The sequence below is a fragment of the Peromyscus eremicus genome, chromosome 4 (assembly GCF_949786415.1).
Source record: "Peromyscus eremicus chromosome 4, PerEre_H2_v1, whole genome shotgun sequence".
In the NCBI taxonomy this organism is placed as follows: Eukaryota; Metazoa; Chordata; class Mammalia; order Rodentia; family Cricetidae; genus Peromyscus; species Peromyscus eremicus.
The window spans coordinates 37,129,128-37,390,960 of record NC_081419.1 but is presented as its reverse complement, the minus strand read 5'-3'; the positions used below and the strand labels follow the sequence as shown (position 1 = coordinate 37,390,960).

At 43.4% G+C, this 261,833-nt stretch overlaps 1 protein-coding gene across 1 annotated transcript; it reads right to left on the bottom strand.

Moving 5' to 3' along the window:
* Positions 1–18,727: 18,727 nt before the first annotated feature.
* Upp2 (uridine phosphorylase 2) lies at positions 18,728–252,217 on the bottom strand. Its single transcript, XM_059258838.1, has 9 exons — positions 252,122–252,217; positions 54,377–54,441; positions 46,569–46,686; positions 38,233–38,391; positions 35,477–35,591; positions 31,680–31,889; positions 29,430–29,576; positions 19,490–19,650; positions 18,728–18,742 (listed from the first exon to the last, which is right to left on the bottom strand). Exons 2-9 carry the CDS (start codon positions 54,436–54,438, stop codon positions 18,728–18,730), a joined length of 987 nt encoding a protein of 328 aa, XP_059114821.1. The 5' UTR covers positions 54,439–54,441; positions 252,122–252,217.
* Positions 252,218–261,833: the final 9,616 nt, after the last annotated feature.

Genomic DNA, 261,833 nt, shown 5'->3' with positions numbered 1-261,833 from the left:
GGCATAGCGCTCTCCCTGATGGAACGGGGCTGAGAAATGAGCTCCTTCTCCGTGATGTGTGGTAATGGCTGGCCTCCACTGTAGAAGAGGTGTGTGAATTAGGAGGTATTTCACTGCCGTCTTTCAAAATCTGTCACTTTGTCATTGGGCATAACAGAACAAGCTAGGCTCCTTCACACTTACCCTTCAGGCCTGGAGTCAGAATTTTCTCTAACAAGCTCAGCATCCCAGTGTCCCAGGGATGGAAATAGTATGTCGAGACCCCAGTATGGATATCCAGGTTCCATATTGCTAGTGGATTTGCCTTTTATTCTAGGCCTTTTCTGTGAGTATTGCTAGAATATACATTTGTGTGCATACATGTACATCCACATAGGCACACACACACACACACACACACACACACACACACACACAAAGCCCATATGTAAAGTCCCATATATTAGTTCATTCTGTTATCTCTCATTCAAACTCTATGGGGTTTTTGCTTCATGTCTTCCCTTTCATTTGTATATTCTTTTTTCCTCACTGAGGATTCCGGTGCTCCTCAACAAGAAGTCAAAATATGACACCATTACTTATTGTATTATCCCACACTTTATGCACGTAGCAGTCAAGATAAAATACCAATATGACAAAAACAACAATGAATTCTTTAGCTATGTATATCACAATCTTTCTTCTTTTCTTATAAATCCATGGTATCTTTGTTGTCAAGGATGATGTAAATAGTATATATTTTTCACTAGCCCCTAATTTCTTTTCTAAAAATTTTTCTTTGCAAATTCATGTGTGGATACAATGAAATATGAGCATATATACCTCCATTTCCCCCTTCAACTCCACTTCCTACTCTCCCAGCCCCACATACTTCTTCCAGCTTCATGTCCTCTCTTTTTACTAAATAACCTGCTAAGGGCCTGGAGACCCAGGTTTGATTCCTAGCTCCCACATGGCAGCTCACAACTGTTTATGACTCCAGTTCCAGGGGTTCTGATTCCCTTTTCTGTCTTTTTAGGGCACCAGACACACAAGTGGTGCACAGATATACATGCGGGCAAAACATCCATACACATAGAATACAATTTTTAAAAATTATATTAAAAAAACTCAGTCCAACTAGTGTTGACCATATGTGTGTGGGTGTAGGGCCATCCTCTGCAGCAACCTATCAGTGGCCATACACCCCAAAAGAATGATTCTCCCTTGACTGCCCAGAGCTCCTCAGTTAGGGCTGGAGAATCCAGCTACAGTTCTAGCTGACTTGATCTTGTGCAGGTCACCATAGCAACTGCGATTCAGGAGTGCAATGATGGCAGCCTTCCACAGCAGCCCTCTCTAGTCTCCAGCCCTCACAGTTTCCCCACCTCTTCTTCAGTGTCCCATGAACTTTGGCACAGAGGTTGGTGAGGTGTTGCATTTAGGCTGACTGCTCAGTTACTTAGTCTCAGCCCGATGACCAGTTCTGCATCTCAGCACTGGCTGATGCTCTCTGCAAAAAGGAGCTTCTGTGCTGAAGGCTGAGAACAGCCCGGGTCTATAGGTATAAACATGGATACTCAGAAGGCAGTTGACAACAGGGCCATTTAACACCACAGCAAGAGTAAATCTACCTCGGGTGGAGACTGCGCTTTCCTCTCACTGTGTAAGTCAGCGTGCTTTGCTGATGTCCGAGGGCTTTGTATTAGCTTTCCACTTGTCATTTTGGTGGCCTGTATCCCATTTTAGGGAAGATTCCTTTGGAGCTGCTTGTGGAAACCATATTTTGAGTGTGTTAATAACACTGTTGGAGGCCTTTATAGTTGCAAATCGGTTTTTCCAGGAAGAAAATGCCATATTTACATTTTCTTCCCTAAGCATAAATGTCAGGAGGCCAGTTGTAAATGGTTTTCTTTGCCTGACAATTTACTTTGTTTCTCTGCCTGACTGCACAGAGCAGTTCCCTGCCTTCCTTATGATGTAATAGTCACTGGAATCTGCTGAGGCCAGTCACCCTGGCTGGCCACAGTCAGCAAAACCAGTTCCCTCTTATGACACAGATTCAGATTTATTCCAGGAATTGCTTATAAATGCTACTTCCTCAGTATTTGTCGCATTATTAAGATTTTCAGTTTTCTCCAGGGCCTCTTACTATGCTATTCTGGTCAGTTTTCTCTTAGTCTCCTAGGTCCTTTGATCTTGTTTCTTGATATTTTCTCGGGTTTAAGAAACTTTTTGCTTGAAAATAGTGTCAACTCTACAAAAAAGCTAAAAAACCAAGAAGTAATATCTTTAAGAGTTCATGCACTGTTTCACATTCAAGGTACTCTATTATGTTCGTGTTCCTACTACACACATACGTGTGGACACACATACACACACATGCACACACATACATACACATGTACTCATGTACACATATATGCACATATATTCATGAACACACATATTCTCTCTCTCACACACATACACACACACACACACACACACACACACACACACACACACACACACGTTTTTTCCCTGACCATTTGAGAGTAAGTTTTCTGTCCTATCAGTCTATATCTTCTTACTAAGGGTAAGAATGTTAGTTTCTCCAAGCACAGAGGAGCCAAGAACAGTGAAATGTGTCACTGCTATAACACCTCCCAATCTAGTCTTCATGTTTCTGCTTTGTCCTCTGAGCCGATTATAACTCTCCCCTCACATCAGGACCCAGTTAGAAGTTGGCCACTGGTTTGCACTGTTGGTTTTTTTTAAGCCAGCTCCTTTAATCTGGTCCATCACTGTAGCTTTGTCTTTCATGACATTGTCTTTTTACTTGTGGTAAATATATGCAATGTTAAGGTTACTGTGTTAGCCAGTTATAAATGTGCACTTGAGGACATTGGGCTTATTCACGTTATTACTCCAACACCACTGCCACCCACCTCTAGAACTGTGTCATTTCATCCTGAAACTCTGTGCCCACTTCAGCCACTTGTGGTGATATTGTGTTCCCCAAAATATTGTGCACCCTAATAAACTTATCTGGGGTCAGAGAACAGAACAGCCACTAGATATGGAGGCCAGAAAATGGTGGCACACATGCCTTTAATCCTAGCATTCCAGAGGCAGGGATCCATTTGGATCTCTGAGTTCAAAGCCACACTGGAAACAGCCAGGCGTGGTGACTCACGCCTTTAATTCCCAGGGAGTGATGGCAGAAAGGTATATAAGGCATGAGGACCAGAAACTAAGCCTGGTTAAGCTTTTAGGCTTTTGATCAACACAGTTCAGCTGAGAGACATCACATCTGAGGAAACAGCATCAGCTGAGGAATTGGCAAGGTGAGGTGGCTGTGGCTTGTTCTGCTTCTCTGATCTTTCAGCATTCACTCCAATACCTGGCCTCAGGTTTGATTTTATTAATAAGAGCTTTTAAGATTTGTGCTACAGCCACTGGCAGCCAATACTCTAGTTTTTAGCCCTGTGAATCTGTGTACTGTAAGTACATCATGTAAGTGAATCATGCATAATTTATTTGTGTGAGGAGGGTATTTGGCAGGCTTATTTTATTTACCATAATGCTCTCATAGTTCATCTGTATCATGCATGAATCAGAACTGTATTCTTTTTTAAGGCTGAATAATATTCTATTGCATGTATATTACATTTTGCATAGAACTATTATAAATATTGATATATAGCTAGTTATCTGTTTGAATCCCTGCTTTCAATTCTTTTGAGACTATACCCATGAGTGTTGATAGATGATGTACTACTTTTACATTTAATGTTTGAGAAATTAACATGTTTCTTTCCCACCGTGCCCTCAACATTTTTCAGTCCCAGCAACAATGCTCTCAAGTTCCAGTTTCTTCACATCCTTCACACCACATGTTATTCTACCCTCTCCCCCACCCCTTTTCTAGACAATAGCCATCCTGGTGGGTGTGCATTGGTGTATTGATGCTTCATTGTGATTTCAACTTGCATTTTCTTCATTAATAACACTGAGAATCTTTTCAGGTATTTCCTGTTCATTTGTAAATCTCCATTGAAGAAATACATATTCAAGTCACTTACGCATTTGTAAATTAGGCCATTTGTCTGCCATTGTTGTCCTAAAGTAGAAGGAGACATTTCCATTTTCTAGACATGAATCCTTTATCAGATAAATGGTCTGCAAATATTTTCTCCAGTTCCTTGCGTTTTAGATTTTTACCCTGCTAGTAGTATCTTGTGGTTTAGCTGTTTTTTGATGATGTTCAAGTTCTTCCCTTCCTTCCTCCCTTCCTTCCTCCCTCCCTTCCTCCCTTCTTCTCTTCCTTTCTCCCTCCCTCCCTCTTTTCCTCCCTCTCTCCCTTCCTCCCTCCCTCCCTCCCTTCCTTCCTTCCTTCCTTCATTCCTTCTTTCCTTCCTTCCTCCCTCCCGTCTTTCCTTCCTTTTTCTCTCCCTCCTTCCCTTCCTTCCTTCTTTGTTGCTTGTGGGTTTTTTGTGCCACATGTAAGAAATCCTTACCAAATTCAATGTCACAATACTGTCTCCCTATTTTCTTCTAAGGGTTTTATAGTTTCAGCACGTTTATATCTTTAGTCTATTTAGAGTTGGTTATTTTTTATATGCTGTAAGATGAGAGTGCACTGTTTTACAGGTGACTGCCCAGTTTTCCCAGAATTGTTTGTTGAGAATGTTGTCCTTATTCCATTGATGTCTCTTAGCTCCCTTGTCAAAAACCATTTGTCGTATACGTGAGGGTGGTTTTTTTGTAGGCTAATTACGTGTTTTTTTTTTCACTTGTTTCATGGATCTCTCTGTAGGCAGCATTACACTGTTGGATTGCTCTCACTTTGTGTTTTGAGATCAGGAATTGTGAGACTTCCAACACTGTTAATTTTCTCGGTTGTTTTGACTACTGGTGGTGAGTTTTTCACTTATAGCCTTTATTGTGTCGTAGAAGTTTCCTTCTAATCTTACTTTGTTTTTTTTTAATTATGAAACAATGTTGAACTTTGTCAAATGCCATTTCTGTATCAATTTAGTTACGTATTTTTCTTTTTGTTCTAAAATATGCTGTATTACATTGATTATTTTTTATATCCAAGAAGAAATTCTACTTTCGATGGCTTGCACTTTTAATATACTGATGAATTCAGTTTGCTGTTTTTTTTTTTTTTTAAAAAAAACAAACAAACAGGGACTATCATTTTTAAATTGTCCGTTTTGTTGGGGGGAATGTTCATTTTTTATTTTGAATTTTCTTTTTTTGGTTCTGCCCTCTTACCTGGAGCCTCCACCAGAACCTTGTTGGGGACCCAGCTTTGCTCCTTCCAGTGGACCTTCTCAGCTCTCCCTCCTAGCCCACCCTATTCCTTTTTGTCAGCCCCCATACCTAGAAATGCTTTCCACCTGGGACCCCCAGTGGCCACACTGGGCTGGGATTTCCATGCAGGTGGGTGATTTTCTCTTTTGTTCCTGTCCTCCATCACTACCTCACCTGTCTTACCCTAAGCCCTGTAGCAGACTGTGGTGATAAAGTGTCCCCCAATATATTGTGCACCCTAATAAAGTTTATCTGAGGCTCAGAAGAAAAAGCCAGCCACTATAGTAAACATGGAGGTCAGGCTATGGTAGCACACATCTTTAATCCTATCACTCAAGAGGCAGAGATCCGTCTGGATTTCTGTGAGTTCAAGGCCACACTGGAAATGGAGCCAGGCATGATGTCACTTTCCTTTAATCCCAGCACTAACCATAGAGGTCTGGAGGTCTGTACAGACAGACAGGAAATGATGTAGCTGGGCAGAGAGAGGAAGTGAGATGCAGAACAGAAAGGCATACAGGCATGGGTATACAGGAGTAGCTCTCTTTGGCTGAGGATATCAAAGTGGTAAGAATGTGGCTGGCTTCTTTCTGCTTTTCTGACCTTTTGGTTTTAACACCAATATCTAGCTCCGGGTTTTTTATTAATAAGACCATTTAGCAATTTGTCTTACAGTGGACTACTTGCAGGTGGTCCTCCTCCCACTCTACATCCATGCCCTCCTCCCTCCCTACCTCCATGCCCTCCTCCCTCCCTACATCTATGCCCTCCTCCCACTCTACCTCCATTCCCTCCTCCCAGTCTACATCCATTCCCTCCTCCCACTCTACATCCATGCCCTCCTCCCACTCTACCTCCATTCCCTCCTCCCACTCTACATCCATTCCCTCCTCCCACTCTACATCCATTCCCTCCTCCCACTCTACATCCATGCCCTCCTCCCACTCTACATCCATGCCCTCCTCCCTCCCTACATCTATGCCCTCCTCCCACTCTACATCCATTCCCTCCTCCCACTCTACATCCATTCCCTCCTCCCACTCTACATCCATGCCCTCCTCCCACTCTACATCCATTCCCTCCTCCCACTCTACATCCATTCCCTCCTCCCACTCTACATCCATGCCCTCCTCCCACTCTACATCCATGCCCTCCTCCCTCCCTACATCTATGCCCTCCTCCCACTCTACATCCATTCCCTCCTCCCACTCTACATCCATGCCCTCCTCCCACTCTACATCCATTTCCTCCTCCCACTCTACATCCATGTCCTCCTCCCACTCTACATCCATTCCCTCCTCCCACTCTACATCCATTCCCTCCTCCCACTCTACATCCATGCCCTCCTCCCACTCTACCTCCATTCCCTCCTCCCACTCTACATCCATTCCCTCCTCCCACTCTACATCCATTCCCTCCTCCCACTCTACATCCATTCCCTCCTCCCACTCTACATCCATTCCCTCCTCCCACTCTACATCCATTCCCTCCTCCCACTCTACATCCATTCCCTCCTCCCACTCTACATCCATGCCCTCCTCCCACTCTACATCCATTCCCTCCTCCCACTCTACATCCATGCCCTCCTCCCACTCTACATCCATTCCCTCCTCCCACTCTACATCCATGCCCTCCTCCCACTCTACATCCATTCCCTCCTCCCACTCTACATCCATGCCCTCCTCCCACTCTACATCCATTCCCTCCTCCCTCTCTACATCCATTCCCTCCTCCCTCTCTACATCCATTCCCTCCTCCCACTCTACATCCATTCCCTCCTCCCACTCTACATCCATTCCCTCCTCCCACTCTACATCCATTCCCTCCTCCCACTCTACATCTGTTCCCTCCTCCCACTCTACATCTATGCCCTCCTCCCACTCTACATTCATTCCCTCCTCCCACTCTACATCCATGCCCTCCTCCCACTCTACATCCATTCCCTCCTCCCACTCTACATCCATTCCCTCCTCCCACTTTACATCTGTTCCCTCCTCCTGCTCTACATCCATTCCCTCCTCCCTCCCTACCTCCATGCCCTCCTCCCTCCCTCCCTCCATTCCCTCCTCCCAGTCTACATCCATTCCCTCCTCCCTCTCTACATCCATGCCCTCCTCCCACTCTACATCCATTCCCTCCTCCCTCTCTACATCTATGCCCTCCTCCCACTCTACATCCATGCCCTCCTTCCTCCCTACCTCCATGCCCTCCTCCCAGTCTACATCCATTCCCTCCTCCCACTCTACATCCATTCCCTCCTCCCACTCTACATCCATTCCCTCCTCCCACTTTGCATCTGTTCCCTCCTGCTCTACATCCATTCCCTCCTCTTACTCTACATCCATGCCCTTCTCCTTTCCCAACTCTACACTTACATGGGAAGCATCCCACTGATAGATGGTATTTGTCTGCCTAGCCAAACCATTCTCACAATCAATAAATATCCTACATCACACATCCGTGTCTCAGAACAAGAGGCTCGGTTTCCACGGTGGCTTATGACACAGTGTCTGATTTTCAGAGACACTAATTGAGGACTTCATTAAAGACCTACATGACAAAGTAAGGATGTCTTTTAATAGGTGTGGCGATGTAGGCTTTCAGCTTTGGGGGGTGATAATTCTCCAGTCTGTGGTTCCTAGTACTCAGGTCAGGGGGTGTAAGCAAAGGTTTGTAGGACTAACAGGGGACCAGTGAGTCTACGCTGGAGCAGTCTCCTGATGCAGGTTGAGCATCTTTCTTGTTTGGAAAGCCCTAAACACTGATTCTGTGACCTTCACAGAAATTCTAGAAACGTTCACACCCTTTAAAGCTTGTCTTCTTGCTTAAAGGAACTCAAGTGGGCTTCACTGTTTGCTGCCATTGATGCAATGGCCCAGGGTCTTTTCCCAGCTTTTCTAATGTACCAACCACAGCCTGGGACCTCTGTAGATAATCTCTCCATCTTGATAGCTTATCTACTCAACTGCCGTTTCCACTTTTCACAAAATAGAAGGGAACATTCCAATTTTTCTGAGATCACCATAATTGCTGAGTACTGATTTTCATAGCAATAATTTCTACTATAAGAAGAACCAACTATAAGATTATTTTATTCCCCACTAAAGAGCATAGCTCACTTTCCATTATCAAAAGTTCTATAATTGGTATATAGTACTACTGCAGTAACAATCATAGAACCACTGTGACTTCTGTCTGGCATGTGTTTGTATCATTTTCTCTTGTGGGTTCATACTTCCTTGGTTTTATATCAGCCTCACTAAAACAGTCCCATCATTTCTTTTCCTCACAGGCAAAATATGAAAATAAAGAAAACTTTAAGGAAATTTGAGGAAAAACTGGAAACATATTGCCAAAGAAGCGATGGAAGAAAATTTAAGAAATGACATTTGAAAAGACCTCAGTCAAACCCTAGAAATAATAATAGTTGATCAATTAAGAGAAAAATACACAGAATTCTGCTGTTTCTGCTTCCTGATGTGTTTGTGTGGGAGAACGGCTGTGTGGTTGTGGATGCATTTGAGGATGAACATTGAATAGATGGCTGACAAACTCTGCAGAGGTCCCAAGGGAGCAACTCACAGGAACTAAGACGGTAGGTGCTGAGTGACCAGTCCACTTTGATCTTAACACAGGCCGATAGTGTGTCTGCACGCTGCCGGACTCTGTAGAATCAGAGGCATCTTCCAGTCCTCAGGGAAAACAGAACACCAACTCTGTTCTGCTTTTATACTTTTTAATCTCCAGGAAGATGATTTTAAACTTTCACATCAGTTCTTCATAAACTAGTAAATGCCTGCATTTACTTTCAACAGTACTTATGTCCAAGTGGATTCATAATTCTATTTAAATGCTTCATTTTAACCATTTTGTTTATAGTTTATTGAAGTTAGGCATTTTTTTCTGTTTAAAATTATAATGTATTTCTTCAGATATTTGTCACTATCTGGTTTTATCAATTATAAGTTCTGATTTTATGTCACTTTGTGGGCATTATTTCTTTCTGAATCCTTGAAAATTTGAGACTGTCAGTTATATGCTATATCAAGGGCAAACCAGTGCTATCTATACTTTGTTTCTCTTCTCTGAGTACCAGGGTCTTCTGACTACATGAAGCTTTGCAGCCTGTGGGCTTGGCAATTTCTCTTGCCCTCACATGCTCCCCAGATTGTACTCTCTGGACTGTCCAGTGTCGTAGTTGTTGGTCCCTCCCAATTGTGTTGTAACTGTGGGAAGCAACCAGAGCACTGATACTTGTCTGCACAGGCAGAGGACTGGTCCAAATCCTTCCAAGACACTGGAAATATTAATCGCCCTGTTAGAGGGATGCAGCTAAGAATGCCATGTGACCACTGCTTCTATTTTCAAGCTCTACAACATTTAACTCCGGGAGTGTATTCAGAAGTTGGTCTGTCCACTCAGAAGGGACCACAGCCACCAAATTCAGTTCATCTCAGTCGGTGGTATCTGTCCCAGATGTGTGCCAATGGGGTAGATTTTACCGATGCACTCTAGTGCCTGGGACAAACCACCGGCCACCTGCCAGCATCCGTGGGCCTGCCCAGTCTTCACAGCTGTCTCCCAGGACTGCCTCTTGCAGCCTGGAGCTTTGGAAGATTGAATTCAGGCTTCCAGTTTTGTGATTGTGCCCTCTCCTTAGGCCCCCAGGACAGTTCAGTTTCAGACAATAGCTTGTCTTTCAAGGTGGCGCCCAATCTCTGCATGTCAAGTCAGAGAGAGACAGAATGGGATTACTCTCCACTGCTGGCTGACTCAGCTGCTGGAAGAAGCGCTGTCTGGGCAAAACTTGCAGCTGGTTTTAAGGCTTGTGGAGGCTGGTGGCTTCTCCTGTGGGTAGGACTGCCAGTCTCTTTGCACCAGGGTCTCCTGATTACTTTCTGGAGGACTCTTGGTTCCCTTCCCCACTGGGGTGCTACACAGAGGGAACTGTGTGTAGCAGTTCATTTTAGTTTCCTGCGCACGCTGTTAAACCCGTCTGTTTCCCCCCACTTTTCTGTTATCATTGCCATTGTGACTTTCTGAAACACTTTTTCTGATCTTGATTTTGGAAGAGTCTCTTTTGTTTGGTTCTGACTCTTCAACTCTACCACAGCACACAGAGTCAGCATCCAGGCTATCAGCTTTCCAGAAAGTTCCCCCACCCAATACAACTTTTCTTTAAGATTAGATTTCTTAGGGAAATTTTTCATTAGCTATTTTTCCCTGCATGCAGTGGCTGTGTGTCTGTGAGTCTGTGTGTGTGTGCTGTGTGTACATGTTCATGTGGGCTTGTGTATGTGCGTGTGTAGGTATGCATGGGCAAGTGTGCATTTGTGTATGGAGGCCAGAGAATCAATGTTAGGTATCTTCTGTAATCACTCTCCACCTTAGTTTTTGAGACAGGCTCTCTCACTGAGTCTGGAGCTCAGGGATTTGACTAGCCAGCCTGGCCAATAAGCTCCAAGCATGGCCCTGTCTCTGACTCCCAAGAACTGGGATTAAGTGCACGTCACTATGGCTAGATTTTCATGGATGCGGAGGACCTGAACTCAGTTTCTCAGGCTTACACAGCGAACATTTCACTCACTAAGCCATACCCCAGCTTTTTATTGTAGCTCTCTGTGGCCATCATTGGTGTTTCAATGCGCAATGACATCGTGCAATGTTCAAATTAGGGTAAGGATTGCTGTGTCCTCAGACATGGTCAACTTGGTCATGAAAACAGTAAAAGTACTTTTTCCTTTCTTGCTTCTTTGAAACATATAGTCCAAAGTCAGGGTCTAAAGTTACTCCACTGCAATAAACCCATATTTATAGTGATACCATAGCCCTCACTAATTTTATCAAATACCTTTTTTCCCAGATAATTTATGATTTTATATGTAGGAAAGTTTAGTTGTCTTATTTCCCTTCTATTTTACACATTTCCCCTGATATGCCAATATTGCTTAGCACCACATATGCTTAAAATTCTTAATATTTATAAACAATTTCAAAAACAATTTGCATTCACTTCTTTGACATTTTCTAAACACTGTGTTAATCTGTAATGCTTACCTTCCCAGTATATTTAAAGCAAAGCCTTGCCAAAACTGCCTCATTATTGAACTATTCCAAACTTAGTGTGTAAGGACTATTTTCAAATCCCTCTCCTTTTGTGGCTGATTAAAATGAAATAATGCCTGACTTGGAAGTGAAAATGAAGCGCTGTCAGAGGGACGCCCAGCAGCACTCGAACTCCGTCTCTGTGACTCCTTCAGAAACGGCTGCCTCTTTTCCTTCTCTGCTGTGTCTTGAGATTTGCCTTTGTCCTTTTCTCCCTGTACCTCAGACTTTCCCAGCTCTATTCTACCCGTTACCAATTCCTGTTTTGGTTGTGTCTGCTATGATTTTTAACTTACTTGTCAATTAGTCTTTAAGACTACAAATTTTATAATTTTGAAATTTCATTTAGAAATGAAGTTCGGTTCTTGGATTAGTGTGATACTTAAGACCCTCTACGATGGGGAAACACAAACAGAAATCAAACAAACAAACAAAAAGAACAAAAAAACCTTTGTGCCAGTAATAATTCTGTGACTAGAGGTCACTTACTTGACCTCTCTGGTCCCATTTCTTCATCTACACATGGGAAGACTATCTCACGTACACCAAAAACCATGTGGGTGTGGAGACTAAATGTGTTATCCATTCAGTGGTGTAGAAGGCTCTTCAGCACACGGTGCTGGGCTGTGGGGACCACCAATGTCATATGTGGCCACCTGGGGCTTTTTTTTCCACTTCCTATTCTGTGTTTCAGTTGCTTTAGCCATTTGAAAGCTTTTCCCTGTCAGTCGATTTCTGGGTCCCATTTTAGAACCCTAGGCCTGTCTCACCTCCAGTGAAGCCTCTTGTATTGTGGGGATCTCCTTCCACTTCAGTGTGTCTGCCCCCCATAATGCCTTTGCATTTATCGTACCAGGCAAGCCAAGGGTATTTCTGCCTTAAAACTACATTTTTCTGACTATGTTTTACAGTGGGAGCCCCTGAAATATAAATTCAAACCCCAAGCCTAACTTAGGACACTGAGCTGAGTTTTCTGAGGGAATTCCATTTCCCTTCTGGTCACTGGGCAGAGACAGACCACTAACAAAAATACCCTCAGGCCTCAGCACTGTCTTTAAATCTCCCCTATGTATCTTGCATACTTTGATGCACATCCAAAAACATTTCCTGTGGCTTTTGTCCATGTTCTTAGGATCCACCTTGCAGGACTCCTGTGAACTTTGTCCTTCTTATGATGCCATTTCATACCTGTCTTCTTCCATGGTGACTCTCCCTTCCTCTCAACATCCCCGTCCCGCCCCTTCTTTTTCTTCATACTGGTTTCATTCCTCCTCTGCTGGTGCATTTAGTCCCACTGACTCTCACATAAAATGACAACCAAAAAAGAGAAACAGTATTATCAGGTGGCTTTCTACCGTCATTGAGACCGAAAGCATTTATACCAAGGACAATACATATTGGGCTGGTGCGGGGAAATTTCATTTTAAACCTGAAGACTTTGATCCTGAAGAACTCTTCTTCGATGCTTTTCTTTTTCTGTTTTCTCTGTGAGTCATTTAGATTTAATCATCCCCTCTGATAGCTGCTGACGAGTTAGTCATATTGTCTCACAGAATCCCTGACTCTGATGAATTGTGCCTTGAAAAATGACTTTGGTCAGATACATTCTATTAAGCCAGGGTGCCAGACTCTTTGCAGACATCTTCTTGTATCAGATGTAGACACTGGCCCACTCTCCCTGCTGGGACTCAGCCTGTTTGCTCTGGTTCCACCCCAAGCAACCTTCTCAGAGCCCTTGTTCGTCATGCAGAAATGCCAAACCCTAGGGGTGAAAATCAGGCCACTAACGTGAAATTCCTCCCTAAAAATGGGTAAAGGTAGTGGTTAGTATTATAACAAAAAAAACCCAAAAAACAAACAAACAAAAAAACCACCAAACAGATTGGACCTTTTACTCTTAGCAATATATATTTCCATTATGTACTTGTGCATATATGTGTGTATAAAACATTTACCATTCAACTCTTTCTACATGGACATTCACGTTCATTTCCAACCATCATCATCACCTCTAGAACTCGTTTATGACTTCAAAATGAAAAATACGCATTTGTTCAGCAAGAATTTCCCTTTTCTCTTTCCCTCAGACCCCGACACCACCATTCTACCTCCTTTTTCTCTGAATTTATTACTCTAGGAATTTCATATATCAATGGAATCATAAACTATTCATTTTTGGTGACTGGCTTATTTCACTTAGCATAATGTCTTAGAGGTCCAGCCATGTTACAGCACACATCAGAAGTTCATTGAGACTTCACTTTTTAATGAGCTGAGCTTTATACATACATCTTTTGGGAATCTAGTTTCGTGTCGGCCAAATTGCTGTTGGACTTTTCATCACCTCGATGCTGATGTCATCCCTGGCATCTCTCGCTCCTCAGCCCTTTAAAAGCCACTCTCTCCCACAACTGCTAGTCTGTCACCTATGAACCCTCCTGAGCCTTTTGGCAGAAGGAGACTTTGGAAATGAATCAACTTCGCATGAAAAAGAAAGTTTTATTCTGACATATAGAAACTGACTTATTTTTTAAAAGACATTTTTAAAAATTTATTTACTACCCAAAAAAAGTTCTGCCTGCATGCCAGAAGAGGGCACCAGATCTCATTATAGATGGTTGTGAGCCACCATGTGGTTGCTGGGAATTGAACTCATGACCTTTGGAAGAACAGCCAGTGTTCTTAACCTCTGAGCTACCTCTCAAGTCCTAGAAACTGACTTATAAAGTGAAAATTTGAAGGCATTTGCCCTGTCAAGTGTGTGTGTGTGTGTGTGTGTGTGTGTGTGTGTGTGTATGTGTGTGTGTGACTAATGCAATACCAGCAACAATAATGAATTTGGAGTTCTTGCCTATTCTTTTCTCCCTTTGGGTATTATGTGATGTAGGCAGCCCAGTCTTAGTCCCCTGAACTCAGGCATATTTTCTTGCTGCAGGTCCCTAGCTCACTCTCAATCGCCTTCCTCCTTCCTCCCCCTAACAGACATCTGACTGCTTCTCCTACACATCTGTCTATACAGTAGGTCCAGTCTTCTTGTCTTGGTTTCTAGAGCATACAACACAAATTACCTGCCCAGATCCAGCCAGGAAGAAGTCTTCATCACATTAGGCACAGCCTTTTTCCTGTTTCATGCTTGCCAGCTGCTGACAGCATCTTGCACAGAGTTCTCACCAAAATTCACCCTTAAGTAAAGTTCACCTCAAATGTCCACTTTGTCCAAGAAGCCCTCTCAAGTCGCCCTACTCTATGTGGTCACCCCTCTTGTTGCCCTCTCAAACATGTTCGTTTCTGTTTCTCCTTTGGACTCTATGCTACTTCCCTCTGAATTACAGTGACTCACGTGCCAGTCTTGGTGCTTCAAGCATATGGGGCTGTGAAGTGCTTAAGGAAGCGATTGTCGATCGTCTTCTTGTCTCGTGATACCTAGCCTGGTGACTTACATGAAGTGGGTTCTTTATACATGTCTTTGTTCTGCCCATTGCTTGCTTGGAGTCCACACCCCTGAGACCTTAGAACAGTCATAGAAACCGTTCTATTGGCATGAGCCTTCTGGGATCTCAATGGAAGGAAGGCAGATAGTTAGCACTGACAGCGGACCCACCCGTGAGGTGCAGGCAACAGGTCTGAGCAGGTGGGCAGTGCTCACCGCCGACTATTTACCCCAAGCGAGCCCTGCCTAACAGTCCCGTTGCTTTTATTTTATTCTTGCTTTTGTGGGTTGTAATGGTGGTGGGGAGTGGGGTGAGGGTGGAATGTAACTCCAGAAAGGCTTTTCTCTTAGGTGAAAAATAAAGTGATTTTTGAGATAAAAGTGTAACCTATATTTTTCAAGATCTGTTCATTCTGGTCTAATGGGAGATGGGTTAAAATTGGAGGACTTAGATAATTTTTATAACTCTGGCATAGCTACAGTGCTTCAAAATGCTGACAATTAGGCTGCTATAGAAGACAACACGTTTTCGTAGAAAATTTAAATTCTGAAAAAAAAATCAGGCACAACCCTAAATTACTACCTTTTGGCAGGGTAATTCTAGGCCAATTCTCTACAAAATATATGATCTTGGTTTCAAGGTTGTTCATCTAATGAATTTTAAAATTACTTTATGCTCATAAGATATTATTAATATCACATTTAATGTTGCAGAAGGAAAAGCAGTTAAATGGTGGGGTTTGTTCTCAAGGGAAAATTGCTATGCTCAGTTTGTAGAAAAATAAATGTTAAATCAATTCTATATTGAATGACACCTATTAGGAGGAGTACATCAGAATTGGGGAATCACTCGGAAGTAAATAATGAAGCAGATTGCAAATTATAAATGTTTCCAGATAATTCATTTTAGGAGACATTCTGATGAGGATCCTGTTATTATTTTAGGATTCTTAGAAGATGGAGAAAGTCCTAAAGGATTGAAAGATGTGTGTGTGTGTGTGTGTGTGTGTGTGTGTGTATGTGTGTGTGCATGTGTGTATATGTATATAAACATAAATACCATTTTTAAAGGGAACTAAAGGAAACCTGATCAGCAAGAGTACTTTGTTTAGCTCTATTTGACATAAGGATTGTAGACCAGATCTTCAAACTACTTACGCTGTGTCCAGAGGCATGCTAGATCCTGGAGAGGAACAGTGTGGCTTTATGAAACTCGGTATGTGTTGAACAATTTTAATCCCTTTCCGTGTCAAAAGGCAGGACCTCTGGCTTGGAGGCAAACAATGGAGTCCATTTATCTTTCACTCAAATTTTCATTTCTACCCGACATGTGGTGCCTGTTAGCAAAATGAGTTGAACACCATGTTTCCACAGCTGCAGCCCTTGTACAGATCATGAGACTTCTTAAATGCAGGCATATGTTCTTCTAGAAAGGGCTATCTCTTTAGGTAGTCCAGTTATTTAAAAGCCATTGACTTAAAGATATGTATGATTCTTATATTATTAATATATTATGTACAGAAAATAACACACACACACACACACACACACACACACACATATATATATATATATATATGCTTAACACTCAGATTTCCTGTGTACCAGTTAGTGGCTAGAAGAGAAAATGATTAAGATACTATTCCTGGCATTGAGGAGTTGCTTTTCTGGCAACTACTCTAGTGGAGAATGGTCAAAGGCATTTAGCAGTTCAGCTGGAGGGGCACCTGCAGGACACACTATCCTAAATCAGGGGCTGTCTTCCCGGCCACACTTTACTACAGACCTGCCCAGTCCTGCTCTCAGTGAGTCCTATTGAGTTGATCTGAAGTGAGGCCTCAGGCAGTGCTTTTGATGGGTTTTCCTGGCGATCCTAATATGCCCCAGTGTTGAGAACCACGTGACAGTGTTCTGGAGCAAACCGATGGATGCCCACACCCTGCTCAGTGCAGCGGGAGTTTTTAAGGGTAGTACTCTGGCAGAAATACATTCCTCATTTGACCAACATTCATTTGTGTACCTAGCATTCACAGGCACTGTTCAGGTGTGTGGAGACAGACGGTAGGACAGTAAATAAAGCAGGTGTGGTCTTTGCCCTCAAGAGTCTTACTGTCTAGGCACTAAGTATTCATTAAAACAGCGACCCAAAATCACGACGAAATCTCCAGCTAGGATGAGGACTTTGAAGTAGTAGAGGGTGCTGTGGAAAACAGTGCTGTGCGGACTTGCCTAGAGGCTCAGGAGGAAGGGAACCTTGAGTTCTGATTTCATCCAGGAGCAGGAGTTGAAGTAGGGCCTGTCTGTTGTGAGTACGCAACTGAGCTTCCAGAATAGAGGTGTGGGTATTGAGAGTGAGACCCCTGTAGCTGGAGTTTTCTCCAGCCCTGCCCAGCCCCATGGACCCCACAACCGCTTATAAAATAATCACTCAGAAGCTCATATTAATTAAACTGCTTGGCCGTTAGCTCAGGCTCACCTCTATCTAGCTCTTACACTTAAACTCAGCCCATTTCTATTAATCTATACCTTGCCACGTGGCTCGTGGCTTACCGGTAACTTACATCTTGCTACTCATCACGGCAGCTGGCAGCGTCTCCTGACTCAGCCTTCTTCCACCCAGCCTCCTCTTCTCTCCTTGTCCCGCCTACACTATCCTTCCTGCCTGGCTACTGGCCAATCGGCATTTTTATTTATCAATCAATCATAGCAACACATTCACAGCATACAGGACATCCCACAGCAGACCCCAGCACACCCAAGGCAGAAAGTGGTATCCGGACTTCGAGCAGTGGGGGCAGGGTGGAAAGGGGGCCAGATTGAGGAATGATGCAGAAGAGTCCATTCATCTGACTCCTTGACTGTTTGAACCACAGAATAAGGAAGGCAGACTCCTTAAAGTAGTTTTGCAGATATCTGACCGGACACTATTTGCTGACATAGGAACTACCGGCGAGGAGAACATTCGTACAGCCTTGGTCAGGAAGCGACAGGAAGATTGGGTAGTAACGGTTTCATTCATCTATTTCTCGGCATCTCCCCTTCTCTAAGCAAGGCAGAAAGCAAACAAGATTTTCAAGGGCAGCCAGATAAAAGTTCAAACCAAAAACAGCTTATTGAACCGCTTTCAAGTGGTTTCCACTTAAGGAAATAGGAAGTAAAGCAAAAATCTGGCTAGCGAGGAGATACTCTCCTGCCTCGCCCTTCGCTTTTGTAGTTCAGATGTTTGTGTTTGATGGTCAATTATTGGGAGACCTGGAAAGGTGCGTTCCAAGCATTTCTGCTTCCAAAAGAAGTTCACAACCAAAGCACCTTTTAGGGGATTCTTTATTGCTGCTGCTTAAAAGAGAAATCCATTCTTGTCTCAGGCACAGGCCAGCTCAGACTCAGCTAGCCTGGAGCCTGCTGATTCCAGCAGGGAATCCTGCCTTGTGTGGTCCAGGATCCAAATACTGCATGCATGGTGGGAGTTAAATTTTATTTGTTCCAGAGCCATATAAATATATATACACAACATTACATACTATGTACAAGTTTGCAAGGAGTCCTCCACTCTTACTCCACCAGCCTCTCCGCTTCCTAAACGTTCAGAAGAACTTTGGAGGGGGGATGAATTCGTGGAGCCTCTGCTGTATGACCTCTTGGGGTCAACCAGGGGAGGCATATGTGCAGGCTCTGAACAAAACCTGCCTCGAAGTTAGGCAGAGGGATTCTTTCACCATCTTGACTTGAAGTTTCAATTTGGTTAACGAATTCTTCAGTTATCCAGTTCTTATTGAAACAACAACAATAAATACAGCTTTCCCATGACATATTTCCTTATAGGAAAAAAAAGATTGCTAGAAGGTAATTTAGTCACTTCTGATTTCTGAAGAGAAAGGGGCTTTGCATTTAAAAAAAAAAAGTGTGATCTCAAGCTGTTGCGTTCTGTGAAAATCACAAATGGAAGCATTCAAAAACTTGTAATTCCATTCTGTGTGCCCTGAAGTTGTGCAGGGATAGAAAAAAAGCATGGCCATATTTCCCTGAGAATAATTCTTCCATACAGTCTAATATTACAATGACACATTTTTGTAAATATTTGGAATGTGCATGATCAGTTTTTGTCACTTGTCCAACACCTAGACGTGCTGACAACATCCTAACACACACTTCTGGATCCGCTTCAGCAAGCAATTGCTAACCATCTCCAAATGGCTGCTCTGTTTTGATGTAAGCTTGATTAATGCTACATATGAAATTCCAAATGTTACAATTCATGAGTTTAAAATACTAATTATTAGACTGCTTTAGTTAACTGGTTCTAAAATGGAATTTGAACTTAACTTCACACGGGTATTAAATTCTCTTACAGTAAGTTCAACTTTAAGATAAAGGAGTTCGCCGGGCGGTGGTGGCGCACGCCTTTAATCCCAGCACTTGGGAGGCAGAGCTAGGCGGATCTCTGTGAGTTTGAGGCCAGCCTGGGCTACCAAATGAGTTCCAGGAAAGGCGCAAAGCTACACAGAGAAACCCTGTCTCGAAAAACAACAACAACAACAAAAAAAAAAAAAAAAAAAAAAGATAAAGGAGTTCACAAAAATCTTTTACGATTTTAGCCCAAGGATGAGGATTACATAAGAATGTTATAGACAACACATGGCTTCGGCATTGCAGCTCTATCTACCAACTCACAGGAGATGGGTGGGACATCTGGCTACAAAGTCCAAGCTGTTTTTTGATGAAATTGGAGATTAGGAGCTGTGGCCGTTGCTGGTACTCCACCAGGACATCATGGGACAAATTGATTTGGTCACTCTCGAGTCTGTCAAGAAGTGTCACGCAGACCACGGCAGCTAGTAAAGCAAGCCACATGGTTAGTGATGCAAACGGGCTTGTCTGTTCTACAGGATATTAGCCTAAAGCGCTAACATTCACAACATGTACAGTTTAAATTGTTCCCCTGTAATGTAGACATAATCTGCTGTAGCCTCTAGTTTTCTCTATCATTCCTTCCTTTCTTCCTTTCTTCCTTCCTTCCTTCCTTCCTTCACTCACTCACAGACTCATCTAAATCAGCTAATTGAAAATATTGAAAGCTCTCTTTCCTCTGTGTGTACTAGATTAAGGAAAGCATTACATTCAGAAAAGAACAAGAAAAAAGATCTTTGCATCCAAGGCACACAAACTTCTAGACTTTCAATTGCACTTGCCAGTCAGTGCTGAGAGGAGACTCCTCCTCTTCGAGGATACGTCTGAAATGACCTTTGTTCCTGGGTGCAGTATATGAATGTGCTTGAGGCGAGTACAATGAACTAACTATGGGATGCTGGCATAAAATACCCACAAAGGTAAACACAGATTCTGATGAACTTTGAGGTCTTAAACACATTAGCATTTAATTTTCCAAAGGATGAGGAAAATCTTGTGTTGGAAAAACAAAACAACAACGTGTGGGAAAGAACACAATATGCTTTAGAAGGCAAAGTTCTCATTTTTTAACCCAGGGAAAGTATCTTTGATTTGTCCTATTAGGAAGATCCAGACAGAAAAAAATGGATACTCTATCAATTCTTTGTTATCAATTTCATATCAAGTCTCTGATTCCAAGGAATGAGCTTACTTATGCTGGAATCAGCGTCGAGCACTTAGGAGTGACCACAAACAGTACAGTAATCTCCGTCAGCATCGAAAAGTGCATTACTGCAAAGGGGGTCAACTCTGTGGACACTGGCAACCTGGGTGGGCACGAAAACAGAGCTGGGAAATACATGGTTCTTGACTCTCTGCTTCAGGCTTCATTGGGAGATGTGTATTTAGGAAGAAGTATACTGCAATCACAGAGTTCATGCTATCCTTTAAATTTTCACTTTACATTGATAAATGATACTTATATATATTTAGAGGTACAGTGAAATATTTTAATAGATATATGCACTATAGACTTAATCAATCTAATTAAAATGTGCATCCTCTCACACACTTATTTTTCATAATAACATTAAAATCTACTCATTTAGATATTTAGACATATACATTACTATCAACGATACTCATTAGGACATTAAAATTTATTCTTCTACCTAACTACAACCTTGTGCCCTTTGGCCAACATGTCCACACTTCCCACCCCACCAACTCTCCACTCCCCAGCCTCTTGTAGCCCTGATTCTAATCTCTCTTCCTATGAATAGGAGTGGGATCATACAGGATCACTTTCCATGCTTGGCTTATTTCACTTAGCACAATGTCTGCAGTGTTTATCTGCACTGTCACAAACACCCAAATCTCCTTCTTCATAAGACGGAAGTGTCCCATTTTATGTATGCATAGTATTTTGTTCATCCAGTCATCACTAGCAAACACTTCAGTTGCTTTTATAATGGTCGCTGTTGGGAGTGATGCTATAGTGAATACTAGTGATGGCATCTCTTCCACATACTGATTTCAATGTTTTAACTTATATGTTCAGAGGTGAGATTTTCAGACACCGTGGTACCTCCGTTTTCAGTCTGAGACCTTTATCCAGTTTCCCAAGATGGTGATGCTGATTCATAGCTCTATCACCAGCATACTAGGGGTCCTTTTTTTTAAACCTCTTTACCTACATTTGTAATTGTTTGCCTTTCCATAGCCCTTGTAATAGGTGATCAATGATCATTGGGCCGCTCCTCTCCTCACCTGCTACCTGGTGAACTGTTACTACTTGTCCTGGCCTGCCCATCAAGATGACACTTACATTCATGTAAAAAGCAATGGAAATATTCAACTGGAGCAGAGTTGGATATTTCATCACCTAGGACCCTATTTACTCAAAACTCACTCACTTGGTCGTAAAGCAACCTGGCTGGACAGGTAAACGAAGTGGGAGAACGAACATCTTCCCGGCTTTTCAAGTTAATGAGCTGCCGGTCTGTGAATGTGATGCAGCTGACAGATGCAGGCAACACTGAAAGCCCAGCTCCAATCCCTCCCTTGGCAGAAGGATAAAAGGAAACTGGTGCTCTGTACTCTCCACAGAGCGGGCACCGAGCGCACTGTTTCCCTTGGATTTCAAGGGTAAGGTCAAATCCAGAGAGCAAGTAACAGCAATTTTGGCTTTGCTTTCTCCACCCTGGAGAGCCCTAACAAGCTTCACATTATGATCTTGTCACCTAACTATTTCCATGAACAAATAAAAGGGACTAATTACCCAGAACAACCTGTCAAAATGAAGCTTGTAGCTTTGCTGCCATAATCCTTAGATTAGGCATGAAGGGGAGCTCCTGGGGCCAGAGGGACACTTAATGACCTAGCTGTCACCAAGAACATTGCCAGCCACCTGACCCAGGCAGAGTGTAGCGGGAACACACAGGTCGAAGGCAGAGCTTACTGTATCCTGAGTCTTGTCATAATGCCTAGCAATTCTCAGCCCTTTGGTATCATTTATGGCTGCCTAGAGAAGCTGATGAAAGTTGCCACTGTGTCTTTTTCACATAAAAAAAATGACATGTATTTCTATGCACACAAAATATCTGGGGATAATTTTAGGGAGCCATGCGTCTAGAGCTCACACAGTAAATTCTTTAGATTCCACGAAGCTCTCTGGTCTGCCGTGTTCGCAGCCTTTCCCTGGTTCGGATCAAACCTCCAGCAAGGTTTTTGCATTAATCGGGGGCAAAGCTAACAGGGCTGGGAGCCAACACCCATGTACACAGCAGAAACCAAAGGAGCAAAGGTTAGTGTTACAGCTCCCCGCCTGGCTTATCTGTCTGCTCCTCTTATCCTTTCTCCTTACCCCGATTGCAAACCACCCCCCACCACCACCCCCGCTTTCTGCCACTCAATCTTCTGTTGTGCAGTGTTTGAGTCTATAAAACCAACACTCCTGTCCTGGTCTGCCTGCTGTGGAAGGCACTAGAATCACGTCATCATTGGCCTAAGACTTTTCACTTCCTGTGTCGTCTTTGAGACCTTGATCTCAGGCTGTTGGTGGCCTATGACAAGTGGAGAAGTTCACATTCAGAGAGGCCAGCAGGACCAGGATATACAAATAACCAATTCCTGTAGGGTCGTGTTTCTCAAAACTTGGGCTACCTGCCACCTGTATCCAGAGACTGCAGATAATTCAGGTTCTCATGCTGCATCCCAGATACTCGGAACCAGAGTGGGGGTGGAATGAGGGGTGGGGGGAGATAGTAAATACTTGTAGAAAGCAGGTCTTTTTCAATGAACTCTGTGAAAACGACTTTAAAGACTTTCAACTCCATTCCTGAATCAAACCGAGTTACCACGAAGGCACATACCTGGACCCTAATTCTTTAGGTCAACAAAGGCATGCTGAATTTACTGGAAATGAGCTTCCACAGTACGTTCTTTGATTGTCCTGTATCTCTTACAAAAGTGTTATTAAAGATACTTCCTGTGGCAGCATAGCTGATGAGTTCACTTACTTAATATTTGGATAAAGTTTAACATTTGAATCAAGTTTTGCCAAAACAAACCAAAAGAGGAAAACACCTCAAATGCTTTCTTTCATTATATAATGGGAGTGGAAAAACACAGCTTGTTTTCATTTCCGCCTAAGCCCAGAGCTCAGTCCAGGTATTTCCATTTAGCATTGGATTCCCGGGTAGTGTCTTTGATATTGAGTATGTCCACTCACTTACATAACCACCTCTTACTCTTGTCGCCTTGTTTTAAATACTGTTGGAAACTCCCTGGTCTACTTGGAGCGGTCACTAGTGTTTTCTCCAGTACTGGTGTGCACACATTATTTGTCAGTAGTAACTGCAGTTCATGACACCGTATGAAGAAAGCAAGAGTCAGGAGGCAGTGACATCAGACCAATTCCTTTCTTGTTCTTGCTTAGCTATGTTTCCACAGGCTGCTCAACTATTCCCTCTAGAGCTGACTTCATCCTCTCAGAAAAGGATGTCTTTTGGGGCCTCCCAGCCCTCCCGGTTTCTACTGTGGGCCTCACATCATCTTGTCAGCAGGAAGACCAGGTTGTCATCCCTGAGGAGGCCTAGCAGGGATGCTGGGGCCTTGATCTGCTGGATGCTGGACCATGAAACAAAGATGACTTGGGAAGACAGGCAATGGAGTCTAATGCTAGTCCTGGTCCCTGGTCCTGGGGTCACAACAGAGAGGGTATGTTGGAAATGTTGAGACGTTAGGATTAGAATTAAAGTCAGTCCATCAAAAGTATACTGGCTTTAATTCAAAATATGTCCAAGTATTTCAGAGAAAGTTATTCTTTCTTACTTTTGTCTTTGTCAAATTTACAAGCCACAAAAAAAACCCAGCTAAATGTTATCATTTAAAATGTTTCATCTCAAAGAAAAGAAAAATGTCTGAGATGATGGATATGCTAATTAGCCCAATTTGATCACTGTACGGGCCATACACATATTGAAATTTGCAGTTATTATTCAAGGAGAAAAGTACTGCAAGGTGTGGTGTGGTGACACACATCTGAAGCCACAGAATTCTGGAGGTTGAGGCAAGCCATCAAGACCAGCCTAAGCCATATGACAACACCTCACCATCACCCCAGGCAACAAAGTGATGAATTATCTACTCATTTATACCTGACTTTTCGGATTTGAAAGTTGAATTGTCATGGCAAAATCATGGCTATGCCATACTGCTCAGTGCCTGAGTGAGTTCTCATTTGATTCCAGCACTAGCTCTTGGGACCACCCAGTCCTTATGGTTCGCTGGCTGAAGTAAGACAATCATCTGTTCACAGTGTCTGCAGCACAAAACTGGTCTCCGATTTTGAACGGTGCACGTTTGGGTTCTTTGGTCCAGAGACCCCCAGCCTTGTGTTTTTATGGAAAGGCTGCTGCCAGAAGCAGCAGTGTTCCCGGAGCAAACGGCCTGAGTCACACAGAGCTGAGGTTAAATTCCAGAGAAGGCGGGAAAGTTAACAAACCCCGAGCCACTGTTTCTCTTGTGAAGGTATGGAGAGCTGCAAGTGGTTGCCAAATATCCTTGTGAAATAATTTTTCAAAAACCTGACTTACTTCTATTTGGGGATTAAGAAATACTACAACTGCAAACCTAAAATAACCATTAATTTTGTGGTAACATCTTTTGGGCTTTATCCATGGTCACCATGCAGGTCCCAGACACCAAGATTCTTCATTGCTGGAAGAATTGTGGAACACCCACAGAAGAATTTAAAAACTGAAGTATAGTTTCTGTTTCCTTTTATTGAACAGTTTCAAAGCAATTCTCTAAAGAATGAAGACCTCCCTAAGTTACAAGTAGCTGTCAAAAGAAATAACATGGAATTATTCCTTTACTCTAAAGAAAAGCCACTGTGAATTGCAGACAACTAAAGGCATTGAGAAGGACTTGAGCAGAGCCTAATCTTAGACAAATATTAGGTTTTATATATTGCTGTGCAAGCTTGTGTCAAAAGGCAGTTCTGTCTTTAAAAAACTGGAGGCAGGCTGAATATATTTATCACAAGTTCACAGCCCAAGAGGGTGACGGAAATTTCCCTTTAAGAGAGGGACAGATATGCCACGGATGCATCGACTCAGAATCCTGTTGATTTTCTGCTGTCTGCTTTTGCATTATTCTGAAGGCACAGCTTTCTGATACTGGGTGATTTGAAGTCCACTGTCTCCTTACCTGGATCTTTGTTAAGGTGGCCCTGGATCCCTATTCCACTTGTCTGGGACAATGAACAAAAGAGCAGCAGTGGCAGATGGGTTTTGGTGTCCCTGTTCCAGGCCACCTACAAATGACAGCAGATTCTGGGTCTGCAGGTTTACATAAATCTAACAGCAAAGGGAACTCTTGGCACCTGTCCTTCAAACAGTTCTGCACTGCTGATGTGGCTCGTGAATGGACGGTCTGGCTTTCCATGGCCGTTCTCCAAGGTCAAGTAGAGTCTCATTGTCATTCTTCATATTCACTCACTCAGCAGATATTTATCGAGTTCCCATGCGGCAGACATTATTCTAGGTGTTGGGCAACAGAGCAATGACAAAGTCCTTGTTCTTCTGGTGCTGCGTCACAGTGGCGAGAGAATGAATGTCACCTTTACGCACGGTACGGATTTGTTTTTGTCACTTGAAACAAACTAAAGTCAGCTGGGAAGAGGGACCCCCTGTCGAGGAATCGTCTCCATCCCATTGGCCTATGGTAGGCCTGTGTGGCATTTTCTTGATTAACTATTGATGTGGGAGGATCCAGCTCACTGCGGGCAGTACCATCCATAAGCAGGTGGTCCTGGGTTGTATAAGAAAGCAGGCTGAGCAAGCCATGGAGAGCCAGCCAGTAAGCATCATAGGGCTTTGACTTGCCTCCATGATGGACTGTGATGTGGAAGTGTAAACCAAATAAACCTTTTCCTCCCCAAGTTGCTTTTCATTAGAATGTGTATCACAGCAACAGAAAGCAAATTAGAGCATGCATTAATCTAAAGCAATGCATAAGTTAATATATAAGCAGGCCAGAAATATAGCTAATAGTGTTGAATATGCAACAGAGAAGTGAAAGAAATGATATAAATGTGAGTCACTGGGCTTGGGTACTCATACAATGGTCCCCTGAGAGGCCAAGTCTCACATTCATTGTGAAGATAAGTGGTGAGTTACAGGGACACAAGCCCTCCCTGGGCCAGGCAGATGCAGAAATGATCTGTTTCTGCTGGGGTTCCAACTCTGCCCCTGAATCCTCTGAGTTAGAACTGTGGCTCCTAAATTAAGAGCCGTGTTAATGCATGGTGTTACCCCAAGGAAGAAACTCTGTATCAGTTCTCACATGGTTGTGAATTCCCGTTGGTTGTTCAGTTGGCTTGTGAATACAAACACAGAAAAGGCCATGTAAAAAGACAGAGAAGGCAACCAGGAGACTAGAGTGGGATGTAACTGTGGAGCAGAGTCAATGTCTTGAGAGCCAGAAGCCCATGGGTTCTAGGCTCTGGGCTCAGGTGAGACTTCTCCATGCTGCTTGCCATTCATGTCCTTCCTAATTTTCTGCTAGAACAGCAGCCTGTGAATGCACCCACAGCCCTTCCCCCAAAGCTTTCCTGGCTCACAGAGTGGGTTGGTAAATGCGCTAAAGTAAAAAAGCGCTGCATGACAGTATCGAAGCTTCCCCCCCTGGGAAAGGGTGAGGGAGGAAACGTTATGAAGTGGCCATGAAACGTGGGGACATGATAGCAACCTGTGCGTGGGCCTTTCATCCAGCCCTTGATAGTTGATCTTCCACAGCCAACATACCAGAAATCCACTTTTTCAAACAGTGATGTCTTGGGGAGATGAGCAGCCCCCACGACCGTGAAGAAATTTGGACAGTAATCCCTGGATGAACTACAGAATTGAAGAGCTGCAGAGCTGCGGATGGAGCATGTTGACAGCCAGAAGAGGTCTGCATGATGAAAAGGAGGCTGCAGCAGGGTCTAGGAAGAGGGAGACCTGCAGGGACGCTGACACCAGAAGCTAGAAACTTCAGCAGCAGCAGAGATAACAGAATGATGCAGAAAGAGAGAGGGAGGCAGGTTATGAAGGAGGGCTATCTGCAGGTGGAGGGAGAGCAAGCTCTGAGATCGGCAGTGGCAGTGAGGACAAAAAGGCTCTCTAGAGAAGAGCTTCCCTCAGGTCTCTGCAGGATTCTCAAAAGACAAAGACAGATGCCTGGGATTCACAAGACGACAGTGTTCCCTGGGGGCCAGTAGACAGCTTTTGCAAAAAGAATTCAGGGTTTTCACCACACTTTCACCTGGCAGCCTGTTGGCTTAGCATTTTATGTTTTACTATATTGGTTACCAAAATCTGCTCATTTACATATTTGCAGAGATATGAGTTAAGTGGTCACTTGTTTCCATAATAAAGAAACCCCAGAAGGCCTCTCCGGGAGTAGAAATCTTCTGCATTGCTGCTCAAGTGAGGTCAAACTGCCCTGCTCTTGCTAATTTGTTTAGGGGAAAGCAGAGGCTATGGTTTCTCTGAAAATGAGCTTTCTCAATGAGTGTAAATTGGATGGGCTGGCGTCTGGGAAGATGGCTCAGTGGTTAAAGCCCTTGCTGTGCGAACCTGACTAATGCCTGGTAAGTGTGTAGATCCGCCTGTAATTCTAGCCTCAGAAAGCAGAGAAAGGGTTTTCCCCAGAGCAATGGGTCAGCAGAACTAGCCATGTCACTGAGCTCAAGGTTTGATTGAGGTAGAGAGGCAACTGAGGATGGTTCCTGATCTCCAGCTTCCACGTGGCCTGCACACTCACACACATGTGTGCACACACATGCTACCATGCATACATACATGCACATCACACGCATTCACATGAAAGTGGAACAATGAAACAGCACAAGGAAGAATCTGTGGTTCTTTACCCATGTAGTACAGGGATTGTCGTGTACATGTATCTGAGGTAAGAGTAGTTAGGGAGAGCATCTCTTAATTAATCTCCTTACAGAATCTCTTTTCTTCCAAAGTCCATTATCAGAAATGTTACCACATGTACAGTGTTTATAACATGAATATGAAAATGTATTGGCTATAAGAACCAATGTTAGAATTCAGGGTTTTTTTTGTGAAGTTTTTAACCTCTGGACAGCAGAGAATATTCTCCCGGTGCTCTGTGGCATCACTGATCCTCTTCGGAGTCTTCCTCATGTCCCGAACTGTTAACTTAGGTCTCATCCTGGCTGTGTCTATGCCTCTTGCATCTCATCAACTGTATTTGCTTCAAATGCCATCTTTATACCATCAACATAGAAGTTCACTCCATGTTCTGTCCCCGTTGAGACAAGCTCACTCTTCTGATTATCCCTAGGGTTGGCCTCTCTCCTGAAACCCACACTGAACTGTCAGCTGCTCTTGCTGGGTTTCTCTTTTGAACCTGGGCAGAGCCTGACTGCATCTCACTGCCCTGCGCTATCACCTTGGCCCTGAAGCTTTGCAGAAAGCTGCTCTGGCCTTTTTACTCCTCTCCTCGCTTCTGCTCTGGCCCCACTAGCTTCTACCCAACTCAGAATCCAGAGAAAGTTTATCGAAACTTCTCTACTCTGAGTTCCCCGGCGCCTCTCCGCTTCCAGACAGAAAGTCAAAGTTTCAGGAGTGATACACACAACCTGGCCGTCTCCCCCACATCTCCCACCTCCCATCATCCCTCCCGGCACTTGCCTCCACCTGTTCTGCAGCACACCTGCGTGCTCCTGCTATATTTAGCTTTCCATTCACACTTTCCGAGCGAGCTTCCCAGGTTCCCGTGTGGCCTTTCCCAAATGGTACCTTCTCCTCCTACCTTTTCCTGACCATGCTAATTAAAATTATGACTGATTGACTATTTTAGGCACCTCTCATTTGCATCCTGTCCTAACAAATTCAGTTATGATAGAAAATAGCAGCCACTACCAAGATAGAGAACAATGAACTTGCAGTTGAGTCCTTAGCTACATCATCACCCAGCACGTGCCCTCAGACTTCTGATTCTTGAGCTTTGTTTCCTCATGATGGGAGCAGTGTCCTACCTGCTCACAATGAACTATGAGATAATGTATAGCATGAATAATTTTAAGGCATGCGTTCAACACAAAATAAAATATATCTGGGCCCCCTTTCCTTCTGAAGAATGAACATAAGATGCCTTTGTGAAAGAGGAGAGGGGTCCTTGGCATTCACAAGAAGCTTACCTCTCAGACCACACAGTCCACACATGGCTGCGAACACCGTCGACTCCATCTCGATGTTCCTGACGCCAGCTTTGTAGGCTCTTCTCAAGTAGTCTAGCTTTTTTTCTCGTGAAAAGGAACATAACGCTCCATCTAGGCGGCCCTGGCCTGAAAAAGGATGGAGTGACTTAGTGGCTGATGTCTCACCTCAGCGGCAGTGGCATCATCAGGAGACTGTCCAAGGGTGCAGTGCTCTGCATCTGTCCCCACCTCTTGAGTGGTGGTCCTCTGGGGAATTAACCTGGCTGCTGAATCTTTCTTCCAAAGGACTGCGGAGCATGGCTGCACCTGGCTCAAATCTCACAGAAAGGGTGGAATGTCTGTACAGGAAGGAGTGCCCTAGTTCTGAAGGACAGTGGGGACATCAGGAATGGGGTGAGGGGGTCACAGAGGAAGTTGTCCTCTGAGGAGAAACTCATGTTTCCCCAGTAACAGGGTGGACAGGTCAGGTGGAAACACAGGGTGATGGTGGGGCCTTCATACCTCAGTGATGCTCCTTAGGCAAATGATTTGGACCCTGCTACTCTCCATAGGCCCACCATGGCCAGTCACAGGCAAATGGTGTGTTTTTGTCCCTGACACAACTCTCAGGCTTCATGCTAACCCTTCATTGAGTTTTCCCTTCCAGAATGTTCCTATTATTTCTGGTTTACTTAACTTCAAATTTTACCGGTTGGCCAGTGGGGACAGAAGGAGGTGGAGAACAGTCTGATGTTACCTACCCCTACCCCTGCCACTGTGTGTACATCCCAACTGTTCCCACCCAGCAGTACCCGGATGGAAGCCAGCTGCCATCCATCACTTGACAGTCCTGCCTAAAGCCTTTTCTCTCCTTTGCTCCTGTTCTCTGTGGCTTCTCTCCCGGCAGGCAGCTCTTCCCTGTCCCTTCTCTTCTCCTTGGTGCTGCCTGCCAACACTTCTAATGGTGTTGTTTAGGCTGAGTCAAACCCACATGGCCCAGAAGCCATGGGTAATGCCAACGCGAGGGTCTGCCTAGGCAAATCGGAGTTGCCTCACTCCACCTGCCATAAGTAGCCCCAGATGAGGGCCAAGGTCCAGGGCTGTCACACACATAGCATTTTGTACTTTTTAATACTACTTTATGTCATGTCAAGAAGCAAAAAAAAAAAATCTGAGTTTTCATATGAGAAGCTCTAGAAATTACAAACGTTGGCAAAATAATTCACATTTGAAACAGTAATTCATGGGCCAATAGAAACACTGACCCCACCTGGCTTCTGCTTATGATCTGTGACTCAAACACATGAGCTAGTGACTCTCTAAATGAAGGGCCTGAGAGTCAATGTCCTAGAACAGTCTCAGTCTGTCCATCTACCACCCTGCCTGGTGTACAAACACCTCAAATACCTTTACTAACCTGAGTAAATGCGGACAGAATACAACCTATCCCCATGCGTGGCTTTTAGATTCTTAAAGTAATACATAAACTTTGATCTAGAGAAAAGTAAAAGAAATTTCTAGTGGAATCTTAAGATTAACTACGATTATTCTATGAACAAAACTACAGTGCAAGATTTGCTGAAAGCCCAGCGTACTATGATAATCAGGGCAATGTAGATTCTTCTGTAATGAGCAGTCTGTCCTTGGAGGTTGTGGTGTCTTGCTTCTCTTTTGCCTTGCCCCTCATCCCTTGGAACAAGAGCTGCTACTTAGTAATGATCTTTAACTGAACTCTAAACTAGGTGTGGAGACCCTTTACTCTTGGCTGTGGGATAAAGGCTCCACTCTGAGAGCGCCACCTCCTTGTAGAATCTGTTTAATTGAACCTTTCTCCTCATTTCCTGGTCTTATTTCTTGCCTGAGATTCAGGTGTAAGGACAGTAGCATAGAACCAGCATATTCTTCTGCCTTAGAGTCAGCAATTTAAGTAAAAGTCACAAGCGGAGAGAAGATGCTGTCGATATCACTATTTTTGTAGTGATTGTATTGTATTTGATTTTAGAATTGTATTTTAGAATTCAAACTGACAGAGGATTAAACCCATCTCGATATAAACTCATCTGCATGTTTCTCAGCTGCTTACTAAGCCCTCATGTTGCTACGCTTTAGGAAGCAAAAAGGCTATTTGCTTCCCCCTTGAAAATCCACACTATTAATTTCCTAGTCTGCAGTTTTAATATAAATTGTGGGTTTGTGTAACAAGCTGCTAGTGTTTTTCTACTGCCTTCGTGGTGTGGAAAGGATTCTCACCTTCATAGAAATCGTAGGTACACATCGTGTGTCCGATGAGGGTCGGGAAGTTGGGGATCTCTTTGCTACAGTTGAGCAAATCAGCAGCCAGTTCCTTGTCAAGTTCAGTGCTTCGGGTCACCACGTTGTCCAAGATGATCTGCTCAAACCGAGGCTTGAAGAAAGAGTCTACAGCCGTATCTGTTATTACAACAGACCCTGGGGCAATCCCTGCAACATGGAATAAAGGGACCCCAGAAGATTGCTCAGAGTTGACTTCTGTGACCCGTAGAATGTAACCTGTTCTGTCAACAGTAATTAATGCTGCTTGTTAATGGCTCCCCTGCTTTCATCTTTGAAAACATTTTTTTTTTCTGAGTGCAATCAAATAACCATTAGGACAGGCATTTTCATTGGCTGTCTGTCCAGATTCGAATTTACAGTGTGGTGGGGTTTAGACTTCAAGACAAACATGACTCTTGGACATGCAAATTAGTGCCAGGCTTCGGGCTCAAATTTGAATAAATTAGGCCAGGAATAAAGTCAACGAGCCTGCCAGCAAGTGGCTTTCAGAAAGTGACGTGACTTCTTGATATTTAATCTTCCTGCAGACTCCTCGATTACTATCATCCCTTGGCAGTTCTCTCCTCTCTTCCTTCAGATTCTCATCACAGATCCTCCTTTTTCTCCCCGACTCTGTGCAAATTAGGTCTCTTGGCTGACCTCCATTGCCTCGAAGTCTGGCTTGCTCAAGGGGCCTGGGCCCGCTGAGATGCCATTTGCTGTCCACTTCTCCTCTCCCTGCCTGGGTACATTCTTGTTCTCCCAACTCTCTTTCATTACACTGATGCCAGTGTTCCTCACCTGTCCTCTGGGGTCACTCCCTTCTGAAAGTCTAAGCCATGGAGGGAGAATCAATGAAATTATAAGCATAAATAAGTAAAAGGGAACAAATACAGGCGACAGTGAATTTCCCGGGGCCTTCCAGGACCCAGCTTTTGATTTGCCCTGATTTCTACTGACAACCTGGGCAAGAAGGTGTGTCTAGATGGTACCCTGGGCAGCCTCTGAACACATCACATTTTTTACAGTCATTTGTTTGTCTCGTTCTCTAATGGAATACCAGCTGTATCTAGTTAAGAACAGTGTTGGTTCATCGCTCTCTCCCCAGGTCTGGTGCTGTACCTCTCTTTCCCAGCATGAGTATTTAGTAGAAATACGATCAGTGAGGACAGGCTTCTGTAAAGATGGCACACAACACAGGCCTGCAAACTCTGGTCCACAGGCCACATGCCACCTGTCTAGGTAAATGAAGCTCTGTTGCACCGTGATCCCACATTTATTTACATACCATCCTTAATATGACGTGGCATTAAGAAGTAGCAACAGGAAGTGCACAGTTTGCAAAGCCTAGTACTTTTATTATCTGGCACTTTACAGAAAATGTTTTAACCACTCTGGATATGGAGTACAGACCCATGCTAGTTCAGTATAAATCCCAATATGCCAAACTAGAGTTAATTACAGAACACTTTAAATTTCCATCTAGAGAATAATAAAGATACCCTGACAAAAGCAGAGAGACCGGGTTTATGAGGTTTACATGTTAGAATCCACCATTGTGAGGAAGTTAAGGCAGGAAGGAGCAGTCTCATCCCCAGTCCAAAGCAGGGGGAAATTGAGTGCACATGCTTGCTGTGCTCAATCCCATTCCCCTACTCTTACACAATTCAGGACCCCTACCTAAGGTCACAACCCACCAATGAAGTTGATCAAGACATTCTCCAAACAGATATACCCCCAGGCCAACGCAAGGGAGACAAAAAAATCCCTCTTTGAGACTCTTCCCAGGGGATGCTAGGTTGTGTCAAGTTGACAGTTGACGCTGAACATCACAGTAGCCTTGAAGATACAGCTCTCATTGGTCAGATGCATTTTAAGTAAGCCAAGCAAGGGACTCTTTACATTGTTTAGAATGTCCTGAGACATTGAAAAGGAAGTTGAAAATGTGTTTCCTCACACTGTCTTAACACGTAGCTGTATTGAAGAAGCATTTATAGCATTTTTGACCAAAAATACTTTTCAATGGTGTATCTTTCCCTTATCAAAGTATTTCTCAGTTAAGGAATTATTGTGTCAGCAAAAGAATAAGTAATATCTGCATTTTCCATCCTCAAATACAGTGTTGCTTCAAATAAAGCAGATGAACCTTAGTTAGAGCATTAGTAATGAAGATGGAACTCTGAAATGAAGCTGTTTGCATCTGTACAATGGTTTAACTTGGCTCTGTTTCCAGGCCTCCATCACGCTGTTGGTACCATCTTGTTGTAGTCTGTACCAAGTTATCATGAAACATGAGACCATGATCATGATTTGGATGGTCACTGGAGTGACTTGCTGGAGACTCATTCATGTCAAGTGGCAGTTGCAGCAGTTAGGAGGACAGAATGTGTAGCTGTGAGCTCAGAAGGCAAATCGCTGTATCCCACAAACCAAGAATTACAAGCAGCCTTAATAATGGTATCCATGTCTTTGCCAGGCATGCTGTTCCCTAAAACTGATTATTTGGGATGCTGTTGAATAAACCACTGTCTAGAAGGATGTCTAATCAACACTGATTGCTTATATTCTCCATTTCCATTCTCAAGAGCACCATAAATGGTTTTTTTTTTTTTTTTTGTCCACATATGAGGGGCCTCGGCTGACTTTGTTCTGAGATTATAGCTCTGGAAGGGCTGTGGTCCTTTTTTACTTGCTTGATCTTAGTGAGAGGCATCTGTGAAGCATGCCACTTCTCTAGTCCTTTGAGGATTTTTGAGATCTCCTCTTGCTCCAAAATGCTTACTGGAGCAATGCTAAGGGGTTTGTCTTTTAAAAGCTCCCTCCCTATTATGTAACCATGCAGTCCTGACACTCTGTCAACCAAACCTTTCCACTTAGAATGGTGTGTCTGCATTTGCATGTCCTGACATGGTAAAATGACATCCTGACAAGATCTGCTTCTTAAGGAATGACAGAAGTGAGGCAGGGAGGCTCTTGGATGAACTTAAGTAGCCACAGACCTTCCCTAAAAGCCCACGTGGTCCTTTTTGCTATGCAGTTGAGTAAAAGACACAACCAAGAAAGGAGCAGTAGCCACTAAGAAGAGCCAAAAGTGACATTTTCCTAGTTGCTATAAGGCCTGACACTTGGTTGATGAAACAGGTGAATTCTTGTCATTTTCTTTACCTGAATACCCTTATTCCTGTCACATAAATTCCTCAAGCTCAAAACCTGCTCTTAGCATGTGCTAACAAGTTTTTGTCAACTTGACTCAAACTGAAGTCACCTGGGAAGAGGGAACCTCAGCTGAGGAACGGCTTCCATAAGAATGGCCTAGCAGCATCCCGCCATGGCCTCTGCTTCAGGTCCTGCCTCCAGGTTCCTGCCTGGAGTTCTTGTCTTGGCTTTCCTCAATGATGGACTGTGAGCTGTAAGCCTTATAAGCCCTGTCCTCTGAATGTTGATTGTGGTCAAAGTCTTTTATCACAGCAATAAAGAAACAAACTTCTAGAACATACCATAAAACCATACTTTCTAATAATTCTACTCTTGTTTATATGAACAAAAGTAGAATTATACATACACATGAGAGAGAGAGGGAGGGAGAGAGAGAAGGGGAGGAGGAGGAGGAGGAGTTAAATCCTCAAGTCCAGCCTCCCAGTACTTTGCAGCCCATCTGGATTTCTGTTGGGCTCTAAATATGTCGGTGTGCTTTGCATTAACACAGGGACGCATGAAGAATCTCAGATTTAATGGTAGAAAACAATCCATCTCACCAATTCCCCCTGACGTTCCGATTCTGATGATGGTAACGTCACAGCAGTGTGCATGGTGCAGTAACTTGATGAGTTCATGGAGCATGATAGAAATGGAGGGGATGCCCATCCCATGCTGTTGAGGGAGGGGAGAGTCATTATACATCTCACACATGCATAAGTGAACAGGACGCATTTTTTTTTCTGCTTTACAAGTTAACAGCTCTTGTATAAATTTACATAATCATTAAGACTGTGCCAATGCTTGGGAAAACATAAGTCATCTCTAAGTGATGCCTACATGGCATGCTGATGGATATGTCCATCTGTGAGGACTAGAGAGAGGCATCTACTGCCAGTTAAGCCGAGCCCCTCACTGTCAAGAGCAGAGGGGAGGTGGCGGAGAGCACAGGTGTGCTGGGCGGTGTCAGCTCTCATCTCCCTGTGAGGTTCTTTCCAGTGAACTTATGTGAAGAGGGTGCCTCCCCCATAAACAACTGTCATGAAGCTGAGGAAACAGTTTTGGCGGCCATTCCACCCATCTTACTTCACCCTAGTGAGGGAAAGAGAGACGAACTTCGTTGTTCAAATGTAGCCTCGCTCGTTTGCTGTTAATTCCACGTGAGTTCAGAAGGACTCTAAGGGAGAATGCGGCTTCAATTCCCACTCAGGAGTTTGAAGCTTATGCTGAACACGTGAATAGGTTTAAATTGCTGTAGATCCTGACTACAGCCTGGTTTAATTCATTATTTATATCAAAACAATCACAGTCACCAGACTAGGGGTCAATCAACACAGGCTAGAGGATTTAGCCATTTCTGGTGGTTCCGTTATGTCTAACAAATCTTCAGAAAGATTTCCATGCTGTAGCTTGTAGAAACTGGCGCTGAGTTTTAGTAGTGGCTACCTTACTTCTAACATGATGGCGGGGTATTGATCCATGACCATAGAGACTTTGGAAGACCACTGGAGCTGTGATCATGATGTTCTCAACCTGTGCTCCCTCTCCTTCCTATTAGCAAGAATATTAAACTGTGGAAACTGAGGGCCTCTGGGGTCACCATTTCTTCTCCATTCAATATGCCCTGATTTCTGAAAGCTTGTGAGCCTCCTGGATCCAGGAATCAAGTCTGTATTGATTTGTGTGCTCAAGATTAACAAGTTTGGGGCCTTGGCGCTGGCTCTGCAATGATTTAATAAACTAACATTTGCTTCAACTGGAAATTAGAGGCTGAGCTATTATTTCATCTATTAGGTTCCTTGTAAGGCAGCCATTTGTTAACTTTAGAATCAGTATTTATTTTTCACTGTGATGATAACATTATAAATAGAATCTTGCTCTTTGTCTCTCTCTCCTCTGTCTCCCCCAGTAGCCACAGGAGATTTGCGGAGAGGTCTCTGTTGGGAACCCCATGCCTACCGAGTATTCTAAGTAGCTAGCCTTGACCATTTGGGCCGTGTTCCCTGATAGGACACCAGGTTATCTCTGGCTTTGCCTTATGATGAAGCTTTTTCTGATCATTTAGAGTAGTTTCACTTTTTGGATAAATTTTATTTTTTTTTCTTTTTCCATTTACTGTACAAAATAGAACAAATAATTATAGTTCAAAGGATTTTAACTGAAAAATTAACAAAACAACATCAGAGAATATTTACCTTCTTTTTTTGTTTTTGTTTTTGTTTTTTTGTTTTTCAAGACAGGGTTTTTCTGTGTAGCTTTGCACCTTTCCTGAATCTCGCTCTGTAGACCAGGCTGGCCTTGAACTCACAAAGATCCACCTGCCTCTGCCTCCCGAGTGCTGGGATTAAAGGTGTGTGCCACCACCGCCTGGCCTATTTAGCTTCTTCTAAGGCAGATAGTCTATAATTTTTTTACTGAATTAACAAATTAATAAATTAATAGATTCTGCCATTAGAAACCAAAGAAGGTCTCAGTCACTCTTGGCCTAGAGGGAAGATCAACTTCACCACCACAATGGTATTATATGTTTTCTTTTGTTACCCAATGTTCCCAGCTCTCATTACATTCCATCACTGAGTAATATGAGGGATCAATGAATCATGACTGCTCCCCAATATAAAGGGCATTTACAACTGAAGTCTTCAGAATTGTCACATCTATGCAGGGCTTACTCACTGTCCCCAGCGTATGCCCCTTAAGAGGACTACCATATCCAAACACATGACAGACTCAGAGTCTGTGTGTGGAGGACTACCTCAAGCAGAGTGAGTGGCTGTGTACAGACACCCTTCTAAATGTTTGCCACTGATGGGAACTGCTCTGAGAATCATTCTGCTTTCAATTTGTCTTTAGACAGACTGTGTCCAGAACAGCTATCTGAAAAGCGAGGAGAGCATGTCACAAGAGCTCCGTGGAAACGTACTTGCAGCTTTTTAGCAAGTTTACTCATGACAAATTCTAACGATACTGAGAATTGGCCTCTATGAAAAGCTCAATTTTCCTAAAGCTGGGTAAAGGACAGAAGAAAGAAAGTGGCTGGGAAAAGAAGCATGTTAATCAATCAAGAATAGAAAGATGGGTGAGCCTTGAAGACCTTTGTCCTTGCCTCAAATAGTTAAGTAGCAAGTGTAAAGGCAGGGGGTGACCCTGCATGTTTGGTCTTGCCCTGAAACCTTTTCCGGTTGGGTCGACCTCTTCACTTGCATTCCTTGTGTAAGAAAGCAAGGCAGAGGTGGGGGGAGAACTATGTTGGGATGGTCCCAGTTTGGGGTCCAGCCTGCAAAGGCTGGTCGTCCTGCAGCTTTCCCATACTTACACTGATGGAGAGCACAGGGCCTGTTTTGAACATGCAATATCTGTCTGTCCCTGCACAGATGTCTTCAATGTCTTCTCTGTCCCCCTCCAACTGGAGTTCCTTGTGCATAAACTGTGCAAATGCTTTCATTCTGTTGGGGCTCCCACCAACGCAGACAAACTGTCAAGGAGGAGAAACAGGTGCCCACCATTATCACTATGATAAGAGCAAGGATCAGCATTCTGTTCTAAAGCTTTTATTTTGTTGTACAGTTAGTTTACTTCTGAGCATGTGTAGACATCCTGGATTGTGTTCAAATTTGGCTCATTCACATCATTAACCTGAAAGAAGGTAGCTAAGTCCAATGAGTTTTGTACTAACCTAGTGAAGAAAACCATAAGTGTTGACACTGTTCAAGGAGGTCTTTCCTGGTGGCTGGAATCTTCATCGATATAATCACCCTTGTGGTGGGCACTCACACTACAGATGTTTAGTGCCAAGTACTGAGGATGTGGAACGTAAGTGAGGGGAAAGCAAAAGGACAGCTCCCAGTTTCACTGTGTGTTCTGATTGTCCACCCTGACCATAAGCTTTTACTTGAAATGTACTGTGATCACTTCAAGCTTGACAGGACTCATCTCAAGACTTTTCTGCTCTTGACTGAGAAAAACTCGCCAGGGGCAGGGCTTGTTATTGTAAGTTCAGAACTTGACTGTGGTATTTCAACCACCCCACTAATTTGTTTTGTGTTTATCTTATTATCTGATTTTAGGGTAGATGTTGCAATCAAAGGTTGTCATATCTAATAAAATATGGCATTCTTTGGCAGTTAGGCAAGGTAATACATGCCTACAACCAGTGTTCTGAGGGTTAGAGAATTAGGAGTTTGAGAACAGTCTTGACTGCATAGTACATTTGGACTGGACTACATAGTAAGACTCTGTCTCAAAAGAAAATTATAATTGCTCATGTCACAACATGTTGGAGATATATCAACCCCAAGGATAGGAGAATATGCTAGAGAGAGGGGAGAGAGTGGCCTGTTGCTGGCCTACATGAGTAGGCAACCAAGTGAGCACCAGGCAGGTATCAGAAACAGAGGATGAGTGAGTGTTTGAAGCCAGGACGAAGCAGAGCACACAGAAGGTGGTCAGGCATACAGCTGCTCAGAAATAAAAGCCACACGGTGTGGTCCAAGTGTGGTGGGATGTAGTGTAAGAGATATGGTGTGTGTTGTGGTGTATACAGTGTGGAGTATGTGGTGTGGTATATATATGGTGTGGTATAAGAGGTATGGTATGTAGTATGCTGTAAGAAGTATGGTGTGTGTGGTATGGTGTATGTACTATGGTTAAGAGGTGTGGTGTATGTGGTGTGGTGTATGTGATATGGTTAAGAGGTGTGGTGTATGTGGTGTGGTGTATGTGATATGGTTAAGAGGTGTGGTGTATGTGGTGTGGTGTATGTGATATGGTTAAGAGGTGTGGTGTATGTGGTGTGGTGTATGTAGTATGGTTAAGAGGTGTGGTGTGTGTGGTGTGGTGTATGTGGTGTAGTATAAGAGGTGTGGTGTATGTGGTATGGCGTATGTAGTATGGTGTAAGAAGTGTAGTGTGTGTGCTGTGGTGTATGTAGTATGGTTACGAGGTATGGTGTATGTGGTGTGGTGTATGTGGTGTGGTATAAGAGGTGTGGTGTATGTGGTGTGGTGTATGTGGTGTGGTATAAGAGGTGTGGCATATGTGATGTGGTGTATGTGATGTGGTATAAGAGGTGTGGTATATGCGGTGTGGCATATACAGTATGGTTTATGGAGTGAAGCCCAGAAAGCAAATGCCAAGGAATGCTGGAGAGCCACAAGGTGGATGTAGTAGGCAAACTTGGCTCGTCGTTGATTAAGTAACTTGCTCAGTGAGACATGAAACCATTGTATTCCTCAGGCCATCATCTTCGGTGCTCTCAGGTTTAATCAGGATGAAGTGGGATTGAATATTAAAAAGGAGCATGCATGGATGCAGGCACCTTCTCAGTGATCACAAATGTGAATTTCTGCTTTTAATATCAGGCGACACTGCCCCGACCTGCCTTTTCAGATCACAGCTCCCTACTGCAGAATTCAGTAAAAATGAAGTTGACTAAGTTTTCTGGGAGGGAAAAGACATTTAGTGGTGCCTGACTGATGTGGGCAGCATCGGGCGGAGGATCCAAGGAAGGCTAGCAAGGACCTTCACAGGACATCTGAAGAATTCCTGAGGCTGTAGAGTGGGCATCCTTAGCTCACGAGATCAACAGAAGTATTGGGTGGTCTGACTGCATGATGCCTCCTGTTTTCACTTAACAGTAATTCCTGGGCAGCATAATCACTCTCAATCACAGGACATAATTACTCATTTTGTCTGGGTACTCTGTGTGTCATTTTCTTTTCTGGGATGTCCTGGGAGTTTTTCCGAACAGGGCATGGGAGTCAGCCACCAAGGATATGGACAAGAGAGCAAGGCAGACCATTGTTTAAAGTGAGCTTTGATTACTATTGATTATTTATGGACTTTCCTCCTTTCTTGTTATAAGTAGTTAAGCACTTTCTTGCTATGAGTAAGTCAAACTCTAAGTACAAGGAGGTCCCTTTTTTATATACAAAATACAGTAGTTTGAAAATAACTTCACTGTGTGGTGCCAGTACATCTAAATTACAACAATTCGGACTGACCATAAAACCAAAACAGATGTTAGAATAGTTTGCGTTTTGTGTTCTCCTTTGAACTGTAGATGTTGCAGTAATCAACAGGAACTTCTACATATTTCTGAAGACATAAAGATGACAGGTGTGGACAGGAGCAGTTTGGTTCCTGACGCTTACTCCTAAGTCAGACTCACTGAGCATCAGCTGCAGATACAATGACCAGTTTGGCTGCTTTAATAAGAAGTAACATCCTGCTGAAGACCACTGCCCAGCCTCGGCCTCCAGTGTCACTGATTGTGACTTATGTTCCAAACAAAATGATCTTCATCCAGGATTTATCAAAGAAGGTAGAAATACATTGGGTAGGAATAAGAAGCATTATAAAAGTATGTTCAGGACTTTGCCTAATGATTTCCAGAACAAACTCACTTTCCAACGTCCTCATAGCTTAAAAGATTTCGCTATGTTACATTAATGTAGAGCATAAATGCAGTTTATGACTTTTGTGTATTAAAAAGGACTGTAAACATTTTGAATGCATATTGTGAACTCTTACGAAGCAATGGTTTTCTATGTTACTTAAAATTCTGAAGACATCATGCATTTCAAAAGTATGCCCCAGAGCTTCCTGAGCTGGGGCTGATCTGAATGGCCCCTATCTGAAGATGAGCGTTCATAGTCCCAGAAGGCACCATGCAAACTTTTGAAGGAGGGGGGTGACCAACAATCCTACCTAGCTGTGATGCCTGTGAACCACATCAGTGACCAGCATGGCATGGTATTAAGGGTGCAGTAGTGGTACACATGCCTTGGCAGTTACCAACAGCTCTCTGATTGGACTTAAGGCCCACTGAACAAGAGTGAAAACATTTGTGCTACTGGAAACCCAGCTAACTACTCAGAGCTCGGAAAGTCATAGTTATTGGAGGAGAATCTACAACCACTAATTTACTAAACTAGCAAAATCCCTAACAACAATCTGCAAACATTTGTCCTTATAGCCACCGATAAATGTAGTCTTTACCCATCATCAAGAAAACTTCTCTTTGCAATAGATGGAGAACACTACAGAGAACCACAACCAGTCAAAAGGCAGAGTTGTGGAACCAAGTTCCAGTGGATACATCTACAAAGCATTCCTGCACCTAAGGCTCAGGGAACATTGTAGAGTAGATGGTGGAAAGATCGCAAGAGCCAGAGGACCAGGGAGTTTGTTGGGAGACTGTATCTCCCAGTAACATCAAAAGCTGCACTCATAAAGTCTCACTGACATGGCCACCCAAATGCGAGGTGAGCAAGAACAACACCAATGGGCATGTAAAATGGATGGAGAAAAGCCCATGGGGCCTCAGTCGTACACAAACAATAGGCAACCAAAGAAAGCTGGGAGCAGGAGAGGTGTTTTTCCTCAGAGAAGAGCACCAGATGGTTGCCAGTACAAATAATCAGTCCTAAAAATACATATACAACCAACATTATATGAACCGAACCAGATAATATTAGGAATGTATATGTCTCTACATATACACATATGCATGCAATATCAACTAATGAAAAACTGAGGCAATGAATTTGAAGGAGAGTAGAGAGGGCATATGGGAGGATTTGGAGAGAGGAAAAGAAAGGGAGAAATGTAATCACATTATAATCTCAAAACTAAAAATAAGTGTAAAATGTTTGGATGAATTAGAGGGTGCCAGCTAGTGATTTTATAAAAGCTATCTGTAAAGACATGATAAAATATCTATTTGGATATTGAATTTGAAAAACATCTTTCTAGCACCTCTACCACATTTTTCAATTGTTTCCATTTCCAGTGAGTATGGCAGAGATGGACAAGATACATGCCAAGACTCTTTCCTCTTCTTTCTGGGTTCACAGTTCATGTTGACTTCCCAGGCTCTTTTCCAGGTGGACAAGGCCATATGCCTGAGTTCCAGCCACTAGAATGTGAGCAAAAGGGAAGTATCCCACTTCCGGCCTAGAGCACAGATGTACCCCACCCCCATCCCACAAGGAGGATACTTAGCTTCTACCATCTGCTAGATGGAGGTCCACACCCAGGGACTGGGCCTCCAGACCTCCACTCCACCTGGCCAGCCATCAGCCAGATGCACCTGCTTGATGCTTGTTATGAATTAAAGGCCAATTTACATTGTATTAGGCCACTGAGAATATGTAGTACCATGTAGGAAAATCCTTCAAAATATAAGAAAGATCTGAAGGAATATGGGGGACTGTCAGAGTCATTCAAATTTGTTTTTTCTGTCCTTTTGTTTGTTTGTTTAAGACAGGATCCGTGTAATCCAGGTTGGTTTTGAACTCACTATGAAAGCAAGGTTGACCTGAACTCTTGACCCACATGCTTACATCTCCCATGTGCTTTGGTTGAAGGCATGCACCACCATACCCAGTTCATTCAGATTTAAATACTATACCCTACCATCTTCTTTCCCATTGAAGTTACTATTGATAATAATTATCACCATCTTTTGTGAATTTTTAGGTATTGGTGGATTATGTCCCTGCTTTGTAGTCAAAATTGCTGACTTGAGACTTAAGGGAGTCAAGAAATCAAACCTACAATGTTCTCACTCTGAGATAAGGGAGCGCTAGATGAAGGTACATTTCTGAGGAGAGAATCTATAACAAGATAGCTGGTTTTATCTTCTGCTCCCAACATTCTGGTTTGGTTATGATTATGATTCTGTTCTGATCCTAAATCTAAACACATTTTTGCCTCCTATCCTTCAAAATGGGGCTATGCTTGGGGTTGCTCTCTAAAGAGACAAAACCATTTGAAATGGAGCATGTCTGTGATCCAGCTGACTATACTGGTGGGGGGAAGCAGCTAAGTGGTTCTGAGAAGCAGAGTGTGGAGAAAGTGCTGATTGAAACCCAGCCAGGTAGAGAAGTGGGAATATAAAGGCCCAATTTTGAGACCAACAGAGATGAGACCATATGCACTCACATGTTTGCACACATAACATGTATGATTCTCATCTCTAAAACAAAGTCATCAATCCCATGATTTACCAATAATGAGGAGAGTAACAAATGTAGTATATATAGCAAGAACCAGAAACTTGTTTCATCAGGGGAACCTGGGTTTACCCTCAGCTTGTTCAACTCACTGGCTGTGTTGTGCCTTCCACAGATAGATAAATATAACAGGTGTGTTTTTTGTTGTTGTTTGTTTTTGTTTTGTTTTGTTTTTCCCCAGAGACAGGGTTTCTCTGTGTGACAGCCCTGGCTGTCCTGGAACTCACTCTTTAGATCAGGCTGGCCTCAAACTCACAGAGACAACAGGTGTGTTTTAGCACCACATATACATTGAGTTCTAGTGTACTCCTCTGTATGGGGAAGGTAATATCTAGTTTCTAATGTAACCAAAGCCAGACTTTAACTCCTGACCCTTCTGCCTACACATCCCATGTGCTTCGATTACAGGTACATAGGTAGAAGAAAGGAAGGAAGAGTCTCCATGGTGGGGACTGGGTAGGATCATATACAAAGAAGGCAGTCCATGAATACTAGGGGAGAGACAGACACTTAGACACACACACACACACACACACACACACACACACACACACACACACACAAATATAATAGGCTATTCTGTATCAAAACATCTCCTATCTTTTTAATGTATTAAATACAGTGTACCTTCATTGGTTGATTATGGCAATCCTCCTATTCCAAACAATCATTCTTAAATAAAGGTCTTGGGAAAAAAATCACTGTGAGGCATAAACCTCACACCTAACATTGTAATCCATGTACAATCCAGTTAATGAGTACCAAAGTTGACTTGATCAAAGATTCCTGGAGCCTCAATATCACACTCGGTAGAAGCGACAGAGGTTGCATTAAAAAGATGAAGCAGCAAAAGGAGGTAGGCTGCGCCAAGGCAGGGAGCTGTAGTCTGGAGAGGAATGGGGACACAGGCTGAGCTGCTGCCTGGAAACCCACCCACACTCACATGCTCCGTTATAGATGGAGGGAGGAAGCCGCTGAGCACACACTGACAATGGATGTCAGAGACGTCCTCCCTCCCTCCCTCCCTCCCTCCCTCCCTCCCTCCCTCCCTCCCTCCCTCCCTCCATCTCTCCCTCCCTCCCTCCCTCCATCTCTCCCTCCCTCCCTCCCTCCCTCCCTCTCTCCCTCCCTCCCTTCCTTCCTTTCCTTCTTCCACCTTCCTTTCTTCTTCTACCTACACTCACCCTCTTTATCCTCTTTTTTCACATCCCTCCCCATTTAATTTTTGGGAATTCTGATTTCCTGTAACTCAGAATCCACCTGGTCCAATGAATAAAATCCCTGGGAACTTGCAGAAGAATTTGGTCTAAGCACCAGCACCTCCACTCAGGAGTAACTTTAACTTCCTCTGATTTCTGTGAGTTCATTCCCATTGACCGTATCTGTGAATCATTGTAAACTAATGTACCTACATGTGAAAAATCCTTACAAGATATAATATCCACTTGACTCCTGTTTCTAATCGGAAACATTTACTACAGAAGTTAGGAATGGTTTATATAATTTATGATACATCTCTTGAACCCACGAACAGTAGATTTCAAACAAAATGGAATAATATGGAAAATATTATTTTATATTTTATTAATTATTTTATTATAATAATATGGAAAATAGCAATAATATAATGTTAAACGAGAGGATACAGGATGGCAAAGACAGAGTCTCATTTATCTCAGGCTGGTCCTGAACTTACTAAGTAACCAAAGATGATCTTGAGTGTGAACGTCTGATCCTCCTGCCTGAACCTCCTAAATTCTGGGAATACAGGCTTTCACCACTACACCAGTCTACACCCTCAGTCTCATTATAAACATTTTAATATTTTTTAATTAAAAAGGAATGGAAGAGGCAATGTGAAGTTAATATGCTCAAAACACATTATGTGTTTGTAAGAAAGTGTCCTTATGTAACCTAGTACCTTGTGTAATAAAGATATGCCAATAGAAAAAGTGAAGGAATGAATAAGTGAAATTAAAGAAAAGAAAGAGGCCAGATGGTGTCCTGGTCTAGGAAGTAGGACTATAAGTTATATTTTTAAAAGCAGAATGTTCTTTTCTATGCCTTCCTAATTTTAAATAAGGAGCAAGAGTTGCTTTTGCAATTTATTTATAAGATAAAATAAGTAACACAGTAATATGATTCTCCCATTATTATTCTATAAACAACTTTCTCATGAAATATTGCTTATAAGATAAGAAAAATCTTAATGATACAAAATATGGACAATGGTCATTTTTTGAGAAGAGAATAATAGAGCATTGTTAGTCTTGAATTCTGATATGATTTTAAGATGAGAATTAGTGAGGTTCAGCAATAAATGTAGATGTTAAGTTATGAACTGAATCTGTTAAGACATGATGAATTCTGAATATCCAACAGCATCGTCAATAAAATTATATTTATCTCTAGGGACCAGAGCGGCCAAGTAATCATGTTGGCACTGGATTTGGTTTGGAAACCTTTACATCTGGTGAGGGTGAAAATGGTTGTTCTAAATTAGGGTGACTTCCTATGCTCTCGGGACCTCTGACTTGTCTCTAATCAAGGCTGTGAAGTTTACTAAGGAGAAGATAAGAAAGAAAAAATGGCAAAGGAAATACAGTCATTTTCCTGACATTCAAAATATTTTTACCTTTACATCCCCAAACATTGCTGGAAGGTTGTGTGTTTTGGTTCCTAAATCCAAGTGATAGAGAATGTCTTCATCCATAGCATCCAGGTAAGGATTCTTAACATATACAGACCGTTTTCTAGGGAAAAAACACATATACACACAAAGAAGATGTCAGCACCCCTGAGATGGGCTAGCAGGCTACATCTGTGATCACCACTAACACAACTACTGCACACAAACCTCTCATAATTAAATCCGGCTAATAATCGTTTTACAATTACTGTGTACCACACTTAGAACTAAGCATGAAAACTATCCCATGCCAGGAAACTGATGAAATAAATACATTAACTCATGTAATATCATAACCGTGTTGTGGAATAATCTTTTTGTACACTGTAAAGATTTGTCACTCTGGTTGGTTTAATAAAAAGCTGAAAGGCCAGGCAGGATTTAGTAAAAAGCTAGGCAGGGTTTTCAGGCACACAGGATGCTGGGAAAAAGAAGAAGAAGGAGGAGGAGGAGGAGGAGGAGGAGGAGGAGGAGGAGGAGGAGGAGGAGGAGAGTCGCCAGCCAGAAGGAGAGGGAGCAAGACATGCAGGAGGAGAGGTAAATGGCCCGAATCACAGGGCAACAGCTAGATGAATAGAAATGGGTTAATTTAGCCACCGAAATAGCTCAGTTGGGAGAGCGTTAGACTGAAGAAATGGGTTAATTTAAGTTGTAAGAGCTAGTTAGAAATAAGCCTAAGCTATCAGCTGAGCTTTCATAATTAATAAGTCTCCTTGTTGTGATTTGGGAGCTGGTTGGTGGGACAGAAAAGTCTACCTACAAGATGAGTAACATTAATAACCCAACTTACATATGAAGACACCAAGACTGTTGAGCACTCCCATGTAACCAGAAAATCTACAGGCATCTCTACTCAGTTCACTCTGTCCCTAATTGTCATCCTCTTACTTTAAGGCTCCATAACATAGGGGCGTGGCTCTCAGACCACCTTGGTTCTCATGCCAGATCAGCTGGACATACATTTCTTGTATAAGCAAGCTAACTGTGTCCTTCCATTCCCTCGTCTGTGAAGTAGGAATGGTGAAAACTGCCACTTGGCAAGTTGGTGAGCCCTGAATTTCCTCCTCATAAGGCATTGAAATGTACAGTGACAAACACTTCACACACACACACACACACAAGCCCTCGTCATTATACTGTGAGGCTTACACGTAACACCCATCCTAGTCACGCACGGCTGCCAGGCCCCTGCCCCTTCTCGCACTGCGTCCTGCACACACAGCAACTGCATGTTTCCCTAGCTGTGTCCCACACGCTCCAATGAGGAGACATCTCTCAGCACTGCATCTCCATCTCTGCACACTTCTTGGCTTCCCTCTCAACTTCCCTGGTGTGTATGTTTGTGCCTGGGTGGACTTAGGTAAACAAAATCCTGTGGTCTCTTTCACGGGCCAGCATTTCTTATATTTTTGGTTGTGAGCCTAGTCTTTAACAGCTGGGCCATCTCTCCAGCCCATGGGCCAGCATTTCTTACAAGTAACCATGAAGAATTGCCTGGATGGATCTTCTTTCAAAAATCCCCCGCTTCTCTCTCTCTCTCTCTCTCTCTCTCTCTCTCTCTCTCTCTCTCTCTCTCTCTCTCTCTCTCTCCCTCCCTCCCTCCCTCCCTCCCTCCCCCCCCCCTCTCTCTCTCTCTCTCTCTCTCTCTCTCTCTCTCTCTCTTTCTGTTCCCCCTTGCTCCCTGTGTGTGTACACTTCTTTTTGACACTGGTCTATGGAAACACTTTGAGTATCTTTGCCTTTGAGAAGACAGCCTGCCATGATGTATGTATGACTTCCTTTCTACCTAAGGCCACTGACCTAGCCCCCATCCCTGGCTGGGTCACCAGGCAGGCCTTCCTTTCTCATTTGACAAATCTATGTAATACAAGGCAGTAAGCTGCCCCTGCGGCTGGGCCCTTAATTCACTCTAACTTATACTTAGAAAGCACACTCTTTACAGCCTTCAGTTACTTTATCATAATATGCTCCTTCGGTTATCAGTGATAACAAAGTATCTGTCCCATGCCACAGTGGATCAAGACATCTTATCCAGAATCGTCTGGAAATTCTTTGGTCCTCCCACTGCCCTCTAAACACTTTAAACATTCTCAGCAAGGCTCATGACCTCATACATCTTCAGTGACTCTAATCTGATCCGAGGTGTGCTTTAAAAACCACCAAGGAGAAAACACTGGTGACCGGGCCAAAATTAATTGGATGCTCGGAAAGCTCTTTTTTTTTTTTTTTTTTTTTTTTTTCAATGTTGCCAATTAATGTGCTGCGATGGTGGAAGCTCCTGCTGTAAGCCTTTGCTCGTGAACTGTTCCTTCCATTTCCCTTTCATTTTTCACTTATCAGAATCCCATTCATTCCTCAAGGCCAGCTCGAACACATCTTCCGGGGGAGTGTTCTGAGCAGTCTTTATCCCTAATCAATATCTTTCCCCTTGCCATGTTCCTAACACATCCATTTTGTGCTAATGCTGTTAAAATGGAGTTAATTTTCTGTCTCCTCAGAAAGATTGTAAATTCCTTGAAGCGAGCTGTCTAATGCATCTTTCTTTCATCTCTAAGACTTAACAAATCCTGTTTGTTAACCTAAATTTAACTGTTCAGAAGGTGGAACAAAATACTACTAGTTTTTTTTGTCCTCCTTAAAAACGTTAGAAGTAACAGGTTCTTAATTAGCTTGTGAGTCATATCTCGTTTGGGGTGGGGGAATAAAGAGTACTTCATGGTGTTGCTGTACTGTCACTTCAGAACAAGCTCCTGCATCCGAAGCAGGACAGATAACCTCCTTTCTGCAGCTAGGAGGAGGAAGTTCCATCCCCCCACCCCCCACCCCACCCCCAAGCCCAACCCCCACCCCACTCCTCTGCGCTATGCAGAATGTGCTGAGTCAAGCTTCAGCAGCATCACAGCCTAGCTCAGGAAGCTGGTTAGAAAGGCAAACCACGTTTCCACACCAGAACCATTGACTCAAAACCTGCATTTTAATAACCCCTAGTAATTCATATGCACACTAGAGTACGAGAAATACCACCATTCACTTTCTCTTCCAAATTCAATTTTAGTTTTTATTTCATTCTGCCAAAGCTGATTTCATGATCATGAGATTTTCCTTTGGATTTCCTACTGAGTCTATAGACCATAACACTAAGAGACACACTCATTCATCTCCAGCGACTCTTTAACTGCTCATCAGAACCACCGGGGGAATTTTAAAGCCTACTGGAGTCTGATATTGATGGAGATTCTTGTCTCCTGGCCCACAGAAAAGCACGTATAAGACGATCATTCTGTCAGCAACCAAAGAAGGCTTTTTGGCCATTTGAATCTTTTCTGGGTGCATACAAATGGATTGTTTAGGATTGTTCTTATTTTGTGAAGAAGGGCATTAGAATCTCGATTTGAATTATGTTGAATCTATAGACCACTTTGTGTAGTATGAATAATTCACCAGTATCAATAATCATGTTACAAATGTGAGATATCCATTCACCTATTTATGCCTTCTATGTTGTCTTGAACTTCTTTCACCAACAGTCTATGGTTTTCAGTATACAAATCTTTTCAGTACACAATCTTTTACTCTGCTTAGTTGAGATTGTTTCATTAAGTTCATTTCCAGGTAGTTTCATGTTAGTTTATGGAAACAAAGTTAATCTTCCCTTGCTGAGTTTATAACCTACACCTTCACCAAATTTATCAGTTCTAATAGGTGTTTGGATTTTTGGGGTGTGTGTGTGTGTGTGTTATCTTAGTGTCTTTAGAATAACAAAGCTAGAGACATCACAGTCTTGAATGGAAATACAAAGCATGAGGCAGTGTGCACCTTTAACATGGAGCTAAATTCTAACTACACATTGGAATCACTAGCCGGACTTTAAAGAGTGCCGATACCTTGGTCCCTTCTTGGGATTTCTGATTCAAACCTGGCCTTGGAACTTCTAAAACTACTGACCTTCACCTTTTCTGTATTCAAGAAGAAAAATCTCAAGAAAGCATAGTCATTAATTACATTCTCTTGTATGATATTTGTTATAATAGTCCCTTAACCAGTGGTTCTCAGCTTGTGAGTTGTGACCCCCATAGGGTTGCATAGCAGATATTTGCATTATGATTCATAACAGTAGCAAAATTACAGCTATGAAGTGGTAATGAAATGATTTTATGGTTGGGGGTCACAACAACATGAGGAACTGTATTAAAGGGTCACAGCATTAGGAAGACTGAGGACCACTGTCTTAACACACTTTGGAGGTATCCTTTAGATTTCCTTGATGTCTGGTTGCTCATTAGGGAAGGTGAGAGAGAATGATCCTAAGTTCGAGGCCAGCTTAGGCTATATAGAAGGTTTCAAGCCAGCCTATGCCAAACAAAAACCCACAAATGATTGCAATCAAATCAGTGTGACATGGGGACATCAATGAGGGAGCTAAGATGGTAGACCCAGAAACAGAGCCAGTTATTGATGGACAGCTGGTATTTGACAAGGCCACCAAGAACACACAATGAAGAAAGGAAAAGCTTTTCAGTAAGTGATGTTGAGAAAACCTGATCTCCACCTGCAAAAGAATGAAACTGAACCTGATCATGCACCATGTCCAAATGTCAACTCAGAATAGGCAGCAGCTGCACTTGTTAAGACCTGAAGCTGTGTCACAAGAAAACCACAGAGACTCCATGTTTGTTTGGGAAGTGGTTACTCAGGTAGTTTGCAAAGTGGTCACTCTTTTTTTTTTTTTTCCAAATGAGGTATGACTCACAGTAAAAGGCAAACAAAACAAACAAACAAATAAACAAACGGGGTTGTACCTAACTAAAGCCTCCTGCCTAGCAAAGGAAACAACCATAGTGAAGACACAACCCATGGGCTGGGAGAAAGTATTTGCAAACTAAACATCTGACAGGAGCTCTTTATCCAAGTTCAATAACTCAATAGCAAGGGAGCAAAATATGGCTAAGCATAGCCCAAAGATTTGGACATTCTCGAAGATTCAAAGAGTCGACAAGGATGTTTTAAAGTTTCCAATATTGATAATCATTAGGGAAATGAAAATTAAAAACAATGAGCTGTCTCTTCACATTCATTGGAATTATTATCAGCGTCCACTGATAACAGATGCTGGCAAGGTCTAGAGACAAGAGAAACTTTGTATACTATTGGTGGAAGTGTAAATTAATATGGCTAGTCTGGGAAAAAATTATGGGGGCAAACTAAAATAGAACTGTCATATGGTACAGAAATTTCACTTTTTGTTATGTATCCAAAAGAATTGAGATTGGTGTGTCAGAGTAATACCTATACTCCATGTTTATTGTAGCACTATTTCTAATAGTGATAGATATATAGTTACTTACATTTTTATATATATTGTGAATATATGTCTATAAATTTTATATATAAATATATTTATAATGCATATGTTTATAAATATATTTATAATATATTAAAAATGTAATACTATTCAGACTTTCTCACAGTTATTTATTTGTGGGTGTGGGTGTGAATGTGTATGCATGACAATGTAGTGGGTAGCCATTCCAGCTTTGATCTGGAAGTTCCAGCCCCCATTGAGGCTTCGGTAACTGTCGCGCCTACAAGGCCGGGCCAAGAGAGGACCCTGAAGACCTGAGATCTGGATGCACCAGCTCTCTTGGTTCCTGGTCCCTGGACGCTGGAAGTAGACCGAGCAGAATTTTCCAGAGAACACCGCCTGACTGCACTACGCCTTTCCCAGACTCTGTAAACTATCCATTCACTTGTAAGTTACCCCACAAAGTAAACCTCCCTTTTAACTACGTGGAGTGGGCCTTAATAATTTCACCAATATGACAGCACATGTAGGAAGTCCCAGGACAACTTGTGGGAGTCATTTCTCTCTTTCCATGATGTGGGTCCTAGAGACCCAACTCAGCTCATCAGGCTTGGTGTCGAGTGTTATTTACCCCCTGAGCCATCTCCCTGGGCTCTCAGCTTTTATAAAGAAGAACATCCTGTCATTTCTGACATGGATAGAACTGGAAGTACGCTAAGCATAAAATCAGCCCAGAAAGACAAACACTGTGCCACCTCTCTCCTATGTGGACTCTAAATGTTGATCTCACTAAAACAGAGAGAAGGGGGTGGACATCAAAGGCTGGGGACTAGGGAGGGATGGGAAAGAGATGGTTAAAGGGAACACAGACACAATTACATGCAAAGACACTGTGCCTAATCACTAAGAAAACTTAGTAATCTACACCGCCTTGCCTGGTAACCACAGGGAACACCTGAAGATTTCAAAATTGCTGAGAAATAAATTTTGATCATTCTTACTACCAAACAATGAGAAATTGGTGAGAGGATGGATATATTAGCTAGATCAATAGGACTTTCTACATTGCATGCGTAGCTGGAAACCTCTGGCTGGACTGAGGATACAGTCATTAGCAGAGTTCTTATCTAGTAGTCATGAGGCCTTGAGTTCAGTCTCTAACACTGCAAGCCAACCGAACACACAAACACACAAACAGAAGCCCACCAACACATTGTGTCCACAAATACTTGTCAATTGTCACTTTCGACTAAAAACAAATAAATGAATGTTTACAAAATGTTTACAAAATTGAGGAAAGGCTTGCCTGAGACTTCGTGCCAAGTTCAAACCTGTGTGAAGCTGGCTTTTTCAATGCGTCGCTCTTTCTAAAATCTCTAGCTGCTACTAAATAGCCCCGCACGCAGTGTTTCCTCCTCAAAACTCTTTTTAAAGCCTATTTTCATTCTTTTTTCTTAACTTGTGCTCTAAATATTGGTCACCAAAGAAAAATGCTAGCTGGGAGGTTTTCCTTTTCCTTTGCCTTCATTTGCATATCTCTCTCTTTTCTGAAGGAAAGAAGGTGGCAGGAGCCGTCTGTGTGAGCCTGGGAATGGAGCACGGTGGGTATGCTGACATCACGACAAGACATTTCCCACAATTCTTAGCAAATTAGAGGGAACTTACAAAAATTCCTTAAGCCTCGCGAAGACTAATGCTCTATTGTGTCCTGTTAACCTGAGGCAGAAGTTAGAGCTTAATTTGCAGGCAGCTTAGGCAGATTTATGTCCACTTTTGAGATGAATAATATCAATGGTATTTCAGAAGTTAATTCTATGTCAAGTCCATCACAAAGCATATGAAATTACCCCATGACACACTCAACACAGTTAAAATGCCGGAGGCACTGTGGGACCCTTTCGTTATTTCTCAGGTATAGCCTATGGTCCTAGAATTAAATGCTGAGTTCACTGCACAGTGAATTCCAGGCTGTACTTTGAATTTGTCTGCTCCTGTGGGTTTTCATATGTTCTTTTGACCTATTTTCTTTTTTATTTATTATTACTATGTGTATTATTCATTATATATATGTATATATATACATATAAAATAAAATTATGTGGAGGTCGGCATGCCAGGAGGCACATGTGGAGGTCACAGGATAACTTTTCTTCCACCTTTGCGTGGATGCTGGGGAGTGAACTCAGGTGGCCAGGCTTGCTCTTGTCCACTTACCTGTATCCACTAAGCCATCCCACCAGCCTCCACTCTATGTTCTTACATGAACCAACTTGCCAGCTCCGCGAGAATCAAAGAATAAAAATTTGCAGTGCTTTTGTGTGGGTTTGTATTATGGACAGTATTCCAATTATTTAATGCCCACTGTGAAAAGGTGTATAAAACTCCGGGCACTTAAAATAAAACCTAAGGGACACTCACCTGACTGAAACAAGAAAAGATCAAAATTACTCACCCCTCATAGGCATTCTTGTCCGGTCTCATGGGTCTATTAGAAGCAGGTAAAATGGAAGCCATACTCTGCGATGCACAGATATCAGGAAATAGCAATGTTAGGGACCGCTGTTAAATTACAGATCTAATCACAGCAGCACAGCTCCAAGTCAGAATAGCAGCTTCCCTTCAAGCTTAGGTTTTCTTCTAAAATTTTCCTCTAAAATCTTCCCTTAGCATCTTAAACTTCTCTGCCAGTTTCCAAACACCATCCCCGGATGGCCTTTTATATGATACCCTGGCTCTCAGTGCATCATTCCCCAAGAAGATAGGCTCCTTGGGAGGGTGTGGCATCCTTTCTCTTCAACCAAGTTGGTTAACTCGTTAGCTTTGATCACTTCACCTCTCCATGGCATCTGACCTCGGGCCCAACGTAGGGCTGGCGTGACACACCGACTTATTTGCTTTGAAACAACTGTATAGGAACCCAAGCCTGCTTGGGGCTTCCATGCCAACCTCATCAGAAATGTGTCCAGTACACGTGAGAACTTTCAGTTCTCAAATACTTCGTTTTCCCATCATTGCCCACTGCTTGCCAGTTTGTTTTTGTTCTTTGTGGTTACTAGTTAGGAAAACATCCAAAGTCAGGACCTCAAAAGCCCCTTTGTAGGGACTTTGCCCTCTGAGTTCATACAGGAGGTCTGATGATTAAACAAAGCTGCTTTCATAGGGCCTCTTCATTGAACTAAATAAACCTTGCCTCTCAGTGTCAATGCAGGTAGAATAAAGAATTATAGCTTAATATTTTCAGAAAAGATAGTGTCCTTCTGTTTTTAAAGAAATCTGTTAATCGGTAGCCTGCTATGATTGTGCGGACCTATACTCCCAGCACTTAGGAGTCCGGACAGGAGGATTACTAGAAGCTTGGTGGCAGCCTGGTCTACAGAGTTCCACAACATGTGTGGGTATAAAGCAATCCCTGCTTCAGAAAGAAGAAGGAGTGAAAAGAAGGAAGGGAAGGAGAGAAGGGAAAGGGGAGGGAGGGAAAGAGGCAGGGAGGAAATGGGGGAGAGAAAGAATGGATTCACTGGTTGCTGGTGCATTTCATTCAGGAGTGAGGAAATCCACTTCATCATGACCCTTTCTCTCACGGTTCCTATGGGAACCAGCTGACATTCTGTATGGAGCGGAGCTTCAAGAACATGAGTATCATGGGTTTTCAGCAAATCAGAACTTAAAATATTCATAAGAGCCAAGTAGAAGATATGTGGCATTTCCTGATGTGTGTGGATTTCTCTTTAAGAATGTGTATTACAGCCAAGAAGCAAATAGCCCGGACCTTTCTTTCTTTCTTCTTCTTCTTCTTTTTTTAAAATTTAATTAACATTTTTTTCATTTATTTTACATACCCACTACAGTTTCCCTTCCCTCCTCTCCTCCTAGTCCCCCCTCCACCTCCCATCTACCCACTCCCCCATGCACTTCTCCTCATCTCCATTGGAAAGGGGCAGGCCTCCCACGGACTTGAACAAAGCATGGCACATCAAGTTGAGGCAGGACAAAGCTCCTCCCCACTGCATCAAGGCTCGGCAAGGTAATCCAGCATGGGGGAAAGGTTTCCAAAAGCCAGCTAAGCACCAGGGACAGGTCCTGATCTCACTGCTAGGAGCCTTGCAAACACACCAAGTTACACAACTGTCACATGCAGGCTCCCTAACTGTTGATCCAGAGTCCATGAGCTCTCACGAGCTCAGGTCAGCTGTCTCTGTGGGTTTCCCCATCATGACCTTAAATCCCCTGGCTCCTACAATTCCTCCTCCTTTTTTTTCAGCATGACTCCCGGAGCTCAACCCAGTGCTTGGCTGTGGATCTCTGCATCTGCTTCCATCAGTTCCAGTTCCAGCTCTTCAATGGCAATTAGGATAGCCACCAATCTGATTATAGTAGATGGTCAATTCAGGCACCCTTCCCACTATTGCTAGGGGTGTTAGCTGGGGTCATCCTTCTGGATTCCTGGGAGTTTCCCTGGCACTAGGTTTCTCCCTAACCCTGAAATGCACCCCCCCATCAACACATCTTTCCTTACTTCCCCCCTCTGCCCTGCCCCCAACCCACTCCCTCAAGCCCCCATTCCCCTACTGCTACCCCCAGTTTACCCAGGAGATCTATTTCCCCTTCCAGGGAAATCCATGCGTCCCTCTTTGGGCCCTCCTTGTTATCTAGCCTCTCTGGAGCTGTGAATTGTAGTCTGGTTATCCTTTAGTTTACTCCTAATATCCACTTATGAGTGAGTACATACTGTGTTTGTCTTTCTGGGTCTGGGTTACTTCACTCAGAATGATTTTTTCTAGTTCCATCCTTTTGCCTGCAAATTTCATGAGGTCATTGTTTTTTACAGCTAAGTAATACTCCATCATGTGAATGTACCACATTTTCCTTATCCATTCTTCTGTTGAGGGGCATCTAGGTGTTCTGGCTATTACAAACAATGCTGTTATGAACATAGTTGAGCATGTGTCCTTGTGGTATGATTGAGCATCCTTTGGGTGTATGCCCAAGATTGGTATAGCTGGGTCTTGACGTAGATTGATTCCTCATTTTCTGAGAAACCACCATATTGATTTCCAAAGTGGCTGTACAAGTTTGTACTCCTACCAGCAGTGGAGAAGTGTTCCCCTTTCTCCACATCCTCTCCAGCATGAGCTGTCTTCAGTGTTTTTGATCTTAGCCATCCTGACAGGTGCTAAGATGGTATTTCAGAGTTGTTTTGATTTGCATTTCCCTGATGACTAAAGATGTTGAACAATTCCTTAAATGCTTTTCAGCCATTTGAGATTCTTCTGTTGAGAATTATTCATTTACATCTGTACCCCATTTTTAAAATTGGATTAGTTGAAATTTTGGTGTTTAGTTTCTTGAGTTCTTTATATATTTTGGAGATAAGCCCTCTGTTGGATGTGAGGTTGGTGAAGTTTTTTTCCCATTCTGTAGTCTACCATTCTGTCTTATTGACAGTGTCCTTAGCCTTACAGAAACTTTTCAGTTTCAGGAGGTCCCATTTATTAATTGTCGATCTCAGTGTCTATGCTATTGATGCTATATTCAAGAAGTAGTCTCTTGTGCCAATGAGTTCAAGGCTACTTCCCACTTTCTCTTCTATTAGGTTCAATGTAACTGGATTTATATTGTCGTCTTTGATCAATTTGGACTTGAGTTTTGTGCAGGGCAATAGATATGGATCTATTTGCATTCTTCTACATGTAGATATCCAGCTATGCCAGCACCATTTGTTGAAGATATTTTCTTTTTTCCATTGTATAATTTTGGCTTCTTTGTCAAAAATCAGGTGTTCAGAGGTGTATGGATTTATATCAGGGTCTTCAATTTGATTCCATTGATCAATATGTCTGTTTTTATGCCAATACCAAGCTGTTTTTATTATACTATAGCTCTGTAGTAGAGCTTGAAGTCATGGGTGGTGATACCTCCACAAGTTCTTTTATTGTACAGGATGATTTTGACTATCCTGTTTTTTTTTTTTTGTTTTTGTTTTTCCATATGTAGTTGAGTATTATTCTTTTGAGGTCTGTGAAGAATTGTGTTGGGATTTTGATGGGAATTGCATTTTTGAATCTGAAGATTTCTTTTGATAAGATTGCTATTTAATCCTATCTATCCATGAACATGGGAGATCTTTCCATTTTCTGATATCTTCTTCAATTTCTTTCTTCAAAGACTTAAAGTTCTTGTCATACAGGTCTTTCATTTGTTTGGTTAGAGTTACCCCAAGATATTTTATATTATTTGTGGCTGTTGTAAAGGGTGATGTTTCTCTGATTTCTTTCTTGGTCCATTTATCATTTGTGTATAGGAGAGCTACTGATTTTTTTTTTTTAGTTAATCTTATATCCTGCCACATTAATGAAGGTGTTTATCAGCTGTAGGAGTTCTCTGGTAGAATTTTTGGGGTCACTTATGTATATCATCATAACATTTACAAATAGAGAAGTTTGACTTCTTCCTTCCCAGTTTGTATCCCCTTGACCTCCCTTTGTTGTCTTATTGCTATAGCTAGAACTTCGAGTACTATATTGAATAGATATGGGGAGAGTGGACAGCCTTGTCTTGTTCCTGATTTTAGTAGAATCACTTTGAGTTTCTCTCCATTTCATTTGATGTTGGCTGTTGGCTTGCTGTAAATTGCCCTTATTATGTTTAGGTATGTTCCCTGTATTCCTGATCTCTCCAAGTCCTTTATCATGAAGGGGTGTTGGTTTTGTCGAAGGCTTTTTCAGTATCAAATGAGATGATCATGTGGTCTTTTTCTTTTAGTTTATTTATATGACGGATTATATTGACAGATTTTTGTATATTGAACCATCCCTGTATCTCTGGGATGAAGCCTACTTGATTATGGTGGTTGATTTTTTTTTAATGTGTTCTTGGATTTGGTTTGTCAATATTTTATTGAGTACTTTTGCATCAATGTTCATGAGTGAGATTGGTCAGTAATTCTCTTTCTTTGTTGCATCTTTGTGTGGTTTGGGTATCAGGCTAAGTGTAGCCTCATAAAAAGAATTTGACAATGTTCCTTCTATTTCTGTTGTGTGGAACCATTTGAAGAGTATTGGTATTAGCTCTTCTTTGAAATTCTGGTAGAATTCTGCACTGAAACCCTCTGGCCCTGGGCTTTTTTTTTTTTTTTTTTTTTTGGTTGGGAGACTTTTAATAACTGCTTCGATTTCTTTAGGGGTTATAGGTCTATTTAAATTGTTTATCTGGTCTTGATTAATTTTGAATATCCGGGTTCTTGACTTAAGGTGAAAACTATTTTGTGAAAGCCCTCAAAACTTTTTGTTGTTGTTGTTACTTCTTTTGGTTCATGGTAGACAGCCAACAAAGTTTTCAGAATGGGAAGGTAAATGCATGTTGGGGAATAACCAAAGTAACATAAGCCCTGCCATGGCCACTGCCCGCCAGGCATTTACAATTTTTACCCAAATTTTCCAAGAACCATTATGAAAGTTATCTTAGAAAAGGTAAGGATAGCTATGAGACAAAATAAACCCGTTGTCTTGGAACTTGGGACCTTAGCTCCTTGCTGGAGCTTATAATTATTTGTACATCTCAAACGTCTGGACACTGCAAGCTAGTATACCCGCTGCTCTTTCCCAACAGTAGTTGACAACATTGAGACTCTAATGTCCACTGATTGTCACCCAGTCCTTCATTTAGTTTTACATATGCCATATCTCTTCATTTATCTTTAGGGGATAACGAGGAAGACCACCAAATTACACTTGGCATTTACCACTGCTTCTGACAGGTGAAAGCATTAGCTAAATAGCCATTATGTAATTAATTACCTCTGTGAACCAATTAGGCTAATTAACATGTCTATCTCCAGTGCAGATTCTGTCAACCAGTGATCCTGGTCACTAATAATGTCAGATAGAACAAGCTAAAGTATATGTGCTCCATTATAACAACTCTCCTCTGTGCCTGGTCATTGAGATCAGTAGTCATCATGTAAGGGGGTTTAGAACAGACTTGGAGAGTCTGTGAAAGGACAGTACCAACTGATGTCTTTTGAGAAAGCTGAAGTTATTCTCTCCTGATTTCAGTCTTCTATAGATTAATTCATACTCTTATAGTGCGCTGTTACCTGAAGGCCTGTCAGTCTAACAGGAGGGGGAAAGTTTTGTGTTTGGAAAGAATGCAAGAGGTCAACTCCGGCACGGCCCTGGTGTTGTGTAAACATGGGCCATGTTCCAGCAAAGCCTTATGACGCCTTACAGCATGGATCAGGCAGGTCCTGCATTAGCTCCACCAGAGTCCGCTCTGTGGTGTCTGAGCTACAGCAGACACTTCTTCCAGCCTTCCTCCACAGTGCTATGCCAGCACCTGGAAATCCTCCATCCTAGACTGTTTCCTCCCAGGCTTAGTTCAGCCTCCAGACCCCCGATGTTCAGCTGGCTGACTTTAGGTCTCTCCTCAGCAGCTGCAGCTTCTATTGAGTCTAGGAGACATACACATGTGGGGTTAAAATCTTGCCTACCCACCTCCTAAGGCAGTGTTCTGTCACCCTGAAAAGGAGTTTGCTTTTCAAACTCTGTTAACACTGTTAGTGCTATATGGTTTTTATGTCTAAGTATTTGCAACAGAACAGCTCTAGTGACTCGTGTGTGTGTGTGTGTGTGTGTGTGTGGCGGGGGAGTTCTAGTATTTTAAAAATCAAGTGCCAAATTATATGCCACTGACTATAATCCACTTTCAATAATCATACCTAATAATGACCACCTTAACTCTTTTAGTAATATGTTTTTACTCTGCTATGAGTCACAATCGTCATGACGCTTCTCAAGGTGCCCAGCCTGGTTGTGCAGGTAGATGGTAGGCTTCAGCAAGTTACCCCTGTCTTAGAAATAACACCCCTGACGTGCACGAATAAACTTGAATGCTTGCCCTCATGATGGCAATGTACAGTACTCCAATCCTGCTTTCCTTCTTCAGGACAAGTGGCTAAGAGCAGGCATGGGGCAGCAGTGGGAACGTCCCCTTTCAAACCAGATTCCCCAACTGACCATGAATGGTTAAAGGAGCTGTAAAAATGTCCTAGTCTATTCGCTCTGGGGCTGTGCAGTTTATTTACACTTTCCCCCTTTCATTCAGTAATAGTAACTGAGCACATACTGTGCCCAAGATGCCCAGGAAATGCTGCAGATTAAAGGCATGAGTAAGGCGGTTCTTACTTCTCTGGTTTCTTTGGCAAAAACAGCTGCAATCCGTGGACAGAGAAGACAGGCGTTTCCACCTTTCTCGAGCTGGCCTTCCTAGTGTCACAACACATGTGGTGGCTGTATCTGCAGCAGCTCCTCCTTGTGTCAAGCGGTAAAGCTTTCTTGATCTTTGGATCATCCTTTCCTACTTTATCCATGGTTCTCTCCCATATATCGTAGATGTATTGCAGCTTAATGCTATGACATTATTTTGCCTTAAAAACTCCAGAAACCCCATTAATAGTGCTACACGATTTTCATGCCCAAGCCATTTGCTACAGAACAGCACTGGTGACCTTTTTGAAAAATCAAATTTCAAAAATTAAATGCCAAAACAAGGTTTCACTGATTATAATACACTTGCAAGAGTCACACTTAATGAATGGATGCCTTAACTCCTTTATTAATGCATTTTACCTGTGCTGGGCGCAAAGCCTCCCGAAGATCCCTTATCTTCTACTACCCATTTAGTCTTTCTCGCCAATTTCCATCCTCCTGGGAGTCAGGGAAGTGACTTTCATCTTCCTGTTCACTTTCTTTAAGAGAAATGCTCCTACATCTGGCTTCCCCCTGACACTACTCCACTATTGTTGGGGTCCATAGATGTTTCCTAGTGAGAGCTGAGCTTACTTTTCCCATCAGGGCTGCATACGGGGAATGATTGACCATGTGCATAGTTATCAGCTGTTTGGAAGGGTCTGCATTTGGCTGTGCTAGGGGGAGGTCTTTTGTCCCACCCCTGGGCACTCCTCTAAAAGCCCTTTAGCAGAGACAGAAGGCAGGATTAGGATCCAGGTCCTCATGAGGCTATCCTGTGTTTCTATCTCTCTCGCCTCCATATTCCTATCTAAATCTCTTATCCCTCACTCCTCAAGAGTACCCTGAGGGGGCAGGGAGTGGGAGCTGGTCTCCCACACACTATTAATGTCACTTCAAGATGACAATAATTGAGTGATGTGGGTGTGAAGGAGTTTCCTTGATTTCTCGACAATGAGGAAGAGGGCTCTTTTACCACTCTTCGATTTCTTTTTGGTCAGGTGGCATGTCAAAAGTTGTTTGTGGCTTTTGTGAGGAATCTGGGGCTACTTGGATGTAGTCTGTGGGTTTTAAGAGACAGCTAGGCTGTCTAGCCTTAGTGCAGTGGTTCTCAACCTTTCTAATGCTGCAACCCTTGACCCCCAACCATAAAATTATTTTTGTATTTCATAACTGTAATTTTGCTACTGTTATGAATCATATTATAAATATCTGATAGGCAGAATATCTGATACATGACCCCTGTGAAAGGGCCATTCAACCCCCCAAAGGGGTCTCACCCCATGGGTTAAGAACTACTGCCTTAGTGGCCCATGGAACTTTTCCTAAATGTGCTGGCTGTGACTTGAATACAGTAGAGAGCTTCGCCTTGCCTTGAAGCCTCTCCAGAGCCAGATGGAAGGATTCAGACCCCTCCTCTAGGCTTTCAGGGCTGAGGTATGGCCTCTTGGATGTGTGGTTGTTCCCTTTCCCTTGACACTCATCCCCTAGAGTGAGCACTAACTCCTGTGCTTCTCCTGTTTGCTCTCTCTCGAACTAGAAGGTGAGCTCTCCCTTGACTTCCTTTTTCCTCCTGCCTGTGTGTTTCCACTGCCATATCCTGAATTCTCTCTACTTTCTAGTTAGTAGTCTCCAGTTTCAAGTCCACCAGACCTTGGTTTTGATGTGTTAATAGAAGAACAACAATGCTTAAAATCCTTGTTTCTTTTGTATACTGCCCCACTAGTAGCTCAATAGTCCCACTCAAAGAATCCCAGTTCTCCCCTGTAATTCCCATAAATGGAAATATGGACAGGAAAAGGGGCATTGTTGTGGTTTGAGCTGGAAATGCCTTCAACAGGTTCGTGATCTGAATGTGCAGTTTGGGGAGGGTCTGCTAACAGGGAGATGGGCTTCACTGGTGGAAGTAAACCCAACTCAAGCTCTGATATCTGCCTTCATTTCTGATTTGTTGGGACATAAACAGGTCTCTGCTACAAATTATTAATACTATGGGCTGTGCTGCTCCACAATGCCTTTCAGGGACAGGAACTCAAACTCTCTGAAACTGTAAGCCAAAATGAATCACTCCTCTGTAATTCTGCACTATTGTAGTCATAGTCACACAAAGTCATTAATACAACCATACACAAAGAAAGAAAAAAATCTTTGTGATGTTTCAAATTGATCACATCCATTATAGTTACTGTCAGACAAAGAATTATACACTTGGTTGTTGGCACACTTTCTCTGTCCTGCCAGTCAGCTCTGTCCCAAATAACCACACAGAGACTTATTATTAGTTATAAATGATTGACTGATAGCTTAGGCTTGTTACTAACTAGCTTTTACAACTTAAATTAACACATATTTCTTATCTGTGCTCTACCCCATGGTGGTATCTTTTTTTCAGCACAGTATATTCATCTCCTGCTTCCTCTGCATCTAGCTGGTGACTCCACCGTTCATTTCATTTTGGGTCTCCCAACTAACCCTCCTGCCTAGCTATTGGACAGTCAGCTCTTTATAAAACCAATTAGAGTAATACACATGTATAGTGTGTAAAAGGATTATTCCATAGCACTGGTAAATAAAAGCATCATGCAACCAGTCTTCAAGGTGCTCGTCTCTCTGCTGTTTTGTAACAATGCAAGGTTGTTTATGTTTGACTTCTGAGCAAGGCCTTGCAGGGTGGTGGTAGATGAAGCCTTTACCATGAGAAAGTTACTATGAGAGTGGTCTTGTAGAGGCCAACCCATGTTGAGGCTGTGGGGAGGATTCCAGCACCCCTCAATCCTCCCACAAGATTTCAACTTGTCAATGATGCTAGACTCATGGTCATGTTGGAAAAGTCTTCATAATTCTGTTTGTGACTAAGAAACAAAAAATAATGATAGGGGTGGATGGTGGTAGCATTCTCCTTTAATCCCAGCACTTGGGAGGCAGAGGCCGACAGTTCAAGGCCAGCCTGGTCTGCAAAGTTAGTTCTAGGATAGCAAGGGCTATGCAGAGAGGCTCTGTCTCTGAAAAACAAACAAACAAAAAACAAACCAAAACAGTGATAGATTTTTTTTCAAGACCCATAGAACACTGACATTTAGAATCTCTATGAAGTTATAAAGTACAGGTTTCCTTTAGGACATAACACTTCTTAAGTTATAAAATTTCATTTTTCTAGAATTATATTCATATATTATATCTATAAACAATGGATATTTCTTGGGACAAGGGTTTAAACTAGTAAATAAATGAACAAGTTGCAGAGGCCAGAGAGATGGCTCAGTGATGGAGATCACTGGCTGCTCTTGCAAAGGACTGGAGTTCAGTTCCCAATGTCCACATGGCAGCTCACAACCATCTGTAACTCCAGTTCCAGGGGACCCAATCTCCTTGTCTGACCTCTGCAGACACAGGTAAAAATGGTGCACATATATCCATGCACACAGGCAAACATTTACACACAAATAAATCTAAAGCATTTAAAAAAATAACAAGTTTCAAGTCATGTGAACACTGATGTATAAGAATGGTTTGACTATCACCAACCATCCCACGGAAGTTGTTTCCAAGTATATGGAGACTCCGCATAGGAAGTGTCATACCTGCCACCTGGTAGAAACACGTCCTCTGTCCTAAGTGTGTGCTATGACTTGAAAATGAAACATCACCACCCACAAGTTCATGTTCTAACACTTGGTCCCCAGCTAATGACACTATTTTGGAAGAGTACTGAACATTTAGGAGGTGGGCCTCGCTGGTGGAGGGAAGCCATTAGAGGGGTGACTTTCTGAGTTCTGGTCTGTCATGATGGGAACAGCCTCCAGCACTCTCTCCCACAACCATAAACTAAGTTGCCACTCCATGCCATTGCTGCCATGACACCCCAAAACTCTTGGAAACCATGAGCCCACACAAATCTTTGTCCCTTTTGTTATTTTAGTCTGGCATTGTGATCACAGTGACACAAAAGAGACAGATATAGAAATTTGGGACCAAAGAAGTGGTTTCTATTGTCGTGAGTAAGCCTAACCATGTGGTTTTTAGACCTTTAGAACTAACACGTGAGAATCTGAAGTTTGGGGATGCAAACTAGGGAACCCTTAGAATGCCGTAAGCAAAGATTAACGGGCAGTTACTGGAGCCCATAGTGTCAGATTTCTGAAAATGTGAGCAGTGAGGGCCAGGTTCAAAAGACTTCAGATGCAAAGGACTCTGTTGGGAACGGGACTGGTGGACATCTGCATTCCATTCTGGAAACTATTTGTCTATATTGTCTATATTCTAACATTTTGAGTGAGGCTGAACTCAAAGGTAAATACTTTAGTGAAGGCGATCTCAAGGCAGCACAGAGTACAATCTATGACCTAGGTATTCGTGACTACTTTTAAGTAAATTTAAGGGGCAACTTTGGAACAAAATGTGGAGGAGAAAAATATTTTTTAAAAGAGTCAGGGGTTAGATGAACGTCATGAGCGGCAATCCAGGTGATCCGCACTGAAACGATAGGAAAGATGCTCTAAGCACATTTAAGGAAGTGGCAAGAGACCCAGCCACCCAGGCATTCAGTGATCACTGCAGCCATGCTTCAAGATGGTCCTGCTGTTGTTCCGGCTAGTAGTGACTTGGTGTTGGCCACATGCAGTAGGAAATGAGAACTACTTAGTCATGGAGGCTTGCACCAAGATCTTTAAGGAAAGTCTATTCCAGACAATGCACACAAGCTCAGCTTCCCAGCAGGAAGAGCCTGGGAGGCTGCTGCTTGCATACAGATGTGAGGGTGAATCCCAGGCTGCAGTGGAGACACCAGGAAGCTGGAGGTGCCAGGAGGGTAGAATATCTGCGGAGAACTCTAGAAACTGGGTGGAGTCAGCCCACCAGAAAGGCCGTGTGGACTACAGGGTCATTCAAGCCCACTGGAGCTCACGTCACATCTTCACATATCCAGGATGGCAGTCAGGAAAGCGCCAGGATTTAACGCTTCCCTTTTAGGTTTTGGTCTTATGTTGGTCCAGCCTTTCCTTGCTAGTCTCCTGTTCCTTCATTTTAGAATAGAAAAGGTCACCCCATGTTATTGTATATTGGAAAAATATGTCTTTCTAGTTTACACAGGCTCACAGATCCAGCGTTTGCCTTGGACCTTAGAAAAAAAATTTGAACTCTGACATTTAAACATTGTTGAAACTGTTAAAATTATGGGGACTCTTTAAGCTGTATTGTGAAGGGCCCGCCCCCACCTTTTACAGGGTTCCAATGAGGAGAGAGGCATAAGGAATTAGTAGATAGAAAGATAGCAGAAATGAGACAGACAGAAACACACGATAGCTTTGGGAGGACCTGGATCAAAATTCACCGGCCCAGAACTTTATTCAAAAGGGCTTTTTATAACAATGCTAAGGGGTGAGGCAAAAGACCTCCCGCTGCTAGATACAGCCAAGTGCAGAGCCTTCCAAACACCTGGTACTCAGGCCCGTGGTCCAATCATCTTCTTATGCAGCCCTGCTGGTAAAGCAAGCTCAGTTCTCACTAGGAAACCTCTGTGGGCTCCCTCATTGTATTTAAGTGCTTTTTAAAAATTATTATTATTATTATTAAATTTATTCATTTATTTTACATTCTGATTGAAGTTTTCCCTCCCTCCTCTCTTCTCATTCCTTCCCCCCACCTCCCTTCTGCCCCTTTCCCATCCACTCCTCCTCTGTCTCCATTCAGAAAGGGGCAGGCCTCCCATGGGGATCGACAAAGCATGGCATATCAAGTTGGGTAGGACCAAGCTCCTCCCCCTGTACTATGAGGCTGGGCAAGGCAACCCAGTATGAGAAATAGGTTCCTGAAAGCCAGCCAAAGTGTTAGGGACAGTCTCTGCTTCCACCCCCAGGAGTCCCCAAGTAGATCAAGCTAGACAACTGTCACATGTATATAGAGGGCCTAGGTCAGTCTCATGCAGGCTCCCCAGCTGTCAGTCCAGAGTCTGTGAGTTCCTATGAGCCCAGGTTACCTTTTTTTCTGAGAGTTCCCTGTGATGACCTTGAATCCCCTGACTGGTACAATCCTTCCTCCCTCTCTTCAACAGAGATCCACAGCCAAGCCCAGGCCCAGGGCTTGGCTGTGGATCTCTGAATCTGTTTCCATCAGTCAATCACTGGTAATTGGTAATTGATGGTAATTGGGTAGTTAATATCTGATTACAGGTGATGGCCAGTTCAGGCTACCTATCCACTGTTGCTAGGAGTCTCAGCTGGGGTCATCCTTTATATTATGGGAGTCTTTGAAGACTAGGAAAGGGATATTTTGTTTTGAATCTAAACTGTTCTTTACAGACTTATGTATTTTTTAATTAATTTTTCAAGTATGAATGCTCTGTCTGCATATATACTTGCACGCCAGAAGAGGACATCAGATTGCATTATAGATGGTTGTGAGCTACCTTGTGGCTGCTGGGAATTGAACTCAGGACCTTTGGAAGAGCAGTCAGTGCTTTCGACCACTGAGCCATCTCTCCAGCCTCCCCTCCCCAGGCTCATGATTTAAATGCTTGGTCTCCAACTGGTGCTGCTTTTTCTTGTGGGGGGTGGGGTATGGAACCTTCAGTTGGGGAGGCCTAGCTGGTAGAAGCAGATCACTGGGGATGGACCTTTGAAGGTCACATAGCCTGGCCCAGTTCGTGCTCTGCTTTCCTCTTCGTGGACCGTTTTGAGCAACCTGTGCAAAGTGCTTTCACCATCGTGAATAAAGCTGACGCCTTTGCTTTTCCTAACATGATTCATGGAAACTGTGAGCAGACTAAAGCACTTCCTTTCTTAAGCTGTTTATATCAGATACTGTGGTCAGACTGATGAAAAATACAGTCGATTATGCTTAGAGTTGAGTTGAGAAGGGAGAGGAAAAGCTTGTTCTAGCAACATCCAAATGAACATAGTGTGATTCACAACTACCCTGGCTTCTTTGCTGGCTTTCCTTACTAGGAATCACGAGTTCAGAGTGTGGCCAAACTTGAAACACCCTGTGTTCAGGGCTGGAGAGACAGCTTAGCAGTTAAGAGCACTTGCTGTGTTTGAAGAAAACCCAGATTCAGTTCCCAGCATACACATAGTAGCTCACAACCATTTGTAATTCCAGTTCCAGACGATCTGACGCCCTCAGGTGGCCTCTGTGAGCACAGGGCACTGAATTTGCATCAGGCAAACACTCACGCATAGAATATAAAAAAAAATAAATATTTTTTTAAAATTCCTATGCTCTAATGGACCACTTTAAAGCACACACAGTAGCACAGAAAACTGGCAGACAACTCAAAAGGCAGTATCACCAGAACCCCGTCTAGCATGGTCAACAGAGTGACCTTTTAAGACTGAAAAGGCTGGTCTTCAGAACAGGCTGGGCTTTCGTGTTCAGAGCTGTTCTGTTCTCACATTCTGAGAAAGGAAGTATGAGGTACAGGGTATGAAAGATTAAAAAAAAAAAGTTAATCTGCCTGAAACAAGCATGGTATTTGAAATCAATAGCGGTAGGGAATCGAATTTTAAAGCTTTTTACTAAGCTCAAAATAACCACTTTCAAAAATAATAACCACATTCAATCTAGAATGGAAATCTGAAGGACTAGGGAGAGTGCCTGCCTCAGATCCCCCTGGGCTGGGCTGGGACCTGGGCTGGGCTGGGGCCTGGGTAGTTTCTATGCCACCTCTCATTTAATCCTCAGAACAGCCCTGTGAAATAACGATTACTATTTTTCCAGCTTTCAGATAGGAAGTTGAAGCTAGGAGGTGCTGAATGAGGCGATGGAACTCCTGAAATAATACAAACCCACAGAAGCCCCGCCCACTCAGTCGGTAACAATCTGTCAAGGACAGGAGGCCAAAGACACTGCAAATGACAGGAATTTATTCAGGGTCCTCAGGGTGAAGTAGGATCTGTTGTGGGAACTCATTCTGCTGATGGCTTTGGGGGTACAAACCCTAGGGCATGGCTTTCTCTCTGCCGAAGTGGCCCTTTAAGAGCTGAGCTGAGCTCTCATGGGTGGTGAAGCACTGTGTGATTGTCCCCAGCTTTCCAGGGACTCTGCATCTGGATTTACCATATCCCGTATTTGTGAGTGTACTTCTCCATTTCATATCTTAATAAAACCCTGATACCCAGACTCTCGTGGATTTTGCTTACAAGGATCTGAATTCTGGGTTAGTCTTTGCAGCATTTTACCCTGGGAGTCACAAGAATTTACTCAACCCATTTACAGAAAAAGAAGCCATGGCTGGGCCATGGTGGATATGTGTTCTCCAGGCACGGAGAAAGCAAACGGTCCGTTAAAAGGAAGGCCCGGTAGGAAAGCTGACTTCAAAATCAGCTTATCGCCAGATTTTAAATCGACCTTCGATTTAAGATCCGGGCACCTGATGGTTTAACTCGTGTCTGGAGCACACTTCCTGAGATTGTATGTCAAAAGCCAGGCCTGGTTCAATACGCCACCTGCGGCATGGTCTGTTCTCTGCGGGACACTGACAGGTGAGTCGGAGACACACAGCCAGAGGCTGTTTCTGTGACCTCCTCGCGAGCGAGCTTGCTGGCTGTCCTCACCTTTCCAGTGACCCGAGCCCCTGTTTGTTTTCAGCGATTCGTGCAGGAACATTCAGTGTCCTGGGCAGTCAGCCTCAGGCTGGGAAGAAACCCGTGAGTCCATACAGCTGGTAACTGACCTCTGCAAGGACAGGGGGCGAATTTTCTCAGGACTCAAGTCGCGCGGCGGTAACCGCAAACACACACCTCAGATTTGCGCTGCTGCTGCCCAGTGCAGCTAACACTGTGGGGTTATGACATTCCAGAGCCAGTTGATTCTAGTTTGGGTTTGAGAACAACGTGTTTTATGGCATTCCCTCAGCACTAGTGAGAGCAACATGTTGACTAAACATTAACTCTTTTCTAAGGAGAGAGAGCCCTTGGTTACCCAGCCATGGCTGAGCTCCCATTTCTCCCAGGGCTCTCTCTGCCTTCCTTATGCCATGACCTTTCACGGCTGGCTTTTTAGTACTTCACCTTGGTTTGCATTTTATTTTCTGTTCTTTGGATAATTATTGGTGCTCCTATTGTGCATTCCCACATTGCAAACGTCCAGCTCTAAAAGATTTAAAACACAAAGAAATAGATATTTAATAGTTGTCCGTGTTGTTAGCGCACAGATTATATCTTGCTAACAATCTGCCCTATGTGATGAAAGATTTATTTTTAAAAAGAAAGATTTTTTTTTTTTCACAGCTCTCACCGCATTCCCTACTGAAGATGAACTTTACACGTTCCCTGAAAAGACCCTTGTTCCGTAAAGGGGAGGTTTGTAAGCATCCTTATGAGAGGAGACTGGAAATTACTTGTCAGTATTTACTTTTACCTTATGACGAGGTTGAAGATATATGTGTACATATTATATATTAACTATAATGTTTTAGACAACATTACAGATGTTACTATATACTATATATTATATATAGCATTTATATCAGACTGCAGATTGAGTATCTCTTATCCCAAAGTCTAGACAGCAGAAGTATTTCAGAATTTGAACCTCTTTCATGTTTTAAAGTCTTTATATATGAATAGTGATATATCTCGAGTGTAGAACTCAAATACAAATATAAATTTGACTGATGTTTCATATACACCTAACCTGACCATGCCTTTAGTCAACATTTTCAGTAATTTACACATGAAACAAAATATGTCTACACTGAACCATCAGAGGTCAGATATGCAACTTAGCATGTGCAGACTGACATGTCAACGGTTAAAAAGTTACAGACTTTGGAGCATTTCAGACTTAGTATGTTTGAACTAGAGATGCATGTATGTGCATGCATACGCAAGTATATGTGGGTGTGAACGTGCATGTATATACATGTGCTCTACTCTTGGTTCTTTTTGCTGCACTGACCTTTTCTTCCAAACATGCATATTTATACATAAGTACATGCACATATATATGTATATATAAATACCTTTGTGTGTGTACATGAGTTGCTCTATTACATATGATCATAGATTGACATTCCATCAATTTGAAGTAGATATTATGACACTACTCTACACAATAATTTACTAAGTTACATTTGTACCAATCATGCATGATTTTCTATTTTCCCATATGCTTGCCACTAAATCTCATGTCATTAGCCACATAATTGTCTTGCCAATATGGCTGTTGTAAATGGCATATTCTGTGTTTCCTTGACTGTTAACTGAGGTTAAACATTATAAATGTCTGGTATGTAGTTGAGTTCCTTCTTCTGTGATTTACCTGGTCATAGTCTCTGTTTATCTTTTGGGTTTTTATCTTTGGCCTACTCATTTATAATTCTCCATTTATGCTGGGTACTTATCTTTTGTAGGGTGTGTATTTTGTTCTTTATGTTCAGTTGTTTTCTGTTATGTTTTAGGAACTTATCCAATGAACAATATAGAAATTTAAAAATACTACCTTTGTGCTAGGTGTGGAGGTGCACACCTTTGATCCTAGCTCTCAGGAGGCAGAGGCAAAGTGAATCTATGCATTTGAGACCACCTTGGTCTCCATAGTGAACTCCAGGATAGCAAGGGCTAGGCCATAGCAAGACCCTGTCACATGAAAACAAAGCTCTATCTTTCATCTGCACTTAATACATTCAAAAATAATATGATGCTAGTTGTAGTGGCATGGGCTGCAATCCCAGTGCTTGGGAAACTGAAGTACAGAAGTCACAAGTTCAAGGCCAGTCTTGGACATCTAGCTATCTTCTATCTATCTACCTATCTATGGATGGATCTATCTATCTATCTATCTATCATCTATCTATCATCTATCTACCTATCATCTGTCTCTCTCTCTCTCTCTCTCTCTCTCTCTCTCTCTCTCTATATATATATATATATATATATATATATATATATATATATATATATATATATATACTTTTTAGGGCAAGTGTGGAAATAGTAAATGCATGAGATACAGAAATGAGACAAGAAAGGGGGATTTTAAAAATGGAAAACTATGGCTAAAGAGAAGAAAGGAGAAAGAAGGAAAATGGAGAGTAATCTTTGGAGGAGAAGAAAAAAGAAAAAGAAATAAAAAAGGGAAATATTTTACAATCATGAAAAAGCTCAAAAACAAAATTAGTAAATGTCAGGAGTAAAATAAAAATGGGAATTTTTGAAAACCAGTAAGATTAGATCAAAATACTACTAAATTTATAGGAGGCAAAGAGGAAGCAAAATGAAAAAAAGAAACTAATGAAAAGAAAACGCATTGCCATAAGGAAATGTGTAAACAGATTAAATGAACAAACAAAGATGAACAACAAAATCATAAAAATTGTAAAAATCAATGCAGTAAAAATCTGGCTAAATATTTAGGGAAAAAATGAAGTGTCGGAGCAGTTTCTTTCTTTGTCCTCCAGAGTTGGAGGCTGGCAGCTATATGCATGGGGTTAAGGGTCAACTAAACTTGTGGACCCGTCTTTCCTTTGGTTTTGGTTGTTGATGAGTCTGCATCTGCCACTGCTGTCTTCACAGGGGCAGGTTTCCCTCTTCCTGTATCAGGGGTGTCTTCTGGCCACAGTCAGCTCTGCGGTCTGTGGCTGCACAGAATCTCTTAGGCTCCACATGCTGTCCTTTCTCCTGGGATGGCTAATGTGCAGCTGAGGGGTGTCTCCCAGTGTGTTGGGAATGTGGAAAGTGACACTAGCACTAAGATCAGCAACGCCAGAGGACCTGCCCCCGTACTTGGACCGCATAGGTGTTTGTCACCCTGCTGAGGTGATGCCATCTCTTCGGAATCCTTGAGCTTAATGGCAGTGAGGGACAGATAGACTAGAGACCTGATGTGTCTCCCGGCCTCAGGCTCAGAGCTATCAAACTCCAGGTTTATTCTCAGCTTATGAGAGCTATTTCCAGACACCAAGAGCAAGGATAGCTCTCCTATGCACTTCCCAGCCTGATCTGCCAGCTTCTGAATAATGACACAGAGACTTTTTATTAATTATGAAAGCTTGGCCTTAGCTTAGGCTTGTTCCCAACTAGCTCTTGAAACTTAAATAAACCCATTTATATTAATCTACATTCTGCCACGTGCCTCATTAGTTCTCCTCAGTATCGTACATCTGACTTCCTCCACATCTGGCTGGCTGGTGAATCTCCTGCCTCTGATTCTTTCCCAGAGTTCCTATCTCTCCCCAGAAGTCCTGCCTGTCCTCTCCTGCATAGCTATTGGGCATTCAGCTCTTTTTAAAACTAATCAGAGGATGTCTTAGGCAGGTGAGATAAAACAGAGACATCATCACACAATGTACAAAAAGATTTTCCCAACAACCGCACCCTTGAGCTTATCAATATCCTACCCTCCTGGCTCTCTACATCGCCTCTCCAAGCCTTCTCTCACAGCAGGACAGACTGAGGCTCTCAAAGTTATGGATGTTCCCTGATACCCAGTCTCTGGAGTTCCCCGGTTTTCACAATAGATTCTCACTTAATATGGTGCCCAGCCAGGGCTCTCTATGTCATCCACTGGAACAGAAGGAGTGTCTCTCTGCAGCTAAACTGTCTGCCAGGAGCTTTGCTCTACCACCCAAAACCACAACTAGATTTGAGGCCAAAGAGGTCTGTGGGCTTGTCCAGAGGGGAGGACTGCCTGGCTGTTATCTGCCATATCTTCTGACTCCCCTTCCCCTATCAAAGAACTGAGGGACTAGGGCAGTGCTTGGCTTTTGTTCTGTGCCCCGTGACTTTGTTTTTGCTGCCATCCAAGGTTGCCTAGTTTCCTTTGTGGATTTTCAAAGATTCTATTCTATTCCATTTTTGTCTTTGGGATCAAGTCTGTATTTTCTCATTCTGTCTCTTTTTTGAGCTCACACAGCAGCTGCCTCCTGCCTGCCCTCTTCCTGGAGGTCTTCCAGTATTTATAGTAGATATCTAGTAGGTTACTTCAGTCTGTCCTTTTAGTGTCGTATCTTTCATGTATTCTGTTTGCCTCTTTGCCACAAGCTGAGAAAATCTCCCAGATCCTTCATCTTTGCTCATTTTCCAGCTGTGAGTAACCATGTCTGTAACCTCGCTGTGCCAAATTGCAGCCATGCTCTCGGTGATTCACTCTTCTGTTGATCCATACTTTATTCCAGTTAATTATGTAATGTCCTACAAAGCCCTCTTATAAATGGGTGTCCTGCCCTGCCCCTTTTGATTATGTCATCATTTTCATCAAGAAAATGGGGGAAAATAAGATAGTGCCAGCTCCATGCCCTTGCCCTTTGAATTAGGCAGCCTTCCACCACAGTGGCACAATACCCATGATACACAGCTTAAAGGAAAATATTTGTTTTGGCTCACAGCTTTGGAGGTTTTCATCCACAGTCATGCGTTTGTGTCACTTTGGATCTGTAGGAGGAAGAAATGGTGGGGATCCCATGGAACAAAACCATTTACCTTGTGGTAGCTGGGAAGGAGAAAAGGAGGAGGGAGCTGTCTTCCCCACACATTCTTGAAGAGTACTCCCACTGCTGTGCAATGGTGTGTTTGTTTAACTCTGTAAAAATATGCTGCATTTGTTTATGCTGCATTTGTTTACGCTGCATTTGTTTAGCCATGTAAAGATGTGTTGCTGTTTTGCCTTGCCTGCCTAAGGCACTTGATTGGTCTAATGGAAAGCTGAACAGCCAATAGCTAGGCAGAGGAGGGATGCGCAGACCTGGCAGTCAGAGAGAAAAGGGGGACACAGGCAGCCAGGGGCCATCCAGCCAGACACAGAAGAAGCAGGAAAGCAGGATGGACAGTACGTAGATGAGGTAAAGGAGCCTCAGGGCAGCACATAGATTATTAGAAATGGGTTAATTTAAGTTTTGTTTTTTTTTAAAAAAAAAGCTAGCTAGAAACAAGCCTAGGCTAATGCCTAGTATTCATAATTAATAATAAGTCTCCATGCTATGATTTAGGGGCTGGCAGTCCAAGATAGCCTGCTACACTCCACGCTAGCCCATCTGTTGTTGCCACTATCTCCCAATAGAGCCACAGCATAGTGACAAAGCCTTTAATCCATGAGGATCCAGGAAATACTCCAAATCAAAACCGTAACACTGTGAGTTCAACTTCCGTTTTGTTTTGTTTGGTTTTGAGATAGAACCTTGTTATGTATCCCCAGGTGGAATTTACCATGTAGATCAGGTTGGCTCAGCTCTCACAGCTTTGCCTTTTACTGGTGGTGACCCTGGTAGCACTGGGAATCCCTGCTATGAAATCTCAACTGCTGATTGGGTAGATTTCCCAGTTTGGCTGGGGGTGGGTGGGGGGAGGACCCCACTGTGGTGGAGGCAATTCCTGGGGGTGTTTATAATCACAGCAGCGGCTCCAGTCTGATGATGGAGAAGTCGGTGTGTCTGATGGTAGAAGAGGTTTGCTAGGGTGTTGACCAGGTCCATTCATGGATTAGAGAAGTAGCAGATGGAGTGACAAAATATGCCTGTTTCCTTCAGTTCTCTGCCCATCACCAGCCTCACGCTGATGCGGCTTCTAGCTCACCATTTTACTGGAAGTCCCCTGTTTATAATTTAAACATAGATATTTCCTAACTTTTCTCAGACCATTTAATTACCTGGTTGTGCTTGTTTCTACACACACACACAGACACACACACACACAGACACACACATACACACACACACACACACACACACACACACACGGCAGGAGGGGGTAGGGATTGCGTCCTGGTTTTAGCTGTAATTTTTGTATGACTCTCATCTGTTTCCTTCATGGGGATCCAGTACACAGTGGCTTGTGAAGTGTTCTAGGCATTAGCTTTTGCCGAAGGCTGAGTACTTCTCCCTTGCACTAATGTCATTGTTTGAAAACTTGAGCACAATGCAGTCCCATCAATTGTCCTTTTATAACCACACAGGGCACTTTACTCCAGGGACACCCTGCAAACCATTTTTCAAACAATATCTGCTGACAAATTTTCTTTGCATTTCAAGACTGGTTGTTGGGATGTTTAAGCCACTGTAGCTAAAATGCCCAAAATGTCCAAGACCCTAGCTTAATGAGGGTTCTCATCACCCACCACCACTTCCTGCTGGGCAAAGGCAAGTGTGCCCATCCTGCAGCCCCCAGAAACCTGGTGTGAAGGTTTGACTCAAGTCTAACTCCCCTGGGTTACGGTAGCATCAGCTCACGTGACTGATTAGTCCTCATGTCCGATAATATCAGGTGAAGTTTTTTCATTCCCTAAGGCAAACTCCCATGAAGCTCTACTCCACACTCCTTGTGTTTGTTAAGACACTTGCCTGAGTGACTCACATATGTGCTGCTGCTGCTGTGCATGTTCTGTTTCATAAGCAAAAATAATACTGCAAAGAAATAGTTAGCAAACTTTTAAACCGATTTGGTGTTCAGGGAAAAGAACGCTATCCAGTATAAAGAATGTGATTCAGGATACAAGATTTTTCTTTAAGATAGCCTTGACTCTTATCAAGCATTAAAAACTTGTATTATCTTTGTTGGCCACTAAAAGAATTGATGTGAGGAGGCTTCAGCATGTATGAGCATTTTATTCCGAAACCAGCACCTGGCATGTTTCTGGGGTATTGTAGGATCCAGAATTTCATTTAATTTATGGAGTGTAGCAGTTTCCAACTGTCCTGGTCACTCTTGAACCTTGTCTGTTACTCATGTGGAGGGTGACAGCAATGTAAACAACCTTCAGAATAGATATTTTTTCTTACAAATTTTACTTGAAAATACTTTAAAAATAAATGCCTTTAAGGCATTATTTGGAAATGCTATAAAATATGTTTGTAACAAATTGAGGCAAACAACTTAATTTTTTGATCAACTTTCCTTCCCTCCCTCCACTCTTCTCCCCTTCCCTTCCCTTCCCCCTCCTCCCCTCCCCTCCCCTCCCATCCCATCCCTTCCCCTCCTCGCCCCTCTCCTCAGAGCTTTCTGTGGTGAGAAGAGGCCCAGGGTAACAAAACCTAGAGAGGCTTCTTCTAACCATCGACTTGTTTGCCTCAATCCCTTCTTCATCCCACCCAGTCTGATGGATAAAACACAAGACAGCTAGCATTATGGTAAAAGTCATAATTCTGTTTTAAGGCAGAAAAATCATTGCCAAGCTTTAGTCAGTCCTAATTTGAGCTGAGCTAGCTAGGAAAGAGAACTATAAATTCAATAAATTCAAAGAGAGTAGAGCGTCGAGACATAAAATTGGGCGGACAATGTAGCAAATGATGCATTGTCCTTGAGTATAATCTGCATATCAATAAATGGAGAGCAATTGTATTCAGAGAGAGACCACTCTCCTGCCTCCAGAAGCAGCAGGAAGGAGCAAGCACAACTCTAACACAGGTCTGTGTGCTGTGTCATTTCACAATGGCAGACAAAGCCCAGCTAAGGAAGCAGGTTGGTCAACTGAGAAGATAATTCTTTTTGAGCCAAATGGACCCATGTGTTATTGGGCAATCTCATTGTTGTTCCACACTTTAATTTTTTCCTAAATTGAAAATAGAGACCATTACTACACAGGAGAAAATATATCCGACATATCTGTTTTATAAGAACAAAAAGTATATCAACTTTTACCCCAATATCATTTGCTATCTTTTATTAAAATTTATTTTGAATTGTGTGTGTGCACATGCACACAATTTGAGTGCAGGTGTAACATTAATTGCTAAACGGTCTTAGTAATAAAAAGAAAAGGGAGCCAGATATTGGGGTGAAAGCTGAAAGATCAGAGAAACAGAACAAGCCAGCCACGTTCTTGCCTCTATGAAATCCTCAGCCTCAAGAGAGTGAGTTCCTGTTTCCTCACTCCTTATATACATTTCTCTGACCAGACATCACTTCCAGGGATTAAGGGAGTGTGTGCTTCCCAAGCAAAAGCATGAGTTTTCAAGTGCTGGGATTAAAGGTGTGTGCTGCCACTCCCTGGCTCTGTTTCCAGTGTGGCCTTGAACTCACAGAGATCCAGACCGATCTCTGCCTCCCACATGATAGGATTAATGGTGTGTGCCACCACTGTCAGGCCTCTATGTCTAATCTAGTGCTTGGTTCTGTCCTCTGATCCCCAGGCAAGTTTATTAGGGCACACAACATATAACTACATGCAGGTGTCCATGGAATCTAGAAGATGGAGTAGGATCCCCTGGAGCTGGAGTCACAGGTGGCTGTGAGCCATCTGTTGTGGGTGCTGGGAACTGAACTCAGTCCCTTTGGAAGAACAGCAAGAGCTCTTAGCCACTGAGCCGCCACTCCTCCATCATTTAGTATCTTAGCACAGGCTTTTGTTTAAAACTATAGAACATGCAAGGGAAGAAATGTGAGCATCTCTGTGGTTCATCGAACCCAAATTTCTTCAGCAAGGGTTCCCAGCAAGAGAGAGTCCCAGACTGTTGAGGGGTTAAGAGGATGCTTATATGGTTATGTGGATCTCAGCCCGAGTCAGACTTCAGTCACAGAAGATGATTGCCCAGGGAAGCCTATGAGTCTCTGTGCCAGCAGTGCCAGACAGACAGGAAAAGGCTCTGGGGATACAGGAGTCTGAATACAGCCAACTTTCTGTTTATCCACAATGACCATGCAAAGGAACATTGAAGGAGGTAGCATGAAGCCCATCTTCTCTAGATTCATTCAAACACATCCTGCATTATGCTGCGAAACACCAACAATGACAGGTCAGGGAGAAGCGCCAGAAAAGGATTTTTAAATCTTTCTTTCTTAAAACAAATGTGGGGAAATGCGGTGAGACAAATAAATGACAAGGGACGGGTTTATCGTGGCTTCTCCTCCTCCTCCTCCTCCTCTTGTTTTGAGAAAGGATCTTGGTAGGAATCCTAAAGTGACCTCAAACTGAACATCTTCATGCCTCTGCCTCCTAGATGCTGGGATTACAGGTGTGTGCTATTATGTTCAAGTGGTTTGTTATGATTTAATGATCTTTTTCATTTACCTTGTTCATTATCACTTCACATATGTGAGACTCCATCCCCTTAATAAATGACCCTATAATGGACATATTTTAAATTTACAATGATGTCCACTTATCCTCTAGGTCAGATGGATGGTACACAGTACATGCCATGACTTTGTGAGACTGAAGTCTACAATTGCCCAACCTTTGCTCCTCCTAGCCAAGAAGCATACCTAGGACCTAACATGAATATCTAATGGGACCTATGCACATAACTAGTAAAGTAATATATTTTTCTAAATAAATTCAGTGTAGTAGCAAGGAGAGAACATTGGATTGGAGTCAGCACCAGGGTTCTGGCCCCAACTCCATATTTAGTGCACCCATATTTAACTTGATGCTCAATTATGAGAAAATCATACACTTCTTTCCTGTCCCCAGATGTCTCCTCTATTAAACCAAGGTGGATGATTAATACTTCATTCAAGCCAAGAGGCCTGAACATAGATTTGAAGTCCTGTCTGATTTCCATGTGGGCACAGGCAGAGGTGGCTTGCTTGACTGGGCACAAAGGCTCTAGATACATTGCACCAACGTAAGCAGTGGAGCTGCTGGCAGCTCTGGATGGTTCAGTTTGAGTCCATCATGAGCCAGACATTTGAACAAGGAGTTCAAAGCCAAGACTGGACTGGAAGGAGAGACTGGGGTAATGAGAATTTGGCTAGTGAGAAGGACGGAGCACCCTGAACACGGAAATGGTAGATTTCTAAGCACTAGCCTGGGCTGAGATTGTACATCTGAGACAGTGCTCCTTAACCCTGAGACCCAGACTACAGAGGACTGGGTCATGAGGGTGGAGCCTTCGTGATGAAGGTTAATGCCCTTGCTAAGGAAGCCCAGAGAGCTTTCTGTCTGCCATTTGAGGGTACAAGAAGTCAGCAGTGTACCCCCTGGCATTGTATGAGTCCACTGGAACCCAGCCATGTTGGCCTACTGGCCCAGACTTCCAGAACTAAGAGCTGTGAGAAATAAGTTCCTGTTGACTATAAGCTAGCCATTCTGCGGCACTTTGTCAGGGTGCCCTGAACTGATGGAGCCATTGCTGAAGGGTGTGATTGTGGTTAACAAACGACAGTGACGTCATCAGTGACTCATCAGTAGGGCTTGCTGGAAGTTCTAGCTTGTCAGGGGAGCTACTCAAAGGGAGATGTCTCAGTAGAGATTTTTTTTCTCTGTAAAAGTTTCCCAGGGGTTCCTGGGAAAGTAACCAGCCTGGGTGCACTGCAGGAGTTGGGCATCAAGGAGCTGAATAGACTCAGCAGGGCGGTTTCCTGCAAAGTGACTAATGCTAGGGGAGCATTAGTAAGAGAAGTCCTGGGCCTGTAGGAGCCAAATGCTACAAAAGCTGCTCATGGTGCAGGCGCAATGGGTGTAATCCTTTAATCCTCAGCAAAAGGAAAAGAGGGTGAGGGCAGAAAAAAGGCAAGAAACCCTGCTCCTATAATATCTCTCTAGCACCCTCTACTGGCAAATTCAAACAATGTGGAAACAAAAAACAAAACAAAACACCAAAAGGGCCCAGCTTTACTTTGCAGAGAGCACAAAAAAGGGTCCATTTGGAATTGAGAGGCAATGAATCAATAACACATGCATAAGGATCTCAAACGCTGTCTCCTAAGAGGAAAGATCTAAATTCATAGATTGTATCATTCTATCATTTATCCCAGAGGCAACCACCTGAAAGCCTGCTGACTGCACCCAGGCCCAGTGAATAGCTGTGTAACTTTGAATGGGCTTAAGGGAAGCCATGCACATCAGTTCACCACAGTGAACAACTGTAAGCAAGCTTCTCCCACAAAGATGTCAGGTCCTTGTAAAGTAAGCGTCCGCGTCTGTGGTCCCTCAATTACTCATTCATAATGTTTTAGAAATGACAAGGCTCAGAGAAATTGAACAATATCCTTAAACAGGCCAATTTTGTCCCTACACAACCTCTGCTAGTCAAATAAAACACAAAGTGGAGGTAATGGTGTTGTCTTTTCTGCTGATTTCTCTCAAATTTTGCTTTGGATTTGGGCTGCTTGTATTGCAGAGGCTTTGCTCATTTGCATAACATCAGGAGTTTATTGGAAGAAATATCTTCAGGTAATCCTCCATGGCAAGAAAATAACTCAAGCTTATCAAGTCTCACTTGTCCTCGGGTTAACTACCGTGATATTTAGTGCGCCCTAAATTAAAATCCCATTCAAAATCCCTTCAACACAACCAGCAGCTCACCATCTGTAATTACTACTGCAACACCATTTACTTGATTCTGCTTCTCCCTCTCTACATCTTCAGGACCATTACTTTCCACAAGATGAGGTTGTAGAGATTTCTATCAATTTCCCAGAATAGGAAATCTATGCTACTTCCATTAAGTAACTAAATGTTAGCCCATTTCCAATTCTTAAATAATTTCTTAAGGAAGAAAGTTTGATCTCAAAGTCTTTGCAGCATTGCTGATAGTGTTGATAGTAGCAATCAATGCTTTGGCAAGGTTAACGATGTGCATTTATGTGTATTGGTTCATTTAAAATAAATAATCAGGCATTTTACTCACTATCATCTCTTTATTTCTAAGAAAGAAGCCTGATTTAAGACACACTAAGATTTAAAGAGGCCATGGTAAAACATATTTTGAAAATATTGCAATTAATTACAAACATAACTTGATCCCAAGTATTTATTTAAAAACTGAAGAATACAAAAATTTTAAAAAGGCAAAAATAAAAGGAAGTTTGGGCTTCTTTTGGGCATTGTGTTTGTTTAAGTGGGTAATGCAAGCTGATGAGAGTGACATACAGCCCCACCCAGCTGCTTCCGAGACCGAAGCAGAAGATGGCTTGGTCCTGGAGTTCGAGAACTGCTGGGCAAAATAGGAAGGCTCTGTAGGGAGCAGAGGAAGCCCCGAATGAGTAAGGCACAAGTTGAGTGTGTATTGTTGACATGGACACAATGTGGTAAGTGCTCCAAGGCCTCAGCACACAGTGGTAGCAAGGCTTACCTGGGTGAGGGATGCTAAAACTTTCCTTAGGAGTCTATATGAGTCTGTATGAATGAGTGCTCAGTGTGTGAGAAGACCAGCAACTGCAGCTTCTTCCTCCTCCTGGATGTTTACAGCCTGAGACTGCTTACCTCCGGAAACTAGCTAAACCATCCTGTATCCCCACCTCCCAACACCCCCAACCAGGCCGTACCTAGTAAACACACTGAGGTTACGGGTGGCCCCTGTAGTCGCGGTTAGAGAACCCCACCTGATCAACTTTATTGTATATGTGTCTGTGTGCCCGTTCTTTCTTCCATCCCTCAACGTGCACAGTCAGGGTTCCAGTACCAAGCCACACAGGCTCAGCAAGAATTTGTCTTTAAAGAATAACCTGGAATTTAGAGATCACAGCACGTGGGTCTGCCATTCACCTCTTTCATTTGGGGTTTTCAATCCATGTTCCTGGCAGGAGGCCATCTTGTTTCATCGTCCATCAGGGGAAATGAGAAGGGAATTCCCTACCTCCTTTTCTCTCTATCCCCCTCCCTCACTTCCTCCATCCCTCACTCCATGCCACCTAAGGTCATCTTGTAGATCAAGCTGGCCTTGAGTTCTCCATCCTCCTGCTTCCGCTTCCTGGGTGCTAGCATAACTCTGTTAATGAAGAAGATTGGTTGGTTTGTAAGCACTGAAGTTACACTACAAGGTATAAGCTGATTCTCTCATGCATTCCAACACAGCTGAGTACCTGTTTAATGCTCGGTGTGCTGTGAACAGAGCAGTGATGAGCAGGAAGTCACGTGGGGAGATGGGACATGAGCTAATGAAGTTGTCATCGAGTGCGGCTTATGAACTTAGAGAGACAGATGTAGCAGTGAAGAGGACAGGATGCAGGTGCAGGAGGGTGAGTGACATTACTCTCCAGGAGGTGATCAGCAAACGTGCTCCACAAGAGGCAATGGTGCAGAGAAGATGCAAATTATTCAAGAGAAAGCTGCGTTTCTTCTGCGAGTACTCTGATCTGGTGAACCGCTGAAAGCAGATTCCAAGGCATGACAGTGGAGCAATGCTGGCCAGCTTGCGGGTGGAAGGGGAGAAATAGAAGGTGGGGGAGGGGGACTTTCTTACAAAGACAGAGCACTTGAAACATGTCTGGCACCCAACAAATGTGCGTTGAATCAGAGCATAGTCAAGCTTTTAACCACATATAAATCGAGTTAATGCAGCAATTCTATCAAGGATAGTATTTGAGAATGCCAGTATGATGGACCTCCCTTATAGTTAAGCTGCTTTTTATCTCTGTGCTTCATCCATCTGAGAGTCCTCAGAAGGGAGAGGGATCGATGCTGTCCAGGGGAGAGGAAGAGCATATTATAAGGGGAGTCTCAGCTCTACGAGAAAGAAGGGAGTGCCTGCCTACTCAATGGCCTGTGAAAAAAAGTTGCAGAGTTTGCTTCTTATATACTACTCCTGGGTCACGTATTAGGTCTGCAAAGCCCTGATAGAGATGGAAGAATCTGGATCCTCCAACATCATTGCATGTTTTCTGCATCTACCTCAGGAAAGCTATGTGCTCACAGGCCAAAATTGGTGTACTGGGACAATACAAACATATCACGCTGGGTGAAGCCATTTTTAGACAGACCAAGAAGAAGGGGAAAGGAACTCAGAAAATCAACCCCACAACTGAGGAGAGTGGCTCGTGCTGATAATCCCAGAACTCAGGACGCTGGGGTGAGTGGACAGCCATAGGTTCCCATCCAGACCTGCCCCCGGTGTAAGATTCTGTATCAAAACAAAACAAAAACCAATCCCAAATAAATTTCCCCAAAGTAAGACTGTTTATATAGAAAAGACAACAGCATTGGGAACTGTAGATGACCCCAGCACCTCTACTCACTAAGCTCCCACTACTTTGGCTGAGGGAGTAAACCCAGAAGTTCAAATCCATTGGTTTTTGGTTTTTTTTTAAGTCTTAATACCTTTGTGCCCCTAAGCAACAGTAAAAATAAGCAAATGCTGTTGTGCAATACTTTCTTACAAGGTGAAGGTGGGGGGGGGAATGTTTATGCTCTTCCTTTCCAGGAGTTCAGGTTGTGGCTAATTCAAACCTACCACCACAGCAACCCAGTGCCTGAAGCTGTGCATTGTGGCATTGCAGGTAGAGAACTCAGAGGGAAAACCCAGCTCCAGCTCTGTGGCTACTGTTAAGCCGCTGAAACACTCCAGGGCCCAGTGACGTCAACTGTCGCAGGACAAGATGAATCGTGTGACCCTACTTCCTTAACCAGTTCAGAGACAATCACTTTATAACTCATCTAAAAGACATCTAGTTTGAACACATCCTGAAAGGATAATTAATATAGTGAGCCCAAACGCATGCCAATGAATAGAATATCAGGCCAAGCAAAAGAACCAGTGATCCTTAGGACTGGGACAGGAAATACAGAATGTGAGCCCCAAGCATTGCATAGTACCAGAAATCAGGACATGCCCCCCAAAAAGTCAATGGTTTGCATTTATCTACTGGAGCCCCAGGACAAAATACCACAGACTTTGTGACAAATGGAAACTTCCTTCTCCCAGCTCAGGAGCCTAGAAGTCCAAGAAGAGGCGCTGTCATGGTGAAAGCCACTGCTCGTCATATGCTCACAGGCCTTTCCTCTATGTTCACACGCAGACACAGGGCTGGGGGAGAGCCAGGTGCGAGCATGTGTCCATGTTTCTCCTGAGAAGACACCAGCGCCAGGAGATTAAAGTCCCACCCTTACAACCCTGCTTAACTTTCCTTATCTGCTAAAGGCCTTTTCTCTACTGGAATCCCCACCCCACCCCAGGTTTAAAACATTAGCACACAACTTTCAGGACATGCATGCCTATAATATGATTGTACCAAAGGGACGCAAGACTCCATTTTAAGAACTCCCAGTAATAAAGCCAGAAGGATTTGCCAACAGGATGAATAAATATAATGGATAATAACCCAAATATAAAATAAAAACCCTACCAATTCATACTGATACACATAAATGATTGGATAATTTAGTAATAGTTATAAGAGACAGGTCTTCATGCAAATGAATCCCAGGTAACTTATATAGTAACACACACACACACACACACACACACACACACACACATACATATGTATATATGTATTGCCCCCACAGAACTAGAGCACAATTCCCCCATTCTCCCATTGCTTCACAGTGGGCTGTGTGTATTAATGTCCTTTCAACTTGCACAATGTGAAAAGAAAGAAAAAGAATAACTCCACAGTGTAGAAATCTAGCAAACACATCAGAGGACCAAAGTTAAGGTCATATTATAGCCTAAGATATGCTGAACCTATCACCTTGGGTGGCTTTCTTTCCAGTGACACATTGCCCTAGTCAGATCCTGAGTAAAGCACCTAGTAGTAGTGTGCTCTCCAAAACACCTTGCCGTCAAGTCTCTGGAGTCATCAAAAGACAAAGTCTAAGAAACCACAAAGCCAAGCCGGGCAGTGGTGGTGCACGCCTTTAATCCCAGCACTTGGGAGGCAGAGCCAGGTGGATCTCTGTGAGTTCAAGGCCAGCCTGGGCTACAGAGTGAGTTCCAGGAAAGGCACAAAGCTACACCAAAAAAAAAAAAAAAAGAAAGAAAGAAGAAGAAAAAAAAGAAAAGAAATCACAAAGCCAAGAAGAGCCTAAGGACATATGACATCTAACATGATGTGGTATGCTGAGCAAGATCTGTTATGAGTTCAATCATATTTCTTTAAGAAAAGATAGACATATTTTTAAAATAGTCCTAATGGTCAAAACTTCAGAATATGATCTTACCAGAAATAAAGTCAGTGTAATGTCATTGGTTAAGGTGATGTCATACCAGAGTAGGATAAATCCCCAGTATATTATGACTGGTCTCCTTATAAGAAGATGGCCATGAGACTGAGGAGGTGATTCAGTGGGTAAAGTGCTTGCTAAGCTACCCAAGCACGAGGACCTGAGTTCAAATCCCCAGAACCTACACAGAAGCTAGGTGTGGTGTCACACATCTGCAACCTCAGTGCTGAAAGAGCCAAGACAGGTAGACCCACTGGGCTTGCTGGCCAGTCAATGTTCCCTAAATAGTGAACTTCAGGTTTAGAGATCATCTCTCAAAAAGTAATGTGTAGAACCACAAAGGAAGTGTTAATCCCAAAGATGCAAGGGGAAAGACCACAGACCGAAATCATGTCCAAATTAATTAAAATAAGCAGTTAATTAAAGCAAGCTTTTTTTAATTTGAGTACATGGGTTGTCTCTCCCTAAAAGTGAGGTTCAAGAGATCAGCATTGGATGTAAGGAAGTCAAGGTTTTTATAGCTCAGGGGTATGGGTTTTCCAAATGGGTGATTTGGTGGGCAAAATAGGCGGGGTTATAGGAGCAGATCATAAGCATAGCAAGTTAGTCATAAAGACCTGAAACGAAGACAGTGATTGCAAGGTGGTCATAACAAGGTAGTCATAACAACCTTGAAACAAAGGTAGAGTTGCAATATGGTTATAATAACAAAGATGGGCTTGGCATTTCCTGGAACAGGCAGCACAGAACCATTTGTAGTTAAGGTTACAGGTGGGGCATAGCCCAATCCTTGAGAAACAGGTTTAGTCATAAACAGGAATGAACCTAGTTTGTCTTTACTACAAGATGCCTTCTAAGCCTAAGATGGGGGTAGGCTGGGTCTTCAGAAGACACCTGATATTGGCCTCTGGTCTTCACACATATGCACACATGTCTACACATACATACATATACAAGTACTCCCATACTTAATAAATAGGACAACAGCAGGATATCCGAGAGGAGAGTCCAAGGGGCGATGGTATGCCAGGGACCTTGAACCAGAGCAATGACTCATTACAATGGACATTTTTTGAGTGGAGCTGATTGGACAAAAGGGTATACTCCATGACACACTGCAGCTCCCGATGCCACTAGGATGAATGAAGAGGTGTTGGAAAGACAGAGGGGATAGGTCATTTTTTTGTTGTTTATTTCATTAGTTTTGGGGGGTTCTTTTGGGGAGCATGCTGCTGAGGTGAAGGGCAGGACATGAAGAGACTGGGAGGTGAGTGGGATTGGGGTGCATGATGTGAAATTCCCAAAGAATCAATAAAGAATTATGTTATAAATAAATAAACAAATAAGTGGACATCCATGTAAAGATGCCTTTTGGCAACAAAGGTGAAGACAGGAATTAAAGTTATGCAGCTTTACGCTAAGTCCACCAAAACTACCAGGAAAGCACCAGATAGGAGGAAGAGAAAAACAAGGTTTCCCTGTAGGTTTTAGCGGAAGCACCCCTTAGATTTCGGGCTTCTGCTCTCCCACTGTGATGCAAGATATTTCTGATCTTTGAAAATACCTAATTTATGGAATTTTTTTACGGTAGCTCTAGAAAACAAAGACATGATCTCAGAACAGGAGAAAAGCAGATGTTAAGTAAATCCGTGCCTAAATGAACAGTATGGCAATCTGAATAAATGGGGAGTGGGTTGTTTAAATGTGTCACTATTTGGGGGTGCGTTGTAATAAGTGAGAGGATCTTTTAAAAATGTGTTTCTGGGTGCAGACGTTAGAGGAGGCAGCCTTGAGGGCATCTAACCTGAGCTGAGGTGTGAAGACAGTGTGTAGGGGGAAGCATGTGAGCTAAGGCCTTGTGCTGGCTATGAACACAGAGGGCAAGAGACTGCACCCTTATCATGACTAGGGCTGACTGAGCACACTGCACTGTGTAGATGTTACAGAGAGATGCTGTGGCTCGGCCTCACGGTGCCTGGAATCCAGGCCAGTGGACGTTGTTTCTCCCTAATAGCAATGGGAAACTTTTCTTTCTTTCTTTCTTTTTTTTTTTAAAGCGTTTGTGGGAAGGATAGAGGGATGTAATTGTCAGTTCTGAATGTTTAAACTGTCTTTCTAGCTGCAGTGTGGAGAAGGAATTGGCAGGCTGCTAAGAAGGCTGCTGGAGTGGGAGGCTGGTGTGTGCTGGACACAACGGGGATGGTAGAGGCAACGTGGAAGAGTAGCTAGACCTGAGACATACAGAAGGCAAAACTGAAGGGCAACGTGGAAGAGTAGCTAGACCTGAGACATACAGAAGGCAAAACTGAAGGGCTGTGGGGATGAACAGTTCACGTGGGTAGGGAAATGAAAGAGAGATCAATGAAAACTCCTGCTGTTGGCTTGGCAAACGGGATGGATGAGAAACACGAGAAACTTCAAAGACTGCTGGGACAGACTCCTTGCCATGTCTGTCTGGTGTTTTTTGTTTGTTTCTGGAGGCAGGGTCTCACATACATGGTGACCCTTTGCCTCCCTCCCTTCAAGTACCACAACACGCGGCAGGTCTTGCCATGTCTGCAATACACTGTGATATTCCACAGTGGCCATTTCTACAATACACTGCAATATTTCACACCTTGATGTCTCCTGGCATCCTGGAGGAAGCATTTGGAACCTTACCTCTTGCCATGTTGTATTTAATAGCACAATGCCCAATGCAAACAGTTAGGACATCTACAAAGTTCAAGGGTATGGTCCTCAAGACTGACCTCACATCTACTATCAGCTTCAAGTTCAGGAGGTTCCCCAAACTACCCTCTGTTTTCTGTGGTTTGGCTTTCATCAGGAGGCACAGGATGTGGTGGCAGTGACGGTTCTTATGGTTAGTTTATTGCAGGTGAGGGATACAGACTAAGGACCGAGAAGCCCGTAGTCAGCATCTAGAAAACACAAATACACAGCCTCTCTGGTCCTTTCCATGTGGCTTCCGAACACAGAGCTCTTCACACATCAGAACTCATGGGAAAATGCAAGCAGAAATCTCATCTGAGCCTCCATGCTTCATTAGGACCCATTGCATAGGCATGGCTAATTGGCATAGAATTATTTCAGTCTCTAGGTCCCCTGCTATCTTGTGACCAAAAGCTTTCATTCTAAGGCACATTGTTGGTCTTTCTGGCTTGTTTAGGCCTACTCTGTACCTCTCTGAATATAGCCAACCTCTTTAAATCACATTGTCAGACTCCCCAGCAAAAGCGAAAGTTACCAGGCAAACAAAGATGTTACCATCAGGAAAATATTCAAAAGGCCCAGAAACTTCTTTCAAGAAGTAACACAAGAGACAGATCTTTAATTTAGTCAAGACCAAATTCTGTCCCACTCACAGGTATGTAGTAGATTCTCAAAACGTCGATAAAACAGTGAAGGAATAAAAGGTTGCCTGGATTACCACAATTGCTGGCCACATGTAATACCACTCTAAACTACTAACTCCTAGAGAGTCGCCTCCATTTCCTCCACCTGAGGTCCGGCATGGTGTCACATAAAATGCAATATCCAGTGCCATGTCTACAACATCAAGATTCACAAGGGCCAAAAAAAAAAAAAAAAAAAAAAGCCAGCATCAATCTAAGTGTTCCTTGACTGACAAAGAGATGAATAAAATGTAACTTACATCACAATGGAATCCTATTTAGGCTTAAAAGGGAAGACTATTTCAACACACACTACAACATGGATGGATGTCTTCAAGGAATATTCTTTGAAGACATTAAATAAGTGAAAAAAAAAACAGCCATAAAAGGAAAAATATTTAAGATTCCATTTCTGAGGGCTGAAGAGATGGCTCAGTGCTTAGGAGCACTGACTACTCTTCCATGGGACCTAGGTTCAATTCCTAGCACCCACATGGCAGCTCACAACTGTCTATAACTCCAGTTCCAGGGGACCCAACACCCATGGCAAAACACCAATGCATATTAAAAAAAATTCCATTTCTGTGTGGTCTGTCAGTAGTCCAACTAACAGGAAGTAGAACAGTGACTGTCAAGGGCCAGAGAGAGTTGATGTTTCATGGACACAGAATTCAGATTTACAAGATAAAAGGGGTTCTGGAAGAAGATGGTGATGATTGTTCACAGTGTGTGCTTAATGACACATTTAGAAGTGGTTAAGAGGGGGCGGGCAGGATGGCTCACTTGGCAGGTCAAGGCACTTTCCTCCAAGCCTGACGACTCAAGTTCCATCCCAGGGGCTCACATGGTGAATGGGAAGGCAACTCCTACAAGTTGCCCTCTGACCTCCGTATCCACCCCATGGCATGCACATATGGGGTGATTAGTCAATCTATTAATAAGATAAATGCAATTTTTACAGTTGTTAAGGTGGTAAATTTTATGGGTTTATATTATAGCAGAGTTTAGATTTTTTTATTAGAAAAAATTTATTGGCCCAACATAACTAACTTACAAGACTGTCCCTTCACATACAAATCATTGAGTCCTCATGGGGATGAGAACTGATTAAAATGTAGGGATGTTTGCGGAGAGGAGTGTAAACATTGTGTGGGAGAGAGAAAGGATTCGCAACCCTGTGCAGCAGGTTACCCAGGGAGCCCACCCCACGCCCTTCCCTCACTGGTCTCGGCATCTGAGTGCTACTGCTGTCTTTTATCAGTTAAGCTCTTCCCCACGGCCAGGGGTGGCAGCTTCAGCACCATCTCATAATACCAGAGGGAAATGACTTTCAATAGACAGAGCCCATGATTCTTCAGCATGGGACCAAGGGATACAACATTTCGTTTCCAGTCACCCTTGTGCTGCAACATAGTGTGAAGATTTTATGTGGAAGAAAGAAAAGGAAGGAAGGAAGGAAGGAAAGAGGGAAGGAAGGAAGGAAGGAAGGAAGGAAGGAAGGAAGGAAGGAAGGAAGGAAGGAAGGAAGGAAGGAAACAGAAATCTGAGAACCGATCCTTATTGTTAGCAAGCCTGCATTTTTCCTTTTGGCTCCTTTGGCAAATACATAGATTGTTCACTCACAGAAGTCACGACTATTTCTCTGTCAGAGTGAATTGTAAAACATGTTTGAAACAGTCAGTTACACTATCCTGCCAGACCTGTTAAACAAAACCTTTTCCTTGAAATCATCCTGCATTGTTTTTTTTTTTTTTTTTTTTTTTTTCCGCTGCTCTGCCCTCTGTTGAGAAGATCTAGACTCATCCATTATTTCCGTGGTGATTTCCATGAGAACTGCCTCCCATGGGCTCTGGTATTTGAATGCTTGATCCCAGTTGGTGTTCGGGGAGGTTAAAGAGGTGTGGCTTTGCTGAAGGAAGTAGTTCACTGCTCGTGGGCTCTGAGAGCTGAAACCCTCACCCTACGTCCAGTTCAGTTTCTCTGCTCCCAACTTGCACTTAAGCAAGTGAATTCTCAGCTTCCCGCGCTGGCTTCCATTCATTGCTTCTGTGGTGGGCTCTGGAATCTCTGGAATCATTAGCCCAAATAAACTCTTCCTTCTCTAAGTTTCCTTGGTCACAACAACGCACAGCAACAAAAATGTAACTAATACACCTTCCTTCTACAGCTGAATTGCAAAAGATAACAGTCCCATCTTACAGCCAAGTAATGTGACTGGCTGGGGCAATCTGGGGCAAAATGCTCTGAACATCTCTGGCTGACTCTCGAATATGTTGATAGTTCTAGCAAAGATCAAGTGCTCACCATAGGGTGATGTTTTACCAAAACCAAAACCCACATCCATTTATTTATTTGTTTGTTTGTTGTGCAAATGGCTATGGGATGGAACTTGTACTAGTCAAGGTCCTCTAGAGGAACAGAACCAAAGAAATGAACACGTATATATGAATGTATTAAGTTAGCTTACTTTAAAATAATTCCAGAAGCTGAATCACATCTGAGAGGCTGACAATCTGGTAGTTAATCAGTCCTTGAGGCTGGGTGACTCAGCAGTCAGAGTGGTCCCACAGTGGCTGTCTCTCACTGAGGAGGCCCACAACTCTCTAGTCACACAAGGCTGGGTACCTCAGTAGTCCCAATCTGATGCCAAAAACCTGGAAGTTCCTGGGATGCCACTGTTCTTTAGTCCACCATGGAAACCTGGGAACGCTGGTTCTGTATCACTGAAGGAATTAGCAGCATCAGCAAGAGGATAAGCCAGCTCAACAGCAAGAGGGAAGGCTAGGCGAGCGAACAGTGAGATACCTTCTTTCTGCCATGCCCCTTTTCATCTGGACCGCTACCAGAAGGTACCACCCAGAGTTGCTGTGGGTCTTCCCACACCACTTCAGGCAATCAGGACAGTTCTTCAGTTGAGGCTTCCTACACAGATCATCCTAATTTATGGCAAGTTGATGCTGAAACTAACGCTTACTAGTACTCAAAAAGGTTCTGCACATGGGCCTTTATGAAAAGTCAGACTCTCGAATCTGAACTCCGGATATCTGTGACCATGGTTGTCTCTAAATCTGTTTTTTCATCTATGAAGAGGGGAGAGTCAAAATAGTACAGCTTCAATCAATCTTTGAGAATTGGGGCTACACTAGACGAGATAAAATAATAAAGTACTTAGCAAACTGAGCAATGCATGAGAAAGTCCTCATGTACACTAGATAAGGTTATAAAAATACGTAAAGCATAACCCCTGCTCTCAGGAGTCTGTCAGAGAATACATCTTTCTCATATATTCTGAGAATCAGAGAATTTAAAAGGTAGTTGGAAACTGAAGAGATAGCTCACCACATAAGAGTACTTGTTGCTTTTCCAGAGCGTGGGAGTTCCCAGCACCTATGTTGGATGGTTCACAACTTCCTGTAACTGCAGCTCCAGGAGATCTGATGCCTACTTCAGGCCTCTGCAGGTACACACACACACACACACACACACACACACACACACACACACACTCTGTCTCTCTCTCTCTCTCTCTCTCTCACACACACACACACACACACACACGTCATATATACACAGATACAGACATATAAATTTAAAATATTTTTCTTCCTAGTTTCTCCCTTATCTCTTTATAACACTATATTATATTTCCCCTCTCTTGGAAATATAGACGGGAGGGTAGGTTAAAGGAGGAAATATGGAGAAGGACAACTAATCTAGAAGCCTTTTGATGTAGAAACCTACTACTGTAGACACTTCCTAAAATATTTACACATATGAAAAAAATTTAAATGGAGCTACCATATAGGCAATGCCCCAACTAGATATCTTCTGCAACCAAGTAAAGCCCCCAGTATCAAGAATGGGTTACATATTGTTGAGTTGTCACCAAAGGGGCCTCATAGACAATAACCCCACATCACAAGCTATTGTTAATTACAGTGGTTACCCTCCACAAACTATAGTAAGGTCCTAATGTTGAAGACTACACTTTCTTTGTCATCAAATAAGAAGAAATTGAGCTGATGGTGCCCAACTAGAAGCTTCACCCCTACTGACTAGCATTTAGGGTGCTGGAAGGTAATCTGTGTGCTCCTAGAGGAGAAATGTAATCATAAATATCATCTACATATAAATCCTGTGACCTACACCAAGCAACCTGCCTGAAAGCTGTGCTAGACAATAGTGGCATGCATGTTATGGGAGTAACCAATCACTTTTCAAAAAAAAAAATTGGATTTAGGCCCACTCCATGAGATAGAAGCCATACTGGAAACTTCTAAAGTAGCCAAGAATGTGAGAATAGATAGGTCGTGGCCATAGGGGAGAACTTACTACTATCATTCTACTAAATGAGCATACTGATAAAATGACCCCTGGTGACATATTGATATACCCATAGGTTAGGGCATCACTCAGTCCTTAACAGAGAAGCTCTTGCTTACAGTAGATGGTAATTAACACAGAGACCACAGCTGGACCATATGCAGAGAATGAGAGACTTTGGAGCACAATAGGCCTAACTACATGTCTTTATTAAGTCCCTCCCCTAAAGACTCAGTGATCTTTGTGGAAGAAGAGGTAGAAAGATTATAAAAGCTAGAGATAGTAGATGATCCCAAGGAAGTAGCATCTTCCAGACACAATATAGCTGATACACATATGATCTCATAGAAACTGTGACAGTACACACAAGACCTGCCCAAGTTCAAGCCAGACAAAATCCCAGCATAGAGAAGGAGAAGTAGGCACAAAGACTCACCTCCAACCAAGAATTTATTTACAATTGATACCTGCTCGGAGAGGAAAATATACTGGGTATATCAACTATACTCTAAAGCCTCCCCGACACCTAGAAGTAGTTGGCCAGCACAAGATGGACTCCATGTTTTTCTGTGCATGTTCTTTGTTTTTATTTTGTTTTTGTTTTTTTTTTTTCTGAGAAAGAGAAAGAATATGAAGTTTGATGGATATGGGAGAAAATCTGAGAGGAGTTGGGGAAGAGGAAAGAATACAATCAAATACATTGTATTTAAAAAGCCAATAAAATGTGAAAAAAAATCTAGCTATTGGCAAACTGCCCTAGAATTAGTATCTGTCCTAGTTCGGTGGCTGTGATTAAAAACAACAACAACAACAACAACAAAAACTGACAAAAGCAACTTGCAGAGGAAAGGGTTTGTTTGGCTTTCAGGTTACAAACCATCATTAAGGGAAGTCAAGGCTTGAAGCAGAAATCAAAAGAAGAATGCTGTCACTGACTTGCTCCCTCTGGCTTATTTAGTTACCTTTCTTACAAAGCCCAAGACCATCTTCCCAAGAAGAACACCACCCACAGTGAGCTGGGCCCTCCTACATCAGTTAGCAATCAAGAGAATGGCCCACAGACACGCCCACAGACCAGGCTATTGGAGGCAGTTCCTCACTTGAGAGTCCCTCCTCCCAGGTTATGTCTAGGTTTATGTCAAGCTGACAAAAACTAACCAGTGTAGCATCCAAGATGCCTATCAGCTTCTCCTCTCTACATCCAGTCCATCCTCTACTGGAGATTCATTAAATTCCTGCTTATGCATCACTTCGAGGGCACCATGGTCCTAATACCCCAGTTGTCCCCCCACAGTAAAGAGTTTGAGGAAGGGGTTTTGGAGCCTTCCTTTCAATCAAGGACCAGCACACCACAGTTCTAAGGATAAATATGACCTGTTGTTTGTCTTATGTAGTTAAGCTTACTGGAACAGAGACAAATCCATTTCTCAGGACATTTCCATGGTGGTCTGTATAGGACAGTGGCAGAGTTCACAGTTCGAAGACTTTAAGTCTACCAAACTTGAAATATTTGCTATTTAGAACTCTCTAGAAAATACCAGTTCCTGTTCTAGCTGAGGCTAATATTGATGGTTAAGGGCTGGGACTATAGCCTAGTTGATAGAACACTTGTCTGGCATGCACAGGGCTCTGGGTCCAGTCCCCTGTGGTGTGATCTAATGACAACAACATGATGAAGATATACCGTAAGTCAGCCATTTACTAAGCACAATAATTTATAATTCTTATAAACAGTGGTCAACTCTGTGAAGCATTCAAATAAAGGCATAGAGTCACAAAGATCCAAGTAACCTGATGCAAATAGCAGAGTTAATACCATCACTACAGTTGTTCCCGGCTGTGTTCTTAGGTACCCACACAAGGAGTGTCCACTGTGAATATCCAGGACACTGTCCATTAAGAGCATAAGATCCGCCTTCTCTAGGCAATGGCCAGTACAGGTAAGAGGAATCCTCAACACTGTCCTTATTTATTGAAAGTTCATCACATATATACTTTTTCCTGGCTTACCAACGGTATCCAGACCGTCACACTTTGTACTATTATGTCATCCAATAAAAGGAGTGAGAAGGGTTATTTCCCTGCTGGGAGGAGTCCTCACACTTCATTGGATTCTAGACTTATTGATGGATTCTAGTTTCTTCTCCTGTTTTAACATGTGTCCATTATCCCTCCTCTAGAGTTGCTGAATAAAATAGAGGACACTATTTTTTTAGGATACAAGATACACAATGACCATATTTTAGTGTAAGTATGTCCTATTTAATGTTTGGGACATATACAGACTGTACATATTTTTTTGTTCACTAATTCTGGATACCTTGCCTCTAGTCCAGTATGTACATGGCCTGATGTATTCTCCACTGTGAAGTGACAAGACATTCACTTAGAAGGCCTCATGGACTAGGAAAAAGGTCACCAGATTTATCATAACAGAGTATGTGCCAGGCTGCTAGGCTATCTATACAATGTACTACATTTTATAATTCACACTTTTACCTCCATGAAACAGACACAATAGGTTCCCCATCTCTGGTGGGGAGGAGTGTTGCTCACTCAATGAAATGTACATGAACGGTCTTGAATTTGGTATAGTAGTATAATATAGTGTAGTAGTTTTTTTAGTTTTTCTTTAAGTAAAATCAAACAATATTTTATGACAATTCTTTTTTTAATATTTCCTCTAATAGTTTAGATTCAGAGATGAGTTCCTCAATATGCCTTCAGCACAGCGCTGTCAGATTTTGTCCCCCAATTATTTCATTCCCCCACAGTTTGACTGATAATGGAAATGGCCACTGGAGTTGATTTCATCATAAAGTATATAAAATTCTCTCCTGACTTGTAATTCCTTAAAGCAAAACTCAACAGATCTGGTTGCTATAAAATGAAAGATTACATAGATCCCTGAGTAACTCTCAAGGAATGCTCCTAATTTGCCATTAGTTATACTGTCGGCTGTCACCTCCCACCTGCTACAATGTCCACAGTCACTTTTGATAGCAGCCAATAAAGGCTCATTTTAAAACTTCCTTGAATAATAAGTTTTGTCCTAATTGCCCACTTAGTAAATACCAGACCCCTTTTATTCTAAAGTCTCTTTTAGAGACAGAAATTTTGTAGTGGGTAGTCGTTCCAGCTTTGATCTGGAAGTACCACCCCCATTGAGGCTTCGGTAACTGTCACGCCTACAAGGCGGAGCCGAGAGAGGACCCGAAGACCCAAGATCCAGATGGACCAGCTCTCTTGGTTCCTGGACCCTGGACGCTGGAGGTCGACTGAGCAGAGTTCTCCAGAGAACACCGCTGGACTGCGCTACACCTTTCCCAGTCCCTGTGACCTATCCCTTCACTTGTAAGTTACCCCACAAAATAAACCTCCCTTTTAAGTACGTGGAGTTGCCTTAATATTTTAACCAATAAAATTTGATTGTTAGAGTTGATGGAGGTGTCCCTCTCTTACCATATTATAAAAAACGAAACTAAGTCAGAGCTGTGCGTGAGAAAGACTCTAAGCCAAATTAACCATCCATTGAGAACAACCAGGCCCTGCTCAGTCTTCAGACCCTTTGTAGCTATGCTTGTAACAAATGGTTCAGTGCATCTCTTAGTGCCTTGAAAATGCAGAAAGGAAGGAATAATATGTTTACTGTGTCTGATCAGAATTTGGGCATAGAAAATCTCGTCCATAAAGGTGTTTCTTTCTTATGAATGTCCTTAACCAAATAACATGCTAAATGTCTGCATCTAGAATGAGGCATAAACCCTCCCCACTCTACTGTTGCCTGTTATTTTGAATATTTTAAGAAAACGAATGAAAGGAAAAAAACTGAGAAAATCAGAGAGATTGACTATTAGAAATCAAACAATGGATCACTGGGGTGACAGAAAAAGCTGAGAACCAAGGGGACTTTTCTCTCAAATTGCAACAGGCCATGTTAGTTCAGATAAATAAAATCACATCCAGTCATTTTGTTCAAACCTTTTCCAAAGGAAAATTGTCAGCAGGATTTGGGCTTTAAACAAATATTGAATTTGAATTCTAATGTGTGTTCATAAGAAACTAATGTGAAACGTTTACAAAAGTCCTCTCCCTGGGTAATACTCCCCACTCCTCTCAGAATCCCAAATGAAAGCTGACTGACTATTCTACTACAGACTAAGGTCTTTGAAGTGGTCTTTGATCCCAACCCTGTGACGTCATTAAACTGCCTACGCTCCTGCCACCTGTGGAGACTATTTGCCTGATTGCTACAACCTGTTCTCTTCCAAGGTGATTTCCACGCACCTGTCGTTCACAAAAGAGAAACGGGCTAATGCATCACTCCCGGATGGAAAGGAGGCTGAAAACCCATCGTCAGCTGCTAATAAATGCCAATCCACAGCAGAGGATGAGGTTCACGAAAACAAATCAGGAGAAAGCGTGTCACAAGACCCGCTGCTCTCTGGCTTGCCGTGTACCCGAAAACAACGTAGATTAAAAGCGAGACTGTGGCAAGAACAGGGACGGTTTTGCTTCCTTGGGCTTTGAGAATGCCACCCCCAGTTACTCAGATCCCTAGTCTTTCTATTTCTGTCCCAGAGCCCGCCATCAGAGAGATGGATGTTGAATCAGTCTCCCATGCTTCGCTTTTACACTCTGTGTGTCTCTCTCTGGAGACATGGACCCAGAGTCAATCGTTATTTTCAAATGTAGTTCCTTTGTAAAAGTCATCTAGTGAGGCCCCAGTAGAATCAAACAGTTAACCAGTGTTGGTGTAGGTGAGTAGGATGTCCTGAGCTGCACTGGAGACCCCTAAATTGTCAGAGTTCATGGCAAAAATGCCACTGCTTGGAGATAGAGTGGACAAAGAGGAGAGACCCAAGGACGCATCGATTCTCTCCTTGCTTAACTGGGAGAGGGGCATGGTGGGTGTCATCTAGCTTTTCTTGGCAAGACATGAAATTCAAGAGAGAGCATCAGCGACAGATCAGGGTAACAATGCCAGTCGGTCTAGCTTGGTGAACCGGTGAGCTACCTAGAGAAGCATGGGCATTGTATAGGTGGCTATACTACCAAAGGAAATTTCTCCTTCCCATACCGTGTTCCCTACCCACCCTCAGCAACTGCTAAACACTAGTATATACTGGGGAGTGTTAAGGCTTAGGGTGTGGCTAGTAAGCTCCCTCCTCTCTAACAGAATGTTCATCAGCCCAGTTTTCTGTGCTCTTGTGTTGATACTCAGAACTGCTGAGTGTTTAAGAGGACAGAGTTCCGTAACAGGTTGAAACTGGAGCACTGGACTGTGTGACTTTTGACTTCCTCCTTTTCCAGCCGCACAAATGGTAGGTCTCAGAAAAGAATGAATACAATTAAAGACAGAAGCAGTCCTTTTATAGGGTTAGTGATTTGTGACTCTTCAAAACGATATTCTTTAAGCACTTATTTTGCTCAGAAGAAAGACTGGGCTACAGGAGAGGAGAGATGAGAGGAAAGGCCTGTGGAGAACTCTCAGTCTCTTATTTTTCTGAGCAACACAGTTCTTTCCATGTCCATGTGGGTCCCACTCAGCAAATGAAAACTCCCCCTAAAAATGCATTGTTCTAAAGGCCTGCCCAATAGTCAGCCTCCCGTGGGCCTGCCCCAGCTAAGGCTTCAAGCCTACATATTCCCTCCAGCCAAAGTGCAGCCCATGAGCAGATCGTGCAAATCTGGACTCTTCCTTGTTCCATAGCCACTCTTGCTTTGTGTCCTGTATAGATTAGGTGTTGAGGAGCTGCCAAGAGACCTAACCTAACCCCTCTCTGGCTGAGCATCTAGCTATGGCTCTCAGAGGCCCCAGCCTTTCATTTGCCCCTGACTCAATTCTGGACTCAGTTTCCCCTATGGACCTCCTCTCCATTTAGCACTTAAGTTGTTCTGGGAACTTAAGTCCTACAAAGAAGCAAAAGCCCTAATGAATTAGGGCTGAGGTAGGAGAGACCTTTGCTTGAATGTAGGGAAGGTGGCAAGGAAGGTTTGTACCTGAGGAAGCAGCCTGGGCCTGCTCTGGGCCACTTGTTCCATCAAACAGCAGCTGCCAGCTGCCCGCTACCCCTGGCCTATAGTTACTCCGTCTTAGAAAGCAACAAGGGCTTTGGCCTTCCCACATCCCTACCAAATGGTACAATTCCTTCCCGCAAATAGTGCCCATCATGTTTTTGTGATGTATACGTGTGTGTGTGTGTGTGTGTGTGTGTGTGTGTGAGAGAGAGAGAGAGAGAGAGAGAGAGAGAGAGAGAGAGAGAGAGAGAGAGAGGGAGAGAGGTGGCATGTATCATATATGGAATATATATATATATATATATATATATATATATGTATGTATGTATATGACAGAAAATATGCGATGCTTTGTCTCTTCCACCCCATTACTCTCTCTTGTTCCCTCCACTGCACCTTTAGACCTCTTCCTTTTTTCTCATAATCCATCTTCCACTTTAATATTATGATAAACATATTACACATGCATATATATATACATACACACACACACACATATATTCTGCATGCAAGAGAAAGTGTGATTGCATAACATAGTGTCTTCAGTTCCATCACTTTTCTTGTGAAACACATCATTTCATTCTTCATTGTGGCTGGAGGCAACTTTGTGTGTATGTATCCCATTGTGTTTATCCATTCATCAGCTACTGGTGAACATCTAGGCTAGAACAATATCTTGCAATTGTGAATTACATAATAAATACGGTGTGAAATATTCCTTTTGTGTGTTGATTTAGAGTCCTTCAATTATATACTCAGAAATGATGTAGCTGGGTCACAGGGTAGACCTATTTTTAATCTCTGAGGATCTGTATTCTGATTTTCATAGCAGCTGTACAACTTTACACCCCCACCCATAGTGTAGAGGTCCCTTTTCCCCACATCCTTGTCAACATTTATTATCACTTATTGTTTTTGATGATAATCACTCTGACTAGGGTAAGATAGGATCACTGATGTGGTTTAAATTTGCATTTCTCTGATAACTAAGGGTGTGGGCTCTTTTTTCAAATAATGGTTGACATTTTTATTTCTTCTGTTGAGAACTGTCTGTTCAATTAGGCGCTCCACTTATCGATCAGATAATTTGAGTTCTTTATAGAATTCGGATGGCAATCAGATGTGTGCTTTACAGCGTTTCTCCCGTTTTTGAATGCTTTCTTGCCACAGAGTCATTTCCTTTGTTGTGCAGAAGCCTTTTAATTTCATGTAATTCCATTTTTCAATTCTTCCTGAGCTACTGGGGTCCTTTTCAAAAATCCCTTGCCTGTGTCTATAACTTGAAGTCTTTTGCCTATGTTTTCTCTTGCACATTCAGAGTTTCAGTTCTCACATAAAGGTCTTTGACCTGCTGGGTTTTGTACAGAATGAGTCCTCTTAGTTTCATTTTTCCAACTGCAGAATTTCTGTTTTTTTTTTTTTTTTCCAGCAGCACTATTTTTGAAGGTCTCTTCTCCAATGTACATGTTTGACAGATTTGTCAAGATTAAGGTGACTGTAGCTGTATGGGCTTATTTCTGGGTCCTCTATTCAGTTTCATTGGAGCATGACTGACTTTCAAGTCAACACCGTGCTGATTTGGGTACTATGGCTCGGAGGTGTAACTTGAGATTGGTGATGGTAGTGCTTCTAGTATGCTCCATTTGGAAACGCTTTGGTTATTCAAGGTCGTTCGTGTTTCCTTACACATTTCAAGATTTTTATTTTTCTGCTTTGGGAAAGACGGTCATCCAAATTATTGGAAGTGTGCCTTGGATTTGTGGATGGCTTTTTGGTAACACAACCATTCTCATGATATCAATCCTGCTAATCTATGAGCATGGGAAGCCTTTCTATCACCTAGTGTCTTCTTCATTTCTTTCTTTAGTAATTTAAAGTTTTCATTGTAGAGGGCCTTCACCTATTTGGTTAGGCTTATTCTTAGAATTTGTTTTTTAAAATAATGTGAATGAGATTTTTTCCCTTTTTTTTCTTTTATTGAAAATGGATTCTTTTTTCATACAATATACCCTTATTATAGTTTTCCCTCCCTCTAGTCCTCTCAGTTTCTCCTCACCTCACCTCCCCTTCAGATCTACTCCCTTTCTGTCTCTTGTTAGAAAAGAATAGGCTTGTAAGAGATAACAACCAAACATGACAAACTAAAGTACAACAAGATAAAGCAAAAACTATTACATTCAAGTTGGACATGATAGCTTCCAACAGAAGGGAAAAAGTCCCAAGAACAGGCATAGGAGTCAGAGACCACTTGTTCTCACAGTGAGGAGTCCCGTAAAAATACTAAGCTAATAGCTATAAAACATACACAGAGGACCTGGTGCAGATCTGTGTAGGCCCTGTCCTTGCTGCTCAGTCTCTCTGAGCTCATATGCACCTTGCTTAGTTGATTCAGAGGGTCTTGTTCTCCTGGTATCTTCCATCCCCTCTGGCTCCTACAATCTTCCACCTCCTCTTCTTAGGAAGATTTGATAGAGACCTCCCATTTAGACTCTCTCTGCATAATGTCTGGCTATGGGTCTCTGCATCTGTTTCCGTCTACTGCTGGAGAAGGGCTCTCTGCTTTTCCATCTACTGCTGGAGAAAGGCTCTCTGCTTTTTGATAAGGCACAGATCTATGAGTTTAGCAGAATATCATTAAGAATCATGTTATTGTTGTTGTTGTATGTTTGTTTATTTTTGACCAGCCATGTTTGGCTTTACTCTAGGTCTTTGAGCTACCTAGTTCATAGTTTTTGGTTATCCAAGCAGTGTCAGGATAACTATGGAGTTGGTCTTAAATCAAATCAGACAATTGGTTGGCTATTCCTGCTCGTTCTGTACCACCATTGTCCCAGCATATTTTCAGGCAGGACAGATTGTAGGTCAGTTTGTGGCTGGGTTGGTGTCCACATTTCTCTTTCAGTAGCCTTTAGAGTACCTTCCTCCACCAAAAAGACTAACACATATCGGTGAGGACTCCATGCAGGCACCAGCTCAACTTCTCCGTGCTCAGTGAGTTGTGTGGGTGTTCTCTTCTGCAATGAGACCTTGCTGTCAGTTATGGGATAGCAGTCTTTTGTTTTAGCAACAGCCTGGGTTGTCTGGGGATTTTCATGAGACCCCCTTCACCAACAAGTCAATTGACTGCACCCTAGTCCCATCACTGGAAGCCTCACCTGGCTACAAAAGATGGCCAGTTGAGACTCCATATTCCCTATTACTGGGAATCCCCATTAGGATCATCATAGATTCTAGGAAGTTTCCACCGCACTGGGTTTCCATGCCACACATCCCAAATGTCCCCCAATTCCAGTGGTCTCTCCCCACACTCTCTCCCTCCACCCCATCTTCCCTGCAACCTGATCTCCCCACCCCCTGCCTCCAGTCCACCTATAAAATCTATTCTACTTTCCCCTCCCAGGAAGATCCCTGCATCCACCCCCAGACCCTTCCTCTTTATGCAAGTCAAAACTGCTTTGAGATTCCATCTTACACCTGTCAGAATGGCTAAGATCAATAGCACATGTTATAGCTCATGTTACTGAGGATGAGGAGCTAGGGGAACACCCCTCCATTGCTGATGGGAGTGCAAACTTGTACAGCCACTATGAAATAAATATCGCAGCTCCACAGAAAATTGGGAAACCATCTACCTTAAGACCTAGCTATACCACTCTTGGGCATATATCCAAAGGATGCTCCATCCTACCACAAGGACACTTACTCACCTATGTTCATAGCAGTTTTATTCATAATAGCCAGAAACTGGAAACAACTTAGATGTCCCTCAACAGAATAATGGATAAAGAAAATGTGGTACATTTACACAATGGAGTTATATTCAGCTGTTTAAAATGATATTGTGAAAATGCAGGCAAATGGATGAAACAAACAAACAAACAAACAAAAACCATCCTGAGTAGGTAACCCAGACCCAGAAAGATAACTATGTATATATTCACTTATAGGTGGACATTAGCCACTAAGTAAATACTAGCCAAGCTATACTCCAAAGACCCACAGAGATGAATGAGATTATTTTCCCTGCTTTATTTTTAGTAAGTTCACTGTTGCTATGTAGGAAAACCATTGATTTTTGTTTGTTTATTTTGTATACCACCACTTTACTAAAAAGTGTTCGTTAAACGTAAGCATTTTCTTGTGGTGCCTCTAGAGGTTTTTTTTTAAGCATATGATCATGTCACCTCCAAATAGCAACAATTTGACATAATTTGTATGTGTATGGGCACACACATGACACACACACACACACACACACACACACACACACACATACACACAGAGACACCAAATAAATTAATCTTAACCTATTTTAAAAGGCTTATTTTTCATCTATTAAAATTATCATGCGATTTCTGCCCTTAAGTTTATATATTAGAGCACTAGTGTTGGCCTGACATATAACATTATGACCGTAAGTGCCAAGGCTGCATGCCTCTACATGTTGTTTGCAAGTAAACAGTGGTCCACACACCCCGAGGCACAAATTTATAATTTATTTGTCCCAATAAATAATTATGTAAGGAAATGTATCAAATCCTCCTAGACACATGACATGTAATCCACTCACTCACTTCAGGGTATGAAAGGAGCTGACCCATCTCCCGCTGACTGGCTGTGATCATCCAACAGGAAAATGGCCACAGTGACAGACCACTGCTCCTGAGCTCAGATTCACATATGGTTTCTCCTACCCGCGATTCACAGCCTCCTTCAAACTGACAGTCAAAACTGCCTGCACCAGACCTCCATTCTGTGGTTTGGGAAGAGTCTGTTCAGTCCGCTTTAGGGACTTGCTCTAGTGTCAGAATCAGCCCTCTGCCTTCCCCGTGGGGAGTCTGAGCATAGCCATCTAACCCTACAGACTCGTTAACCCTTTCTTATTCTATAACATGTGGTGTGTGTGGGTGTGGGTGTGTGTGTGTGTGTGTGTGTGTGTGTGTGTGTGTGTGTGTGTGTAGTATAATGGGTGGTCTGCAAGTTAATATTAGCAATTAAATTTGAATGAAAGAACAAATCTGTGATCGCTAATGGACACAAGTATTAAAAAAAAGTCATGTACTTAGTGAATTACAGTCAACAAAGAGGACATAACTTATGAATTTCTTATTATTCAATAAATTCTAGAACTGTGTAAGTACACAAGTGTATCTGTCCTGACAGAGCTCACAGCAAACACATGGTATCTGATCATCCCATACTTGTCACAAGCCAATGAATTAATGGTTGCACCACTGTGGCATAGAATAGAGCAGAACAGGTGTCCCCTGTCTGTAAGTGTAATTCAAGCTAGATTAATTTATAATTCGATGCTATTTTGTTTAGGTTTTCAAATATTTCAGCTTTTGTGGAAGTGCATTTTTCCATACTGATGTGTGTGGGAGACCAGCTCCCACATTTATTTATCCCAGGGACTCTTGAGGAGAGAGGGATAAGAGACTTAGAATATAGAGGGGAGAGAAACAGATAGAAACACAGAATAGCCTCGGGTGGGCCTGGATCCTTATCCACCAGCCTGGAACTTTATTCAAAAGGGCTTTTTATAACAATGCCAAAGAGCAAGTCAAAAAGACCTCCCCCTGCTAGATACAGCCAAGTATAGACCCTTCCAGATACCTGGCACTCAGGCCTGTGGTCCAATCATCCTCTTATGCAGTCCTGCTGGGTAAAGCCACTAGGAAACCTCAGTGGGCTCCAACAGATATGGAGAGTGGCATGGAGAAAGTGGGGTGGGAATGGAGGAGGCTCTGGCACCCTCCAAAGGACCATGGGCATACCTGAACCACTGTAGTCACAATCAAAATGCAGGTAAGCAGCTGCAGCTGCTGCCACAGTCACCAGCAGCCCAGTGTGAGCAGAAACACCAAGGCTTTACCTCTGCTGTCAGCACTGAGGACACCAAGGATAGTGGGGCTGAGAGAGGTTCCCCTCCTGCTCTCAACTCCCATCCCAGGGCTTCCTGTCTGCAGGCAGCAGCCTTGGCCTGCATGGCAGTATCACCTCAACACAGGGTTTGAGAACACCAGACTAGGCTGAGCTAAGATGATTGAACAGGAATACCAAGGAAATGAGTTTGCAGAGCTAAGAAAGAAGAGCACCCCAGGAAGTGTCTTGCTAGAGCAGAAGATAGTCTGGTGTTAGAGAAGACCACAGAGGCAGCACATGGTTCTGGACCTGTGGAATGCCAATTAAAAGCAGTAAACATCACCGGGTGGTGGTGGCACACACCTTTAATCCCAGCACTCGGGAGGCAGAGCCAGGCTGATCTCTGTGAGTTCGAGGCCAGCCTGGGCTAACAAGTGAGTTCCAGGAAAGGCACAAAGCTACACAGAGAACCCTTGTCTCGAAAAAACAAAAAAAATAAAAATAAAAAGCAATAATCATGCACTCCTATATTTATGCCTTAGGGACAGTGTTGGATGGTTTGTAAACGTCAACTTGTCTCCAACTAGGATCATCTGAAAGTTTCAATTGAAGAATGGTCTAGATTAGGTTGGCTTATGAATATGTCTGTAGGGGATTGTCTTGATTGTTAACTAATATAGGAAGACCCATCCTGAATGTGGGTGGCATTATTTCATGGGCTTGGTTCTGAACTATACACGACAAGTAGGAAGCCAGATAAGAGTAAGCAAGCCAGAAGACAGCATTGGTGTATTCATTACCTCCTGCTCTTGACAACAGACAGTACACCACTAGACACTTGAGTTCTTGTTTAACTTCCCCGCAGTAATGAACTGTAAGAGAAGTGTGAGCCAAATAAACCCTTTTCTTCCCCAAGTTGCTCTTGGTCAGGGTGTTTATCACAGTAGAGCAAAGGCCATCCACACAATCTCCAGTAAAACCACAGAGTAGAACGGAGAAGGAAGGACGAGACTGGAGAGCCTGCAGTAGGACAGGACCAACAAGACCTTCACTGCCAGAGAGAAAGCTTCCCATCTTAGTATGGAGGCCTGTGGGTCTCCGCCACAGTGTGCCAGCCACCCTGCACATGCAGAAGGGCAGGAGGAGGCAGCTGGGGCTGGAGAACAAGGTAAAGCGATGAGACATAGCATCGGGGCTGTAGACCACGGTTCTATGGGAGCCGTGGAAGCCAAGACTGCAGAGGCAGGAGAATAATGAGCACAAAGGGGGATGGTGTTGCTGGGTGAGGACTCAGTGGGTGAAGAACCTGATGCACCAGCGTGAGGTAGCGGGGAGTTGATGTGATCGAAACACAGGAAACGTAAGCATGAAAACATTGTAATAAAACCATTGCTGTGTAGTTATGTGCAAATAATATATGCCAACAAAAACAAACAGCCTGCAAGTGAAGGCGAAGTTTCTTAAAGGGAGGGGGCTGGTTTTACTGGTACCCATAAAGATTTTTAAATTATCTCACATCTGCTTAAGCTGAGATTTCTAAGGACCTCATTTCTAATCTTTAACATCTACTGGTCGACATCTCCCCCTGAAAGTCAACAGATTACAAACACCTGTTAATATAATATTCCTACTGCGAGAAGGAGGGCGGATTCTGTGCCTTCCTGTTTTCACTGGAATCTGTCACATCCTCGCTGTTGGCTTTGAGTAAAGAACAGGACTGAAGTTTAAAATTGACACCAGATTCAAGTCCTCGCAGCAAGTGCTCATGTGGGTACTGGCTTGTGTGTGAGAAAAGGCAGTTTTAAACTCTGCTGCGTTAGACAAAAGGACAAGCCAGAAGCCACCTCTACCACACACAGTGGCTTTGGGCTGGCTTTTAGAAGCACGCACATTGCCTAGAAAGGGCTTTACCATCGATTCTTCGTAAGAGCCCCCCAATACCCCTGTTTGTGATAGTACGGGGCATGGTTCTAAGGTGTGAAGATACAGCAGTTGCTTTGGGGTGTGATGTAGCTTGGAATAAGTGTGCCATTGTAAACCAACTTACACCATCAACCAGAAGTCTCAGAGGCACCCAAGAACAATGACAACCGACTTACAGACTTATCACCCTAACAGACCACAAAATGATGAATCTTCCGAGGAGAACAAGACTTCTCACTGCTGTGTGTTAATATATGTGAATTCCTTGGGGAAACAAATTCTACTCGTGCGCAATACATAATGGCAAGATTTTATTAACTGTGATGTTTTAGTGGCTTTATAAATGAAATTATGACTAAGAAAAAGTGACTCATCCCCGGTTCCTCATACTGCTCATTTCAGGTGGGAGAAAATCACAATTTTGGAGTCTATTGGAATGGTTCTAGCCAAGGACTGTGTCAAAATAGAATACTTCCAGATAGTTACAAGGAACTTTTCTTAGCTCCCATTTGGCTGCGACTTCAAACACTAAACTCGTAAAGAATTAACTGTTCTATCAATGCATACACCTCTGACTCCTTCCTAAAAACTCCCTTGTCTAGAACTCTGTTCCACCGTAAAGTCAGATTCCAGGCCAAACCAGATAGGGGAAAGAAAACAAAGCAGGAGCGATTGGGGCAGTGGGACCCTGTGGTGTCTCTGATGGGGCAGTGGGACCCTGGGGTGTCTCTGATGGGGCAGTGGGACCCTGGGGTGTCTCTGATGGGGCAGTGGGACCCTGGGGTGTCTCTGATGGGGCAGTGGGACCCTGGAGTGTCTCTGATGGGGCAGTGGGACCCTGGGGTGTCTCAGACTGGGGAGATCTGGAGCACACTAACCCAGAGCAAGGCCGATGTTTAGCAGTGTGAAATGAAGTTGTAGGTGGAGCCGGAAAGAACAGTTAGTTGGAAAGTTGGCTGGGAAGTCCTGCTGGATCCTATCCAAATGTGGTTAGTAGAGAGTGGAAACTCTGAGCAAGCACACACTGCCACGGTGGGATGAGGAAGTAGTTAAAGTGCAATCCCAGCACTCAGAGAAACACAGACTCTTCACTTGACGACAGATACTTTGATCTTCGTCCTGTCCATTGAGTAACAAAAGAAACAACAAAAACCAAAATGCAGGCCCTTTCTTAGTTTGAAGCAATGATTTTGACATCCTTTGGGATATGATTACCCGTGTTTTAGACTTTTTTCTCTTTCTGTTACAACATAGTGTCCGAGACTTTGGGACAAATGGAACTGGCGCCCTTGGGTTTCCAGAGGGAACAGTCTCAAAACTGAAACAGTATCCTTTGTCTCCTCCACTCTCCACAACCACCTGTCCTGGAAATCCAGGTCACAGCTGGCCCCACGGACACAGCTGTACTGGCAGCTGGTATCACTTGATCCGGCCACTTGTGGCTTGGACAGGGGCTGGTGGCTCTCCTTGGCTCATGCAGCCCCATGCCATTTGGCTGGCTGAGTAGATCTCTCCTAAGGGTCCATCAGAATTCCCGTGTTCCCCAGACTTTGGGGTGCCTTCACTCTGAATGGTCATCACTGGAGCACCAAAAGCAGCATGGAAGAACTAAGGCGCCGGGAGGTCTGTCTTATCTCCACAAGGCACCAGGCTACTGTGATACGGAGAACGGCATAGAACACGATGAGAAATGTCTACTCTCCTGAGTCCTTCCTGTGTTCTTGCTGTGGAATACAGAACGTCTCTGTGCTCCTTGAGGATCCAAACTACCTGAATGCTACTAAAGCCACCCGCTGCCCTTGAATTTTGACCTTGGGGTGGCATGGGGAAACCCAGTGTCTCCTTCCATTACTGCCTCTCTTTTACAAGTCATTCCGGAGAAAGGGGTGGGGCTTTCCCTCTTGTCCCCTGAAATATAGAATCCCTCTACCAGCACTAGCGAAACCATGTGACTTTACCATGCTAGATACACCATCTCTGCACTGTAGGGGGAATTGTCATTTGACCCATCCACATTAGTTTCTGTAAATCTAAGACAGATTTAGAAATCTCTCACTCAAGCCTTTTTTTTTTTTTTTTTTTTTTTTTGGACATGCCAATTATTTTCTTTTCTTTCTTTCTTTCTTTCTTTTTTTTTTTTTTTTTTTGAGCTGAGGATCGAACCCAGGGCCTAGTGCTTGCTAGGCAAGTGCTCTACCACTGAGCTAATCCCCAACCGCCAATTATTTTCTTATAGGACAAGGTATAAAAGGTGTTATGATATGGCTCTCAGGAGGCCCTGGTGGGTGAGCCAAGGTGCCCCACGGCGGGTGAGCGACAGAGATGCCATGCAGACAGCACTCAGTGAACAGTTTTATTTGGTGGGAAAAGAGAGAGGGGAGAGAGAAAGAGGGAGAGAGAGAGAGAGAGAGAGAGAGAGAGAGAGAGAGAGAGAGAGAGAGAACCTCGTGGGAACAGAGAGAAAGAGAGAGAGGGGGTGGCTCAATGGTTACTGACTCCTCTTCCTGAGGACCCGGGTTCGATCCCTAGCACCCACATGGCAGCTCACAGCCATTTGTATCCAGGGGATCGGACACACCCTCTTCTTACCTCTTCAAGCAGTACATACATGTGATACACAGAAAGAGAGAGGAGGAGGAGGAGGAGGAGGAGGAGGAGGAGGAGGAGGAGGAGGAGGAGAAGGAGGAGGAGTTTTCTCTTAAAGTGGGCTTTATGTCAGGATACACAGGCAGGGCGGGTCCCCAAGGGGCAGACCAGAATCCCTCAGGCCTTCATAGGCCCCCAGACCTTAGTACCGTTCAGGCCTGGAACCTAGTGTGTAGACAGCAGCGCTTACCAAATTCTGGGAAAGTCCCTAAACGTGCTCACCTTGCTTTCTGGCTTCTGTAGCTCTGTAATTCTTATCAACTGAGGTGTGTCAACCCAGGATGTGGCCGAGAAAGGCCCAGAACTGTACTGGGTTCCCGAATACCCAGTGTGGTCACTGGCAAGCTAAAGAGGACTTTCTGTTGGCTTGAACCAGGTCCAAGCAGTCTTCTCTGCTTGGTAGGTACTTTTCACAACAAAAGGTATTTCATGGCTTAGCCTCAGAGGTAAAGGCTTCAAAGAATATTCTTTGAGAGGGAAACGAAACAGATTAATATTTGCAAAATATCCTCATTATATGCTAGAAAATATAAAGTATATTTAAAGGGGGTGGGGGGGGGCACCAGCAGGAGGGGACCGCCTGCAGATGCATGTTGCACAATGAAGGCTGTGATTGACGGATCACTAAATGCAGCACACACCCAGTCTGCTACAGCCATTGGCCTCAGGGGAGCCTCCGGGAGGACTCCACTTGGTAGTCTCTTTGGCTTGGTCTCAGTTCCCGGGCTTGTGTACAATCTTTAATTACTGGATTATTTTCAGTGCATTTCTTTTCCTTAAAGCCAAAATATGAGAGTTAATGGAAGCACTCAGTTAAGACTCACGTCCCATAATGGACTCTTTGTGCACATACACATAACTAATGCTTATTTCTTGTTCCTGTAATCCCTCTCTAAACAACCTTCCATTCTACGACAGTTCCCAGCTGCCACACCCCAGATTACCTGGGTGTCCTGAGTCTTCCCGAAAGCCTGCCTCCAGCGCATTCTCTCCTGCACACACTCACTCCTCCCTCTCCCCTAGTCTGTCAGTTTGGACTTCTGTCAGGGCATTTTCTGAGCCTGCCCATTCAAAGAAATCTCACTTCCCTGCTTTCCTCAGCGGGCCTCTTCTCCAGGGAAGCCGATAGCCAAATTGGCTTTTAAACAGCCGCAACAGCCCAGACCTTCACTTCCGTTTCCTGCCTGCCCCGGGATGATTTGTGCTGCGTCCACTTTCTGCCACCAGTCTAGACCCAACCCACTTTTCCAAACGCACCTCAAATCCTCCTAAGTCACTAGTCACTCCAGGCCACACCACACGACTTCAGAACTTCCGGGTAGCATCATTGTTGCTGTTTTATTGAAGTCATCCCGGTGCCCAAGTGCTTGCCTGGGATAGCTCATTTGCTCTTCATTCTGTCCCTGCAAAGCGGGCTCTATGAAGTGCACACTGGACGTGAGGACTTCGAACTTCCAAGTGACTGGCAACTTTGCTCAGCACTCAGGCCGAGAAGCACAATGTGCCGTAAATGTGGTTCACCGCTCCTTCTAAAGCAGTGGGTCTCAACCTTCCTAACTCTGACCCTTTAATCCAGTTCCTCCTGCTGTGGTGACCCCCAACGATAAAAGTATTTCTGTTGCTACTCCATATCTGGATTTTTGCTACCGTTATGAATAAGTAGTGTAAATATTTTTGGAGCTAGAGGTTTGTCAAGGGGTCCTGATGCACAGGTTGAGAATCATTGTTTTAGGGTCAAGCATCTTCAGCTTACTTCCTGCCTGCATGGCAAAGCCATATGGGGCCAGGATTGTGAGCTTTGTGTTCTCTGCACGCTCTCCTAAGCAAGCACACCATCCTTGAATGATGCTTCCCTGCCCCGAATGGCCTTTCCCATGGAGTTACTCTTTTGTCAACTGCTTGGTGTCATGGGTCTTATATTTACTGACTTGAGTTTACTCACTCAGCATCCATAGCTGCTCTTGTCTCTCCTCCCAGGAATCTTCAGTGAACGCTTGGATGGCTGAGACACCACCAGCCTGAGGCAGGGGGCATGGGGCTGCCCATCTGCAGCATTTGATTGGGATGTCCCACTTCCTGATACCATTTTGCTAGGCCAGGGGTACACAACACTCCTAAGTTTACCTTCCAGATACTACAGAGTATTGTGGCCTGCTGGAGGCATTCTCCGGGCCAGCTCTTGGAGCACTGGAGTTTTGGGCAGTGTGGAAAAGAGACCCCCTAAGATCTCTGACTAAATGCTCCTCAGCCCTGTGATTTATTTAGAGAGAAGCCAGTTGTCCCGGCTAGAACAGAGAGATGTGTAGTTTGGAAGCAGATGTTAAACATTAGAGCTTATACGTTCAAAGAGGATGTGCCCAAGGAGATCTCTCTGCCCGGTCCTAAATGACAGGCTCCGAGCACTTAGCGCTACCTTAAGATGTGGTGAATGGAGGCTTTGTGAAGGAAGCTTGGGAGCTTCACGGGCACAGGCCTGCCAGGGAAGGTTCTGCAGGGCTGCTGTGGTGTGAGAAAACTTCAGCTGGAAGCCACTCATTTCCTGCCAGGGCCTGCAAACAGTGTGGCACCCTCTCCTACTCCTGCCAGCACAGCAGATGCTCCAGGGCATCCACCCCGTCGCCCTTCTCTCCCTGCCCCTTCCTCTACTGTTCTGGGTAAGAAGAAAAGGACAGGGTACCTTCGAAATGTCCCCTGCATTCCTCACAGCTCAAGCTTCCTGTCATAGCACAGTTGGCTTTCAGAACCTGGAAGCAACTTGGTCATTGTTGGCATGATGGATTCATTGAAGTATCCCCTGAAAAGTCCTGCTGGTTCCTGGCTTTTTCATGTACCGCTGCTGGTTGAGGAAACCTAACAGAAACACAGTGAAATCCCATTTGCTCCTACCTCTCCTTCCCTGGCAAGTGGAGCTTGTTCAAGATGGAGGAAGGTGGCTTTTGTGATGGTGATAAATACCACACACTTCCCATTCCAGACATGTTAAGGCATACTATGGGTTATGATTAGCCCTCAGGAAAAGAAAGGTCAGTCTGTCCTAGCTTGTTTATGTCTTTACACTAATCATGAGCCTCTCTTGCCTGTGTTGGGTTGGAAGATCTGCACATGTCTACAGATGTCATGGACAGAGCATTCCACACACAGCAGTTAACCCTTCCTGCAAGAAGGGAGCCTACCTCCGTGACTGACCCACGTGACCAACTTCAAAGTGCCGCTGGACCTGGTTTGCTGTCTGATGAGGGATGGAGTGAGAAGGGAGGCTGCATCACTCTGCTCTAAGAAAGTGTGGTTCCTGGGAATTCAGATAGAAAGTCAGATTAAATCAGGATGAGGTAGGCTTTTCATCTTACTTGAGAAAAAGCAAAAGATGCCTTAAAATAGTATCTCCTCTCCAAGGGCAGGTGAAAGATGGCCTAATTCATAGGAACGTCATTCCCAATCAGTTTCTGGGGAATCGGATCGGACCCAGCTTCAATGGCAATGGTGGAGAAGGCCCTTTTACACGTCTATACTGTTCTAAGATGATCCACTGGGTATTCAGTAATTCTCAGGACAGGAAAAGACTCACTGAGTGCCTGACCATTCAGATAATTAGTTCCCATTCAGTCATAACTTCTCAAATATTGGCAGCAAGATCTTTGCTGGATACTCCCATCAGGCGACTTACACAATGCAAATCGAATGCAGATCGACTGAAACGGAGTGAAACTGCTTACCCTGCAACAGATACAGGCTTTCATCTGAATGGGATAGGGACATAATTTGAGCTTCATAAAAGGGTGCTTTAAATATCAGAGAACTAAAAGAGGTCAATGGAGAAGCGAGCAACAGTATTTTTATAACTTTTTTCCCCCAAAAAAGACCCTCTCAATATCTACAGGTAAAAGGATCTTTGCTAAGGTCATCTGTGCCCTGCTCTAAGTTACTCCATATTGTGTAAAATGGTGGTTTTCTAGGCAGTGCCTTGCCCTGAGACACTCCATTTTACAAGCATCTTTGACTCCATTTTGAGTGCAGACTCAGAGGCAGGAAGACTATGAACCTTAGTGGGCACGTAAACAAACAGCACCACCCACAAGGACTGGACTGGCATATAAACTATTTCTAAAAGTTAAAAAGGATACTGCCATGTAGGGAGTGTAGACACCCACAGAGTTTTCCTAGTGAGAACTTACGCAGAGTCCGAGAATCTAAGCTTGCTTTACCCAGTAGGGCTGGATAAGAGGATGACTTGACCTCGGGCCTGGTTACCAGGTATTTGGAAGAGTCTACGCTTGGCTGTGTGGTGTGCTTTGATCTAGCAAAGGGGAGGTCTTTTGCCCTGCCCCTTGGTGTTGTTATAAAAAGCCCTTTTGAGGAGGCAGAAGGGACCGTTGGGTTTTGATCCAGATCCTCCCGAAGCTATCCTGTGTGTTTCTGTCTTTCTCCTCTTCACAATCTTTCTACCTAAAACTTTCTTATCCTTCTCTTCCCCCTCATAGGAACCCTTTTAAAAGGTGGGAGCTGGCTTCCCACAAGGGAGCAGATGAAGTCCTGAGTAAAAGGTGTATTATTGGCAAAGAGATGGTCATGTCAAGGACCCTGATGCCACAGGCCCTGGGGAATAGCGAGACCCACTCCAGGCTAGGCTCTGAGGAATACCAAAGCCTTCCCCTGGATGAACAGATGAGCTTTAACTACAAGTGTGTGCTGGAAATACCAACTGTAGTTTCTCCTCCAGGATGATGGCCTGCCTAGAGACTTCCTGTCTGGGTTAGCTAATCTGTCTCTCCCCAGCTTCATTGGTGTTGTATACAATAAACTTGTGGAATTCCCAGGCTGCTCTTAGTGTATCTGGATCAGAGTGCACGCCCCTCCCCCATGCCAGCTTTTTCTGTATGACTGTCATCTCATTTTCTCATCCCCGTCGCTCCAGCTAGGTCATTCCCTAAGCCATGCGGGTCACAACACTGCCCTACAAATTTAACAAAATAAACGGGAACTGTAGGAACGTGGGGCATATTAAAATCATAGAAACTCTAGGCCTGAGAACTTATTGATCACATCAGCTTAAAGGAAGGGTGCAGCACCCTCATCCAAATCCCGTAAAGTGGAGAACGCCTAACAGTGTGACAGTGACGGCCCCTCTCGCCTGCCATCTGACCGACTGTTCGTGTCAGGGAACACAGGCAGAGAGCCCCTAACCATCAGGGGCTTTAGTGCAGCCCACACGAGTGGCCTCCTCCTCATCCCTGTTCTTCCGTCCAGACTCCTCGGGTCTGCTGTTCACAGCTGTAGCCTTCGCAGCCCCAGACCTGCCTTCTGCACCTCACCGGACCCCAAAGCTTGACTCCTCAGTGTCTCCTGACGGTTTCTTCTCTTATTCCCACACAAGCGTTTTTCTAACCCTACCAGCCCTCCTTCCTGCTTCTCAGGCCTCTGTGGAACTCCTTGAACTCTGTCCTGGCCTCGCCAAGCCTCTATAACCATTCTGTCGCCTACATATATACACATAGATAGATGCATTTACATGGTGATGTGTAGCCGGATGGTCTGAGAGCTACTATATTAATAATTAGGACAGGAATAAAAGAACGCGTGTTTGCCTCAGCCGGCTAGCAGGACAAATTGCTGCCAATGAAACTCATGTTATGAATAAGAAATTATATTGCTAAGCAATTTAGTGACTAACCCTCGGCCATACGTCTAAGTATATTAATTCTACTTCAACACAGACTTTGTGACCCCACCCCCCAACCCACCCCCACACACCAAGGTTTATCCTACTGCATGGGCAAGTTTCTTCACAGATAAAAATAGTAAAGCATGATATAGTCAATGTTACCAGGACTAAAAATGTCTGAGGGAGTTTTAGGAATCAGGTTCTGTTGCAACTTTCTTGGGAGGAGGGAGGGATAGTGCCTGTTAGATTAAAGACTATGTTTAGTTCATTCTAGAGTGTCATTGGCCCTTCACCTGTGACTCCAGCAGGGCATGTATTTGTCTTCAGTGACCCATTTAGCCAACGTTTCACAGTGATTAAGCACTAAGCAAATACAGACATAGGTAAAACAGAAGGAGCACTCAGATGTGGGAAGCCTAGACATACCCCGCACAGTGAAGCCACGCAGAGCACCCGGCCCTGTGTGCTGTCTATTTTTATCAGCCTATGTCTATTTCTGGCTTCTTTTTTCCCCTCTCCTTGCCTTTGCAATACTAGATGTATGCACAAAAAAATGTAGATATTTATCCAGAAATTGGTACTTTACTACTGATGAGTTGATACAAACAATATAGCTAGAACCATTATAATGTTAAGTGAGTTTTGAACAAATAGAGTTAGAAATCCAATTATCTTCCCATAGAAAGCTTTTGTGCGCAGCCATTGTTAAATAAAGAAGGGAAGCCAGAGGGAGAGTTAGAACAGCAATTTCTCCTGCCTGTAAAAGGACATCAGAGAGTTTCACCCTGCACATACATTAATCCGCTCATAATGGCCACCCCCCTGCTGTCAGCCAACAAAGATCATTTTTAACTCCTGCTATACTCTGGTTCCTGGAGGCTTCCTTTTGGGAGGAGCTGAAAAGCCAGGAGCATGTGACGTGAGTGAAACATGAAAGATCAAACCCAGAGCCCTGCACACAAAACTAACTTCCAGAACCAAGCTCCAGCAGCCCTCCCTTGGGACCCCAGGTTAAGACCCTCAGGGTTTACTAGATAGAGATGAGAAAAAACAGGAATTATTGCACTGGTCCCAGTTTGACTGACCTTTAATTGGCCTTAGGCCAGTGTCTCTCAAAGTTTTAGAGAGGCCTGAATTACACTGGGATCTGGTTTCAAACTGCAAATTCTTATGCATAGATTTGTAGCGGGGTCTGAGGGTCTGCCTTTCCTAAAACACAGGAGGAGACGCCCTTGCTGTGAGTCCACGCACTCAGAGCGGCAAGAGTCTCAACCTGAGCATTGGGTGGGTGTGCTGTGGGATGGTCTGTATGTCAAGTGTGTTGCTGATTGGTCGTAAATAAATCACTGATTGGCCATTGGCTAGGCAGGAAGTATAGGCGGGACAAGGAGAAGAATTCTGGGAAGTGGAAGGCTGAGAGAGAGACACTGCCAGCCGCCACCATGACAAGCCACAAGCCATGTGGCAAGGTATAGATTAATAGAAATGGATTAATTTAAACTATAAGAACAGTTATCAAGAAGCCTGCCACGGCCATACAGTTTGTAACCAATATAAGTCTCTGTGTTTACTTGATCGGGTCTGAGTGGCTGTGGGACTGGCAGGTGAGAGAAATTTGTCCTGACCGTGGGCCAGGCAGGAAAACTCTAGCTACATGGGTGACTGTCTTTTGCTGGGTTTTCAAGGACAGCCATTAAAATTCCAGTCAGGAGGAAGTTTTGGAATCCCCTGCCCTTTTAATAGCAAGCAGTAGCCATGTAACCTTGGGGGGAAGGGACTTGTTTTCCTTTAAAAGTTGGTTATGAGGAGAAATTGCGTTTACTTTGGTGCTGTTGGCTCATCATCTGCTCCATCAGCACCAACTAAACTCATCTGGCTTCCTGCTTTCATTTTGCAAATGTGTAGTCACTACGAGGCGAAGAATCCACCTCAGAGTAGCACAACTTGGTCCGAGCCCAAGCTTAACTGGAAACACGATCTCCCAAAACCTGTAGGCCACTTGCTTGGTTACATCATAGCCCATTACTAACTGGGAAGCTGACCCCAGCATTCACCCAGTCCCCTGCCCTCCCCTCGCCTCTGAAACCCACAGAGCGCCAGTGGCTAAACCATACCCCCAAATATTTTTGCTACAGCTGGTCCTGACAGGTCGAGCCTTCTTCCATTAATTATGAAGATTACCCAGATAATTGATATAATTGGGGACACAGAGTATCTGAGTGAAACCAGCAAGAATGGATTAGATCTCCCGGTACAGCCTTGAGATTCCTGCTGTTCTCAAGGGAAAAAAATTCCCTCCCCTGGGGAAAATTATGGACCGACCAATGGAACCTTTGATGTGGTCTACAAATAACACTAGTCATGATGACCTAGTCCCCAAGGACAAAACTAAATCTTGTCAAAAGGTTGGACACACATGGCTGTCTCTCTTTTTCTGTCATATTTTATAGAAACCCTCAATAAAGTTTTTAATGTCCACAGTTGACTGTGATATCTTTAGGGAGGTCAGAAAGCAGAGTAAATAAAAAAAAAAAAAAAATGCTCTCCCGAGGTGCTTCGCAAATGGGCATCAGCTACAGGAGGTCCCAGCTCCAGGGGAAGAGCAGCGCCAACTCCTTCCTTTCTCTGCAGTAAAAAGAACGGAATGACTGCTTTCTACAGCAGGTCGAGATAGGAATAACTGAACTGGAGAAAAGATTAGCTGTCTGTCTGCTGCTGCTGCTGCTGCTGCTGCTGCTGCTGCTGCTGCTGTATGATACAAAGGTCGCTGCTGTGGTGCAGGTGGTCCTTGTTGGTGGGATCAGAATGGAGCTGTCCACGCAGTTCATTAAAATTGCCACTGTTAGTATCTACCCACTCTCAAGACACAAACCTTCTTAACAAGACTGCCCCACATCCTTTTAGTACAAGGGGGAGATTTCTTCTGTTTCTGCATGTACTGGAGCCATTTTGGCAATCTGGTCGGTAAAAGGCCTAGGAAGCGGGCGCTGTTGATATAACGTGAAATTACATGTCCTGGGCAGCTTCAAATTTGGAAATCAGAAAATAAGACGGTTCTGGAGACTGGTGATGGGACACAAAGCCTTTTTTCTTTTAAGTGGCTATTGACATTCTAATCTGAGCTGAGACAGAAAAGGAACAAAGCAAAACCACGTTTATCCATGGTGGGTACATTCTTGGATGCCTTAGTTTCATGGGAACTTTAGGTCACGTGGACTTGTAATCCCAAATCAGAGCCATCTAAGATGTGACTGGAAGATGCTTTGGGTGCATTCACTGTGTGCTGGCATCAGATATTTTCTCATCCTTTGCTATAGATTCAATTATATCCCCAACTCCTCACCAAAATTGAAAGTGTCAAAGTCTCAGTCCCCCAGTCTCTCAGAATGTGACTTTACTTGGAAAGAGGGCCATTACATGGTAGTTACCCATCCCATGGGTAATCAACAGCTACCATGAGGTCATACTGAAGTATAGTATGCTCTGTTTCTAATACAATTGAAATTCCCACTGAAAAGATGGCCATATGAAGAATCTCTCTCTCTCTCTCTCTCTCTCTCTCTCTCTCTCTCTCTCTCTCTCTCTCTCTCTCTCTCTCTCTCACACACACACACACACACACACACACACACACACACACACACACACACCAGAGGCTACCATTTAAAAACATGGGTGACTGAAATGACCGGACTATAGACCAAGGGATTACTGGATGTCACAGAAGCTAGGAGAGAAATAAGGAACAGTGATACCTCCAAAGGAACCCAGCATTGCACTTCTGATCTTGAGAATGGTAAGAGCACACACTTATGTTTTTGATGCTACCTTGTGTATGGTACTTTATTACCATATCCCTATCTATACTGTGCCTGCCTTATAAGGGCCACCACATTTCCATTCTTTATGTCAGGTCAGAGCCCTCAGATATGGGAATAAATATGGATGCAAGGAAATAAATGGGCTTGAAAATGGAAAACATTTCCAGCTCCAAATCGACTTTAGACAGGGCCAATGTTTTGCTGGAAACGTGTCATTTTTTTTTTTTTAAACGTACAGGAGACCTTGGGGTCTCCTTGACTGCCTATCTGGTGCCTGTCAAGCATAATGCAAAGCACATTTGGAAATGGGAAATTTTGACTGCACCTCCTTCAAGCATTTACCGTTCTTTGATTCATTCCATGAATATTTATCTTCTGCCCAGGGACAGGACACTGGCATGTTGAGAACTTAAAAATAGCTGGTCTTATCTCCCTTTGCCTTCCCACAAGCATTTATATTCACAGTATCAGTGTCAAAAATCTATAGTTGATTGATTTGGAAGTTGTGTGTTTCTCTAAGCCTTCCTTATACCTGCTTATGAACCGAAAATCTGACAACACTTCCGCTCAGAGTCTTTCCACAGAACTGTACCTTGGCAGTAGTGTGTGCTGGAATGTAGCTTTCACTCGGCGTGGCACATTGTAACAACTGCTTTCAATGTTAAATAAGAACACCTCTGGGCCCACCCATCCCATTCCTAGAGTACCAAATGGCGGGATTGAAATGTTTGGCAAATCACCTATCATCAATAGATGGATTGATTACACTCCTCTGGTTATAAGACACCCATAACACCCCTAGTATCATCCAGGTAGACTATAATGGGCCACCTAGACCATAGCCTGTGCCCACATGGTGTTGGAGGGACAACCCATCATGAGCCTGTGAACAGGGAAGAGTCCTCTGATTGGAACCAGCATAATAGGGAAGGGTTGCATGCTGATCAACAACTAAAAATCAGAGCTACATCAAGATCCTGATCTCCCTGAATTCAGGCCTTCAGTTTTATTATATCTCTATGTGTCTTCTAAAGTTTCTTGTATGGCCTCTGAAAATAGCAGTCTTCTGATAAATGTTGTTCAAAGAGACATCATTAAGCAAACAATCCTTCTCCGTATCTCCCCATCTCATCTTCCTGATCACCATTGATGTGAGGACAGAAGAGGGTCCCTGTAAAAGTGCAAGTGACTCCAGGCTTCCAGTGTGCACAACATTAACTGATGGGCAGCTGCCTCTGTGCAGAATGGAGTTTCCAGGGCGGGGGGTGGGGGTGGGAATCAAACAGTCCATGACTCTCTACAATGACCTCCGTTTGAGATGTCCATCACAGGGAGGGAAAATCTTAAGGCTGGTTTGAAGAAGCTTTTCCTTGGAGAAGGGCAGAACCAGACTGTGCCCCGTGACAAAGGAGCAGACATGACAAGCCACAGTCAGTTGCCGCCGTTCTCAGGCATCACTGTGCGGTTTTCAACCCGGGTTCACAATCATTAGGCTCACGGTAAATCTCAGTTTTCTTTAGGAAGAAGACGACTTTAATTCAACTTCCAAATCTCTTCTGTGGGAGCCTCATCCCTCAAGGCCTTTCTGCAGACACACCGGCCCTCGGGTTCTTTACAACAATCTGATTTGGGAAGCATACACAGTATCATCCAGCCAGGCTTCTTAGCATGCACTGACCCCTGCTGGACACCTTCCTCTCTTCTGGAAGCCGCTGAGCTGAAGCCAGGCTCTCCCTTGAGGTAGATGGAAGCAGAATGTGGCTTCTGAGCTGGGATGGCCTGCTGGCCTCTTGTCCGTGGAGAAAAGACTTGTATTCATACCAAGTTCAAATGCAAAGGCCTTCAGGGTGCAGGCAGGAGGGCCAGGCAGGGCAGCTTTGCCCTGGAGGCTGGAACTGGAGACCTTGGTCAAGCTTCTGCATTGCTATGTTGTATTTTTTTTTTTCTTTCATAAAGGCACAACAACATAAGTCTGGACTTGAAATCAGAGCCTGAAGCTTTACCCTGGTCTCTGGTTCCCAGGACTGGGAGTTGCTGCATGAGAGGGTCTGTGTTGGCTTGGGGCAAATCGTGGAAGAAGGAAAGGCAACCCTGTATTCATTCTCTGCTTTTTCTGCTTAAACGTTGGTTGCCGTCTGCAGCTCCTCCTGCTTTCGAGGTGGAACACTGCTATTAATAGATTGGGATGAAGCAGTAGATAGGATTGATTGCATCCTGGAGAAAATGCATTTTAAAAAAGAACCTCAGGTGAGATTTATGCTAAAATCCAGTGAATTCACCCTAGTAGTGCCGTTTTTTAATCCCGAGAACAGGCTTATGAGGAAGCTGCTTCAGAAAGGTGTCTTCTAAGCCCTCTTAGACAATAATGTGCAGAGAAGATTTTGTATGGAGCAAGTTGGTTATTGCTGCCATCTTACCCAAGAATTTGCCTTTCATGGGAGCCATCTGCCAGACAACTTACGCCCGGCTTCCTCTCTCCTCATTTCTAGGGAAGAGGTGCTGTGTGACCACAGCTGCTCTGTGGCTCATGGCAGACCCCGTGTCCTGAATCTGCTGCTCAGCGTCCCATGTCTATACCACCCATCCTGTCGGGAGTCACATCAAAGGCCTGAATCCCATCCCAACATCCCTCCCAGGGAGCCCTGCTAAGGTCAGTGGAAAGTGTTTTGGGGAGGCAGCTACAGAGGTCAGCCCTCACTGCAGCCAATGCTGAGAAAAGAAGACCTGGCTGGGATGGATGAACTGTACTCCTCCATACAGGCCAGGACACAGCCTGCCCAGGCCACCCTTAGATGGAGATCACCTTCATTTCAGGCAAGAACTACCAACCTCACAGTCCCCATCACCAACACCCCTGGGCCCCCTTCCCTTCTGCACAATGCTTCAGGTCAGAGTTCTAATTTAAGTTCTAATCACCAGACGTTGCCTCCACTTGCTGTTCTAAATGACCTCTGGCCTGCCGGAGGTGATTATACAGTGGGCTTTATGGGCTTAGGGACTGGGAGGTTGACACCGGCAAACATCAAAAAGAATGTGCTATTTCCCTTAAAAGCCTGTTAGGAACGGAACCTGCAACGATGAGAAAGGTCAGGAAAGTGCTGTAGCACACTCACCCCTGCGCTAACTCCTGCTCTCTCTGTGGCTCTTCCTAAAGCAATGTGTGCTGCAGGTCCAATATAGAGGGTACTGCTGACAGCAACTTGAAACTGGATGAGAATTCTCTTCACTAACCTAGAGTTCAAAGATTCTGGAATCCGGCCTTCATGTGGTCTCTAATCCCCATAAGCCCCTTCTAATTGTACCCCTCTCTTCCCAGGCATGCTTGTTCTAGTACAGTTCCTTGTTCACAGGGATCCCACAGCTCCAACTGCAGCCCAAGAGTCACGCTGTCTGCCAATCTTCATCCCACGCCTGCTTGGCTCCAGCCATGCCCCACCTGCTGAGGCAGCCCTCTCCCCTCTGCCGTCCCCTTCCCCAGGGACTGCTCTCAGCACCTCCTCCACTCAGTGCCATGTATCTCCTTAAATTGTTGCTTATATTTTCATATCCTTTCTTGAAAAGGAAGCATCTTCATCTACCACAGAATTCTAATTTTAAGAAGTCAAAATAAGGCAAGTGATGGAGCTTAGTGCTGGAGCATTTGCTGGAAAGCCCGAAACGCTAGGCTAGATCCCCAGCACCATGAAATTTTAAAAGTAAAAACAGAGCCAGAGAGATGGCTTGGTGGGGAAAGGGACCTGCCATCAAACCTGACTACCTGGAGTTCATTCCCAGGGCCTACATGGCGGAAGGAGAGACCCTACTCCGGCAAGTTGTCCTCTGACCTCCACATACACACCATCATAATCATGCACATGTGTACACACACACACACACACACACACACACACACACACACACACACAGAAAACAAAATGATCCAATCTCATGTCTCTTTTCTTCTGGGGGAAGGTGGGACCCTCAACGGTCAGCACTCTGTCATGTGCCTGTTAGTATCAAAGCCACAGCTGTGTATGCTGGCATCCGGTGGTGACTCCCAGGGGACCTTCCTGAATGTTCCTCACTCAGACCTCCCATAAGCACCCCTGTCACTCCCTCCCAGCCAACTCCAACACTGATTGACTCTGTATTCTGTTCATTCCTTTTCCCCCTCTACTAAGGTAAATACGCAGCTTCTAGCTCTTGGGTTTGAAATTAGCATTGTCTTTTCCCAGCCGGCGATTCTTTCCCCGTATTCCACATCACTACAGTTTCTGTGTTGGCACCTTGGCAGCAGTGCTTCTCCTGGGCACTGTGAGGCTTCCAGTGCCGTTCTTAAGAAGTGCTGGTGGAGCCAGGTGTGGTGGTGCACTCCTTTAATCCCACCACTTGGGAGGCAGAGGCGGGTGGATCTCTGTGAGTTCGAGGCCAGCGTGGTCTACAGAGTGAGTTCCAGAACTGCACACAAAATGCGACTGTGAGCAGGTATGTCTAGAGAGTGGCAGCTTTGGCTGGTATAGCTGGGGTTGGAGCAAGTTCTACAAATAAGAGTCCGTGTAAATGATCACTCAGTTGAAAATGGCACCAACCAGAAAGATCACCAGGCCAAACAGAAGAACTAAGTGTGCCAAAGCCCCAGCCTTGAGTCAGCCCTGCACAATTCTGCAGGACCCCACTAGGAAAGAGCTGATTCAGCCAAGGCACTCCAGCCATGCTGGCTGCCTTCTACATCCCCAGTCTGCTCCCAGGGCCTCAGCATCTCTGGCTTGTTGTTGTTTTTGTTTCTGTTTTAATGGACAAACTTAGAGGACAGAGCCCGTACGGTGAAATGGAAGGCTTCCAAGAAGAGATGCCTCCTCTTTGCACCCCTCCACATTCTCAAAATGACTGGCACAAGCTCAGGGCTCTGAAGACAAGTCTCCTTTGGTCCCTGAAGCTTTCCCTGTAGCTGAATGAGCTAATGTGAGTGAATTCCTCTCCCTGGCCCTCCCAAATCTATAAACCTATGGTCTACAGCTAAGGAAGAGGGATGCTCTGGCTTCCTTGGTAAGTGAGTCTAAGAAAGTGGGCTCCCCATCCCTCCAGACTGCATTGACCTTTTGTTTCCTTTTATTGTTGGATAATGTTGGACCCCAAAGTTTAGGGTCTCAAGTGGGCACCCCAAGAACCCAGACTCCAGTCCAGTTGATGCAACAGCACGAGGATTTATTAAAGAAACATCTGTACAGATGGGCAAACTCTGCTCCAAAGAGCAAGAGTCGCATCTTACTGCAGCCCCACAAGGGCTTTTAAAGGAAAAACCCATAAAACCCACAAGATTACAATTCCCATACAATTTCATGGCCTGATCACAGGGTGATCACAGAGGGGGTACAGTTACGTAAACCTCAAGGGGGGTATCAGGACGGGAGTGGAGCTTACGCACAGGTCACGGTGGTCCTTCCTGGAACACCTGTAACTATCCCGGTCACAGTTGAGCACATCTCTTAACAGAAATCGTTTTACATTGTTATATTGTTACAGGGGTGATTGAGTAGTGGCTGAGTCAGGTTGCCCTGGGAATTAGATTTTTAGTTTCTCATTTCCTGGTGCTTGAAGTTTCTCTTTTCCTGAGGCTTGGGGGTGTAAGCCTGAAGGGCTAGGGTCTTTCAGATAAAATAACACTTTACTGTATCATTCATTTCATAAGATTTTACCATCCCTTTACTTCAGTACTGATAGTGAGAAGTCAGTCATTTTTTTAAGAAAATTCAACCAAGTACTTCAGAAGACTACCGACCTCCTGTAAAGGTATGGAGCTAGTCAGCATGTGGGTGTTGTTATCCACCTTGGAAGAGGCAGAGTCTCTGGAGGCCAGCACAGCCGTCCCTCCAGATCACTAAATGACTTGCTTTTAACAAGTGCTTTGTCCTCACTCTGACTTATGACATGACACAAGTTAGAGTCACTTGGGAAGAGGGACTCTCAATTGAGAGAATTCTTCCATAGGATTTGCCCGTACGCAGGTCTATAGTGCATTTTCTTAATTAGCGATTGATGTGAGAGGGCCCGGCTCACTGTTCCCATCCCTGAGCTGATGGCCCTGGGTGCTATGAGAAGATGGGATGGAACAAGTCATGGGGAGCAAGCCAGTAGGCAGCATTCATTCCTCCATGGCTTCTATATCAGCTCCTGCCTCTACTTCCCACCTTGAATTCCTGCCCTGACTTCCCTGGATGATGGACTATAAGCTGTAAGAGGAAATAAATCCTTTCCTCCCCACATCATTTTGGACATAGTATTGTAACACAACAATAGGAAAGTACCTAAAACATGCCTCTATGGTACCTCAACACCAGGCGAGACCAGGCCCTGGACCTTTGCTGAAGGCTTCATGGAGACAGAGAGAAAGGAACTGATTTGTTGTAGCCGTAAAGAGACTTTTGAGTGTAAAGATCTTAGATCAGCTTGTATTGGTATCTCTTCCCACACATGGAGCATATTTACATGATACCATACTTGGGCTAGTGATAAGGAAGACCTAATGCACAGGGCTTTTACCCTCTGTTGCCTGGAGTCCTGACTGACTTGTAAGCTTGACCACAAGTCAGAAGAATACCTTCATCCCAGGAACCTGCCTGGATAAGCCCAAACCTATAGAGTAATAACAACATATTCTCAGCATCTTTGTTTGGCTGCTTTATCTCCATAAAAATTAATGTCAAAACTTCATGCCCAGTGGATGACATGGAGTCCAGAGAGTTCCACCTGCGTCAATGGGATTGGATGCCCTTTTGAAATAACTTGATGAGAAATATTTGTCTTTTTGGTCCTTCTTGCAGATGAGGTCCTAGTGCTCATATGCTCTGGAGAGCACAATATTCAAGGAACTGAAACTAGGCTTTTAATGGACAACTAAACATGCTAACATATGGAGCTTGGACTTCTGAGTCCCCAAAACTGGAAGAACTAAATTCCTCTTCTTTTTAAATGACCCAGACTCAGGTATTTTGTTATAGTAACACAGATGGACTAAAACACTTGAATATAAATGATTCCCCATCAATAGATACAAAGGAAAGTTTTAATCAACTTAGCATATAAACTGTAAGAAATATAGAAAGTCTATGCTCCTAGTATTTAATTTGTTACTGATATTTAAATCATGCATTTAACATAACAATGTTTAATTAAGAATGTTTTCTAGAATTATTTTTTTTTCAAAACAGTCTCACTATGTACCCTTGACTGGCCTCAAACTCACAGATCCACCTGCCTCTGCTTCATGAATGCCTCTCGTGTGCCACCATGCCCAGAATGATTTTTGTTCAGCCCTTAAAATCATAGTCTCTTTATCACCATGGCCATGTTGTGAGCACAATATGTCAGAAACATAGACAAATATGCATGTGTCTTTCCCCAATGTCAGAATTCATTGAATAACAGTAAAGTCATAAGGTTTAGAGGTTTCAATGACAGTGATTTGTCATAAATCCTGGCAACGTGGTTGAAGCAAATCCAAGTTCTTAATCCCAATCTAAACTACCAATATTAACTTTCATATCACACAACACAGTATATATATAACATATATATGTTTTATCTTGTATTATATGTTTCATTTTATATATTACATTTTATTTTTATTATATATATATACAGCTATACATATATATGATTTAGAGAATGAATGTAAGTTAAAGAGGCCATTTCAGGGTTCAAGAAGTTTCACAGACAAGTGCCAGGAGGGAGCTGCTGGTGGAACTGTTGGTAGAGATGCTGGAGTCAGGTTTGAGAGATAAGCTGCAAAATTTGGGTACAAGGTGAAAGGTCAAACCCAGTCTAGAGCTGTATTAGGGCAAATGTATCAGGTCTTTCTTTGGACTTCCAGCTCCTGAATGACACTGAGACTTCTTATTCATTATGAAAGCATGGCCTTAGCTTAGGCTTGTTTCCAACTAGCTCTTAAAACTTGAATTAACCCATTTATATTAATCTACATTCTACCACATGGCTCATTACCTCTCCTCAGTACCATATGTCCAACTTCCTCTGTATTTGGCTGGCAAATCTCCTGCCTCAGATTTTTTCCACAGCATTCCTCTCTCTCTCCAAAAGTCTGACCTATTCTCTCTTGCCTAGCTATTAGACATCAGCTCTTTATAAAACCAATCAGAAGGTGCCTTAGGCAGGTGAAGAAGGACAGAAACACATCTTCACACAGTGTACAAAAAGATTATCCCAACATCTCCCTCTTTTAGTTCAACAAAAGGCTCTTTCTCTAACATCAATAAACTATATACAATTAGAACAATTATTAGGTAAGAATTACATTCACAATCTCCAGTTCATTGTATCTGGAAACTTCATAGAAAGTACTCTATCCTCTTGGTGAGTCCAAAGTTTTGTACCTAAATCACTCTCTATCATAACTTATATTACCAATCTAAAAATATCTTTTTAGACATTTGCTGTGGAAAAATCCTGTGAAGATTTGTCACTCGGATTAATAAAAAGCTAATTGGCCAGTAGCCAGGCAGGAATTATAGGTGGGACTACCAAACTAAGAGAATGATGGGAAGAAGGGTGGAGTTAGGGGAGATGCCAGCCAGCTGCTGAGGAAGCAGGGTGTATAGAAAATGAGGTAACAAGTCATGGGCCACATGGAAAGCTTAGATCAGAAACATGGCTTTATTTAAATAGAAGAGTTAGCTAGTAACAATCCTGAGCTATCAGCTGAGCATTTATAAATAATATTAAGTCTCAGTGTTGGTTATTCGAGAGCTGGTGAATGGGACAGAAACTTCTGTCTACAGACCTAAAAACATTTTCTTTAATAAACAACTTAAGCTTTTATGTCTCTCAGCCTTTATAAACTTTACATCTCTTTTGTGAGTTCCTTTTTTGAGTTTGGTAACAAAATATAAAACTGTAACTATCTAGACTTTAATCCCATCAGAGACCCAAGAAGAATATATTACCTGAGTAAATAGGAAGTGGAGAACAAGCAACTTCCAAAACGATAGATATAACAGAAGCAGTTAGCTGCCTGGACAGTCATCCAAGTTTCCTCTGCAACATTGGAGCATCCATCTTCAGCCTATAGGCCCAGAATATTTGACAGACTTTTCTGTGAAGCAGGATTTTGAAGGCCTGTACTATTTTGTCTTGGCAAGGTTCAGCAGTCACTTTCTTTTATATCCTTCTTGTTCAATTTGTACAGTTGAGGCAAGGGCAATTTCGCTACCAGTGGCTAGCTTTGTAACATTTGAAGCAAATTCCATGTGGAGATTCTTTGATACTCATCATCTTCTTTGAAGTGATTGGTGTTGGTAGGTGCAGATGTGTGTCACTGTTATAAGAAGCCTTATGATTATCATAAATGCCATATTCTATATCTCTCTGAAGTGTTTGAATCTAAAATGTATCTTGAAAACATACCTAACATGACTATAAGTTTGATTGTTACAGGTGATTAACTACTAACCCGAATTTCTTAATTATCCTAAACAGTTTGTAATAGTATCTTTCAAGGACTACAACTTTATATTACATTTTTTAATGAGTTGCATAGGTACAATATCTTAAACAAGAGTAGAAACATATATACACTATGGTTGTAACAAAAATAACCCTAAAGGGACTGCAGAGATGGCTCAGCAGTTAAGAGCACTGTCTGCTCTTCCAGAGGACCTGTGTTCAATTCCCAGCACCAACATGGCAGCTCACAACTGTCTGTAACTCCAGTTCCAGGAGACTTGACACCCTCACACAGACATATGTGCAGGAAAAACACTAATGCTCATAAAATAAAATAAATACATTTTTTTAAAAATCCTTAAATCCATATTAATATACAAAAATCCATACTAATATAAAATATTTGAGACTAGTAGTTGCTTTTTAGTTTAAAAGTAGATTAAATAATCTACCTTTTAACCTATCATTCCTGTATCCCCCCCCCTTTTTTTTTTGCATCTCTTATCTCCTCTTTTTCCTCCAAGACTAGATGGGATAGAAAGATGATAGAGGAAAGAAAGAAAGAAATACCTTCTGCTTTAACGCAAGTATGGAATGTGCAGTGTGCATAAGTCAGCTAAAGAAAATTTTCTGTTCTCTGTATGAGGAGGTAAAAGGTATGTGTTAACTATATAAGTCCGTTTGGACTGCATAACCAAACTGTCTTGAGAACTCTGTAGCCAACGAGATTTATCAGTCTCAGGGCTGTTCCCATGTAGAGGAATCAGCATATGTATTACCCTTCTTGTAGTTTTTCTTGGTTTCTTTCTTCATGTCTGCAGCCAAGATTTTCAAGAGGTCTCCCCTGGTTCAAGATGATCTTTATTACTTTCGAAGAAATCCATAGCCTTTCATTTCCTGTGGAAACAAAGGCATAACCTCTCCCACAATGCAACACATTTCTTGACTTCCATTCTGAAGTTAAGACATCCTTAAGATATATAGTATGGTTCAATTCAGAAGTTTTTTCCCCCCACAGTCCAATGTCTCTCAGCAGCTGTTGTTTTTTGCTCATTAGCATTTTAAAAATTTAAGTTAATAAAACACTATCTAGGGTCCAAACACCCTCTGTTATGTATGGTATTTTCCATCCTTATTTGGCTTATTTTTTTTATATTACTTTACTCTTTCTTTAAAGACTTCACTTTATTATTGTCAAACTGTTTTTTCTATGACTCTCTATACCCATTTTCTTTTCTTTCTTCGTCACTTAAGCATGTTTTCAAGCACACTATAGCTGTTCAGAGGTTTCTTCCATCTGGACCCGACTTTCTGCATACCTGCAACTGTTCTCTCACCCCATGAGCCAAGCCTTAGAGGGCGGTCTCATGCAGCAAGCATTCATAAGCCTGCCAGAGAGTCTGCAGCATCTGCCCACTGTGGCTCTGGGAAAATGTTCCTTTTGCCCTTCTGTGCATCTGTAGAATCCTTCCACGGCTCTGATTAGCACATGACACTGGCAGCTGGCTCTGTCCCCTTCAGGTAGGTCCCGCAGGCTACCCTACTAGTTCTGGGCTGCAGCTGCTGCTTGCTCTTCCATGAAAGCCAAGCCTCAAGCCCACAGGGACCTGCCAAGAGCTGTGCCTACCTATCCCAGTTCTGGGAAGTTGCTGGGCCTGTGCTGTGGCAGATGTTTATACCTAGTGTCCCAGCCAGTAGCCCGCTGGCTGTTCACAGGCCCCACTTAAATGCTTGGCTGCATAGCAAGGCCTCTTAAAAGAGCCATGCCTCTGTACACCACAAGCACCAGGACTGCCTAAGAGACTGTGGTTGCTAGGAAGCTACATCTGGCTCCATGTCTGGAAATTTTCTCAGCTTTCTCAGGCCCTATGCTTGAATATATGTGCCTCCACATTTGGGCATTTATATTAATCTATGCTCTGCCCCATGGCTTGTTACCTGTCCTCAGCACAATATATCAGACTTCTCTGTGTTTGGCTGGCAAATCTCCCGCCTCAGATTTTTTTCCCAGCATTCCTCTCTCTCTCCAGAAGTCTCAGCTATCATCTCCTGTCTAGCTACTGGCTATTTAGCTCTTTATTAAACCAATCAGAAGGTGCCTTAGGCAGGTGAGGAAGGACAGAAACACATCTTCACACAGTGTACAAAATGATTCTCCCAACATAGGTAAGGATATGGTGGGTCAGGCCCAAGTCCAGATGCATTAACAGGTACATGGCAAACAGTTGAGTAAGCAGTATCAGCAGGAGGGAACAGAGCTGTATCGAGTAGTCCTTGGTCCTTGACACACATCAAATTTGGTGTGGGACCATGCCACTGCCATGTTAGGTGTCTGTCACTTTACAGGGTCCAGAAGAGGGAGTCACACCCTTTCCCACTTCTGATCTGTATGTTAAAATCTTGGGCCTGTTTTTCCTGATACAATTGCAAATGCCCATGTTCCCCACAGTTTCAGTTCTTCCCAATAGACTTATAATCTGCCTGGCATTCTATTCATGAGACAAAGTCATTTATCAGTCTGTGTTGGAAGTGTGGCACCCAAGGGATGCTGCAGCTTCTGGGTCCAGCCAGGGGCTGAAGTCACCCTTCTCCCTCAAAATCAAGTCAATTTTATTTTTAGTAAAATGGAGTTTCCCAGGGCAATGCACAGCCTGAAAACCCACTGTCTGATACAAAGCAGAGTTAACTTATAATAGGTATAACCTGATCTCAACAGGCCACCTGTGACTACTGCCAAGTCACCCAGACCACGTCTTCCCTCGTCAGTGGCTTGACAGACACGCTGTTGACCTCACATACTATAATGTATGAGGTTTTAACTCCAAACCATATGTTTCCAGAGCAAATGGAACAAATGTTCAGTGATGTCCTTTAGGTTGAGAATGTGACCACTTGTTTTCTCCTTTGGTCTGTGTTTTCTAGTTCAGATTTAACAATTTGAGGCACCACTCTCGGGAATAATTACTGAATCTGTACCAAATTTCTCTACCTCTTTAAAAACTTGGTTCTGGGCTGGAAACTCAGTTTCAGTGATGAAAAGCACTGGCTGCTTTTCCAGAAGCCCCACATACTGGCTCACAGCCCTCTGTAATTCCAATACCAGTGGGTCTGATGCCCTCTTCTGGCCTCTGTGGGCCCTGCACACAGCACACAGATAAACACAGGCAAAACACCAATACACATTAAAATAAATATATAAAAATTAAAATCTCAGTTCTATGGGCGACTCCATAAAACTGGAAAACTATCAGTATGTGACTAATTCAAGGGTAATAAATCTTCTCTAAACAGTATTTTGAAGTTTGAATGGTTTTTTTTTTTTTTTGCTTTGTTGAGATTTTTTTGTCTTTTGAGGTGGGGTCTCATGTAACACAGGCTGACCGCCGACTTCACATCTTGCCAAATAACCCTGAACTGCTGATGCCCCTGTTCCCACCTCTCAAGTACAGAGATTAGAGGTTTCCATTGCCATACATGGTTCTGTAGGGTTTTTCTTTTCTCTTAAAAACAAACAAACAAAACAAATGGGATGACCTAGAATCCTTACTAAGGTAACTCAGATCCAAAAAAAAAAAAAGGACAAATATTGTATGTTTTCTCTTATATGCAGATGTTAGCTTTTAAGCTTCAATGTGTGTGTTACAATCTGAATAATCACAGGGTTAAATACCTAATAAGGGAGCAAGGTGGGAGAGAGGAGTTCCCAGGGAAGGGAAATGCAGTGCTGTGGAGAGATAAAGGGGAGCTAAAATAGGGGAATTAAATAGGGAGGGGTGGGAGAGTAGGGTAAATGAAGGAATACGGGGGGGGGGGGGGGACAACCAACGCTAAAGGCCACTGGGAAAGCCTCACGGAAATCTGCTACTGCAGAAGCCTCCTAAAATAGATACACATATGAAAGAAATCCAATGGAGTCACCAAATAACAGGGGATACAACACCTCAAGCAGACATCTTAAGCCACCAAATAAAATCTCCAGTGCCTTATTGAATTGTTGGCCAAAGGTGTCCCATGGAACTCCCTGAACATCACAGGCTATTGCCAAGACTGTTGGTTGTTCCCTACAACCTGATGGTAAGACCCTCTTGCTGAAGACAACACCTAACTTGTGTCAATGAAAATGGAGAAGCTGAGCTGCTGCCCAAATAGAAGCTTCACCCCTACTGACTAGTGTTTGTGATGCCGAAAGATGCATGATACAGAGCCTGTAAGAGCCAGAATGATGGATAGCTCCAAGGGAACTGTGTTTTCCAGACACAAGGCTGATGTACATATGAACTTACATGGACAGTAGCAGCATTCACAAGACTTCCACAGGTTCAAGCCAGACGGGGTCCCAGCGCTGAGAGGGGGAAACAGACATGGGTCTGGGTCTCACTTGCAACCAAAAAAGATACTGTAATTGATACACACTGGCAAAGAGAAATCAGTTTACTCCGATGGAGTTTCACTGGGTATAGCTACTACACTCCAGGGCAGGCCCAGGAGTACACAAAATGAACTCAGTGGTATTTTTGTGGGTTTTTTGCTTCATTCTGTTTGTTTTGAATTTTTTTGTCTTATTGGTCATTTGCCAGTTTGTTTTGATCTTCATTTTTGTTTTATTGTGGGGTTTTTATTGTTGTTGTTGTTTCTTATTTCTTGTTTTTGTTTCACGTTTTGGGGTTTTTTTTTTTGAGAGAGAGAACAAAGTTTGGAGGATCTGGGAAGAGTTAGGGGGAGGGGAGATGATCATAATATATTATATGAATTTTTTTAATTAAACAAAAATTTTTAAATCTTGGAATGCTCTAGAGTATGACAAACTTCATGAGGACTTAAATAATATCGATATTCATGACAATGTCTATTTTTACATCTATGTTACTTTCCCTTCTGGGAAAAGCCTTTGAGGGAAAAGCCTGTCTAGTGAGTAAGTAGGTCCTAGCTCACACACACTTTCTGCAGTAATTGTCCACCAACAGTACTTCCTTTCATTCTCAGCGGTCCATACATTTGGACAGTATGCCCTGGTCACTCAATGATGTGCTTCGAGTCTCTAGCTTGCTCAGATAGTGTTCAGCATGTCGTCTTGTGAGTCTAGTGTCTACACGGTAGCCAGACAGGACTCTGGTCTGGTAGCTGGAAATCAAAGCGGTGCAGCCAGGCATGCAAAGTGGCATTAAATGTCCAGGAGGTGCTGGAGCGATGGTTCGTGGTTAAGAGCAATGGCTGCTTTGCCAGAGGACTTGGGTTCAATTGCCAGCACCCACACAGGAGCTCGCTCCAGTTCCAGGAGAGCCAATAACCTCGGGGGCAGGGCACACACATGGTGCACAGATACATGCAGGCAAAATGCCCATACACATCAAATAAATTCAAATTAAATGACAAAGATTCTGAAAATTTGACTGCCTATCCACACCGTATCTTCTTCAAAGGAAGCATTACTATAAAAAAAAAAATCACTGTTGCTTGGAAGTCTAAATGTAAGAAAATTAATTGTGTTTGATCTGCAAATGGTGGGCTTAGTTTAAATTAGGTATTTAATTTAATGTTCCTAAACACTAGTTATTACTTGTTTTATGGCTGAACTCCTCTTCTTTAAGGCAGAATCGCATCTGATGACTGAAGATTAGATTTCCGGCCCACAGAAAAGGGAATTTCCTGGTGGAGGGGTGGTCCTTGGAGAGTACACACGTTCATGCAAAGAATCAAAGCAACAATAACTTCCTTATTTTATCAAATTATTTAACTAATTAATTAACTTTTTGAGGTAGGGTCTCATAGTCCAGGCTGATCTCAGCTCACTATGTAGCTGAGATTGGCCGTAATGTCCAAGTGGTCCGGTGTCCACCTCTTCAGTGCTGGGATTACAGGATATGCTACCATGCTGTCTTAGTTAGGATTTCTATTGCTGTGAAGAGACACCATTGTAGATAAATTTTAAAAGGTCTTATTAAATAAAAACAAACCTAGGAGCCAGATATTGGGGTGAATGCTGAAAGATCAGAGAAACAGAACAAGCCACAGCCAACCTCACCTCATCAATTCCTCAGCTGATCTTGTTTCCTCAGACTGGAAGCCTCTGAATCCTCATCTGAATGGATCTCAGCTGAACTGCTGCTAACAGCCTAAAAGTTTAGCAAAGGCTCTAATTCCTGGTCCTGACATCTTATATACCTTTCTGCTTTCTGCCATCATTTCCTGGGATTAAAGGCGTGAGTCACCATGCCTGGCTGTTTCCAGTATAGCTTTGAACTCACAGAGATCCAGATGGATCTCTGCCTCTGGAATGCTAGGATTAAAGGTGTGTGTGCCACCATTTTCTGGCCTCTATGTCTGTCCAGTGGCTGTTCTGTTCTCTGACCCCAGATAAGTTAATTAGAGTGCACAATATATTGGGGAACACAATATCACCACACACTATGACCACAGCAACTCTTATAAGGGAAACATTTAATTGGGGCTGGCTTATACTTTCAGAGATTCAGTCCATTATCATGGCAGGGAGCATGGCGGCACACAGGCAGATGTGGTGCTGGCTACTTCTTGATCGGAAGGCCCTAGGAGGTGCACTCAGACACTGAGTGGTGTCTTGAGCATAGGAGACCTCAGAGCCCACCCCCACAGTGACACACTTCCTCCAACAAGACCATACCCACTCCAACAAAGCCACACCTCCTATTAGTGCCACTCCCTGGGAGCTTATGGGGGCCAATTACATTCAAACTGTCACACATGCCAGACTGGGATTGTGGAATGCGCTGCCGTGCTGAGCTCAAAACAGTTGCTTTTTATGCACCAAGCCATCTCTCTGTGTTTCTCCATTCCTGGCCCCGAGAGTGGGAATCAATTGACCCAAGTCTGAGAGACAAGTCGGTGAAGGAAAGGCTTCTGTCCCACTCAGTGTGAGATATGGTTTTCATTTAGAAGTCATTAAATAAACCTCTTGCTTTTATGTGACGCGCTGCATTTGCATTAAGCATGGCTCAGCAGTGGCATGGCCGTTGGCAAGGTGTGAAGCCTCTGTGTGTCCATGTGGATGAAGCCCACATCCCCGGAGCTGTGGGCGAAACAATGAAAACGGTCTTGTCCATGGGCTGCCTATTGAGTATCCCCGTTTCTCACAGTGGAAGGATCTCCTCCAATCACTAACAGCACAGGGAAGGCTCTCACAGGATTGGGCCCAGAGAGACCTGTTGCACAGGGAGCCTCAGCACTGTTTACTGCCCATGTTCTCCTCTTGTTTCCCTAGTGAAATGGAGTGACAGCCGGCCCTCAAAATGACCAGGACCCTCAGGGGGTTCCCAGGCTCCACACTGCTCTACATCTCTGTCAAAGCCAAAGGCATCTTCTAGAAAGCAGGCAGGCTGCATGCCAAGGGCAACGCCCCCAGAGCATGAGCCAAAATGCTGTTTTGTGGTGGTGATTGAAAAAAAAAAAAAAGAGCAAAGAGCGTCCCAGGAACCTGTGTAAACTCCCTACCTCTCCTAGAGACAGTTCTCCCCTCATTCCTCCCTCCCTGCAGAATCACCACTTTCAGACAGAGAGCATGATGGGAAAATAAGAGAAGGATAAAGACGAAGGCTTCAGTCCCCGAGGCCTCATGACCATCTTCACCACCTTCTGTAGTGGGTAGCTGGTCCAGCTTCAATCTGGAAGTTCCAACCCCCACTGAGGCTTCGGTAACTGTCACGCCTACAAGGCAGGCGAGGGAGGACCCTGAAGACCCGAGATCTGGATGCACCGGCTCTCTTGGTTCCTGGACCCTGGACACTGGAGGTAGACAGAGCAGAGTTTTCCAGAGAACACCGCTGGCCTGCGCCACGCCTTTCCCGGGCTCTGTAACCTACTTATCCCTTCACTTGTGAGTTACCCCACAAAATAAACCTCCCTTTTAACTACGTGGAGTGCAGGCTATAAGCCAGCTTCCCATGTGCCCCAGGATAGTGAGGACGCGATTTCATCCCTCTGCCTCCCTTCCTACCGCCCTCTCTAGGCACTCCTGTCTGACATTTCCAGCCTTTCCATGGGTGATAGTGTCCTTGGCCTTACTGTCAACCCCAACTGCGTTAGTCACGCTTTCCAGCACGGTGACAAATACCTTAGAGAAACAGTTTACAGCTGGGAAGGGTTATTTCAGCTCACTGTTTCAAAGGCTTCCACCCACCGTGGTGGGGAGGGCAAGTTGGGAAGGAGGGGCTCAGCTCTTGGCAGCTAGAAGCAGAGGAAGAAGGCCTGGGAGGGTGGGCGAAGGCCTGGGAGGGTGGGCTAAGATCCGTGAGGGAGAGCAAAGGCCTGTGAGGGTGGGCTAAGACCTGTGAGGGTGGGCTAAGGCCTGTGAGGGTGGGCTAAGGCCTGTGAGGGTGGGCTAAGGCCTGTGAGGGAGACTAAGGCCTGTGAGGGTGGGCTGAGGCCTGTGAGGGTGGGCTAAGACCTGTGCTGGTGGGCTAAGGCCTGGTGAGGGTGGGCTAAGGCCTGTGAGGGAGACTAAGACCTGTGAGGGTGGGCTAAGGCCTGTGAGGGAGAGCTAAGATCTGTGAGGGTGGATGAAGGCCTGTGAGGGTGGGCTAAGACCTGTGAGGGTAGACGAAGGCCTGTGCAGACGGGCTTTCTCCTTTTCCAATCAGTCTAAGCCCCAGCCTATGGACTGGGGCCACCCACATTCAGCACTAGCTCCCTCTCCTTAAGGCCCCTGGAAACACCTTCACAGCCACCTAAGAGGTGTGCTTTACAAACTGCCTCTTCAAAATCCAATCAGGTTAAGACCTGGCTGATTTCTCGGCCTCCCAGAGGCACAAAGCTGTGAGGACACCCTATGATGTCTCAAGACTCCCCCTCACCCTGTTCCCAGCCTGCTTGGCCTCCCTCTCCTGTCATTGCCCTCCAGGACAACAGGAAGTCCATGGACTTCGGCTACAGCCTCACAGTCCTCGGTGGTCATTCAGGACCTTGAACTTCATTTTCTTCTTCATTATCTGGTCCTGAACACAGACCAAAAGAAAAAGAAATTTTACCAGATGCAACTGATTGGAGTTAAATGACCAGATCACACCTGCTGGTTCTCCAGAAAGTCAGACTTTTGGAATGCTTTTACAATACTGCCTTTGAGTGACATTTTATTTTACAAAGGCCTTTTCTCAATTTTTTATCTTTTCTCTGAATCTACTGTAGATATCTCGCTAAATTCCTCCATCTAGACTATGACATTTGATGGAAATTTAAGTTTGAAGTCTCTTCTATAATTTCCTTTCCCATCCTCTTAAAATTAACGCATACTTTTAAAACTGACATTTATATTGAGTCGCTAAACTGATGGGATCTGCACAGCACTTCAATTTTATGCAGAAGGTCGCCACCTCGTGGCTACTACGGAAACTGCCACTAAGACCTTTGCTTTTTTTCCCCCATAGGTTTTGGGACTCCTGCTTATTAAATTAAACGAACTCCAATATCATCTTTTCCCCCAATGTACTTCACATTCCCTCCCCTCCCCTCCACAGGTAAACTTGTATAGATTTCCTGGAAGTTTCAGTAAAGGGACCTGAGTGGCCTCAGTGGTTGGTTACTCAAAGCTAGTCACAAAGGTCAATTGTGTTCCCCTCAACCCTAGATTCCTCTTCTCCCCTAAAATTTTACAACAGGAATAGATAGAATGCCTCTATCAGCATTCCTGAGGAATTGTAGGTTTCCAGGGTTCCCTCCAAGACTTAGGAAATTGAATGTCTGAAGAGAGGCCCTGAGGTCGGCATTTTGAACAACTCCTAAGGTGATTTATCATTCACATTAACATGCTAACAGTGTTGTGTTCCCAGCTACCAGTGGAGAAATTAGAGTCCTAACATGCTAAATGGGTTGGACCCTGAGCAGTTTCCCTCCAGATCCTGGGAGGGAGAGTCCGAACTGAAGAAGCCATTTTTTTTTTTTTTTTTTTTTTTTTTTTTTTTTTTTTTTTTTTGGTTTTTCGAGACAGGGTTTCTCTGTGTAGCTTTGCGCCTTTTCCTGGAACTCACTTGGTAGTCCAGGCTGGCCTCGAACTCACAGAGATCCGCCATTCTCAAAGACCACTGCAAACCCAGACATTTGTGCTTCAACAAAGGGGACAGACACCACAACAGGCCATGGCGACCCACTAAACCCTGTAAACAACAAATCACCCTGTACTAAGAGGATGACCACCCATGAGGGACACTTCTGTCCCACACAGAAAGCAGAAAAGAGAAATCAGAGCCAGAAGAGCAGGCAGCCCCCTTCCCACCACCATCCAACACCCTGCCCTAGACACTGAAGTCCTATAGGCATGGCTATGGGAGCCCGTTTGCAGGCCCCTCGTGGCTTGACCCAGCAGGTTCGCATAGAGAGGATGATTAGGACCACGGGCCTGAGTGCAGGTGTCTGAGATGGTCTGCACTTGGCTGTGCTTTTGCTCAGCCTACTTTGGAGGTCTTTTGCTCCACCCCTTCGCATCTCTATAAATACCCTGAGGCAGAGACAGTCAGGGCTCCTCGGAATAGGTTCCAGGCCCTTTCGAGGCTGTCCTGTATTTCCTATCTGTTTATCTCCACATTCTAAATTCTTCTAATATTTCCTGCTGCTCGCACTCAAGAAAACTCTGGGGAGCTGTGGGGTTGGTGGGTAAACGCCCCACACATGGGCTAGTGCCAAGGCCTATGCAGGGGGGCAGGAGGCCAGCTTCCAGCCTGGCTCCCTGTTGACCAGCTGTGTGGATGTGTTCATAATGCCAGGGATGCACAATGACCCACACTTAACGTTTTCCCAAGTCTAAAGCTCTGCGATTTCAATGTGAGCTGCAGCTAGAGAAAAGGTCGGGACCTCATGAATCCTGTGTTCTAAGCTTAAGACTCTGCCCTTGACATTTGTCAAGTCTTGAATGTCACAAGAAGAAATGAGATCCTTTGCCTCATATTTGGACAGAATAAAATCCACCTGGGCTGAGAGACCTCCAGTCCCCCTTCAACAGTCCCACAACCTCCCCCACCGCCCCCATCCTACCCCACTGTTCTCCGAAGACTCCAGCTCAGCCGTCATCACTGACTCCCGAACCCACCCTTCGCCTAACCAGGCCCCTGACTTCCAGATCTTTTCTGTTCAAGTACCTGTTCTGGAGAGTACTGAGGTGGTCACAAGAGCTTATCTAGACTGAGTCTTCACCCAGAACATTCCTGCTCCTCTAAGGTCACAGCCCCAAAGTGTGATTCCTCTGTGACTCCATCATTCCCTGCGCACAATGTGCTCAGTTCCTAACGAGCGGCATTAGAATTGTCTTGCTTTGTCTGCATGGCCTTAGATACAACACCTGTGTCTGCCACTTAATGAATAGTCCATCCATGATTCCTTGAGCGAATGACACCCGCAGTGAAGAAACTGAGTGGCTGCATTGGCATGACCTCTAGAACAGGACTCTTGTGAAAGCTACTACTATCTCCGGAAACTTTTGTCTAGAAAGCTGTAATACCAAATACATTTCAAACACACCACGCCACACACACACACACACACACACACACACACACACACACACACACACACACTTCTTTACTGCACATAGCAGGCAAACCATTTTGAGCCACTTATGTAAGAAAAGTCATCCCTGGACACTTCATTGGTTCCATTCAAAACAATAAGTAACTCTCGTTAAGGTCTGACTTCCATTCGCTGGAATGTGGAGAGCGAGCAGACAGTACGGCTGTTTCTTGTGATCAGTACGTTGTTTAGTCGTTTGAAATGGTAAGTATTGGATCTTATCTGCTTTAATTACGCTCAGAACAGGCAAAACCCTCCACAGAGATTTATAGCTTAGAAATGTTTATTCCCATGGGACCTCTGTCTGTTTCCCATGTTGTCCCTGACTGTACACACATCCTCTGACATTGTCCCTTCTCTCTCTATCAAGCTGAGGAAGCCATTTGCTAAGAGTTAGTAGGAAATACATGATAAAAGCGAATCGAAACTCTGGAGTTTCCAAAGGCCAAGGTTAACAAATGTACCGAAATATCCCTATAAATAAACATGTAAATATATAAATCACAAGGGTGAGTGGGAAGATAATCCTTAAACACCAAAGGAAAGAAAATGACAATACCACTCCAAGCACATGGGATGCGTGAGCACATGTGTCTCATCTGTCCTCTTCTGCTCAGACGAGAGTGGCATGTTAGACCTCCTGGCTTGGCCATGGTGGTGGCCCCAGTCTGTTGATAGCATCTGAGAATGTGTCACTTCCTGTTTGGCAAGGGTCCCCTGCAGTCTGTATTACTGGATTCCAGTGTTAGACCTGCAGTCAAACCTGCTCAGGATGGCTCAGTGTGTACATAAACTTGATGTTGATGCTCAAAAATTAGGAAACTTGTTTCTGAAATTTGAGTGGCTGTATTTTCTTGGAAAATCAAAATACGTAACAGTGCAAACCTGTTGACCTTTTTTTTTTAAACTGTTTCTGCCTTTTAGGCCACAGCTGTCCTAATCAGCAACTGCAACCCCACGGATACCAGCATTGGTTTGGCTGCAAAGGCCACAGCCTGAGGGGATTCTGTTCCCTCAGGCACCGACTCTTTCAAAGCTACCAAGGGAACTTATCTAAATCTCTGTCCCTTTAAAGAACTCCAGATTCAAAGGTTGAGGTGGAATTCTGCTCCTCAGGGAGGCGGAATAGCAAGTAGCTCACCTCCTCTCTTTGCTCATGCCCTCCAAAAAGCCCTCATCCTTCTCTTCACCCGACTTAAAAGCCCCTCTCCACCTGGCTTCTCCCTACCACTTCCTGTCAACTAGTTGCTGACGCAGCTTCCTGACCACAGGTGAATTTTATTTAATCAAACAAATGTATCTTTGTATCATTAAACAAAAAATAACACATCTTAAAATAATATTCTATAACACAAACTCCATGTTGTTTCACAAAGACCACTGTTATAGCCTAGACCCAGGGGTGCCTGTATTTTTTTCATATAAGTGGCTTCCCTTATAGACCTATTCATTTAAAACCTCTTACAGAGAAGTGTTTCAAAGGTTTGACTAGACTACTAAAGATGTCTATAGCCCTTCCTAGTTAAGAATGCTTTGTCTTATTTCTCATATCATTTATTGTTGACATTTGTGGTGGTTTGAAAGAAAATGGCCCCCAAAGGGAGTGGCACTATTAGGAGGTGTGGCCAGGTTGGAGGAAGTGTGTCACTGTAGGGGCGGGCTTTGCTCTTTCGCTCAAGCTTCCCTCAGTGTGACTGTCAGCCGACTTCCTGTTGCCTGCAAGATGTAGCACTCTCAGCTCCAGCACCACGTCTGCCTGCATGCTGCCATGCTCCCCATCATGATGATAATGGACTGAACCTCTGAAACTGTAAATGAGCCACCCCAATTACATGTTTTCTTTTATAAGAGTTGCTGTGGTCATGGTGTCTCTTTACAGCAATAAAAACCCCGAGAGAACATTCTTCACTTTTTTTCCTCACGTAGCCCAGACTATCCTTGAACTTGCTATGCAGCTGAGGCTAGCCTTGAACTTGTGAATTTTCTACCTCTGTTTTCACGATGCAGGGATGACTTGCAGATGCCACCATGGCAGCTATGCTTTAGTTTTTTGAAGCGATGTGTGCACTCCCATTTTCCATTTTGCTCCCGACTTTCCCAGAGTTAAGAACCATTTTCCTGCTGGGCGGTGGTGGCGCACACCTTTAATCCCAGCACTCTGGAGGCAGAGGCAGGCAGCTCTCTGTGAGTTCAAAGCCAGCCTGGTCTACGGAGTGTATCCCAGGACATCTGGGGCTATACAGAGAAAGCCTGCCTTGAAGACAAACCAAGAATCACTTCCCTGTAATCACATATCTACCAAAAATGAAGGAAAGATGGACAGGGCTTAGCCATGAAACTTTCCTCTAGTATATTCAGGGTTGCAGACTCAACATAGGTTGAATAGAAAAAAAAAATGTTGAAAAGGGAAAAGCAAAGCCAAAGAGTCTTGGAATCCTACAAGAGCTGATTGATGCGCTTACCCGCACTGTATCATTGGTGTCTAGCCCCCCAGGGGCTGTGTCCAGCTTCCTGACCATTAATATAGCCCGGCCATGGACCAACTGAAGTGATTGCCTACTAACTATTCCTAGGCCTGAGCATGAGTGTCTGCACCTGGAGCCTGACATCCCGGCTCCAAAAAACTTCCCCAGCTAGCCAATGTCAGTCCCCAGGTAGAAAGAGCAGAGGTAGCAGGTGCTAGACTCCTCAGAGTCTTAGAGGCTCTTGGCTCTTGAACTATCCCAAGGAAGCCAGACTTGGTAGTGCACTTTTAATTCCAGCACTCAGGAGAGAAAAGCAGGCAGATCTCTGTGAGGTCAAGCCAGCCTGGTCTACAGAGTGAGTCCCAAGCCAGAATAGAGCTATACAGTGAGATGATGTCTGAATAATGCATCTCGAGGAACTACAGGAAGATCCATAGCTCCCCTTCTGTTCTTCCTCTTCAACAAGGAAGCCAGGGTGCAGGAAACATGCTGCTGGCTAGGATGTGAACCGACAGAGTTGGTCAGGATAGTGCCCATCCTTGAAGGGAGTGGTACTCTTCACAGAGGCCTCGGACCCTGCTCAGAGGTCCTCGCAGTAACCCTTCTGAGAAAAGAGCGATGAATCTAATTCTGCAAAGGAAGCAGGAGACCTGACTGGAGTTCCTCCAGACTCTCCAAAGTCTCTCGCTCTTCAACAGAGGGGAATTTCTGGGAGTTCTCCAGCAAGTACTTAACAAGTTTGAGCTAATAAGTGTTGGTTAATGCACCAGTGTTTTAATAGAGCAAGCCCAGGCCTTTGAAGTAAGTATGATTTCTAATCAGCAGTCTCCCTGCCCTTCATGCTAACAGGAGGGAGCACGTTCATGCATGCACTTGGGTATTATATGGAAGCTGGGTATTTTGTGGTAACAAATGCTTTATTTTAAGTCATTTTTAAAAAATTATAATGGTGCAAAAATTAACTTCTTTCTTTTGGTAGCTAGTTCTATGAATTTTAACACGTGTGATTTGTATAACCTCCTTTAGGGATCAGATCCATCACTCCAAAAAGCTCCTTCATGCCCTTTGAAATGGTCTCAGAAATAATTAGAGTGGTGTACACATAAATTGAAAGCCACGGGGATATTTACAAAATGAATTATGCATTTTATTCACAGGGCATTTGGATGGAATTTCTCTGTGCCTGTTACAGGATTGTTCCGTTCCACTTTGGAGGATATAAATTGTCACGAAATAACATTCAAGTTCAACCCCACGTACTGTGTGTGTTATACTGCAGGCTAAACTTTCTGGTCTTATTTTTTATTTATTTAAGACATGTACATTTAATGCAAATGTTTTCAGAGTACGTACGTTTAGGAAGAAGAAACAAAGGCAGACAGTGACTTGTTGATGCTTCCTCGAGAAATGTGCAGGAACTTGACAAAATCAGAGAATTGCAAGTCTTGGATGAAATTTGCTAAGACATTACAAGCACCTCCCTATCTTAATTAGCTTCCTTTCATGAGCAATTAGTTCTCCATCTGTGGGAATGGCTCCCCGACAGGCCTAGGTCAGCTTGCACAGTCATATGGATGGATATAGGAAGGGGGCCACATTTCTCTGTGCAATAGATGGTGTTCCCTTTCAAGGCCTTCTTTCAGTCTAACTGGGCCTACCGCCGTCAGACTCAGTTACTTCTTGAGTCAGAAATTGTTGAGTTTGGGGGAAAGAGCCAATACCGATTCCTCTCTGTCCCTATCTCCACAAAGGAGAGATGTATGGATCAGGAAGGCTTAGGTGTTGTCCAAAGAGGTAAATTTAATAGCTTAAATATGTTGTCCTATTATTCACATGGTAGTTCTGAGTCACCTTTGCCATAAAAATGGAGCATATTTTTTACAGTAAAGTTAGGGCACACTCCATAAAAGTTTTATGACTCACTTAGCAGGGAAGAGCCTTATATTTCAAGATGAAGAAGTAAGTTCTGGTTATTTAGCATGAGAGGCAGGAATCCCTGTATCGACCGACGTTGTATTCTATATTTCATTACTGCCTTTATGCTTTTTTAAATACCAAGAGAATAAAGTTTATTCAAAATGTCGCACTTTGCAAGCCACACATTACCTACAGAGAACATCCCAAGAGCACAGCCATTGCTCTCATTTACTGCCCTAGGTTAGTTATAGACCCTCTGCCGCAGAATCTTGACTCATTAACATGCTGGAAAGCATGACAGACAGCCACTCAATGGGCAGTTCCAGAGTCTCGTCACTCAGTCCTTCTGGACTCTTCTCTGTGTTCAGAGGGAACCATGGGAGAGGATCGCCCTCAGGAAGCGGGTGAGCTCACTTTGGTTATCGGAAATCCCTCATTGCCTGAAGGAATTCTGAGTTCAGGACTGACCGAAGAGGGGAAAGCAGGCTGACCAAGACCCCAGGCCCCAATATTTGTTTTCTGAACTCAGGTTTTTAAAACAAAATGGCAGAAGCACACCAGACTACTTGAAGTTTGCAAGCATGTTCTTGTCAAGGTGAATCACCAGGAAACTCTTGCACGTGACGAAATATTTAAAAGACAACTTAATCCCTGATGAATATTCAATAAAAACCAAAGATGCTATCGGAGAGCTTTAGATGAAGGATTGACTTAAAAAACCCTTTTTCTCAATTGAAATCAAGAAAAACAAGTATTTGTTGTTTTTAAATCTTTTTTTTTAAACAAAGCAAAACACAAGTGTTAGTGAAGATGTGAGAAAAAAACTAGAATCCTTGCACACTGATGATAGGATGGTAAAACTGTAAAACTGCTACAAGAAGTGGGTAGTCACACCTCAGAGCATCAGAAAGAGAATTGCCACAGCATCAGCAGTGACTGAAAGTAATCTCTCTCTTGTTCATAGCAACACTAGTCACTGCAGACAAGGGATGAGAGTAACACAATCCAGAAATGAATGAGTGACCACAAGGTGGAGTGTGTGGGTATGTGGGTGTGTATGTGGGTATGTGTTTGTGTGTGTATATGTTTGTGTGTATATGTATGTGTGTGTATGTGTCTAGTGTACATGTGTATGTGTGTGTGTATGTTTGTGTATGTATGTGTGTGTCTATATGTGTGTGTATGTATGTATGTGTGTATGTGTTTGTGTGTATGTGTGTATGTGGGTATATATGTGTATGTGTGTATGTGTTTGTGTGTGTATGTGTTTATGTATATGTGTGTGTATGTGTTTCTGTGTGTATGTGTGTGTATAAAAAGTATTCAGTCTTGAAAAAGAAGGAAATTCTATTACATACTGCAGTACAAATGAGTCTTGAAGATACCATGTTAAGTGAAATAAATCCACCATGAAAAAACAAATGTATGATTAGTTACATAAATACCTAAAGGGGTTAAATTTATAGAAATGCAAAGTAGAATGAGTTTTGCCAAGAGCTGGGACTGCTGTGGAGAGGCTAATGGAGAATTGTTTAATGAGTATAGAATTGTAGTTTTGTAAAATAAAAATTTATGGAGAACTTGGACAACAACATGAATACACTTAACAAAACTCTACACTTTAAGATGGTGTCTTAGTTAGGGTTTCTGTTGCTGTGAAGAGACACCATGACCACAGCAGCTCTTATAAAGGGAAATACTTAATTGATGTGGTGGCTTGCAATTCAGAGTTTCAGTCCATTATCACCATGGTGGGGAGCATGGTGACATGCAGACAGACATGGTGCTGGCTACATTTTGATCAGAAGGCAACAGGAAGTGGACTGTAGCACTGGGCATGGCTAGAGCATATATGAGACCTCAAAGCCACAGTGACATACCTACTCCAACAAAGCCACACCTCCTAATAGTACCACTTCCTATGAGCCTATGGGGTCCAATTGCATTCAAACTACCCCAGATAGAATTTTATAAAAATGTTATGTGTATGAGTACTTTGACTGCACGCATATATGTGTGCCATGTACATGCAGTGTCCTTAGAGGTCAGAAGAGGGTGCAAAGCCCCTGGAACTAGTTCTGGATGACTGTGAGCCACCATGTGGGTACCGAGAACAGAACATAGGTCCTCTGCAAGAGCAGCAAGTGTTCTTAGCTGCTGAGACATCTCTCTAGCCCAAAGATGCTTAAAATTTATGTTGTTTTTGTTAATCAAGTTTTTAATGACTATAATGAAAATTAATCAAACCATGCTCAGAATATTCCTAAGGAGTACGAGTGCAGGTAATTTTAATATCCACAGTGTCATTGGGCCATGTTTTCTACCCCTACAAGTCAACATGGATGAGTATTCAAAGATAAGGTATCAACATAAAACCCAAGAATTCATTTGGAATGTAAATATCATGTCTAAAAGTAACTGGTGACTGAAGGATTACCTGGAGCCAGCTTGTCCTAAAAAACTTAATGGTTTGGGTGTGTGGGTTTGGGGTGTGGTGTGGTAGAAGATGGTGAGATCCTGATGTGTGTGGGGAGAGCTGGTCTGGGTTTTCAATGATGGAGAACACTGGTATTACTCAGTAGCAAATCAGAGAGGATTCATGTCTTCTGTCTCATTTCCTGGTTTTATGCTGTGCGGCAGCAATTTGCTCACCATGGTTGTGATGAGACATAACTGTGTAGCAAAAAGGAATGTTATTATCAAAACCACATTTCTCGAGTGTCCTGGAAAGGTTCAGATTTAACCATAGTTTCTAATGAGCGAGGGAGCTGTTGGGAACGAAGTAGCGAAGCTGTAGCTTTAGCTTGAATTCCAGCAAAGCCCTACCAAGTGTCTACCCTTCCAGGCTGCCCCCAGGGCAAGGCCCCTTCTGCAGACTTGTGGCTGAGGCGACTCTGTGGGCAGTGGTAGATGCTGCTGCAGTAGGAAAGCTCCCCTGGTTAACATCCCCAGTGAATTCTGCCAGCCCTACCTTGGTTTGCTCTCGTCTGGCTCTAATGAAGGCAGAGAGTCTTTGGAGACCACTTGCCAGCCTAGAACTGGGGCTTGGAGCTGTGAGACAGATGTGTGGTAAATACCACTGTCACCACAGCCAAGTGCACAGCACATTTTCCAGTGGAAATACCATGCTGGAGACAGAACATTACTTAGCAGTGGGTGGGCAACTCATTCCTAACAGCTCAGTCCCTCCCGGGGAGGAACCCTGAGGAAGCTGGATTCTGCTGCAGCTGTGGGAGGAAGCGGCTTTCTGGTAGCTGCTGGGAGTAGACAGTGGGGGAAGCAAAGACAGTCTCTTGGGAAGCCACTGTTTGTGATTTTACAGTGTAAACAATGGAAAACAAACCCCCTGGGTCCGTGTGTACAGACAAGCTGTATAAGGCTTTCTTGTCTGCCTGGGCTAGCTCGTTCATCGTTCAGGCTTTAACAAATGCTTAAAGGTGGCTTCATCTGTATATGTAATGACATCAGGGCTTCTCCCTCTCAGGAAAAACAAGGAATGTTTGTCAAGTAAGTGCCTCTCGCCATCTGGGAGCCCTCCATCTCTTCCTGGTGGGTTCTTCAAATGATACCAGTAGTGACGCATCTGGGGGGGGGTATTTTTTTCCAAAGTGTGTGTGTGTTTGTGTGTTTGTGTTTGTGTTTGTGTGTGTGTGTGTGTGTGTGTGTGTGTGTGAGAGAGAGAGAGAGAGAGAGAGAGGGAGAGAGAGAGAGAGAGAGAGAGAGAGAGAGAGAGAGAGAGACCCAATGATATGCCACCTTCTTGCCTCACAGTCCCCTTTCAGCTTGGCCTGTCCCTCTTCGTATCTGTCACACAATATAGCATCTGTATTTCCTCAGCCAAACAGGCCTCAAACATCAGGGGACCCAAGAAAAAGCCCAACTGCATGTCACACATCATATGCCAATCTATGTAAACGTTATAGTACCCCCTGAAACATGGGTACCGTGTGTCCATGTCAGATTCCCAAGCCAAGATTTTTGCATAAAAATCCATTAAAATCGCATAGGCATGTCTGTAGTTTTGGATATACTTTAAAAACAGTTTTCATTTCTAACTGTAGTGGCTTAAATGAGAAATGTCTACCATGAGCTCTGTCAAGTATTTGAACACCTGATCCCCAGTTGGCGGAGCTGTTTGGGTTATGAAACTTCAAGACAGGAGCCTTTCTAGTAGTACATCCCTGATGGCAGGCTTTGAGAATGTATTGCCCTGACCTGCTTCTAACCCTGTAGCAGGAATCTTAAATGGATCTTATTAATGAAATCAAACCTGAGGCCAGTTACTGGGGTGAAATGCTGGATGGTCAGAGAAGCAGAACAAGCCACAGCTAACCTCACCTGGCCAACTTCTCAGCTGGTCTTGTTTCCTTACTGGAAGCTTCTGTGTCCTCATCCCAATGGCTCTCAGCTGAACTGCTGCTCGAAAGCCTGAAGCTTAACCAGCTAGAAGCTTAACCAGCCAAATGCTTAACCAGGCCCAATGCTGCTAGTTTCTGATCCTCACGCCTTATATACCTTTCTGCTTTCTACCACCACTCCCTGGGATTAAAGGCTCGCTTTCTGGGATTAAAGGCGTGAGTCACCATGCTTGGCTGTATCCTTGAACACATGGATTTCTGCCTCTGGAATGCTAGGATTAAAGGTGTGAGTGCCACCATTTTCTAGCCTTTGTATCTAGTGGCTGGTCTATCTCTGACCCCAGATAAGTTTATTAGGGTGCACAATATTTCGGGGAACACAATACCACCACACAACCTCACTCATCTATGGCCTTTTGTGGAAAGTTGTGAGCTTGTTCTTCACTCCTGCACGATTCTGTTCAGCCTATGGAGAAAATTAGAATAGGGAGTCCTGTTTGTGCCTATCACTGTAAAAACGCAACGGATGGAACATGGAAAATGGACGACCAACCACAAGATGGCGCTGTTATGCAGACGAAGTCCAAGTTAATGTGGGCTGGGAGAAGATGCTGTGTTCCAACATCGAGGGCAGAAAGCTGACATCTCGCTCAAAGATAAAGAAAATATTTTAGGAGTATGTATGCTCCAAACTTCATAAAGTCAAAGTGGTGTTCATAACAGATTCCAAAATTACTCTTTAACAATCTAGCAATTCCCTTCTGGGAAAATAACACAAAACTATGACATGAGAAATTTTCCTCTCAGAGACTCTGCCCACACTGAAGTAGCTTCTTTGTCTTTTTCTTTGGCTTTAAAACGTTCATTTCTCCGTATTTTCAGTGAAATGCCATGATATAAAAGAGAAGTGCATTTATTTATTTACTTACAGACTTCTCTGTCCGCTGTGTTCCATTTCAAACACAAATGAATGGCACTAGGTATTTTCCATCATCGTGCCTTTGTTGCCTGGTGGCTTCTCTCTCAATCTAAACTAAATCACTTTCGCTGCCCTGTTGGACCCCTCGGGGGCATCACTGGAAGATCTTGGCAATGCATGACTAATAGATAACCTAAGGTGGCCAAGCTCTTAGGAAATCCGGACAAGGCAACTAGTCCAAATGTGTCTTGTCTTCTCCAAGACTACAGTGTAGGCTAGGGCCAGGTGATCACAGCTCCCGTGAGGTGGAGAGCGCCAATCTCCTGGAGATGCACAGAGCAGCCCGTCTGCTCTTCCCACCACACTATGCAGCCTGCATGTCACTAACTCAAAACCCAGAGCATCCTGTTGAGAAATGGGAACCTAAAAATAGACCTGCAAAGAGTACAGTACAGCACTGTGCCCTTGGCTGGAAAATCAGCCCGGCACTGTGACAAGAAAGGCCTTTTTCTATGAAGATTGTGTTCGTAAAAGCCATATTTCATCTTCATACTGACTCCAAGGAAAAGCATGCTCGGAAAATGTGCATCTTGGCCGTCCTTCAATTGTAAGATCATTGTGTTTGGCTCTGGTCGTTCCGGACGTTAGATATCTGTGTAAAGTTTCTTCCTGAAATCCCTCGAACAAAATGTTAAAGGTTAGAGATTAGATTAATAGCGACATTTAAGCAAATCTGCTATTACCGTATGTATCTGATGTCCCATGATAGTTGGCAAGAACTCAAGGACTCAAGGTGGGAAAATGCTGCATTCACTCTTTTCTTGAGAATGTATGTGCTTTCAGATTTACTATAATAAATGATGACATTTCTAAGGAATTTTGGCCCAGAGGGCCAACCAAATAATATATATTTTTAATTTTTAGCAATTAAATCCAAATTTAATTGTCCGTGATTTCATGAATATATTGGTTATAATATTTAGTGTTTGTAATAGCAAAGAATATTGTAGGAACTTCCTATTATGTATTTTGTACGTATTGCAAGACTAGATCCTATACTGGTAAAAAGCTATTTTAAAGACCTTATAAACCTTGGTAACTTTTTAAGAACAGCTGCCTCCAATTAAATAACAAATACTTTTCAAAGACTCCTTCAGGTTCAATGTTCCTTCAGTGGACTGCAAAGTCTGGAAAAATGGACTTCATTAAGAAGCACAGAGTCCCTGAAAGGATGCTTGAAATGGTATTTAATACCTGTAAAGAGAGGAACAATCATCGGTTTAAAATTTCACCATAAAGATTGGTAAATAACACTGATTACAGGTCTCATTCAGACAGAAAATAATGGACACAGAATGAAGGGAGAATAATGATCCAAATTGCTCTTGATCTCTCCGAGTTGTGCCTATTGACTGGCCTGGAAGTAACAGTGCTAATCATAGGTAAGACGTCCAAATGCTGTAGAAAGTCATTAGCCCCGCGCCGCGAGTGCAGGATACCCATTCCTTTGTCCTTGTACAGTACTTTATTGAGGAAACTCTGCAAACAACTGGGCATTTAAGATAAATTCCAGGGTTGACCTGAGTCAAATAAGATTCCCTCTCAGCTCTTCCTGGTAACTCATAAAAAGCCACTTATGTCCTCCTTCTGATGCAGCGAATGTGTTTTGAACGCTTACTGTAGGCCTGGCACACAAGAGGAACAAATAGAATTCAGCCTTCTCAGAGGTAATTATTGACCTCGCATTGGCTTTTTTCTAATAAGCTCAAAAGTAATGGTTTTTGCAAAATGGTAAATTTACACTTTGGATTGACTTTTCCAGAACATTCTGGCAATGTTTCAAGAACAAAGTCATAAGGAAGAAATACATTAAAAGCACACAAAGTCACTTCAAAAGCCGTAAGGAAAGCTTTTGACAGAATCTGAATTGTGAGTGTTTTCACTTCCCATTAACTTCTGTTGAGACCGAAGTAGAGCTTATGGTCTTTTAAATTCATTTTGAGGCTGCAAGTAAATTCTTAGAAGTTGATTGCTCCTATTTTAATTCCAACAGCCGTACATAAACATCTTACGAATGAAAATAAAAGAGTGGAAAACTCATCGCTAATCAATGTCTTGACTAAGAAATGGGCCCGTGTTATAGTTTGCCAGGCGGGGGCAGCAGAGAGCGCTTGGGATGACAGCTGAGGACCTCAGTGGACCAGGTGGTTGCCAGGAAACCTTCAGGGCACCTGAGAACTGAGGATGCTCCATCTGTCCAGGGAAAGTTTCCTGAATGGAAAGGCTGGCAGTAGAAAACACAAGCCAGAAGAAACAAGCAGAGGAGACGAGAAAAATAAACACAATGAGGAGAGAAGTCACAAACCCTGACTGTAAATAGGTCACCTCAAAGAAAGGACTTAATTGCTCACACTTTGTGCTTTTCAAGTGTAAAGTGAATATAGTGATGTTAGCGCCTCACAGAATCATCATCATGAGGCTATGACGTGATGCGTGTGAAGGGCTCAGTGCATTGCCCATCCGTTCAGAAAGGGCAGAACAAACCCGATGTTATTGCTTCCTGATACTGCAGAGAGGTTGATAAAGGGGGCCCGAAGTGCCAGCCTCAGAGAAGAAAGCAAACAAGAACCCATGACCCTTATACACCGCTGTAGTGAAGACAAGACAGCCGGACAAAGGGAGCCGCACTGAGGAACAATCTGATGGCTCTCCGTAGCTCAGAGTCTGTCTCCTGGGAGTATCCATCTACCGTCCTATGTCTAAAAGATAAGCTGCCATGAATCCCGTCACTTGGAGGGCAGAGGTGGAAAGCAGCTCTTGTGTTCTTTCCAAATAAGACCCAGTGGTCTGACCGTCTTGATTTCGGAGCAAGAGTGGGAATTCCAAAGGGGGGCCTCTTCAGCGGCAGAGTAGTGTACCCCCTCAAGGTTGTTATCTTGTTGGCCGAAAGAACCAGTTCTTGAAAGGTTTTTGTTGCTGTGCGGTTTTTTTGTGTGTCTGTGTGTTTGTTTGCTTGCTTGTTTGGTTGGTTGGGTTTTTTGTTTGTTTTTTGGCTTTGGACCCTTTTGTTTGTAAAGCTGTGGAGTAAATATCTCCTGTTCTTGGAGAAGATGGTAATGTTCCCATAGATCTAAATACAGGCTTCCTTCTGCAAGGGGTTAAGTGCTCAGCTTTATAGTGGGCACTTCAGACTTCAAAACAGACTAAGCTCTCAAAGAATTCAAGGTGGGGGACTGGGGAAGTGTAAACTGTTGTTTGTAAACTGAGCACACACACACACACACACACACACACACACACACACACACACAACCGCTGAAGAGCCTCGACACTGGGGAGAACTCTTCGGAGTGTGGGCTAACAGCTTTTGCTGGCCAGTGTGGTGGCTGTCGTTCCCTGGGTGGAGTCTTCCTGGAGTAGAAGATGAGCCCACTTTAGGAGCTGGGAGGTATGAGGCTTCTTTGCATCATGAAGACTCATGAATTGTGCCTGAGCTGGAGGCTTGCAAGGAACTAGGAGTCTGGGATAGAACCTGAGGTGCTTCTGGCCCTGTAGAGGCTTTTAGGGGCTCTGCTGCCAACCTAAAGCTGTTCAGAGACACCTGAGAGTATGCCATCATCACTGTAGCATCAAACACTCAAGTTGATTCCTTTGGCCCTTGGTAGAGTTTTTATTACGTAGTATGGCTACCCATTTCTAATAAATGGCACCACTACCTAAATTCACAGAAATATTCATCCTGAAAGGTCACCCATTCATTTTACTCATTCTTTGACTCCATCAAGTGCTACCAATTCTGCTTCCAAACAGGCCAGGCTGGCTTCTCCAAACCTTGAGTGACAGTTGGACCTGTCCTGCAGACTTGCTCCTGATACCCCACTCCTTACAGAGAAGCCTGAGAATCCTCCTTAAAATATCAACTAAGCCTAGTGATTCTACTGTCTGCAACTTTTCAGTGTCCTCAGAATAAAGACTGAAGTAGAAATATTACCCAGGCATAGTGGCTCATAACTATAATCCCAGGACTCTGGGAAGCAGAAGCAGGAAGATTGACTGCCTGGGCTAGGTAGTAGGATCAGTTAGCAGGTAAAGGCGCTTGCTACCAAGTATAAGGACTTGAGTTGGATCTCTGGAGCCACATGATGGAAGAAGAGAACCAATTCCACACATATGCCATGGTGCCCCTCTCAGCTCCAGTTAATAAATAAATGTAATAAAAAGTCTTCCTGAAATATTCAACAGCCTACACAGCCAAGTCTGTACTTAGTGGGCTGTGGAGAACTCAGTGAGAGCCTGACCCCTGGAAAGAGCAATCTAGAAAATCCCATGAGAGGGCTGAGTGCCCATTCACGTCATGAGCTTCTGAGTAGAGGAAAAACAACAACAGAGTAAGTCAGGCACGGGACACACACCTATAATCCCTTCCCCAGGATGCTGAGGCAGGAGGATCACAAGTTAGAGGCTAGTCTGAGCTGTATAGTAAGGTACTAGAAGCAGGGAGGAAGAGAGAGAAGAGGATGGAGAAGAAGCGAGTGTGACAGATTTGGGGGGAGGGTCATCCTGAGGAAATCCAGTAGAAGTAGGGACTTCCTGTTCCTTCAGGCAAGATGACACCAAAGGACAGGTAACTTGGGTGTGAGAACCTGGTGATAAGGTGGCACCAGGGGCATCCCCACCCTACCGAATGAAGCAGCTTCGTATAAACCAAAGCAACCCCACTTCTCTTCCCTTTAAAATCAAGAAGTGAGAAGTGTACTGCTGACGTAGGACAGCGGTTTCTCTTTCTCAAGTACCTGCTTCATTACAATCACCTTGTAATTATGACCTTATTTTTGATATATGAAAACCAGGGCACAGACATGTGGTTCCAGCTAAGTTCAAGGTCCACTTGGGTTACAGACTGAGTCCAAAGTCAGCCCAGAGCATATCTCAAAGTAAAAAGTCTAAAGAACACTAGGGGTGTAACTCAGTGGTGGGGTGCCTGTCTAGCATGCAGAAGACCCTAAGTTGAATGCCGAGTACAGAAAGGTTACAGAAAGTCAAATGGCTAATAAGGCAACATTTCCATTCTTTATACAGAAAAGGGATAGATATGGTACGTGGTTCATCATCAGGTCAGGCAGCATATAAAGCGAGGAATTTGTTTATTATCTGTCCCATACCATTCGGATGACAGAGCTCCCTACAAGAGGGACTGTTTTGTTCATGACCACCTCAGTAGCATAGCAAGTAGTGTCTGGCCATGGCAAACTTTAAGCAGGAATTTTTTTTTTTTACATAAATGGAAAAAAATAAAGGTTGACAGCTATTTTATTACTCAGTATTTTGATTCAGAGATTTACAAAAGTTGGAAAGATCAGTGTGGATCCCCTTATGTCCATAGATTTGGTGTTGGATAGATTTTCTTATTCTATCCACTTCCAAGTGCTGCTACTAAAATACAACTATGCCTTATTCAACCAGAGGTTTCCATTAGCAACAAGAATTAATTAAATTATGAGTCATCAGCAGATGACACTAATGCAGATTATCCCCCTACGATTCTTTTTTTCTAATTATAAAAGTGATATAGTAAAAGACACATGCTAGATTTATTAATTTTGAAAAGCAAACTGTGTACTGTTGTGAAAAGGCTTGTTTTGGTCAAAATAAGATGTAGGATAGAACTTGGTATATGTTTTCTCCCAAAGGATAATAATGCTATGCAGAGTTTATGTGTACCTTATACCTGCCATGTGTATTGTCTCATTTAACTATTTTAACAATACCATATGGTTATATTATACCCTCAATTAAATAGTATTATTTCTCCCATATTCTCTTTTGAGACAATCTGGAATGTAGAGAAATGTTACAACATGCAAATGCGCACACACACACACCCACACACACGTGTGTGTATGGTCTACATTTACTTCTGTATCTGTATATGTTGAAAGCCTGTGTTGCACCAATACCCACAATGCCAATCCTATACCACTGACTTTCAACCGTCTCTCTTTACATGGATGACTTCCTCACCAGTTCCTGGCTCCAGCTGTCCTCGTGTCTTTCCTTATGGGGTTGGCCCCTGTAGTAACAGTCTCCAGTTGTCTCCACCTCCTCCTCCCAGTAGAGATGTCCTTCTCCTCCCTCTAGTCCCAACAGTTCCCATCAGATACTTCTGTCTCCCTGGCACGCTCTGATGCGAGATGCCCCTCCTTCCACTGCACCAAGACCTTTCTGCAGCCCTTGGGATGAGACCCTCCACCAACACATGCCAACCCTCTCACAGGACCATTCTCCTGTCATTTGGTAATACTCACCAGAAGCAGCTCTTAGCTGGGCCTGGTGGCACAGGCATGTGGTTCCAGCTAAGTTCAAGGTCCACTTGGGTTACAGACTGAGTCCAAAGTCAGCCCAGAGCATATCTCAAAGTAAAAAGTCTAAAGAACACTAGGGGTGTAACTCAGTGGTGGGGTGCCTGTCTAGCATGCAGAAGACCCTAAGTTGAATGCCAAGTACAGAAAAGGAGAAAGGGAGGGGCTGCAGACTTTAAATCCACATCAAAGCCAGTAGGTTAGCCCTTTGGATACCCATGAAAAATGACTAGCCAGTTAGATCAAAGGCCCTGATAGCCTCGGAGCCAGTCATTCGCCTAAGAAGGAAGAATAAAAGATGAAAGACAAAAATTGGAATAGGCTGTTTGTTCAATGAGCTTGGTAGGAGGGTGAAGAGGGGGTTCCGGGGGCGGGGTAACAAACTTGTAGCCTAAGGACTTGAATTCTATCCCCAGGACTCACATTGTAGGAGAGAATCAACTCCTGAAAGTTGTTCTCTCTCTCTCTCTCTCTCTCTCTCTCTCTCTCTCTCTCTCTCTCTCTCTCTCTCTCTCACACACACACACACACACACACACACACACACACACACACACACACGAATAAATGAACAAATGAAAATTTTATAAAAACAAAAAAGAGATCGTAGTGGGAGGAAACTGTTTCTGAGCTGAACCCCAAGCTACAAAGTCACCACTGATGTCACAACAGTGCTCCCAGCTAATAACCGGCTGCCCCGGAACTGTTGGGAAGTGCAAACAGCTCAGTGTTTCAATGCTTCTATTTTTTCCATCATCTCAAAGCAGCAGAGCGGAGAGTGCTGCTCTCCAAAGACAAAAGCGTTGGAGAGAGGAGCTTACTGCAGCCCAGGCTGGGGGCCGAGGCACACACTGGCGCAGTAATTTTCCTTCTGCAATATTAGCAAATAGATCCAAAATACCGAAACCTCTGTGCCCATCGCTTGTGTGAAATCCCTCACCAGTCTCCAGCTCAGCGCATCTCCAGCTCCCCGGTTTCCTCATTTACCTTAGCTAGGCGGCTTCCAAATGAAAACAAAAGGCGGATTTAAAGAAACTTGTTTTCCTCCAAATGTGTTGTGAATCAGCCACGTGGCCCTGGTTCATTCACCTTGCCAAAGGTGGACCAAGGCCTGCTCTCTCTCCCCTGGGAAGGTTTGCCTAAGGCTCCCAGGTTCAGTTTATCTAGTACTCCTCACGTTCCATTTTCTAATTACTTCACTCTTCCTTTATCCTCACTTTTTTCTTTCTTTTCGAGACAGGGTTTCTGCCTTGGCTGTTCTGGAATTTGCTCTGTAGACCAGGCTGGCCTTGAACTCACAGAGATCCACCTGCCCCTGCCTCGAGAGTGCTGAGATTAAAGGCATGAGCCACCACCGGCTAGCTTGTTCTCACTTTTTATCTGTCTATTTTTCTTTAACCCAGCAGTCCTCAATGTGCAGGTCACAACCCCTTTAGAGGGTTGAACGACCCTTTCACAGAGGTCACATATCAGATATCCTGCATATCAGATATTTATATTACATTTCATAACAGTAGCAAAATTACAGTTATGAAGTAGCAACGAAAATAATTCCATGGTTAGGGGTCACCAGAACATGAGGAACTGTATTAAAGGATCACAGCATTAGGAAGGTTGAGAACCACCACCTTAACCTCTTTTTACTTCATCATCTTCTTTTATTACTTGCTGTCCGTCTTCGTCATCCTCACTCCTTCTTTCAGCTTTCCTCCTAAGCACTTCGCCAAAAGAGGTGCAGTTTTGTATCTCTGGATCGTGCTGAATGGATAGTCACTGCAGATCTCAGATGCCTCCTGTCCTTCCTACAGGAGAGAAGAGCTCCCTTTTCTTACTGCAGATCTCTCCAAGCAACCAATAGTAAAGCTATCCCCTTCAGAATCCCACTAGATTTAGGACCCACTCAAGGGGCACAATGAAAAACTAGAACTCCCTAGAACAAGGCTGCAAATGCCTAGGCACAGCCAGGACGTTCTTTCTTAAACATAACACTGGAGCGGTCATCTTTCTGTCTTTCCACATAGAGAAGTTCAGAGTTTCCACCTCCAAGAGTGGGAAGTCCTGAACACATACAGGCTGTGTGAGCCCAGGGATCAGCTCTCAGGCTCTAGGAAGAGCATCTAGGAAAAGACTAAAGGGGGCTTTAGTCTACCAGTACTTTGCATTTGTTCTCAGAGTCCACTCTCTTCCTTTCCATGCCCTTCTCTGTCCCCAGATAAGACACTGATTGATTGCATAGTCTCATAGATTAAGGCTTGCTTACAGAAATTCTTCACCTGAGCAGCAACCAGCACACATATGGAGAAGACTACCCAAGTTTTAGGGACAGAACCACTGTGAAAATGGATGTGTTCATTTGGTCTTCACCCCTTTCTCATTCAACTCCTGAAATCCTGGGACTCTGCAACGGGACAAGCAGGGATTGACTAAATGGTTGGCAGCCCTACATAACTTCAGATCAGGATCTAGTCACAGGAAAGACAAAGGCAGGATTAGGGGGTTGAAACTTTCCACTATCCTCTTAGCTTCTGGGAGAGTAAAAGAGCTAAAGTTTAAGTAGATTGTCAATGCCAATGATTTAAAAAGCATGCCCAGCTAATGAAGTTTCCAATAAAGTTAAAAAAAAAAAAAAAGACAGATTTTGGAAGCTGAGCACTGGGGCATCTTACAGAATGAGGGCCCAGAAAGGGCTAGATGTGCCATAATCCTAACTGACATACCAACCTAAATGTTTGCAAACTCTTTTTGACTGTTTTATTTATTTTTATTTTACAAGTATGAGTGTTTGGCTTGCATGTCTGTGAGTATGCAGTGATCTGGGAGGCCAGAAGAGGCCTAGAGTCGGAGTTACGGTTCATTGTGAGCCATCCTGTGGGTGCTGGGAACTGAACTCGGGTCCTCTGCAAGATAAATGTGTTCTAGTGAGGTTTAGTAGCTACTTTAGCAAATCACTTGTCCTGAGGAGTGACCCTTGTAAAAATCTTGAGTTTAGGGAGCAGTGTGAGAGGACAGAGCATTCAACTTGTGAGATCTGATATTGGGAAGATATTGTGGGAATTGAGTTGACCTGGAGTGTATCCAGTTGGTGTCCATGGCGGAACTGCTTGCTTGGTATGCAGGAGAGAAAATCCCCACATTTGTTAGTATAAGTGATGTGTGTTGTAAGAATACTGGGGGGAAATTGGGGTTATTTTCCCCACTTAATCACTGGAAAGCAGCTTCTAGGGTCTCTTCCCTCACAGAGATCCATAGGCTGTTGGCAATCCCACTGACAAGAGTGAAAACTTCTTGTAATTCTTGAAACGTTGGGAAGAGTCCTCAGAAATGCACTACTACATTAGAAGCAGGGGAGTGGAGGGCCGAATCAGTCTTATGCTTTGTAACCCTGAACAACAACATCACAAAAACCAAACCCTGAAATAATCAAAATGTTTCCAAGGGAATGAACTATGTGACAAGAACAAAGTTCATGTATATGTATAGAAATGCAAAAATATGCAGCACCTAAAAATGTGAAGTTTGGAACTGTTGGTATTTAATGAAAAATTACTAAGTGTGCGTAAGGTCAGAAAATAAGTTCTATAGTGATGTATGTAGAAAAACACATTAAAAGTGACCTAGAATGGTACAATAGGTGGGCCAGCAGGCATGCTGATTAAAACACATGTCTAAGAGCTAGGAAGACAGCTCAGTTGATTCAAGCCTGGCACACAAGTGTGAGTACCTAAAGTGAGATTCAGCACTTATGGGAAAAGTTGGTGTGATGACACGTATTTGTAACCCCAGTGTTGAAGAAGCAGAAACAAGTGTAATGGAATTTGCTGGCCAAATTGACAAAATCCAGGTCCCAATCCCAAAATAATAAGTTAGATATTTTCTGAAGAAGGAAACCTAAGGTTGGCCTCTGACCTCCAAATGCATATACACACATATGTGTGAGTCCTCATACATGTGAACATGTCTGCACACACACACACACACACACACACACACACACACACACACACATTATATTCAAGAAAATACAGAAAACTGTAAGCATGTTAGAGACAGACAAAATTGACCACAATCAAACTTAGGAAGTCAGAAAGTGCAATATGTGCCATTAAAAAATATACTGGATTAGTTTAAGAGCAGATTAGAGGGGGGATGGAGAGATAGCTCAGTGGTAAAGAGCATTGGTTGGTCTTGCAGAGGACCTGAATTCTGTTCCCATCACTTACATGGCAGGTTACAATCATGATTAATTTCAAGTTTAGGGGATTCAGTGTCATCTTCTGGCCTTCACAGGCACTAGGCATGTATGTGATACCCATCCATGTAAGCAAACACTCATACACATACAATAAAAACACAAGAATCTTTTTTGTAAAACACTCTCTTCATTAGCACATATACTGGAAGTATAAGAGTACAGAGAGAGTTAGTGTGCTCTTGCAAAGGATGACATGCAAATTCAAGAAGCAGTCTATATTTTGATACATTTATGATACAACTCCTACACCTGAGATTCAGAAAACATCTCAAAAGAAGGGACAGAAAGATTGTAAGAGCCAGAGTACCAAGACATCTGCTGGGAGACGGTGTCTTCTACACACAGCAGGGAAGCTGCATCTATGAAAACTCAGCGATGAGTACAATGACCTACATAAGACAATTTCTGCACAGTGGCAGCACCAGTTGACATCCTAATGTGAGTGGGGAAATCCCACAAGGCCCCACTCTTTCATGGAGAACTACAAGCAATTATGGCTGCTGAGAAAAGGAGAATCAGTTGTAGCTGGAAGTTTCTCTGGTCCCATCTGTGGGGGCAGTCCTGCAGCTGCAGCCGCTTATAAAATAATCACTCAGAGGATTAATACTAATTACAAACTGTATGGCCTATGGCTCCAGCTTCTTGCTAGCTAGCTCTTATAACTTAATTCAACCCATTTCTATTAATCTATGTATTGCCACACATTCTGTGGCTTTACCTGTGTCCCATTACATGTTGCTCCTTGGACAGTGGGCTGGCGTCTCCCTGACTCTGCCCTTCTTCTCTCTGTATCTCTCCTTGGATTTCCTGCTTGTCTCTAAGCGGCCTTGTCATAGACCAAAGCTGTTTTATTTATTAGCCAATGAGAGCAACACATATATTCACAACATACAGAAAGATATTCCATAGCATTTCTCTTTTTTTGTCTAATCAAAAGAGAAGGCTTTAATTTTAACATAGTAAAATTATATATAACAAAACAGTTATAAGCAAGAATTATATTTATAATATCTAGTCTATTTGTATTTAGCAAAATTAAAGAAAATATCATCTATCCTATTTTTGTGAGTCTAAAGTTTTATATCTAATTTACCTCTTATCATGACTAAGGAAAACTATAATTATAACTATCTAGTCTTTAACTCCATCAAAGACCCCAGAGGGATATAATATCTGAGTAACAGGAAACGCATGGCAAACAACTTCCATAATTCTAGAAATGACAGAGACATCTGGCTACCTGGACAGTCATCCAAAGTTCCTCTGTAATGTCGAGACATTTATCTTCAGCCTATAGGTCTAGAGTCTCTGGCATAGCTTTCAGTGAAGCAGGAAATTTTAGGGATTGTTCCACCCATTCTAGAAAAGTTCATCAGTCATTTCTCCCATGTTCCTGTAGAATCAGGAACCCGAAGGACCATCTTGCCTTGCAAGTTCAGTGGTCATCTTCCTATGGGCCCTGCATATCCAGTTTATAAATCATCCTGTCAAGCAGTTGAGGCAAGAGCACTTTTTTTGCCCAGTGGCTAATTTTTGCCATAAGGAAAGCAAATTCCATAGTGACTTTCTTTGGTGCTCATCATCCTTTTTGAAGTAGATTGGTGCTGCCAGGAACAGACATGTCTTATTGTCCAGAAAAATCTAAGTTTTTAAAACATTTTAAATGCCATATTCTGCAGGTCTTTGAAGTGTTTGAAGATATCTAATTGAAATAAATCTTTGTATATCTAAAAAATTTATTTTAACAAGACTATAAGTTTGATTTTCATAGATGACTATTAATCTGTATTTCTTAATGATACATTACAATTTTAAATGAGTTGCATAAACATAATACCTTAAATAAGAGTAGAAATATACATAGAGTATAACAAAATTGACCTTAAATTAGTATTAATAAATCAAAATCCATATCAATATAAAGTATTTTGAGATTAACAGTTGTTTTTTGGATTAAAGTAGATTAAATAATCTACCTTTTTCTCATCATTTTTATATCCTATCTCCCTTTCTTCTTTTAGAAAGAGATTGACTATGACCAATAACAACTTGTAACCAAACCCCTAAACAAAGACAAACATCTATAATCCATTTTTTGGGGGGAATGTGGGAGTAGTTTTCTAGGCTATTTCCTGCTGATTGTGGTGCTGTTAATCTGTTCTGACTGGAGTAGTCTGTGGGGCTGGATCATCTCAACCAGTTGTCTTGAAGCTGTTCTGGATGTTTGATCATCTGGAGACCTCTCAGGGATCTTTCGTGATGAAACCATATTAACCTGGAAGGAATCCATAGCTTCTCATCTTTTGTGGAAACAAAAGTAGAACCTCTTTTCCAAAGCAACATACCCTTAGACCCAAATTTTGAAGTCAAGATACCTTTTATATATATATATATATATATATATATATTGGTTTAACTCAACAATGTTTATAATCAAATGTCTCTTTCTAGTTAAAAATCCCAAAGACAGCATAATCCAGATTCTCTGTGTAATTTCCATTTTTATGTGGCTTATTATATTTTTTATATATTATTTTATTTTTTAAAGACTTTATTTTATGTTTATGATTATCTATAGCCTTTCTCTCTCTCTCTCTCTCTCTCTCTCTCTCTCTCTCTCTCTCTCTGTCTCTCTCTCTAAAGCCTATGTATCTTTTTATATATAATATAAACTGTTTAGAGTTTCATTCCATCTGAATCTGTCTTATTGTGTATTTATAATCCTTTTTTAGCCAGGAGAGATTTTAAACTGTTAAGCTGCATGGCTAGGATGTAATTGGCAGCCCTGGCTGCTTATTCCTCCCCAATTCAGCTTTCCAATATGGTGGAGGTATGTTTACCACCAGCTCTGAGAGCCATGCTCATTACCAACTCTGGGAAGCAGTCTATGCCTTCATGAAGCAATGTATAGCCTAGAAATTTTTCTGTTTGCATTAGCAAAATCCAAACTCACCATGCAGTGCACTGCACAGCTTGGAGATATCTCTGTGTACTACAGCAGGAATCCTCCATGCTGTGCTCAAGCTCAAATGCTGCAGCATCTCTGTACCATGGCCTTCATGAGAGACATGAACTAGAAAGCTGCTCTTACCTACATTTATAATCTCTTCCTAAGCTCTCTTAGGTTTTAGGTGGAAACTCTTGCCCCATCTTGGGTGCCAATTGTAGCCAGTAGTTTCTCCAGTCCTACCCGGCCCCAAGGTCCTGCAACTGCTTATAAAATAATCACTCAGATTTATATAATTACAAATTGTATGGCCTATGGCTCAAACTTCTTGCTATCTAGCTCTTATAACTTAACTCATTTCTATTAATCTATGTATTGTCACACGTTCTGTGGCTTTACCTGTGTCCCATTACATGTTGCTCCTTGGACGGTGGGCTGGTGTCTCCCCAATTCTGCCCTTCTTCTCTCTGTTTCTTTGCTTGGGTTTCCCACCTGCTTCTAAGATGCCTTGCCATAGGCCAAAGCTGCTTTATTTATTAGCCAATGTGAGCAACATATATATTCCTAGCATACAGAAAGACATCCCATAACAATCAGTCTTCCTCAAGGACAAGCCTCTGATAGGTTATCCTATCCCAAGTAGTCAGAAATAACACACATATACATGAGCAACATCACGAGAAAGCCAGGTATAGTGGTACACACCTTTAGTCCCAGCACTGAGAAGGCAGAATCAGGCAGATTTCTGTGAGCTCAAGGTCAGCCTGGTCTACATAGCAAGTTCCAGGAAAGCCAAGGCTCATATAGAGACCCTATTTCAAAAAAACTGAAGTAGATAATAAATAAAACAAAGTAGATTAGGTACTACAGAAAAAGGGAGACATCCAACAAACAAAATATTTGTGAATTGGAAGGCATGTCATTAGAAACTGTCCAAAGTGAAAGACAGAGAAAATTAACAGACAAACAAAACACAATAGAGCATTAATGAACTGTCAGCAGCCTTGAGTAGCCCAACTATATATGCTCTTGTCACTGTAAAGAGGGAAAACAGAAGATAGGAAATAATATAAAGAATCAACAACTGAAATTTTTCTAAATGAGTTGAAGAACTTAAACAGAGATCTGGGAAACTCAATAAACCCTCAACAGTTTAAATGAGCAAACCACACCAAGCACATGGTAATCAGTCTGGGGTGGGGCTCCTCTCACTGGGCAGCATTGTAATGGTCACACAACCTTCAAAGAAGAGGGAGCATGGAGCAGTTTAAGGATGCAAGTATGCCCTTCATGATGCTCCCCAAAATCTCAGTTATCTTCTGCACCTATTAGTAGAGTGTTCGGGAGAGGAACAGGAAGTAGGCTGCACATGATAAACCCAGTACAACATCATTATTTCTCTAAGCCTATAAATTGTGTCTCTATACAAAACCAGAGGAACTCTAGTATACATTCTTCATGAAATGTAGGCCATCTTTAAATCCAAGTTTTAGTGAAGGATTGGTACCAAATTTAAACATACAATCCAGAATTTCTAGTGAGTACTCCATAACAATGAATTCAGTCAAGTCTACAATGTCCACGTTGGACACATAGCCTTCGATTGTACTCCCAAATGTGTTCTCTATGTCTCTGTTGCTGTGTATCATTATCAATGTCTTTAAATTCTTGTGACATGTATGTTATTTCATACCAGGTCATGGTGTGTGTTTATCCACCAGGAAGATTGGAAGCTTTGATTCAATCCAAGTGGCAAGGGGAAAAAAAAAAGAGAGTGATTGTGGTGGTCTTAAGGCCAAAAGATACGACTTTCAAGGTTTTTTTTTCCCCCAGGTGAGGATTGCTAACAAAGAATGAAATTGCCATGAAGTACATGTCATATCACATGACCAATGGCTGGGCTAAAGACTCAGTATCAAGCGGGAAACAACAGCCTAAATGAGTGGAGTTCTGTCTTGCAGCATGTTATATGTGCTTTGAATTAGAGGTCATTACATGGTGTCATCCTCTCTATTACCAAAATATATGGGTTTGTGAATAAAAGAGTGGGAGAAAAACTGTCTTTAAAAACAAGTTCAGGGCTGGGCGGTAGTGGCACACAGTGGCGCACGCCTTTAATCCCAGCACTTGGGAGGCAGAGGCAGGCTGATCTGTGAGTTCGAGGCCAGCCTAGGCTACAGAGTGAGTTCCAGGACAGGCTCCAAAGCTACACAAAGAGAACCTGTCTTGAAAAAAACAAAAACAACAACAACAACAACAACAAAAATAAGTTCAGAACTAGCTACATGGCTCAGTGAGTGAAGGCACTTGCCTCTAAGCCTCATAGCCTGGGTTCAATCCCCAGAATCCACACTGTAGAAGGAGAGAAAAAAATGTACAAACTGTCCTCTGACTTCCACAGGTTCACTGTGATAACCACGCCCCCTACATACAAAACTGACCAATAAATGTAATAAAAAGATTTAAGTTAATTAAAATTTTTACCCAGAAAAAAGGATCTTACAATCTAGAAACAGCTATTTCCAGCCCTTAGTCTAATTTCCTCCCCACTTTTATTAGGCAATAGAGCAGTTAAAACTATGGATATTCAATTTTAGGTAACTAAAATGTTAGAACTTTTACACAATGTTCTACAGCATTTTATAAGATGATAACCTCATGATAAAAGGAATGAGCTATGGCTACCCAAATGAGCAGCAGAGTATCACACATACACATCAACACAAGACCACATATACAAAAAATTATATAAACAAATGTAAAAAAATTTAACAAAATAAGGAGTGCTGGAGAGATGGTTCAGCAGTTAAGAGTACTCGCTGCTCTTTCAGAGGGCCCAAGTTCAATTTCAGTACCAATGTTGGGTGGCTCACAATCACCTGTAATTCCCTCTCCAGAGGTTCCGAGGGCACCTGCACGCATCTAGCATACACTAACACAGACATATACACATAAATTAATGTGTGGGTGTCCTTTAAGCAGAATACTTCAATTTAGCTTAAGAAAACAATCAGATTTTTAACTAACAGTGTAGCTTATAGAAAAAATTGCTAAAAAGAAAAACCAAACAAAAAACCCAAACAAACAAAAAAGAAACGACTAAACTTCTTTTTCAAAACTATTAATGCTCAGTGTAAGCAGAAAGTTTTCAGACTGAAACGCAGGACGTCTATCATCCAGGTGTTTCCATATTATAGTCTTACATGTATGCTATGGAAAGTGGGGACAAATTTAGGGCTCTCTCTTTGCGTGTTTTCCTTTGTCTTCCCTCTACTTTTTTAACAGTTTTCTTCTATTGTGAGACGGGCTGGTCTTCAGCTAGCCATCATTCCCCCTCTGCCTCCCAAGAGTTGGGATTACAGGCATGCATCACCCCACCCAGACATGCACACACACATACACACACACACACACACACACACACACACACACACACGCACGCACACATGCACACATGCATGCATGCACAGACATCCTTCTTAGAGGAACAGAGTATTGAACTACCCTTAAGATTACGGATTCATGGTTAAATAAGGTGACTGACAGGTCCCTTGTTGAGCTGTGCACACGGCATGCGCTACATTGCTGTCCTTAATAGTCTAGAGCAGCTGTTGGCCTGTCAGTGGATATACGGCTGCAAAAAAGTTGGGATATTGAACCAATATGTGTTCCATTACCCCTTACTTATTTGTGCCAATTGATGGGAGTTGAAATATGGAAAACATCAGCAAGATAATAGTAGATTAATTTATGCTTAGACTTGGAATAGAATCAGACACATGTGCTTGGATGTGAATGTACCCATCCCCCATAAGCCTCTGGGCTTTATCCTCACCACTTCTTGGCTTAGATCCTCTATGCAGCCTGAGGCCATCAAGGCAGTACTGGAGAAGTCCCTGGAAACCAAAGACCATGTGAGGCAAAAGTTTTCAGTGACAGAAACTTGGCTCTGTATCATGGATATGTACACATACAAATATAGAACCACCCGTAAATAATTAGCCATATACTAGTATTCATCCCAGAGAAGTCAATTTTCCATGGCTCTTTGGCTAAAGCTAGATTTTTATTTGCGTGGAATCCTTCAGAGTTGGTAGAAAACAGTGACTGAGCTCATGGAAAGAAAATATGTCTTGCTCAACTGGCTACATGGTTTAAAGGACATGGGACAAAGTGAGACTGCGGGCCTTTTGTTTTCAAATTATTGCTGGTATGGTAACACATGCCTGGAATCCTAGCACTCGAAAGGAGGAGGCCGGGAGAACAGGTCATTCTTTGCTACGTTACAAGTTCAGGGCCAGCCTGGGCTAGATGAGAACCGACCTCATAAAAACAAAATAAAACCACCATAACAAAGAATGTATTTTACGATTGTGACATCAGAACATTAAGTTCAGGGCTCTGTAAATGCCAGGTCAACTGCACATGAAGCCAGCCTGGGGCTAGGTCGGGTACACACAGTACCGAATCCTGTTTTTCATTTACAAGCTGGCTATCTTGGAAAAGCCACTTAGACTCCAAGTTTCACTTTTGTTAGCCATGAAAGCGTGGTAGCTTGGTGTGGAGGCACATGTTGGTAATCCTAGCACTTAGAAACTGAGGCAGAAGGGTCACTGCAAGTTCAACGCTGGCCTGAGCCACTTGGTGATTTTAAGGCTAGCGTGGGACACACAGTCAAGCTCTGTGAGTAACCATATTTAAAATATAGTAGGAACATGATCATAGTGAAGCCCTCCAAAAGGTCTTCCAGATTAGAGAGAGCATACTAGGGGGTGCCTACACGGTACCGAGCTTTTGAGATGGTGTTTCTTCTCTCTGCTACATATTGCAGTTAGAGTTCATGACCAAACATGCAGACTTGGAGGTCTTTCCCTAATTTAAACTATCTTTCTCCAAAAACCAAAGTTAAAAAGCATATTTGAGATATGAGGACCTTTGGTATTGAGGTTTTTATCGGCCTGTTGAAGGCTTGCCACACCTCTCTCTCCCTCATCAAAATTCAAATGATAATGTATGCTTGTTTTCACTTTTCCTTAAGGAGTAGAGATTATATTAGGGGGCTGGAGAGATGGCTCAGAGGTTAAGAGCATTGGCTGCTCTTCCAGGGGTCCTGAGTTCAATTCCCAACCACCACATGGTGGCTCACAACCATCTATAATGAGATCTGGTGCCCTCTTCTGGCGTGCAGGTAAACATGCAAGTAGAACACTGTATACAAAATAAATAAATAAATAAATAAATAAATAAATAAATAAATAAATAAATAAATAAATAAATAAATCTTTTAAAAACAGTGTGTTGAGAGAGAGAGAGAGAGAGAGAGAGACAGAGAGAGAGAGAGAGAGGAGAGAGAGATTATACTAGGCACAGGTGACACATAAAGATGCGGTGGTGGCACACGCCTTTAATCTCAGCACTCGGGAGGCAGAGGCAGGCGGATCTCTGTGAGTTCAAGGCCAGCCTGGTCTACAAAGAGAGAGAGATCCAGGAAAGGCACAAAGCTACACAGAGAAACCCTGTCTCAAAAAAAAAAAAATGCCTCTTTGTGCTGGACACTGTGCTAAATAGCCTGTTGGAATACTCCTGTTACGAGAACACACTCCTGATGTTTCATACCCCTGAGGGGGTGTGTAAGACTACTGGGTATTTTCTAACACTACTGGATATCTCAACCTCCTCACCTTCCTTCACTGGGGAGGAGTGGTGTCTCTCTCATCGGCAAGTTTCAAAGCAACAGTATTTGCAGTGCAAACTCTTTATAAAACAAGTCTTCTTCCAAGATGTTAGGTATGCTATAAGCTTAGTATCAAGGGCTTTGGCTGTGAGAGGATGGATTACTCAGGACTACCTGTGCTTTGGGTATTCGGTTTCAGGAGGCTGAAGCCAGCCGATGTCCATATCATGAATGCCAAGAGTCTCCAGTGGGCCTTACCCTTGTCTGTTTCTTAATTGGTTCAGAACTTGGGTGTGGAGAGCGTATGTTAATCGTGAGGCTGCCCAAGCGTCTCTGTACGGTCTGCAGAGTCACCTCCTTTAAAGTATGTAACCACGATGTGACCTTAACATTTTTATCACCCTGTTTGTACAGATAAGGAAGTGGCACAATCCAGATCCAAATGGATTTCCGTGCTGCCAAAGATGGTGCCCTGAAAGGCTCCCATTTTTGCTTCCACATGAAAGTTTAATAGTAAATGGATAAGAACATTCAAAATTTGGGTTGATGTTGAAAAGAAAGTTAACACAGTATTATATCCACTATACTTACATTCTGTTTGGCAGAGAAGTAAGCCAGGCTAAACTTAAATTCAACACATGCTGAATTTTATTTTAGGGAGAACAGGCTGCAACCACAATGAAGAACTGGATTTGCAGCTGACAGCAGTACCCATGTGACTCCATAGATCTCACACTACAATCTGAAGAGTACATTTTGTGATCTGCGAGATCTGAGACATAAGCAATGGAGAGGGTGTTTCTAGAGGTTTCCAATCAACCACCACAGAAGCAGCAAGTTTTATTGTTCTTACAATGGGGTGTTACTCTGTAGCTTTGACTGACCTAGAACTCACCGGGTAGTACAGGCTGACTTTAATCTTGAGGCAATCCCCCTGCTTCATCCTCCTGAGTGCTGGGATTACAGGCATGAGCTGCCACAAGTAGCTAGCTAAAAACTCATAATTTCTTAAGATTGTTTTTTTCATCTTCTCTCTGCAGGTATAAGAGATCTCATTCAAAGTAAGTTTGCTCTGCTTTGAGCACCTGAATATTTTCAACCTTCTGTGACTTCCTCTATACTCTTTCTTGGGAAGGGTTGACTTCCTCATCCCTTTGTAGGAAAGGAACTGAGACATATAAGAAATCTGACTGCTTATTCATGGCCATGTGAAGGATGAATTCTGCCTACTCTTGTGCCTTCATGTGAGTATGTAAATGAGACATCAAAATTTAAAAAAATAGCCACCAAGCATGTATAATCTTAGCATTCAGGAGGCTGAGGGAGGAGGATCATGAGTTTGAAGGCAGCCCTGGCCATGTAGTAAGACAGTCTTAAAAAAAAATAAGTTGTTGAGGCTGGAGAAATGGCTCCGTGGTTAAGAGCACTGGCTGCTCTTGTAGAAGACCCAGATTTGATTCCCAGCACCCACATGGCCTCTCACAACCATCTGTAACTCCAGTTCCAGGGTATTCAATGTCTTCTTTCAGCCTTCATGGGCACCAGGCACACAAGTGCTGCACAGACATTCCTACAGACAAAACACCCAGACATACATAAAATAAATTTCTTTAAGTTGCTGAATCTTACATCCATGACTCAAATACTTCCCCCAATATCCCCAGTATTACTATTCTTACCTTCTATTAAAACTCCTCCCACAACCTGATCCAATTGCATCCACTCTTCTGGTCACAAAAATGTCAACATTGCACTATGTCCTTTCTGTCATATCCAGATATGTCTGTCATGTTTGTCTAAACCTGATTCAGTACACCATGTCTCCACAAAGGAAAATGCACACAAAATCGTCACAAGCATATAACTACTGTTTGTGACAGATTTACCATCTTTCCCAGCCACGTTGCCTGGCTTGTTTCAATATGATGCTAAACATTCCTGGTTAATTGACTTTCGAACATCCTATCAAAAAACTGCCATTGGAGCCCCAAGGAAACAGGATGATAAATATGACTGTACTTCATGTGACTACTTTCCAAATATACATTTTTAAACCCACCCTAGTAGAACTTCAAGACATGCTTCATAGCAACTGTTGGCTCCTTTGTAGACCGGCAAGCAAGAGCCATCTTGGTATGGGAAAAACAATTGATATGGCTTTGACATCACTGTCTACCAGAGGGCTTGTGTTTTCTTTTACTGGTAGCAACCCACAAGAATTTCTAGAAAATGGTTATAAATTCTAACCATGGAGTTTAGTCAATGTGATGGCGTATCTCGGTTGTCAGTTTAGCTGCATCTGGAATGAACTAGAAACACAAGCTGCTAGGCATCCCTGTGAGGGATGCTCAAGATCAGGTTATTTGAAGTGGGAAGACCCACCCTAAATGTGAGTGGTACCTTCTAGTGGCAGCCCAGACACAAGGCACAGAAGAAGGAACCTTTGCTTTCTGTCTGCTTGCCCTTACCCTCAGTAGCAAGTCCGTCTAGCCTGCTGCTTTGACAGTCCTTCACCGATATTAGAACCAACTCTTTTGGGATTCCAACAAAGACCGAAGACAAGCAGCTCTCCACAAATTCTCCAGGCATTCAACATTAGATGGAGACTAATAGAACAACCAGCCTCATGGACTGAGCAATTGCCAGATTCTTGCCCTCTCCAGTGTGAGAAGCCATTGTTGGGCTACCTAGACTACAATATCCTGAAAGCCAATCTAATAAATCCCCCTTTAATATAGATCCATTCTATCAGTTATGCTCTTTGGGAGATGTCTGGCAAATGTCATCAGCATGCTTACAGAAAAAAAAAAAAGGAACAGTTTCTACACAACCTGGTGACAGAGAATATTTCACCCATTTTCTAAAACTATAGAAAATCAACTTGAGGTTCAGGAAGATCAGTGATTTCTTCAAGATCGTGTCAAGTGCAATGGAGTCAGCTCCAAGATATAATTTTGAGCCCAAATTCCTCTTGGCAATTTGATAGTAAAAGGTGTTTAATTTCTAAATTTTCTAGAGCATGTGATATAAAGAATCCAGAAGGATGAGCACCAAATGCTTGCCTTGGGTCAGAGTCTCCCATCTGGCTCCAGGCTGACTCCCACAGCACATTCCAGGCTGGTTACCCTGTCCAGAGGACTTCCTGCCTTCACCCCATCCCCACTCCCCAACATACACCCATGGCACCCTTCACCTGCTGCTTAGACAGTTAGAGGTAGACAGGGATGGTTGTGGTGATGACAGACGCTTCTAAGTCATCTTCAAATGCCCTTTTAATGAATGCAATCTCAAGCATACTTGTGATTAAAAAAAAATCGGATCACAGACTTAACTCTGGGGGCCTTTTGTTTTAGAAAAATGTGTTTTAGAAAAATGTGTTTTAGAAAATGTGAAAGGAATGAGCAGCTCATGCAAGTGGGGAAGTGGGGCCAGATCCAAAGGGGCAAAGGGAAGGGGATCTGGGGCCTGACTGCACACCACAAGTCCAATCAGAACCAACACAAACCAGAGCTCTGACGCCATAGCCAGGACTTGGATTCCTGGGGAGGAGGAAGAGTACTGAGAGGTGTTTGGGAACAGGTGAGCACAAGCAGGACTGGTGTGTCAAAGAGCCTGTGGTTCCTAGTTTATCTCTGAGGTGGTTTGATGCCTGCAGTGAGCTCTCTTTTATTCTTCATTTCCGAAACCAACAAATACTGCCACTTAGAGAGAACACAGGGAACTTGCCACAATCGAATTTCATGGCAACCTCAGTTATCAACATACCCCAAGGGCGCGCAACATACATGTCCCGGTTAGGCTTCAGGAGCAACATCAATGTCCCAGTTAGGCTTCAGGATTCTGTTAATACTCTCTTACTTGTGTCATCCATTCAAAATTTCACTGAAAGATAAGTGGAATTAAATACACGGCTAAACTATTACCTGGAAATAAACACCTCATAATTATCCAGAGAAAGACATGTCAGCCATCCTTGTTAAGTCTTAGTATAACAGCATGCCTCCTCTACGGGATAGCAAGAGTTTATAGTCAGTTGAAGGCCAGAACGTAGCGCTAAGGGCTTCCGGGTACCCTGTAGGTGTCCTGCCAGGCTCCTCGGGGTCCTACAGGAACTTCTCACTGGTGCTCACGGGAAGCACCAGGGAACAGATGCACTCCAGTTTGTGACAGGAGAACAGCCTGCGGATTCCGCCTACTCCCTCCAGTCCATCTGGGAGGTGGGTGAGACCCAGAGCCCACAGAGAGGGGGCTCTCCTGGGAATCCCTCGGGGTACCATGGCTATTGGTGCTCTATTTTCAGTAGATGGCACTGTGTCTGTGGGGATAAGCCTGGGGGAGCCGAGATGGGAAGTCTAATTGTTTCTAGAGAAAGCGCATTCCCTGTGAGAACGCATGGTATTTTTGCCTCGGTAACATGATAACACAAATTCTATTCAGTATTCACGTTAGCACTCCCCTTTGGAGCACAAGGAACTCTGTGATTTATTATGCTGGCTCAGACTCGGGGCTGTGGTGGCGCCCAGGGCCATCCTATGAGGGATGGAGTTGGGATAAGAATAAATCACTCTGAATGTTCACCTACTTTATCACCAGCACACACATCAGCACCTGTACGCCATCTGTGCCCTGAATCCCCACCTGGAGCAATGGCGCTCCCTCTCTTCTGCACCCAGAAGTCCAGACTCTAGTCACGTGGCAGACAGAGCAGCCCCGGTATAGTGTTGGTTCTGTGGAACAGATATTGTCAGCTGCCTGCATCCCCTATCCTTGCTGAGAGACACCTTAATGCTTTTTCCTTTTCTGAGTATTTGCAGAAAAATAAACGCCAGTCACAGAACACATCTATTTTATTTTAAACCACTGGTAAGCTTTTAATTGGGATGAGAAAGTCTTGCTATTCAGAAAATGACCTATAGACACAGCATTGAAACCAGAGTAGGTGTGAACCAAGCAGCATGCTGCGGAACACATATTCATTTCTGTACCCTGAAGATGGAGATGATGCTCCCACTTCAGGTTTATGTTTTACCCACTCTGAAATAGGCCTTCTGTTTCCTGTAGCCAAAAATCACCCAGAAAGTACAATCTACATATCCCCTAGCCATGGATGACTAGAAAAAGATGAAAGTTGGTGACTGCCATTAACATCCATCACCATCACTACCATCGCCCCATGACACCTATATTAGATCATGTCTGTGATGCCAGAGCCTTCCCGGTTGTCTGAGTAAGACACCACTTTCTCCCATTGCCTCAGAAACCACACTGCACTGTTTCTTTTCTGTTTCTTCAATATTTTCTATGAAAATGGAAAGTTTCTATTACACCAGTTAAACACTAAGTCTTTCCTGTAAAAGTTAACAAAGCATCCTTTGTCAACTACAGTCTGCTTTGGCTTGGATGCTACTTCATTGTTTGTGAAGCAGGGTTGTGGGAGGTCCTGAGGTCAACAGAAAGGAGCTCTTGAGATTGAACTTGGAAAAGCTGGAGGAGATTTGACGGCAGCTGGAGGAGCTGGATATCCTAGTGGACCCAACATAGTAAACTATCAGTTCAGTGACAGTGTATACAAGACAACCTTCCACACATCTTTAGGACAGAAAGACAGGCAGACAGACAGATACACGCATGTATGTATACATACATACACACTTACATACATACATACATGGCTGCCCCCTTACTTGACCCCTTTCAAACACCACACAAAATAGCCCTTATGGCCAACACTAACTACAAAACCGTTACACTATCTCTGTTTGGTTCATGAATAAAAACCAAAAAAAAAAACCAATATAAATGAGTTCCTGGGACATACTTATGGGAAATAGGCTACTAGAAGAAAGATATCTATACGTATTGAGATAAGATTGGATGTTTCCAGAACCTAACAAGAAAGATGGATACCAGGTAGATACAAGAATAAATATAAGTTAAGACCATGAACTTTAATAAACTAAAATTTATATTTTTGTGATGTAGATCTGGGGAAGGATCGCTTTTACAGCTCTTCAGAAGCACAACCTATAACCAAAAGGGATGGAAGTAGGTTTGTTTCATTCCATGTAGATTGAGGATTTCTCCTGAGTAAAACATACTTTGAAAAAGTTAGCAGATGGGTGTGGTGGTTTAAATGAGAATTTAGTGGGTATCTGTTCTATGACCCTGAAGCACAGCCCTAGAGATATAGCAGGTAATTGCTCTACCTGCCTATGACCTTGAAGTATATGCCCATGGGGTGTGGCCCCTTGGCTACCCTTAAGACCTGAGAAGTACATGCACAGCTCTCTTCTCTCTCCCTTGGGCTTGGATGAGGGACTGATTGAGACAGCCGGAACCACATGAGACTGTGCCCCAGCATTCTAGAACCTGCAACAATTCTGTTCTGTACAATAAGTTTTTCTCCCCTAATAAATTCCTTTGCCCTTCAAGCAGACTCCGTGGATTTCTCACATTAGAAAATGGCTCCCATAAACTCATGTTTGAATACTTGGTCCCCAGTTGGTGGAATTCTTCGGGAAGGATTGGGAGGTGTGGCCTTGATAGAGTGGGTGTGGAGTGTTTATGTGCTACTATGGAGGAGAGGGTCCAACCTCAGGGGAAGAGGGCACCAGTGGTATGAGATGACCAGTGGACCCAATGGCCTCAGGTCTACTGCTGTCCCTCTTTTGCAGTCCCTCTTGGACACAGTTATTCAAAATTCTTCCTCACAGTGAAACAGGATGTGAGTCCCGTGGATAACAATGGTGCTGAGGCCATGTAGACAGGAAAAGCAAGCTTGACCCAGCGTATGTGTTCATTCTTGAGGCCTTGGTTTTTCCAGGTAAGAAGTGACTCAAGGTCATTAACTTGCCACTAAACCATTTTCTCGAGGACGGTACAATATCAGGTCTTCAGCACTGTATCAGCTGTTGGCAGGTTTGGCTTTTGATGGCAGCTGCAGCTAAATCAACCTTATTTGGTAGAGCCCATGCTACTTGGACCGATGTACAGTACTGTCTCTCCTACTGTGGCCACCTGCTCATTTACCCTCTGAGCAGGGCTGAGGTAGCAAATGACGCAGACTTGGTGGGAGAGAGGGGGAGACAGGATCTGAAGGGCTCATTGTTATTCATGGGCTGGATCTTATGTAGTCTATTGCCACATTGTATGTCTGGTCATGGATCTCTCTAACGATGCAGGACTGCAGTCTGCCTAGGCAGCCGAGCCAAGTACACTGCCACTTACAAGGGGGGCTTCCTCTGTGATTGATGCTCTGTGCCTCCATGCCACGTATTCACACTTAAGATAACAAAGATTTTGCTCACTTCCTTCCCATTCTCATTTGTTTAGCTGTCTCCTTGTTTCATTCTTCCAGTCTTCTTCTATGACCTTTGCCCCTGAGGCTGGATTTCTTCTACTATCAAGCTATGTATCTTATTTTAAAATTTTATTTATTTTACATACCTACCACAGTTTCCTCTCCTTTCTCTACTCTCATTCTTTCCCCTACACCTCCCCTCTGTACCCCCAATCCACTCCTCCTCTGTTTCTGTTCAGAAAGGGGCAGACCTCCCATGGGTATCTACAAAGCATGGTATATCAAGTTGCAGTAAGACTAAACACCTCCCCTTATATTAAGACTGAGCAAGGCAACCCAGTATGAGGACTGAACTCCCAAAAGCCAGCCGAAGAGTTAGAGACAGCCCATGCTCCCACTGTTAGGAGTCCCACAAGTAGACCAAGCCACACAACTGTCACATATATGCAGAGGGCCTAGGTCAGTCCCATGTGGGCTCCCTGGTTGTTGGTTCAGTCTCTGTGAGCTCCTATGAGCCCAGGTTAGTTGTTTCTGTGGGCTTTCTTGTGGTGTCCTTGACCTCTGTGGTGTCCTCTGGTTTGTACAATCCTTCCTCCCTGTTTTTAGCAGGATTCCCAAACTCGGCCTAATGTTTGGCTGTGGGTCTCTGCATCTGTTTCCATTGGTTGTTGGATGAAGCCTCTCTGACAACTATTGGGCTAGCACCAATCTATGGATATAGTGGAATATTGTTAGACATCTTTACATTGACATTTTTTTCTCCAGTCATGTTTGGTTCTATCCTAGGTCTCTGGGCCATCCAGCCTCTGAGGTCTGGTACTTCAGGCAGTGTCAGGGGTGGGTTCATTCTTGTAGTACGAGTCTCAAGCTGGACCAATCATTGATTGGCTACTCCCACAATCTCTGTGCCACCCTGACCCCAGCACATCCCATAGGCAGAAAAGACTGTAGGTCAAAAATTATGTAGCTGAGTTAGCGTCCCAATCCCTCCAATGAAAGTCTTGCCTGGACACAGGAGATGACTAGTTCAGGCCATGTATCCTCTATTGCTAGGAGTCTAAGCTGGGGTCACCCTTGAGGATTACTGGGAGTTTTCCTTGTACCGAGTTTTTACCTGACCCATAAATCCACCTCCCCTCCAGTCATCTCTTTCAGTAACCTTCCCCTCCATTTCCTCTAACCTGTCCCTCCTATTCCCATCAGCCCCCAGTCCACCTGCAAAATCTTATCCCATTCCCAGGGAGATCTATGTGTCCCTTCCTTGTTACATAGCTTCACTAAGTCTGTGGATTGTAGCATAATTATCCTTTCCTTAATAGCTAATATTCACTTGTAGGTGATTACATACCATGTTTGTCTTTCTGAGTCTGAGTTACCTCACTAAGGATGATTTTTTTTTCTAGTGCCTGCAAATTTCATGATGTCACTGTTTTTAACAGCTGAGTAATACTCCATTGTGTAAATGTACCACATTTTCTTTACCTGTTCTTCAGTTGAGGGACATCTAGGTTGTTTCCAGGTTCTGGCTATTACAAATAAAGCTGATATGAACATAGCTGAGCAACTGTCCTTGTGATCTGGTAGAGTGTCCTTTGGGTATATGCTCAATAGTGGTATAGCTGGGTCTTGAGGTAGATCAGTTCCCAATTTCCTGAGAAACCACCCTATTGATTTCCAAAGTGGAACTCTGCACTCCCACCAGCAATGGAGGGGTGTTCTCCTTGCTCCATATCCTCTCCAGCCTAAGCTGTCGCTTGTAGTTTTGATCTTAGCCATTCTGACAGGTGTAAGACGAAATCTCAGAGTCTTTTGATTTGCATTTTCCTGATGGCTACAGTTGTTTAACATTTCTTTAAGATTCTTCTATTGAGAATTCTCTGTTTAGATCAGTATCCCATTTTTTCCATTGGATTATTTTGTTTTTCAGTATCTAGTTTCTTAAGTTCTTTATATAATTTGGAGATCAGCCCTTTGTTGGATGTGGGTGGGGTTGGTGAAGATCTTTCCCCATTCTGTAGGCTGCTGTTTTGTCCTATTGATAGTGTCCTTTGACTTACAGAAGCTTTTCAGTTTCATGAGGTCCCATTTATTAACTGTCTGTCTTAGTGTCTGCACTGTTAGTATTCCATTCAGGAAGTTGCCTCCTATGCCAATGCATTCAAGACTATTCTTCATTTTCTCTTCTATCAGGTTCAGTGTATCTGGATTTATGTTGAGTTCTTTTATTCACTTTGACCGGAGTTTTGTGCAGGGTGATACATATCTGTCTCTTTGCATTCTTCTACATGTGGACATGCAGTTAGACCAGCAACATTTGCTGAAGACGCTTTTTTTTTCATCTATAAATTTGGCTTCTTTGTAAAAAAATCAAGTGCCTATAGGTGTGTGGATTTACGTCTGAGTCTTCAGTTTGATTCCATTGACTCACCTGTCTGTTTTTATGCTAATATCATGCATCTTTAATTACTATTGCTCTGTAGTAGAGCTTGAAATCAGGGACAGTGATACCTCCAGGAGTTCTTTTATTGTACAGGATTGTTTTAGCTATCCTGGGTTTTTTGCTTTTCTATATGAAGTTGAGTATTGTTCTTTCAAGGTCTGTAAAGAATTATGTTGGGATATTAATGGGGATTGCACTGAATCTGCAGATTGCTTTTGGTAAGATGGCCATTTTTACTATGTTAATCCTACTGATTCATGAGCATGGGAGATATTTCCATTTTCTGATGTCTTCTCCAATTTCTTTCTTCAAGGACTTGAAGTTATGGTCATACAGGTCTTTCACTTGCTTGGTTAGAGTTACAACAAGATAGTTTATATTATTTATGGCTATTGTGAAGGGTGTTGTTTTCCTGATTTCCTTCTCAGTCCATTTATTATTTGGAAATAGAAAGGCTATTGATTTTATTTTTAGTTAATCTTGTATCCAGCCACTTCACTAATGGTGTTTATCAGCTCTTGTAGCACGGATCTTAACAGGTCTTATTAATAAAATCAAACCTGAGGCCAGTTATTGGGGTGAATGCTGGAAGATCAGAGAAGCAGAACAAGCCACAGCTACCTCACCTCACCAGTTCCTTATCTGATCCTGTTTCCTAAGACTGGAAGCCTCTAAGTCCTTATCCAAATGAAAATCTCAGCTGAACTGCTTCTCAAAAGCCTGAAATCTTAACCAGCTCTAGTTCCTGGTTTTCACACCTTATATACCTTTCTGCTTTCTGCCCTCACTTCCTGGGATTAAAGGTCACTTTCTGGGATTAAAGGTGTGTCACCATCCCTGGCTGTTTCCAATGTGGCCTTGAACTCACAGAGATCCAGACGGATTTCTGCCTCTGGAATGCTAGGATTAAAGGTGTGAGTGCCACCATTTTCTAGCCTCTGTATCTAGTGGCTGCTCTGTTCTCTGACCCCAGGTAAGTTTATTAGGGTGCACAATATTTTGGGGAACAAATTACCACCACAAGCTGTAGGAGTTCCCTGGTAGAATTTTTGGGTCACTTATGTATACTATCATTTCATCTGTGAACAATGATACTTTGACTTCTTCCTTTCCAGTTTGAATCCCCTTGATCACCTTTAGTTGTCTTATTGCTCTAGCTAGAACTTCAAGTACTATATTGAATAGAAATGGAGAGAGTGGAACCTTATCTTGTTTCTGATTTTAGTGGAATTGCTTTGAGTTTCTCTTGGTATTGGCTTGCTGCATATTGCTTTTATTTTTATTAGATTTATATATATTAGTGTTCTGTTCACATACATGCCTACATGACAGAAGAGGCACCAGATCTCATTATAGATGGTTGTGAGCCACCATGTGGTTGCTGGAAATTGAACTGAGGACCTCTGCAAGAGCAGTCAGTGCTCTTAACCTCTGAGCCATCTCTCCAGTCCCATATATTGCTTTTATTATGTTTAGGTATGTTCCTTGTATCTCTGATCTCTCCAAGACTTTAATCATGAAGAGGTGTTGTATTTTGTCAAAGGCTTTTTCAGCAGCTGAGGAGATGATCATGCAGTTTTTTCTTTCAGTTTGTTTATATAGTGGATTGCATTGACAGATTTTCAAATTTTGAACCATTCTTGCATCTCTGGGATGAAGCCTAATCTATCATGGTGTATGATCTTTTTGATATGTCCTTGGATTCAGTTTGCAAGTATTTTATTGAGTGTTTTTGCATCAGTGTTCATGAGGGGAATTAGCCTGTAACTCTTTGTTGAGTCTTTCTGTGGTTTGGATACCAGAGTGACTGTGGCCTCCTAAAAAGAATTTGGCAATGTTCCTTCTGTTTCTATTTTGTGGAATAATTTAAAGAATATTGGTATTGGCTCTTCTTTGAAAGTCTGGTAGAAGTCTGTACTGAAACCATATGGTCCTGGTTTTGTTGTTGTTGTTGTTTGGTTGGTTGGTTTTGTTTGTTTGTTTTTGGTTGGAAGCCTTTTAATGACTACTATTTCCTTGGGGGCATTAGGTGTATTTAAGTTGTTTATCCAGTCTTGATTTAATTTTAGTATGTGGTACCTATTCAGAAATTTGTCCATTTCTTTTAGATTTTCCAATTCTGTGGAGTACAGGTTTTTCAAGTATGACCTAATGATTCTCTGGATTTCCTCAATGTCTGTTGTTATGTCTTCCTTTTCATTTCTGGTTTTGTTCATTTGGATGCTCTCTCTCTGCCTTTTGGTTAGTTTGGATAAGGGTTTGTCTATCTTGTTGGTTTTTTCAAAGAACCAACTCTTTGTTTCACTGGTTCTTTGTACTGTTCTCTTTGTTTCTATTTTACTGATTTCAGCTCTCAATTTGATTATTTTCTGCCATCTACTCCTCTTGGGTGAGTTTGCTTCTTCTTGTCCTAGAGCTTTCAGGTGTGCAGTTAAGTTGCTAGTGTGAGATTTCTCCAACTTCTTTAAGCACTTAAAGCTCTGAGCTTTCCTCTTAGCACTGCTTTCATCGTGTCCTACAAGTTTGGGGATGTTGTGCCTTCATTTTCATTGATTCTTTGTTTCTTCCTTGACCTCATGGCAATTTAGCAGAGAGTTGTGCAATTTCCATGAGTTTGTAAACTTTCTATTATTTCTGTTGTTGTTGAACTCCAGTTTTAATCCATGATAATCTGATTAGATACAGGGGGGTTTTCTTAGAGTTTTCATTGCTGTGAAGAGACACCACGACCACAGCAAATCTTTTTTCTTTTTCTTTTTTTTATTTTATACAAGAGATTTTCTAGTTGTGGTATATATCAGCCACAGATTTCCCTCTCCTCCCTCCTCCCACCCCCCAGCCATCCCCCCCATCCACCCTCCATTCCCACCTCCTCCAAGGCAGAGGTTCAGTCCATTATCATCATGATGGGGACCATGGCAGTGTTCAGGTAGATGTGGTGCTGGCTAAATCTTGATGTGAAGGCCACAGGAAGTCAAACTGAGACACTGGGCAGTATCCTCAGCATAGGAAACCTCAAAGCCCACCCCCACAATGACACACTTCTGCCAACAAGGCCATACCCACTCCCACAAAGCCACACCTCTTAATAGTGCCACTCCCTATGAGATTATGAGAGCCAATTACATTCAAACTACTATAGGGTTATTCCAATTTTTTTTTAATCTATTGAGATTTGCTTTGTGGCCAAGTATATGGTTAATTTTGGAGAAGATTCCATGAAGTGCTGAGAATTAGGTATATTCTTTTGTGTTTTGGTGAAATCTTCAATAGATATCTGTTAGGTTCATTTGAGTCATAATGTCTGTTAGTTCCATTATTTCTCTGTTTAGCTTCTTTCTGGACAACCTGTCCGTTGGTGAGAGTTGGGTAGTCTCCCACTATTAATGTGTAGGACTCAATGTGTGATTCAAACTTTAGTAATGTTTCTTTTACGAATGTGGACGCCCTTGTATTTGGGGCATAGATGTTCAGAATTGAGACATAATCTTAATGGAGTTTTCCTTTGATGAGTATAAAATGTCCTTCTGCATCTCTTTTGATTAATTTTGGTTTGAAGTCTATTTTTCTAGATACTAGGATAGTTATACCAGCTTGCTTCTTAGGATTAGAAAATCTTTTTCCAACCCTTTACTTTGAGGTAATGCCCATCTTTGATGTTGAGGTATGTTTCTTTTATGCAGCAGAAGGGTGGGTCCTCTTTCCATATCCATTTTGTTATCCTGTGTCTTTTTATTGGCAAATTGTGTCCATTGATATTGAGAGACGTTAGTGACCAGTGATTGTTAATTCCTGTTATTTTGTTGTTGATGGTGGTGGTGGTTGTGTGTGTGTGTGTGTGTGTGTATGTGTGTGTGTGTGTGTGTGTGTGTGTGTGTGTGTGTGTGTGTGTATTTCTCTTCTTTAGATTCTGTACCATTATAGACATTTTCTTCTTTCAGTTGGGGAAATTTTCTTCTATGATTTTGTTGCATACATTTTCTGGATTTTTGAACTGGGATTCTTCTCCTTCTACTATTCTTATTATTCTTAGCTTGGTCTTTTCATGGTGTCCCAGGTTTTCTGAATGTTTTGTGTTAAGAATTTTTTAGATTTAACATTTTCTTTGGCCTATGAGTCTATTTCCTCTATCGAGTCTTCAACGTCTGAGAGTCTTCCATCTCTTATATTCTGTTCTTGATGCTTGCATCTGCAGTTCCAGTTCACTTACTCAGATTTTACATTTCCAGAATTCCCTCAATTTATGTTTTCTTTATTGCTTCTAGTTCTAGTTTCAGGTCTTGAACAATTTCCTTCACCTGCTTGTTTTTTCTTGGCTTTCTTGGTATTCTTTAAGGGATTTATTAATTTCCTCTACTTTTTTGTTTGTCTTTCCCTCAATTTCTTTAAAGGATTTTTTTCATTCCTTCTTTAAGGACCTCTACCATCTTCATAACGTTATTTTTAAGGCCATTTTCTTGTGCTTCAGCAGTGTTGGAATGTTCAGGTCTTGCTGTCAGAATAGCTGGGTTCTGGTGGTGCCATATTGTACTTTCTGTTATTAATTGTGTTCTTACACTGGCATTTAGGATTCTGGATTTGGGGTGATTAGGTCTAGGTGTTGATTGCTGCATTTCTCTTTGTTGGATGGATGTTTTGTTCTTCGGTTTCTGTTTCCTCTCTGGTCTTCTGGCCTAAGTGGCCAAGGGTTCTGGTGACTGGCAAGTCTTCAGGTCCAATAGGATGTCTCCATTGGGTTTTTTGGGGGAACGGGGGCAAGGGTCCCTAGATCTGGCCTGGCCTCGGGTAAAGCCAACATCTTTTTCCAAAGTTGTAGAATATGGAGCCCAGGGTAGGGGGTGCTGTCTGAAGTTATTGGACAGGCTTTAAGGAGTGTTAGTAGGCATTGGGCAGTGTCTTATCTGGGGTCCCTAGGACCAGCCTGGCCTCCGGTAAAGCTGCTAGGGCTGTAGGCTAGGGTACGGATCCCAGGGGAGGGGGTTCCATTGGGCATGTTGGGCTGGCTTTAGGGGGTGTTAGCAGGCTGTGGGTGGTGTTTCCCATGGGATTCCCTCTGTGATCTAAAGACAGAATTGCTGGTACACAATGGCCAAGCCTGGGGGTCTGGGCCACATGCCATCTTGCTATGATATTTCTCTCTTGCGTTGTTTTTCTGGTAATAAACTCCTGTAGGTCTCAAGCAACTCAGCCCACAAGTACAAAAAGAAAAGCAGAGTTACTTGGTATCTTGTGGTCAGGCCTTTCATGTCTACTATGGCCCAGCAGTATGCCAACAACTTAAGGCTTGTGTGTGTGTGTGTGTGTGTGTGTGTGTGTGTGTGTGTGTGTAATTCTTCTCACTTCAGAATCACAGGAGCTTGCACTGTTATTTCCACACTGTGTCTTCTCCTTTGAGCCACTGTTCCACTGTATCTCTCCCTGTCATTAATATCTCTAGTAGTCTAGGACTTCAAGGTCTTATGACCCAAGCAGCCAAGCTGTGAGCACTGTAGCCAGAGTTTTCTGCAGAGCTCTCCTGTATTGGGGACTTTGTCAATGGCAGAAACATGTCTTGGCACCTGGCACATGGGCTAGAGACTGTTCCCAACACAGACTGTGCTGTCCCTAGAAGTGACACCAAGCCTAGGGCTTCCTGTGCTGAGGAGGAAGCTAGAGGTTGTGGTTTGTCTTTGACTTTCAAGGTACATCCTGGCACATTGTGACTTCAGAACTCTTAAAACAAGGGAGTGTTGGAACTCTAACATCTTTAGTCCTTTAGAGTTTCGCTTCATCTCATCTGGTACGTATGTGTCTGTCTTAGGAAGCTCTCTAGTGCACTAGTCACTTTTTATTCATTAGCCCAATTACAGAATATCATTGATGTAATCGATCATTGTGAAGTCCTGTGAGACATGCAGATGGTTCGGAACTCTTTGGATTATATCATCATGGGGTGGGGGTGGGTAGGAGAGTTAGCATAGCTTTGGGATAAAAGAGTATATCATTTCATGCATGTGCAAACTCTTCCTCATCAAGCTTTCTGGTCAGAGCATGAGTGCTTTTGCCAAATTAGTAGCATGGACCATGCACTTGAGGTCATATTAATTTACTTTAATGCAGATATTAATCATATCTAGCGCTGTGGCTGCAGGTCAGGCCCTTTGACTACCTCTGTTATTCATTCGGATCATATCTAAGTTGTGGTGATATTGTGTTCCCCAAAGTGTTGTGCACCCTAATAAACTTATCTGGGGTCAGAGAACAGAACAGCCACTAGATATAGAGGCCAGAAAATGGTGGTACACACGCCTTTAAATCCTATCACTTGGGAGGCAGAGATCCATCCGGATCTCTGTGAGTTTAAAGCCACACTGGAAACAGCCAGGCATGGCAACTCATGCCTTTAATCCCAGGAAGTGATGGCAGAAAGCAGAAAGGTATATAAGGCATGAGAACCAAGAACTAGTTGGTTAAGCTTTTAGCTGGTTAAGCTTTTAGACTTTTGAGCAGCAGTTCAGCTGAGATCCATTTGGATGAGGACTCAGAAGCTTCCAGTCTGAGGAAACAGGATCAGCTGAAGAACTGGCAAGGTGAGGTTAGCTGTGGCCTGTTCTGCTTCTCTGATCTTTCAGCATTCACCCCAATACCTGGCTCTAGGTTTCTTTTTATGAATAAGACCTTCTAACGATTCATACTACACTAAGTGACTTCTGGCCATTCTATGCCATTACCTAGCTGATGTTGAGTCCCAACATCTTTATTGAGACTATGTCTGTAATGGTCTTGCCTACCATTAGCCTTGTCTTAAACAGGAAATCTACCCCTAAACTTTCAAGTACACCTTTCACCCAAGTGTTTAGTAACAACATATCTTTGAGTCCTTCCCGTGGGTGTCCTGGCATGTAAGCATCTGGTGACTCTTCCAGCATTACACAGGTATCCCAGTCACACTTCCCAGAGACTCCTAAGCCTTTCTTCCACTCTGTACTACCAAAATTATGGCATCTCAGCTTTATTTAGTTTGGGACATCATTTACTTCTAAGCTGTGCATTCATACCACCTCTTTGAATCCTTGAAAGGATGCTGAATCTGTAGTTTGAGAGAGTATGTCAATCCAATGTGTGTGTGTGTGTGTGTGTGTATATATATATATATATATATATATATATATATATATATATATATACCAATCCAGAGAGTACACCAATCCTACCCAATATTTTTCTAGCCTACTTAATGGGACACTCACAAACTCCAGACTTAAACACTGCTTTATAGCTCCTGCTAACACATTTGAGTTAAGCTTGACAACTTCTTTGGGTCTAGAATGTCATCCCCTTCTTATCAAAGGTCCAACATGTCCCCAGCTTTATTACATTGGAAATAACACCTCACTATAAGTCTAGTAGCTGAGAAAACACAAAGTTGGATGCACAGGGAAGAGGAGTGGATTTGGGAGGAGTTGGAAGAGGTTGAATATTATGAAAACATATTGTATGAAATTCTCAAATGACTAATTCTTTAAAATGAGAAAAAGTATACACCATACACTTCAGTGCAACTGAAGAAGTTTCTAGAAGAAAATGTCAGCGTTTTCACACTGATAAAGGATAGGAAAGAAAGAGAAATCAGGGAGTGCCCTAATAGTAACTGCTCCCAACATGGAGTGAGGAACCCAACTAAACTGTATTTGCAAATACTTTTCTAGCATTTAAAAATACTAGAAAAAGGAGAAGTGTTGTTGGGTTATCTGGAAAGAATTGGAAGGAGGAAAAGGTATCATCAGTGTCCTTGATCATCTTTTGTGAGTCTGACCTCACTTGACCCATCCTAAGGAGAGAGAAGAAAACAATGAAGGCCACTGAGTGCTTATGCTTCCAGACCCTCGGTCACCCATGAGAAGTTGCAGGGAGGGAAAGAAGCTTTCCTATTGGTGTCAACCTCAGTAGCTCCTTTACAGCTTTGGGAACCACAACTCTTGAAGACCTATGACTCTGGGAACTTGTCCCGAAAGGGTCATACATGCCGAGGGAGTATGGGAGCGACACCAAGAGCTGGTGATAATATACAGTAACAGCTCTTCTCAGCTCTTGAAAACATTAGTAAAGCAGGGAAGAGCTGAATAATCTATACAAGTCAAATTAAGTTTCTTTCTGCTCTAGCTGTTGGTTATACAGGTTTTCAATACACTTGACAGAGTTATTCAGGATAATATGTGTATCCATTTCCTGTGGCTGCTATAACAAGTCATCGTGAACTTCACAGCTCCAAACAGTGGAAAGTTATTCACTCGGAGTTCTGAAGATCAGAGATCCAAGAATCTACTTGTGAGTAGGTCGCAGCCTCCGTGAGTGTTTCAGAGGTGTGTTCCTCGACTCTGTCATTTTCCAGTGGCTGTCAGTCTTCTTGAATTGTGGCCAGATCACACCAACTGTACTTTTGTCTTCGCGCTGTCTTCTCCATGTGGGAATAAAATCTTCCTTTGCCTCATTTTTTTTTAAATTTAATTTTTAAACTTTATATAGGATCTCACTATGAACCTCAGGCCACCCTGCAGTTCACAATCCTCCTCGTCTTTTTTCAATAAAGATACTTCTCAACTAGGCATGGTGTTGAACATCTGTAATCCCAGCAGTCCAGAGTCTAAGACAGTAGGATTCCAAGTTCAAGTACAGCAGGGGTTAGATAGGAAGACGTTGTCTTAAGACAGACAGATGTCATCACTATCTGATTCCTGTCCTCTCTGAAGATAGGAGTAAGCAACAGGCTGCTCCATGCAGTTGAATTCTCAGCAATAAACAGGAATTTGCTCAGCTCTGTGGGACTCAGGTAAATAGTCCAATTGCAGTAATGAGAACAGGTAACACTGACTAATAATTAATTAGTTTTACTGGAATGTGCTCGTTACTTCACATGTACTGTCTTGTCCAATTCTCAGTGCAAGCTTTTGAGGTGGATTTATTCATTCAGGCTCCTTGGTTGCACCCTACACAAACAAACAAGAGATTTGTTGGAAGGCATCCGGGCTGACTCACCAATCAGAAGAACTGTGTAAATAGGGCTGGGGAGGGCAAGAAGTCAGCTTTGAGGAGAGCAGCCGCAGCTCTGGGTGCCTTTCTGGATCTGTGGTACCATCTGTGGATAACTATGGAAACCAGCCTTACACAGTTGTGCAGCCTCTTTTATTATTTTAATCACTGGACTTGCTTCAGATGTACACCTACCCTGGTACAGGGTACAGGGGGACAGATGAAAATTACTTTAAAAAATGAGGAATACAAAAAATGACTATTACTTCATAAATGATACTATCCTCATTTTACAGAAAGGAGGCTTGGATTTCGAAGAAATTTACAACTTAGAAAGTATTAACTTTTTATTTGAGCCCAATCTTGCCCACCCCACAGCCTGTACTCTTTTTTTTTTTTTTAATTTTTTATTGATTCTTTGTGGATTTCACGTTATGCATCTCAATCCCACTCATATCTTCATCCCTTTGAATCTGCCCCCTTGCAACCTCCCCCAACCCCAAAATAAAACAAAATTAAATTTAAAAGAAAAAGGAAAGGAATATCTCATCATGGAAGTTGTAGTGTGACACAGTGAGTTACACAGTATAATCTTTGGTTCATACATCTTTACCTATATATGCTCATTGCAATGAATCATTGGTCTGGTTTGAGGCCTTTGGTTTCTGCTACACTATCGACACTGAACCCTCACTGGGACTCCTCTTGGATATACTGTTGTTGTCCTGTGTCATGGAGATCCTGCAGCTTTGGATCTGCAGGACCAGCCCCTTCACACACTCCAACAGATCATAGATGGGGTGGATGTTGGGATGGTTCTGGGCCTGGGTGATTGCTGGGTTGGTCAGCCCACTGGCTCTCCCTCATCCTCAACACCAGGGTGAGCTCTCCAGCACTGCCCAGGCTAGTTCACCCTATGCAGTAAGCAGCAAGCGGTGGGGCCAGTTCTCCTGCACCTACACCACCAGGGCCAGCTCTACTATGTTGCCCAGGTGAGGTGCAGGGGTCACTCTCCCGAGGGCTGCAGCTGGTGAAAGGCAGGGACAGCTCTCTCCAGAGCCTGTATTATTTTTTATTTATTTTTTATTTTTTTGGTTTTTCGAGACAGGGTTTCTCTGTGTGGCTTTGCGCCTTTCCTGGGACTCACTTGGTAGCCCAGGCTGGCCTCGAACTCACAGAGATCCGCCTGGCTCTGCCTCCCGAGTGCTGGGATTAAAGGTGTGTGCCACCACCGCCCGGCGTATTATTTTTTAAATCAATTTATTTATTTGTTTATTTTATTCTTAACCCATGCTCTCACTGCTCCATCTGCTTCAATCACAAAAGAGGTTACAAAGCAGTTCTAGCATGAAGTTACCAGGAAGAGCTGAGATAAGTGAAGAGTTGCGAGGCTGGCATAATTATTTGTACAGCGGAAGCTGTTCATTCTGAGCAGAGCTGAGTGCTAAACATGGGGCATGCAGAGTTCCACAAGAACGGTAACCTTCGTGGTCTCCATGATACCCCAAGAAGCAAACTTGAAACAAGTTCACCCCTATCTTTACTGAGTCAAAGGAACCAACTGAGAGATAGGTTTCCCCAAACCTAGATCCAACAGCATCAAGACTTCGGTCTTTGTCTTAATCTCTATGTTCTGTATCCCTCTGTTCTAGTTCCATTCTGGGGTACATAACTTCCGCCTACCGCACAGCGGCACCAGGCTGGACTGTGCTAACTCAAAGATGGCACCTCTTTTCCCATCATCCGTGGTGAGTCTTTCAAAGGAATCTGGCTGGTTCTTCACGTTCTGAGTAACAACCCTGGTCAGTTGCTGTGACTGGGGAAAGTGTTCTCCCATTCTGCTTGTATCTCCTGCTTCTTGTGTTCAGTGGGGCCACATGATGGACAGTCACACTAGGATCGCAGAGTCGACTAAGAATATCTCCCTAAAATAAGAGATCTGTTCCAGACAAAGATGGGGGAAGCCTGGCAGGTAGGAAATTTTTCAGATGACACACAGCACATTGCATGACCCAGAGAATCGAGCCTCATTCAAGCCTTGCCTTTCTCTGCCAGCCAGAAGGGCAAGCTGAGCCACTGTCTAGAGGAGAAAGTAAAAATGTACAGGAAAACACTTTCTATAAGTCAGTCTACAAAAATGTCTGAGGCACCCATCTCCTAATCTCCCTAGCAGCCTGTAACACCATCCCCCTGGAGCTTATTTGCTCTAAAATTTTGAAACTTGTTGAATAAAAATCTTTTTGCCTGATTCTTATACACATTAAGAATTTGGTCAATACTAGAATCTATAGAATGAAAGCAATTTCGGAACACTAATGCAAAAAGATTTAGAAGTGGCAGAAATAAACCAGTCTTGTGGTCTGTAAATTGGTCATAAGATACCACCCCACGGTACTCTTCTGGAGCTTAAGAGGGACCATAGAAGTGAAATCTGTAGCAAGTCTAATTATTAGTCATGTTTGATGCCTCCCTTTCCTTCAGCCCTGTCTGTGGAATTAGGATGAAGATCCAGAATCTAGGAAGAGACATCTTTGGGCTTCTGTGAGGAGTTTTCTAACAGCTGAAGACTCTCCACAGTCCCGTGAGTTCTCCCTGCCATGACTGAACACTTGTGTTGTCCCCCAGATTCCTATGATGGAGATCAGAACTATGGATGTGATTAATGTTAAAGAAGAGCACACAGGGGAAGAAGCTCTGAGGATGAGTTTTCTTAAAGATAGAGGCAGCAGCAGGCTTGCTCTCTCAGTGGGAGGACATGGGAAAGGCATCCAGCTGCCGTTCAGCAGCAGGAGAGACCTCACCAGCAACTTACCCGTGGGAACCCTGCTCTAAGAAGTCGCAGGCTTTAAAACGACAAGAGAAAACGTTTCTGTCATTGGCGCGCCCAGACCATGCTATTACGTTGTGGGGGCTGCAGCAGAAAGGAGTCTTCTTCTCTGTAGTCATAAAAACAAGCTGACGGCCATCTCTCTCAGACACAGGTTTTCTGTAGGAGGAGAAAGAAAACCACCCCTCAGCGTCCAAACTTCAAGTCACCTGAAGTGTTCCCCATGTACTGAAGCCAAAACTAAACAATAAATCTATGCCTAAACTCCCTCTCAGAACAACTGATTTAGTTTCCTGCGTGTATTCTCCTTAAAAGTCGTGTAGCAGGTTTTAATTTGTGGCAGAGGTAAAGTTGAGAACTACTTCCTTGGAAGATCTGAGGCCCTTCTGGCTATTATTAAGAGTTTATGGGACTTTGTATCCGGTGACATAAGGCAACATGCCTAGTTAATCCTGGTTGTCTAACTAGGTTGAGAGACACCCACAGATAGGGTGAAGCATCCTTCTGGGCGTGTCTGTGGGATGTTTCCAGAAACAATTAGCAAATGGGTGAGTGTTAAATCTTAGGGGGAAGGCCTGTCCTGAGTGTGAGCAACCTCAGACCAACTGTCTGGTGGCCAGGATGAGACCAAAAAAAAAAAAAAAAAAAGGAAAGGGGGTAAGTCTGCAAATAAGCTTGGCGCTGTCTCAGCTGTGGTTTTTGCTACCATCCTCTAAAAAACATCAAAGTCTAGATTCTTCAGCCTTTGACTGTAGACTTTGCTCTTTGTCTTTGCTCTCCAGGAGCTCCCAGGCATTCAGCCATAAACTGGCTTGTGTAATCAGCCCCCTGGTTCTGGGGCTTCCAGCTCGTCGGAATAAGTGGCTACCGGTTTTCCCAGATCTACTGCCTACCGATGACCAATGAAGGACTCTTCAGCCTCTATTTGTGAGAGGCAACCTAATAAATCCTCCTATAATTATACGTCCTTTATTGTTTCTGTTTCTCTGGAGAACCCGGACTCAGACAGAGCATGTGTGTCCTGAGCCCACTCTTGAAAGTATGAAAGAGGGGAAGTCCACAGTGTGGAGTCAAGTTCCCACGGTTAGATAAGCAAGTTAATCATTTTAGCTATAATGTCTCTTTTGAGTGTGACCTTTGGAATTATAGAATGATGTGCAATCCACATTGATTTGTGTTTTGGACATCTGTTATATTTGCCGATCCACTGCTATGTTTTGAAACCCAAACACTTGAGGAGATGGTACTTAGAAATGGGGCCTTTGGAAGATAATTGGATTTAGAGGATGCTATCAAAATGGGGAATTTCTTGATGGGACTAGTGTCCTTATGAAAATTAGAAGAGACCCCAGAGCTCTCTTAGCCTTGAGGACACAGCTCCATGGTGACTGTTGAAGCTAGTCTTCAGCAGAACTCAGCTGAGCTGGTGTCTTTTGAATTTTGAAGATGCACAACCATGAGGGAAATCTCTGTTTAAGCAACTCTGCCTGTGAAATATTGTTGTGGCAGCTCAAGCCAGGAAATCAGCCAGCAAATTCTCCCCTTGTTTTAGGAGTAGATTTTCTTCTAGGAGACTTCCCCTTTAGATTTTAGGTAGTCTTAATAGGACTGCCAATCACATTCCCCCACCCTGTATCACCTGAACTAAGCAGATAAATTATACCAGTCTCTTTAGAGAGAATGGCACTACCTGGCTTTAGTGTTTTGTTTAATTCTGTGAGCTCTATAGTTTCCTTCCAATAAATTCCCCCTTTCTGCCCAGCTGAGTCAGAGCTTCCTTGAGCTGCTTGCAAAACTCGTTCAGAAATTGGTACCTAGAAGTGGGCACTCCAAGCTGAGGACATAGCAGAATTAGGCAGGTGCAGGGCAGCAAGAAGTGTGCATTTCAGCTGAGAAGGCTGAAGCCAGCTGAAACCAGCTGCTTTTCTAGGATGCCTGTTTTTGTTTGTTTGTTTTTTCTTTTTTTTTTAACTATATTTTCCCTTTTTGCTCAACCTAGTTCTGATTAATATAAATTACTTATGCAAATACAAGGCAGTGCACAGGTAAGACATTTCTTTTCCTAGGAGTTTTTTTTTTTTTTTTTTTTTGGATTGTTGGGCTGAGGTTCTTGCTGGGTCCTTGCCTTGGAGCACTTTTTTTTTTTTTAACCTATTAGAGTAGCCTCAGGGAGCCAATACCTGGCTGCAAACCAAGTCTTTTGTTTTTACAGCCTTCCTGCCAATAAATGAGAATTGGAAATTTAGGGTAGAGAAAAGTAGCCAACCAAACCCCTCCTTTGCAAGACCATTGTACTAGAGTCTATAGAATTGAAAAGCAAGAGTGCAGAAGGCGGGCATAATAATAGTAATGATTACCGTTTATTAAGCCCTTACTATGTGCCAGACATTGGACTATTATGTCATTTAATCCTAGAAAAGCAATAGTATTATGTTTGGTTTTGCTTTATGTTGTTTCTAAGGTTGAGCTGCAGGCACAGAACTGAATTGATTCAATCAGTCATTCTTTTCTGTTACTGGCATGATATAATCATCTGTCTAGACATGACCCCTATTTTTTTTTTAATCTTTATCCATTATTCCCAGTGTAGCTACTGTGTCCTTCCGATCTATTTTCCATAGACTTACAGATCCATAAAAGTACGTAGTACAGTCTGCTTTGACAGTGTGTGTAAATGGATCATACTGCACTTCTCACTGGGCAATTTGCTTTTCTTTTCCTTTCATCAGACATATTTTCTGAGGTCCATCCATGCTGCTCTAGAGAGAGCCAGTTCTTCAGTTAAGCTGCTCCCCCGCACACTGCATATCAATTACTATACTCACGCGTATATTTTTTTCTGATGGATGTCTACACTGCTTCTAATTTTCTCTTATTGAAAAAGTGTTTCAGTGAATGATTGGATACCGTCTCTCGGTACATGGCTCAAGAGTCTTTCTGAGATTTACCTAGGATTCTTGAGTCTTAGACACTATGTATTTTCAATTTTAATAAATTCTGCCAAATTGCTCTTCAAGGTAGCTTTCCTAATTTACTAGCTTCCACCCACAGTCTACAAGAGTTCTTAAAATAGACACTATTATCTCCGTTTCGCAAATAAACTGACTCGGGAAATACATAAATGCTTGAAGTTAAATAGCACTGCTCACTGAACTCCCGTGTAAGTGACTTCAGAGCTACAATCTACAGCTCATTAGCAGTTGCGAATCCGTTAGCAGCAGGAGAAACCAATTGCCAACAGCTTGTGCAGGTTAGGCTTCCCCATCTTATTAGCCCATGGGGGTGGGGGGGTGGAGGGGGTGGGGGGGGGAGGCTTCCAAGAGCAGGCCAGCTAACTGACTGTGTCAAGCAACAGTTGAACACCTTCGCTTTCTACCCAGTCACCCAAGGCAGAGACCCGCAAAGGATCGTGATGCTTTCCTGCTCTTTCCATAGAATAGCTAGTTCTCCAGTGTGTCTGCTTCTCTACATCTCTAGCACAACCCTGATCAAAAACTGTTAGGCAAGTGTCTGCCTGTGGCCTTTCCTTATGGGCATCTGGGACTGTGTTCAAAATGCAGACTCCCACTCAGGCTCTGCCTACTGCCCTGCTAGCACAGAATCCACATTTTAATGACGTCCCCAGCAATTCATAGGACTTGAGAACTTCTCGTTAGGACTTTTGACAGAGCTTATTAACTGTTTTTCCTGTATCCAACCTTGCACTCTGTCTACAACTTACTTTCCTTCTTTCGTGTGTATAAGTGCAAGTGTGTGGCTGTGTACATGTGGAGGTCAAAGGACAACTTCCTGGGATTTATCAAACTCAGGGATCAAGTTAAGGTCATAGGGCCTGTGGGAGTGAAGGCCCAGCCCATGAGCCTCTTTCTTCTAAATGAGAGAGAGAGAGAGAGAGAGAGAGAGAGAGAGAGAGAGAGAGAGAGAGAGAGAGAGAGAGAGGAGAGTTCAATGTATGGACTTTGATTCTCTTCTACCATGACGGTCTTGGGGATTGAACTCAGATCCTCAGGCTTAGAGGCAGAACTTTTACCCCTAGAGCCATCTTTCTGGCCCTGAAACGCTTGAGATTACAAACCTCTGAAGTGACTTCCCTTACTGAAGGCCCCAGAAGCAAAGACTTACAGAAAGTAGTTCATAAGTTCCCCAGCTGTCTGGCTCAGGCCCATGCTGTCCTCCCTCGCTTCGGTACAATCCCTTCTAATTCCTAGTCCAGGCCAGGCTTTCCCCAAGGGCCTTTTCTCTTGTTTCTTTCTTCTTCACAAGTAGAATTATGGAATGAGATCAACCACTCTCTTGTTAAGCCTTTGTCAAACACGGAGCACCGTGTACCTTCTAACATTTCTCACAGTTGTCTTTAAATAATAATGTGTGTCTCCTTATTCAATATCAGTCTTTCCAATCCATCCAAAGGGTCCAGATTTTACATCTGGGCTGTGCAGTCACCCCCTTCCAGCACCCACCACAGTGCTGGATACACAGTAGTCCATCAATCTGTGTCTTTTGATTTAATGAATATCAATGTTGTCCTGGCTCAGAGTGGCCCCGCTTTCCAAGTTCAACTGGAGCCAAGAATCTGAAAATACTGCCGAGCTGCAAGGAAGTATAATGTGACCACCAGCGAGCGAATGGGGATGGAAATGTCCAGTTCTGACAGCTGCAACCCTTGTACATGCCGGAAGGAGAACAGAAGCAGTCTGAGCTCCCTGGGTGATGATAAATGTTCTGTCCTTAGGCCAGTGCCCTCCTCCTCAATACACTCCCAAATTGACCTCTGGCAGGACTCTTGTTTAGTGGGAGGTCTCTGCTAACCCCTACTGAATAAGGGTATGAGTGCTTTTGCTCTGTGCTCTTTGTTTTCTGGGCAGGAAAAGTCTGGAGGCAGCAGAGTGAGGCTCAGTGATACAATTGCCTTCCTTTTCAAATGCTAAAAAGGGCTTTGCTCCTGGGTTAGTATAATCTAAGAGTTGTGGCAGCCTGGAAGTGATCCATTCCCTTTTCTTTTTGCATCTCATCTCCTACAGGCTAAGGGTAACTTTTGCAATGAATAGAAAGCCAGAGCTGTGTAAATGTCATAAACAAGTCAACATTGCCCTCCAAGCATCTCCCTGAGGTGAGCCAACATAGCTAAATGGGAGTGGGGTGGGCGGGGGAGACAGGGGGCGCGGGGAGACACCTCCAAGTGAAACACTGGATTATAGCAAATTTCATAGACCTAAAGCTGGCCCAGAGACCCTAGAACTTCTGGCACTGGCCAGATGGGAAGCCAGATGAATCCTAGAGGTTGAGTTTCTGGAGAAGGCATGCTATCAAATCAAAGACTCCCAACCGACTCTCTGCAAGTGTGGATCTTGGTTGATGAAGGAGTGATTTTTTTTCTATTTTGGATGGCTCTCCACATTAAAGAAAACATAAAACTATGAATAAAGTCAAGTATTAGACTTTTGGGAAGCTCTAGTGAAATTGAAGGTGTACCTTGGCCGTGTGTTATGTCTGTATCTATTCATGCTTAACCGAAGGCACCAGAAAAGCAGAGGATTCAAAATCCTTGGACATGTGACTTATCACCTGAAGCCTTAATTGGGCAATTTATAAAATGGGGTCTTCATCCCTCCCCCACACAGATGGTTTAAAGTCAAACACATGAGTCAATGGTAGAGACAGGAGTACTGTATGGGAGGGGTTCAGTAGAAAAGCTGTGCACATCTGTCCTGGGAGTTGACAGACAGACCACTCTGGGCTCACTTCTCTTTAGTGGCTAACTGTTGTAAAATATTATTTTAAGATGTGTTACATTTATTTATGCTACGGAACATTTGTTTAATGATGCACAGATGTGTTGCATTCTTTTGCATTGCATTTCTTTAACTCTGTGAAGCTGTGTTACTTTGCCTGTCTAAAACACTTGATTAGTCTAATAAAGAGCTGAATGGCCAATAGCTAGACAGGAGATGGATAGGCAGGGCTGGCAGGCAGAGAGAATGAGTAGGAGGGAAGATCTAGGAGCCAGAGAAAGGAGGAGGACTCTAGGGGCCAGCCACCTAGCCATCCAGCCAGACATGGAATAAGAAGGAAAGAAAAGATACACAGAAATAGAGATACAAGGTAAAAGCCCAGAGGCAAAAGGTAGATGGGATAATTTAAGAAAAGCTGGCAAGAAACAAGCCAAGCTAAGGCCGGGCATTTATAAGTAAGAATTAAGTCTCTGTGTGTGACTATATGGGAGCTGGGTAACAGGCCCCCAAAAGAGCAAAGAGCCAAAGAGTCAAAAACTACCAACAACAGCTAACTTTGCTGTTCTGGGCTTCTTATAGGTGTGTCTGCAATCCTTCTGGAATATTTATTATTACTTAGAAACTTAAAGAAGAGTTCCTCATGGGTACTGGAACATGCAAGTATAGTCCCATCTACTCCATCTGGAGGCCAAGTTAGAGATCTGTTACATCCACGAGTTCAAGGTCAGCCTGGGCAATAAAGCAAAACTTATTACAAAAGAAAGGGAAGGAAGGGAGGGAGGGAGGGAGGAAGTAACTGTAAGTGATATAGCTGATATCAGTATTTTAAGACAAGCTTATATATTTAAGTTTTTTGTTTTATTCGTTTTCTTGGATTTTTCCCCGTTGATTTACTCCCCCACCCTCCATTTCCCCCCTTTTATTAAACATAGGTTCTTTCTCATACAATATAACCTGAATACAGTTTCCTCTCCCTCTACTATTCCTGGTTCCTCCTTACCTCCTCTCCTATCTGCATCTACTCACTTTCTGTCTCATTAGAAAAGAACAAACTTCCGGGAAATAACAACAAAATATACTATAATAAAATATAATAAAACAAAAACCATCAAAGTTGGACAAGGCCAGCCAACAGAAAAAATAAAAGAGTGCCAGGAGAAGACACAAGAATCAGAGACCCACTCATTTACACATTCAGGAGTCCCATGAAAGTACTAAACTAAAAGCTATAGTATGTGTGCAGAAGACTTGGTGTTGTGTTCATGCTGTTTCAGTCTCTGTGAGTTCATATGAGCTTTGCTCAGTTGTTTTAGAGGCCCTGTTCTCCTGGTGTCCTCTTTCCCCTCTGTCTCCCTCACTTCTTCTGCCTCCCTCACTTCTTCTTCAGGGTTCCCTGAGCTCTGAGGGGAGGGGTTTAAAGGAGATATCTCATTTAGAGTTGTGTGTTCCAAGGTCTCTCTCTCTCTCTGCATAATGTCTTGCTGTGGGTCTCTGTAATTGTTCTTATCTGCTGTAGGAGGAAACCTCTCTGATGATGACTGGATAAGGCACTGATCTATGAGTATAGCAGAATATCATTAGGAGTCATTTTATTGTTATTTGTTTATTTTTATTTTATGTGCATTGATGTTTTGTCATGGTTGTTGGGTCCCCAGGAACTGGAGTTACAGATAGCTGTGAGCTGCCGTGTGGGTGCTGGGAATTGAACCAAGGTCCTCTATAAGAGCAGTCAGTGTTCTCAACTGCTGAGCCATCTCCAGCAGTTTTTGTTTTGGTTTTTTCCTCAGTAGTACTTGGTTTTATTCTAGGTCTCTGGGCTGTCTAGACTCTGGTTCTTGGTCACCTAAGCAGTGTCAGAAATGTGTTCCTTCTCATGGAGTGAGCCTTAAGTCAACCCACGAGGTGTGCTGCCATTGACCTAACACATTTTTCAGGCAAAACAGATTGTAGATCAAAAGTTTTGTGATTAGATTGACGTTTACTTTTCTCTTTTGGTGGCCAGCAGAGTACCTTTTCATGTCATAGATGCTAGAACATGGGGGTAAAGATTCTATGTAGACACCAGCTTGATCTCTCCATGTTCAATGAGTTGTGTAGGTGTTATCTTTAGCAGTGAGGCCTTGCTGTCAGTTTGTGAAGGGCAATTTTCTCTCTTGGAAACAGCCTGGGTTATTTGGGGATTTGTTAATTTCACAGATGCAAGGAGAAAGACCACTGACCCAAATCATGGCTAAATTAATTAAAGCAAGCTTTTTTATTTATGTACATGGGCTGTCTCTCCCTAAGGCAGGGTTCAAGAGATCAGCATTGGACATGGGAAAGATAAGGGTTTTATAGCTCAGGAGTAGGAGTTTCCCAAATAGGGGATTTGGCAGACAAAGAGGCAAGATTACAGAAGCAGAACATAAGCAAAACCAGTCAGTTATAACAACCTCCTGAAACAAAGACATGTTTGCAAGGTGGTCATAACAAGGTAGTCATAAAAGCTTCTTGAAACAAAGGTGTGGTTTTCATTTCCTGGAACTGGTAATACAGAACCATTAGTAGTTAAGGTTACAGGTGGGGCACAGCCCAATCCTTGAAACAGATTTAATCATAAGCAGGAATGAATCTAGTTTGTTTTTACAATAAGATGGCTTTCAAACCCAAAGTGGAGGCAGGCTAGTTTATCAGTTTTAATAAGACCCCTTTGGCTCTCAACTCAACTGAATGAAACCCTGTCCCAGCACTGGAAGCTTCATTGGTGACAAGAGGTGATGGTAAAGATTCTGTCTTCCTTGCTATTTGGAGACTTCATTAGGATTGTCTTTGTATATTATAGGAAGTTCCACTGCACTAAGTTTTCATACCAACCCTCGAATTTATTTATTTATTTATTTATTTTTTAATTTTTTATTTTTATTTTGCAATACAATTCAGTTCTACATATCAGCCACAGATTCCCTTGTTCTCTCCCCTCCCGCCCCCCTCACCTTCCCCCAGCCCACCCCCCATTCCCACCTCCTCCAGGGCAAAGCCTCCCCTGTGGACTGAGATCAACCTGGTAGACTCAGTCCAGGTAGGTCCAGTCCCCTCCTCCCAGGCCGAGCCAAGCAATCCTGCATAGGCCCCAGGTTTCAAACAGCCAACTCATGCAATGAGCACAGGACCCGGGCCCACTGCCTGGATGCTTCCCAAACAAATCAAGCCAATCAACTGTCTTACTCATTCAGAGGGCCTGATCCAGTTGGTGACCCCTCAGCCACTGGTTCATAGTTCATGTGTTTCCATTCATTTGGTTATTTGTCGCTGCGCTTTATCCAACCTTGGTCTCAACAATTCTTGCTCATATAAACCCTCCTCATTCTCGCTAATTGGACTCCCAGAGATCCACCCGGGGCCTAGCCATGGATCTCTGCATTCAGATCCCTCAGTAGTTGGATGGGGTTTCTAGCACAACAGTTAGGGTGTTTGGCCATCCCATCACCAGAGTAGGTCAGTTCGGGCTGTATCTCAACCATTGCCAGCAGTCTGTTGTGGGGGTATCATTGTGGATTTCTGTGGGCCTCTCTAGCACTTTGCTCCTTCCTATTATCATATGGTCTTCATTTACCATGGTTTCCTATTCCTTGTTCTCCCTCTCTGTTGTTGATCCAGCTGGCTATCTCTCCCCTCATTCCCTCTCTCAATCCCATGCCCCACCCCTTCCCACTTGATCCTCCTGTTCTTGTTCCCTCACCCCCCTTCAGTCCACCCATAAAGTCTATTCTATTTCCCCTCCAGGGAGATCCATATGTCCCCCAATAGTCCATTCTTTTATGCCTAACCTCTCTGGGTCATTTATTTAATGGCTAGTATCCAGATAGACGTGAACACATACTATATTTACTTTTCTAGGTCTGGTTTATCTCACTCAGGATGTTTTTTATTTTCTAGTTCCATCCATTTGCCTTCAAATTTCATAATGTCATTTTTTTTTCTCAAAGAGCAGAGTTATACTCCATGGTGTAAATGTACCACATTTTCTTTATCCACTTTTCTGTTGAGGGACATCTAGGTTGTTTCCAATTTTTGGCTATTATGAATAAAGCAGCAATGAACATGGTTAAGCAAGTGTCCCTGTGGTAGGATGAAGCCTCCTTTGTGTCAATGCCCAAGTATGGTATAGCTGGAGCTTGAAGTAGGTGGATTCCCATTTTTCTGAGAAACTGCTATACTGATTTCCATGGTGGCTTTACAAGTTTGCATTTCCACCAGCAATGAAGGAGAGTTTCCCTTGCTCCACATCCTAGCCAGCATGAGCTATTACTTGTATTATTGATGTTAGCCATTCTGACAGGCGTAAGATGGAATCTCAAATTAGTTTTGATTTGCATTTCCTTGATGGCTAAGATTGTTGAAAATTTCTTTAAGTCTTTCTCAGCTATTTGAGTTTCCTCTATTGAGAATTCTCTCTTTAGATCCATACCCCATTTTTTTAAATTGGGGTGTTTTTTTTTTTTTTTGATATCCAGTTTCTGAATTCTTTATATATTTCAGATATTAGCCCTTATTGGATGTGGAGTTGGTGAAAATCTTTTCCTATTATGTAGGTTGCCACTTTGTCCTAATAATGGTGTCCTTAGCCTTCAGTTTCATGGGGTTCCATTTGTAAATTACTGATCTTAGTGCCTTGTGCTATTGGTGTTCTGTTCAGGAAGTTGTCTCCTGTGCCAATGAATTTAAGGCTATTCCCCACTTTCACTTCTATCAGGTTCAATGTACCTGGTCATATGTTGAGGTCTTTGATCCATTTGGAGTTGAGTTTTATGCAGAGTGATAGGTATGGATCTATTTGCATTCTTCTACATGTAGACATTTAGTTGATTTTCTTTTTAAACCAGTCCAAGACTGTTTTTCTATTCTCCTCATTTGATTCATTTAGTTTGATTTGATGTCTAATTTTCTACCACTGTGCAAAAGACAGTACAAGGATCAGTTTGTGAAATGTGGAGTGTGTCCTGAGTTTACAGTAAGTCAAAATCCCACCAGTAAAATCCCACAAAAATCCCAAAGATGAGTTGGAAAGAAAGGAAGAATGGGGTGTCAGAATATAGCTCTAAGCTCAGGGGTGCTGGGCTTTGTTGGGAGACATCTTACCTTGGAATGTAGACCTCTGTGTGGTTGTTTGTTTTTGCTCTTTTTTGGGGGGGGCCACCCAGCTCCCAAATAAATTACACACAAAAGCTTATTCTTAATTATGAATGCCTGGCCTTAGCTTGGCTTTTTTCTTGCCAGCTTTCCTTAACTTAAATTATCCCATCTACCTTTTGCCTCTGGGCTTTCCCATTCTCTTACTTCTTTAATCTTACTCTTACTCTGTGGCTTGCTATGTAGCTGGGTGGCTGGTCCCTGGAGTCCTCCTCCTTCTCTGGCTATTTCCTCCCCTCCTCCTCCATCTCCTCTGTTCTCCCAGATTTTTCCTTCTATTTATTCTCTCTGCCTACCAACCCCACCTATCCTCCTGCCTCACTGTTGGCCATTCAGTTCTTTATTAGACCAGTCAGGTATTTTAGACAGGCAAAGTAACACAGCTTCACAGAGTTAAACAAATGTAACATAAACAAAAGTAACACACCTTAAAATAATATTCTACTACAGTTCAATTTTGTCAGCAGCAATGTTTAGCCCACAGCTATATTCCCTCGAACGTCCTAAATCTCCACTTGTCTCATCTATAAACTCGGATATTTATAGGACTTTCCTGAGTTTCACTGTGAGAATTAAATGAGAAGTACCTTGCAGAGTGCTAGGAGCACTCAGGGAGCACGTCGAGCCATTGGTAAATGTTCGTTATACTAAGAGCTCCTCTCTGTGAAGTCCATAGTGAGTTTTACATGAGGCACCTCATGTTCACGAGGCTTTAAGTGACCTCTCTAAGATGGGGAAATGAGAGTAGATGAAGCTAGTTTTATCGAGTTTCCACGTACTGCTTTTACCAAGGATTCGGAAGATAAGTGCCTATGTCTAGATGATAAACCGTGAGGGGAGAAAGTGTCTCAGACACTCACTGTAATAGTACTCTTTTCAATGTACTAGAGCTTGCATATATCCCCAGGTTTTATTACTGTGTTATCCAGTAGTGAATGTGCCCATGTTAGCTTTGCTTGTTTATGGTGATAAGGATCGAACACAGCTGTGCACCTGTTAGGCAAGTGCTCTACCCACTGAGCTTCCCCGACCCCCAGGCTGCTAGCACTGCAGTATTAGCTGGATTATATAGAGATATGAGCTATGAAGTTTTTGTTGTAGTTTCCATGACCATCACTTAAGATACCGTCTAGATATTTAACACATCCAGCTAAGAAGGCCACCTTGTTTCCAACTGGAGAAAACCACTTGGCAACTGCATATTGTATTTAATCCAAATTTTGAGTGGACGTACTTTGTAGAGCACCTTACAGAGAAGCTAGGAGGACCTGCTTTGGGGAATTCCCTGGTCTGAAATATAGTGAAAGTGTGTCCTTCATTTGGTGTGGAGGACCTCAGTGCAGATACAGCTTCAGCAGGGCAGCTATGGGATGCTAGACAAATGACCCCTTTATGAAGTGGGGCTGGTATGAATACTGCCTTTATTAATGTTGCCAATTGTTGCTTGGGTTTTTAAGATTTATTTTATTTTTAATTATGTGTTTATGGGGGAGGTAGAGTATATGCACATGAGTCCAGGTGCTTGTGGAGGCCACAGGCATCAGAGTCTCCTGGAGCTCGAGGTACAGGTAACTGTGAGTCACACAACTCGGGTGCTAGGAACTGAACTCCTCTGCAAAAGTAGTATGTTCTCTTAGGCAATGAGCTCTCTCTCCAGACCCTTGTTATTTTGGTGGGGAATAGAAAATAGGATGGTATAAGTTGGGCAAATCACAAAAAAGTTACATGTACCTCTCTCTCTCTCTCTCTCTCTCTCTCTCTCTCTCTCTCTCTCTCTCTCTCTGTGTGTGTGTGTGTGTGTGTGTGTGTGTGTATATTCTGAAAATCTAGGTGGTTGGTATTTGTTTACAAATGGTAACAGGGATTTTGTATTTACTCCCACATCTTTGAATTTTAAAAATTATTTTTAACTAAACGTATTTATTGATTTGTGTGTGAGAGAGGTGGGCAAACATGCCATGGAGTACATGTGAATCAGAGGTCAACCTCTAATAGTTGGTTCTGTCCATCATGTGGATCCCAAAGACTGAACTTAAGATGTCGGGCTTGGTGCCAAACACCTTAATCCACGGAGGCATCTTTCTGGCCCTTTGCATTATTTTTATAATAAACATATATTAAGTAATTTTATTTTGATGAGTTTCTATAAAAAGAAGCAAGGAATACCTGTGCTAGCGAGGGGTTTTTTGAGTTTTTCTTTTCAAAAGTTGTAGCTCTGTCAAGTTGGCTGCATTTCAAACACATCCCATCCTTAGACACCCCAGAGCTCATCTCTAATACACTGCAAGACCATTTGGAAACCCTGCAGACCTATTCCTTTTAAAAACCTGTGAGTTGAGTCCGGGATGGTGGCTCATGCTGAAATCTGGTACTTGTGGGAGCTGAATGGGTTGAGCCAGGGATGGTAGCTCATTTTGAAATCCGGTACTTGTGGGAGCTGAGGCAGGAAAATTGCTGTGAGCATGAAGTCAGTTTGGACTGCAGAGTAAGACCCTGTCTCAGAAATAAAATGACAGTAACAACTGCCGTGGCCTGGACTGGAGGCAGTACTCAGAGTATGCTATTATGCTACCCCCAGCACTAACTTCTTATTTCCAATTTAAACAAAAATCAAAATATGAACTAATTTTCAGGTTTTGTTGGTTTGGTTTTAAGAGATCTTTACCCTCACATAAGGAAGAAATACCTGATTTGATGGAAAAATAACCAGTTTCACACCATTAATTATCAAGATGTGTAATCAAAAGGGACCCAATGTGAATAGAGAACCAATGAGTTCCTCAAATCCAAAGCTTTAACACCTCAGAAATTAGCTGTTCCTCATGAAGGGTTAAGTGTCCAAAGGAGTTACCTTTAAGAGAGCAACAATCTGTCGTTTTACCCGGGTGTCTGCCCTGCTCCCTTGGAAGCCTGCTTGTCCTCATCCCTGAGACCAATGACACACACGATGACACACATGGCTCCCTCCTAAGAGCAGGTCTTCTCTAGCAGACTCCTCTTTGCAGCGCTCTGCTTCCCCAGTTCTCTCACTCTGTTAGTGCCTCTGCACGTGGTTCCTAAATGCTTTCCCTCGACTCAGCCCTGTTCCTGAATGGAAAGCTTTTTCAGTGACCAATTAGTTCAGTCCTGATGGTTCGTTGTTAGTATTTCAACTCCCAACACTCAAAGCCTAATGAGCCTTCCTTTCATTCTGTTCCTGTAAAATATCCTGTAAAATTCACCAGCACTCCGAAGGCAGAGCCAGGCGGATCTCTGTGAGTTTGAGGCCAGTCTCCAGGACAGGCACCAAAACTACACAGAGAAACCCTGTCTTGAAAAACAAAACAAAACAAAACAAAACAAAACAAAACAAAACAAAACAAAAAATATTCTTCCCAGTCAACCACAGCCAGGTAACCTGCCATTTCCTAAATGCTCCCTTCTCTGACCCCACAGTCGTGCATGGTCTTACATTCCTGTTGCCTCCTTTCCTTATTTTCTTTTATTTTAGACGGGGTCTCATGAATCACAGCTGGGATGCAAACTCATGTAGGCAAGGATAACCCTGAACTTCTGATCTTCCCGCCTCTACCTCTAGAGCGCTAGGATTACAGGTTCACGCCACCGTGCCTGATTTGTGCCATGGTGGAGACTGAACCCAGGGCTTCATGCCTTAACAGCACTCTACCAAACTGAGCTGCATCTCCAGCCACACCCTGTTTTTCTTTTAAGATGTATTTATTTTATGTGTATACGTGAGTACCTGCATGAAAGTATGTGTACTGCAGATGTGCTTGGTGATGGTGGAGGCCAGAAGATGGTAACTGGTACCCTAGAACCATAGTTACAAGCTTCACAAGAGCTCCGGAGGAAGAAATCTGGGTCTTTGCTGAAGCAGGGTCCTCTGCAAGAGCAGCATGTGCTCTTAACTGCTGAGCCATCTCTCCGGCCACATTTCCTCCTTCCTTTCCAGTCTGCTTGTCCCTCCCTGGTTCAGGCTCTTGCTTTCCAGAAAAGAGAGACAAGTTAAGAGGAGGTCAAAGAGACACTCACAGGAGACACCTACGTGTCTGAAAAGATACTGTTTTCAGCGGAAAAGCAAAGGAGCAACATCCCTGGACACAGATATGCCTAATACCATAAATAAGGTGAGAATTGGGGCTGGAGAGATGGCTCGGTGGTTAAGAGCACTGGCTGCTCCCCCAAAGGACCCAGGTTCAATTCTTAGCACCTACATGGCAGCTTACAACTGTCTATAACTCCTCTTCCAGTGGACCCTCACACAGACATACCTGCAGATAAAACACCAATGCACATAAAACAAAAAGAAATAAATTATACATATATATGTGAGGATCGGGTGGGGCTCGTGTGTTATATATGGGAACTCCTACTGGACTGGAAAGATTTGACAAGGGGTAAGGGTGCTTGCCACCAAGCCTGATGACCTGAGTTCCGTTCTAGAAACCATACAGGAGGTAGAAACTGGTCTGCTAGGACAGGTATTCCAAAGCAGCAGTCCTGAGAGTCCTTGCTGGAGGCCAGGAATTGCTAAAGGGAGTCCCGTCTCCCAATTCCTGATTATCTCAGAAATGAGACCTCTGTCTAAAGGCTGTATGTGGCCATGTGAGGGAAAGTAGCCAAAGGCACCGGGACTAACCAGTTCGCTCCCTCCCCATGCCTCTGGAGGCACAGCAGCTCAATGGTACCTTATTTCCTAGGGCCCCTCCTGATACACAGGGGCTCTTCCCCGCAACAACTATGAATCTATAATAGACTTCTTCATACTCAGACTCTATGGTCCATAAATTTCATCCTTCAAATTTGAGAGACCGGAATTCAAAAGCCACTGGCTCGGGGGCTGACATTCCCCCAAGAAAGCCACTGTGACTGACTGCCACAATTACCCTCTGACCTCTGCTTGTGTACCATAAATGATCCTCTTCCCCAGGTTAGTTTTCATAGGTCTGCTCATCCCAGGATGACTTTGAATTCCATTCTCTAAGATGGAACAGTACACTTAAATAGAAAGAAATGGTCACAAAGCCATCACGAGGACCAAGAGAACAAATGTTAGTTTTGACAACAGAATCCATGCCCTCAGAACCCACTGCTTCAGGAACCAGTTGTCTGTGGGAGGAGAGGAGAGGGACACGAGCCACTAGAGGTGACTGAGTTCTGTAGCCCTGGTATTAGGAAGCATGGAGAACCATAAAGGGAAGTGGGAGTCAGTATGTATTTGTGAATGACAGTACACTTACACCTGAGGCGTCGGGGTGATGTGTCAATGGCATGTGTGGGTGCAGAGTCCAAAACGCGCCATCATTTCTGTGAGGAGGCTCCCCCAGGCACATAGCCCCAGGTTCTTGTTAGATAATGTGGCTTTTATTTATCAGTCACACAGCAGCATGAAGACGATTTGCCTGCCATGCGACCCCTGCCACAATCTACCTTCACCGTGTGACTGTCCCACTCCATCTGCTAATATTTTTATTTCCCAAGCCTTGGTCTGAGACATACTGATTGTTTCCAATTCTTCCTCCTCTGTGATGACTCGTCATCTCTTAGGTACTGTGCTGTCTTTACATCTGGGCCTTCGACACATATTCTGCCTCCCCTGCTGGTTTCTACAGATTAGTAATAACTGTTTCCCAAAGGACATTTGTCTCCAGTCTGTCCTGTTGCAACTCATTCTGTCTATCAAGTTACCCTTCTCCAAACCCAAAATTCACTGCTCCCTCTTTTTCTCATAAACCAGCATTGACCCGCTGTGGTCAACAAGAGAGTTCAAATCCTTTTGTACTCAGCACTGGGAGCCTGTGGTCCTCCGAGCCTTGTCCATTTCCTGTACCCTTAAAAGAGCGTCGGGATAGTAGGACACAGGCTCTGTGAAGGGGAGAATGGGAAAATGGGAGGGAAAGTTTATCTGGGGAGGGGGAACAGAAGACAATATGGAGGAAGAGGAAGGGAAGAGGGGTGAAAACCACTAAGGATATTTGAAAAAGCCATAGGGAAACATTATTTTATGTTAACTTCAAAGTATATATACTATATACAAGCATATATATCTAATAATATAAGTAAATTAAAATTATGCCACTCAGGATGACACTACTTCCCCGAAGAGCCATAGACTAACAAAACCTCTAGTACCAGGCATGGGAAATCTCCCTTCCAGCTGTTGACCAGGGAAATCCAAGAGACTCCCCAAATGATACAGGCCATTATCTTGCCCTTGGTTGCCTTTGGAACTTGAAGGTAAGATCCTATTACTGGAGATTCCACATACTCAGACACAGGACTTGGAGACACAAGCTGGCACTGACCGGGGAGTCTCCTCCCTGAGGATTGGCTCTCACTGCATCTGAAGATGCTATGCAAGCTGCCAAGAGGAAAAAAGCAATCCCTATTCCTGCCCAACAGTAAATCCTGTGAACCACAACCATAACCAGCCTGGCAAGGTATACTCAAGGGTGCAATAGGGACACTTATATTTTGGTGATAGCCAAAAGTCACCTAATTGGACTTAAGGCCTACCTGCTCAACAGGGGGGGAATCATGCCTGGTACTGTGAACCTAGCCAACTACCCATGGCTGGTAAGGTCATGAAGCCTAGAGGCAAACTGACCACTGCCATTTCTTTTAACCAGTGTGATTCCCAAAGGTTTTCTAAATACCTCGTCTTGCATCCACAGGTAAGTATAGCTCTTACCCTCCAGCAAAGAAGCTTCTTTTGCAGCAGACAGAAACAGAAATCTACAACTGGTCAAAATGTGTTTGACCACAGGTCAGCCCAATTTGATACATCTCCAACACAACCCCTACACTTGAGGCTAAGAGAACGTTGCAGCAAATAGCAGAAAGATCATAAAAAGCCAGCGGTCCAGTGTGTTGGCTGTGAGATAGTGTCTTCTCTATGTGCCCATGAAATCTTAACAACATGGTCACCTAAGTAAGAGCTGTACAATGACAGTTGGCATCAAAACATGGGTGGGGGACACCTCACAAGGACCCATGCCTAGATGTAGCGCTAGAGGCAACTAATGGCTGTTGAGAGAGGGAGAATCCAGGGACAAGCCCCCAATAAGTTATCTGATCCCAAGTGGTCAACCTTAAGCCAGTAGACATATAAGCAATAGTAAATGGACTTGGCAAGTTGCATCTGTATATACATATGAATACATATATAACAATGATACTGAAAGAAGAAAAAGTCATGAATTCAGTAGGAGTCAGGAGGACATGGGCGGAGTTGGGAGTTGGGAGAGGATGGGGAAGAAATTACGTAAATTCCATGCTTAAGTACTGTATGGAATTCTCAACATCACTATTTTAAAACAAAGAAATAAGAGTATCTGGAGAGTAGAAGATAATTTTACAGAAATTTCTTGAAATGAAAGAGGAGAGGTCCCGGGTAGTCGGACACAGCTCTGGATGGGAGGGACTTCACAGGACACACCCACCCTGCCTCACTAGTCAGATCTAAGCACAGACCGGAAGAGTCTCTAGGTGAAATAAAACAGAACCAGAGAAAGTGGGAAGGGAAGGAAACTAAAGGGAAGTGTTTGGGATTAGCCACAAATGATGTAACTTCAGGGACCAGCCTTTATAAATGTGCAAGGAATTGTCTCTGAGCTCAGGGCACAAACCTGGCTCTGGTTCCCTTTGTTTCCAAGCACCCAGTGCAAAGGCAGGCACAGGAACAGTCCTAAACGAATTGCTGGCAATCTACTTTCTGTTTTTCTTAGCAGAGTCTCACACTGGAGCTCTGGCTGGCCTGAACTCACTGTGTCACTATGTGGTCGGTCCAGGCTGGCCTCAAACTCATGGCAGTCCTCTGCCTTAGCTTCCCAAATGGTGGGATTATGAGGGTGAGAGCCACCATGTCCTTCTTGGTCTCACTTTCTCAGATTAAGGAAAGGCATCACATTACATCTTACAGCCACCAAGACTCCTGCTTTCTTTATGCCTTTTTCTAAGATGTTGAGACCACTGAAGGACACACACACACACACACACACACACACACACACACACTCTTAAGAATATAGTATATAATGGGGGAAATCAAGTGTATCCAATGTAGTCCTATCTGTTAGAACATTTCCAGAATTCCACTTGACTCTGTCTCCTTTCCAGTGACAAGCGACTCCCATCATGGGCCCTCCAGCCAGAATTATTCACTGGAGGCCATAGCCCTTACCATACCAGGGAGATCATCTTATTGGCCCTCTCTAGAAGCTATTACTCCGTGCTAGTTGCTAATGAAGTTCATTCTCTCTGCCTCCACCTCTTCTCCATCTTGCCAGACCATTTGGAATTCTAATCCTGTCCTGGATGCTCGCCTTCCGAGCTGACGATGGGTGTCATCTGCTAGCAGCATGCTATCATCTGTCAGCCCTAGCAGCTTATTTTCCGTTCTACCCATGTAAATCATTGATGAAATATCAAAGAATCTGCCCCCAGAATGGCATCCAGAGGACAGTTTCTAACAAACATGGGTGCCGTTGATAATGAACTCGCAAACCCACCCACCCCCAAAGCCACTTTTCCCTAGTGTGTTGCTAGTGTGGTGTGAGGAATACGATCAGAAGTCTTTGTGGGGCCAAATGGCAACGGAGAAGTTTCAGAGAAAACTCACTTTCCCATTGCCCATTTTCCTGCCAGGCATTTGGCATATGTTAAGTAGTGGACCCTCCCACACCTCTCAAAGGCAGCATGGTAGAGACAGAGGCTGGCCACCGGTCTTGAGGTTGGACCCACTTATGTGGAACTTCCACTCCTTCGTTTTCTAACTATGAACTTGGCAAAGGACTGAGTGTCTGTGCCTTAGTTTTAGAACAAAATTCATTTCAGAGGACTGTCTGGAAGACTTCACCGCATGAAAAGTCCTTACCCTGGGCCTGATACACACTGAAGCCTCGCCGACCTGGCTGTTAGTAGTACACATTAAAGTAAAGGAAGTTGGGGCTAGAGAGACGAAGAGTTAAGTTCTGTTCCCAGCACCCACATCCAGTTCCAGTGGATCCAATGCTTTCTTCAGACCTCCAAGGACATACACAAAGTATTTTTAAACATTTACTTATTATTTGTATGGATTTGGGTGTTTCGCCTGCATGTACGTCTGTGTACCATGTGCATGCAGCACCCACAGAAGTCAGAAGAGGGTGATGAATCCTGTGGGACTAGTCACAGACAGCTGTGGGCCTCCATGTGGGTCCTCTGACAGAACAGCCAAGTGCTCTTAACTGCTGAGCCATTTCTCCAGTCCCCAAACACATATAATAAGGTGGAGGAAGGTGGGGCTGGTATGTGGTAGAATCTAGAGACCCAGTGATATCCGACTTGGACTGCTAAGTTCTTTCCTATTTATTATGCAGTCTTGGTGTGCACACTTGTTCATGCAGGACGCCCATGAACACACACAACATGAATAAGCACAAGTCCCAACACTTGATCAATCACTGAGCCATGTGCCCAGCACCTGCTCCACAGATCGTTAATGTTATATTCCACATATTTTCAGAGAATCAGAAACTCTTCCCATTGCAAGTAAACATAATTGAAAGCAATGTTTCTTTGTTGAGGGATATTTATATTTCACAAGACCAAAAAGTCAACCTGTGTTTCAAATAAAAATCATGGGGCAGGCTATGGCAGCATACACCTTTAACCCCAGAACTTGGGAGGTAGAGGCAGGCAGATCTCTATGAATTCAAGGCTAGCCTGGTCTACTGAGTGAGTTCCAGGACAGCCAGGGCTACACAGAGAAATCCTGTCTCAAAAAACCAAAAAGAAAAAAAATCATAAAATATTGGGCTTTAAAGCCCTCTGGGACTGACTGATAATGAAGGACTTTTTCAAATTTGCTTCTGGTTTTGTGGAATTCTTTTGGTTTGTTTGGGGAGGGTTTTTTGTTTGTTTTTGGTATTTTTGAGATAGGCTTGGAAGAACTCACTATGTAGAGTAGGCTAAACTCAAAGTGACAGGGATCTGCCTGCCCCTGCCTACCAAGAAATGAGATTGTGGGCCTGTGCCACCTTGCCTGGGTGTTTCTCCCTTTTCTCAACTTAATTTATCTTAATGAAGTAAGTCTTAAGTGCCCAAAGAGAAAACATAGGCAACCCTGTAAACTGTGGAGGAGTAGCGTCACCTGTCACTAAAGGCCAGGGCTGGTCACAGTTGATTAACATTATTATTCTCTTAGTGGAATCTTCCCATGTCACATAGCTCCATATATGTCTTTTCTGCAGCCTGCTTTTCTCATTTAATAGTAGTAAATGGTTAGCTTTTCCCATAACATTGTTTAATAAGTTTTTAGTATCTGTAAAACCTGAAAGGAAAAAAAAAACCATTAATAAGTACCATAAATAACAAATCCCCTATTGTTGGACATTTAGGTTGATTCTATCTTTTCTGTGACTATTATAAATAAAACTGTCATGAAGAGCCTTGTATCACGCTGTTGCATAATTCTCTCGCTCTGTACATATCCTTCTTATCCCTGACAGATGGCCGGCCAGCCTCTGTTTGATCACTTCCAGTAACAGGGGGCTCACTTCTTTGCCAGACAGCTCATTCCATTTATGGACAACTCTAATTGTTAGAAAGTTCTTTATTTTTAACCCAAATCTGTTCCTCTTAACTTACACTCATTGATTCTAGTTCTGCGATCTGGAATTACCCAAAGCAATCTTTTCCTTTTTGCACTTGGCATCCCATCAAATACTTGAAGAAAACCATAATGAAACTCCCTAAATAGTCTCTTCTTGAAGATAAATACCCATGCTTATGAGCTTTAAAATTAAAAAAAAAAGTTGAAGAATTAGTAATGGTAGGTGGTCCCTAAGCAAGATGTAAATTTTTTTATACTATATTTCCTTTTTGTTTTGCCATCCTGGAAGCTTGGTCTAATGGGTTACCCCATTATTATAGCATTGGAACCCTTTCCTTACATGTGTATATTCTATCTTCTCACCTAGGTCTAATGGTCTTATTACACCTATATTTTCCCAGGCTATAATTTTTTCCTTTAAAGCTGAGTTATTTACTGAGTTATGTCTCTGTAGGCTCCTTCAACTCATTGGTGGCACAATGTCTATTTTTAATCATACACATTTCACCATTACTTGCAGCCACTCTGTATGAAGTCTGCTGACCAGTGTGTCAATCTCTCTCTCCTATTAGCATGTCTGCTTGGTTTTTTGCTCTCTAAAGCTGTTTTCAGTCCCTGCCCCTGTTCCCAGGTAGAGAAGCTAAAGGGAGGGATGGTACTGAAAAATGTCTTAGCCACATGGTGGGCAGCTGAGGCAGGAGGGTGGCGAGTTTGAGGCCAGCTTGGGCTCATAGCAAACCCTATCTCAACAATAGTCAAAATGCAGCTTAGTCCTTTTGAATCACTTAGGGCTTCTATCAAATGTTTGGTGTCTTCTTTGTCACTCAGAGGCCTGGTCTTCTGTTCTTTGAAGACATTAGAGCTCACATCTCCATGATGGTACCAAACCTTTCCCTCCCTGTAAGAGGTAGGTAATCCTCCCATAGCACTAGATCTAGATCACTGGCTCCCTTCCCTGAGATGGGAGGTGAAGAGAGGAGCTACTTGAACCCCAGGACCATGGCTGTAGGACAGAGGTTCCAAAGAAGGAGCTAGACAGGAGCTGGGTGGCCCAGGCTGCTTGTTCCTGAAATAGAGGCCCACAGAAGCTTCTGAGCTGCTTTCCTCATAGAATCCTGCCTCCTCTGGGCTGTGGAACCCCCTTTTTTCTGCACCAGATCTGAAAGGGGGTTGGAAGTACACACCTGAGGCTTTCTTTAAGGGTCAGATCTCAAAATGGTAGATATGACTTCAGCCATAGTTAGTGATTCCGGGTCAGTTTTATTACTCCATGTGGATGCAAAGTATTGGAAGGAAGTGGATGTAACAGGAGGAAAAAATAGCCAATGATAAAAGTTAGCAAGCTTTGTCGAAGTACTGACTACTCTTAAGGCCACATTTTTTTTCTCTTCTCTTTGTTGACCATGTTGGGAAGCTCCACTCTGGCCTCCCTCTTCCCATTCCAGACCCCACCTTCAAAAAGCCCACCAAGCAGTGGCTCCTCCCCTAGAGCTGCTCAGACCACGCCTGCAGGGTATTTAATGTCCAGCCCACAGACTTACCACGTGGTTTCTCTTCTTCCCCTGGGACCTCTCGGGAATGCTTTGCTCTGATTAAAACCTGGATTTTAATTCGGGCCTGATATGATTTATTGCATCAGCAGAGAAACCCAATATCTGGGTATGGGAACCTTTCAGATTACACATAGTCAACAGAAGCCTAGCTAGAGTCCTCTGTATCCATATAGCCAGGACTGCTGAGGTCTTGCTCATTCTGTTGAAAGGCTAATATTCTAACCCTCACAGCATTAGGCTCTGTCTCCTGTCACAGGCACAGTGGGTCACCAATGACCTCCGTCTCAGGGGCAGCCTGGTGCCTGGTAGAGGAGAATGTCTGTCTGAGTCTCACACAGAGAAAATTGCAGAGAAGAATGCTATGAGAACTTGCTGGGGCATTTTTAGTTCTTGTCCCAAAATTCACTAGTCATCAAGCAGTTTCCAGGCTGAAGGAGTGTATTAGAAGTGGCAGAAGTTACGATCCTGACATTTTTGGAAAGGTGGAAGTTATTATGGGTCAAATTTGAAATACACAGAGGTGGATGCCGGGATTGCTTCTAGCAGTGATATAACCTGGAGTCTTCTATTCTTTGTGCTCTTTGGTCAAATTTTGGTATTTGGTGCAGCATAGAAAATATGGAAGGAATATACATGCGTGCGTGCGTGCATGCGTGCGTGCGTGCGTATTCCTTTGTGGTTGATACAAAAATGAAAATGACAACTGGCACAATAAATGATGGAACAAAATCTTAGCAGATCCCAACTAAACTAAGCATGAGGACAAGTGCCTGTACTCCTAGCACTTAAGTTGCAGAGGCAGGAGGATTAGGAGTTCACAGTCATCTTCAGCTACATAGAAAACTAGAGACCCACATGGGCTACACAACCCCCTATCCTAAAATTTCAAAGTGAGGACAGGGATATAGCTTAGTGGCAGAGTCTTACCTGGCTTGTGCAAGGCCATGAGTTCAACCACTAGCACCACAAAGAGGAAAATACACGAACAAAACAAAACATTTAAACTCAGGGCAACCTAAGGCTGGTATCTCCTAGATATACTTGAACGACATTAACTATTACCTTATCTAGGTTAAAAAGAACAACTCTATATACCGCACAATTGCAGGGATACAGAGTGTAGAAAATCAGCCATGGCAACAACGTACATGAAAGTATTCTAGGGGTTTTAATTACCAGAACTTGGTGGAAGTCAACTGTTATACATCATCTGCTAAAAATATTAATGCAGTGCCTGGCTGCATGTGCTCAACTATTGTTTAGCATGCACTTCCGGGCAGGTCCTGTGCTGGGTCCTGTAGTTAATGGTGGACAATGGTGGCTGGTGTAATCTGCCCAGCTGAAGGCACATACTTTAGGAGGAACATTTACTTGACATGGTGAAGCATACTTGTAATGGCAGTACTCGGTGAGCTGAGGCGGAAAGACTGATGTGAGGCCAAAGCCAGCAAGAGCTATATTCTGGGAATCAAAAAATATATTCAAAATTAAAGTAAGAAAAATCTTATTAAACTAGAGAACTGGCAACTGGGGACCAAGTCCAGTTTTCTTGGGGTCGTAAGACAGCTTATTTTCACCAGTAGGAACAGTATTTGACCGTTTTATTAGTAAAGATTATTTTATTTGGATTTGAAAGATGCATGCAAAACTAACAAACAACAGGAAAATTAGGATCTTATATGGCATTAAGGAGAAAAGACAGTGAGGCTAGGACAGTTGGGGCCAGGAGGCCATCTCTCTGCTCTTCTTTGTGTTCTTTTTCCCTCTAGAACCTAGAGGGAAACTATTCCTTCAGTCTGGTTCCTTTGTGCTTATGAGGTGACTTCTACCAACACTGGAGACATCAACCTTTCTTATTAGGAAATCTTTCCTCCATGGCACATAATTGTAATCCCAACACTTGGAAGGCTGAGGAAAGAGGATTGGGGCTTGTGGGACAGCCCAAACTTCACAGCAAGACCACCTTCCCTTTGACCTTTGAACAATAGGGTTGACATCACGCTGATGAGGTTGGTTCTTAGCTGTAAAGTAATGCAGGCACAGATTGGCTGAAGCCCAATTGGTGCAACCAGTTGCTTGCAAGGGGATTGCCATTACCACAATTGCCTTGAGTTGAGGATTTGTTTGGCTTCCTGAGGCATTTGGGCAATGTGGAAGAGTAGATGACTTCTGTGTGTAACATTTAGGTTCTGTTTGAAGGTAAGAAAACAGTGAGGATGGATGCTTAGTAGACAACTCTGAGAGAAGGAAGGGCCTCCTTTGTAGGTGGCTGTGAGGGAAGAGACACGGGACATTCCCTTTCACCTCTCTCAGTGGGAGAGCCTTCCTTTTCTAAGTAACAGATAAAATTCATACCCTAACCCCTTGTACAATGGTCAAGAGTCATTTGTCTTGTTTCTCCAGCTGTGACTCCACCACATATATTCTGTTAAGTTGGGGACAATAGGAAGGCATACTAGGAAGTCAAGGTCCACATTGTACTCTTCAGCCTACATTTACTGGAAATGGATCTGCCCTTTAGCTTCTCATCTGCTAGCTTCCTGTGTCTAATTGATCTGTAGCTGGTGATGGAAAAGGCTATCAACCTTAAAAAACCTCAACAAGAATGCCCTGCCTTTGGAAGTCTTCACGACCAGAATAGATGGACTCTCTCAAGTATGCTTTCAAATGGAATTGTGGCTGAGCGTGATGGCCCAAGCCTGCAGACTCAACTACTGGGGTGGCTGAAGCAAGTGATTGCCTGATTCTAGGAGCTTGAATCCAGCCTCAGCAAGCTAGTGAGAGGGAATAGTGTTGGGACTGTGTCTTCTGAGTGCTCTCCAACCATACATCTTGTCTAAGGATCCGACCGTGAGGAGCAAGAGACTCAATCAATGCTGTCCCATAGGTATCCCATGATCATGGAAGCCTATTTACATCTCACCACCTAATAAAGATATTTGTGGCCACATGTAGCTAGCTATTAGACATTTGGAACATGGCTTGCCTGATGGAACAATGATTTGAATATTTTTTTATTCAGTATGAAATAATTTTAAAGTAAGGATGAAATAGGCATGTGTATTGCACAGTGTTATATTTCCTGCATTCTGGTCTCCACACTGTGCTTTGAAAGGCTGGTGGGGCTTTCAACTTTTGTTTATCTGAATACTCAGTAGTTTTGTAGCCAAGCCTGGTGGAGTACCCTGTGCAAGACTATGTGTTCTCATAGCACATTAGGAGCTTCTGGGGAACATGAAATAAATAGATTGCAGGGTCTCTGCCCTTAAGGAACTTCCTGTGTAGTAACCAGCTTTTGCTGCGTGTCTTCCAGTTTCTGCCAAGCCTGAAAGTGTTAGTTCCATGTTAAAGGGGGGAAATTAAGCAATAATTAGGAGAGATGATGCTTGGCAGGGGCTTTTTTATCTCAAGGCTACCAGATTTTGTTCATGGAATTTGAGAACATGAGTGATTTGCATATGTTGCATAAATTTGCATCTTGTATTCAAGAGACCTGACTCCAAGTCTATGAAGTACAATTTAATTAATTAGTGGAACCTACTATAGTTGTATTCAAAGCAGGATTCGGGGCTTCACACCCAGGAACTAGCTAGCAACTGACAACAATTCAGAAAACTCCAGACCAAGACAGGACCAGGACACACACACACACACACACACACACACACACACACACACACACACACACCCTGGGGGGAAAGAGAGTCATAGCCAATGGGGAAGGATTTGTACCAGGAGCTTGGGTCACCCCAATCCCTGTTCTCTATGCATTTTTGTGTATTGGATGCGTTATTTCCAACGAACAACACTGGATAAAACTCGATAGTATTCATTTGTGCTTTTTGCTACTGTCTGTCTTTGGTATCTTCCACCCACTTCTTCCTTTGCTCCTTTGGAGACAGCTGAAACCTGCATGGGTGTTATCAGATAGTTTGAAAGAGGAAAGATGAGTAAAAGAGAGGGTACCTTGTAAGAAAAGTATGGTTCACTTCCACCTCCCCACTCGTACTGCCTCACCTCTCTTTCCTTTACTAAACACCCTCTTAAAATCTATGCTGGTCTCTTTTCAGGGCTCTGACACAATGTTCAATAACACAGATCCTTGTTTTGAAGGAGCATAATGCTGGAGCTGGAACTGAGCACGCTGGATGGGCAGGAACTGAAGGCTCATCTCCAAAGATAGCTACACTGTGCTCCTGTGGAGGGATGGAAGATTTCATAGTGGGGCAGCGTAGCTGCAGCTTAGAACAGGGCAGGCAGGAAGAGATCTCTTGGACAGCATACTCCAAGTAGTTACCAGTGTGTTGGGGTGCGGTGAGGGGTGGGGGACAGGAAGAGTCACAAAATGAGACCAGTACACAGGTGCTGGTCACATTGCTCAAAGAGGAAAGGTTACGCGAATGCAACCATGTATTTTCTGTCACCTAACCCGGAAATGAAAACACAACAGAAACTCCAGCAGAAGGGTAGGTTGACCTTTCTGCTAGAACAAAGGCATCTGTTCCGAGCATCTGCTGACCTGCTTAGCTATGGGCCTGTTCCCAGCACTTCCTACTTTCTAGAACATGGCTTCTGTTTTGTTTTGTTTTGTTTTCCAAGACAGAGTTTCTCTGTGTAGCCTTCGCTGTTCTGGAACTCACTTTGTAGACTAGGTTGACCTCAAATTCAGGAACCACATGTCTCTGCCTCCTCAGTGCTGGGATTAAAGGTGTGTGCCACCACGCCTGGCTTAGAATATGGGTTCTTTGATGAACCCATGTTGACTAGACACTTGTACCACATCTGCCATGTTGCTGCCTTTAACCAAAAACAGTGCCTGCCTGCAGGGCAGTCCAAAGAGCTCAGTCTGAGTTGGAGAATTGCCCCAAGTAACAGAGCTAGCCATGCTAAAGGTTCCTCGGAGACCCTCTTGAGTCTATTTACTCATTGGAGAACCACAGAAGCAGATGTGGAACCTACTTACAGGAATGCTGGACGCTCATCTGGAAGCCCCAGTGTGGCTTATATACAAGCCAGGCTCTATGGCACAGGCTGACCATCCTAGCTACTCTGGAGGTTGAGTCAGGAGGATCACAAGTTTGACACCTTGCCTATAGAATGATTCAAGGCCATCCTGGGGGATTTAGTGAGCCCTCATATAAAAATAAAAAGTAAAAAAGAGAGCTAGGTATGTAAATAGCTGTAGAGCACTTACCTAGCACACACAAGGTTCAAGGTTCAATTCCTAATACCATCAACAACAACAACAACAACAAAACCCCCATATTTATCTTAGATTAATTCTATGGTATATTACAGCTTTAAAATACCTTCATGTCCATTAAAATGTTATCAAGTGATGCCCTAGTAAACAGTTCACAATTAATTTCTCCAGGGAAGGAAAAGGGCTTCATTTAAATCACCTGACAATTTCCATGGCGTAAGAACTCCCACTGTGATCACTTCCAGCTACCATTCAATTCCAATGAACAGGAGTTAGAAAAATGAGTTAAAAAAATCACTCCAGCTACCATGCAATTCCAATGAACAGGAGTTAGAAAAATGAGTTAAAAAAATCACTCCAGCTACCATGCAATTCCAATGAACAGGAGTTAGAAAAATGAGTTAAAAAATCACTCCAGCTACCATGCAATTCCAATGAACAGGAGTTAGAAAAATGAGTTAAAAAATCACTCCAGCTACCATGCAATTCCAATGAACAGGAGTTAGAAAAATGAGTTAAAAAATCACTCCAGCTACCATGCAATTCCAATGAACAGGAGTTAGAAAAATGAGTTAAAAAATCACTCCAGCTACCATGCAATTCCAATGAACAGGAGTTAGTAGGTTTGAACAAGCGGAGGAGCACGGTCATTGTCATGCTCTATGTGCCTCCCATTCCTTTGATTTTTTTCCCCTCAACATTATGGTCTTTGAGATTCCCTCATGTTGGTACACACATTTCTAGGGTTTTTTGTTTGTTTGTTTGTTTGTTTCCATGGCTGCCTTGCACTGATTATATGAGGGAACTAAATTTTATTTTTCCCTTTCGTTTTGATGGATATTTTGATGTCCCCAACTGGTCTACACTTTAAAATCATGTGCGGGAGTGGAGAGATGGCTCAGCACTTAAGAGCGCTGGCTGCTCTTCCAGAGGACCTGGGTTCAATTTGTCCCACTCATATGTTGGCTCACGATCATCTGTAACTCCAGTCCTAGGGGATCTGACATCCTCTTTCATGCTTCTAGAGCACTGCACTCAGAAACGAGCAATCGAAACACCCATAGAATAAAATGTAAAAAAAAAAAAAAGTTTTTATAAAAACATGTGGACCGTGGATGTAGCTCAGTTGGGAGAGTTCATGCCCATTATTCAGGAAGCCTAGGGCTTATTCCCTAAAGACCAAGGTCATCTTTGGTGACATAGTGACTTTGAGGACAGCTTGGGCCAGACATGTCTCTGTCTCAATTAAACACACATACACACACATACACACACACACACACACACACACACACAGAGAGAGAGAGAGAGAGAGAGAGAGAGAGAGAGAGAGAGAGAGAGAGAGAGAGAGAAACCATCATTTTTGGTGTTTCTTAGTGCTTGAGTAGAAAAGACATTTCAATTTAGATGGAATTTCTTGGTATTTAATGTGAAAGTTTCAGCAGGACTACATTTTGCTTCATTCTTTGAAGTAGTTGTGCTGTTTACTTGCTCACTACTTATGTATGTGTGTTACCATTCCCAGCACTTTCCACTACTCTTAGTTTTTGAAATAGTGTGTTTTTATTTATTCTTTGAAGAGTCCATACATTTATACAATGTATTTTGATCATATACATCTACCACTACTTCCCTCAAGTGTTCTCCACTCCATCATCCTCCAGACTTCATGTTCTTCTTTTTCATTATTAATAACTTCTTGAGCCCAATTAGTGCTTCCTACGTGTGTATGGGTGTGGGACCCATCCATTGGGGCATGGGAAACCCACCAGTCACCGTGTTCCTAAAGGGAAATGATCCCCCCTACCCTCAGCAGCCATCACCTGCCAACAGCTCCTTGCAAAAGGTGGTGCATGGGGTCCCCTTTCCAACCCGTGCTGGAAGTCTGACTGGCTTGATCTTGTGTGATATTTTGATCGTGTTCTGAAAAATAAAGCTTGCTTGGAATCAGAGAGTGGAGCTAGCCACTAGCTGACCGCTGACCACAATTAACCACATAGGTTTTGGAGGATTGTAGACAGATAGGACAGGAAGTAGTAAGGTGGGACAGAGAGGGATCTCGGCCCTATGGAGGATGGGACGGAAAAGGTAGGAGAGGACTGGTGGCTTCTACGCTTCTCTAATCCTTCAGGTTCTTACCCCGATATCTGACTCCTGAATTTTTATTGATAAAGAATATTCAGATTAACCCTTCATGATCTTGTCTACAACTGCTCTGAATGATGTGTGTAACAGCCATATCATGTCCAGAAATCAGCATTTCACAGCTCTCCTCTCCATCTGCCAGCTTTTACATTCTTTCTGCTCATCATCCATGATGCCCCCTGAGCCTAGGGTGGGAATCGGTTCATATACAGTTCCCATTCACAAATGAGCACCCAGAGCTACTTACATTCAGCATTTTCACCAATTACAAGTCTCTGAATGAACTACTACTCACTGCAAGATGAAGCTTCTCTGACCAAAGCTTGAGTAGCAGAAATTTATAGGTATGATCATACAAATTAGGAAGTAGTTTGATGGCATGACCATTTAGCAAAACAACAACAATTGACTCCTTAGAGCCTATGATCTCCCCTGTCATGGACTTTGGACAGAATTCCAGTACCAGGCATGGCATTCCTCTTGTGGAGTAGGCTTCATCTTCAATCAGAAAGCAATTGGTTACTCTTAACAACTGTCATGTCACTACTGCACCCATGGACAGACACATCCTGCTAGGCAAGGTTCAGCGTTGGGTGAAATATTGATTTATTTCTCCCCCAATAGCCTGTATAGCGCCTTCTGACACTTTGTAAGCTAGCCAGCAGGGAGTTGTCCTGGTCAGTTGAGGTTGATTTCTCTATGTGCTACTTTGTTCTTGTTTTGTTTTGTTTTGTTTTGTTTTGTTTTGTTTTGTTTTGTTTTGTTTTGTTTTGTTTTGTTTTGAGACAGGGTTTCTCTGTGTAGCTCTGGCTGTCCTGAAACTTGCTCTGTAGACCAGGCTGATCGCAAACTCAGAGATCTGCTTGCCTCTGCCTCCCGAGTGCTGGGTTAAAGGCGCGCTCCACCACGACCCTGCTCTATGTCCTTCTTTTAACTGTGACTGATACTATGACAATAGTCACTGTGGCTGTATTTAGAGAGGTATAATGATAGTACTAGATTGGTACCTCACAAGAAGAAGAAGCATGCTCCCTGCTTGTGCATAAATGTAAGACTGTGGCCAAGTACCCTGAGACTGCCATCTACCAGCAGGGCAGTAGTCCTCACCAGAACCTGCTTAAAAACAAAATTTTCTAGCATGTTGCCTTTAGCATTATGGCAAAGTAGATATCTTTTATTAAAATCACCTCATCTGTGAGAACTTGACATGGTAACCAGACAAAAGTATAACAGACATTATAATGTTGAGATTAAATAAATGTGGCTTTTCTTCTATTTTTAGAGCTATTCCTTCCTTCTAGCCAAGCCTTACCTCTTACCTACATCTAAGAAAGCGCCATACTGGCTTCTTGCTCAATTACCCACCTGATTGAGCTTAGTTCCACCTTATTTCTTCCCAGTTGCTCTCTTCAGGCTACTTTCTCAGTTTCCCCCAAACTCACCAGGCTCCTCAGGACCTCCACTCGAGGAGCTCTACTGACTCAGAATAATCTGCCTTCTTCCTTGGGGATGATAAAATCCTACCCATGAAGAAAATATAACTCCAATTCTAGGCCGTATGACTTAAGACTCCTAGTCCAAATCAAAGGACACCCAAACCTGACTTCTGTAGACACAATGAAAGCACTTGCCTTGGCTGCGTCACAGATCCAAGCAATGCCATTAGGTCCCCTTGTCATGGCCAGTGTCACTTCCCTGGCATTGTATCTTTGTGCCTTCCTACAGACATCCTTCCTCTTCCCCTAAAGTTCCCGCCATAAGGCCACGGACAACTCTGCCCTTAAGAAGACCCCGATGTGCTTTCTTCTCCTGCCCCTCACTTTCAGTGTCTCACCGAAGAACGTAAGAACGTCAGTTGGGCTGATTTGAAGAAGTTCCTCCCTTTGGTCAATCATTGTAGCAGAAAGTACTGGCTACTGGCATAGCCAAGCTTAGAGAAGCTGCAGACAGCAGAGGAAAGCTGAGTCTTAGCACTAGCTAACCCATTAAAAATACATGGAGCATAGAGGTAGGCATTTTCCTATAATTATACATTGACTCCTAATCCTAACATGATAGTGTGAAGATGTGGGTACTTTGAAAGATGACTTGGTTATGAGGGCTTTACCCTCGTAAATGAAATTAGTTCTTCTAATGAAGGCAGAGAGTACTCACCTGTCACTTCTGCCACATGAGGAAACATCTAGAGAGCACCATTTTATGACGCAGACAGCAAGCTCTGCCCAAGCATCTACTTTGCTGGGGTCTTGACCCTAGGAGTCCCAGCTGCTAAAACTATAAGGCACATCTGTATGCTGCTTATAAATTGCCCAGTCTGAAGTACTTTGCTAAGGCACCCCCAAACAAACTAAAACATCCCAAAAGAAAGACTATGAAGAGACAACAGGGTGTCTCATGTATGCTATGTGTGCATTAAGTTGCTCTTTCTCCAGTCTTCAGGGCTCCTCTCTACAACTGAACTGTCGCTAGAACCTCTCACTCCATTTCCAAGGACCTTGTGTTTGGTGCTATTCTCCTTAAAGTTGGTGATCCTGTCTTCATTTGCCATGTGTCTGTCACAGTTACCAGACTGTGAGCATGCATCAGGAATCTGATAAAGGCTTCCTAACTCTTGGGCCCTGTGCCCTGCTGTTTTCAATGGAGTGGATCTTTTAAATACATTTCTATTGACTTGATTGTAGGGTTCTTGTTTGTCTAATTGTTTATTGCTTTTTCTAAATTTTTTTAGTGACAGTCTATCTTGGTTACCATATCTATTGCGGTGATGAAAAACCATGACCATAGAAAGTTATAGAAAGAAGAATGTATCTGAGCTCAGAGCTCCAGAGGGATAAGAGTCCATCACAGTAGGGAAGCATGACAGTAAGTAGCAGACATGGCGGCTAGTGCGGGAAGCTGAGAGTGCACATTTTCAACTGCAAGAGTAAAACAAGGTGAGCAGACTAGAAGGGAGTCAGGCTATGAAGACCAAAAGCCCTCCCCTAGGAAGGCACTTCCTAAAGCAAGGCTGCACCTTTTCATACAGCACCACCAAGTGGGGGCCAAAGTGTTCATATGCCTGAGCCTCTAAGGGGTATGGCTCATTCAGACCACCACAGGGTCTCACTATGTAACCCTGGCTGGCCTGGAACTCCCTATGTTAGACCATGTTGGCCTTGGAACTCAAAGAGCGTTGTCTGTCCATGCCTCCCCAGTACTGGGATCAAAAGATGCATCACCATGACTGTGTTCTTCTCTCAGATGACAATTTTTACATTCTGGTGATATCTTGAACATGAAACCATGGTTTAACCTGTTCATAACATGTTCACAGTACATTGCAATTTACAACATGTTGTCACATTGTGTGGTTTTCATATGTGGAAAAGAGAAAGGCACTGTTTCCATTGCATAGATAAGGAAATGGAGGTGAGGTGTGGTTCGTTGGCTTAAACAAGGCTGGCTGCAAAGTAGCACAGGCTAGCCCTAACCTTTGGGGTTTTGCTTTCCCATCCCGGCCCAATGAGAGCGGCTAAGCGCTAAGGATGGAGTGGTAAGATACTCTTCCAGAAACGGTGCCTTGGGGAACTGCCTTCGTGAAGCTCTGGTGTCTCTCCACCATGGATGAGAGTTCCATGAATGGGCCTGCCCGTGGAATCTCTACCTACATGCCTGGAACACATGTTTGAAGCCTGGAACCAAAGCATCTTTGTGGCCCCGAATGTTACTAAGGAGAGATTCAGCCTACATTTAAATGCCAGATGACAGAAGCAAGTGGCCAAGCAGTGCGGGCATCTCTGCCAAGTTGGAATGGGAGCAAGTGTGACTAAGCCAATGGGACTAGAGGTGGCAAACAATTCATGTCTGGTTGGAATCAAGCACTGTGTTGGCAATAACACTTCCAGAACAAGCAAGGGTGACCATAAGCCCCTGTTCCAAGGAGCCCTGTAAAGGAATGAGCTGCCTGTTTAGCTGTGACTTCATGGGAATTCACCAGTGGCGCTACCCTTGAACAATCATGGCCACGATGGCAGTGGTGTCACAGCCTGACCTCCCCTGCCTGCTGCTAGCCCAGAAGCAGCTTGTAAAGACAGAACTTCAGGGCCCAGACGTCTTGTTTCTGTTGCTTCTGCCAGAGCGTTGCTCCAGCGGAGGTTTGCATTGTGTTATAATCACACGGTTTGCAAAGTGATAGTTACGAGTCTGTTAGCATTTCCACCCCAAACCTCGCATTTTCAGCTGCTCACAGTGACTCAAATATAAGAATTCTCTTTAGGCTGAAATTTGGCACACAGGGTCTCAGGCCCAGCTGGGGAGCAATTTCAACCTTTTTTTGGGACCGGATTTCAATGACATCCATTTGGCTGTTTTTGAATAACAGCAAAAGTACAACAGAAGAGAAGTTAGCTGGTTTTTTTTTTTTTTTTAGTACAAAATGTCACCATTATGTGCCTGCAGAAATGGTATGGGGTGGGGACCCCCACCCTATAGAATCCCAGCAACCTAGCAGGTGATTAGCCTCTGAGTGGCCTGAGTATGTACACTATTTTCTTAAATATATATTTTTTAAAAAAACCAACCTCTAGTCTGTTATTCAGAACAGAGGAGAGATTTTGTTTAATAACATATTGTGTTTTTGAAAAGCAGAGTTGACTCGGGAACAATGACATACACTGGTGGATATTGAGTGTCTCCTACACCCACATCACAGTGCCACCCAGGCGACAGCAAATTGTAGGATGCAACTGAGTTCCCAAATGGAAAGGAAAAGCTGGCAAACAAGCCCTGGAGCAGGGGAGGGGGAGGGGGAGACATCCCCATGGTTACAAAGATGACAGGAGCCCAGGGACCTGAGACCTCGTGCTTTCTTCTAGCAGGAAGAAGATACCAGAACTCGGATCCTCTCTCTACATCCCTACTCACTCACAACAGTGAATCGACTTACAAAGGACAGATTCCTGAAAGGCAAAATAATGAAGAGCTTGGTCTGATTTTTTTTTTTTAAATAAACTATTTTGGGTGGGGGGGGGGGTGGGATAGAAAACCTGGTGGATATATGTAATCCCAGCATTCAGGAGGCTGATGCAGGAGGATCACAAGTTTGAGATTCTGCCTCAACAAAACAAGACAATAATGAGCCATAGAAAATAATACCACACTTGTATACTCACCACCCGGAATACAAAACAAAACATTCCAAACACAATTGAAGTCCTTTGTGTGTCAACTTCGTTGATAATTCCTTGTCTTTTCATGTAAAGATTTATTACTGCTTTCTCAATGTAGGATATTATTCTAATTTTATTTCATGGAACTTAAGATTCCTCCTCTTCCTCCTATATTATTAAAGTTTATCTATGTCTGTTTGATTTCTGCCATTTCTTGTCAGGAGACCCCAGGTTCCACTCTGAACTAATCACCTATGCCACAGCTGCAGCTCAAGAGTGAACAGCACATTTCCTGTCTGAAGGCAAATTAAGACAATTTTCCTCAACCCCTGTCAAAATGATATTCCAAAATGCCTTAGGGACTTCTGTCTATTGCATTATAGGGACTGGTACCAAGAGTCTCCACCATCTAGTTTTTGTATGTTTTCAGCCACATCAAACTGTTTCGGCAGCTTAGGAAGCCACCCACTGCTGATCACCTTTCCATGACCTCCAGGTCCCTTTGACAATAGAAGGCAAGAAGACATAAGAGTTACCATCACCTCAACTCCCTGTGAGCCACGATCAGTCTGTTCTGGTCTCCTAGTAATGGCCTCAGGGACTACTTCTAACTAGACGGTAAATAGAGTGGTTTGCAGGCTGGGGAGATAGCTTGGTGCTTGTTTTACAAGCATGAGGACTGAAATACACATCCCCTGAACTTGTGCAAATGCTTGGTGGGCATGAAGGCTCACTTGTAATTCCAATATTTCAGTGCTCAGAAGGGGAGACAGGCCATCCTTGGAACAAGCTGACTAGTTAGACTAATCTGCATTTGCAAGCTGTGGTTCACCTGAGAGACCCTGCCTCAAAGAATAAAGTGTGTGATCAAGGAAGACTCCTAATCCTCAACCCAGGGCCACACATGTGTACATACATGCATTTGTACCTGAATGTACATATGCACCTATACACATGCAAACACACATATTCATATGCATGCACACCACACACGAATACACAGGAAAGAAAAGGGGTTGGGGATTTTGTTGTTGCTGGTTTTTGTTTGCTTGTTTGTTTCATTTTGTTTTGTTAACAACTTCATCAAGTCCAATATTTGGAGTTATGTCTGACTGAGAAGCAAATTATCCTCACCTCTTCCTGGATCACAGGTCTTTCTTTTATTTTATTGTATTTTCTTTTCTTTTCTTTTTTTTCAGGCCCAGTTGCTTTAGGAAATCAGTCTCTTTCTAAGCCTCAGGCTACAAGCAGTACTTCATAGTGTTTAAAAGCCTAGGTTCCAAAGCCAAGGTGCAGTGGCTCATATCAGTAATCTCAGCACTTGAGAACTTGAAGCAAGAGTTTTGTGAGTTCGAGGCCAGTCTGAGCTACACAATGAGTCTAGATGCAGGACTGCTTTATTGGAACCAGTGTGGTAGTGCACGGCTGTAATCTCAGCGCTTAAGAGGTGGAGGCAGGAAGAGCAGCAGCTCCAGGTTGTCCTCAGCTAGTTAGGTATTTAGGAAGTTTGAGGTCAGCCTGTGCTACATGTGGCCCAGGCTTAAAAATATTTCCCCCCAAGGGCTGGAGTGACAGCTCAGGGAAGAGCCAAGAGCACACACATATTGTTCTTACAAGGACCCTATATACACACATCAGGTGGTTCACAACTGCCTGGATCTCTAGTTCCAGGGAATCCAACATCCTCTGCAGGCACCTGAATCCACATGGTGCACACCAACTCATTCAGGCACACCCTCATACACACAGTTTAAAAGAATATTTTAAAAGCTTTTAAAAAGTTTCCTTTTGTTGAGTGCTTGTACAACCTTAGATGAATCACTAGAACATTCTTCATCAGTTTCATAGTTATAGCTAAATAATGTGTAAGATGTCCCAGAGCTGGAGTTATAGGCCGTCGTGAGCCACCCAGTACGGGTGCTGGGAAGTGAACTCAGGACCAGGGGAAGAGACTGAATGTTCTTAACAGTCTCAAGCCACCACTCCAGCTCCACGGGGTTATTCTAGTGTTGCTGAGTCACTGAATTCACCAGGACACAATATAAACCTCCTGAAGGCAGTGAGTATCATCCGCTCCATTCACACAAACATCCCTAGCATGTTAGCATGTTAGAGGGCACTTGGCGTGGCACACACCAGTGTGGTCAATATGAGTTTAGTTAAATTGCCTGAATTTCAGGTAGGCCTCTGTGTGTGTGTGTGTGTGTGTGTGTGTGTGTGTGTGTGTAGGAGAGAGAGAGAGAGAGAGAGAGAGAGAGAGAGAGAGAGAGAGAGAGAGAGAGAGAGAGAGGTATATCCTGTTACTTGTCACCAACATCACCTTGGCAGATAACACTTCTTAAACTGCCCCCCTGCCCACACACCCAAGCGAACATCATTGTGACAGGGGTTAGCACAATGGGACCTATGGCTCCAGTTAATTCTTTCAGAGGTGGACTCTCGGCATGAACCAAGCCTATCTTAGTGTTTTGAGGAGTTGGAACTGGGTTTAAGATTGGTTAAAAGCGACCTCCCAGCTGTCGGGTGCCCTTGTGAGCCGCTCCCACAGCAGGTGAATGAGGGGAGAATGAAGCCGAATGACTGCAGAAACAGACCAAGGACAAGCCCAGTGGCACCAGGGTGACAGGCTCCTGCCTTGAGGTTCTCAGCTGCGGGAGGACACAGATTGTCTTGCAATGAAGCCTCTTTCTTCCTGACATCATTTTGAACAGGGAGGGAGATTCTTAGAGACCTTTTGTTTTTGTGTTGGTTCTAATTATAGCTGTGTATTCTAGGCAAACCACATCTTACTTGCTATAAGTATACTATGTATCCATAAAAATAAGCACTTTTAGTATGGTTAAAAAAAAACGTGGAGGGACAAATCCAATCAAATACACAACTATGAAAGCTTTGGACACTTACGTGGGGAACAGACTGTAGGAGCCTGCAGGTCTCCAGTCTACCTTTACTCTGCACTTGGCAGCCATTTCTAATCCCATCCTCTTCCGGCTTCTCTTCCAAACCAGCTTCGAATGAACTTCCAGTTTATTTTCTGTTTCTCTTTGAGGTTTGTGTGTTCCACTCTAAGAATGAGTTATCCGTATCAACCTAAAGCTGGCTGGACTCCATGTCTGGAAGGTTTTAGTAGCACACAGGAATGAGCTGGTTTAAGGCCAGGTCTGATGGCCATTGTACAAGTGCCGGCACGCCTGCAGGTCCTGGCATGCCCTTCTATCACCGTCTGCTTTCTATTGCACGCTGTCATAGGTCTGGTGACCACATCTGTTTGAAGTTTGTCTGTAGGACTCCGAACATGGATCCGTATGTATGTGGCTTGGAAGAAGGACATAGTTCGGTTCAGCAAAGCGTACTCAGGAAGCACTGATGAATGGAAATGTTGGAAGAGATGTGCACTCAGGTAAAGGGACTGCTTCCATATTTACCTCTTAGCTAGGGATTATTTTAAATGTTCCCACACCCAACTGCCTTCTCAGTGCTTTGAGCAGAGACCTGCGCATAATGGTAAGTTCCTTGTACCTGTCACTCAGTTGAGTTAGCTGTTTCCATATTAATAGGATTTTGTGCTAGCTATTAAGGATTGTTCACTGTGAGTTCCTATTCCAACATGTCTTCCTCCACTTTCTGTACACACACACACACACACACACACACACACACACACACACTTGTTCATTTGAAAAATTGAGCCTTGAGGCTTCTGTCTACTTGGCCAGCATCTTCAAGGTCACTGATGTTACTTCTTGTCTCTACTGTGTGGGAGCCAGAGAGTGAGTCATCAGGGTGAATACTGCCTCTGTAATACTACCAGATTGTGTTTGTCTCCACTTCAAAGCTCCTCACTTTAACAGAATAGTATTTCTCCATCCCGCCCACCCAAACAGCAGTCTGGATGCTGAGAGGCAGCAGTTACATGAACAACACTGTTCTTCCCTTAGTGCCCCCTCCCCCACCTCAGAACACTAGCAAGACCTTTAGGGAAGCCATGAGGCCTCCAACTAGACAGGTTTCATCAACTAGAGAGCACAGCTGGGCAACTCATTTAACCCTCCCTCCCTCCCTCCCTCCCTCCCTTTCTTCTCCCCCTTTCCTTTTTTCTCCTTCCCTCTCTCACTTTTCTTACCTGATGCTCTAATTATGCCTTTCTTGATCAGTCTTAATCATTCCTTGTTTCTTTAGGTCTTAATTGTCTTTTCTTTTCCATTTACAAAAGAGTTTATGATTTTGAGTTTTCTGAGATATAAAAGATAAACTGGGGGGCGGGGTGTTGTGAGCGGGGACACTTTAGACCCAGAATCTAGAGAGAAAGAGGGAGAGGGAGAGAACAAGATGCACACACGCGCGCGCGCGCGCACACACACACACACACACACACACACACACACACACACACACACACAGAGATAGACAGAGAGAGAATCTTTCCCACTTCCACAGTGTCGCCATGAGCTCGCCTGCATTATACTCATATGACCTTGACCTGTCTAGTGTATCTGCTGCACAGTGGCTGCCATGGGTGGAATAGTCAAGGGGACCATCACTGAGCACCCAGCCACAGTGTTAAGTTCTTTATATTCATATGTCAACTCCCAATGACTAAAAGAAGCAGCACTAACTTGGTTTCGAGACAAGGTTTTGCTATGGGATGGTATATAAGTCAGGCTGGCCTTGAACCTATGATCTCTCTGCCTTGGTCTCTGGGTCACAGAGATTACAGCTGTGAACTATCAAGTAGTCTCACTCACCCACGAGTAAGATGAGGTTCAAAGATTTGAAATAGCTTGCCCAAGATGACAGGAAGTGGCAGAAATGAGGAAAATGATCATGTAGGTGCCAGAATCATGCTTTCTGCTGCTGTTATTGTTGTGAGTGCTGAGTGAGAGATCGGACATTAATCAGTCTTTATTTCCCATGGTTTTCATGCCCTGAATTCTTGATTTCAATGTATGGAATACATTGAAAGAGTATGATTTTCTCTGATCATTCTTATGTTACTTTAGCCCAGAGCAACTTCTGGTTGTTGCCAGTGGTGTTTGGACTTATCTTCCCTGCACTAACACAACACATCTTAGAACTTCTGCCAACCTTCATTCACGTCCTGGGTGTGCTAATCAAGTGTCCTCCTCCGGGCCTAGAATAATGATGTAATTTACCATCCATGCTGGGGTACTTGGGGGGAGAAAGGAACACTATTAATAACCATGCTGAGCATACCAGGATGCATGGCCATCTTCTTTGGACAAACTATAATGAAGCTAATGTCTCCTGAGGACTAGGAGGCTGCTTACAATCTCATCTGTGCAAAACAAGAGAACAGAGGTTGTAGGGGACAGACGTGCCACCTGCCAGACTCCAGCCTTTGTCTCACTGGTTACTGCTACATAGGCAGGCCTGGTTGTATGTGGTGAAAGCAAGAAGGTAGAAAACCCAGGACTCATTAGAGTATTCATCTTCCCATTCCTTAAGGAAGTGGTACTCACACATCAGTGGCTTAATAGTCGCCCATCAAGCTGGGTGTCACTGGGCATGCCTGGAATCCCAACAGTCCTAAAACCAGGGCAGGAGAGTAGCTAGTTAGAGGCTAGCCTGGGCTACATAGCAAAACCATGACCATCACCAGCCCTCCAACTCCCCCGCCCCCCCCCCAAAAAAAAAGAAAGAAAGAAAGAATCACTGGTCATTTTTTAAATTTAAGAAAGAATTTTACATTTTATGTATTATTAATGGGGTGGGAGTGTGTCATGGCATGCGTGTGGAGGTGAAAGGGCAATGCATGAACTTGGAGTTGGTTCTCCCCCTCCACCTTACATGGCTCTGGGGGTTAAACTCTGGTCACCATGCCTGTGAAGCAAGTGCCTTTACCTGCTGAGCCATTGAGTCACCCCTCACCAGTCATTTTACATGACATTTTCACATGACATTTATTTATCTATTGGGGGCAGGTGTGCACATGTGTAGAGGTCAGCGAGCAACTTGCAGAAGCCAGTTCTCTCTTTCCACTCGGTGGGTCCAAGGATTGAACCCAGGTTTTCAGGCTTGGCGGCAGATACTTTTCCTGCCTCAGCACCCTGCTGGCCAAATTATTTTTATTTTAACTGTGGATCCCAGCTCTACTCTAGATATGCTGAAAATACACTCTGAGGCAGGCTTGGGTAACTAACTGCATTTTAAATGCCCCTGTTAAAAAAAAATCATCTCTTTATCAAAGTGACACCAAATATTTGCACACTCACTCTACACTGAGAGGTGCAATTTCAAAGGAGGTTCCTGCTGGAGTCAATTGTCCAACTGTTTGCAGCATTAGGATTTCTTCAGAGATGCTATCTCTGTGGCCTTAGTCACTCACTACTTGAGTCAAATAATCAAAACCACATGAACCTTTTCTCTTTTTTTGGAGGGGTTGCTGTGGATTGAGCCAGAGATGACACACGTTAAGTATATGCTTCTCCGTAGAGTGACACTCTAGTATCTTAAACTATGTTAACCTTGTAATTACTCCTAGCATAAATCCTTAGAGATTCTTAGCCATGAATATATACATATATGCATATACATATATGTATATATACACATATGGCTAAGAATATATTCTTAGCATCTTACATCGGATTAAGAAAAGAGAACATTTCAGTGCTTTCTGATCATCACAGTAATAACATTTGCCATAAACTGAGCAACATACATGTCAGTTATTTGCATACAATACCCCAAATATCTAAAGCCTGTAAGAAGGCGAGCAACTTCTGCTTTATACGTGGGGGATCCCCAGCTCAGAGAAGTTGGGTGACCTGCCTGAGGCCATTCAGCTTGTGACTGGCAGAGTTGGAACTGTTTGGGGGAGCTCGTAAGCACTCCGTGAATACTGAAAAATACTTACTGGAAGGCCACATCAGGCATGTGAGCCAGTGTGACCTTTTCCGATCAAGTCCTAGACACAGAGAGACCTGAATGGTGGCGTTGAGACGTGCAGGGGCAATTCTTTGACAGAGACAGGCTGCGTAGTGCCGATTCCCGGTTCCCATGTGGGATCGCTCGGGGTGCAGCTCAGCATTTTGCAGGCTAGCCTTGGGATTGATTTCTCTTTTGCTGGCTGAGCTGCTGCCCCACTCTTGATTCCTATTTTCAAGGCAGCACAGGCGCAGCCAATGTTCTCTAATTGCACCCCCTTCCTGCAGTGCGCCTGCTCCTTCTGAGCTCCGCGGGCTGCTTCCATACGCAGCTCGGGTGGGGAAGGGCTGGTGGCAGCTGCAAGTTGGTGTGTGACACATTGAGTAGTCATATTTCTCTTCTCTGTGGCCCTCCAAAGCCCTTTCCAACATAACTTTTCCCCATCTGTTCTCGTTTGCACTGCATAATAGGGGACAGGTTTTGGAACTTGGGATTCAAAAAAAAAAAAAAAAAAACATTAAGAGAAAATAAAAAATGAGATGGAATTTGAGTAGAAAGAAACTCATTGGCTTTCCACCCCACCCGCCTTTCCTCCATTGCTGGGATCATTACCAGAGTATTAAATCGATCAAGTTTTTGTCTAGTTGATTCCTTTTACGCGGTAGTGAGGGAGGGAGGGAGGGAGGGAGGGAGAGAGAGAGAGAGAGAGAGAGAGAGAGAGAGAGAGAGAGAGAGAGAGAGAGAGAGAGAGAGTTCTCAAATTGCTTTCAATTGTCTGCATAGCAATAAGACAGGCAAGCATGGCCGAGCCGGGACACATTCAGCCTTGCCCATAACCTGGCTTAACTTTCCTCATATTTGTTCAGCTTCTTTAATAAGTGCATTAATTGGCTCCATGCCCCAGGTTCCTCCTCTGAACAATGGATGCCAGATGGGGAGCTTAGAATATCTACAACCATTTTCAGAAGCACCACAAGACCACCTCTGTGTTCTGCATGATCTGGGAAACAATACAAACACCACATTTCCACATTTCACCACAATACATTTTTCTTCTATAAACGGGGCGGGGGGGGGGGGGAATGCCAGGAGTACAATATACTCAATTTCACAGATATCTTGCTTAGGCTGTAGCTAACATAGGCACTTAAGTTTGAAGAGTGAACACATTTAAGGAAGACTATTCAGTAAACAAGAAACATGAATTTGACAAAACAAAAAGAGTACAAGACAGTCTGCTTAGGAAGCAATTAGGGGCTGGGGATGGAGCGCGGTGGGGAGAGTGCTTGTCTCTCATGCATGAAGTTCATCCCCAGTACTACAAAAAATGAAATAAAACAAAATAAAATAATAAAATAGCTACACATGCTAGTGATGCCTGTAATCCCAGCTTGAAAGGTAGAGACAGGGGAATCAGAAGTAAAAGGTCACCCTGGATGACATAGCAAGTTGGAGGCTAACCTGGGCTACATGAGCAGAGTGGTATTCCTTTTATCCTTTTCTTATGGTCTTTGGGGAAGTTTTATTACTGAATCAGCCTTAAGTTCCCAGTGCGACATTAGTCATAGACCTTAGGTCACTGGTTCAGCAGGGGTTTATAGTTCTTTGCGGAGGAGTGCAGTCCTCTTTGACAATCTGATGAAAGGTCACACCATTTCCTTGGGAAAATATAGATTCTCATGCTCCCACAAACTTCCATAGAATTTCTGGGTCCCCAAGACAATTTAGCACCCATCCATAGACACCTGCGGACCAGAGAGCATGCATTTACGGTTGTGTCTGCCTGCTTCTCTATTCTCTTAGGTTTGTAGGTCAGTAGTTGAGTCTTTAAGCCATGTTTTCTATGTTTCTGTAAGGAACACCATCTTCCCTCTTTGCAGATGCAGGGAAAAATCAACCCAGCTTGCTGTCTCTGCTGATGAGACCATACACACCACGTTTACTTCCCAGTCTCCCCCATCCCGTGGTTAGAGTTTTCCAGGTCAACTCCTTATTGCTTGGGATATTCAGTTCCCTACTCCATCAATGTAGAAACTGTGAACAGTGCCCATTCCTCTTGTGCCTGTTACTGATTCATCCAGAGACTGGCACCTGCCACAGACAGACCCATTAGCATCCCTGTTTTGTGTACCAGAACCTCAGGAAAGAAGTTCAAGGTGTGAGCCAGGATAGACTTCTCGTTTATTAATTCTGTACAGAAGAGGCAGGCACACACCTGGTTCAATGATACAGATCCCCTCAGCAATTTCTTGGGAGGTAAATATTATTTTTCTAATCTCTTCTGCATCCTCTCTCCATATTCCCCATAATTCTCAACTACTTTTTTCCCACGTCCTCTTATTTATGAGAGAAGTGTGATGATAGTCAGAATAATTATTTTTCCTTAGCCTAAGGTCACACAATTACTAAATAAAGGAATTTTGTCGCTGTTGGTGTTGGCCATTGAGACAGGAGCTCAGACTCACCGTGTAGCTGAGAACGACCTCAAACTCCAGATGCTCCTGTCCTTCCAAGCACCAGACTTACAGCACCACACCCAGCACAGAGGAATAACGATAAACAGACATATTTACTGAAAACATCCCAGGCAGTGGACCATATTGCTGGAAGTTAGATGCATGATCTCATTTCATAATCCCACCTCCCTCCCGAGGCAGGTAGAATTATCTATTTCACTGTGCAGATAAGGAAATTGTTGCATAAATGGAAAGTTCTGGAACCAGCTTCACTAACTATCATTTTTTTTTTTAATCTGTAAAAAAATTTGGTTTACTTCACTTATTTTTGGTTGTTGATTCTGGTACAGGGATTTGCTGTGTAGTCCATGTGACCTCAAATTTACCCTCAGCCTCCCCAGTGCCGGGGTTCTAAGAGGCCAAGCGTGGCCTCTTCAGTTTTGAACAGCTAATTTATCACATAGTCTGTAGCTCTGCTCAAAACATTAGAACGAGGCCCAGAGAGATAGTTTAGAGGTTAAGAGCACTTGCTGCTCTTTCGGAGGACCTAGGCTCGGTTCCCAGCACCCACATGGCAGCTCAAACCACCTGTAATTCCAGTTCCGGGGACTCCAACTCTTCTGGCCTCTGCAGGCACCTGAATCTACGTGGTGCACATAAATTCATTCAGGTACACCCTCCGGTTCTAGGGGAGATGTTGCCCTCTTCTGACCTCTGCTGGCACCAGGCACACATGTGATGCACTTACATGTATGTAGGCAGGCAAAAACACTCATGCATATAAAATATATTAAATAAATATTTTTTAAAAGCATTAACACGTCACCTTTCTCATTCTTTCCTGTTGTCCGTGTTCCCACCCCACGGCTGGGGATTTCCATGCAGTGATAACAGCCAATATAGATGTGCCGACTTCCTTTTACTGTTTCTTCTTTTTGCTGAAAATATGTGGCGGAGTGTTTTCTTGTCCTTACAGGGATTTTTTTGGTTGTATTTGCCAATATAGTGAGAAGCTCACCTTGTATAATAAGTTATGAACTTCCTTGTTGCAGTTTTCAAATGCTCTGGTGTCCGGTGTAGGGATGTATCATAATTTACTGACAAAGTATGTCATCCTGCTGAACATTTAGGTCATTTCCATTTTTTGCTTTTCTGTTTAGCGCTGCAGCAAGAACTTTGCACATACCATCTTACAATTAAATGTCTGTGGACATTTAACTATATTTAACGGATATGAAGTGTCTACAGAATAGAGCTACAAGCTTAAGTGTGTGTGCATTCATAATTTTGCAAGAACATTTCAGATGGCCCTCCACAGTCTTTGGACCCCCTTCCACACTGACCGCAGTATGAGAGAGCAATGCAATGTTCTTTGTTACTTCAGGCTCTCCTACTCACATCTAAAAGAGTTATCTTCTCAAAAGTATCTCAGAGATGATTTATGAAAAAGAAATACAGAAGCTGGGGATGTAGCTCATGAGTAGAGCACTTGCCTAGCAAAACCCAAGGCTCTCAGTTCAGTCCCAACCAACACACATACACATAGATGTGCGCACACACACACACACACACACACACACGCACAAACACACACACACACACTCACACAGAGATGTGTACACACACACATCCTCACACACAGATGTGCACACACACACTCACACAATACTCACACACAGATGTGTACACACACACATACACACACACTCACATACACACACTCACATATATGTTGACACAATTTGTTCTTTCTCTTCCTTCCTTTCTCTCTGCCTGTATAGTTTTATTTGCCTCTGTTGTATATTTTTTTCCCCTCCTTTGCTTAGAGCTCCCCCTACCTTCCAAAGGAAGCTGAGGTTTATGAGCTTGGATCACTGAGCCAATCTGCCCTGCTTAAGGGCTCAACCAGCAGGTGGTTGTCCTCCAAGCCATGTACACTAAACCTTTCTATGGGGCTTTTAATAACACTTCCTTATTCCCTGTGACAGAAGCTCCCACTGGACAGACCCACCATATAGTTCCCTGACTCCATTCTTCCTAATAGTACCCACACATAGCCCAACCCTTTACAGATTCTCCCCATCCTTTTTTCTTTTCCTTCCTTCCTTCCTTCCTTCCTTCCTTCCTTCCTTCCTTCCTTCCTTCCTTCTTTCTCTCCTTCATGTAGACCAGACTGGCCTTGAAGTCAAAGTGATTGCACCAGCCTATGAGTCACCAGCCTGGCTCTTCAGATTCTTTGGGAGGCTAACAGCTGGGGAAGGCTAAAACAGCCCCTCCTCCACTAGTGGTAGATGGCTCTCGGATCAACAGAAACAAGTCTTGAAGAACCGTTGTGTTCATGCGCATTACAGATTTACGAAACACCCAAAGGAACAACACTCTTCCTTAAAAAATCAACATGGCCCGGCATGGTGGTGGCACAAGCCTATAATCTTAGCACTAGGGAGGCTGTGGCAGGAGGATGTCTGTGAGTTCCAGGCCAGTGGAGAAGGGAAGGGGTCTACATAATGAGACCTTGTCTCAAAAGAAGGGGCAGACAAGATGATGTTATTAGCAGTGACCAAAATTTGATGAATCTGTCTGAATACTGTCCTCTACGATCAATTCCATAAAAAATCTAAAGGACAAACAGAGACGTCCCTCACTCCTTCACACCCTTCTCTTGGTGGTTTCCATGCCAATTGTTCAGTCAGGAAGAACCAGGAGCAATCTCCTCTTTGTAATGATGAAGCTTTGTCTTCCAGACAACTTCAGTTTAGTTCTGAAACTTTCAAATGTGGTTTTTGCAGGCTTCTGTGAGTCAACTGCTACTGAATCACACAAAGGGGGCCTTTATTAATAAGCATATTCTGTTCATTGCGGAGAAAATGAATGCCTCAGAATAATTCGCCAAATATTTAAAGAGAAAACAAAAACCAATGCGGTAAACAGATGGGGACGTGATGAGCTGTCTAGGTAATTGGTTGTTTCTGTGCACCTGGATCCAAAGACAATATTTAATGTGTAATCTGTTTCATCTGCTCAGGGAAGTGAGTGTAACTCTACCCTCTGGATCACATCTGCATTAAAATGAGGGGAGGCAGTGTCTCATTGCAGTGCGTGGAAATTTATGCACATGAGTTGTCTTTTACATGGAGACAGCAATTATACCCCTAGAAATGCAGTCTGTGGGAGAAAATGACATATTCAAGGCTAGGGAACAAAAGCCTAATGCTAAGGGGACATTAACAAGGTTGGGAACCCCCTCTCAACAATTAACATGATCATTTACAAAATCTGCAGTCTATAAAATTATTTTTAAAACATGTTTTTCAAAACAATGTGGGTTTTTTAACTTTCCTAAAAAAATTCATTAGCAATCATACAGAATCTGTTTAACAACTCCACAGCAACAAATATTTTAAACTTTCATCAGATATACCTAATGATTAAAAAACACTAAGAAGTGGTACATGACCATTGGCTTAACAGCCCTGAATGGACCAGAGGCGTGAGGGGGAGGGTCTGATGTGGGGGTGTGCCTAAGAATTGTTCACCCTCATGTCAGAAAGTTGTTTTTGAAAACAGCAATCCTTAGGTGGATTTATACAGAAAGGAGGGAGGGAGGAAGGGAGGGAAGAAGGATGGAAAGAGAAAAGAAGGAAGGAAAGAAATGATAAGTATTAGCTAATTAAAAAAAAATCATTTGTTGGGTGATACTACTGAAGTAAAAAAAGGCACTGAAGTGGGTTCAAGTTGTTGCCTCTCCCATCCTCTGTGGAGACTTCACAGGATAGCAAGGAAGGTTGTGCTGTTTGTCCCCACTGCCCAGCTTCCTGTAGCAGCAGGGTACAGATGTGGAGTGAGACATCAGAATTAATATATGAAAGAACCCAGTCAACAAAAAAAAGATTGGGGGTTCTTCTCCACCTGTGCTACCTATAACAAACAGAGCATGTATAAAGAAGGGCAGAGATAAACAGATGGGAAAGGTGGATGCTATGTAAATGGTCTATAAAGGCATCTATAAAGAAGGGCAGAGATAAACAGATGGGAAATGTGGATGCTGTGTAAATGATCTATAAAGGGTCCTGTGACTCCTGGTCCAGCGCTTTTTTTAGAGGATAGGGTTTCTGTGTAGCCTTGGCTGTCCTAGAACTCGCTCTGTAGACCAGGTTGGCCTTGAACTCCTAGAGATCTGTCTGCTTCTGCCCCCGAAGTACCAGGATAAAAGGCATGTGCCACCGACACCCAGCTGGTTGGTCCAGCACTTCCAGAGCGATGCCTTGTCCCAGCTCACCAGCCCACTTTCATTCTCTGGAGTATCTTCTTTAGTAATAAACTTTTTGTAGCACCTCGTCATGGGCTCCTGCTAGTTTTTTTCTTGGGACACAAGCACCTGGACATCTCAGCAGATGCCCCTCCCCACTGTGAGTGCACCTAAAACATCCCTAACATCCTGCTTCCTGGGCATATAGAAAAAACACATTTCACATACCACCTGTTTTTCATCTATGGCTTATATCACCGACAAATTATATTCCTACCAGACTAAGACAGAGCACCATGAGTCAACACAGCCTACCAACTGCTTTACAAGTTCTCAGGTTTTTAATGCTTGACCTTAATATTTAGTGCATTTGTATCTGCTAGTAATCTGTAGTAATTTGTATGTGCATAATTTTTATTAGTTTTTTTCCAAAATATGAGTGAACACACTACTTTTATTACTTTTATATGAAGCTTTTCATTTCAATTTAGGAAAGCATGATTTAGAACTAATATTTCTACATTTACATTTTTAGAATGTATGTGCATATCTGAAACTTTTATTGAACAGAAACATTAACATTACCAATTTCTTTTCTTTTTTGTTTTCTTCCTTTTTCTGAGACAGACTCATTATGTAGCCTTGGCTGGAATTCATTATATAGATCAAGCTGGCCTAGAACTCACAGAGATCTACCCAACTCTGCTGGGATTACACTTGTACCACCATGCCAAGCTTCTTTTTTTCTAAGCATCAATTTCTTGAAGAGAAAAAAAAAGTAGAGGTTATATTAAATTAGTTCTAAATGTTTGTCATTATCTTGTTCCAAGGGTCTCATAGTGATGATAATGATACAACTTTTGCTTTATTCTGAAAAATCAAGTATCTAATTAAGACTGCTCTGAGTATTGTTACAATGCCCAGCACCTAAGTGAATGAGAGCCACATGGAAGCAGAGGACTCTCTGTGGAAAATCCTCTTATTTTTAATGGTTTCTGAGACAGAGTCTCACACAGCCCAATGAACCTCCAACTAGCTATGCAGCTTAGAAAGGGGGCCTTGAGTTCCCTCATCCTCTTGCAGCCTACTCCCAGGTACTGGGATCTCTGGCATGTGTCACTACTCTAGGTTCTGAACCCTTGACTTGTCACCAAATCTACACTTAATTTGTCAACAGGAATCACAAGCCCTTTTTAACAGCGAGGTAGTTTCTCCAATGGAATGCACATTAGAGCGTGTGAGAGGTGCCAGGGAACAATTTTTAGATGGTCATTTTCTTTAGTAAATTACTTTTTCCTTTCCCTTTTCACCAAATACGCAGGACTGATCATTGCTTCCCCTTTGCTGTGAGGGCATCTTTTCCCATCCCCAGCCTCTTTTCCATTATAAAGAGAATTTGATGCTTTTAGAGTTCAGGTCTTGAAATACCGGCTCCTTACAGGTCAATAACATCTTCAGCTGTTAGAGTGAGGTACTTGCTTCCTCCATTCCAGACTGGGTCCCCTGTGTGGTGCACTAGAAGCAACTGAGTCAACATACTCGTGAGTTTATTTTTTTTATTTATTTATTTTATTTTATTTTATTTTATTTTTTTGGTTTTTCGAGACAGGGTTTCTCTGTGTAGCTTTGCGCCTTTCCTGGAACTCACTTGTTAGCCCAGGCTGGCCTCGAACTCACAGAGATCCGCCTGGCTCTGCCTCCCGAGTGCTGGGATTAAAGGCGTGCGCCACCACCGCCCGGCACTCGTGAGTTTAAAAACTCAGATTTGTCAAAGAGAAAATGGAATTGAGATTGGTGCATTTCCTATTTGGCCACCATTTGGTTCAAGACTGGGGTTATATAGAGATGACTGAATTTAATTGAATACAGTTTATCTAGCTACTTAAGAAAACCAAAGATCATTTAATATTTTTTTAATTGTTGGTAGTAGGTAGAATTTTAGAAATTGCAATAAAGTAAGCATATGGTTGCTTTATTCAAATGCAAGCAACATTGCAACTGGTCTTCTTCCTTATCCCTTGAAGTTTCTTCAACAATAGAAAATACTCCTCCAAAGATGATGAGCAGACTGCTCTGAGGAGAGTGCTAATATTCAAATGTTATTGATAGATTAGATTATCTACCTTGTTCTTACTTAGCAAGCAATGCCCCCCCCCCCCCAACAGTCTTAATAAAACTAACGTCAATACTGTCACAGAATAAGCAGAGGGCATTAACTGAAAGAAAACTAGAAAACTACAAAATGATGTATGGACAAAGTCCGGAGTCATTAAAAATAATCAAATGGGCTCAAACGAAAACAAATTTGGGGGGATGTTTGTGGTGCTGGGGATTGAGTATCATGCTTCACAGAGGCAGGTAGGTGCTCAACCACTCCACTACAAAACCAGATTAAAACATTAACTTTAAAAATTCCCTATTGGGCTGGGTGGGGGTGGCCTATGTCTTTAATCCCAGCACTCAGGAGGCAGAAGCGGGTGGGTCTCTGTGAGTTCAATGTCAGCCTGGTCTAGAGTTCTGGGACAGGCTCCAAAGCTACACAGAGAAACTCTGTCTCAAAAAAAAAAATAAATAAAAAATAAAAAAACAAAAAAGAAGAAGAGAAGAAAAGAAACAACAACAAAAAACCAAAACCAAACCAAACCAAACCAAAACAACAAACCCAAATTCCCAATTGGCAAGGACAGGACAGGGTTGGAGACAGTGTAACAAAGCATGGTGAAGACACCTGTAATTCCAGCATTTGGAAGTCAGAGACAGGAAGATCACTGAAAGTTTGAGTCCAGCTTGTTCCACAGAGTGAGTAATGAGCCAGTCAGGGCTATATAGTGAGACCCTGTCTGAAAAGAAAAGAAAAGAAAAGAAAAGAAAAGAAAAGAAAAGAAAAGAAAAGAAAAGAAAAGAAAAGAAAAAAGCAAACAAAACCCAAACACGTTAATGGAAAGGGCTCAGATACTTAGCAATTAGAAATACGATCAGGATTTCTACTTGGGATTCTATCCTAAAGAAATAATAAGATGTGACCACAAGTTGTGTATAGCCACAGATCTTAGTCACATTCTCAGAGAATACCCAATGACTTGGAAAAATACTCAGAATACAACCAAGAAAATAAAAGAAACTATGTATTCTTATACATAATACATGACTATTAATAAAAAAGACCCAGTCAAAATTATCCCAAATATTTACTTAAACTGTATGTAGCCAAATAATTTTACCTTCTTTGAAATACTCTTTTTTTGCAACTGGAGATATGGCTTGGAGGTTTAGAATCCTGGCTGCTTTTCCAGAGACTGCCGGTTTGATCCCCAGCACCCATATGCTGGCTTACAACCAACTACAATGCCAATTCCAGGAGAATCCAACACCCTCTTTTAGCCTCTGCAGGTACTGTAAGCATTAGGTATACAGACATACATGCACACAAAATAATACATACAAAATAAAATAGTAAAAAAAAAATGCTTTTCTCTATGTTTATTTTTAAAGTACATGACATTATTTTTACTTTTAATTTCCAACAAATTTGTTTATTCTTATGATTAACCATTGTGAAAAAAATAAAGATATTAACCAAGAATAAAAGGTATACAGCAGGAGACCACTGGTATACACAGGGCTGCACTTTGAGGCAATGAAGACCGTTTAAAATTGGTCTGCAGTGATGATTGCTCAAGTCTGTGAAAGAAACCTTTAAATTGCACATTTGAAATGGGTGATGTGTAGTATAGATCAAGGAGTCTGGAAAGATGGCTCAGTGGTTAAGAGTATGCATGGCTCTTCCAGAGGACTGAAGTTAGATTCTCAGCACCTATGTCGTCAGGCAGCTCACAATGCCTGTAACTCCAGCTCCAGGGAATCCAATGCCTCTGGCTCCTGTGGGCTTCCGCACATACGTACATATGCCTCCACACAAACACACACACACGGTTTAAAATAAAATGAATCTTAAAAGGGAATAACAGCTCAATAACATTTCTATTAAGAAGTAGAGTTTGGGGCTGGGCGTAGAGGCACATGCTTTTAATCCCAGCATTTGGGAGGCTGTGAATTTGAGGCCAGCCAAGGCTACATAGTGAGTCCTTGTCATAATAAACAAACAAACAAAAGGTAGGGTTTGGAGTGTATGTGGCTCTGTAGTTGAGTGTTTACCCAGCATGCCCAAGGCTCTGCCTGGGTTCAATCTGTAATGCATGTACTTGTATGCATATGCCCAAACATATGTGTACTTTATGTGTACACAAGGTACAAAGATTACCTGCACTGACATAATCTCAAGACTATCACTGTTAGCATCTTTGTCATAGCCCTCTAAACTCATTTCTGCACAGCATATATGGTAGTTTTTTTTAAATTGGGTCATAACACAGAGAGAACTGACAGAGACTCTAGGCCTGTAGGCTGAAGAATGGATGGATGCCCCAGCATTGTAGAAGAACTTTGGGTGACTGTCCTGGTAGCCAGCTGTCTCTGCCATTCTAGATTTTTGGAAGTTGCTTACAATGCTCTGTTTACTTAGGAAATATTATATCCTTCTGAGGTCTTTGATGTAATTGAAGACTAGTTAGTTATAATTATGGTTTTCCTTGGTTATGATAAGAGATAAGGTAGATATGAAACCTTAGACTCACAAATATAGGAGAAGATACCTGCTTTAATGTTGCCAAATACAAATAGACTAGATATTATAACTACAAAAAAATTGGGTCATAGAATGCATACCACTTAAGAAAGCATTTTTAATTACAACATGTATAATTTCATAATCAGAAAGTAAAATTGGATCAGAGGGTGGTTAGGAGAACCAAATTTTAGTCCCAGCCTCGCCTTAAGTAGTTGTGAAACCTTGAAAAGCTGTGTGTTTTGGGGACTAACTTTTCCAAAGATAGTAGGCCGGGATGGGACCACAGTGAGATCTCGAAAGCTTCCAAGCCCCCTAACAGGTGACAGTGAAAATAATCTTGGGAGTAACAATTTTATTGTAACAGAAAAGACTGTTTATCAAAGGGTGACTAGTGAGCATCCAGATACATTGTGACATTAATTAAAAACAAAAAGCATAGAAGAGCATATACTATGTTACCAGTTGTGACAAAGCAAAAGAAAACACACGTAATTGTTCCTATTTCTAGAACATTCCTGAAAGGATACATGGCAGCTGGCAATGAGAGGAAACTGGTTCTTTGGGCTTCTTCTCTGCAGTCTGTCCTTTTGTCCTTGTGTACTTTATGGCATTCATTTGTCCGTGTATTTGGTGTTGGGATTGAACTCAAGGCTTTGAACAAGAGCAAGACAATCCCAGCCCCTGGAATGATTTTTTTTAAACACCACCAACAAAAACACATTAAGACGAAAATCATGGTGACAAGGAATAGGAATGTCTTGCGTGGAGCTCCAGAACTCACTTTCGGGTGCGAACCCATTAGATCACTTCCCTTCCTATGACTGGCGAGACCCACATGATTTGGACTTGGTCAGGCCACCGCAGACTCCTGGGGCCATTTCCACCAGCCTACTGGGTCCAAGAGGCTTTCTGTGAGTTCCTGGAAATCTTGAGCTCTTTACTCTCAGAAAGGTCAAATGCAGGAATCAACTAAAGTCTGGGATTTCAGAATTGAGAGGTCTCCAAGATGCAGCCCAGCCCTGGCTCCATACCAGAGGAGAAGAACGGAGGCTCTGAAATCCGAAGTTACTTGCATAAGGTCACATGGCTAGTTCTTCACTATATGTAATTAACCTTAGTAGCTGCTCTCTGGAGTTTCATTCAAAAAAAAAAAAAGTAGGTTAATAAAAAGGAAGTGCCTGCATTTTAGATATGGTTAGAATTGGGGCCACATTAGGCCTTAGAAAATTAATTTGATTTCTTATCTATGACAATGTCTTCACAGTGCAAACGCTCAGAGAAAAATCAGGAAAAGGAATATTCTCTAAAAATGAAAAGCCACCTTGATTCAGAGTTCTACCACAGTGAAATATGAAATGTATTTGTTTAATTTGATGAGGAAATTGATTTGATCTTCCTAACCACATTTATTCGAGGGACTCAAGGGACTGGCTTTTGAAGCCCATATCTAGACAATGAAGCAACATTAACCATAGTTAAGTAAGTTAAAAACTCTAGGAACTTCAGACCTAGGACCTCAATTGAGACTGAGTGAACCTAGCCTTCAAGTATGCAAGGAAGTTAGTCAGGAGGAGTCTGAAATGCCAGCAGGGAGGTAGATCCTTGGGAAACAATTTCCTTCTCAAAGAAAGAGACTTACAAGCGGCACACACACACACACACACACACACACACACACACACACACCCCAAAGCTGAATCCTTCTCAGTGCCCGCACCTCCCACTTCACAAATACAAATCCATATGCATTCCTCACCAGTAAGATTCCATGACTGTCAGATCTTTTGAAAAATATGTGCATTTCTATTTTTATAATGTTTATTATTTCTGCTTATTAAAGTAATGCTATAGAATGACTGGAACACAGAGAGCTGGAAAGAGAGATCAGAGAGCACATTTCTGATGTGCAGAAGGTGTTGTCTCCACATTGTGAGACAGGGACTCTGTAGCCCAGGCTTGCCTGCCACTCACTAGGTAGCCCAAACTGACCTCAAACTTGCAGCAGTTCTGCCTCAGAGAGAAAGAGACACAGGGAGAAAGAGTGGGGGGGGGGGGAGGGAGAGAGGGAGGAAGAGAGAGAGAGGCACTCAATTTTTTGAAATATTTTTTCCTAGAATTGAGTGTGTGTGTGTGTGTGTGTGTGTGTGTTTGTGTGTGTACGTGTGTTGACAGTGTCTTCCCCTGTTGCCTTCCACTGTAATTGTTGTTGTTATTATTATTAATGAGACAGGGTCTCTCTATGTAATACTGGCTGTCTTGAAGCTTACTATGGAGACCAGGCTGGCATCAGATTCACAAGAACAGTCTGCCTCTGCCTCCCTAGTGTTGGGATTAAAGGTGTGTGCCATCACCCACAACACACATAATTTTGGAACTGGGATCTCCCTGAATCCCAAACTCACATATTGGCTAGACTAGCTGGCCAATGAGCTCCAGTGATCTTCCTATCTCTGCTGGACCAGCGCTGGGGTTCCAGGGCCGGGCTCTTGATGTGATGCTGGGTTCTGAACTTAGGTCCTCACGCTTGCTCAGGAAACTACCTGCTGGGCCATCTCCCTCTTGCTCTGTTGTCCTTGGGTCTCTGTGAGAGGGGGAGGCACTTATGGAGGAGTTATGGAGTCAAAATGCTAGCTCTGCTGTATATTTTCAATTTAGAACTGATTATTGGCATCTCCAAAGTTATAAGATGATGGTTATCCTCTTATGCAAATCCTTCTGGGTTTGATGCTTATTATTTTTTTAGCATAAATTCTTGAGGTAGAACTATAGTGTCAAAGGGTATAAATATTCTTAAGATGTTGATACATATCACCTAATTATCTTTTATAAATTGTTTTCCAGTTTGTAATTTCCTCAGCAACTGTGTCCTTTATTAAATCAATTTTGCCAACAGAAACATGCTTAATTACTGACAAAGGTTGTGAAATAATTGCATGGACTATTTTATTTGTATTTCCTTTTCTTCAGTATTCATTTATTCACTCATTTATTCACATTTAGTTATTTGTTTGTTTACTTTGAGACAGCATCTGCCAATGTAGTCCTGGAACTCCTTATGTAGACCAGGCTGGCCTTAAACTCATGGAGATCCTATCTCTGTCTCCCAAGTGACAGGATTAAAGGTGTGCATCACTATGCCTGGTTCATTTTTTTCTTCAGTTTCTCCAATTCTTAAAGGATAAACATTTCTGGTTCTCACATATAATCATTTTGATTTTCATCACATTTGACTTTTAATTCAAGGGTCTATTTTGTTGATTTTAAGTTTTTTTGTACATTAAATTTTTAATCCTTTTGAATATGTGTTGTGAATAATTTCATTCTGTTTCCCCCTTATTTGATTATTCTTTGAACGTTTTTGGGAAAAGTTTTACATGGTCAATTCAAATCAATTATCATTTATTTTATGTTTTCTATTTAGAAAGTAATTTTCTTTCTAAAAATAAGAATTTATTTACTCCTCTTTCAATTAATTCATGATTTAAAACAATTTAACTCTTATCTTGGTGGTGCTATGCATCTACAGTACAAGTGACTGGGAAAAAGGCTGAGGTGGTGGGTCCCTTGAGCTCTGAAGTTCTAGACCAACCTCCCCCCAACACACACACACACACACACACACACACACACACACACACACACACACACACTGTCTATATATTCCTTGTATAAATAGTTCAGAACTGATGTGTGCAGACATTAACAGAATTTTTCCAAAGTGCCTCAACATGGTTTCACAAACAATCTTTCCCCCAAGACTTTGCAACATTTTTACCACAGTTGGCCTCAAGTTATACACAGGTGTGTCAGGAGGGACTGACTATATCAATATCCAGCTTGAACAATGGACAGCCTCTGGATGTCTTGTGTGGTACCCACACTTCACTGAGTACAGTAGCTGATCAATAAATTCTCATATGAAATAAGGAATAAGTCACAGGTATACCTGGAAAATTTAAACAAACAAACAAACAAACAGACAGACAAAAAACAAACCAATGTTCTTGATGATTTTCACTGATTCCAATGTTCTTGACTATTTTCACTGTTTCCATTTGGGAAGAAAGGTGCTAAGTCTGCCATTTTTAGTTGTCATTTTACCTTCAGTTTCTCTTCTCTCTCCCACTATTATGATCAAGTCATTTCCATTCTTAGATCATAGTATTAGTTTTGTGATTTTTTTTTGGTCACTACATCAAGACTAAATTTCATATTTCAAGGCCTTTTAGTTCATCATTCTCCAAAAATAGTTATGATGAACTGGGTCAGTTTTTCCTCACACTTGAAAGATGTACAGACACCTTTAAAAGGCAAGAAAATGCCTATGGACTGCCAATTATACTATTTTTATTAAGATGTCACGGCCCTTAGAGGTACATAACAAAATGGCTGTGATGAAGAATATGCAGGATACTAATTAATTTTTAATATGACTTTCTTTTCGAACATTGTACTTACAGCAAAGACATAAATATCCTGGATTAGAACTTGGGGTTGGGGCAGAAGAGCAAATGCCCTTATAAATGTCTGACAACAGAAGCTAGAGACTCATTTCACTGTAAACCACATGGAACCCTCAACCCTCTTTCTCTAGGCCATGTGAATGCTCACTCACCCAGATCCCAGTGCTCAACTTAAGTGGGAATAGTTACTAGCCTGGATATCAGCTAATCTGCTATGTTTGTGACCATCATGTGCCTATGGAACCAAAGGAAACCTGGGCAAATTATAAACCCACTTAAAACACTTAAAATCACTTTCTTTAATGATAACATTTTGTTGAACAGAAATGTCTATCCCCATCACAAACATCACACCATTGCCTGAAAGGAGGAAGTGGTTTTGTTTGCTTTTCTTTTTAGTTGTCTTTCAGGACTTAATATACCCACCACTGATTGTACAGACTATCAGAATCTGTTCATTGCTTCAACCATTAGCCTTTATTTTTCTTCTAGAATCTTTTAGAAGTTGAGCTGCAGCACACTATCAGGATCTTTCCCAACAATCCCAGTCCCGGAGCATGTTGCCAATACTATTTGAGAGAATTTGTTTTGGGAAGTTGGTAAGCCTAACAAAACTGATGTCTGCTTGATGCATTTAAATAAAACATGTTCTTTTATCCCATCATAAAATGTAAACTCTGGAACCAACAGAAAATGGCTTCAAGATACAAACAACTCAATTCAGATATCTAAATATTTTAAATGAAAAAAATTAAAAACATTACAATTTCTGGCATGTATTCCTAACAACTCCGGGTGTAGAAAGGATGTGGTTATTATTTGTAGGATTAAAAGCTTAGCTATAAAAGTGAAGCTGTCTGCAAAATCTTATGGAATAAATCCCCCACATTTTATAGAAAAATAGCATACAGGACTCTTAGGTTGCTTAAGACGCTATTTCCTAATAGTTTTTGAAATCTGTTGACTTTTAGAAATGAACATGTTGATCTGGGCGTAAAGGAGGAGGAGATGCAGAAAACAGAGGAGATGCCAATTCACAATGCAGCAGGCAGTTAATTAAGGGGAGTCAGGCTCCCTGAAACATATGACTGAGACTGGAGAAGCTTAGACTGACAGAAGATGTATTTCCTCCAAGTTACTTTAAGGGTGTGATTTTTTTTTTTTCCCACCAGGGTTAAATCAGTGGGTTGGCTTCTGGGGTGGAGGTAGTGATTCTCAACAGGACAATTTTGTACTCCAGAGACATCTGGTTGTCACTATTGTGATGGGAGAGTTGTGTCCTATGGAATCTAGTGAGTAGCAGTCAAGGATACTGCTAAATATATTTCAACATGTAGAATGGCAAATCAATTATCCAGCTCAAAGTACCAATAGTGCCAAAGTTGAGAAATCCTGGAATAAGGTTCCTAAGCCAGAGGGCTGCACCCTATGTGCACAGGGCTTGTGTGAAAAGCTGTATCCCAGTCTGTCCTCTTATTTTACACATATGCATGCACACACAAAGCACAGTACAAGGCCACAGGTACTACACGGAGTCCTCCCAAATAGCCTCTTAGAACACCAGGTAGTCACAGGAGAGCTGTCAGAAGGTTCTGCACTGAGCTAGCCACAGTAAGGACACACAGGACAGCAGCTGTCCAAAGTAGGTCAAGCCTCCTCAGTTCACCTATCTACCTTTCGGCAAGCCTTTATTAAACATTCACACATATAACCCCACCAGGCATGACGATATATATGGCAAACACAATCAAACCTGGTGCCTGACCTCATGGAGGGGACTGTCAAATGTTTGGAGGGCTGTAAGCATACAACAGCTTGAAGAGAAAGCTGCACCACAGCCTCGCAAGACGGCCTGCCATTTTCCCCTCTTAGGTTAAACGTGTGTCCGAGGTCAAAAACAGTGAGCAGCAAAGGCTGATACTTCAGCTAAGTGTCACCGAGGGCTCTGTTGTATGGTTTCTTTGAGCAGGGGTACGGATTGGTACTCCCACCTTGATCTGACCTGGAGTTTCTTCTCCTGATCTCCACCAAATGTAACTACAAGGCCCTTCCAATGAACATCCGAACACAAAAGAACCACCAAGCCTCTTGTCTCTTTGCTTATACAACACCTGGAGGCTATTTCCTAGCTGCTCCTCGTACACATGCCTGTGTGGCTAGCTCCACTGCAAAGTCCTGCAGAGGCCAGATCTTCCATCTCCTTTGCAACCTTGTGCAGTGCTGCAGCCAGCGACCCAGTAAATGCCCTCTGCATGAAGGGACCTGTAGGGATACAAAATACTTTATGGTTTTCCCATTTATTGGTGTCACGATTTTACTTTGCTTTGTGATAGGATTGTACATTATAAGCTTCTAAAGGGCAGAGAAAACGGCTTGGTGCTTCCACACACTAAGCGGGCACCATGCAAAATTTGATCCTTGCATGCCTTTTTTCTTTTTCTTTTTTTGATGCTCCGGATAATATTAGCACACTGGGGTGTTTTTGTGTATCTAAGGACCGAGGTTGTCAGCCTCTCTGCGGCGGGGAATGTTCCTTCCTTCCTACTGTAAGCTCCCATGGCGCCTAGGACAGGGCGGGTGGGATTATTGCAGAAGCCCCCTTCCCCCTCCGACTTGCTTATTTTTATTACCAAGGAAGCAGACTGCGAAAATGGCAAACGCTTGCATAACCCCAGACCCTGCGAGGAAATGAGCAGAGTGGAAAGGGAAGGGGATCAGCAGGCAGGACAGCAGCGACGGCCTGGCCAAGGCGGAGCATTGAACATCCACCCCTCTACCAGACGCGCAGGGTTGGAGATGAGTGCAGGAGCCCCCGCAGTCCCCGGCCAGGCTGCCTGCCGCTCGCCCGCCCCGCGCCCCGGGAGCTGTCCAGACGGCCCCGCCCGCGCCTACCTGGCCGCTCCCCGCGCTGCGCCGCGCTCCTCCCCCCGCGTCCCGCCAGCCCTGCTCGTAGCAGCCCGCAGCCCGGGCGGCCCGAGGGGTCGGGGGTCGGGGCGGCGAGCGGGCGCGGCTAGGCTGGCGGGCTCCCCGGGGCCGGGCGCCTGCAGGGGGCGCGAGGAGCGCCCCGCCCCGCCGCCGGCCCTCTCCCTCCCGGCTCCCTGGATCCGCGCCGGGAGGAAATGATGTGTTGCTGCCTGGTTAATCACAGCTCCAGACACTCATTGGCCGAGCGCTCCGCAGCCACTTCCTCCTCCTCCTCCTCCCGCTCCTCCCGCTCCAGCTCCCGGTCGCCGCCGCCGCCGCCGCCGCCGCCCCCAAGCGCTGGGGGAACTTTGCCGCCGCCGGCTCCCCGCCGCCCCCAGCCGAGCCCCGCGTCGCCGCAAGTTTCCTCCGCCCTCCTCCCCGCCCTCCGCCTCCCGCCCCGCGCCAGTCGTCTTCCCGGCTCCAGCCCGGTGCCTGCCGCCAGCCTGCGCCCCGGCTCCGTGGCCGCCTGCCTCCCGCCCCGTGCCGCGCCGCGCTGCGCTCCGCCGCCGCCGGGGCCACCCGCCCGCCCGCGGCCCGCGGAGTTCCGGGCTCCTCGCCGGCTGCAGCGCCCCGCCCCGCCCCGCGCCTCCCGCGCCGCCCTGCAGCGCCCCGCCGCCTCGCGTTCTCCGCCTCCCCGGGTTCAGCACCCGGCCGCCGCTGGACCAGAGGTGAGGACAGGTCGCCGGCCGCGCCGCCGGAACCGGGAGGATCGAAGGAGGAGGGAACCTAGCCGGAGGCGAAGCCGGGATCGGGGGTGGAGGGTGGGCGTCTCGGTGCCTCCCCCTCGCTTTCATTCTTTCTCCGGCAAGCTGCGTGCCCTCTCGACAGGGGGAAGCCGCGGCGGAACGAAACTGTCTTGCTTAGGGCCTCGGCTGCGGGTGGGATCCGGGGAGGGCAGAGGCTTGGAGCTGGGGGGCTCGGGTGTGCGGAGGGTGAACTCCTGCAGGGTGTGCTCCTCGGACTTATAAATCGATCTGGCCTCCCGGCCCCGGGCTCACCTTCCAAGCTGAGCTTGGCAGACTAAAGAGATTGGCGAGTCACCCCCACCCTCAAAATATCCATCCCTTCCAAGAGGAATTTTCTGTTGGAGAGACAGCCAATAAACTCTGTTCAACTCCCTCCCTCCCTCTGTCCTTCCTAGCTGCAGTTTCAAAAAGCTTCAAAGCCAGGAATGTGGGATTCATCTTCCGATCCCCAGAAGGCAGATGTGGTTACAGATGTTGCACGGTACTTTGCCAAGTTTAAAACCCTTCCTTCAACACTAACCAAAACAGCGAGGCTAGAACCTTGGGCGCTCTGGGGGAGAATTGTGGGCCTCTGGGGCCACTGCCTGCATGGACTTCCGTCTGGTTCAGAGACTGGCTTGGCTCTGTCCAGTTTGTGCCAGATACATCTCCCAGCCTTGCCTACCTCCCTTTACCCCTGAAGTTCTCAACAACCTTTGCATGGCAGAAGAGCCGTGGAGGAAGCTACTGTGTGTGTGTGTGTGTGTGTGTGTGTGTGTGTGTGTGTGTGTGTGTGTGGAACCCATCCATTTTGTAGCAGAAGAAAAGAGTTGGTAAAAAGTTGTCATTAATTTGGTGTTTGGAGAGAGGCAGACTGTAGTGCAGTGGATTTGTTCCCTGTATTGGCTTTTCTTCTTTGTGGTTTTTGTGAATGGTGTGAGATGATGGGAAACGTCTCTGGTCCCATACATGTTTAATGAAATTGCATATATATATATATGTATTTATGTTTGCATAGGTATATAATTTTTGGAGAAAAAAAATCCCCAAATGGAGACATAACCCAGTGATTTTAGAGAAACCTGTTCCTGAGAGGCAGACTGCTCTGACAGCCCAAGGAAGGCGGTAGTAAAAATAGACACCACCTCCCTTTTCCCCAAAAAATTCTTCCTGGAAAGGTGGTGTTAAGAAACTTCAGAGATGGGCTGATCCAAGTGGCGGGCCTTAAATGGAAACACTATAGTATGTCCTGGCACTAGTCTCTGGAGGTGGGTTGCTGGCCAGGGGCCCAGGCTTGGGCAGGCGGCAGACACTAGACTTGTGCTGACCTCAGACACTGCCTTTCCACGCAGCTCTACAGTTGGCACACTGCTTAAGTATGAAACCCAGGCCTCACCCATGTCACTCATGGAGACAGTGCGGTCACAAGGTTATTTTAAGTCTGGATAGGATCTGGATTACCGTGCTACGATCACATCCCTTGTTTTGTGATTCGGTTACTTTTGTTTTCTGTCCTGGGGTTGATGGATGGAGGTGCTCCGAGGCTGAGCTGTGGGTGAGCCTTGGGTTGCTGTCATTTTGTAATGGGTCGTAGCATCTCTGCTGCCGTGGTATATGTGAACCCTCGAAGGTGGTGAGTGATGGTGAGATAAACCCTGGCTAGACGGCAGAGATCAAGGACCGGCATGGGCATGCACCGCCTTTGTGTTCTCTCTGCAACTGTGTTACTGAGTTTTGCTTGAAACGGAGAGTGCTTTTAGGTCAAACTTGAGTGAGATAATAGTCTTAACAACTTTTGCACGTTGGACTAGAGTGATCACTTGAATCTGAATAAATTTCTTGTAATTGCTAAGTAATTACGGAGAATATTAAGGATGCGGAGTTAAAATGCCATATTCAGGAATGTAATGCGTTTCAGGAGTGAGGAACTTAATTTGATTAATAGCATTGTAATGAGTGCCCTCCCCTCCAAACTGGTAATTTACCAAGTTTTCTTCCTGTAATCGTGCAACGGGGAACGGGTGACAGTGACTGAATTGGTAAATAGAGGATCTCTTACTCAAACTTCTTGTCTTCCCAAGGTTGGACTGTGGACTTGGTCATGACAGGCTTCTAGGTATTCCTTAAGGTTGGATGGAGTACTCGGCAGAGCCGAGGCAGTGGCAGGACCGAAATGGATTTGAAAAATGATCTTACTCTCCAAGGTCACAAAGTAAAGAAGGAATCAATGCTGGGACCTGATCGCTCCTCTGTGGCTTGCTTGGCTCCTTGGCTCCTTGTATCATGATTCATTTGCGTGTGATCAAATCTCATGTCCAGCTCGTTAGGAATTGTGGAGAAGCAAAGCCTCTGTGGGGGCCAAACCCTTTGATGTGTTCAGGTAGTGATAGGATGATTGGATGTGCTGAGTATGAGCCACGCAGCATGCCCGCCTCCTCGTGAACACGTTGCACGCTTTAACACGTGCTCTTCTCTGGTAGGAAACTGAGGCTTGGCAGATTAAGGCTGTGGAGTTAGTATTTGACTTGGGCTTCACTGGGGCTTCAGAACCCAGGTCTCAGGCTGTTGTTGCCAGTGATCGCCGCCACACTTGTTTGCAACAGCTCAGTCTCACTTACCTTTAATTATTGCATGCTGTGCTTCTTCTGTTATTTATTTTTATTTTATGTTTATGGGTGTTTGGCCTGCCTGCATGTATGTCTGTATACCTCATGCAGTGTCTGTGCAGGCCAGAAGAGGGTGTTGAATCCCCTGGAACTGGAGTTATAGACTCTTGCTAGCTGCCGTGTAGATGCTGGGAATTGAACCTGGGTCCTCTGGAAGATCAGCCAGTGCTCTTAACCTCTAAGCCATCTCTCCAGCCCCTTTTAATATTTTTCTTAAAGGAAAAAAATCCAGTGATTTAAAAACACCATCTTTTAAGAAGCAGCAGCTTATTGGTTAAAAAACAAGGCTATCATGAAGATAGAAGAATCTTATACCTAACCCTCAAGTGCAGGATAGTTACTATCTGGTATGTGTGTGCTGCAGGGACCTGGGGTAAGGACGAAGAAGGTCACACTATTGGTGACATTCAGATTTTTTGATTAGGTATTGAGGTCATGGGTGCTGATTTTAGTTTTACACTTTATAAGCTACATACGTGATACAGTTTTTTTTTTCTATGAAATGATGAAGAAAATTAAACATAGTAATTAGCATAATGATTACTTGGGGGGATATTTCACTGCACTTTGCTGACTGTAGCCCATAACTTGCTGCCTTGCATGAAGGAGACACCTTTACTATTGGCTGGTTGACCAAACCATGGATAATCACTTTAAAGCTGATGCACTGAATATGGCTGAGATATTGCCTTTTTTCTGTTTTCTGTTCCTTACACCCTCTTTCCCCATCTCATGAGTGCAGGGACAGCTTGGGCTTTGCTGGGGTTTCTCCTGAGAGGCATGGCTGTTCGGCAGCTGGCACCCTTCAGTGTCACCTTGTTTTGTATATCTAGTCGCCGGATGGGGCATAGGATGCAGTCACAAAGCATTTACGCGCTTTTGTGTTTTTAATGCGGCACTGAAGTGACCACTCAGGACTGGAGGTGCTTTTAAGTTAGAGCAGTGCCTGGGTAAAGCATTAACAACGTTAAGCTGGGAAGGCTGGGAAGCGAAGCCATCCGAGATTTTAATTGGAATCCACAGTCTCCTGTGTTGTTTTCCCAAGCAAGTTTTGGGCACTGTGGCTTTATTCCTGGAAATGAGGATTTGGAATTAGGTTTCCTGGTACAGAATGCCTTCTTTGATCTTTTGGAATGAAGACTTGGTGTTTTTTTCCCCCCTTTCCCTGTTCTAGCTCAGAAGATCCAAAGTGAAGATTGACCTCTTTTTTAAAAAAGCCATTGGTGATAGACTGCGTGTGCTTGTCCTGCTAGTTTATGAATCAGAAACCCCGGGGGCTGGAGAGATGGCTCAGCAATTAAGAGCACTGACTGCTCTTCCAGAGGACCTGGGTTCAATTCCCAGCATCCACATGGCAGCTCAAACACCCATGGCAAAACACCAATACACACACACACACACACACACACACACACACACACACACACACACACACACAAGAGTCAGAAGCCCCAAACTAGGATTTATCTGTTGCAAAGGACAGTATAATTGAAGACTCTGTTGGAAAGGGCTTCCTGGAATTGGTTCGGTTGGTGCACCCTGGCTTTTAGTTGAGATGGAAGGTGGTTTTGCGCACCCCCCCAAACTAACTAATAAGAGACCCACCAGGAAGAAAAGAAAAAGGGAGGCAGCGGATGTAGCCTAGTGGTTCAAGCCCCTGCTTGATAGGGGCAGGGAGAAGAAAACAGCTTCCCTGATAAAAATGAGCACATCCACCCTCCCCTAATACTCACAACCACTCTCCCAGGCAGGGGTGGGAATCTGAGCTTGTTTGTGAGTATCTTCCTTGATCCTGAGAGCTTTGTTTGCCAAAGTTTCCACGGCTTCATTGTTTGACTTTGGGGTTTTCGGTCTCAGACCAACATTCCACTTTGCCCATTAGGGGTTGCTTCACTGTTTACTCTGGGTGTTTGGCCTTTATTTCAGTGACTGGGAAAGTCATTTCAGATTTCTCTCTTTCTAAGTTCTGTGGTGATACATGTAGTAGCTGAAGGTTATTTGGGGGCATGGGGTGAAGTCAGCGGCCATAGCACAGATGTCCTGATGGGTCTCAGAGGCCAGCTCTCCACCCACTCTAAGGCCCGACCCTGACTGATCTGGCGGCCCTCTCTCACTTTTCCCTTTCTTTGGGGAAAGCCAGACCCCCTTAGGGGTCAGAGAAATCTCATTGCAAGGGAGAATGGGTCTGCTTTGCTCAGCCCTATCATCTTCTACCATTGTATCAGCTCCACTCCTCCTCTTGAGCCTCGATTCATCTCTTCAAGATATAGAGCTGACAGTCATTCATCTTTCCTTTTATTCTTTCCATGTGATTCATTCCCTTTCACTGACTTCAAACCTTTTCAGTTGTCTCACTGGCTGCTCTGAAGGCAAGAACTGTGTCTTACTTATCTTTTGCGTACCTTATATATCTAACCCAATACTAGTAGACCATAAAACCAACACTTTTTTTTTTTTGGATAAATTTTAAAGAATTATTTTAGTTTTACTTATGTATTTGTGAGTTTGTGTGTATGGCTGTGTGTATGCTCACATGAGTGCAGGTGCCTTCGAAGTCCAGAAGAGGGCATCAGATCCTCTGGAGCTGGATTACAGATGGTTGTGGGCTGTCTAATGTGGATGCTGGGAACCATCCTTGGGTCTTGTATAAGAGCACTATGTGCTTTTAACTGCTGAGTCTCTCTCTAGCAACAGTGATTTTTTTTTTTTTAAATTCTGAGAGAATGAGTGGTTGACTGCATGTTATGGATGTAAAGGGACTCTGTCATTTAAGAAAAGGGGACAGCACAGAGAAGATAACAAACTTGATACCAGGTCCTTAATCATGGATGGGAAACAGATGGAAGACATACTAGAGGAAGAAACTGCGTTTGGTACCCCTGCCCTGTTTTTATCTCTGTGCTGATAATTGAACCCAGTGCCTCACTCCTGATAATGTGCTCTATGGCCAATTCCCCCCTTTTTACACTTGGCTGCAGCTTGTACGTAGTTAATTCAGCAAATGTTTATTTATTTTTAATTTTTTTCTTTTTCTTTTCTTTTCTTTTTTCTTTTTTTTTTTTAGTTTTTCGAGACAAGGTTTCTCTGTGTAATTTTGGTGCCTGTCCTGGATCTCTCACTCTGTAGACCAGGCTGGCCTCAAACTCACAGAGATCTGCCTGGCTCTGCCTCCCGAGTGCTGGGATTAAAGTTGGCGCCACCACCGCCTGGCAGGGAGACACTTTTATTTTGGGGAAGAATATTTTGACTCATTTTTTTGTTTCTATCATAGCAAAGAATCCTGCATTAACGTGGGGCTCAAATGCTTGGTTAATTTGAGCTCTTTGTTCTGATTTTCTCTTGTGGCAAGTGTGCCTTCCTAAAGAATGGTCAGTAAAAACAGAATATTAGTCAATGCTTATGTCAGAGGTGAAAAAATGTGGATAAGCCGGGTGGTGGTGGCACACACCTTTAATCACAGCACTTGGGAGGCAGAGGCAGGTAGATCTCTAAGTTTGAGGCCAACCTGGTCTACAGAGTGAGTTCCAGGACAGCCAGGGCTATACAGAGAAACCCTGTCTTAAAAAAAAAGGGCAAAGAAAAGAATGTAGACAACATTTTTGGGAAATGTGTAGTGTCCAAAGTAAACTCCTCTTTACCACATTTTAAGGGCTGAATTTGGTGAACACAACCACAAGGACAGCCTGAACACTTGTTGACTGGGCAGTTTGGTGACCCATGAAAGCCAGTATTGGCCATTTGTGGTTACAGTGCAGCATGGCTGCCATTGACAAACAAGATTGCTCTAGGTTTAGCTGATGGAAGAATTATTGTGTGTATGTGCACATGAGTGCAGGTGCCTTCAAAATCCAGAAGAGGGCATCAGATCCTCTAGAGCTGGATTACAGGTGGTTGTGGGCTGTCTAATGTGGATGCTGGGAACTAAACTTGGGTCCTGTGTAAGAGCACTGCATGCTCTTAAGTGCTGAGTCTTTCTCTAGCAACAGTGATTTTTTTTTTTTTAACTCTGAGAGAATCAATGGATAACTGCATGTTATGGATATAAAGGGACTCTTGTCATTTAAGAAAAGGGGACAGCACAGAGGAAACAACAAACTTATAAACCTTATAAACTTATAAAACCTTGAGTTTTGTAAGAAATAGACTGATGGAATAAAGGAAGGTGTGGGAGGGTGATGCTGCTCAGGCTGGGATGGGAGAGGGGATACTGTTTGGAGTGTGCAGCCTGTGGGTAATGTGTGATGAAAAGAACTTGAGAAGTGTTTTGGAATACCCAGGTTCTGAATCTTACTCACTTGCCGCTCTTTCAGTGAAAGTATCATGTGGTCAGCTACTGTCCGGAGATAATGCTGTTTATCAGTGGATGTTACCAAGAATGCCAGGGCACTTGAATTGTGTCTCTTTCCTTGGTTCCAGGGACTTAGACAAGACAGTTAGGCCTAGGAATAGTGAGTAGGGAGAAAAGAGACAGGTGGTTGGTTATCCATTTTTCAAAGAAGAAAAATGGTGAGGGGACAAGTGGACTCAATGATATTTTTCATGTGGTTTTTCAACGGGAAGAATCTGAGCCATTGTGGGCAGCAGGGGCTGGAAGAAGTATCTTCCGAGTGTGGTCCAAGAGAAGTGGAGCAGCTCGTTCTGGAGATGGAACATTAGGTAAACATAAATGCTCAGTGTCTGTTTTCCAAAGACTCTTGACTCCCAGAGAGACATTTTCCATTATGGTCTGGTACACACACACTTACACACATGCATATTAGAAATGAAGTTGAATTACAGGTTTCACTAGACCATATTGTAATGCTTTCTAATTTCTATTCAATTTTTATTTAAAAATTCTGATCTCTATCTACTAAATTGATTTCAAAACTTGCTAATGGTTCCTAATCAGCAGTTAGAAAAAAAAAAGTGTTCTGTTCCAGGTATTGTGGAAATTAGCCTTAATTTGTTTATTGAATAGTTGCTAATCTGAATGAGTATTTTGTCAGTTTTTCTTTTTTGGCATGAATTTTAGTCATTCTACAGAAAGCCTCCACTTCTATCCTTCTCCCACCAATTTCTTTTCTTAGTACAAGAGTTTTTGCCTTTTTTTTCAAATCAGATGGAAAGGACTAATGTGGGCCTTGCTGAGCCCCACCAGCATCGAAGATGGGACTGATTACTTTGAACTGTGCAGGAGCCCTCGGCTCTCTGTTTATGGAGGTCATATTTGAATTAGATGGTTGCTTTCTGTTAAGAGGCAAGCAGGAGCACCTACCTGCTCACACCGGAAACACGGGAATGAAGTTTGGACAATGACTCCATGTATTATTCAGAAGTGAAAAATGAGAGGTTAACTGCTGGCGTAAACCATCCACCCGTGGTCGTTATCGTTATTAGGAAAATCTTCCTGCATTCTGGCTCCTTCTTTTGCCTCTTTGCCCTCCATTTACTGAGCGTTCCTCAAGTCTCCCTGTACTTGGGCTAAGCCTGAAACTCAGTAAAACCAATTAGATGTGAAGGAATTCTTGAGGGGAATTACACATCTACTATAAGAAGCAGAGTGCTACCTATCTTGGTCAGAAGGTGTAGAGAGACAAGATCAACCCAACACCATTAAGGAGGTGGCTGTTTGGCTAGCCTCGGACAGAGGTGTCATTCTGATGTTATCATCATGGCAGGTATGTGTGTAGTTGTGAGATGGACAGGATTCCGAAAATAGGGAATGGTGTTATAAGTCAACAGGAGGTAGTAGGTTTTCTGTAGGAGCCAGGGTGAATATGGTGTTGACTGGACACATTTTCAAACACTGGATCGGGTTTTACGTCTTGAGATGCTGTATCTCAGGAGAACATCCAGGACCTGGGAAAACAGCAAGGTACAGTCCCTGTAATGTACCTTGACGGTGTGGAGTATGCAAGGTGAGAACCAGAGAAAGAAGTAAGAAAGGGTAACGTGGTACCTTGTGGTTTCCTGGGATGCTGGATTGACGGCTAAGATAATGCATGGAAAGCAGGCCTTGGGTTGTGGATATGGTAGAGTTGATAGTGTCGTCTAGCATGTACAAAAAAAAAAAGTCCTGGGTTTGACCTCTGGCACTTATTTCAGCACTTGAAAGGTGGAGGAGGACCAGAAGTTCGAGTCATCCTCAACCACATAGGGAGTTTGATGCCAGCCTAGGATACATGAAACCCTGTCTTCAGAAGCTAAAAGGAATCTGGTCTTAAGCAAGCCATAATGTGTCAGCTCATTTAAAACTTAAAGCCACTT

Excerpts from the sequence above, each read along its gene's own strand:
- Upp2 (XM_059258838.1), bottom strand. The coding sequence starts at position 54,438 with ATGGCTTCCATTTTACCTGCTTCTAATAGACCCATGAGACCGGACAAG. Across the intron at positions 35,592-38,232 it reads GCCCTGTGCTCTCCATCAGT|CATGGGATGGGCATCCCCTC; the intron begins GTAAGTATGGGA and ends CTCCCTCAACAG. Across the intron at positions 31,890-35,476 it reads CGGAACGTCAGGGGGAATTG|GGATTGCCCCAGGGTCTGTT; the intron begins GTGAGATGGATT and ends TCCATGTTGCAG.